Raw genomic sequence first — 288,358 nt, 5'->3', positions numbered from 1 at the left:
AACAGTCAAAAGAGATATGAGAATTGTACATCGGCAGAATTTGACTGGAAAAGTAATGTGTGCATTAGGCAAAACGCTTACAAGCATTCTGAAGGGTGATATAAATTCTAAGCTCATTATAGAGCAGGTTAACGATGCAGCAAAATTATGTGCCGAAATTTACTATCAAGATTCTTCATCAAGGAAGTTTTTTGCCCTCGCAGGAGCAGACCAAACCATCAAAGATGCTGTTCGTGACTCTAAACCAGATAAATTCCTTTTTGGAATTAATTGTGCAGAGAACATTAAGGCTGCACAAGCTATTAAAAAAACTGGATCCCAAATAAAGGCTGCCGATTCTACACCACAGCATAGTGCTACAAATACAAAACCCTCTAAACAACAGCCTACAAGCAAAAAGCAGGGAAACTGGCGGGGCCCGCCACAACAATTCCACCAGCGGGCACGTGGCGGGCATCGTCCACATCCAACACGGAAGTACCATCAACACCAGCGGGATCAAAAGAGGGGTCACCGGTCTCGTCACACCCATCGCCGTTAGACCAACAGGTATCGCCGTTAGTACATGCGGGTAGGCTGAAACATTTTTTAAATAATTGGCATGAACTCACTGAAGACCAAGTAATACTAGATTGGGTCCAGGGTTATGAAATTCCGTTTAGCCACACACCACCGCCATTCCAGTCAGCCCAACAAGTTTGGTCTAAAAAAGAAATTTTCTTAATAAATAAAGAAATAGATAAACTTAAAGGCCTGGGTGCAATTTCAGTATGTTCTTATAGTGAGGATCAATTTACATCTCCAATATTTTTAGTTCCCAAAAGTAATGGTTCATACAGATTTATTTTAAATTTAAAACACTTAAATCAATACATAACTACAGAGCATTTCAAATTAGAAGACATAAGAACAGCATGTAAATTAATGACCAAGGATTGTTACATGTCAAACTTAGATCTACGAGAGGCTTATTTTTCTGTACCTATCTCAGAAAAATTCAAGAAATATTTGAGATTTCAATTTAACGGACAATTGTACCAATTTAATGCATTGCCTTATGGTCTCTGTAGCGCCCCATATGTGTTCACCAAGTTATTGAGACCCTTAAGTACTTACCTCAGACAAAATAATGTAATATTAACCTGTTATTTAGATGACATTCTAGTTTTTGGTGAATCAGAGACAATTTGTAAAAACAATGTTTCTCTAACTTGTAAATTACTACAAGATTTAGGATTTGTGATTAACTTTGAAAAGAGCGTACTATCACCACACAAAGTGTGTAAGTACTTAGGTTTTCAATTAAATTCGTCAAATATGTCAATTGCAGTGCCTGAACAAAAGCAGTGTTCGATATTAGGAAAAATATATGACTTTCAAAAAAGAAGCCATTGCAGTATAAGAGATTTTTCTCAACTATTGGGGTCACTTAGCTCTATTGCTCCGGCTATACCGTATGGCTGGGTTTACACCAAGTTATTGGAAAGGGAAAAATATCTGGCGTTACTCAAAAACAATGAAGATTATGATGCAGTAATGGCAATTCCTAGAACTATAACCCCAGAACTCAATTGGTGGTGCAGAAATATTAATAACTGTAACTTAATTAAACAGCACATTTTTAGTCTAGAGATACATACAGACGCTTCCCTTACGGGCTGGGGTGCAGTGTGCCAAGGCAATAAAGCGTCAGGCTCCTGGTCACAATTAGAAAAAGAAAACCATATAAATTTTTTGGAGTTAAAAGCAGCGTTGTTAGGTCTTAAATGTTTTACAAAAAATAAAACCAATTGTGAAATACTGTTAAGAATTGACAATACTACAGCTGTAGCTTATATTAACAAATTTGGAGGGATTCAATTTCCACATCTTAACAGTATAACCAGAGAAATATGGCAATACTGTGAAGAGAGAAATATCTGGGTCTATACATCTTACATCAATACCAAAGATAATTTTGAAGCAGATAGAGAATCTAGAAGAATTAATATAGAATGGGAACTTTCAGATACAGCATATTCCAAAATCGTAAACAAATTAGGTAAACCAGATATTGATCTCTTCGCCTCTAGAATCAACGCTAAGTGTAAAAAGTTTATATCATGGAAATGTGACCCAGAGGCATTCGCAGTAGACGCTTTTACCCTTAATTGGAGTCAATACTTCTTCTACGCCTTTCCACCTTTTTCACTTGTATTAAAATGTGTTCATAAAATTCAGACGGATAAAGCTACTGGTATTCTTGTGTTCCCATATTGGCCATCCCAACCATGGTTCCCACTTATTACAACCCTTGTGGTTGGCAACCTCTTGATGTTTAACCCTAACCGAAATCTATTATCGTCTCCTTACAGACAAGTTCATCCTCTGCATCAACAGCTTACCCTGGCTGCAGGCTTGCTATCAGGGAAGCGTACGTGAGACGCGGTGCCCCCACGTCAGCACTCCAAATAATGTTAAACTCATTGTCAGCTAATACAATTAGACAATATGATTCACCACTAAAACTTTGGTGGTCTTACTGTACGAAATATAACCTAGACACTTATAATGCATCCATCCCATACATCCTTAAATTTTTGAGTGAATGTTTTGATACAGGAGCGTCTTATGGAACCTTAAATTCAACCAGATCGGCCTTATCCCTAATTATGGGACCCAGAATTGGAATAGATGATAGGATAAAGAGATTTATGAGAGGTGTATTTCGATCAAAACCTACTAAGCCCAAATATAATGTAACTTGGGACCCTGAAATTGTGTTAAACTATCTAACTAGTTTACCTACAGCAGATATTTCTTTAGAACAACTTACTAAAAAATTAGTGACACTTTTAGCTTTAACTACAGGACATAGGGTACAAACCTTATCATTAATCTTGTTAGATAATATAAAGTTCTCTAGTAATTCAGTCAATATTTTCATACCGGACATAATAAAAACTACTAGAAGAGGTGGCACACAACCATTGTTACAGTTAAAAGCATATGAGAATAATTTAGAAATTTGCCCTGTTAGAACTCTAAGGACTTATATTGATGTAACAAAGGCTATTAGGAATACTTACGATCAACTTATACTTACCTTTAAAAGACCGCACCATCCGGCGTCTACACAAAGCCTAAGTCGTTGGATAAAAAATACTTTACACGAAGCCGGTATTGACGTGAACATATTTACAGCGCACTCTACAAGACATGCTTCGACTTCTGCCGCCCTTAGATCAGGCATATCCGTTGATCAAATACAAAAAACTGCAGGATGGTCTGGAAGTTCAGAAACTTTCGCAAGACACTATAATAGACCAACCACGGGTTCTATAGCGTCTTTTAGTCATGCAGTTTTGAACACCGCCTCATCGTAGGCGTTCTAATTAAGTATTTTACTGTAGTATTAGAAATACTAGTGTGCCATGTTATTTACTAATAAGTTATAATAGTAAGATAATAGAAGCAGACTGATTAATAATATGAAGAAGTTAATGTTTTCTTAAGTTTAATATTGTTGTACTAATTGTACGTTAAGTAAAATAAATGTTTATGTTACTCGATTGAATACCGTTTATTCATTCACAACCCAACTTTAAACATCTACTTGTAAATCCGACTCGGACAAGGAGGGAGTATAATTACATGATCAAACGAACTTACCTTAAGTGAAGTTCGATCATGATTATACGAAGCTCCTTGTCCGAGTCGGCAGTCCCGTACCCCCCCATAAGCCTAGCGGCTTTATTCCCACATAGAAGGGTTGTTCGTGAATAGCTTTAAACTAAATGACGTACCTCAGACCTGTCAAAACGACGGTTTTTTTTTTTTTTTTACCTTTGAAATAGTGACTAAGGCGCTGTACGACAGCGTTACTAGAGTCTGTGCGGAAAGAGAAGAGTCGTGGGATTTGAGGGCGCGCCAGTGCTATTTTATGGTTTTTGCTATGCTGACAACACTGGTCACGTGATTATAGTACGACACTAAAGGTCATGATACTTGAATCCCTTTTGTTCCGGTTTTTTACCACGGCTTACTAAACGGAGCCTGATGGTGGTGTCGGCTCGTCAACTCAATCCTCTGATTTAGCGCAGGCACTAGTTTTCTTTTTAAAAAACACACTTGTTTTTATGTCTCAGATAAGTACTAAAAAGTGACTGCGATTGACAAAACTGCTAAAACTAGTTAAGAATCTGCCCAATACAACTGTAATTTTAGTACCAAACAAGATAGAGTCTCATTTATGTACTGCCTAATCTGTGCAGTCCAACAGTTATTAAAACCGGGTAGATCGGGTAGAAATTGGGCAATAGAACTGTAATTTTATCTGGGATATATTTCACCCATTGTAAACTTGACTTGTAATGTATGTGTACTTTATTAATAATAAATATGAATATGAATAAAAATAGTGCATAAGAAGGTAGGCCTTATTGGGATATGTCCGGTCCTCTCATCTCACGATATTTTACTTCGCCGAAAAGTCACTGCTAAATATGAAATATAACTTCGTAACTAACAGAACCTACAAATAAAGAAATATTTTATTAGAAAAAGTTTCATTCTTTGTAATCGAAGTCTGAATTAAAATATTCAATGTCACTTATGTTTGAGCTAGCTTCAAAACAACCAGGGACACTCATAGAACTATCTTCATCTCAACTGGATGTGCTTGAATCCGGCACGTAGATTACGAATTCTTGCATATCACCTACTTAGCGGTCTTTTATTCGAGATACCGTAGGTACTTTTACACAATCCAGAAAAAGAAATTCCATATAAATATGCATAAAATGGCAAGTATCAAGACTATTTGTCAGTTATTTTAAAGATCATGAATGACCTGCATATTTATGAAAATTAATATATTTTGAATGAATATACTTACCGATTATGTACCGGAGACAAGTCACTTAGGGGGCTTATTAAATAGGTAATTATTTAATATTAAATACAACATCAATACCCGTGAATAGCGGAAACACGTTCCGCGACTTTTTGTAAGTCGATAGTCGGCTTTTAGCCGTTTTCTTCCCGCTGAAAAAACCGAACAATGTTAAATATAATTTTTCTTGTGGTTTTATGTACGGTTTCATCGTGTTTTGAAAATATTTTATACATAAAACTTGCGGTTTTTGTTAATAAAAATATGCAATGTCAGAAGTTTGTTTACTTTTTACAAGACAGGTGTCAAAGGTTTGATTGCCATATAAAATTTAAAATGTTAGTTCCCGTTTCTGCCACGACTCTTCTCTTTCCGCACAGACCCTACTTGTAAATCCGACTCGGACAAGGAGCTTCGTATAATCATGATCGAACTTCACTTAAGGTAAGTTCGTTTGATCATGTAATAAACATTGCGAAACAGCACAGCGCACCTAATCGAATATTCGCATTAACTTTTATTGCCAAGGATTTTTTTAGAAAGAAGTAGGTACCTACATCACATCTATGTTTCAGCATCTTTTCGTAACTCATGACTAATGATCTAGCATATTTAGTGTTACTATCGTAATAGTGACATGAGACTTTGTTTTATTATACGTAGCAATATTATTAATATCATTTTACTAGATGGATGAATCTGCCCACGACTCCGTCCGCGTGGGTTTCAATATGTGCTATATTCCTCCCTGATGGTTTCTCTCCGCGAGGAACTGGAAAATTTGGTAACTAACATTAACAACAGCTGAAAAGTGAATTGATTGAAGTTACAGTTTTTTTAAGCGACCTTTACTAAGTAAATAGCATGAACTTTATGTACGTTGTTGATTTAGAGTAATTTACGATGTCAACACGTCGCCGCCATAACATGAACAATGCGTACGACGCCGACGTGCCCGCGGCTAATACGGCTATAGTATGATCGCCGCACGCGCAGCCTTTTAAACACAGTAGGTGATCGTCCTCAGATAACATCACATAATAAGCAGATAAGTATACAAACATCGAGAACTTGGGATCTTCCTATTTACTGCTCGAATACGCAAGATAGTACGAAAGACGAAACTTACATTTTCGATGTCGAGGTTCGATGTGGCGGTAGCTTATATAGAGGCTTTTATGCCCGTCATTAAGAAGGTTAAAAACTCTAAATGGTCCCAAGTGTCTATCTATCAGGAATCCAAAAAATGTCTGAATAAACGCACTTTTCGCTATTGCAACTCTGCTTGAGTCGCCATTCTGATGTCACCTTTACTCTCTTACACTCAGGAATATTCTTTGGATTTCGTCCTAAACTTTATTTCATGTCTGGTCCGCGAACAGGACAAATAACTAAATACTCACTCTCGCGGCGACCTTCAGTTTGACCCCCGAAGGTCGTCCACCAGACCCCACACTCTAAATAAGTGTCTGCTAAACAACTTTTTACTTCATTAATATGCTCGAATAATCGTGGACGCGGCAATTTGCATTTTTGCTTGTTAGTGTTTGTACAGCGCGCGGTGATAATTTTATTTAGAATGGAATTTTAACAAGAGACTGACGTTCTAGATTTATGCATGTAGTACACCTACACGAGTAGGTATCTATTTTTAAAAATTAATGTAGTTATAATTAATTCTTTCAAAAATTTATATCATGAGGAATTCATATGGATCTGACATGGATCTTCTTTTCCCCGTGCCTTTTCCCATTTTATCTGGGGTCGGCCCAAAGTAAAAAATATGGATCATCAGTTAGAAATTAATAATTTGTAGCTAAGTAGGTACATTCTTTTTTTAGGCCAACGAGAAGACGAATCGGTAAGCAATTTCCGTCGCCCATGGACACCTGCAACACCAGAGAAGTGCGTTGCCAACATTCAAGACGCGTACGCTGTTTTCTGGAAGATTTGAAGGTCGTATCGGTTTGGAAATATTTATTTAATTTTGTTTTATTACATTATTGATTATATTTTTTTATGTTATGTATTTTAAAAGTAAATTTAAAAATATAAGCAAGAAGGATCGATATTTCATACAAATTTTGATTTTCTCGCCTTTTTTTTCTGACTACGCTGAGTAGGTAGATCTACCTATTTTTCATTTTAATTTCTACCTATTTCTACCTATTTTTGCATCGTGTTCTAACACTTAGACAAAATTGTATGTGAAAACACTGCTTCGTACGTAGCCTATATACCAAGTGAATTATGGCTGACAAAAAATTGTTTGTACATTCTCACAATAACAAAACGGCTTGTGAACGATTTTCCATTGAGTAATTGCCAATTGATTATTGATGTTCATGGGAGCATACAGAATAAACAAACAATTGATTACATTTGATATTACGTACGACTCTCATCATGTCATTTATCAATATACAATTAGGTATGTCAATTAGGTACCTACACTAAAATGAAGCATTAAAAGTTTCAGAAGTTTGTACGGGTAGGCAAATAGCAATTAACAAGCTTTACGCCAATAAATCTAAAAGCAAATCTATGAATAGGTATTATTAACCCTATTAAAAGTTAGTTAGTGAATATTGAACATTCGTAGGTGATTCACTTGGATAATTTCCCTAATGCCTGGTCTGCAGTTGCAATCACGTTGACAGCCGGCCAACTGGACGACCTAGATATTCTAATGCTAGCTCGTAAACCTGCAATACCTAAGCATTATGTACTTATACTTATTTATTATAGAGCTTGCATCTTCGTAAATTATAGTGCTAAATATTGCGCAACGACCATTTGTTTATTCTTCGTTTTTTGCGCGTTAGGGGTCATCCATTAATTACGTCACACGTTTAGGGGGAGGGAGGGGGTCAAGAAAATGTGACATATTGTGACATGGGGGAGGGGGGAGACACAAACTTTGTGACGTCACTTTAACTTCATCAGTAACCGAAAATTTATTTAAATTATTTAGTTCGCTGTACATTTAAATAACAAGTTTTTAAAACGAAAATAGTTTTTAATCGTTTAATTTTCTTTCCTAAGCAGTTTTGGGTTATAAAATTACTAATATTTATATTGTCAAAAATATTTTGATAAAATATTAATAATACTTAGGTACTTACTTAATTCGATTTGGCGATTTCATAGAAAAAATGTGACGTCACACTAGGGGGGGAGGGGTTTGCCAAATGTGACCAAGTGTGACAAGGGGGGGGGGAGGGGTCAAAAAACCTAGAAATTGGTGTGACGTAATTAATGGATGACCCCTTATAAAGCCTTTTGTGTATGATGAAAAGAAACAATAGGTGTAGCTTCATCGGTACTTGACCTCACTAACTTCCGAGAGCGTTCTATAAAAAAGATATAAGTCCCGAAATACACGTTGCAGACAATTTAGTACAAAGTAATGTAATGTCCTTCCGCGAACGCTCCGTCTACGGAATGAACGTCCCTAATCCACTACGTAATATAAAGGTTCATTAAGGACAGTCCATTAAAAAGGATTGTAATGGGCAGGATTTAATAAAGCTGGAGTTGCAAGAGTTCACAGGTGGCGGGTACCTAATAGTTCATGAACTTGCCAAAAAATACCTTCCTGGTTTTTGTATTTTTTTTTAATTTTCGCTTTTTCTGAGGGTCAAATACTTTCTTAATATGGGTTAAGGTTAATGCGACTTTCCTGTGGACTTCATAAAATAAATGGACATAAGGATAAAGTAGGAATATTAGGCTTTTAGTTATAACAACACTAATATTCCTACTTTATCCTCATCTTAGGTATATTACAACCCCTACCTACTTACTTCTTAGAATTAACTTCTTAAAATACTTTAAAAAAACCAGCACTTAATAATCAAAAAACCTCTCGTCATTAGTTAAGAGCACGTCAATCGATACAGACTTTAAAAATGTAGAACTTTGAACTGCACGAAAAAGGGCGATGCATCTTTATACCACGGTCCTCTAAAACCTTTGCTCTTCTTCACGATATTGCTTAATTGCTCCAACCGTGCAGAGTCTGTCTGGTCTTGCAACATGTGCTCCACACAATGGCCACAATGAGATTGCCCCACGACACGACCGGATCGCGGATCGATCGGTATACTCATCTATAGTTAACGCTTTAACACGTTGGATATGTATGATTGTAATAATACATTGGATTGCCAAGGGATAATAAATAACGGATAGATAAACCTCGAAGTTCCATTAGTACTCGTACTTACAGACCGATGTGTAGCTGCAACTTTATTTTGCAGAATAGATATTTTTGGAAACTTTCAAGAACTAAACAACAATTTTTTTCACGGAACACTTATGGGATCACTTCGGTTTTGCAAATCAGTTAAATTAAATGCGTTTTTCTCAATTTGACGTAGATATTTATAATAAGTACGAGTACATACCTAGGTAATTCATTTTCTGATTTCCCCGTGCGTAATTTTAGAATAAAAAAAATCGATTAAGTATGCTAATTTTTAGAATTCTGAGTCTTTCTGATTCTGACTACACATATGTAATAATATAACTATTGATCGTATTTGAATGTTGATGGATTGGGTGATTTGCCAGTGCGACCTCTGTTTTCAGTATGGAATACAGACAGATTGGGCAGACAATTAAATATGACTATTGACTAGATTGAGATTGCCTTACTAGCCCCGCTACTGAATAGTGATTGATTGATAGCTAGTTCTGATTAATAAAGAATGTAATACGACACACAGACAGAAATGTTTGGGCTACAAAAGGGATTGCCACACACGACTTGACGAAACGGTAATCTACTAGATGATGGTTGGTCGCATTAAACACTTAAGTGGCGGGTGGCGTCCGTTGCTTCTGGTTAATAGAGTGCAGCGAGCAGGCAGGTATTAGGTACCTACTTTATATTGTTATTACGTAAAGATTACCAGACGATCTAAAGGCACTAATCAAAATCATGATATGCTGTTGCAAATGCGCGATTTAAATTGTTGTTGTTTTTCGAAATATTGAGACACCTTTTTGAAAAACGTTTTTAAATGTAGCCTAAAGCCAGTACAGGCACAAACAAGTCGATTAACATCTGATTAGAGCTTAATGAATGCATCAAATTCGGCTCAGCAATTTTAACGTTAGTGTCGGGGACCAATCTATTCTGGCATTTGTGATGACAAAGTGTGATAGTTATATCATCATTAAAGTCCTTATATGAAAATACATATGATGTTTATAATAGGTACCTAACACAGGGGACTCAGGGGAGTGTTATTCTAAGTTAGTGTAAAGTTAACTTATAGAAGGACTCTATAATGTCCCTCAAAGCTTTGAGCTTTGCCGTAATACCACAAGAGCGGAGAGAAACGGTTGAAGAAATCAAAAAGCTTCTCCATCCGGATATGTACAAATTAAATTGATTATGCATGCCTGTGATTAAGAGTGCATGTGGAAGCAATGAACGCACTGCTTAATAAAAGGTGGAGTGCTTAATGACCATTCATCGAACATGAATAGGCAAGGTGAATAATCGTGCTCTTGCATACATGGGCCACGGTTAGCGCCCCGCTGGTCCTTTCATTTTGTGTTGCTTTGTCTGCCACGGTGTGTTGTGTTGCATTGTCCGAGTTCTATATGATTTATAGTATTTGGAGCTCAAAATTTAATGATTCACGTTGCTGGCTGTAAAAATTCTTAATTATCTATTGAAAAAGAAGTTTATTTATAGGTATATACCTATACTTTTAATTATAATTATAATTGGCTACGCTAGATGATAGTCTACTATGCAATAAGTAGCCAAAAATTGCACTTATTTGACTCGCTAATTTAATCAAAAATGTGTGATGATTTATTAACTCTTAACTGCCATAACCTAAGGCCATAACTGACATATATCTATACATAAAACCATACAATTTGTCGGTCAACAGCGTCGACGGTACTGACACTATCAGATATATCGGGGTGGCCATGGTGCTTACAAATATCTGAACACGCCTCTATTTTCAAAAGGCACTAGGGTGCGTGTTCTGTTATTTTTGGGCACCTCGGACGCGCCGATATATCCGATGGCGACGTACATCCTTTCTAATCAGCCATTGAACAAATCGGCGCACGCGTTGCCCAACTTACTTATCTTATACAGACGTGTTGGGCAACTCTAAGATTGCACCGGATTATGTTGGAATGGGATCTTTATCAAAATCGTGTCGATCGCTGGACTTGACGGAAGTGAGGTTACATCAATAGTTAGTTACAGATCTTTAACTAAAAGAAATCTTCATCACACTTGTTTACTTTCTAGATAATAATTTTATGAACGTGGCCCATTAAAGGAAGAAAAGGATTAAAAAAATAGGTTCGTAGGTACCAATGTCCTCTAATTTCGTATGTACCATTCATTCATTTTAATTTTTATGTAACCAGTAGAGTTATCTAAGACCCAGCATAATTTAGACTTTTGTTTAACAATTTGGTACTTACTACATTTACACTCAACATCAATATGAAACAAATATATATTTCTCAGCATCTAAATTGCGATGTGTGTTGTTCTTCAAGACTATATTAAGATTGTATGGAGGCTGTAAGTCCTGTAACTCTCAAGATATACTGATATGTATGGAGCACAACGCCTCCTTCGTCGCCCACTCGGTCACTATCTGAACTGAACCCATTCATCATGCTAATAAACCGGTTCTCGTTAACATTATGTTATTAATATGCATCAGGAACAACGCTGTTACTATTGCTTGTGCGCGCGCGCTTCGGAGTATTTGAACCAGTGTAATTGTGACCGTTGTGACCTTAATATTTGCAACATCGTAGTAGTAGTCGCAGTATATCGCGTTTCTGGGAACTGATGCCCAAATTCTCTTATACTTTATGGGAACTGATGTCCAAATTCTCTTGTACAGTATATAATTTTACCAACTTAGGTACCTACCCCTGTCGCCATACTAGCTAGATAGATACATAGTTAAATACTTTTTTCTAGGCATTTAAAATTTCGGTTCCAATCACCGCGAACTTTATGGGCGGCTGGATCCGTAAGGTCTGTTAGATTTATTTAAATGATTAAAATACTTATTTCAGAGCACTGACTGGACTTGTTGTACAACAAGCACATGTGTGAAGCGGGACTTAAGGTAAAGGTGATAACGAAAAACTGTGGTCATGCTTGTTTATGTAGTTAAGCCGAGAACTCGGCAAGCATTCGAAAGGCACTGGTTATTATGCTCCGATTATGACTAACGGATCGGCAGAGAACGTAATTTGATTATAGATTACATTTGCATCTCGACTCGCGCGCAATGTTGGCAGAAGCGAATGTTACACTTATCGGAGCCATCGGAGAGAGGATCGGTGAACGGGTACTTTACGTACATTGTAGCATTGAGGACAAACCAAGCACATTCGTTGTTCTTACATTACTATAAAGATAATCTGGATAGCTGTAAAGTTCTATGTACCAATGGACTTTAGCCTATTAGTTCTGTCAGCGTGTTGTAGATAAACGCCAAAGAACATTTTATATGTAGGTAATAACTGTAATAAGTTACTAGCTGAGAGTTGCACACAAATCTTTGTTGTTGCTATTTTGCAATAATCTACGATTGAGGTCGTTTATTCGTAGTGCCAATATTGTCAAAATATTAAAAAGGTAAAACTCATCTTAAAATAGTTAGAATACTAAAAGCTATATATCTCCCTGCGGCATAGTGCTCTATACCTAGATGCTGGCAGCATTTCTTCGCTGTATCGTAATAAATACTAATTGATTAAACGAGGAAAGTGCCAGGTTCACGTTAATGTTAAAATTATTAGGTGGTCAATAAAAATCGCAATTTTTTTGGGAACTTGTGTTTGTCTGCCTGCTTACATTTACAAGTAACTGTAGCTGCCAGGCATTCCAGGCAACCGACAATTCTTGATCCACCGAACGACCCAAAATCGACTGCTATTACGCCATAATGTCCGAAGCAATTAAATAAAAGAAATTACTCATATTATCAGATTTTTATTAGCACTGCGTTGCTATCAGTTTCACAATCAATAACCCGATTTTCTGCTTGTCACAGAGGGCATTGCAACCGCATGTTGTTTATTCCAACGCCTTACTTACCTAAGTAATATAATATTTGTATAGACATGCAAACTCACTGATTTATATAATTTATGTCAACAACGTCAAGGGATAATATGTTTTATTATACGTGAACGACAGGCGTATTTTGCGTGATTTGTTGATGCTACTGCTGTATAATGTAAAGTGGGTCCCCGCTAGGCGCTCTTAGCATCGGTTACTTAGCACCAACCACTTATCACGACACGATTGCTTCTATTCGTCAAAATACCTACGTCCTACCTATTTACACCATTCTGCCAAGAGACTGCCATACCGTATTTGCCCAAATACCGTAGGTAATATAGCTAATAAATAACTCGCATCTACTCAAAGGTTAACTGGAAGATCTAGAAGAGATCCTCCAAAGGGATAAGTTCGTCTTTGTACTAAACTTAATTCCTATATTTGTATTTCACTTATTATGTGTTTATGTGTGTGTATGATGTGTTTAAGCTTCGATCAATATAGGTACTTTAGTAACGGATATGTAGGATGAAATGAGACGATGAATCGATTTCCATTGTCACCTTTGGTGTTGTTTAGGTCACGATTGAATGATTCGCACACGTTTTTTGCAATATTAAACAAAAATCAACCTTGTTCCGGTAGAGCTAGTACTAGTGTTGGTTGTCACCCGACCTGTCCACTCGTGTTGTGTTAAATTACATTAACTTTATATTTAATATATTTTGCAACACTTTTTGCTATTTTATTGCAGGTAACATCCGACTTGGGCTCAACCAATAGAAAATTGCAACGCTTTTAATAATACACTGGTTGTTTACCTGTCGTTTCTGTTTCGTTAAAAACAGAATTTATTGATACTGATAGCTATTTTCAAATCTGGAAATATTACATTCTGGAAATACTTAGGATAATATATGTCCGTCGCATCTTCACGTGATAATGCATAATATAAGTTTCGATTGACGTTTCCAATAATAGATTGTCCTAGGCTAAGCACTCCGGCAAATAGATAGACGCATAATGTCTCGTATGACTTTCAATAAGTGTATAGGTTTGTGGCGCACCTCAATGCTGGCTGCCCACAACCCGGCTGCATGTCTACGTCAATGTCATTCCGACACAACGAAATTTTCCTTGTACAGCGCGGAAGCCTAAATCTTATTATTTCCGAATCCAATTGTAAATTATTCATTGTAAATATTTTCTCATTACATGTAAATACTCATCATCTATCTCCGCGTATTATTTAACATAGAAATAGTGCTCTAGGCAAGAACACTAAATTGGTGACCCGCGACTTTCAAAATTTTCAAAATGACCGACGAATTCGAAGATTCCGTTTGCGAAAAAATAGAGCCCGAACGGTCAGGTGCTGCGGTGGATCGGTTAACCATGAGGTTACCACCATTCTGGGCGGAAGATGCGGAAGTTTGGTTCGCCCAGGTCGAGGCGCAGTTCGCCGTTTGGGGCGTGAAAGCGGATTCCACGAAATACTTCCAAGTTATCAGAGAGCTAGATCCCAAAACAGCTCGAGAAGTACGGGATATCATCACGAAGCCCCCAGAAACAGATAAATACGAAAAGTTGAAAAAACAATTGATCGACCGTCTGTCAACGTCGCAGGAAAACAAAAGACGTCAGTTGCTGCAATTTGAAGAACTTGGAGACAGGAAACCAAGTCAATTCCTTCGTCACCTTCGAGGATTAGCTGGCGATAGTGTCACTGACGATTTTCTCCGAAGTTTGTGGTCCACTCGCCTACCTACTCAAGTGCAAGCGATCATCGCGTCTCAGAAGACGGCTTCTTTAGACGACATCGCGACCCTTGCAGACCAAATCTTAGACGTGACACCTTGTTCTTCTTTTAAGCAGGTTGCAAGCATGACTTCGTTCGAAGACATGTTTAAGAAGATGGAGCAATCTATAACGGCGCGCATCCAGAGCGAAATGACTCAACAGATTGCTCAGCTAAGCACCGGTAACAGCAGCGGTCAGCGACGTCCGCGTTTTAATAGGAACAGGTCGCGCAGTCGCAGCAGATCGAAGTCTCAAGGTCGGTATCGAGCTGTCCAATCAGGTATGTGCTGGTATCATAGTCATTTTAATACCAACGCACGGAAGTGCATTCCGCCGTGCAACTTTAAAGCGGAAAACTAGTAAGACAGTCTACCGTGGCGGCTGCTGACTGTCCTCCTACTACAACCTGCCGCCTATTTATCACGGACAGAGTAACTAAAATTCAATACCTCATTGATACCGGATCTGACCTCTGCGTTCTGCCACGCCATTTTATGCCTAAATGCAAGTCGCCTGACAACTACTCGCTTACTGCCGCTAATGGTTCGCTTATACATACGTACGGCATAATCAAGCAAAAGTTAGACATAGGATTACGCAGAGATTTTATTTGGAACTTTGTCGTAGCAAATGTAAACAAACCTATACTTGGCGCTGATTTTCTTGCACATTATGGTATTATTATCGATTGCAGAAATAGAAGACTACTTATAGACAGCTTAACAACCTTGTCTACTACGGGACAACTTAAGCACTGCAACCAACCCAGCGTTAAGGCAATTTCGGGTGACAGTGAGTACCACCGCTTGCTAGCAGAGTATCCCAGCTTAACGAAACCATCTGGACTGCCGCGAGAGGTAAAGCATTCCACTGTTCACTACATCCGAACTACTCCAGGTCCTCCTACCTTCTGTAGACCACGCCGCTTAGCTCCAGATCGCCTGAAGATTGCTAAGGAGCAGTTTGAAGAGATGCTTCGCGACGGTGTAGCGCAACCATCTGATTCACCGTGGGCGTCGGCGCTACATATGGTGCCAAAGAAAGGCAATGGTTGGCGGCCGTGCGGGGATTACCGCGCGCTGAACGCACGCACTATCCCTGACAGATACCCTGTCCGCCACATAGAGGACTACGCACATCGACTAGCTGGTAGTAAAATATTTTCAAAAATAGATTTAGTTAAAGCTTACAACCAAATTCCCGTTTACAAAGATGATATCTGCAAAACTTCAATTACGACTCCATTTGGAATGTTCTTCTTCCCATTCATGCCATTTGGACTCCGAAACGCTGCCCAAACCTTTCAACGGTTCCTTGATGAGGTGCTCAGAGATCTGGACTTCGTGTACTCCTACATCGATGACGTGCTCATCTTTTCTAAAGATGCCGAGCAGCACTTGGATCATCTACGGCAAGTTTTCGATAGGTTCCATGAGTACGGTATGCTCATCAATGAATCCAAATGTTCTTTTGGCCAGAAAGAAGTCACATTCGTAGGATTTACTGTCTCTGAGGAAGGCACGCGTCCCATCGACGAGAAGGTAAAGATTATGCAGGAATTTCCTCCTCCAAAGACCGTCGGTGGCTTACGCAGGTTTCTCGGCATGCTGAACTTTTATAGAAGATTCGTTCCTCACGCTGCCGAACACCAAGCCCCTCTTCACGACATGCTAACTGGACCTAAGATGAAAAGTTCGTCTCCACTAACTTGGACAGATCAACAGTTAGAGGCATTTCAGAACTGTAAGTCTAGTCTTGCAAACTCTACATTACTGGCTCATCCCATTATGGACGCAGAACTAGCTCTAGTTACTGATGCTTCAAGCACGACCTTGGCCGGCGTTTTACAACAGTTGGTGCAAGGACAGTGGCAACCACTTGCTTTCTTCTCAAAGAAGATGACACGGCAACAGACGCAATACAGCGCGTACGATCGGGAGTTGCTCGCTATTTATGAGAGTGTCAAACATTTCCGCTACATGGTCGAAGGCAGACATTTCGTCATTTATACAGATCATAAACCTATCACCTTCGCCTTTCAGCAAAAAGACAGGAAATGTTCCCCGAGACAATTCAATTACCTTGATTTCATTTCGCAGTTCACAAGCGACATCAGACACATCTCCGGGAAAGACAACATCACCGCTGACACGCTCTCCCGTATCGAGACCATTGCCGTGCCACCAGACTTCGAAGCCATCGCGCAAGCTCAGCAGGAAGACCCAGAACTACAAGAGCTTCTTGCCAATCGATCTTCGTCACTGAAGCTTGAGAAAGTACCCGTACCAGGTACCAATGTTTATTTATATTGTGACACGTCTCAAGCAAAGCCACGTCCGTTTATCGTCAAGCAGCATCGACAAAAGATATTTAACACCATCCATGGTATGAGTCATCCAGGTACGAGATCCACAATCAAACTTGTTACTCAGAGATTCGTGTGGCCATCTGTACGCAAAGATTGCGGTACCTGGGTACGTGCATGCGAATCGTGTCAACGTGCCAAAGTGCAACGTCATACCTCCTCTCCTCTTGGAAATTTCAAATTACCAGAAGAAAGGTTTAGTCATGTTCACATTGATCTGGTCGGCCCATTGCCACCTTCATCAGGATTCCGTTACCTTTTCACAGCCATTGACAGGTACACACGGTGGCCCGAGGCAAAGCCACTGTCTGATATCACGGCTGAAACGGTAGCCCATGCATTCTACGATACTTGGATATCGCGTTTTGGTTGTCCTCAAACCGTAACTACTGACCAAGGACGTCAATTTACCTCACGTATGTTTAAGGTCTTGGCAGAGCTTTGTGGTGCACAGCTGCGTCACACGACGGCTTATCATCCCCAAGCCAATTCGATGGTGGAGCGTCTTCACCGCTCCCTGAAAGCTGCCATCATGGCCCACAACAGCACGAGGTGGACTGAGGTGTTGCCGATCGTCCTACTCGGCATAAGAAGTGCGTGGAAGGAAGACATCAAATGCTCAGCTGCAGAGATGGTGTATGGTGAGCCTTTACGCATTCCGGGTGAGTTCTTTCATTCTCATACCTCAAACACCCTGCAGCCTGATGATTTTGTCACTCAGTTGAAACGCCAGATGTCACACCTCAGACCCGTCCCCGCATCAAGGCACGGAAACAAATCAGTCTTTGTTCACAAGGACCTAAGTTCATGCAGCCATGTTTTCCTTAGACAGGATGCACTGCGTGGATCACTAGAACCGCCATACACAGGCCCATATCGCGTGCTAAATAGAACGGACAAGACCGTCACACTGGACTTACTACGAGGGCCAGTGACAGTCTCCATTGACCGCGTCAAACCAGCTTACATGCAGAGCGACACAGCTTCACCTACAGGCACAAGTGCTAAGCCTACTCAAGCTATTGTCCCGGTGAGAACCACTCGGTCTGGCCGGAAAGTAACCTTTCCTTCTCATTTACAGGCAGGACTCTGATTCTCCCAGGGGGGTCCTGTGGCGCACCTCAATGCTGGCTGCCCACAACCCGGCTGCATGTCTACATTGTCTACGTCAATGTCATTCCGACACAACGAAATTTTCCTTGTACAGCGCGGAAGCCTAAATCTTATTATTTCCGAATCCAATTGTAAATTATTCATTGTAAATATTTTCTCATTACATGTAAATACTCATCATCTATCTCCGCGTATTATTTAACATAGAAATAGTGCTCTAGGCAAGAACACTAAAGGTTCAATTGAATCGGAGCTCAAACGGAGACATGATTGGGCTATTGAGAGTATTGAGACAGCCTGACCTTGCTCCGGATTGACCGCCACTCGCGAATAGGTGCACTGGTGCACTGATAACATGACAATTATCTATATGATTAATAGTTTATTAGCCATTTGTATTAGGGTAGCTTTTTTCTGATGTATTCATACACACATTGTAAACGTCCTAGAGTGTATGATAACTGAGAGCCTGATTTCAACAAGAAACTCCGTATATTGACCCCCATGTTCTTATCTCTATGGCCAATTAGGGCCAATTATCTCTATCGACAAATAGCACCGTGCTAGCCACACAGGGGGGGGGGGGATCCTAGGGCTAGCGGCCAAGGTGCTCAAAAGTATCTGGACATACGCTTTAACGTCTTGATAATAGAGGTCTTGTTCGAAATATTTGTGAATTCTGAACCGCCATCTGATATATTGGAGCGGCCGGCTCCAATACAGGGTGTAATTTTTTACGTGATACAAAATATGTTTTTCTAACTCCATAAACAACTAGCAATTGAATGCTCCTACTCTCGTTGAAATCAGACAAATTTTTTTTTTTTTTTTTTTTCCGTGATATTTTTTGTACTTTTAAAGGATATTATGATATTAAAACAGCTTTAAAATGTAAAGTGAACTAAATTACTTTTCAAAGTAGCGTAAATCACAAGTCATTAAACATTTTTTGTGATTTATGCTACTTTGAAAAGTAATTTAGTTTACTTTACATTTTAAATATCTTATAAAGATGTTTTAATATCATAATATCCTTTAAAAGTACAAAAAATATCACGAAAAAAAAAAAAAAAAAAATTGTCTGATTTCAACGAGAGTAGGAGCATTCAATTGCTAGCTGTTTATGGAGTTAGATAAACATATTTTGTATCACGTAAAAAATTACACCCATATTGACCCCCATGTTCTTATCTCTATGGCCAATTAGGGCCAATTATCTCTATCGACAAATAGCACCGTGCTAGCCACACGGGGGGGGGGGGGATCCTAGGGCTAGCGGCCAAGGTGCTCAAAAGTATCTGGACATACGCTTTAACGTCTTGATAATAGAGGTCTTGTTCGAGATATTTGTGAATTCTGAACCGCCATCAGATATATTGGAGCAGCCGGCTCCAATATATCTGATGGCGACTGTACCGACAGTGTACAGGGTGCACCATGCAGTGCGATGGAGCGTGCCCCATCATTACGACAAGTGTGTCACTAGTTCCTGCGCACGCGCTTCGAGTGCGACTGCGCTGGGCTCGCTGGAGGCGGCACGGAGCCGCGCAAGCTGTTATTATGCTAATTATGCAACACGAGAAATGTGCCACACAGGCTTAACTAAAGGTTACATTCTTATTGCGACTGCAGCTGCAGTAAAGGGGTCATGTCATTTTATCTCCTTGATATAATTTGTGATGCAAAAAGTCCTATACTTACAAGAAAGAAGGTAAAGCTATCGTGATTGTCTTTTACTTTTGAAAAATAAGTCATGGGAAATATGCATATCATATATAATTATAAAATCCTGAGGGCCTGTCCTCCAAACTATGAGATTACTGGCTTAACGGAGTCTAAAAACGCCTGGTCCATCGCCTGCCCGGGTAAGGATTTTCCCGAAAATCTAAATTCGCAAAGGGCTTGGGACGACATACAATGCAAAATTATTTATGACTGTCTTTTAAGCCGCAGTACAGGTTCTGCACGCGCCAGACTGCTAGCAGCCGTTTCCAGGGAGTCCGGCGCCTGGCTGCACGCCTTCCCGTCGGTCCATACCGGCACTTTCCTGGAACCGCACACTCTGCGCGTTGCGGCCTGCCTGCGACTCGGCGTCCGGGTCTGTGCTCCACATAGGTGCCCCTGCGGCACTGATGTAGACACCCTCGGACACCACGGGCTCTCCTGCCAAAGGAGCGCCGGCCGCTTCTCTAGACACGCCGCGCTTAATGATATTCTCCGCCGGTCTCTTGCCAGCGTCAACGTACCAGCTCTTCTCGAGCCTCCTGGTATTGTAAGAGATGATGGTAAGAGACCGGACGGAATGTCACTAATTCCGTGGAAGATGGGACGGGTACTGGTGTGGGACGCCACCTGTGTGGACACCATAGCCCCGTCTCATCTCCACGGCACTATTGCAAAAGCCGGCGCGGCGGCAGAGGCGGCCGAAAAATTAAAAAAGAACAAATATAGGGGTCTCGGCCCCGAATACTATTTCGTACCCTTCGGTGTCGAGACCCTTGGCCCGTGGGGTCCGACCGCATCTACACTATTTAAGGATTTATCCAAAAGGATAGCAGACGCCACTGGTGATCGTAGAGCTGGCAGCTTCCTCGCACAAAGAATAAGTATTGCGATACAGCGGGGAAATGCTGCCAGCATCTACGGCACCATTCCGCAGGATAGTTTGTAATTATTTATTTTTAGATTTAGTTTTTAAGTTTTGTAGGTTAGTTATTTAATTATGTTTTAAGTATCATTTTTGTTTGTAGGTATTAAGTTTGTATACACTAATAAATTGAATTATATTATAGGTAGAGGTACATTCATATTATTTATATTATACATTGTTTTGCTTTAGTAATACCTATTTGTGAACAGAGTGCGTAGCCAACATGTCAGTCGTTTACGCTCCGGAGCGAAAAAAACGCTTAACTGTCACTGTCGCACTAAACTAAATAATATAACAGAAGAGTGATATGGTGATAGAGTTTAGAGTTTCGTTATCGTAGCGCAAACGATTGTCACCTTGGCTAGGCACACAGTGCTGGTAAAAGCCCGCAGCGCACGCGCATATCGTTGCGCACGACACAGGAAATGCACATTAGTGGTTTTCTACCGCAACTGTGTAATTTGACCAATCAGGTACGTCCAATCGTCCGTCATGAAAATGATCATTCGTATAGCACGCAAACCTAGTGCTTATGTATTATATTACAGTAACTGTGGTAAAATATTACGAAGATAACAAAGTCACTGACTAATAGCTTCTACCTTCTACTCCTTCTTTGGTATTGTTGATACCTTTATAATTTATAACATGTTATACTTTTTACACAATTTTGACAATAAAACATTATCTTATCTTATCTTATCTTATCTTACTATCACAAACACAATAGGATTACACTACACGCATTTAGGACAAAATAAATATATTTAAACGATTTTCTACTTGTTAGGAATTAAATTAATTCTTCGAAAAATTCTGATTTGATTGGCTTAATATAACATCTTTAGGTATTACGACATATGAAAGTGATAGTCAGGAGGTCATTTGTGAGTGCATAAAATCTTTCTTGACTGTTTTAACCTTCAGACTCAACGAAATTAATAGTATCTAAGTAGGTAGAGCTATTTGTAAGTGTCCGTTGAAGTGGCCAATTACACTTATCATTGGCATTAATACTACAGTAGCATATTTAGTAGCCAGTAGGCTGTATAGTACTTAAATTTGAGGTAAAACTTGCTTAGATACGTATTAAATTTAGATTCAATTTACCTACTCTTTGTGTGTTATTCTTATGTAATATCGAAGTTGGAAAAATGTAACTCATTGAGAACGATCTAAAGTCAATTTTTTTTTATTCGTACATTTAATACTATGAAATGTCATTTTAGTCTACCAAATAAAAAAATTGACTTTAGGAAGAGAACGCACTCATACAAATCTATTTTTAAAGTTGCCCCTGAGGCTCGGTGCCGAGTATGCTGGCAGTTTTCCCATGCTTATGTGTTGGGCGAAGAAGCTGCCACCTTCTTTGTCACACAGGTATTCAAATCTCAAAATATACCTACTTTAATTCGCTCGTATTCATTAGTTACTATTGTAGCTTGAGGCTGCTTGAGCTTGTAGGCTGTATGCCTTACAATTGTCGTGTTTATTACTGTTCGACACAGTTCTAACCACACATGAATAGTTCAACTCCTTACTCGCAAGTGGTAGGACCGCAGCGCATGCGGCGCGGCGTTACGACCGGCGACCGCAGACCGCAGCGGAACTGTGTCACGCCACGCATCGGCGACGCGGCGCGGTTTGACGAGCTCAACATCTATTAATCTACCATTGAGGATGACCCACAATTCTCACAAGGGGATTTCATACGGAAATCGACCTATAAAGCAGTCTTGTAAATAATTAAGTTATTATGTATACCTACAATATGTAAGTACCTAGGTATGTTATGGAAACGGGATCTAGGTACCGACATAATATATCGCTTCTTAATATAATTTTTAATACAGTTGCTCAAAAAGTGCTACTTTACGTAGCTGTTTAGCGTGCGGAAAGTTGGTTATCTCGAACTAGTGCTTTTTACTTTTCCAATTTTTTTAAATTTATACTTGTTCCAATTCACGACTACTTATTGATGAGTGTTAATATTAGTTTCCTTTAAACGTCGTAATCAGCATAAAAACCTACCGTTAATGTAAGAATACGAAAAATATTACATATTTCATATTTAATTACTTACCTCTTCATCATTATAACACGTTTATTTTTTAATATTCAATATTGAAAATTCCGTTCTTAATAAGTTGACTGAATGGAACGGAATAGCTGCCAAACGCCCATAGATATAATATACTTAAAGACGACGTCTAACCGAGCTGTCACTGGTACCACTTTTGTTTAGTGTACGATTAACAATGTTTTTCTTATTTTTTTCGCAACTGTATTAAAAAACGTCGTTCGATACACGTGCGGAAATGTCATTCTTCACTCGTCCCGAGTCTTGCCACTCGCCTGCGGCTCGTGGCAAGATATCTCGGTACTCGTGAAGTAATGACATACCTTCCGCACTAGCATCGAAATGTACTAATTTGTACGCATAGGTTTCAGGAAGAAAAAACATGAGCATACATATTGAAGCGAACCATGTAATGTTCTATCTATACCCCTAACTAACTATTTAATACCTATTTTCAACTTTCGTCAATAAACTGTTGTCCGATTCAGACTTAGCAACTTGTTACGGTTTAGATCTTATTTTGACACGGCTTGAAGATTAGTGCATGTGAAATGAAGTGAGAGTTGTGCATTAGATGTGCGGTCCCGTTGCGCCAGTCGCCAAGACAATCGTCGGTCGTCTCAAAACTAGTTCAAAACCGTAACAAGTTATTTAATCTGAATTTGTCTGGTAATCCTGAATATCCGACTCTCATATTCATACTAAGTATATTTATTCAATCCATGGTAGGTACACACCCACAGGTATTTCATAATAGTTTGTATTACATGGGCCCGTAGGGCACAGCAATTAATAATTATTCTTAAATCTAAAGATTGAGTTATGTAGTACATTAATTAACAATCCCGTTTACGAGTGCTCGTAAAACACTTAAAGTTCTCATAAATCGTGACGAATAACCAGGAAATTAACGATCGAACCGAGTAAACACGCGGTGAACAATCAATCATACCGGAATTTAATTAAAAAAACCTTTAATTGCTGTTTGCCTAATTGATATAGGTGATTAAGTTCTCATAATACTTACATGCATGGTTTAGAAAAACGATTTGCGTAATTTATTCATCGTAATGATTAGATATTTTTGACAAAAAGTTCAGGAGGACATATTCTGACGAGGTAGGTAATGTAGGTACCTATACCGATACTGGGCCCGATTCAGATTTTGTATTTTTTATTTTTAAAACGGTTTTAGTAGGGACCTACTCTAATTCAGATTTAAAACTTGTTACGGTTTTGATGTTTTTTTGATACGAACTTGACGATCGCTCACACTGTTTTTTGCATCGAAATGTAGTAAAAGTCGTACGTAAGATGCGCGCAAACCACCAAGAGAATCGTCAAGGTCGTATCAAAACCAGTTGTAAACCATAATAAATTGTTAAATTAGAATTGACCTCACTGCCATATTTTGTCTCACCTAGAGGCGGCGCGGCGCGGTCCTCTCCATAAATTGCAATGTTGTGCCCGCCCCTGTCGCAATGACATTAGAAGTAATGCACTTACATAAGTGCAGCACACAGATCATACAATAAACTAGATATTTACAATAAACTAGATGTAGTAATGCACGAACTTCGTGTGCCATTTATCCCGCTCAGTCGCTCTCCTATTCCGTGTCTGTAGGTGTAGGTATTATCAGATAATTATTGCTATAAATAATTGAAAATTAATACTTACTTACTGCCGTGGCGCAGCGACCTGAAGTGGGTCTTGGCCTCTGACACTAAGGAACGCCATGCTTCTCTGTCTAGCGCCGTTTCTGTCCAATCGACGGCACCGAGCTCGTTCAGATCTTTCACGACATCGCACCAGCGATACCTAGGACGCCCAACCGGTCGTCGACCATCCGGAAATTTAATATAATATTATTAATATAATATTTCAATATAATATTTCAATATTTCAATATTTGTGGTCATACATTTAGAGTAGGTAGAGTAATACCTAATCAGTGGAATCAGACAATCTGGTGCTTTCTAAGTAGGTACATCTAGATGGTTTATGATGGTGTGTTTTTTTTAGTGCACTTAATGCATTGTGACGTGAGGTAATGATATCGCACAACAAAGGGTAGAGCAGACCTCATAAACTAGTCTGCCTTTCTCTGATTCGCTATCGACTATATGAAGAAGGAAGTGGCGGAACTTACGAGTGCTGTAACTTATGAGATGCTGTATCGAGTGCAGCTTCAATAGTAGCGGACAGGCGGATAGCGGACTTCATTGTGGTAGAAAAGAAAAATACAGTAGTATATATGTAGTGTTAGGTTCCGGCATCGCGTCCATAGTTAATTTTAGTATTATGCTTTATCTTTATATCAAATAGTAAGTAAATGTGAACGCGCCTTATTAGTGGGAGACCTTTTTAAAAAAAAAACTTAAGCGGATGCGCGGGAAATGTGACAGATGTCTGGACTGGAAAGGCTATTAAAAAAAAACAGAAGACAATGAAGTAGACGATGCTGTGATAATTTAATGAGTTTTGTGATTAAACTTATGTTGGCATTAGCTGTAGATTAGATGGATGGATATTGTGTAAAGCGGAATTGAAAATGTAAAACCAATAAAACAAGGAAACTAAAGGAAGTATTTAATTGGAACCCGAGCTTTCCCAATAGTAGGTACTCAATTTTCAAGTAAGCTCAATCCAACCGTGAGAAGTAGAAACACAGTAGCATGATCTTCCAATGTAAATTGTCTTGTTAGTACTTTGTTGGATCGGACTAAAACAAATAGCAAAAAACGACTGTCCAACCAGCTAAAATAAAACAATACAGAAAAACAAGTAAATGTACCTAGTCAGATAGGTAGGAATTAAAAAGTCACCCAGCGAAAATGTCAGTGGTATGTTGAATGCCCAGTTCCTAGCTCTTCCTGATTGACTAGCTTTTGTAGAGCTGCGCGGAACTTGCTCACAATACGAGTAGTTGTACTCCTAGACGAAGATTTTACAAAACAACATAGAGAATAAGATAGAGATCTCAAACACAAGAATTTCAATAAAGTAACACAACTTTGCGTCATTTACAGTTTCGTTAGCAGCCTGCCATTAATGAGCTTAATTCGGCCCCGAAGGTACACGTCAAGGTTTGATTAACAGGTTGTGACAAAATGCCCTATTCACTGAGAGTCCTTCCCACTTTGTACTATTATATTGTATGCTTTAATCGTTCACGTCTTTCCTGTAGACATAGCAAAGTTAAAATAATCTAAAGCTAATTTTTGAACTGCACACGGGATATTTTTTTCAATATTTGATCCTTGAAACTGAAATAAGAAAAACGTGATGAACCTTTGATGAACCATGAACCATTGATACCTAAGTATCAATGGTAAAACCCGGGTCGTAAATTTTTGATGTTTTGTCCACAGAAGGTATCATTTTCTGTTTTCTTTAATCTGAAACCCCGGGATATGATAAACTTTTGTACCAAGTAGTTATTTCGTGCTCTAACAGCCCAAACCTCACGATTGTCGGTACTATTCATAAATTCCTGCAAAAAACGATATTAGCAAGACGCTCCGACCGCAAAAACCTCAAGACCCGGTGTTGATTAGTTCTCAAACTGTGATTAGGCTGAACCGCACGAACACCTAGCCTGTGCTAACAATATCGTTTTCTATGTCAATGGGATAAGAGCTATTTTAGATGTCGTTATAGATGGAACAGGTTGACAATCTTGACACATTTGCGGCGCGCGCGCCGCGTAACGGACTTCGATTTAATCACAGGCACGTAAAATAGTAACTAGTGACTCTGTGATCTGTAGACCTCGCGAATCTGTAGGTATTTACATCTTTATACAAGGTATAAGGATTATTAACGCTGATGCAATCTCCATTCAATTGTTATCTAAAACATGCGCTCATTTGAATTACATAAAAAACATACAGATAAGTAGATATTTATAAAACTCAGTGTTATACTTCGAGCAACACCGGCTTCCGACGCGTCGGAAGGGAGGGGCCCAAGCGATATCTCGCCGTACAAATCTTTCTGCCATTTTTCGCGGGGGGAAAGATGCACACAGTCGCATTTCTCACACACTTACGTACAAAATCCAATCTGTAATGACGACAACAAAATGACGACGACAAATACATAGAAAATGACACACGTCAAAGACAAATCTTGCAAACCTCGATCTCTTTTTATGTACGGACGAGTGATTAGTGTCACAACACGCACACTAACACATTTTCGTTGAAGTATGTCATTGTATTCTGAGAGATGAGAAGTCGGATTTGTCGCTCGACCGATCCGCAATTTGTACTGAGCGAGCAAAATCGATAAATCCAACAATTACGTGAGACTAAAATATAATAAGAGGGCTGGCTCATACCTTGCGCAACGCATTGGTATTGCCGTCCAGCGCGGCAATGCCGCCAGCCTTCTTGGCACCCTGCCCCAAGGCACTGAACTGGAGCCAGTTTTTTATTTATAGGTTATTTTTATTTATAGGTTATTTTAGTTTAGTAGTTATTTTAATTGTAGCTTTATGTAGTTTTAATTTTAGTTTATAATTGTTTTTATTTTGTTTATATTAATTAATACTAAATAAAATTTACACATTTATTTAAATGTAATTAAACGTATGATATGTAAAAAAATATTACATGTGAAATGTAACACTTTCTTTCTATAAATTTGATGTCCTCGACCTCTTTTTATAACAAAAAACCGAGCAAACAGGCATTTTTGTGCAGCAGTGTTCACGCGCGCGTCTGGACTCGGTCTAGTGAAAAATCCAAGTGCAACTAAGTAGTTTTATTACCCGCGCTAGATTATTTTGACGCGCTAATCTTGTACCTCAGCAGAGGGGAAATAGTGCGAATGCCGCCTCCCTTCCGTGTTGCTCGAAGGTGTTATATGTCCACAAAAATGTCACAAGTTGCACTGTTGTTTTTTTCACGCTGACTTTTTTATTCAAATGGTTATGAGTAAACGACTCTATTATTATAATCTACTCTGTAAGCACCCACCGCGTAATGGACATAATGCTTCCGTCATTTGAAATAAAGTATACCACTATACTTACGCGATTAGATTAGTATTGGACAGCTTGCGTGGCTAATACTGGTTATGTGGGCATTATGTGCACCGGCGCAATCACTGCTGTAATAACATATGAAATCGGTTAAGATCTAGATTAGTCGATATACTTACTGACACGTCGGTCTGTTACCTCTTCACGCTTGATCAGCTGAACCGATTTAGATTAAATTGGTATGCAGGTAGTTTGAGATTCGAGGAAGGACATAGGTAAGATATAGTTTTTATCAATCAGAAAAAAGGTAATAGCTTATATAGCCTCGTAAGTAGCCTAAGCCCAGGGGTCGGAAAACTTTTAAAAAGAGCCACCTAATCGCTGTATAAATCAACAGTTTTAGGAATCTCAAAGAGCTGCATAAATGTTGTTTTTAGTGGTCACTCCTAATGTTTTTTGGGTGGCTGACACTTTTCTTCTTCTTTGTCGATATTCTTTGAGATAGGTAGGTACACTTGTAGCGAGATGTTTTATCTACTACTACTACATATAATATTTATGAACTCGACTCTACCTATTTACATATAACCTCTAAAAGTTTTTTCAATGCATTTTATTACCAAATTCTTCGAATTAGCCGCGTAAACTATACTAAATATTAATTGAATCGTGCTTCAATGCAAATGCGTAGTGATGTATTAAACTAACTCTTTTATAATTTATTGACATTGCCATTCTACACACGTAATGACAAGTAACTAACAAAGACTTTATTACAATACAGTAAGGTCCACAATAGCTCAGTCAGTGAGAGATAAGAGCGTTTTTCCATTGTCCGATCCGATATCAAAAATCAAAAAAAAAATCAAAAATCAAAATATACTTTATTCATGTAGGCCTAGCAACAAGCTCTTATGAATCGTAATTAATCTTAATCTAATTATCAGAGCAATTTATTGATGTTAATATTATTCCATAATAAAATTGGATTATTATACATGTCAAATTTAACACTAAGAATTTCACAAAAGGATCGTCAATCATTAAAAAAAAATTGTATAAAAAAATACTAGTCTAGAATTTCTAGAATAAAATCTAAATGTCAAAAAAAGCATAAGTAACAAACAAGTAGATAGTATTACATCGGAATATCCATTTCCTCATCAATAATCAAATATACCTAATAAATAAATAATCATTTCGAATAACAATTAATCCCACGTTGTATTATCATTCATGTAGTCCTGTGTGGTATAATAAGCTTTGGAAATAAGTTTACGCTTTACATAATTCTTAAATTTATTAATAGATAATTCAGTAATATGGTTTGGAAGTTTATTATAAAATCTTACACAATTACCCATGAATGATTTTTTAATTTTATGGAGCCGAGTGAAGGGCACTGCGAACTTATGTTTATTTCTAGTATTAATATTATGGATTTCACAATTTTTCCTAAAATTTACAATATTTTTATGTACATGCAGAATATTCTCATAAATGTATTGACAGTGCACTGTCATTATCTCAATTTCCTTAAATTTATCTCTAAGTGAGTCTCTATGGTTCATTTTGTATATTGCTCGAATAGCCCTCTTCTGCAGAACAAAAATGGTATTTATCTCTGAAGCACCGCCCCACAGTAAAATACCATATGCCATAATGCTATGGAAGTAACTAAAATATACTAATCGAGCTGTTTTCACATCAGTTAACTGACGGATTTTGCTCACTGCAAAAGCTGCAGAGCTCAGTCTATTCGAAAGAGTAGCAATATGATATCGGATATAGGATCCTATATTAGCTTACGCAGTAAGTCCCTATCACAGTATTCCGCATTATCGGATCGAACATCCGATATCCAACATTGGATAACATGCATCCGATAGTGATAGTCCGACAGAGAAACACATATATATATTTTATGTAATTTACTTTAATCCGATATCCGATATCGGATCGGACAATATGACAGCGCTCTAATAGATTAAGCAACAGTAATCGATGGATTAACACCTTCGTGCGCGATCAAGGGTCATTGCGCAAGCTAATACATTGATGATGCGCGCGCGCACGCGACAATACTATATTTAGTCGAAGCAAGACATCAAACCAAATAGAAGTTTGATAATCCACTGTAAAAGAAAACAAGATTTATTTAGAGTCAGACCAAGACAAGTCTGCAACGACTTTGATAGCACACACAGATGCAAGTGTTATTTATACGTCATAATTTCATAGAAGTTTGTTTCGGAGAAATACGAGTTCAGTATCATTCAAGAATCATCCATTCTCATACAGTCACTAAAGTCACTTACATCTTCAAGAGAGCCCCTTCTGAGCCCCAACTCAAGTTGTGCACCTTATGACCCGTGACGTCATTGAACACGTCATCTCCGGCCTTTGAGAAGCGTCCTTGTCCAAGTCCCATCTTCAAGGGAGGGCTCTCTACTGCTCTTTAAACGTGACCCCTGAGACGTCATCAAACTTAGAGGAACATCCTTCCTCATTCAACAGCCCCTTCTGTGCCTCAAATCGTGACCCCTGTGACGTCATCAAACACGTCATTTGAGGAGCATCCTTACTGGTCCGGTCACGACTTCACGACTTGTGTACTTCGACGGTTTTTGTGCGGTGCGATTCTAAAAACTGTTAGCGCCATTAAAGCGAATTACTTTTTTTTAATTCTTCGCGTACATTACTTACGGCCTTACAACTAATGAGGAGCTGTTTGATGAATTCGTGGAACTTTGCAAAAAAAGTAGCAACAGTAATTTTATTTACATAAAGATGACACCGAATGTCAACAGTAATACTGTTGCAGCGTCGTTGCTGCCGCCGCCGCTGTATCTGTCAATTTCCTTGATATAATGCGTGCCGTGATTATAACGTTCATCCCATCATTCATTTTAAACAAGGAAATTACACAGGGGTTAGATTTTGCAATAACATGAAATCTTTATTACATTACGCTCTATCTTGGGATTATAAAATGCAGTCGACATTATTATGTGGGCCAAACTTAGCTTTTAAAAAGAAAACTTGACTTATTAGCATCTTTGCATCATCCCTCAAAACCGTTTACACGGCTAAGTAAACAAGTATATAATACGGCACGTATGATACGTTGCAACACGTCTTGCGCGAACGGAAACATCTCGGCATATCTCAACTCAGCACGGCATTATTCGCCGTAAACAATGCGCGCGCAACCATCGGCTCTCGAGGGGCGCCGGCGCATGACGCGGAGTCAAGGTCACTAGCCGTAGTAGCGGCTCACTAGTGACTAGACAGACCAAGATAACTCTTCACCGACTTGGCAAACGAGTGAAAATGCCACCGTAGACGTCTAATTCCTGGGAAGATATGTTGTGACACCATTTTAGGGTTCCGTACTCAAAGGGTAAAACGGGACCCTCCCAGCAAACATTTTTGGTCAATATTCCGAAAAGGGCACCTATTTTAGGTTGCACAAATGAGGGGACCAAAATGAGGCACGTCGAGTCGACATAAATGGGGAAAAAACGCACGTGCCGGCGACGTATTTATTGACGGTAAATTAGTGATTACAACCATTAGGTCAACACTAGGTCATGCTTCCGACGTCGATTCGACGTCGCCACGACGTGCCGCGTAGTTGAAATGTACTAATTTGGTAATCTTTACCACCTTTAGACGTGATGGTGACATATTTTTATCCATATAATTACTCTGCGAGGCAATATTTAGATGAGACGCGATGAAGAGAAAAAGAGACACAAACATTACGCTTATATATTCTTTTCACTCAGAAACAAAATGTCTAACAAGAAAACAACTTTAAGTTGTGCTATGATAATGGCGGCCACTAAGTCATGTAAAATAATTTAGGCCGATTACGCAGATGAAGAACGATGAAATCTAGTGCACAGAAAAATTTTTCGTGAAGTATGTTAGGTTTACATACAAAACTATCGATGGGCTTTTGAAATATTTAAGTTTTCAACATTTTATAAAATCAAAATGCATATATAGTAGTATACCCTATAATGGACGTGGAACCAGTAATGGGACAAAAAAACATAATTCCTCTAAAATAAGTATCTAAAAGTAGTTTATAAACACTGGCTGTATATTATCATAAATAAGAGTCCTAGAGCTGTTTCAGTTTGAAGTTTCATTAAATTAGGTTGTTTTTTAAGAAATTGGCGCCAATCCAAAAGTTGTCGTGTCACTGAAAAAAAATACCACTACGAATTCTTAACAACTTCGCTAAGAGAGGTGAGTTAATTTATTAAATTTTGATTAATTAATACTTGATGAAAACTAGAATGTGTTTTGTTAATTGCATTTACCATGAGATAAGGTATACAACACACTATGTTGTGACTCCACAGATGTAAAAAAAATAGTGGTATTTGGCCCAATCCCATTATAGGACCTGTAAAACTGCGTGTCTCCTATGATGGGACAATTGACAGAATGCTGCTTGCATGCCATAATTTTATGTTTAAACAATACAGAAGTAAAATGTAGTTACGAAATATGTCAATCTGGAGGTATTCTCGGACTTCGGATAAATTAATATCGTTTTTCCAAACTTTTATTTAAATTGCCCTGTTATTTAGTGTGGGTCCAATCTTGGTAGCTGAATTTGAGCCACTTTTCGATTTCCGATTCAGTTGAAATTTTGTGTAAGTACGTAATTAAGTATGCAAATAGGATGATAATGCAATATTATGATAACACTAGCTGTTGCCCGCGACTTCATCCGCGTGGAATCTTATCTTCAACATTTTACATCTTTAGTACCTATAATTTTCATATCCAAGCAATGTTGAAATTAAGTACTTTTCTTTTTTAGCAAGTTGTATGAAGTTTTATTTCAAGTGGATTTTGATGTTGGTTGCTGAAATTACTTTTCTTGTATTCTCATAATAGGTATCTATGCCCTTATACAAAGATTAAAGTTCCGCACTCACAAAATATCTGATCTCCATACAAACTTTCAACCTCTTTCTCACCACCTTGAGGGATAATTTTCAAAAATGCTTGAATTAGTTTTCATGTTTTTTATTTTAATACCTTTTTTTTGCAAAAAGTTCAAGTTCCTAGCTTAAAATTAAATTTACACCCCAAGACGAACTTTCACCCCCTTTTTAACCCCCTTAGGGGTAGAATTTCCTAAAACGTTGCAATTACTTACTTTTTTTGTAATCGGCTATTATGTCTTTCTAAGAAGTTTCAAAGCATTTGTAATGGATTCAAACTTTGAACCCCATTTTAACCCTGTTAGGGGATGAATTTTACAAATCGCTGAAATCACTTTTATTGTCTTCTAATAATATCCCCAAATACAAAGATTCAAATCCCGCGCTCGAAAAAATGTATGATATCCATACAAACTTTCAACCCCGTTTTCACCACCATAGGGGATGAATTTATTTTAATTTAATACCTTTTTACAAAGTTTCAAGTTCCTAGCTTCAAATAAAATTTGCACCTGAAGACGAACTTTCATCCCCTTTTTAACCCCCTTAGGGGTTGAAATTCCAAGAACGTTGCAATTACTTTGTTTTGTAATCGGCTATTATGCCTTCCTAAGAATTTTTAAAGCATTAGTAATGGATTAAAATTTTCAACCCCTTTTTAACCCTGTTAGGGGATGAATTTTACAAAACGCTGAAATTACTTTTCCTGTCTTCTAACAATATCTCCAAATACAAAGATTCAAGTCCCGCGCTCGAAAAAAATTTTGATATCCATACAAACTTTCAACGCCTTTCTCACCACCTTAGGGGATGAATTTTCAAGAACGCTGAAATTAGTTTTCTTGTATTTTAATAATATATTTTTTAACGAAGTTTCAAATTCCTAGCTCAAAAGAAAACTTCAACCCCATACAAATTTTCATCCCCTTTTTAACCCTGTTAGGAGATGAATTTTACAAAACGCTGAAATTACTTTTATTGTCTTCTAATAATATCCCCAAATACAAAGACTCAAGTCCCGCGCTCGAAAAAAATTTTGATATCCATACAAACTTTCAACCCCTTTTTCACCACCTTGGGGGATGAATTTTGTAAAACGCTGAAATTAGTTTTCTTGTATTTAAATTTGATACATTTTTACAAAGTTTCAAGTTCCTAGCTTAAAATAAAATTTGCACCAGAAGACTAACTTTCATCCCCTTTTTAACCGCCTTAGGGGTTGAATTCCCAAAAACGTTGCAATCACTTTTTTTGTAATCGGCTATTATGCCTTTCTAAGAAGTTTCAAAGCATTTGTAATGGATTAAAATTTTCAACCCCTTTTTAACCCTGTTAGGGGATGAATTTTACAAAACGCTGAAATTACTTATCCTGTCTTCTAATAATATCCCTAAATACAAAGATTCAAGTCCACCACTCGAAAAATTTTTTGATTTCCATACAAACTTTCAACCCCTTTTTCACCACCTTAGGGGATGAATTTTCAAAAACGCTGAAATGAGTTTTCTTGTATTTTAATAACATATCTTTTTACGAAGTTTTAAATTCCTAGCTTAAAAGAAAACTTTAACCCCATACAAACTTTCATCCCCTTTTTAACCCCCTTAGGGGTTGAATTTCTCAAAATCGCTTCTTATCTCTTGTACACTTTATAAATGCAATCTGGTGTGCAAATTTCAACTTTCTGGCTTTTGTAGTTTCGGCTCTGCGTTGATGAATCAGTCAGTCAGTCAGTCAGTCAGTCAGTCAGGACACTTGCATTTATTATGATAACATGGACCTGATCTGATGATGGAGACAGGAGGTGGCCATGGGAACTTTATCGCAATAAACCCTAACTAATTGTGTTTGGGTATATTAGAATTGTCTCGATATATACAAATACAATAATAATTGGCTGTAGAAAGAAAAATACATTCAGCGATAAAAGCTTATACCAAAAATTGATTTTTTGCCGTAACTTATTCCCCATTTCAATATTTTATACTGATAGAGCAATGTCCATTATAGGGGGCCCATTACTGGATCCACGCCCATTACCGGGGGCCCATTACTGGAGCTTTGGTGTCCATGACTGGAGAAAAAAAGCATGGTTTTAATTTGTTAAATATGTGGAAACTAATTGCAGTATCTTTGATACAACACGCCTAAAACATGAAAGACGGATAGGACTTTCATCTTTTAACACGCTAAGCGGTAGACCATTTACATGTATAAGGGAAATATCATAAATACTCCAAATTTCCTCTTAAATGTCCCATGACTGGTGCTGTTACTATATTTGCTTGTAATTGAGTGTTGTAATTGAATATTTGTGTGTGTGAGTATATTGACTCGATCAAAAATATTGTTTTATTTTGAATATTAGCACAATGAAGTACCGTGCGATGGCACCATTCAAGATATAACAACTTAAATTATGCAATTTCATATTTAGCATCTCGTTATAATGAAAGAAAATGGCGGCACAACCTTATGGTATTGATAGTACTTTACAAGTGATTTTAACTATATGGTCGCAATTTGGTATCTATGTTAAGTAACATTTACCTAAAATTAGTAGCTAAATCGACATATAATCGACGACCTAAAGGTCTCCGTATAAGAAATAATTACGTCGCAAATACACCTAAAATGTCTTATTAGTACATTTGACCTATTGGTCAGACTTTGCAGTTAATTTTACCAAATATGTCGACTTATTTTCAACCATTAAGTCCCTGACTTCATGGTCCCCGTATAAGAAATAATTACGTCGCATATACACCTAAAATACATTTGACCTATTGGTCAGAGTTCGAAGTTAATTTTACCTAATATTTCGACTGATTTTCAACCATTAAGTCCCCGACTTCATGGTCTCCGTATAAGAAATAATTACGTCGCATATACACCTAAAAGGCCTTATTAGTAAATTTGACCAATAGGTCATGGTTTAAGGTTAATTTTACCTTATTTTCAACCCCTAAGTCCCTGACTTCATGGTGTATTTATGAAGTGAAATTTACGTTTTATTGTCCCTATATTTCGACTTGGAAGTAAAAGTGTACAATACGTAAAATAATTGGTGACTTAGGACGTAATTTTTACTTAAATTGGTAAAATCTTCTTCGAGCCTAGGAAAAAATACTTAAAATGTTTGCTGGGCTATTACTAAGACTTCGCTGTCCGTCCGTCCGTCTGTCCGTCTGTCTGTCACCAGGCTGTATCTCGCGAACCGTGATAGCTAGACAGTTGAAATTTTCACAGATGATGTATTTCTGTTGCCGCTATAACAACAAGTACTAAAAACAGAATAAAATAAAGATTTAAGTGGGGCTCCCATACAGCAAACGTGATTTCTGACCAAAGTTAAGCAACGTCGGGCGTGGTAGGGATTGCAATCCGGATTATTCGAACTTCGAAAATCCGGATTATCCGCCAATTTTTCAATCCGTTTTTTAAACCCAAATCCGAATTTTCGGATTTTTTGTTAAACTATTGTACAATTGCCTTTTGCACCGTTAAAATGTTCTGATTACTGCAAATACGCATCAAGCGAGTAGAGGGGGGGTTGCCTGGCTCACTCCCTGGCCTTGGGCCTTGAACAGCCTCATGACAAGCGCGGTGTCTGTGTGACTTCACGTTAAACTGAGTGTTCGATGTTTGGCTCAGGCGTTACCGTGGCTTGGCTTTTCCGCGCGCGGCAGGCTCGTGCAACAAAAGCCGGATGCCGGATTAGTAGAAGGGCCGGCCGCATATTTTCTAACCTACTTGATACCACGATGAAATGCACAATGGTTTCCCATAAAAGTGATGCTAAGTCCGAATTCGATAGTCTGCCGCGGCGGAACTTGCCAAAAGTACGAAAAAGAAGGCTACTTCCGGTGTGAAAAAAGGGGGCTGATTTAACCCATCTGATACCGAAGTAATAGTTATGGCAGCAGTTAGAAATTTACATGTAGACGCAGAAAAGCGAAATCTGCCAGTATTTTTTTTGCCGGAAGTGCTTGGCAGACGCTCTCAAAGGTGGCCACCGGGACCCCTAATTTAACCCATCTGATACCACCATCCAGCACGCTATCACGCCAGCTGACGAAGCTGAAACGGGGAGATGGCAGCATAGCGTCGAGCAAAGCGGAGGTTTTAGGCGAGATCGAGAGGTTCTATGGACAGTTATACACTTCGATCGCAAAGCCCGTTGACAGCTTGGTAGGAGATCCAAGAGCCAAGCTGTCCCGACATTACACCGAATATATCCCGGACATCAGTCTGTACGAGATTAGGATGGCCCTGAAGCAGCTTAAGAACAACAAGGCGCCGGGCAAAGATGGAATCACTTCAGAGCTTCTGAGAGCGGGTGGAACACCGGTACTTAAAGTCCTCCAGAAGCTCTTTAATTCCGTCTTGTCCGAGGGCAAAACGCCTGAAACATGGAATAGAGGCGAGGTGGTGCTGTTTATCAAAAAAGGTGATAACAGCCTATTGAAGAACTACAGACCCATCACGCTCCTGAGCCATGTCTATAAGCTGTTCTCAAGGGTCATCACGAACCGTCTCGAACACAGACTTGATGACTTCCAGCCTCCCGAATAAGCCGGTTTCCGAAAAGGCTATAGTACCATAGACCACATCCATACGCTGCGGCAAGTTATACAGAAGACCGAAGAGTATAACTTGCCATTATGCTTAGCGTTTGTGGACTATGAGAAAGCCTTCGATTCGGTGGAAACATGGGCGGTGCTTGAGTCTCTTCAGCGATGCCATATTGACTATCGGTACTTCGAAGTGTTGAAGTATTTGTATAGTAACGCCACCATGTCGGTCCGAGTACAGGAGCAGAGCACGAAGGCGTTTCCATTGCAAAGAGGCGTAAGGCAGGGAGACGTTATCTCTCCGAAACTGTTTACTGCCGTAATGGAAGACGCCTTCAAGCTCCTGGAATGGCAAGGACTTGGCATCAACATCAACGGCGAATACATCACTCACCTTCGGTTTGCCGACGATATCGTAGTCATGGCAAAGTCGATGGAGGAACTCAGCATGATGCTCGATGACCTCAACCGAGTTTCACAACGGATGGGCTTGAAAATGAACATGGACAAGACGAAACTTATGTGAAATGCCAATGTTGTGCCCATCCCAGTCTCTTTTGGGAACTCGGTACTCGAAGTTGTTGACTCTTACATCTACCTAGGACAAGTAGTCCAATTAGGTAGGTCCACCTTCGAGAAGGAGGTCAACTCGGTTGGGCAGCGTTCGGGAAACTACGTAATGTCTTTTCGTCCGACATACCTCAGTGCCTCAAGACGAAAGTCTTTAATCAATGTGTGTTACCAGTGATGACTTACGGCTCCGAAACGTGGTCTTTCACTATCGGCCTCATCTCAAAATTCAAAGTCGCACAACGAGCTATGGAGAGGGCTATGCTCGGAGTTTCTCTGCGTGATCGAATCAGAAATGAGGATATCCGTAGGCGAACTAAAGTCACCGACATAGCCCACCGGATTAGCAAGCTGAAGTGGCAATGGACAGGCCACATTGCGCGCAGAGAAGATGGCTGATGGGGTGGAAAAGTGCTCGAGTGGAGATCACGGACTAGCAAGCGCAGCGTAGAACGTCCACCCACAAGATGGACGGACGACCTTGTTAAGGCCGCCGGAAGACGCTGGATGCGGATCGCTTCCAACCGGTACGAATGGAGGTCCAAGGGGGAGGCCTATGTTCAGCAGTGGACGTCTTATGGCTGAGATGATGATGATGATGATGATACCACCATGAAACCAATTCCAGTCGGTAGGTATGGACCCTCATGTCAGGAATATATAAGTCTGCCAAGGCTTTTCCTGCCGAAACACCTTGGCAGACGAGATTATGTGAGCATGGTCACCATCGGTTACCCTACATCAACCCATCTGATACCACTATGAAACCAAATCATCCCTAAATGGGTGACACCCGGGTGGGCCGCCCCCGCCGCCCCCACCTAGCTACACCACTGCATAAGACTATTACAGTAAGGGCCCCCCCACATCTGGCGTCTTTCGAGCGTCGGCGTCTACAATTCTATGGCCGACGTCGACGCAACTGCGCAGCGACGTCATTTTCCATAGCGCTGGACCGACGCCGACAGACGCCGACGCTCGAAAGACACCAGATGTGGGGGGGGCCTTAATAAAAAGACTATATAATTTCTTATTAGAAAGTCGTTTTTTTAAAATTTATTCCTGGTACCATGAAAACATTCCCTAAATCCGGATTTTATCCGAAGTTCGGATTTCGGGGTGAAAATTATCCGAAAATCCGGATTTTGTAAAATAGATTCGGATTTGCAATCCCTAGGGCGTGGTCAGTACTTGGATGGGTGACCGTTTTCTTTTTGCATTTTTCCGTTTTTTTTTGCTTTATGGTACGGAACCCTTCGTGCGCGAGTCCGACTCGCACTTGCCCGGTTTTTTATGATATAGGAAGCAAACGATTCGAGTTGTCAAATCGCGTGATGGTAAGCGTACCGTCGCCCATGGACACCCGCATCGCCTGAGGGGTTGCAAGTGCGTTGCCGGCAAAACCTGATAGCCACAGTTTGTCACTGTCGGGTCTACGGACTCTAACTGCTTATTGCTTCCCATGTCAAACCCGTACCTATCTTAGATCAGGAGTTTTAAATTTTTTAACCTGCTTCCCTATCTATTAGCAATTGCAGGCCCAGAACCACCAAGCAAATCGGACAACACTCGCAATACCACACTGCATATAGAATATGTTATGTTTGATTCATTCAGATAAACAGCCAGCGGAAGGATCAAACAGATTAGACATGTTTTTCCTGATTTTGTTTCGCTCGGTCATTGTTCACATGATCAACGAGATAGCGTCCGGAAAATGACCATATCGCTATGTTTAGTTTATTGAGTGGATTGTATTGTAATTATAATTATACATAATTATAATTGTGGTTGCGTGGAAGCCGTGTCGAGTCGTGTCGTGTGGCGGCCATCACCCCTGTCATCGTGCTATTCATAAATCAATTACTCCTCAATTGTTTTGTCCCTATTAATTTGATCTTTTGCTTCGTAAGTACAAAACACCATCGGGTGAGCTGCCAGAGCATTTAGCCTGAACTCGAACTCTAATTCTTAAGAGCACTCTCAAAAAAACTAAGGGAGTTTAGCGCGCGCGGCTGAAAACAGTGTATTAGTTGTGTGCAGAGGTCAGACATATATTTGTCCTGCACAAATTTTATGAATAGCTCAGTAGGCCTTGTAGCGGCGTGCGAGCATCTAAAACGCTAATAAATTGCTTACCTCACCTCCGTAACCTTACCTAAGCCGGTAATGAATTCCAAATACTTACAGTATGCTAATTGGCAGCGCTTAATTAACGATGACAATACCTATATATTACGTAAGGTGACATTTCGATGGCAACTCCCATACAACCATTTCTAGTCGCCGTTACGACGCGGTGTTGACACATCTTGTGTCGACACCGTCTGTTTCGGTCACAATTCCAGTCGCAGAGTCGTCGCCGTGTCGACACAGTTACCAGAAATGGGGAAGGGTCGACACATGACACAAAGTGACATAAAGTGTGGTCGCCGTGTGCACACATTGTTTCGGGTTTGCGACTACTTTATGCCAAAATCATTCGTTCATTCGTTCATTTTGTTCCTGTCAAATGGAAACTGTCAGATGGAAAAATGCTTAAATAAAAATAAGTGACATTAATACGCCATCTCTAAAACGGATTACAAGACGTAATTATATATTGTTTGCATTTATATTACAATAGGACTTAAATTATTATGGGGAATTAAACTGCTCGAGTGATTTGATAAACTAAGTGTAATATAATCAACGCGCCACCACATTGTTTTAGTTTAGCCGGAAATGAAATTGTTTACTTCTCAGTGCCTGTGTTCATAACTATATTATTTGATGCATTTTTAGTACTTCGATGCATATACTATACTTAAATAACAGAAATAACGCTTTACATACTATGAAACTTGTTAATTATGATGTATAAATATGGTTTAAGGCTGAGAAATATTGCAGTCACAAAGTAGTCGCAAATGTTTCGACTTTGTGTCGACTCTGTGTTGACACATGACACGCGCTGTCAAAAGTAATAACAAAGTTACTGGATTTGCAAAATGGCTCCTTGTGTTCATTCGTTTTCAGATATTCTCAAAGTGTAAGAGCCATGCCGTGGAATAAAAAAAAGTTAATCCTCATATTTTAATCGCGATTAATTTAGTCGACCTAACATAGATTGAAATTGCATTAATCTGAATATTAATCGAATAAATTATCGATTAAATCTCGATTGAAAGGGGACATTTTTGTACGTAAATGGAATAGGATTTGCATGTAAATATTTCCCACCTTTTCGGGGCGGGGACAAATGGGAACACACAATTTTTTGATGTATTCCCATTTATTCCCGCAGGGAACAGATGGAATAGGATTTGAAAGTAAATATTTCCCATTTTTCCCCCCTTATCGGGCTGGGGACAAATGGGAACACACAATTTTCGGATGTAATCCCATTTATCATTTATCCTCGCAGGGAACAGATGGAATAAGATTTGCATGTAAATATTTCCCATTTTTTCCACCTTATCGGGGTGGGGACAAATGGGAACATACAATTTTCAGATGTATTCCCATTTATCCCCGTAGGGAACAGATGGAATAGGATTTGCATGTAACTATTTCCCATTTTTTCCCACCTTATCGGGTGGGGACAAATGGGAACACACAATTTTCGGATGTAATCCCATTTATCCTCGCAGGGAACAGATGGAATAGGATTTGAATGTAAATATTTCCCATTTTTTCCATCTTATCAGGGTGGGGACAAATGGGAACACACAATTTTCGGATGTATTCCCATTTATCTCCGTAGGGAACAGATGGAATAGGATTTGCATGTAAATATTTCCCATTTTTTCCACCTTATCGGGGTGGGGACAAATGGGAACACACAATTTTCGGATGTATTCCCATTTATCTCCGTAGGGAACAGATGGAATAGGATTTGCATGTAAATATTTCCCAATTTTCCCACCTTTTCGGGGTGGGGACAAATGGGAGCACACAATTTTCAGATGTAATCCCATTTATCCCCGCAGGGAACAGATGGAATAGTATTTGCATGTAAATATTTCCCATTTTTTCCCACCTTATCGGGGTGGGGACAAATGGGAACACACAATTTTCGGATGTATTCCCATTTATCCCCGTAGGGAACAGTTGGAATAGGATTTGCATGTAAATATTTCCCAATTTTCCCACCTTTTCGGGGTGGGGACAAATGGGAACACACAATTTTCATATGTAATCCCATTTATCCCCGCAGGGAACAGATGGAATAGTATTTGCATGTAAATATTTCCCATTTTTCCCCCCCTTATCGGGGTGGGGACAAATGGGAACACACAATTTTCGGATGTAATCCCATTTATCCTCGCAGGGAACAGATGGAATAGGATTTGCATGTAAATATTTCCCATTTTTTCCATCTTATCAGGGTGGGGACAAATGGGACCACACAATTTTCTAGTTTGGCGAGTTTTTATGTTATTTGTACAATGTATTTTAGTGTATTATGAATAAATAAATTAAAATTAAATGAAATGAAATGGATGTATTCCCATTTATCTCCGTAGGGAACAGATGGAATAGTATTTGCATGTAAATATTTCCCATTTTTTCCCACCTTATCGGGGTGGGGACAAATGGGAACACACAATTTTCGGATGTATTCCCATTTATCCCCGTAGGGAACAGTTGGAATAGGATTTGCATGTAAATATTTCCCAATTTTCCCACCTTTTCGGGGTGGTGACAAATGGGAACACACAATTTTCATATGTAATCCCATTTATCCCCGCAGGGAACAGATGGAATAGTATTTGCATGTAAATATTTCCCATTTTCCCCCCCCTTATCGGGGTGGGGACAAATGGGAACACACAATTTTCGGATGTAATCCCATTTATCCTCGCAGGGAACAGATGGAATAGGATTTGCATGTAAATATTTCCCATTTTTTCCATCTTATCAGGGTGGGGACAAATGGGAGCACACAATTTTCGGATGTATTCCCATTTATCTCCGTAGGGAACAGATGGAATAGGATTTGCATGTAAATATTTCCCATTTTTTCCACCTTATCGGGGTGGGGACAAATGGGAACACACAATTTTCGGATGTATTCCCATTTATCTCCGTAGGGAACAGATGGAATAGGATTTGCATGTAAATATTTCCCATTTTTTCCCACCTTATCGGGATGGGGACAAATGGGAACACACAATTTTCAGATGTATTCCCTGGCGTGACAATGTGACGTAACGTGACAGGTGCGACATTTCGACAAGTCTCATTGTTGCTGACGTCACAGGTATCCATGGGCTACAGTTATCGCTTACCATCGGGCGGGCCGTATTCCTGTTTGTCACCATCATTGTATTATTTTTAAAAACTTTATTATATCGGCAAAAACAGGTATTTCTTTTGCGTTGTTTATGATGATAATGATGGAAATTGTCACAAGATTTCAAAGAACTTTCGGTAATTCTTGAGTTCTGTGTCGGAATTTCGTGACAATTGTCGTATTTCTTGTGACAAATGTCATTAAATTCGCAAAATAAGTACTTATTACCTGGCGATATAGTGGAGTTTTTTTTAATTAACATGTTGGTGGCAAACAACCACACCGCCCGTCTGATGGTAAGCGATTACCGTAGCCCATGGAGGCCTGTGACTTCAATTACAGTGATGTAGACAATAGGGAATATTAGGCAAAGCTCTGCGTAGGTGGCACTAGTAGTACACATACAGTAAACAAACATGCGTCACTACGTCACTCACATATCGCCTATCGTGAAACACGACAATCGAGGGTTCGGTTTCTGCCTCTCTATCTCTATCACTCTCGCATATTCGAGCGATAAAGAGGCGGATAACTAAATTTCGATTTTCGCGTTTACCGTAGGCACTTGTTAACAAACCGCCTTGATGCATCAATGTCATATTTTATTGTCTTTGAAAACTTGTCAAAAAACAGTTTAAGGCACAGTATGTATAAGTTAGTCTATGAATTTACTGAGTCGGTAGTGCTGCACTCTGGCGGCAGAACATTGCAGTAATATACCCTATTGTTGGACCTGTCACGTCCTAAAACCTATAAAACAATATTCATGACGACTTTTATGACAACATGCGTAGCCGCCATCTTGGATTATAAAATGGTCGTCATTTTCGAATTCTGCACTCCCTAAAACCTATAAATCGACATCCGTGACGACGCAAGTTATCTTTATTTTCAGATCTAACCAATTGCTACAGAATACAAAGGACAAAAAAAGAAGCAAGGAGGTAATGAAACAAGCAAAATACTGATGATTCCTCGACGCAATTGGATGATTCTTAAATTGTGTCCAGATTTTCTTGTCATAAAAGTTTTTATTTTTCACATATAACTCACACAAGCTCCGTGACATTTCGACCTTGTAATTTTTTTAATGTTTTTGTTTATATATGCGTATTTCACTAGAATAATATAATCAAGGTATGTTTATGTTTGATGGTTGAAACAGTAACTCTAAAAATTATATTTGTGTCTTATATTCCTGCCGAAGACTTTTATTTTTCCTTTTCCTTCTACACAAGTTAGGCCAAGTAATAAGAATTTAGGGCTCTCAATTTTATCTTGACTTCTACATCAGTAAAGCTACGAGGCCATGTTTATGGTATCACATTGACACCATTCCGAAGTAAAAACATAAAAAAAAAAAAAAAAGCCTTTTATTCCAACTCATTACTAACTAAAGTTTACAAACTAAGGTTACATATAACTTATTTTTAATATTTACATAATACAATTTATATCTATACTTTTTATTTGAATGAGCGGACCTCCTCGTGAGTAAAGGCCTCTCCCAGTTTGCGCCAGCTCTCTCTGTCTTGAGCCTTGGTGTGCCAGTTGCTAGAGACGTGCTTTGTTATGTCCTCTATCCATCTTGCCTGTGGTCGCCCTTGTCTGCGTTTGCCTGGTGGTCCTTTCCAGAGCGTCGTTCTCTTCGTCCACCTTGTATAAGGTAGCCTAGCTACATGTCCTGCCCATTTCCACTTCATGTTTATGCAATGTTCTAGGGCATCTACGATCTTGGTTTTTTCTCTTATTTCTGAGCTTTTTATTTTGTCTAACCGTTTTATTTTTAATATACTTCGTTCCTGTGCTCTCTGGCAGGTTCTAATTTTTTGTTTAATTAAACAAAAAAAAAAAACATATAAACTTATTAAAATACTTTCTTTTAAACTCCTCTTCACGCTTAAACTGCTGAACAGTTTTAATTTAAAGGTACACATATATTTTGAGTCCCGAGACAGGGCATAATAAGTTATGTCAAAAATCATCCTTTAAAGGTGTGAAATGTGGTGCAGGGGGGAATTCAGAATTGAATTCTTGAAGTTAATACTTACTGTTTAAGTTTAGGTTTGAAGTCATGTTTTTTATCATTTTCAAATAAATCAAAGATGTAGAATTGTAGACCATCCCAAATTTCATATAAATCGGTTCAGCGGTTATTGATTGTCCGTACAAATTTTCACGCCACTTTTCACACCTTCAAAAGATGATTTTGGTTATAACACCTATCCTATGTCCTGTTCCGGGACGCAAACTATTTCTATACCAAATTTCAAGGAAATTGGTTCAGCGGTTAAGCGTCAAGAGGAGTTTAAAAAATACCGGCCAAGTGCGAGCCGGACTCGCGTATTAAGGGTTCCGTACATTAAGTCCGCCTCGCGCTTGGCTGCACATTTCTAATAGGTTTTCCTGTCATCTTAATAATCGTGATAGGTAAAGGACTATTTTGTGTATTTTTTTCAAAATTTAAGACTTAGTAGTTTCGGAGATAAAGGGGGGGGGGGGGGCGATGGTCATTTATTGGGTATAAAATCAATTTGTTTACGTTATATGTCCGTCTTTGGGTCCCTAATTTACATATATGTAGATAGATAGATAGATAAATCATTTATTTGACAGCTGCAATGACACACAATATAATTTTAAACACATCATAACAGAAAGAAAAAACAATAATTATTACACTAACAAAGAAAATTGAGTTACAAAGAAAATAGCATAGAAATGAGTAGGTACAAAAGTAAAATTTTATAAAAGTAGGTAGGTAGTACAAACTGTGTGCGTTGCAGCAGGACAAAAGGGTCACGGCTCAGTGGTACGCTTCGCTCTTTCGAGCAAAGCACTGATTTTCTGCCGGAACCCAGGTCACAACAAATATTATATTTATGTACCAAATTTCAACTTAATTGGTCCAGTAGTTTCCGAGAAAATAGGCTGTGACAGATGGACAGACATACAGACGCACGAGTGATCCTATAAGGGCTCCATTTTTTCCTTTTGAGGTACGGAACCCTAAAAAATTGTTTTTAAATTTTGTGGAACACGGCCTAGCACCTTCACTGATGTAGAGATCAAGATAAAATTGAGAGCCCTAAATAACGTTTCAAGAGCGGATATCTCAAAAACTTTCAATATATGGAAAAAATTGACTAAATAAACTTGTAACAAATTAAATTAACTTTCATTTTCTATAAGTGGCCATGTCGCTACGATGCATAGTTTCCGAGATATAATCGAAAAACCGGAAAATGGGACCTTCAAAGCCCCCTCTCTCCCCCCCGCTCAAAGGCTACGGCCGAGGACTTTTGATATGTTCACCTCCTAACTTGTCCAAACCAAGTTAAGGAGCCAAAAATTGTGTTCCGAGCATTTCCCTCTACAACATTCGTTGCCTGACCTAGTAGCGTATTGCATTTCTTTAAAAACTTTTCTGTAAAAGGTTGACGGGTGTTGGGTGTTTATATGGTTTTGGTCGATTTTTATCATTCGCATCGCCCATGATGACTTACTAGAATTACGAGCACACGAGACACTAATAGTAGTTTGACAAACCTTGGTTTTCAAGAGGTATTTTATATTGACATTTGCTGTCACAAATTTGCTGTCAGATTTAGTCGCAAACCGCACGCAAAGTGCACACAAATGTGTCGACACCTTGTTACGGAAAAGTGTAGACACGGCGACGACACTTTGTTTCGAAACAATTCTAGACACATTGTGTGGACTCTGTTACGACACATCTGACATTTAGTTACCACTTTGATGATTCTGCGACTGGAATGGTTATATGGGCTGCAGCTGCATTACTGTTGCAGCGGTCGCTTAAAAAGGCAAAACTGTGACTTCATGACAAGTAATCGCACGCACATGGTTTTGTAGTAGTAGTAGTAAAACACTTTATTGTACAAAAATCAAAACAAAACAGGAAAAATAACATTCGTCATTAGTACAAAGGCGAACTTATCCCTGAACTTAACTCTTGTTTTGTGAATGTGACACTGTCGAATTCCTTGGTCAATCGCTTACTGTCGTTATACTGCCAAGCATTATAGTATATTTCATATAGCTTGGGTACGGATGGGTATTGAGATGACAGCTGTCACCGCACCCAAGCTATGTGAAAAATAATAATTGGTCACTTTTTTATCGAGAATATTTGATAATTGACAGTGACATCATCCGCAATGATAAGAAAACTACTCGTACCAGTCGTACCTACTATGTACTTCAGCATTTATTACGCAACGATCAGTTAGTGACTATTGTCCAAAATATGTCTCCTTAGGCTTTCATTTGCAGCCATCGGCATCTTAATAAACACTTCACTGACAGCTCAAACGCTATTTTGTTATTGACATTATTTATTGCCGAATAAGTATATGTAATATGTATAAGTATGGCTTATCCAATATCGGAATCGGTGACGTAAGAGAAAACCACTGTGTCATGTCACCCAAGCATACCGAAGTGATGATTATGAGTTCTAGCTTGAGAGTAGATTTTTGTAAAGATTGTAATATGTACCTAAATAAGAAAACGTATTATCTTCAGAATATCTTCCTTTAGCTTTGATAATTAATACACAAATGCAGACACGTTAATGAAAATTATCAACAATTCACTCAGGCCTTCAGTATATCAACAATATGCAGCAGTAAAAATGTTTTGTCATCGTATTTTTCGACCACCCTGTATGTCCTCCCCTTGATGCTCTGGCTGTCAAATGAGCTCCCTGCCGAAATTTACTCGATGTACTTTAGATGGGGTTCTTCAAAAAAGGAGTGTAAAGTACAGTCAACGGTAAAAATATGGGTGTACAAATCATTTCAAAAATATGTCCCATAACTCTTATGTCAGTGAATTAAGAACTATGGGACATATTTTTGAGTAAGTTGTCTACACCCATATTTTTACCGTTGACTGTACGGGCCGGCAACACGCTTGTTGCAGCACCATTGCAGACGTTCATAGGCTACGGTGATCGCTTACCCTCGGACCGTATACTTGTTTGCCATGGATGCGGTATAAAAAAAAATATTCGTATATACATGCTAGTATGTAAGATATATGCCTTACATGCCATAGATGCCTAAATATAAGTGATAATTAACTTTATTTGGGTATGCCGGAAGCGCTGCGTCGACGCACCGTTTGAACTCGTGAGTTGCATTTGCATTTGAGTACCTACATACAAAAAGTAGCGACAAAACCGGTCGCGTTATATGAGGGGCCATTATTTGACATCCAGCATCCGGTGTTTAGATACTCTTTATTACCTACTTGACTATTGATAAAATGGTTTGTCTGAAGACGTTATTTCATTATTTCGTAGCAGCCACGTGGCAGCGTTCGAAAGCTTCCACGAAAAGCGGATGTATACCTACTCTGTATTATGTGCCTAAGTGTTCAAGTTTTATGAATAAGAGGGCTTAGATTCCATTCCTTCACATCACATGTATCCGATATGAGGTCACTGCTTTAAGTTAAAAGTAATTTCGCATACCAACCTTCTGATGAGATCACTTAATTGCTGCCAAGAAGGAAGACACAGTTTACAATTATATGTAAACAAACAAACAGAATTTAACCTTTTTTAAATACCACGACGGTGGCAAACAAGCATACGGCCAACCTGTCACCGTAGCCTATGGACGCCCCTGCACTACAGGGGTGTTACATACGCGTTGCGCATTTTACCTATACTGCACAAAAAAATAACACTTCTCTAGGAGCCTCGTCCTAGAGCCAATGATAGATTTGTGACGTGACCGAATGAGGTTGGAGTTACGCTGTCAAATGTCTGTCAGCATGTTTCCCCTCTTTCTAGTTTTGTTCTATGGGGAATCTGCGGCCCGGGCACGGTCCGGTCTAACGTGACTACGTGAGTCATCCATAAGGGGAACATCAGTATGCGTTTCGGCAAACATCTCCGATGCACTGCACTGCACCATATAGGTAGTCCTCGTATAGGCTCGTTATTACCTCTAGTTTACCGTACCTACCCACAACCAGTAAAAAAATCCCTTATATGTATGTCTGCCTCTTCGCAAAGTAATATTTGCCTTGACAGTTTATCGCAGCGCCGGCCTCCACGGTCCGCTGGGCCCCTCCGCTTGGCTTCGTATAAGCACTCTTAGAACCGCAGCCACGCATAGCGATATCGCGCTAACTTGCCAACAGTTTGTTTACATTTTTTTGTCTTGCCATCAAATGGCCCGATTCGAACAATGGTTATATGAAGTCACAGCGGTACGAAACCGATGTTAGTATCAAAAGTGACAAATAAAAAATAAAAAAATTACACTTTTGACACTGGCAGAGATCGTTATCGTCCCGCTGTGACTTCTTATAAGCATTGTTCGAATCGAGCGAAAATCAAAAACCTCTGTGCGGTAGACATCAGGTTTTTGACTTTGACGGCATACCATCGAAATATCTTCCCAAGCACTCTAGTCTCCGAAGTTTACCAAAGAATAAATTGTGTGTTGTTTCGTTCGCATAAGTTTTTGACTTTGGCAGTTATCGCCATCACAATAGATAAATATATGCACACTTGATGCTTGTTGACTTGAGGACCGGGATAAGTGGCGTACACGAGGAGAGGCCTATGCTCAGCAGTGGGCGACTGAAGGCTAGAATGATGATGATGATGATGACACTTGATGCTCACTAGCACGTTCTCCGCGTTTCCCAAGCGCTTTTGGAATCGCAATCACGCATAGCGACAACTTGACAACAGTGTTTGTTTACATTATTTATCCTTGCGTAGAGGTTTCTGAATTGAAAGCCGAACCGAAGTGCACAGATAAATGATCGTCGTTCGTTGATGTCTTTTGTTCTATGGTTTTATTTTGTTAGTATCTGCGACGACACGTGATTAGTCATATTTGTTCACTAAAACGTTTCGTTACGAGTCATACTAGTTGATAGTCGTTAACTGTTGTTAGCTCCATTGAAAAGGGTGCGTGATTAATTCATTACAATTTTAAGTTAAAGAACATAAACTGCCTATATAAAAATTTCATAAACCTTATTTGGGAACCAGTAAACCGGCATAGCAACAGCAGAGGACAAAGGCCTTGGTCTCTAAAGCGTCAACAAGAGACCAAGACCAAGGCCTAACTGTCCGCGAAGTGCGAGGACCTCTAGTATCTAAAAACAAAAGGTATTAATCACAAAGAGACACCTAACGCTGCGTCAAGAAAGAGTGTGCACTCATGTTTGCTGTAGATTGCGCATTTCATGCGAGCCTTGCATAAGTTGAGCTAACTAAACGCGCAATCTAAAGCAAACATGAGAGGCACCTCAACAAATTTTGGTCTCAGTTCCTACTCAGGAGTGCGTTACCCGTCACGGTAGGTACGCGGAGGCAAGGATTCCCAATGCCCACCAAGCATTGAATAGTGTTCGGATACGTCAGGATCTCTGATCTATTAATGTCAGGATAGCGGGAAATGCGGGGGACTTGCCGAGTTTCAGGGTTTTTTAGATACTTCAATTAACTAGTACATTACTACAAGCTAGGTAATAGTTTAGAGTTGGGCAGAACACATCGAAGAGGTTATGTTACAGATAGGCTACAGCGTAAAGAGGCGAATTAAGGGGCTAAAAAGGCTCTCAAAAGAATTGTTTATACGACAACGGTTTCACTCACTTGAATTTTTAGTCGCTATTGGCGACATGACAGGAGGGACCCCCGACGGGCCCGAAACATGTCGCCAATAGCGACTAAAAATTCAAGTGAGTGAAACCGTTGTCGTATAAACAATTTAAAATATGTCTCACGAAAGTTTAATATCGCTCTCAAAAGATTTGGGATACGGGAATTAATGCGCGAATTTTGGAGAAATAGCCGTCCAGGGAATGTCAGGATTTTTAGGGTGATGTCCGGACTTTTGTCAGGATATTCTTTATTTCACAGTGCTTTTGGCGACTAGTACGAGTCACAACGTGCTACGCCCTGTAAGCTGTGACAATAGTAGACCGTGACGACAAAATCTCGTTACGACACAATGCCTCACCCCGCGTTTATCGCGCGTTTATCACGTCATTACCATTATAACTTCCGCCGGTTTCCCATTCTGCCAATTATCCTTCTATGTAGGTAATTTGATTACCAGATGAGTATGATCGATGATTGTCCTTGCGCAAGCGTGTGTGATTGAATGTCATAATAGTAGGTAATGAGATTCAGTCGGTTGAGTTACGTGACTCTGCATTTATGTACGATTCCGCAACTAAATCTACGCTAAAAGGTATGTATATTGAAAATTGAATAAAATTCGTTATTTAAAATACGAGTACGCTACCTACACTACCCTACGTAGATATAATTGAAATACATACAAACAATTATTATTTTTTGCGAATATTAGGTACCAAGTGTACCGGGACAAGTCAACATAACAATCGTTTATCTACAAAACGCTAAACAACATTGTACATCAGGAACCTATACATATATGCAATGCATATTATCATTTTCATACATTGTGTAAGTTCGATGGGGTTTTCTAACGGTTTTCTATAAGCAATTAATGTCACTTACCTATAGGACCGGTGGCCTAGCGGTAAGAGCGTGCGACTTTCAATCCGGAGGTCGCGGGTTCAAACCCCGGCTCGTACCAATGAGTTTTTCGGAACTTATGTACGCAATATCATTTGATATTTGCCAGTCGCTTTTTGGTGAAAGAAAACATCGTGAGGAAACCGGACTAATCCCAATAAGGCCTAGTTTCCCCTCTGGGTTGGAAGGTCAAATGGCAGTCGCTTTCGTATAAACTAGTGCCTACGTCAAATCATGGGATTAGTTGTAAAGCGGACCCCAGGCTCCCATGAGCTGTGGCAAAATGCCGGGATAACGCCAGGAAGAAGAAGAGACCTAACGGACCTCTGATCCCCTACACAGGGTACCGCGTTCAGTATGGATCAAATAGGCCAAAGATAGAGACAGCGGCATTATCCTTCTAATGCGCATTATTCTTCTTCCTCGTTCCCTCATTGCTAAGGAACGCAAACACATGTAATTTGTCTCCATTTTGTGCGGTGCAGATTGTCGCCCTTTGCCATTCATTCGGCGGAAAATTATATGTACCTACCTACCTCCACATGATGCGTTGGAAACCGAATAATATACGACGGCCGCATACGGTACCCGCATTTACAAGCAACCGATTTAACCCCATGTAAGTGTGTTGGTATGGAGATAGTTTGAGTCCCGGCGAAAAACATAGAATAGAGCGTTTTTGTTAAAGAAATCATCATTGTACGCAGACAAAGTAGCAAGCGGAAGCCAGTTTATATAAAAGCAATCAAAGATCCTCTCGGTTCAATGCGAGTCCTTGGAGTCACATAACATATGCATCGCATAGCATATATGTATCGTGTTGTCCTTTCTCTCGAAAGGCGCCTAATTGAGGAATCGTGACCAAAGCCACGCGTGCATTGCCTAGTCTAGACACGTCTGCATTCTAGACTTCAGAAATGCCTAGAGGATACAGTTAATTGACCATTTGTAAACCGTATTAAATTGTGATAAGATTTAACAGTGTATGTATATTATTTTAAACTCATAATTTATGACTATAGAGAGCTTATACCGCGAACTATCTAAATAGTGTTACCTACTGCAGTCGTTGCAACCATAATGCTGCAGTTCCCATCCGAACTGCTTTATGCCTCTCTTCTTATTTATAATAATTACCTATTACGAATAATTACCTAATACCCTTGCAATTACCGTCTCCCATGGATACCTAACAAGCTTACAAGTGCATTACCGACATTTAAGATGAGAAGCTCTTTTTTTGAAGGTTCAAAGGTCGAATATCGGCGGACAACAGTGCATTTCACAGTGCAGATCTGTGTGCGATAGGAAATTTCTGGAGAAAGCTCAGTTGAGGACTGCCAACCATCTAAGTAGTCCACTATTAATAACTCTTCGGCAAATAACCAAGATTTATTGTCGTAGGATCGTTTAATTGCGGTTATTTATGCGCCGCATGCGCAATTGTGTCAAGACAACCAACCGTCTACTGACTTTAAAAAATAGTTCTTACCCCGCTGTAATAAGGCAGATTTTTGCTTGATTTTGAGGTTTAAGCACTCGTGCGCCACCAACACTACCATACCAACCTAATGACAGTTTAGAGCTAATCGACGAAGCCTTGAGGTTTTGCGGTGGAAGTCACAGTTTATTACAGGAAATGATGAGTTGTAAAAAGTACATGTCTTGAATTATTTACAATTAACGGGTCTCAAATTACAGTTTAATTAGGTACCGTCGGCTTTTATTTTTTGCAACACAATGATTCTTATATGCTGATGTATTAAACGCGATAAAATAATATATAATTAATATAATTGTTTGATTCATTTCATTCATTCATATTAATTCGCCTTAAAAGAAAAGTGGGTGGGGAGGAAAGTGGGTGAGATATTGATATAATGGAAAACATTTTGGAGGAAAATTATGACTTTTACGTTTGTATGGAGAGGCCTTCGTGCACTGTCCTCTTAATGCAGTGTTTACCAAACTTTTTGTTGTGCATGACCTTCTTTCAAGATTAATGGAAGTGAGTTAAGTATATATATATATAGGTACTTGTATTTAATAGTTCGTGCCGTGCTTGTGGTTTTTTTTAACTTCCTGACAGCCCTTAAAGAAGCACAGGAGCCCGATTGGTTTTGACACGACCTTGGATATCGCTCACTTGCTCGGAGTAATTAACAATGGAGCCGCCATTAACAGGTGTTCCCCTCTGTCGAAAATAGGCGGCCAATGGTCAACCACATGTCAACCATATGTATGGACTGACGTTTATCTGACATGACATACCTATACTTTTGATGTGCCCCTCCCCCGCAAAAAACGGCAGAATATTTTGTACCGAAAATTTTAGACATGGCGTCTCCATTGGTTATATCCTCTAAGCTCACGTGCATTCGAAATGAATTAAAGTCGTACGTGAGTTGCGAGTGCTGCGAGCCAATCACTAAAATATCGCTAAGGTCGTATCAAAACCAGTTCAAACCATAGCAAAATGTTAAATTCGAATCGACCAGGAGGTGATGTTATGAATGTTATGATGTAACTCTGTATACACAGACGTAAGGAAAAAGTTAAACCCTTTCATAAATACTTCGCAATGGCTAATTTTGACAGTTCTTAACAGTAAATAGCTGATTTACTGTCAGCGTGCGTATCCGAGGTGTTGAGACAGAGAGGTCATAGGTCAACACTGTTAACACAAATCACATCGAAGGCCGCAAGTTTTTTGTAATTTGACAATGTCCATAAAAATATATTAAATGTTACAAAAATGTGTGATTATAATAGAAGGTATCATATGCAATCATATAGATAGAGTGTGGAGAGAGAAAGACTATTTAGGGTGTAACTGATGAAGGCTTCAATCAGAAAGGTTGACTTATCTACTTAGGTACGAGTAGAATACAGCATACATGACTTACCTAATACTCTGTCCACATGCAGGAGACGTGGAACTAATGACTAAATATTTGTGTAAGATAGAAATATATATGTCCTATTTCCATTTAATCAATGCGAAAATACGTTCGAAATGAATGATGAGTATTTATTTCTATTGAAGTTAATTAAATATGTAAGAATGTCTATTGTTTATTCTCTAAGCATGACCAGGCGTGGCTCACTCCGCGATTTCGTCGCTTTGCTACAGGTAGCTAAAACTCCATCCGTTCGACCCCAATTTTGGGGTTTATCATAAGCCGCGCGTGGCGCTGTCGCCACCTAGCGGCGATATCTGTGCTGATCGTAACAGACGCGTTTTGTTAGAGAGTGAGTCTTCTGTACCTATTAGTACTATTGTTTATTCTGTGGCATGACCAATATCATTAAATATTGGCGAAAATAGGTACCTAGTTAGGCGCGAAATATTTTGCCGAGATAACTGCATTTGTATAAGCAGCTTGTTCTGATAGGAAACTAGTAAACCTTCGCCTGACTGCGGGGTCAAGAATGCCAAGATCTCCGCGGATCCGCAATTACAAAGAATAAGTTAAACACAATAATAAGGGTTGTTTTTTAACTCTTAGCTAAATTTTGAGAGGTTGACCCTATATTGAATAATATAGGAATGTATAGGAATTAACACAATAAGAAAAATGGCTGGAAGGTAGCTTAGAAATAAAATAAGACAAGTTGAGCGCGTCTGTCGCATAAATCCTATTATTTATCGATGTATTAGCAAGTGTGTTAGTACGTCATGGCCTCATGGGTAACATCCTGCTAGCTGGTAATCATAGTAACCACGAGTAGTAAACACTCTTTCACTGCGACGACAACTTTACTGCGTCACGCAACGCAACGCCGAAGCTATGTCCATGCGATGAGTAGGTATTATAGGAACAAGTAATAGTAGATTGTTAACCAAAGTAGGATGAAAGGCAGAAAGGCACCCATTTGGACGAGATATTTTTGATGCTCCAACGGACTGAGAGCGCCGATATTTCGCGCCTGAATGGATGCCTTTTCTTTTCGCACTCTGCAATCTACTTTTCATTTCGATAGTAGTAATAGGTAGCCGCTGTAGCAGAGGACGCTGGTTCGATTCCAGCTCTGGGCACGGAAGCCCTTGGTCCCTTTTTATTCGTATACTATACTTATGACATTTATTTCGGTCAGACTTCTTAAAGGAGTCGAAGTAGTTGACCACATTGTGAAATATCTTTCTCCTGAAGAGGCTTCCTTCTAGTGATAACGATAATACATATTTTGCTTATCGCCTCATATTCATCAGAAAGTACCTATCAGATTACGCGCATTTTCTACTTGCATGTAGCTGTGAGTCAGATGACTCAGATGCTACATGTCAATAAAGTCCCACTTGAGATATGGGTGTAATTACCTACTGTAGAATAAATACGAATACGGCATACCTGCTTATACGGCATACAGCATAACTAGCATTTTTTTAAGCGTGTAGGCGTAAAGTCAGCGCTATGGAAAATGGCGTCGCTGCGCAGTCAACGTTGCGTCGAGCAACAGGCATAGAGTTGACTAGACGCCGACGCTCGGGAGACGCTAGTGTGGGTTGGCTCTAACGTGTCCCTGTAACCCTGAGTCTTGAAGATTCCCAGCTATCCCATCAAAATGGAAAATCAATCCTAGTAACATGGTAACCAACCTCACCGGGCAACGACATTTCTGTACCAACGTTCAACAAACCGTGCTATATTGTAAATATTGTAATGTAACTAGTTAGCAATCGCAAGTATTGTTAATACGCGGACAATGTTATTCAATGTATAATAGTCAAGGGTGAGTAACCCGCGCATGCGCGCGCAGTGTAGTATGTTTTGTATGTGATACGCAATTGTTACATTAGATGGCGTAACGAACATGACACTGCGGTCGGTCGGTAGTAGCAAGTAGTAGTGAGTGCTCCCGGTACTAGTTTTCTATACAAATACAGTACCAGAACCGGCAATTCCCGGTTCTCGCCATACAAACTCAGTAGGAGCATTCCCGTACGTTAATAATTCATTCATTACCTCATCAATCCCCGAACTGCGTTCCAAAACCAGCATGCAACATGGAAGCCACCAAGCTAAAGTGGGACTGGGCGGGGCACGTCTGCCGTCTGCCGATTGTGCACAACTATAATATATGCTTAAACTATAGTTCGTTTTTTTTAGCACCCATTAGAAAGAACTTGCAAGAAGGTAAGCGATCTTGACATGTCTTTTAATTGAAAAACGCTTTTTAAAATTCAAAAACTATTACTTATGAAAGCAAAAGAATATAAATGATCGTATTCGATTCATAATTGTTACATATTTGCCGTAACTTATTTTTAAAATGTGTCACCGACACTTCAAGATTGTTTACCTAATTTCTAATGCTAAAAAAACGAACTATATAGCCACAGACTGATGGATCCCACAGAGGAAGACCAAAACGGAGATGGCGGGACGATCTTGATATATTTGTAAAGAATGGCGGGAGTTGTGCATTGGATAGAACCAAATGGCGGGAAACAGAAGAAGCCTTGCCCAGCAGTGGGACACTCTTATAGGCTGATAAAAAAGTTATTAATAGTAATTATTTGTTACGCTCATGTCGTCAGCGTCAAGAAAGCGTAGCGACCTTACACCGTCACCGATAACCGTAAAATTATAATAAAGCGAGTGATTTGCCTGCGAGTGCCGAGCGCCGTGGCCGTGGGCCGTGGAACAGTATAGTATCGACGTTGACATGCCGGTATATAGTGCGTACCGTATTTATATCTTTTGTCTTTCTGGTATACCTTGTTGGACATTTCGCTGCATTTGGCACCCTCTTTTCACTCTCTCCTCTCATCTACTTGATCTACTGAAAGGTTAACTGGAAGAAATCCCTCAAAGGGGGTTCGCCTTTGTACTTCTTACTAATTGTGTTATTTTTTGAGACTATGACCCATAGGTAGGTAAACACAATTTGTAACGGTGCGTGTAACGAAGCGTTACACTATCGACCTTCATACTATTTCTGGCACCATACAAATTCTAAATTCCTTTTTGAAATTCAAATCCTATTCCAAATTCCATTCAATGATTTTTATTTTCAGTTCGATCACATACTTTGATCGATAAACATCATTTTATCTAACAGACTGTACTTCCCAAGTTTCTAAACACGACCGTTTAAGTGTGATTTTTATTAGTAAACGTAATAATTCATAAGTGCGTGCAGTTCAGTTTAGTGCTCGTTTTGTGGCCCTGCACACCTTCCAGATATATATCTACATCATCACCAAGGCACATATTGTAAGTTATTTGATTTCTAACCTTCTGAATTACGAAAGTGTTTTTATACATACCTTTCTGTTAACACGTAACCTGTATTGTTACAGGTGCCTTTTTATTTAAATATTAAATACCCCTCATCGCTCTGGATCCTGACTTTCATTCCCATCATCCCCGTGAGGCTCCTCTACCTGCCCCCTCACACTGGCGCTACCAACGTGATCGAATCCAGAACACCCCTACGACGAACCTACCCACCCACCCTACGACGCAGAGCAGCCCTTCTCTTCGTGCCTCCTCCGCTACGCTCGTGCTCCTACACCACGCCGACGCCTACTACTTTTGACGACATTTTTTTTTTTATCAATTTTATATATCTTGTAATAGTTAGCATAAGATCTTTTCAAAATTCTAAAAGGTTATAGTCGACCCAACTCAAATTTTCGCAATATCTCTCGGCCTAACATCATTTTATTTAATTTTCTATTTTACAACCAACCTTTTATCTAATCCTCAACCATTTAACCAAAATTCCCCCCTTAAATAACCAATTACATATACATCTATCATCATTCATCATCTTATACCAATTTATCTATATCTATTTTCTAATCCCTATTATGCCAGCGTCCTACGCTTTTTGTCGCGCCACGTAACAAAACTCTTAACATAGTGATTACACAAAACATCTATCACATACAATTACACAATCCAAGATTTCCACTGAAATCTCACAAATTGGTTTCAATCCTAAGTGTTTTTAAAACTCCTTGGAGTCACTGAAGTGCGAACCAATCCTGACTTACGGCAGTACTGTTGGAGATAATCCGATAGCTTATCCTTCACCCGATTAAATAAATATACACAACTAAGCCTAATATCACAATAAACTTCTCCTTTCGATTCAATAAAAAATAAAATTTAATAACTACATATTTTATTTATATTGATAACATCAATTATTCTCTTCGTAATAGGTATCCACTTTAATAAACAATGAATCCAGCACTATTAAATAAACCTGAACTCATCTATGAGCTCAAACTCAGGAACATTCAGTTCCCAGCCACCGCGCAGGCTGATGATTTAAGACAGCTCCTCACTCCAAATTTATTCGCGGACCCGTGTTCGAATCTCTCCAGCCCATATGATCTTGAACAGGATATCACCGAAATTAGCAGATGCCTCACAATAGTTTCTTCTCAGCTACAGCTTGCGACCACCAACCAAGCGAAGCACGATAGAATAGCGGTTTTCTTATTTCATTTATATAACAGAATAGAACGTCTCTCTATTACCACTGAATTATCTCCAGAAATTATTGACAACTATTCGAAAATATGCGAATTATTGTCAAAATGTCAAACAAAATTTAACATGTCACAACCGTCAACAACAACGTCAACTTACGCGTCAGCAACCTCTTTGATAGATGATTCCACAAATTTAGACCTACTTGCTCGAAAATTAACCAACCTCTCTGAAGCAAAACCAAGCGATTTTAAAAAATTCAACTATAAAGGCGATAGTTGCCCTTATGATTTTATTCGAAACATCGAAGAGTTTGCAATTGCGCGTAACATTGACGACAAACGCTTACACAAATATATATACGATTTTTTATCAGGCACTCCTTTAGATTGGTATAGGTCAAAGAAAACAACCCTTACAGATTGGAAATCATTTAAAACCCACTTCTTAAAAGATTTCGAATTGCATGACCATGACCACAACTTACTACAAAATATACATTCCCGTAGACAAAAACAACATGAACGAATAATAATGTATTTTTCAGCCATGGAAGCCCTCTTTTCCAAATTACATGAACCCCTTTCTGAAAAACAAAAAATAGATATCCTCCGTAGAAACATGAGCCCTTATTACAGTTCCAGATTAGTTCCTACAGATGTTACGTCTATAGACACATTATTCCAATCGTGCAAATGGTACGAAAGCTGTAATACTACCTCTACTTATAGCTCTAGCAACTATACCAACATTCAACAAGATTCTAACCATACCCCCCCTTCCCAACCGTACATACCACCATTCCCATTTAATAAACCGGTCCATACTGTAACAGCACCACCTTCTACGTTACGTTACTCCTGTCCGCGTTGCAGAACAAACGATCATTCTTTAGATATTTGTACAAGTAAAAATATAGTATGCTTCCGCTGTGGCAAACAAAATATCACTTTTGCAAAATGTACAGTTTGCCATAAATTTCCAAAAAACGCATAAAGGAGAAAAGTAACTTAAATAAAACTACTGCTACAGAATGGAACCAATGGTTAGATACCATTAAATTATTTATGTCATCATACAATACTACATCAGCACTTTTCACTCAAGATCCATACGATGAACGACCTTATGTCAACATCCAGACAAATAATTTAACTTTATGTGGCCTCTTAGACAGTGGCAGTGCTTTAACTATTTTCGGAAATAATTCCCATAAAATTCTCTTATCCCACAATTTTACCATAAATTACGACCATAAAGTCGTAGGCTCTGTAGCCGACGGCTACCCTATATACTCTATTGGTACAATTCAACTACCAATTTCGTACAAAAATATTGTGGCTATTATTACCGCTCATGTTATCCCTACTATAAAGCAACCCTTGATTCTAGGCACAAATTTTTGGAGAAAATTCAATATAGCTCCCCACATATTACCTGACATAACGTCATATTCTGATAAACATATAGATACCCTAGTTATTTCCACCTGCGACCAACACATCACTAATTATGACAACCTTTCTGAAACTCAACAGTTAATTTCAGATACTATTATTGAAAAATTTAAAAATATTTCAACAGAAACCAAACCCTTAGGACGAACCCACCTCATTGAACATCACATAGATACCGGTGACCATCCACCAATCAAACAGCGATGCTATAGGCTTTCTCCAGAGAAACAAAAAGCTTTATGCAAAGAAGTTGATGAAATGCTAAAGCTTAATGTTATCGAACCCTGTGAAAGCCCATGGCTAAACCCTGTCATAATAACTCCTAAAAAAGATGGAACGTGGCGTTTTTGCATCGACAGCCGTAAACTAAATTCGATTACGCGCAAAGATGCCTACAAACTCCCACTCATTTCTGACATTCTAGATAATCTAAAAAATGCTAAATATCTATCATCGATAGACATAGCAAAAGCATTTTGGGAAATACCCCTACGCCCTTCTGATAGACCTAAAACTAGTTTCCATGTACCCTCAAAAGGCATGTACATGTTTCGCGTAATGCCTTTTGGATTGACTAATGCCCCTGCTACCCAACAACGCTTTATGGATGCGTTATTCCCTTCTGAAAACCTTGATAACTCAGTATTTACCTACTTAGATGATATTATCATCATAAGTAATACTTTCGAAGAACACATCACTTTACTTAATAAAGTTTACCAAAGGCTAGTACAAGCCAACATTACTATAAACTTCCCCAAGTGTTCATTTTTCAAAAAAGAACTTAAATATCTTGGTTACATAGTTAATGAACACGGCTTTCAAACAGATCCTGACAAGGTTAAGGCAATACTTAACATCCCACCTCCCACAACTCCTCGAGAAGTTAAAAAGTTCCTAGGTACAGCAAGTTGGTATAGACGCTTTATCCCCGATTTCAGCACAAAGGTTGCACCACTAACTAAACTTACCTCCACTTCCAAAAAAGCACCACCATTTAAATGGACATCACTAGAAGACAATGCCTTCAAATCCATTAAAGAAGCTCTAGTCTCTACCCCTGTTCTTGCTTGCCCAGACTTCTCAAAACCCTTCGCAGTCCACTGTGATGCATCCAGCTTCGGCATCGGTGCCATGCTGACCCAAGAATTTGATGGCGTTGAGAAACCCATTGCTTATATGAGCAAATCCCTAACTGGTCCCCAAAGAAATTACTCAATTACAGAAAGAGAACTCTTAAGTGTCTTACTAGCCCTAGAACATTGGCGTTGCTATCTTGACAACGGCTTAAAGTTCACAATCTACACAGACCATTCCGCATTACAATGGTTTCTCCATCTAGATAATCCAACCGGACGTCTAGCCCGCTGGAGTATTCGTCTATCTACATTTAACTTCGAAATTAAACATAAACGTGGTAAAGATCATCTAATCCCTGACGCTTTATCACGCTTACCTTCAGTAGACGTTATTAACTACAATAGTTCTAATACCAATGACGACTGGTATAATAATATCTACGCTAAATGCAGTTCTAACCCCAACACCACTCCAGATTACATAATACATAATAATAAATTATACCGATACTCAAAAACCCCTTCGTTACTCCAATCTGAGTATAATTGGAAAGAAGTTATCCCACTAGAGTACAGAATACCCATTATCACAGAAAATCATTCCACCCCAACTTGCGCTCATTTCGGAACATTTAAAACATACAATAAAGTTAAATTGAAATATTTTTGGCCAGGAATGTACAAAGATATTTCAAATTTTATTGCCAAATGCGAGACTTGCTTAGCTTGCAAACACCAAACCCAACTAAAACTTGGCCTAATGGGTAAACCTAAGCAATGCTCTCGACCCTTTCAATGCATTTCAATAGATTTGATCGGCCCCTTGCCTACTACACTAAAACACAACAGATTCATCTTTGTCGTTACTTGCTGTTTTTCAAAATACTGCCTCCTCTTTGCGATTAAACGTGCTACGTCATCAGTAATCGTTCATATTCTAGAAAACCTAGTTTTCCTAGTGTACGGAATCCCACAGACCATAATTCTTGACCATGGTCCTCAATTCGTTAGTCAAGAGACAACGGATTTATTCCACTCCTATCAGATCCCAAAAATACACTATTGCGCAATTAAATGCGCCCAACCAAATCCCGTGGAGAGATATAATAAAGTTGTTACCACAGCAATATCCTCATTCATACAGGATGACCACAGGAATTGGGATATCAACCTACATAAGATACAATTTGCTATTAATACTTCCGTAAATGAAACAACAAATTATACTCCTTCTTTCCTTGTATTTGGTCGCGAATTAGTCACATGTGGATCAGCATACGATAAATCTGATCTCACAGATGATATTATATTCGCGCCCAGAGACGAATACGCTGATAATCTTGGTCTTCTCCAGCCTGTCTTCTCCGAAGTACAAGCCCGTCTTTGGAGAGCACACCAAACCAATTCTTCATCGTATAATAAACATCACCAACATTTCGAATTCAACGAAAATGACATCGTCTGGAAACGAAATTACGCAATTAGTAATTCTCCTAAACACTATTCTGCTAAACTTGCACCCAAGTTTATTAAATGTTCTATCCTAAAAAAAATATCACCCTTAGTATATGTCCTACAAGACATGTCCGGCAAAATGCTCGGACGATGGCATATTAGAGACCTTAAACCTCTCCCCAAAATTCTAAAATAAATAATATACTGTTTTTCCTTAATTAGATTCTTATTTGGCTCAAACTTAGCTACTTTTCTCCTAAGCTCCTAACTTGTAAAATATTGTATATAATGTTATACATTTATAATTATATCTCATCCCCATTATACATTTCGGACTCATTACATTTCGTACATACCTACTTAGTACGAATTTATACGTTCATTTATACTATTTAATTTATATAACGTTATATTACGTTCATATAACGTTATTCAAAGCTAACTCTACCAGAGTTAGAACAATACTTATTTATATATTTCTTCCCTTGACATAACGTTCATATTTACGTACTTAGGTACATACGTACCGTACAGTACATTTATTAATTCCATTAAGGAATTATCTTATGATATTTTGTAGTAATCCTACATTCCATACGGCATTATTTTGTTGAATAAATTTCAACAATCGTACTCTTTGTAGGTACACATTATTGTAGATATTATATTTAGATTCATTAATATTCAGCGGGTGGTTACTGATTAATAAGCCTTAATACTAATGGAGAGCGATTTAATGAGTACGTCCTCTACTTAAAGGAGTACTCTATTGAAACTTATTTTGGTTAAACAATTAACCAAAATTTTATAAGATGATGTATGAATGACCTTTGGTATGCATGTTTAAATCGCCTCTCTTGTATGATAAACATTGTATATAACATCCCCACCTTCTAAATTTATCACTCATACCCATATTCATTACATTATATTTACATTACGGAAAAATCCTTTGGCCATAAGCCCCAGGATTTTCCCTTCCAGGGCGACCCCGGTAGTGTAACGGTGCGTGTAACGAAGCGTTACACTATCGACCTTCATACTATTTCTGGCACCATACAAATTCTAAATTCCTTTTTGAAATTCAAATCCTATTCCAAATTCCATTCAATGATTTTTATTTTCAGTTCGATCACATACTTTGATCGATAAACATCATTTTATCTAACAGACTGTACTTCCCAAGTTTCTAAACACGACCGTTTAAGTGTGATTTTTATTAGTAAACGTAATAATTCATAAGTGCGTGCAGTTCAGTTTAGTGCTCGTTTTGTGGCCCTGCACACCTTCCAGATATATATCTACATCATCACCAAGGCACATATTGTAAGTTATTTGATTTCTAACCTTCTGAATTACGAAAGTGTTTTTATACATACCTTTCTGTTAACACGTAACCTGTATTGTTACAGGTGCCTTTTTATTTAAATATTAAATACCCCTCATCGCTCTGGATCCTGACTTTCATTCCCATCATCCCCGTGAGGCTCCTCTACCTGCCCCCTCACACAATTTGTCTGTTCAGATTTTCAGAATATATGGCGAATTATATGGGTAACAAAACAACTATCTACTTAATAATAATCGTATTAAGTATTTCGCCTATGACTGATTAGTGATTAGACAGTATCTGTGAAACATAGTTCACTTTCAAGGCTAGCCAGGTCATAGAGTCCTAAACGTTGCCAAGCTGGTCTACACTATAGATCTAGACACGCGGCAGCGTGTCAAGCCAAGTTCAAGCAAAGGAACTGGCTAGCCAGCGCCAAGTGTAATATTACACGAACCACTTGGTGCCACTTTTGACCCTTCTATAACTCAAAACATCTTTAACGTAAACACATAAAACTACGTGTGTTTAATTATATCCATAAGGACATCTAGAAGCCCAAATTTCATGAAGCTAGCTGAAACGGTTATAAAGATATGAAGGTCAAAAAGTCGTAAATTTTAAGACTGACTGACAGACTTATAGTACCTAAACCTAACCTACTTCCAGATGACCTAGAAGGATGAAATTTGGAATCCAGCTCAGTTATTGTGTGAAAGCGTAGGAAAAAATCTAAAAATAAAAAAAAAGTTATAAAATAGGGGGGGTCCCCATACAAAAAAAACATTTTTTATTGTGACTGACATATAAGTACCTAAATCTAACCTACTTCCAGGTGACTTAGAAGGATGAAATTTGGAATCCAGCTCGGTTATTGTGTGTAAGCGTAGGAAAAAATCTAAAAACAAAAAAAAGTTAATAAATAGGGGGGGTACTGATGCATACCCGGGAGTGCATGGAAATCGAGGCTATGGGACTATAAATAAACAGGGAGAAGAGATCTTGGAATTTGGGATGAGACATAACCTCGCCATCATTAACACCTTCTTTCAAAAGAAACCAGAACACCTAATCACGTATAAAACCTCAAGACATGGTACACAAATAGACTACATTTTAGCAGATAAGAACTTACTTCGAAACTTTAGGGATTGCAAAGTAGTACCGGGTGAAGCGCTGACTTCGCAGCACAGAATATTAGTAGCATGTCTCAAACTACCCAGGCCTATTAAGACAACCATTGATAAAACGCCAAAAATCAAGTGGGGACTGCTTTACAGCCCTAAAGGTGAGGACCTTATTGCTACTCTCAAACAGTATCTGGAGGATGACATGAACAACGAATATAACAACAACGCCGAATGTATGTGGTCAAATTTTGCACGCACTTGTAAAACCCATTCTTCCAACATCTTAGGAGTCTCAAAGGGAATACTTACTAATAACAAGGACCCAAGGTGGTGGAATGATGATGTTAAAGGAGCTATAGCTGCCAAAAGAACTCTATTCAAATTATGGCAGACCAGTCAACTAGAGGAGGACCGCATAGAGTACAAAAAGGCCAAGCAAGAAGCAAAGCGGAAGGTAGCCCAAAATAGAGCCCAATCTCAGGAATGTTTTTATAGCAGACTGGAAGATGCTAAAAATGACTCAGAAATCTTCAAAATCGCAAAGCAGCGTCATAAGTCCACACTGGATATCAAAGTCAACAAATACATCCGTGATGAAAACGGTCTGCTTCTAACAGATAATAAAGACATAAGCCAGAGATGGCGTCAATACTATGAAAGGCTCCTTAACGAAGAATTCCCAAGCCAACCACTGCCCTTAATAAAACCTACGGCGGGACCAATATTAGAAATAAGTATTTCAGAAGTTAAACTTGCTGTCTCGAAAATGAAAAACCACAGAGCTGCTGGCCCAGACGAAATACCCTCTGATATATGGAAACACACAGGACCCATAGGGCTTGAATGGCTCACCAAACTATTCAACGCGGTCCTGAACTCAAATAAGATCCCAAATCAATGGCGAGAAAGTTCTATAGTTCCCTTTTTTAAGAACAAAGGCGACGTCAGCGTCTGTGGGAATTATAGGGGTATAAAACTCACTTCTCACACCCTCAAAATATGGGAAAAGATATTACACAACCGTTTCTTAAATCACGTTGTCATCTCTGAAAACCAGTACGGTTTCACACCGTCCAAATCCACTATCGATGCTATACAAGCAGTACGAATCGTCATGGAAAAGCATCGGTCCAGCCGGGAAGACTTGCACCTCGTCTTCATAGACCTTGAGAAGGCGTTTGACCGGGTACCACGAAATCTGGTATGGCAAGCGATGAGAGCGCAAGGTATACAAGAAACATATGTTGCTTTAGTTCAGGACATGTACCATAGGTGTAGCGCAAACGTGAGAAGTCTGGCCGGAGTGAGCAAGACGTTTGAAGTAAATGTTGGCGTACATCAAGGTTCTGCGTTAAGTCCATTACTGTTCAACCTAGTAATGGACTATCTCACCAAAGATATCCAAACTCCCTTGCCATGGTGTATTTTATACGCGGACGACATCGTACTCATTGACAAAAGTGCACAACAACTGCAAGCGACCCTAGAACAATGGAGGCAGGCCCTGGAAAGAAATGGACTTCGCATCAGCAGAAGTAAAACCGAGCATTTAGAATGCAAGTTTAGTAGTGATACCACCATCTCCAACAGGATCTATATCGAAGGAGATCAACTTCCAAAGGTATCACAATTCAAATATCTCGCAACGATGCTGACGGCCGATGGTGCCATTGAATCCGACGTCACTCACAGAGTCAACGCTGGCTGGCAAAGATGGAGAGCCCTCTCTGGTGTTCTTTGCGATACACGAATGCCAATCAAAGTCAAGGGCAAAGTCTACAAGACAGCCGTGAGACCGGCAATGATGTACGGTGCTGAATGCTGGGCAATTAAAAAGGCGCATGAACAAAAATTACATGTGGCAGAAATGAAGATGCTGAGGTGGGCGGCAGGAGTAACAAGACTCGATAAAGTGAAAAATGAATACATCAGAGGTAGTTACAAAGTTGCACCCATCACAAACAAAGTAACGGAAAGCAGACTTCGCTGGTACGGCCACGTGATGAGACGCCCCGAAGACCACGTAGTTCGGCAAGCCTTGGCATTGCCGAACAGGGAAGCGAGCAGACAAGGAAGACCTAAAGCCACGTGGTGGTCTACAGTAACCCGCGACTTGGAACGAGCCCAGCTTACCCCAAAGACAACTCAGGACAGACGGTCCTGGCGCATGAGAACGAGGAGAGCCGACCCCAAATAATGGGAATAAGGCAAAGAGAAAGAAGAAGAAGAAATAGGGGGGGTCCCCATACAAATTTCTTTTTTATTGTGACTGACATATAGTACCTAAACCTAACCTACTTCCAGATGACCTAGAAGGATGAAATTTGGAATCCAGCTCGGTAATTGTGTGTAAGCGTAGGAAAAACTCTAAAAATAAAAAAGTTAAAAAATAGGGGGGGTCCCCATACAAAAAACCTGTAATACGCGCTAAACAACCGGCCAACGGTGTGTCGTTGGCGGCGCGCGGCACAGAAGTAAAAAACATGCAGCGGAAACACAAGAAAAAACATTAAATCTCAATGCCTGCCTACTACATACCTTTCTGTTAACACGTAACCTGTATTGTTACAGGTGCCTTTTTATTTAAATATTAAATACCCCTCATCGCTCTGGATCCTGACTTTCATTCCCATCATCCCCGTGAGGCTCCTCTACCTGCCCCCTCACACAATTTGTCTGTTCAGATTTTCAGAATATATGGCGAATTATATGGGTAACAAAACAACTATCTACTTAATAATAATCGTATTAAGTATTTCGCCTATGACTGATTAGTGATTAGACAGTATCTGTGAAACATAGTTCACTTTCAAGGCTAGCCAGGTCATAGAGTCCTAAACGTTGCCAAGCTGGTCTACACTATAGATCTAGACACGCGGCAGCGTGTCAAGCCAAGTTCAAGCAAAGGAACTGGCTAGCCAGCGCCAAGTGTAATATTACACGAACCACTTGGTGCCACTTTTGACCCTTCTATAACTCAAAACATCTTTAACGTAAACACATAAAACTACGTGTGTTTAATTATATCCATAAGGACATCTAGAAGCCCAAATTTCATGAAGCTAGCTGAAACGGTTATAAAGATATGAAGGTCAAAAAGTCGTAAATTTTAAGACTGACTGACAGACTTATAGTACCTAAACCTAACCTACTTCCAGATGACCTAGAAGGATGAAATTTGGAATCCAGCTCAGTTATTGTGTGAAAGCGTAGGAAAAAATCTAAAAATAAAAAAAAAGTTATAAAATAGGGGGGGTCCCCATACAAAAAAAACATTTTTTATTGTGACTGACATATAAGTACCTAAATCTAACCTACTTCCAGGTGACTTAGAAGGATGAAATTTGGAATCCAGCTCGGTTATTGTGTGTAAGCGTAGGAAAAAATCTAAAAACAAAAAAAAGTTAATAAATAGGGGGGGTACTGATGCATACCCGGGAGTGCATGGAAATCGAGGCTATGGGACTATAAATAAACAGGGAGAAGAGATCTTGGAATTTGGGATGAGACATAACCTCGCCATCATTAACACCTTCTTTCAAAAGAAACCAGAACACCTAATCACGTATAAAACCTCAAGACATGGTACACAAATAGACTACATTTTAGCAGATAAGAACTTACTTCGAAACTTTAGGGATTGCAAAGTAGTACCGGGTGAAGCGCTGACTTCGCAGCACAGAATATTAGTAGCATGTCTCAAACTACCCAGGCCTATTAAGACAACCATTGATAAAACGCCAAAAATCAAGTGGGGACTGCTTTACAGCCCTAAAGGTGAGGACCTTATTGCTACTCTCAAACAGTATCTGGAGGATGACATGAACAACGAATATAACAACAACGCCGAATGTATGTGGTCAAATTTTGCACGCACTTGTAAAACCCATTCTTCCAACATCTTAGGAGTCTCAAAGGGAATACTTACTAATAACAAGGACCCATGAATACATCAGAGGTAGTTACAAAGTTGCACCCATCACAAACAAAGTAACGGAAAGCAGACTTCGCTGGTACGGCCACGTGATGAGACGCCCCGAAGACCACGTAGTTCGGCAAGCCTTGGCATTGCCGAACAGGGAAGCGAGCAGACAAGGAAGACCTAAAGCCACGTGGTGGTCTACAGTAACCCGCGACTTGGAACGAGCCCAGCTTACCCCAAAGACAACTCAGGACAGACGGTCCTGGCGCATGAGAACGAGGAGAGCCGACCCCAAATAATGGGAATAAGGCAAAGAGAAAGAAGAAGAAGAAATAGGGGGGGTCCCCATACAAATTTCTTTTTTATTGTGACTGACATATAGTACCTAAACCTAACCTACTTCCAGATGACCTAGAAGGATGAAATTTGGAATCCAGCTCGGTAATTGTGTGTAAGCGTAGGAAAAACTCTAAAAATAAAAAAGTTAAAAAATAGGGGGGGTCCCCATACAAAAAACCTGTAATACGCGCTAAACAACCGGCCAACGGTGTGTCGTTGGCGGCGCGCGGCACAGAAGTAAAAAACATGCAGCGGAAACACAAGAAAAAACATTAAATCTCAATGCCTGCCTAGTTTTCTTTACAAAAAGTATTGATATCCCATCAAAAACATAAATGTAAAAAAGGAGAGCCAAGTTCAATACAAAACTTATGCTTGGCTGTGGGGTTCGCCGCAAAAAGAATGGAGATCTAAATGAGTGCCAAGTTCTATGCAAAATCCAAATATGTATTTATAGGAACAAAATAACATTATAAACAAGTATTAAACTCTATTTCTTTGCTTTATTGGATACCTATAACAATTGATGTTATTTTAAAAAAAATGTGAGATCTTAAAGTAGGTTAGATTTGGCTTGGCCAGTTTTTATCAGAATTACAAAATATACTTATATGTTGAATAACTTTATAAAATGACTGAAAACTGGCCAAGTCAAATCTAACCTGCTTTAAGATCTCGCATTTTTTTAAATAACAGCAATTGTTATAGGTATCCAATAAAGCAAAGAAATAGAGTTTAATGCTTGTTTATAATGTTATTTTGTTCCTATAAATACATATTTGGATTTTGCATAGAACTTGGCACTCATTTAGATCTCCATTCTTTTTGCGGCGAACCCCACAGCCAAGCATAAGTTTTGTATTGAACTTGGCTCTCCTTTTTTACATTTATGTTTTTGATGGGATAGAACTGTCACGTACTAACATACACTTTCAAGAGTCTCAAGGGTATCGGCTTCGTGGCTCAACCGATTTTGATCGACACCGCGGCACTGGCCTGACAGTATTCTATTATGTAGAAATGTGGTAGGTACTATGTATAAATGCGAATGTAACAGGGTGGGTAGCCAACATGCCAATCGTTTACTCTCCGTAGCGTAGCGAACGAAACGTCACTGTCAGGCTGTCACTGTCGCACTAATATAGAGACACAAAGCGTCACCTTGGCTAGGCAGTTAGGCACCCACAACTCTCAGGCCAATTCGAATGATCGCTCGAATACATGTATGTATTTGTACGTATACGTTACAAACAAGTGCGAGCGAAATGCACGATAACTGAATTTAGATGTTATTCTGATATTAGTTATAGTCTGTTATCTCTTCTGATAATCTCTGAACCGATTTAGATGAATGAGTACCTACCTACATAATATAGATAGGGCGACAGAAGTGTATAGGGATTTAGGGATCGCATTTAAGTGAATATAGATTTATCATAACATCATCATTGCTAATATTGAAAAACAGGCGTTAGATATAAATTTACTCGTTGGCTTGGGTTGGGTGCTCATCGGAGCGTATTTATTTTGAAGTTGTGTACTTAGGGACACGAGCGGGAAAATAATAGCACAGTCACAGTTAGTATACGTGTAAATAAATCTATTGAGCGAACATGGTACAATTTATAAAGTTAATATTTAAAAGTTACTTTTACTGACTAAAAGAAAGAACAACACAAAGGATACGTGATATTATATAAATTAGATTTCATTGGAAAATCACGTATTAGAGAAGGGGTGTATTTGACTAGAAGAAGTGACAGGAGGTGACATGACTGGCAAGTTTTGTGATAAGTAATGTGATAAATTGGCGTGCGGCGCCGAACTGTCAAATTCAGCAAGACCACAGGCAGAAAAACATACTATGGAACGACAAATCAAGTTGTAAAAGGAATACATATTACAGTTTAGCCGTGACATACTATACCCACTTGTTACATTTTTATGATAATTGATAACTATCACGTCACCTTTTTTTACTTTCTCGAGTCAAATAGGCCCCTGAGCTTTTTGTCTGAATGAGGCAATTACTTTTTTATTCGTTCTATTTGTGAATTATGTTGGCGTTAGGCTACCTTTCCACTAAGGCGGAGATTGGTGGTCTTCTCCTCTGCTGGATTACAACCAATGCTACTGGTTGATTCCCGTCTGTCTCGTCTCATTTCCACCTCAGTGGAAACGCAGCATTATACTTATTATAAATATTTTTTAGCAAAAACATCAAATCATAGTATTCTTCTGACATTTTTACTAAGGAACTTCTTATTAAATAGTAAATAAAACCTTAGGTACATTTGAATTTAACTAACCTAAATAAAAACAGAGTATCAATCACATATAAATAAGTGTGGGTATATTTTCCTATATCATTTAAATCAACGTCCAGTACATTTGTTAAGACTATCGGGGTCCGCTATTATCAAGACAATTATCGGATCATTATCAGATTACTTTATTTATTTTCTGACTCCCTTATTTATAAAACATTACGAGCCTGAGTTAGGGCAAGCACGCACCACGATTTTAATTTTTGCGACACCATTTTAGAATCGCGCTGTAATATATCGCAGAAAATTCACTGCGCGCACTGCAATGAAAAAGTCGACGATTTGTTCATTCTCAACATGGATTTCGTACCAGTCGCATGTCGTGAAACGTGTCTTCTTATATACCTACAACAAAGGTGATCTCCTTCTATTTCCATAATTAAACGGTCAACATCTAGCGTCTCATCTTGTGGTTCCATTGGAGAAGCTGGTTCCGATATGTTGACGCTTGGAGAGCCAAATGCCGACTGAGGTCCGGGATGCGATTTTAGAATCGCAGTGCGCGCAATTACTTTGCGACAATCGCGTCGCGAGCAGTCGCGGAAAAATGTGACTAACTAACTACTAACTAACTAACTATTTTGGCTCAGCGATCCAAAAAGAATCTTGGCCTCCGAAACGAGAGCGTGCCACCTGTCCCGATCCTGCGCAACTTCCTGCCAGTTACTGACGCGAAGCTGAAGCAAATCCGCCGCCACACTGTCTTCCCAGCGATACCTGGGCCGACCCACTGGACGGCTACCAGTCGGTCGTCCCAAGAACGCCTTCTTGACAGCCCGATCCTCTCCCATTCTGAGTAGGTGACCGAACCAGCGAAGTCTGTGCGCTTTCGTTTCGCCGATGATATTGGGTTCGGCCACTAACTCCTCGATTTCGGCATTTTTCCGGATCCTCCAGGTGCCGTCATCTCTCTGAATAGGTCCCAGGATCCTGCGAAAAACTTTTCTCTCTGCTACCAGGAGCTGACCTTCTTCTTTTAGTGTCAGGGACCAGGCCTCACAGCCATACATTAGGATAGGCCGTATAACGGTTTTATATATCCGTAACTTTGTATGTTTGCTGAGAAGCCTGGACACCAACACTTTGTGAAAAATGTGACAAACCACAATTTTAAAATCGCTGCGATTTTTTTGTCACATATGCGCGCACTGCCATATAAACACATACGTTACATTTCTGCGACTAAATTATCGCGCGACAAAAAGTCGTGGTGCGCGCTTGGCCTTAGTTACATTAAGTCACAATGACAGATAAAGAAAAAAACGATTTATAGTGAATTCAGGCTTTTAATGCTTTTATGAATATCTACATAAATATTTGAAGGATTAATTAAAATGTTTTTTTTTTGTAAGTTGATATAAAATCGATGATTATTTAATTCTTTCGAACCCTAACATTGCTTTTTTATATGCCTACACTTGGCATTAAATGCACGGAAGTATTGCTAAAATAGAGGATAAAAACATTTTAAAAATGTGTTAAACACAAGCATTGCAAAGTGTTATTGATTTGAGGATAGGTGTTAGGCTGCCCTTCCACTGAGGCGGAGATGAAAGAGATGTGCGGGAATCTACCAACCAATGTACAACCATATCTTCTCTGCTCCGCTGTATTATCTCCCCTTCGGTGGAAAGTCAGCCTTAGGTTTAAAAAGTCATGCTTCGAATTTGACAGCTTATCATTTCATCGTATGGCTTTATTCCTGAATAAAGACTTACAATTTTACTTACAAAAACCAAACTAACAGCTGTCGTTACTATTAACAACATTTGCTATTGATGCTTTTATTTAACACATAGATTTCCACCGATATAAATTAACAAATAAATAATGTAAAAATTGTAAAAGCGAAGCTGTAGACTTCCACCCTTAAAATAAGGGGCGGAAAGAAAGACTTAAGTTTAAAATAAATTAAAAACAGATAAATAAAAAAATAAGTTAAGTAAGAAAAATCACAAAAATGCATAAAATTCATGACCCTTTGTAGTTAGTGTATGAAACATGCGTGGTCTTGAGATCAGAGACACAGATTGCTTGTTTTTTCTTCAGCGATTATATGTACTATAAGTACAATTTAATTAAATTATGCAATAAGTATGTTAATATATCCACAAAAAGGTAGGTAACTAAAATCGAGTCAACCCATTAAATTACATCTGAATATACAAGACCTATAACCTAGGCATACACTTTACAACTAACATTTTATGCGCTATTGCGCTTAGATACTTATGGCGCTGGCCGTATAAAGTTACAATTTAATACACAACTTGTAAATAACATAATGCTAAATCTTTTCATAAATAATTAAAACTTGTCACCAGTCACACAACACACAACCACAAAAAAGGTTTTCCAGCACCCTTGAGGCTTCAGATTGTAATCCATTTTTGATCGTATTTCGGTCGGCTGAACCCATAGCAAACTGACAATTAGATTGGAGCACATTTAGATCGATAATTTTACACATGAAGCTTTGAGCTACTCTCATATCAGTAGACAAGAAATATTGCAAGGACTATTGATCTGAGTCAAGGCATATTAAAACAAAATGAAGATACATATATGTATGCAGCTTAAACGGGCTCTATTCATTTCACATGGAATCGGACACTGCTACACACCGAGAGTTCAAATACGCGTATGACGGCACAGTGATCCCTCTGCTGAGCTGAGACGCCCCATACAAGCATCTTTTGGGCGTCGGCGTCTAGTTAGCGCTATGGAAAATGGTGTCGCTGCACAGTTGCGCCAACGTTGCGTCGAGCAGCAGCCATAGGCCGACGCTCGGGGGACGCCAGTGTGTGGTCTCTCTCTGTCCCTTGTGGTTTGCCGTCTGCGTGACGAGCAGCCCGCCCCGCCCCCCGCCGCGCCGCGCCGCGCCGGCTAGCTGCCGTCGCAGTAGGCCGTCGCCCACGGCGGGTCCAGCTGCGGGTCCTGCAGCGGCCGCAGCAGCCGCGTCGACGTCCAGTGGTAAAAAATCTTAGCTCTAAAACCTTCACCGCGTCGCCGAAAGGAGTCCTCTGCGAAACGCGCCGCGGCGCATTCGACGCGGACCTTCCTCTGCGGCCCTTGCAGTCCTACAGGAGGCTCCACGACCTCTTTAGTCACGTCGGAGGCACAGTTGCAGGGCTGCGCGCGCTGAACTGGCCGTCGACGCAGACAGTACGGGCGAGTAAAATCCCGCTCCGCCGGCGGACGCTCCGATAAACACCGAATAAACTCTAGCGTTGCGTGCCTGCGTAACGCACCCACATATGCCGAACGCAGCGGCAGATCGAGATCTAAGACTTCCAACTTCGGCATAGAGGCGGCTAATTTTAAAACGCCTTCGGGCGTGATGCGGCATCGCCAGGCTTCCAACACCTTCAGATCGGGCAATCGAGCGGCTAAGGCTGGAATGTGTTCGTCGCCGAGCGCCGAACCGCTCAGCGCGAGCTCCTCGATCCCTTTTGGCAACCGCACGATTACTTCGTCAAGGTAAGTCCGTCGCACCATCACCGCGCCCGTTATGTGCAAGCGTCTCAGGCCCTGAGGCCGAGTAGCGCGTATCGCGTCTTCAGCGGACATCAACCAACAGCTATACAATTGGAGATTCACCATGTTCGCGCAGTCGCCGATGGCTTCATACATGTGTGCGCGTAAATCCGCGCATCGGAGAGTCAAATCAGTCAGGTGGTCTTTCCTGGCGCGAAGCAGAGCCAGCAACCTCGACGGCGGCGTGAACAGCGCCTCCCCAAACATGTGTAGACCTCGCAGCTGGCAGCGTTCAGCGCCGGGAAAGCGGGCAGTGTAACTATTTACAACTAGTGACTGCAGGCGGTCAGCCACGGCGGAATCCGAGACGTCCCGCGCCGCGCACGCCGTGAACACATCTAAATGCCGCAAATTAGGTAACGCATCTAACAAAGCGATTTCCTCGTTGGAGAATCGAACGCCTGAATGGCAGGAGAGCTCTCGCAGTTGTTTCATGCGCATCGTAGCTGTGAGTAGGGAAGGTATGGAGCATTGTAGACCGGAAGTGACTATTAGAGAGCGGAGGGTGTTGGGTAAGCGCGGGAGTTGTAACCTGCAGTGTATGGAAGCGGCGCGCCGTCGTACTAGCGCGGCCCAGCGGCGGTTGACCCGGGCCGCGCCGGCCACCAGCTCGCGCGCCGGCAGCCGCTCCAGGATCAGCAGCAGCACTTCATCGGGCAGCCGCTCGATGCTCATGGGACGTCGAGCCGCCGCGATCGCCGCTCGGCATTGCGGGCAATATAGACCCATGACTGTCAATTTCTAAGGGAAACAGCCTCTATTGCGGTATTTTGCAGTCTCCTGCAGATATACCCTGGACCATGACTTACATATACTTTATAAAAGCAGGCTGTTGCTTAGACATTTTAGTCTTGTGTTGAGGCCCTATGGGTAGCATCACCTCGCCATGACTAGGAAAGATGTGATGATGCCGTGGATTAGGAAAGATGTGATGGCTTGCACCTGAAACAGAACGGAATTTCTTTTGTGATTACTGTATACAAGGCATAAATAATTAAATAGTATCTATTTGATCACATCTATATGACATATATATGACGACCGGTCTGGCCTAGTTGGTAGTGACCCTGCCTGCGAAGCCGATGGTCCTGGGTTCAAATCCCAGTAAGGGCATTTATTTGTATGATGATACAGATATTTGTTCCTGTGTCATGGGTGTTTTCTTATAGTATTTAGTATTTGTATATTATAATATATATCGTTGTCTGAGTACCCACAACACAACACAAGCCTTCTTGAGCTTACTGTGGGACTTAGTCAATCTGTGTAAGAATGTCCTATAATATTTATTTATTTATTTATTTACATCTGATCAAAAACGAATATGCAAGAACTGTAGAAAAATAATGCAATTTACTGTCTGAAATAAAGGATTATTACATATTATTACATTACATATTTGATCACATAGTTTTCATTAAAATATAATAGAAATTAAATCAATTAATTGTAAAAAAAATTATAAAAACTCAGTTATATTTTTTATACCTAACTAGGGTTAAATAGGCGTTGTATTGATAATGGTTAACCAGAAACTATCAAATCCGAATTAAAACAGCCAAAAAACTAGTCAAGTGCTATTCGGACTCGCATTCCAAGGGTGCCGTACATTACCCAATTTTTAACAATGTAGTTTTTTATGTGGAATGTGACTGAAATATCTATACAAACCTGTAGGGGTCGGATCAAAAACTAAGTAATTAAGTCCGACTCATGCTTGAATGCACATTTCTAATAGGTTTTCCTGTCATCTATAGGTAAAGAACTATTTTGTATTTCTTTTTTCAAAATTCTAAACCCAGTAGTTTTGGAGATAAAGGGGGGGAATGGTCGGACAGGCAGACAGACGCAAGTGGTCTGTTCCATTATAAGGGTTAAGTTTTTACCTTTTGAGGTACGGTACCCTAAAAAGCAACAGTGTCATATTTTTGTGATAACTAGATGAGGGTCAAAATGGTGCTTTAGTTTAATCCTGCATGTCAAAACGGACTATTGTCAAAATACCTAAATCTGAAAATATTAGCTTTATTGGTTTAATTACAAAATTCTAACAAAATATTTATTTTAAGAAAAGTTAAGGACAAAATAGACTGTTTTGGGTATGAATGTGGATTTATGAAAACGATTCATATATATGTTTTACTTATTTATATACTTATGTATAACCACGCCCTTATTACATCGTTTTAAAGTCACTGCAATAATGAAAATAACATATTGTGAAATGAAAATGTTACGCGTGTAGCCCATATTAAAATTCTTAACTACACATATAGGAAAAATAATGGATTGTGTCACTATGTACACATTCGTTTTTAGTCTTTTAACCATCTCCAAATCACCAACCACCAAGGACAACAAGAAAACAGCAAGACATGCATAAGAAAAAATACATCGCATTTAAAAAGGATCCATAAACAAAAACACTGCAATAAAACCTGAAACCCAAGCACGACCTTCTTCCAGAAAGGGAATCAAAATGTTTATAACAATCACCTGTTGTTTGTTGAGGGCTCGTATTCAGCAATTCAGCAAAATCCTGATTATTTACAAAATGTACACTGCAAAATCTGCACATTGCAGGTTAGCATTCATAAGATGACGTTGACAGATGTGTCGATAAATAGGTCCAAATCGAGAAGAAATTCTCCACCTGTGTAAAAATCAACTTAAAATATAATCATGAAATTTTATACTAATGATGCCGGTTGATTTTATTTACATTGTATGTGATTATTTCCTTATGTTGATTAGTTATAAACAAAATTTCATAGTTTTTCCCTTCGTAGATTTTATGTTCAATTTGGACTACAACTGACAGCTCTATCAGCTGACTGTCATTTTTTTCTATTATCAGGTTATTTTGTGAGAGTAAATTACGCAAAATAGCGGTTTGTTTACAAACCTCGATGCGTGGCCTGACATTCAGCGTGCTTCGACGGTGCCGCACGAGCCTGTGGCATCCGGCGGCGCGCGCGCTGTGCTCGCAGCCTCAGCCTGCAGCCGGTGCCTTGCCTGGTAAGGCTCCTGAAACTACAGTCCTAAATCTCTTTCTTAGTTAATGCTCTTCTTTTTCTGTGATGGTCTCGGGGTTGCTACTGCCTACAGCTCAGAGCTTACATTTCCATACCGTTGGTTCCATACTGGTCATGAACAGTAAAAAACTTTCGCATTCCTATTAAATTTTACAGGATGTTTATCTGCCTACCTTAAGAAGTAAGTAAAAACAGCACCAATAGCCAATTCTAGGAACATGTTCAATGAATAATACAGCATTAAGGCTTTTGTCAAAAATTCCATTTGTGATACAAGCTTTTATCGCTGACTACTTTTCTTTCAACAGACAACTAATACTCATTCAGACAATTTCTTATAAACCCAAACACAATTATATTGCACTGTTGTATCACAGAGTTCCTATGGCCACATGTGTCCATCATCAGATTAGCTTGACGGGTACCATAATTCTTATTTCATTGTCACCTAACATACACATGTTACTAGATGTACCTATGTGAAGTTTCAGCTCTATCAAATAATGGGAAGTAGGCCTGGAATGATTATTTTACCAGTTGCAGACCCAAAGCTAATCGAGGTGCACTCATCATGGCCATTGGATGAGCAGCCGGAGCTCCGAGCGGTGACCATTCAGGGCATGCAGGTGTTGCCACACTTTGTCACAGTGGCGGAGGAGGGAATGTTGCTTGCCGAGCTGGAACCCATGCTCAAGCGGATCAGATATGAGTTCGACCATTGGGATAATGTGGGTTCTTTTTTATATCTCTATCTCTAGTCACTTAAAAGCCTATTAAAATGTCTCTAGGTTCATTCTAATTTGAATCTCTTTTTTTGACAAATCATAAATTCATTAGCAAAAGTAACAACTTAGGTTTGGCATTTTCTACATGATTTTTTATGAAATATATTTAATTATAGTACTAGTTCTAGGCAAATTTAGGTTTAGGATGTAGGTTGTATAATAGCATATATTATAACCGGTACCTGACTAAAAATATCTAGAAAGGTGATTTGTTTACAATTTAAGGATGATAGACTGATAGTATTATCAATGCAGAATTGATATGGTTTTACTTATCAAAACTATGTAATCAATTAGATTATACATTTTCACAAATCATAGCAGGTACAGCTTGGCAAAGAGTAGAAATTATAAAGTGGCAACACTATAGTCCCATTTTCTTATATAAATTGGTTACAAGAGGGACGACACTACGGTGTTGCCACTTTTTTTGCCAACCTGTACATTTGAGATGACATCAGCGCCTCTCGCGGATATCTTCCGAACCACCCCCGACCTCGCTAACAAGGGCGGCCTTGCCGCGAGGCCGGCTGAAGGCCAAGGCCGCTGCGAGGCCGTTTACGAGTTGCGAATGCTACGTCACGGTCATGTATATATATACCTACGTCATGTTATGACTTATGACGTCAGAGATAACTTTGTAAGGAAGTAGAGGTAAAATGTAAAGTAAACGACTGATGTAAGATTTATAAATGTCGCAAATATAGATGGTCAAGCAAATCTTGTCAGTAGAAAAAGGCGCGAAATTCAAATTTTCTATGAGACGCTATCCCTTCGCGCCTACATTTTTCAAATTTGCCGCCTTTTTCTACTGACAAGATCTGCTTGACCAAGTATATTTCGTATTTTCATATACTTACTTTTATCGGATATGTTTTACTTCTGTAGCTCTACAAACTCAACATGATGAGATTAATGAGGTAATTATATACTAACGAGGTCTTAATTTAGGCACAACATAAACTGCGTACCGAATGTGTGCTCAGAGGGCCTACCGCGAACCACTTTCGACGTGTTGCCTCTCTGTCGCACTTGTAAACTGGTACGTAATTAAGTGTTAGAGGTACTACCGCGAACACCGAAGTTCGCAAATTGCAGGTATCTTTGTCTTTTACTGCAATTAGGCGTATTTAAAGTTACATAGGACGAGTGCCCGCAATTTGCGAATTTCGGAGTTCCCGGTAGGCCCTCTGGCCTTTAGCGTTCTTGGCATCCAATGTGTTAACGACAACTTTATTGTTTCGCAGGCGATCATAGGCTTCCGCGAAACGGAACGTAGTTCATGGACCCCGACCAACGAAGCTGTCATCTCGCGAATACGCAGCGTTTTCCCGCGAACTGGGCTGGACTCGGAACTCCTACCCGCTGCTCATGTGTTGGACTTGGCCGCGGCGGGACATATCAAGCCTCATATTGACGCGGTTCGGGTGAGATACATTACATGGTTTCCCGCTTTACCATTAACGAATCTGTCATCTCACGAATACGCAGCGTTTTCCCACGAACTGGGATTGACTCAGAACTCCTACCCGCTGCCCATGTGCTGGACTTGGCCGCGGCGGGACATATCTGCAAGCCTCACATTGACGCGGTTCGGGTGAGATACATGTTTTCCCGCTTTACCGTTAACCAAGCTGTCATCTCGCGAATACGCAGCGTTTTCCCTCGAACTGGGCTGGACTCGGAACTCCTACCCGCTGCTCATGTGTTGGACTTGGCCGCGGCGGGACATATCAAGCCTCATATTGACGCGGTTCGGTTCGGGTAAGATACACGGTTTCCCCCTTTACCGATAACGAAGCTGTCATCTCGCGAATACGCAGCATTTTCCCGCGAACTGGGCTGGACTCGGAACTCCTACCCGCTGCCCATGTGCTGGACTTGGCCGCGGCGGGACATATCAAGCCTCACATTGACGCGGTTCGGGTGAGATACATGGTTTCCCGCTTTACCGTTAACGAAGCTGTCATCTCGCGAATACGCAGCGTTTTCCCGCGAACTGGGCTGGACTCGGAACTCCTACCCGCTGCCCATGTGCTGGACTTGGCCGCGGCGGGACATATCAAGCCTCACATTGACGCGGTTCGGGTGAGATACATGGTTTCCCGCTTTACCGTTAACGAAGCTGTCATCTCGCGAATACGCAGCGTTTTCCCTCGAACTGGGCTGGACTCGGAACTCCTACCCGCTGCTCATGTGTTGGACTTGGCCGCGGCGGGACATATCAAGTCTCATATTGACGCGGTTCGGCTGTTTTTTTTATTGCCTATTTTGTGTTTGTGTTCTGGGCTTTTATGACTAGCGAAAATGTGCCATGAATACAAATGGCTCTCTAGATTCTAGATATTTAAAAAAAACTATTTGCCCTAGTGACCGGACTGACTAGAAATCGTACATTAGAAATACGTTCAAACACATATTGGCATATAGGTATGTATAAAAAGTGAAGTCGTCAGAAGTCAGCTTATTGTCATGAAACTCATGAATGAACTCAAAGTTTTGTCTTACCCCGGCTACTCACGTAACGATAAATCGTTGCGATAAAACTGTGCAGTCCGACTGTGCAGATAAATCGAACCGTGTGTATGACAAATCGTTACGATAATCGACATACACACGGTTCGATTTATCTGCACAGTCGGACTGCACAGTTTTATCGCAACGATTTATCGTTACGTGAGTAGCCGGGGTTAGCGACCTCTACCCAGGGTTGCCATACGTCCTTTTTTGGTCATTCGTATTGGAGAGTTTTTAGAAACTTCAACTAACCACTGGAAGCTAGCTAAAAATGTATTCATATACATAATACGGGACACGTATTATTATAGTCTATGGCTTGGTTGATTTGTTTCATATACCTACGTAATACGGGACACGTAGGTATTCGAATCATTAAGTAGTATTCATTATTATTATTATTTACTATTTTATTATAATGTTAGTATGTTAACTTGTGTGTGTCGAATTTCGTCCGAATTTTATAATGTAAATATTATGTAAGTGTGATATGAGCGAAAGCTTGAAATAAATGTTTTTTTTTTTATTAGGTAGGTATATTCATAGGTTAACATTTATATTTTTAAACATCGAAATAAAACAAATCACTTGATGTTTAGTAAACTTTAATTAACGTTAGTAAAGTAATTAAGATTTTATTACAGCAAAAAAAAGTAGATTTAAAGAAATATTAGTGGATTAGAAAAAAATGTTTAAATATTCGATTCTTTAATTTATGTAAGAGTCTGATAAAAAAATATTAAAAAAGGACAATTATTTATTACAATCAACGTCAATCATAGCATAGCAGATGGGACTATTTATCAAAAGTATCTACTATTAGTAGGAGATCCCCCATATATGGGACCTTCACCAATTTGTCTGACGGATGAAACTATGAAAGAAAATATGTTCCTGAACATAAATAAATAGGGTTGCCTAAAGAAAAATGGTCAAGGCTATTTTTAATAAATTTTTGAAAAAAAATTTTTTCGACAAATTTCACCGATTTGTCTGACGAACGAAATAAGTTTCAATGGAAAGTATACAACTTGTACAACATAAATCAACTAGGTTGCCTATCTTTTTCTGGTCACTATTATTATGTGGTTGCCGTGTTTAAAGAGGTGATTTTACATCGATAATTGCACTCATCTGTCTGACGCTTGAATTATACATCAAAATGATGGTAATTATTGCAAATACAATGGTATAAGGTTGCCTGCGAAAATTCTGTCACAAATAAGGGTTGCCAGGCTTTTAATTAAAATAAGAAGGGAAGACTTTTAGCGATAACTCATAAACGGCTTAACTGATCAAGTTTGTTTTAATTTTATTTGATTGAGTTTTTTAAGCAATATTTTCATGATTTTTTCATATTTTTTGGACAGATGGTTCAAAAGTTAGAAGGTAAAACCTTTTTTTTCTTTCTAAACGATTATTTTCGAAATGATTCACTTTATCAAGAAATGTTGTTTAAGGTGGCCACTGACGAGCCTTCCAACAGTCCAAATAGCGTGGCTGCAATCCAAAATCGCTCCGTGAATGTCAAAAACGTACAATCTTTAAAATTAGGATGCCGTCCATTTGGATGAATCTATTGTAACTGCATCCATTTGGAAGGCTCGTCAGTGGCCTGCTTTAAAGACCCCTATTTATTTTGAAAGGACCCACTCTAATGTGCCGGTGCGGCTGCAGGCACTTCGGCAAATAAAAAACAATTGCCCTCCTGCGCCAGCCACATCACGAAGTCTTGAGAATACTTCACGGCTACTCGCAGCGCCGCCTTGTTCCGAAACTCTGCCGTATCCTGGTATCTGTTTCCTCCATTTTCAAGCTCCCTGGCACACATCGACCTCAGTGAAAAACTTTGCCTGTCAATGTCATTATTCTCAAAATACGAAGCATCCCACGGTGTGTGTCCCTCTAGCCTTTCAGCTCTGGTACTCCTCGGGACTTGTGGGTGTATAATTTCCAAGAACGCAGCCTGCGAGTCCGCACAAATTATATTTTCAAAAAAAGTTACACCACGATGACTTAATATTCTTTTTAATAACGGAAAATGGTAGAAAAAAGCGCTGAATGCGAGTAGACACATCGGCTTGTCTAAAGAATCGAGAAAATCAATAATAACGTTTTCAGCGTTTTATTCTGGCTCGAAGTCCCCGTCTCTGACACAGCCGTTATACTCCCGGTAGACGGGAGGCTCCGCGATCTTCTCTGCTCTGGTCTCTTCTTGTATATTTCGAAGATGTTGGCTCTTCACCGCTAACAAGTTCATGGAAACTATTATATGAGGCGGGCGACCTCTTCCTCCTAGGTTAATGAACACGTACGTGTCTATCGAGTCCATTGCAGTATGTCGAAGTAGTATGCAGTATGATGGCAGTATGTGATGTCTAAGTGCCAGGAAATGGGTTTAAATACTGTTTGTGCATTACGCATGTTCAACCGATATCACTGAGGTTATTTATATTATTTAATCCCATTGGTCCGTCCTAGCAGTTATCAGCTGATGGTGTCATAGACCATAGTCAAGTACGTGACTGATCTCAGGACAAGGGTGAATTACAGTGGAAACTGGATAAGTGGAACCTGGGTTAGTGGAAAACCTCTTTAAGTGAACCGAAGTTCTCGGTTCCAGTCCCTTGGCAATGAATTACCTCTATAAGTGGAATTTTGGGACCTCTATAAGCGGAATCCATTTTTTCGAAAATTTCTTATTTTTACCTCTGTAACTGGAAGCAGTCGTCTTCAAGACCTCTATGAATGGAATAGCTCGGCGTTATAAAACCGTCACAAACAAAGTACCCTGAGTTTGTTTCGTTAACATATATGGTTCCTGTTTAAACTACGTATTTTGTATGAGTACAATACTGGTTGCTCTTGTATAAATAAATATTAGGAGTGTAATTTTTTAAGAATAATATGTTTTTAAGAATAAATATATGTATTATTTTTGTTTTTGAAATTTTGAAAATTGTACACGATTATTTACACTTTTACAGTATTTTTTTTTTTTAAGTCAGGATTACATACCTATTTTTTGTTAATACATACATATCTACATACATATTTAATAAAAGATTATTTAAGTCTTGATCTTTTATTTGACCATACTATACGTGACCTCTATAAGCGACATTACTAGCATCCAGAACCTCTGTTAGCGAGAGCCTCTGTAAGTGAGAAATCGTTTTATTTAAACCTGGTTAAGTGGAAAACTGGATAAATGGAAAACCTGGATAAGCGGAACTAAACAGCCGGTCCCTTGCGATTCCACTTATCCAGTTTCCACTGTATTTGCAGAATTATTACTATTTTAATTCAATTTAGCTATTTAACTATACCTAACTACCTATTGTACATAATTATATCATTTGGACAAAGAGATTTTGAAAGAGATCGAGGGATATTGTCAAAGTGAATTAGGTATGTAGTCAGTACATTTACTGCCATCTTTCGACACAAATGACTAACACTTTTAGAGATTTTTGATCCTTATTTTTTCACTGATGTCAAATAAGATAAATGTCAAAAAGTATCGCCATCTACTTAATAGTCGAGAGTGGGCCGAAGGGCCCGAACCGCCATCGCTCGAAAAGATTGCTCTTTGATTTAGTTAGACAGGGCATCTTTACGCTTTCAACCTGTAAGTGCGTAGTTTTTGATGCCAAGAAAACCTTTTTCGGATCACTTCGGATTTCCAACCGCCTTTCGATTTTGTCACAAATTTAATGATGTCAATGGAGTCAATGGGAGGGTAACACGATGCTAAATTATGAGTTACTCGAGCGTCGTAGAGACCTATTGGATTCGTAAGATCAGATGATAGGAAGAATTTGCGCCATGGATGCTCCAAGGCAAAAGGAAGACTTATCGCAACGAAGGAACTTCCCTGTTTCAGTTCTGCGGTGGGATGATAGCGGGTCTGTGCCTCCTGTCTGACGCCGTGATGCGCCTGCAGCACGAGACCCACAAGCATCTCGGTCTGGACGCCTTGCTGCAGCGCCGGGCGCTGTATATCATGAGGTAGGCCTGTTCCAGTTCCGCGGTGGGTGGTAGCGGGTCTGTGCCTCCTGTCTGACGCCGTGATGCGCCTGCAGCACGAGACCCACAAGCATCTCGGTCTGGACGCCTTGCTGCAGCGCCGGGCGCTGTATATCATGAGGTAGACCTGTTCCAGTTCTGCGGGGGGGTGGTAGCGGGTCTGTGCCTCCTGTCTGACGCCGTGATGCGCCTGCAGCACGAGACCCACAAGCATCTCGGTCTGGACGCCTTGCTGCAGCGCCGGGCGCTGTATATCATGAGGTAGACCTGTTCCAGTTCTGCGGGGGGGTGGTAGCGGGTCTGTGCCTCCTGTCTCACGCCGTAATGCGCCTGCAGCACGAGACCCACAAGCATCTCGGTCTGGACGCCTTGCTGCAGCGCCGGGCGCTGTATATCATGTAAGTAAGTAAGTAATCATTTATTGTCAGATTATGCAATATTATGTCAGTATACAGATGTTACAATATTATTTGATTAGAGATTAGAGAGTGTGAATCAACCGGTTTACGGTATACCATGTCCTTATTCCTAAAATACATATAGTACAATTCAAATAACCTTAAGATTAAACTAAAAAAATGTCTAAGGTACAAAATACATATTTAAAAAAAACAATTCAACCCTACAATCATAATATTATAAAGCAACATTATTGTTTATTACCTACTAGCTATATTATTCATTACTATGTCAATTCAATATTATTATCTTCGAGCAACACGGAAGGGAGGCGGCATTCGCACTATTTCCCCTCTGCCGAGGTACAAGATTAGCGCGTCAATTTAATCTAGCGCGGGTAATAAAACTAGTTGCACTTGGATTTTTCACTAGACCGAGTCCAGACGCGCGCGTGAACACTGCTGCACAAAAATGCCTGTTTGCTCGGTTTGTTATAAAATTACTAAGAGGTCGGGGACATCAAATTTACAAAAGGAAATTGTTACATTTCACAATGTAATATTTTTTTTACATAGTTATCATACGTTAAATTACATTTAAATACAATAATTATTATATTTTAGTCTCAAGTAATTGTTGGATTTATCGATTTTGCTCGCTCAGTACAAATTGCGGATCGGTCGAGCGACAAATCCGACTTCTCATCTCTCAGAATACAATGACATGCTTCAATGAAAATATGTTAGTGTGCGTGTTGTGACACTACAGTTCGTTTTTTTTAGCATTAGAAAGAAGTACAAAGAAGGTAAGCGATCTTGACATGTCTTTTAATTGTAAAACGCTTTATAAAAATCAGTAACTATTACTTATGTTATGAAAGCAGAAGAATATAAATGATCGTATTAGATTCATAATTGTTACATATTTGATGTGACTTATTTTTAAAACGTGTTTTTCAATTAAAAGACACATCAAGATTGTTTACTTTTTTCTAATGCTAAAACAACGAACTATAGTCACTCGTCCGTACACAAAAAGAGATCGAGGTTTGCAAGATTTGTCTTTGACGTGTGTCATTTTCTATGTATTTGTGTCGTCATTACAGATTGGAATTTGTATGTAAGTGTGTGAGACATGCGATTGTGTGCACCTTTCCCCCCGCGAAAAATGGCAGAAAGATTTGTACGGGTTTTTATCGCTTGGGCCCCTCCCTTCCGACGTGTCGGAAGCCGGTATTGCTCGAAGATTATTGTAATTTACATTGTTATTAAGGTCAATATTCATTAAATAGGTATCATTCACATGTCAAGCGTTAGAATTGTTCTATCTTGAGAAAAAAATCATTGATATTGTAAAAACATTCAGTTAGGAGAAAGGATCTTAACTTGGAGAAAAATTTGTTGCTTGGCAACTCTGTCCATGACATAGGAAGTGCATTGTAAATACGAACAGCCATGTAGTAGCAATTTTTCTTACTCACTTCTAATTTACATTTTGGGACTACTTGGGACCACTTTGGGATTTTGGGTGCTATGAGGTAGGCCTGTTCCAGTTCTGCGGTGGGGTGATATTTCTTAAACTTTGAGACCGTTTTTTATTAAAAGCAAATAATTACCTAATTTATAGCAGCTTAGCTCATGTAACATGTTGTCTGTTTCAGTGGAGTGTCTCGCTACGAATACACGCACGCAGTCCTAGGGGGCGAGGAAAGTATCTGGCGCGGCGAGAAGTTACCGCGACGTAGGCGAGTGGCTGTCATACTGCGGAGCCAGCCCAGGCCAGACCGGAACTGACTACCCTTCATGACGTGACTGTCGACTACACCAGGGGTCCTAATCTTTTCGGTCCGCGGCCACTTCTAAATTGCGGCGGCGGCGCCCTAACTTAGGATTGCCTTACGGCCCCTCTACTGTCTGCGGCCCCCCACAGTTTGGGAACCCCTGGACTACACAGTTGGCATACTGACAGCCCTAAAGACGTGAGCCCGGCTTCGGAAACTTTGACATGATTACATGTATTACCTACTTTACGTATTAGGTATTTAAAAACATTAGTCTTTATTTTTATAATGTTGAAGATAAATTAAAAAAAAATTTGGTAGTAGACCATTTGCCAACTTTATCGCTATACTATAACACCGAATTTTATAAATGGTCAACTGATATTTGTATAAAATGCCAGTATTGTGTGATTTAGAGAAGTATGAACCATTAATTGTTTGTTTATATTTATTGATAATGTTAAATAAAACAAGCAATAAAAATAACTTGGTTTATTATTTCCATATCTTACTTTACCTTTATTAAAACTACTTATAAAATGTTTCAGCATAGATCTGACCCACGCAATAATAACCGGAACTCATTTTATATCATAACTATCATAAGAGTTAGGAGCAAATAAATCGATACATATTTTTTAATACAGTTGCTCAAAAAGTGCTACTTTACGTAGCTGTTTAGCGTGCGGAAAGTTGGTTATCTCGAACTAGTGCTTTTTACTTTTCCAATTTTTTTAAATTTATACTTGTTCCAATTCACGACTACTTATTGATGAGTGTTAATATTAGTTTCCTTTAAACGTCGTAATCAGCATAAAAACCTACCGTTAATGTAAGAATACGAAAAATATTACATATTTCATATTTAATTACTTACCTCTTCATCATTATAACACGTTTATTTTTTAATATTCAATATTGAAAATTCCGTTCTTAATAAGTTGACTGAATGGAACGGAATAGCTGCCAAACGCCCATAGATATAATATACTTAAAGACGACGTCTAACCGAGCTGTCACTGTTACCACTTTTGTTTAGTGTACGATTAACAATGTTTTTCTTATTTTTTCGCAACTGTATTAAAAAACGTCGTTCGATACACGTGCGGAAATGTCATTCTTCACTCGTCCCGAGTCTTGTAGCTGGGGTTCTAAGGTCCACCACCTTGCATTTTGGAGACAAAGCAAACCGCTTGGAACAGGTGTTCCTGGGGATGATCTGAGCCGATTAAGCCCGGTTGCCAAGAGGTTCCACCCAGCAGGTGGGCAGGGGAGGGGGGGCAAAAGTGGCTCCGGCGCGCCTCACTCTAAGCTATATATCTGCATACATCTAGCAAGTATATCAAGTTTGGTGTCTTTTTCGTGTAATTCGAGGATGAAGAATTCATTTCTGTGACTAAATTTTCACTCTTCCATACAAAAAAATCGAGAAATTAAAAATTCCAAAAAAATCTTTTTACTTTTTTTTTCGAAAATCCTCTACAAAATTAAAACTATGAGGATTTGCTCTAGAAAAAAAATACCTGTGAATAGCCCAGTTATCCTACTATATAGAATAGTAAACTTGTTAAACATTTTTTTTTCATAACTCTGATAAAAAAAATGTTTTGTGTCGCGCGGCGTACCTGCATTGTAAGAGCGGTATGCAGCGTTTAGGATTTTTAAGTATGTTTCGAAGGTTTCTGATAAGTTGTTATTCTTCTGGTTGTAAAAAAATACTTCTGGACGTGATATATATACAAATATAAATTAAACGTATAAATATAGATGTTGGGAAAACTTTCGCCAATAGAGTTATTATAAATGTGATAAAATTAACAAAGCAGATGTTTGATTAAAATGCGGGTTAAAATACGAGTAAGATATATATTGTTCGCAATTGCCGCTACATGCCCATGGGTCCGTGCATTTTAGTTTTTTCTTAACGCAGTTGCACCTCCCTGCGCATTTTGTTTTGCAGCGGCAACGAATAAGCTCTAAACAATCAGCAGCCGCCGCAGGTAGGCTTGTACATATGGGCTCCCAATAACCATTTTGTTTGGACCAGCTCCAGTCAGCAGGACATGGAAGCTGTTGCTGAGGGGCTATAATCTGTCCCCAAACATAGCCTCCTTGGTAAACTGCACGGAGAATATGTTTACGTAGGTAGCGCATCTTCCATTGGAGGCAGATTCTCTAACTGAAGATTATTTTTTGTAAAAAGTACTTTTCGGCACTCTTTTACACTTGTACTTGTACCTGATCCGAACACTGTAACACAATGCATAGTATCAAAATAATGTCTAAGGACCAATTCACATCTCGTAATTCAAATCTGTTCAGATTTAATATTGTAAGACTCTTACTTGTCATACAAGACAATAACATTTTTTTCCAAAATTGGCTGCTCAATGTTGTTTTGTTTACCGTATTTAAATCCCTCCGGAACATTACAAGGACCACTAAAACCAGGATTGTCAGATCCCTCATATTTCCCACTTTTCTGTATGCTGTATGTCTCACATGGACACTAAGGGCATCCGAAAAACAGAAAGTGAATGCACTAGAGATGTGGTGCTGGAGACGAATGCTGGGCATATCATGGACTGAGCATCAATTATTGAGGAGCTTGGCATTAAAGAGCGGTTGCTTTCTACGGGCAAAACTCGGTACTCAACTTCTTTCGACACGTGTCTCGTCGAGACGGAACCTCTACAGAACGTCTAGTTGTGCAAGAAAGAGTAGGAGGTGACAGGGCTAGGGGAAGATCTCTAATGAGATGTACTGACCAAACCAAATCAGTGTGTCGGCCACAGTAAGCGAATGCTTACGGAAAGCAGCTCTACGGGAGGAATGGCGACGTGTCGTTAAATGAGTCGCTCAAAAGTTTTCATAATGGCCACGACCACTCTATCAAGAGTGTAACGAAGAAGAAGGCCCTCCGTTACAGCAGGATATGCGCTTTAAGCTTGAAATACGCTTTTTTTCCCTTTCCACACACAAAAGAAACTGTGTTGTAACCTGAAAAGGCGTGGAAGAATGGCAAGACTACTATCCTTTCTGGTCCTGTAAAATAAATCATATATCTATGAGTTACAAATAAAATCATATATTTAAAGAAAGTTTGCAGCACGTGACCATTAGCCCAGTTGACCTGTCTCTTATTGCGGTGACATATTTATTTATTTTATTTACAATTAATGGAAGAACTACAAACGTTAGCTTAAGAAAATGCAATAACATGGCACGAGAGGAACAGGTGATTCTTTCCTGTTCCAATCCTCCATTAATTGTAAATAAAATAAATATGTCACCGCAGTATACGAGACAGCTCACCAGGGCAATTGGTCAAGTGCTGCAAACTTTCTTTAAATATATGATTTTATTTGTAACGCATAGATATATAATTTATTTTACAGGACCAGAAAGGTCAGAAGTCTTGTCATTCTTCCACACCTTTTCAGGTTGCGACACTGTTTCTTTTTTGTATGGACAGGGAAAAAAGCGTATTTCAAGCTTGGAGCGCATATCCTGCCGTAACGGAGGGGTTTAAATACGGCAAACAAGGCAATATTGAGCAGGCATTGCCAATATTGATAAAAATTGTTATTGTCTTGTATGGCAAGTAAGAGTCTTACAATAGTAAGTATGGACAGATTTGAATTACGAGGTGTGAATTGGCCCCTAGACGTTATTTTAACAAAATGCATAGTATTTTGTTACTGATTTTACGAGTACATCAGGTACAAGTACGAGTGCAAAAGAGTGCCGAAAAGTACTTTTTACAAAAAAAAAATCTTCAGTTAGAGAATCTGCATCCAATGGAAGATGCCCTACCCACGTAAACATATTTCTCCGTGCAGCTTACCAAGGAGGCTATGTTTGGGGACAGATTATAGCCCCTCAGCAACAGCTTCCATGTCCTGCTGACTGGAGCTGGTCCAAACAAAATGGTTATTGGGAGCCCATATGTACAAGCCTACCTGCGGCGGCTGCTGCTTGTTTAGAGCTTATTCGTTGCCGCTGCAAAACAAAATGGGCAGGAAGGTGCAACTGCGTTAAGAAAAAACTAAAATGCACGGACCCATGGGCATGTAGTGGCAATTGCGAACAATATATATCTTACTCGTATTTTAACCCGCATTTTAATCAAACATCTGCTTTGTTAATTTTATCACATTTCTAATAACTCTATTGGCGAAAGTTTTCCCAACATCTATATTTATACGTTTAATTTATATTTGTATATATATCACGTCCAGAAGTAATTTTCTACAACCAGAAGAATAACAACTTATCAGAAACCATCGAAACATACTTAAAAATCCTAAACGCTGCATACCGCTCTTACAATGCAGGTACGCCGCGCGACACAAAACATTTTTTTTATCAGAGTTATGAAAAAAAAATGTTTAACAAGTTTACTATTCTATATAGTAGGATAACTGGGCTATTCACAGGTATTTTTTTTCTAGAGCAAATCCTCATAGTTTTAATTTTGTAGAAGATTTTCGAAAAAAGAAGTGAAAAGATTTTTTTGGAATTTTTGATTTCTCGATTTTTTTGTATGGAAGAGTGAAAATTTAGTCACAGAAATGAATTCTTCATCCTCGAATTACACGAAAAAGACACCAAACTTGATATAGTTGCTAGATGTATGCAGATATATAGCTTAGAGTGAGGCGCGCCGGAGCCACATTTGCCCCCCCTCCCCTGCCCACCTGCTGGGTGGAACCTCTTGGCAACCGGGCTTAATCGGCTCAGATCACCCCCAGAAACACCTGTTCCAAGCGGTTTGCTTTGTCTCCAAAATGCAAGGTCCCCTTAGAAAACAGGACCTTAGAACTTCTGCTATTGCCACTCGCCTGCGGTATATCTCGGTACTCGTGAAGTAATGACATACCTTCCGCACTAGCATCGAAATGTACTATTTTCATCTCGTCCAATTTCCTCTTAATGAATGGAAGGTGATCAGTGCAGGTGGGGCAGCTGGGGCTTGCGGTCGGCGTAGAGGTCGGCGTCCTCGAGGGTCTCCACCTCCAGGTACTCCACCTCGCCCTCCAGCTCCTCCGCCTCCATCATCAGCATCTCGGTGCCGTCGTCGCCCTCCTGCCAACAATACATATAATATAAACTATCAGTCTTAATAATAACTACTAAGTTTGTAATAGTTAACTGCGTGCGTCCCATGACACAGGCAAGGGCAGCATCCGCTCGGTGTACCCCAAACATTTCATTAAAGTGTCAAAAGGGCCTCTACGTGTTGGCTTCGGCTCCGCGCACGCCTCCCAAAGGTCCGGAACACCATTGTTCCGTTAGTTTAAAATGTATAAGAAGTTGTTTATTATTTACGCCTGAAATTTTGGCGATATTTCTAGTTTTTCTACCCTCCTACCACTCTGGTGACATTTTGCTCAATTCTCCCTCCAATGACTTATCGAGTGAGCGTTGGCTGCGGCTTTCATCAGACGGGCCGTACGCAAGTTTACCACCAAAAGGAGGGAGGAAGAAGTGCTGATTTAAATTTTGACGATTCTTATACATTAATATCCGATAACGGGACTTAATTGCTTAATGTTTATCTTACAAATGAAACGGTATCGTTACCTGCGCCTGCGCCTGATCTACCTGCGCGTTGCGGTGCACGCGCGCGTGCCGCTTCATAGCCGCCACGCTCGCGAACCTGCACACAAACAATTTTAATATACAGCGGAGGCCAATAAAATACAAGATATTATAAAAGTCATACCAAACAATGAAATTATCACAATCGCAACATGTACCACGCCTCCAAAGCGGATAATGTGAAAACGCTATTAGATGAAAGTATGTATGAACACTCACGTGCGGCCGCACTCCGCGCACGACGTGGACTCGGGCTCGCGTTGCGCCTCCTCGGCGCCGCCGTGGCACTTGCGGATGTGCGACATCAGGTTACTCCTGGACATCAAACAGAACGGCTATGACAGTAGTCCTTCTTTCACTCAAATTAATAATAATACCTGGGAGACCGAGCTTAGCTCGGAAAACATATAAATACTGCGCGTTTTTCGAGATAAGACTAGATTCCCGAAATGTATATAAGTATAAATATATAACATCAATGATGATGTGACAGGCCAATGATAAATATATAAATAAATATACAAGAATTGAGAAGATCGAGAAGGTAATCTAATGATTAGATACAGTGATGGTTCATTACGAGGGGGCTTCTGCAAAATGACATAGTAAACCAAACTGTGATACTGTGTCGCCTCACCTAGTACCGAAGCGGAGTATGCACCCGTCGTGTCCGCACACGAACTGCCTGGCCTGCCGGTGGCGCAGCACGTGGGCGGACAGGTCGGCGGCGGTGTCGAGCGCGAGGAAGCAGGCGGGGCAGGCGTGCTGGCGGCCGGCGCGGCCGTGCGCGGCGCCCACGTGCGCGGCCAGCGCGGCGCGGTCCGCCAGCAGCAGCGCGCAGCACGGGCAGCGCGACGGGCACTGCTGCTCGTGCCGCCGCAGCTCCGACTGCGACTGAGGGAATACCATACAGACTCTTTATTATACACTTTAACGATAAAGCGATACAGTAGCAGAAGCACAGATTATATAATAGTTCTTACGAACAGATACTTATCTCTCAAACAAAACGCAAATACCTGCCGTTTTGATACCTACACAAAAATACAATGGAGTGACCTTCAACGCGCCGCTCCTCGCACCGTGCGCACCGGCACAACGCTAGGGTTGCGGACGCTTAGAAATGATAAATAAATACCTACTTAAACAGCGGAGTAAAATAAAAGGAACGCTAAATCTTAAATTATACCTAATACTAGATGAAAACCCGGCTTCGCTCGGTTAAAATAAATAATAGTAATAGGTAATACTCATTATGAATTAAGTAATTATTTACTTTTAGACTTCAAACCTTCATCAAGGCGGTTACAAACCTATCTCATCTCAGAAAACTTTAAATCCGTAACATTAACTCGAAAAATTTACTATTCCGATATATCTAAAAACAAATATGTAATTAAAAAAATCTCATCTGCTTTTCTGGTAGCAGTTCGGTTCTGTAAGGGTCGCAGTTCTAACCTAACCTAACCCACTTCTGGTTGCAGTTTGGTTCTATAAGGATCACAGTTCTAACCTGACCCACTTTTCTGGTCGCAGATCGGTTCTGTGAAGGCCGCATTTATAACCTAGCTCACTTTCCAATCTCAAAAGAGGGAACCCTTTTGTACCTACCCTTCATGGCACTAAAGTGAAAGTATGGAAATTATGACTACTATTTCATTCTTTAATATTAATGCCTATCCGTTAATATTAAATTCGTTAAAAAAAAACTGGATAAGTGCGAGTCGGACTCACCCATCAAGAACGGAACACTTTTAAGTATTTGTTGTTATAGCGGCAACAGAAATACATCATGTGTGAAAATTTCAACTGTCTAGCTATCACGGTTCATGAGATACAGCCTGGTGACAGACGGACAGTGGAGTAAACTGAAATAAAGGTTCCGTCACACCGGCGCGTTTTCAGAGCCGGGCCTGAGCGTTTTATATGAAAAAGCGGCGCGCCCCGCTCACGCGCCGCACGCGAAACGCGCCTGTGTGACGGAGCCTGAAATATCAAACCGGTCAAGTGCGATTTGGACTCGCGCACGAAGGGTTCCATACTTTTTAGTATTTGTTGTTATAGCGGCAACAGAAATACATCATCTGTGAAAATTTCAACTGCCTATCACGGTTCATGAGATACAGCCTGGTGACAGACAGACAGACAGACAGACGGACAATGAAGTAAAACTGAAACAAATGTCATATACCTACTAAGAAAAACCGGCCAAGTGCGAGTCGGAATCGCTAATAGGTTCCCGTTTTTAGTTACCCTTCAGGTACGGTACCCTAGTCAGGTACGGTACCCTAGTATGAGTGTAATAGATTTGTAACCGGTCAGCAATGTGAGTCCTTTGGAGAAGCAGAGGTCTAGTCTAAACTCCCACTTACCATCGGCATTAACAGCCTTATATGCTTGTTTGCCACCAATATGTCATATTAAAACATATTAATAAAAAGTTACTCGGTCAACAATGTGAGTCCCTTGGAGAAGCAGAGGTCTAGTCTAAACTCCCACTTACCATCGGCATTAACAGCCTTGTATGCTTGTTTGCCACCAACATGTCATATTAAAACATTTTAATAAAAATTTACTCGATCAGCAATGTGAGTCCCTTGGAGAAGCAGAGGTCTAGTCTAAACTCCCACTTACCATCGGCATTAACAGCCTTGTATGCTTGTTTGCCACCAACATGTCATATTAAAACATATTAATAAAAATTTACTCGGTCAGCAATGTGAGTCCCTTGGAGAAGCAGAGGTCTAGTCTAAACTCCCACTTACCATCGGCATTAACAGCCTTGTATCTTGTTTGCCACCAACATGTCATATTAAAACATATTAATAAAAATTTACTCATTTCATTGGCCCCGCTTAAATATTTCTTTAATTTGTTTTTAGTATTTGTTGTTATAGCAGCAATAGAAATACATCATTTGTGAAAATGTAAACTGTCTAGTTAATCTAGTTATCACGGTTCATGAGATCTTGAGATACAGCCTGGTGACAGACAGACGGACAGCAGCCTTATGGCCTCCAGTGCCCCAGGCTGGAATCAAAGCAGCGTCCTCTGCTATTGCAGCAGGTGCCTGTGCCATTCTGCCACCGGGCCATCCACGGCGGCATAGGTCGGATTTTTCCAAGTATACTTATGCACTACGCTTAACTATGACTCTGAAATTTTAGCAGGAATTAATGTTTTTTTTGTTGTCACCTGTCAAATTAGAATAGAATAGGATAGAATAGCCTTTATTGCCCAAAAAATTAAATTTCAGTACATATTACATTTAAATAAATTCACATTTCATTTATATCAATTAGTTTTTCAATATTTTTTCCTTAGTAACTTTATTAAATAATTTTTATGTCATTGCTTTTTAATAATTATTTCAGTCTGCTTTCTTGGCATAGTTTTTTTTTTTTTTTTTTTTTCGGTCTACCCGCACTTTAGCTGCACTTGTGTTTTTCGTTACTGGTGTTTTAAAAAAGCGTAAAATAATCGGGAATTAGTTTGTTTTAACCTAAAAGCCGTGACTTTCGTTAAATTAAATATTGAATTTCGTGTGGAAGTGTTATCTACAATAGAGATTGTGTTTTTGTGGACTTATTTGATCAGATAAAATTTTACTTCATAACCTCACAAAATCAACTCAAAAATGGCGTCTTGCATGAAGTGTACTAATCAATTACCTAAACCGGACAGTCAAAACCCAAAAATAGTATGTGGCGGGTGCGATAGGTTGATATGTGTAAAGTGTAGCGGATTGCTTGGGACGGAATTAAGGGTAATCGCTCTTCAATCACCGACATTGAAATATTTATGCCCCGACTGTGTCCTTGGAGTACGTCAACTACCGGCTTTACGGAAGCAGGTGGATCAGCTGAAACAAGAAATTGAGGTTCTGAAAAAGAACCAAGGGCAACAGATTGGCTTAGAAAATATTATTAGTGAGTTGGAGGACCGTAATAGACGTAGTGCGAACGTCATTATGTTTGGCGTTCCGGAGATATCGTCGACCGGCGACCTCCCTATTGAAGCGCGAAAAAAACATGACCATGGGCTTGTGCAAGATATTTTGGAGGAATTACCCGAAACTGAAGCGCCCCTGGCTACGGTCAGGCTGGGCAAACCTCAGTCTGGTGACAAGCTTCGTCCGCTGAAGGTGATTTTTGCGAACAGGGCCGCAGCCGTTAAGGTTCTAAAGAACAGAAACAACCTTCGAAATAAAAGTATTTCAGTGAAAAACGATTTAACCCCATATCAACGTGAGTACCTTAAGAATCTTCGCATTGAACTCGAAAACAGGATTGAGGCAGGTGAGTCTGACCTTATTATTAAATATTTGAATGGCAAACCTACCATTGTTAAAGCCCAGCAAGGTAATCAGACAGGAAAAAACTAGGCAATGGTTTTATACAGTTACCTCTTTTCTACACGAACCTGGCATCCATAATGGCTAAAAGAGACCTATTCTTATTAGAGATAGACAAATTGCAACCAGCTTTTATCATTATTACGGAAACACATTTGAAACCGTCAATCCACAGCAGTCTGATAAACATTCAAGGATATAACTTATTTCGACATGACAGGAGTACTGGCAGAGGGTGGGGAGGAGTACTGATATATGTAGCAGACAAACACAATAATATCCCGATTCTTTCAGTATTACACTCAGAATATAACAACCAGAGTAATGTTGAAGCGCTTTGGGTAAATGTTACATATGGTAGTTTTAAGTTATTACTTGCGGGTGTTTACCGCCCCACGCACTATACTTTTGAGGACAGCGATAAAACTTTATTTGAAACAATTAAAAAAGCTACGACAACTTGTAAAGGAGCGCTTCTCATAGTAGGAGACTTCAATCTACCTGACATTAGTTGGCCACTACGGAAATTTGACGGTTACAATGTTTTACATGAACAGTTCGTAGAAATCCTAGCCGATACTAATCTTCAACAGCTTGTGACGGAGCCTACGCGAAAAAGAAACAATGAAGAATCACTTTTGGATTTATTTCTTTGTAATGAGGAAGGCCTTTGCAGCAACGTAGTTCATCATCCGCCAATCGGAAAGAGTGACCATATGGTTTTGCTAACCACATTACAATTCCAGATCAACCATTTTCAGAGCATGCCAATGAAACAACAACGTAAAGACTTTTTCAAAGCTGACTTTGATAAGATAAATTCGTTACTAACAGATTCAAATTTTAATACCAGGGATTATTCTAATTGTCAATCTGCTTGGGCTCAACTCAAAAACAGAATTAACGATATCATAACAGAAGTAGTACCGTCAAAACGAAAGTGTAAATCTTATATTAATAAACCCTGGATTGGACCAGATATTATAAAATTAACTAACCAGAAAGTGATGAAATGGAAATTATACCAACTTGACAAATCTGAAGATAATTACAGGAATTACAGGAAATTAAACAATCAAATTGTGAACAAAGTGAGAAAAGCAAGGGTGGAATTTGAAAGGAATATTGTGTTAAGCAGCCCTAAGCGCTTTTACAGCTACATAAGACAAAGCCTAACATCAAAGGTTTCGGTCCCTCCGTCATTACGCGACGAGAGCGCAAACGTAATCACAAATGATAGTAAAGAAATAGCAAACATTTTCGCAAACCAGTTTAGGAAATCATTTGTTATGGAACCAGATGCTGTACCAATACCCGCAGTGAGTACTCCAAGAGTGCTGAAATCTTTAGAAGAAATTGAATTCTCTCCTGAGGTGGTGGAAAAGGTGATAAACACATTTAAAGACGAAACAGCTATGGGGCCAGACGGTATACCGGCAATATTCTTAAAGAAATGTAGTCATGCATTAGGTGAACAGCTGTCATATATAATGTCATTGTCTTTTACGTCGGGTACATTGCCTAATGATTGGAAGGAAGCCACCGTTACCCCCATATACAAAAAAGGCGATAAACTGACTGCAGCGAATTACAGACCAATAAGTCTAACCTGCATCGCCTGTAAAGTAATGGAAAAAATTATCGCTAAATATATTAGACAATTTTTATCTGAGGAACAAATCATAATTGAAGAGCAACACGGTTTTATTCCTAGACGGTCAACAGTTACTAATCTACTGACGTGTCTCGATTATTGGACTAAGAACTGGGACGAACACCTTCCAACAGATGTGGTATATTTAGATTACGAGAAAGCCTTCGACCGGGTACCTATAAAAAGGCTCATTAATAAGCTGGAGCATTACGGGATTCGTGGACGACTTCTGAACTGGATTCAAGACTTTCTAAGTGCAAGAAAAATGAAAATCAGAGTAGGGGAGGAGCTGTCTGAACCGGTTGAGGTTCTAAGTGGTGTCCCACAAGGATCAGTCCTCGGTCCAATCCTTTTTGGGATTTTTGTTACCGATCTTAAGTCCATTGTCAAATCTAAACTGTCACTTTTTGCTGATGATACGAAAATAATGGGAAACCCTCTCATATCGCATAATATCATTCAGGAAGACTTAGATCGAATTAGTGGGTGGACACAGGACTGGCTCATGTCACTTAATTCGGATAAATATACCATTCTTCATATTGGGCCCACAAATCCTCAGCTTCCATATACCATGGGTACACAGGTCCTAGAAAAAGTGAACTCGCAAAGAGACCTTGGAGTCACTGTAACAAGCAACCTAAAGTGGGATATGCACATCCTGGAAATGACAAAAAGAGCCAACTCACTAGTATACCTCATACGGAAGACCTTTAAGACAATTGATAAGGCACTGTTTCTAAAACTATATAAGACGTACATAAGGCCTCTACTTGAATATGCTTACCAAATTTGGAGTCCATACTTTCAGAAGGATATAGCTTTACTTGAAAAGGTGCAACGCAGGGCAACTAAGATGGTATATGGATTACGTAATAAGCCATATGACCAAAGGCTTGCCAATCTTGGTTTGACAACCTTGGAGCGAAGAAGACAGCGTGGTGACCTCATTGAAACATTTAAGATCATACATGATTATTACGACTTACCTGAACTAAAGGACCTGTTTGTTATGAGCAAGAATCATCGTCTAAGAGGCCACAGCTTAAAGATTATCCGAGTTCCCAGTACAAGCAATCCTAGGAAGCACTTTCTATCAAACCGCGTCGTACGCGAGTGGAATAAATTACCAGAAACAGTGATATGTGCTCCTTCAGTGAACAGTTTTAAAAACAGACTTGACAAACACTTAAAACAACTAACAAAATGAACATTAATCGTTAAAAAAAAACATGTGCAGTGATATACACGCATCAGCTCTCAGCTGCTAGTGTATTAAACAATATAATAATAGGCCTCCCCCAGCTCTCTATCCCTTGCCGTCCCTATCCAATTCGGCTCCGCATGCTTCTTTATGTCATCCGACCACCTCATTATTGGTTTCCTTCTCTCCTTTCTCCATCTCTAGGATACCATTCCGCTACCTCTCTATCCCACTTATCTTTACCTTCCCTTGCCATATGTCCAGCCCAACCTTTTGCAGTCAAAAGTGTGAACTGGTCAAAAGAACTTTTAACCGACAAAAACAGGCAAAACTGCTTTTGACTGAGCATGTTGGTCAAAAGTAGTTTTACCTGAAAATCATACCTATTTCTGGCAGCAGTTTCGTTTTTAGGGCGTAGCAAAAAAAAATAACCCTAACCTACCAAACTCTGGGAACAGTTTCATTTTTTGAGCGTAGCAAAAAAAAATAACCCTAACCTACCTATCTCTGAAAGTACATTTGACTGATAGTAACAGTCACAATTACTATTAATCAATGATTTTCAGGTAAAACTACTTTTGACCAACACGCTCAGTCAAAAGCAGTTTTGCCTGTTTTTGTCGGTTAAAAGTTCTTTTGACCAGATCACACTTTTGACTGCGACATATATACTATCTATATATCTTATTATATTTAATCTTATATTCAACTTACATTGACTCCGGAGATAACTTATTAGATTTTATTCACTTTCCAATTCACCGATACACCTCAAATTTGATTCATAGTCTAAACTAAAGCACAGTTATTAAATATGTCCACAATACACTGTAGCTTTTTCACTGTTTCGCACTGTTTACAGTCAGCTGGCACTTAAACTCAAAGTTTCTTTGAACAACGTCATTTTCATCTCGCTCACTTATTAGTTTATCACAGCTGCTTCAAGGTTGGTTGCTTTCACTTGCATTTCCAGGTGGCTAGTAGTGAATTGACATGTAAGAATATTTGGAACCATTCTGAAATATTAAAATACAACTGAGAGACCGATGTTTATACTAAACACAATACTCCCATGGAACGCTTTGAAGTTCAAATCTCGTTACGTTACGATGGCGTTTGCACTTTGCACTATGTTCGGTGACTATTTTTTATTGTTAACACACACAATACACTATTTAACAGGTTTTTATCACGTATTTTCGAATAAATTAGTAGTTCAAAACACCCCAAAGCCGAATGGTTTGACGTCTAGGCAGTGTTGCAATCGTCTTAAAAGCCGTAACAGACTATCGCACGTTCTGGCTTAAAAAAAATGTAATAATTATACCGGTATACATATCCATATGAAACGAAACTTAATGCAAATAATAACCATTATACATACCGGAGTCATCAAATAAACAGTAATATTCGTCTTGCTTTTTATTTAAATAAAAAAACGACCAACCTAACTTGTAAGCATGTTTGCAGTTTCTAAACGCAACAAACGCTGTCAAATGACAATCAACAAATTGAACATTTGCATTCTTTGTCGAAATTTTTTCACTTTTAAATGCAAAATACTCGACAATACGAATTTTGCGGATACATGTTCTCGATTCAAAAGTGATATTTTTTCAAGCTCTTTCGATTGAGCATAATTTCATTTAGGTCTACCGTTAAACCGGCTCGCGTTTATATATAAAGATTCCGATTATGCTTTAGTGTTTGCGAAATAGTCATTTTAAAAGGTCATATGTCCCTGCAGTAACCGCAGTATTTACGCCGTTTTATAAACCGCGCAATAATCCCAGCAAGAATTAGATTTAAAACTTCGTGTAATTTAAAACCAAATAGAGATTAATGTTACACAATAAAGAAAAATAATAGAAACCCCATGATTTTTTTTTTTTTTTTTAATTACAAGTAATTATAAAAAATACAGGTAATTAATTAATTATAAGTTAACCAGAGCAAAAATGAGTAGGCACTTTCCGGTGTAAAGTTAAGTAATGTCGTTAAAATAAACATTTACCAAAATAAATTATAAATTTGCTACCTATTTCAAATAGATAGATATCTAAAACTATACATTTGTCATACATAATATCAATAAACATTACATGTTTAATTAAATAAATTCAATAGTAGGTAGGTACCTACTACGTAGCTTGTAACCATCGTAAAAATTGACAGTGCGGCGCGCGGAGACGTGCGTACGTGAGCGCGTGTGGCAACCAACTGGCTTGCTTTTCTACCGTGAACGGGAGCAGATTCGTAGGTATTAATCCGAGCTCGCGCGGAAAGTTCCATAGGCCTGGCAGAAGTAGCTTTGTTTCCATAAAGCCATGATTAGGAATGAAATTTGTAAGAGTTTAATGTTTGAAGGTGATGAGGATTTAGTGTTCTCACTAAAAAAAAACTCTGACAAAATTAGTTCCAAAACTACCAAAAAGTAATTGTACCTGCAACTGTGTGTGGCAAAGATTACATTGTGCGTGCTGCGGGGCCGGGGCGTGAGTGGCCTGGTGCTCCCGGAGAGCCACCGGAGTTGTGAACTGGGCACCGCACGTCCAGCACGAGTGTAAGGCATCTGTGGGGTGCGTCGCCATGTGGGTGCGGTATTCTGACACACGCTAAAACAGATAAAACATGTAGTTAAATTTAAATAGTGTATAAATTATAACCAGCATTTTGCCTAAAAATAATAATTGATTCCACAAGCATATGGATGCACAACAAGAATTTGTAAATACCTGGAAAGATAAGGGGCACACAGAGCACTGGTACACATGGTCCCCTCGGGCATTCCTTGCACGCTCCAGTTCCTCATCATCAGCAGCGGCTGCGGCAGCAAGTGCATCCTTCTCCACCATAATAATGTCTGCAGACAATAATAAGGACACTCCAGATTGTTTAAATTGTAAAATTACTGTCAAGATGATGGAATACCAATTTAAGGCAAACTGATTTAAGTAATTGTAGCTGGTTTGAACTCTATATCAGTGGAGCTTAACTGGTGGTCCTGAAGAGGTCATATAAGCAGGAGACCCCTTGGTTGAATTCTTTAACTAATAACAGAACCAATAAGAGATAAATCTGACCTCTGGTGACATACCTTCCTCACTATATGTGCCCTGAGCAGCGCCTGCTCCACCCACAACAATGAACACATCAATGCGCTGTGTGAGCTCATGCAAGCGCCTGCGCAAGGCGCGCAACTTGTCGCCCAGCGGGGCCGCCGCCCGCGCCGACAGTGCGCAGCTGAACTCATACGACTCCGCGGCGCGGCGCGCGCAGCCGCCGCAAATACGGCCCTCGGGCAACACCTAATAGGGAAATAAAGTTAATTTGGTAAATAAACACAGTATTGTCCTAAAACTTATAAACTTTGTTGTTATATGTGAGACGCTTATGTGATTAGTATGTTTGCCCCAATTGGTCCAACCACTCTTGTCATTTTAATACAAAATTGGTACAAGAACAACTGAAATTGGAAATTGGAACAGAAATTGGAAGAAGAAGAAGGAAGGATGATTGAGTAGTAAATTGGCCAATATTAGTAAATGAGTCATAAAAACACAGCTAAAATCATCATTTCCCGCCACTAACTAGACCGAAAATGAGACCGATGGCGAGCTGGCGGCTACAATACCTTGTTGTTGTTGATCTGCAGTAGCATCGTCCGCAGCGGCGGCGCGCCGGAGAGCGGCGGAGCGGCCGCGTCGTGCTCCTCCGGCGACAGCAGCTCGCCGCCGCCGCCGCCGCACACGCAGCACGCCTCCGCTTCCGTCTCCACCTTCATCACCGTCGCCATCACACCGTGCTTGATATTTAAAAGTAATGTACACAAATACACAAACGTAAAGTGTACAAAATAAAAGGAATTCACCCTTCGTTCGGAATTTCGGAAAAGAACGACGCAAAGTGACAGAATGTGACAGTTCGAAAAAGTGACGCGACTCAAGCTTTATTTAAGAAATATGGTTTGCCGCGTTTCATATTTAAATGCTTTTTTTACGAAACGAAAAAGTATAAAAGTAGAAAAATTGATTTATTTTGTTTGGTCATTAAAAACTCTTTCCATTAAAACGAAATTATAAACAAAAGAAACAGTTTTATTTACCAGGCGTCACATTTACTGCGTTTTTATATGTGTGTCAAACAGATTTATTTTGACAACTGTCATTCGGTCAGCGTCCCCTCTGCCGCCATTATTATTGTAAATTTCTTGCAAAATTGCGGAATAAATCGCTAAAAATCCCCTCAACTTTTTGATAATCTTGTGATTTTGATAGAAAACTTGTGCTTAAAGGCTACAATATGTCTATCGGAGTGCCTATTAAAGTACTTCACGAAGCCGAAGGTCATGTAGTGACCTGCGAAACGAATACCGGTGAAGTTTACCGGGGGAAGCTAATCGAGGCCGAAGACAACATGAACTGCACGATGACGCAGGTGACGGTGACGTACCGCGACGGCCGCGTCGCTCAGCTGGAGAACGTGTACATCCGGGGCTCGAAGATCCGCTTCCTCATCCTGCCCGACATGCTGAAGAATGCGCCGATGTTTAAGCGGCAAGGGAACAAGCCGACGGCTGGCCGCGGGAAGAGCGCTATACTAAGGGCACAAGGTTGGTAGCTGCAGCAGCTATTGCATTGTTTTGATATAAACATATTGGTTGTTTGTTGTTGTTGATGCAGAGATTTTATGTCAAGATGCATTGTTGTTACTTCTCAGCTGATTACACTACTTAACTGCAAAATCGGTTTGTAAAAAGAGTGTGCTATTTATGACAAATTTAGGTACTCTGAATATAAAAATTACAATACAACCACAAATACAGTGTAGTAACTGATACAAGACATAGTTACAATTGTTAATTTCATATAATCCATATACATATTGAGTAAAAATAACTTTCAACTAAGCCTTAAGCAGATAAAACTATCCTTACTCACATCATAACATTGAATGTCCATCCATAGATTTAACATTATTTTTTATCTATTTCCAGCTGCAGGTCGAGGTAGACCGGGCGGGAGAGGCGGTGGGCACCGCGGAGGCTGGCAAGGTGGCTCCGGGCCTTCAAGACGTTAGTCTACACCCCCCAGTAGGCTAGGCTAGACTAAGTTTTACTGCAGGCTCACTGCCGCGCCTTGTATGTAAGTTACATAATACACTATTGCCAATGATTCTGCATTTTATTGGCAGTTGTATTACTGTCTGAGGATAGATTTTAGTTTATTTTGTTGTGAAGAGTATTTCACTCCACAACCTGTATCAAGTTTGATGGTCATGGAAATGTATTAAACAATGGGTCAATATTAAGTTACACACCAACCACCTGACTTTTGTGGTTGCAGACATATTTCTCATGACTTGTCTGTAGATTTTGATGCCAATTACGGATTTTTAATAAGTCTTGTACTTTTAGATGAAAAACTTCATCAAAATCTTTTATTGGAAGAATGACCTTAGTGGCCAGCCAATATTTTTGCAAACCTGCTTGTTTTTCCTAAAGTAGTTCGGGTATTGAGGTATTTAGGAAATAAAAGCATGGGTAACTTTAATCCCATTATTTTGACAGAATTAAAATCAGCTCTAGTAATCCATTATTCTTTAGTGATGTGAGAAGTTATATTTCTATCAAAATAATGGGATCTAAATGTAAAATTAAAACTTAGTGGGCGCATCTCTTGTGTATAAAATTTGTGATATGTGTGTGAAATGACACAATAAAACAAAGAAATACTATTTTACTTAGTTTCATTTATTTACACCACTTAGTATTAGTTAACATTGAGCAAAGTTTAGTCTATTTAGTCTCCAAACCTCACCATATAAATCTACGACGTATTTCCTATGTATTAAGGCTTATTTTGCTTTGAACAGTGACTTATTACTATTCACAATTTTTACCAGCTTATTGTAAATATGAAATTTAGTCTGGCAATTTGGTGTAGAAGGACCCCATGTTAGGTAAATGGTCTAGATTTCCACAAAAGTATCTATAAAATTAAAACCTCACACAAATAAAAGTCATACCTGGGGGCCTTATTTTAATATCTAGAATATATATTAAAAAAAACCAGAGCTTAAACACGTACCGTCAGCAGCCACATTTCATCTAGGTAACCAAAATTATCACAAACAGTGCTAAAACCTTTCCAGAGAGCACTTTGCTTACATTATTATTAATCCTTATTACGTTACGTAATATTGGCTCGCCCACACTCCAGGGGGTCATCCATTAATTACATCACACGTTTAGGGGGAGGGAGGGGGTCAAGAAAATGTGACATGGGGGAGGGGAGAGACACAAACTTTGTGACGTCACTTTAACTTCATCAGCAACCGAAAATTTATTTAAATTATTTTATTCGCTGTAAGTACAGTCAGCAGCAGATATACCTGAGCGGGCAAGATGTCCAAGAAAACATATACACTTCAATCGTCACAAAAATAAGGACATCTAAGTTGTCATTTTAGCGTAGGCTTTCAGTTCGTCACATATATCTTAACTTCTGAGTTTTTCTTTAACACATACACCCTTATTTAATCACAATGACAATAACGGTTAGAAATCCAGTGGTAACTAAGCACTCAAATTCAAGCTGCTGTCATTAATACCTACACGCATTGCCAATCACGTACGTCAGCAGCCAGGGTGCCACCAGTTGCCAAGCAGTTGTTATTTCAATGGTAACTAAGCATCAACATTTTATCTGTTTAACTTTTAAAAAAATACGGTAGCAACTACGAATTGACACCTCTTTCTTTAAGAAGTATTTTATCGTCAAGTGTCAAACTTAGACAATAAATAAGTACTTAGGTTCTACGAGAATGATCGGTTTTTTTATTTTAACTATCATAGGCGGCCGTTCTTCCAAACCGTAGAGCATATTATATGTTAATATATTTATTTAACCCGCTTATTATACTAAAATATACTATATAGTACTAAAATACGATGCTCCGAATCGATCAAAGAACGAAGGAGAAAATAATAGAATTGAAACTTAACACGTTCACTGTCCCAATCTGACATGTAAACCTTATGGCTTTGTAATAGAGGCTAGCCGTGGCCCCACGTGAGGAGCACGGGCAGTAAAGGTATTAAGCATATCCAACTACTTATGACTCCTCTCTTTATTTTGTTGGTTGGACTCATGATCCGGAAGAACGGTGCCTCCTCTTCTATAGATGTACCTATGCGATAAAACCATCACTGCCATGCATATACCTACGTAATATGCTGTTGACCATAGGAATGACGAATTTTGTTTTTACAACTTAGCAGAGAGGATAGAGTATACGGAGGTATACACGGTGTAACATGAGGAAACCGAATAATTTTAAGAGCGTATTCCTTATCATATTTAGATACAAAAATATCCTATAAACTTTTTTGAAATACGCCTAGTTTCAGAGATAATATTAAGTAAAAAAAACAAGTTTTTACTGTTACATAGTGTAAAATGCCTTTTTGATGGTGATGTTGCTGCTATGGGACGTAGTCTAAATATCCTTATTGATAGATGTCAAAAAGTGACAAGTAACACCTTGCAAAAAGTAGGTTTTACGAAAAAAAATGTAAAAATCAATTTTAAGTGACATGATTACCAATAACATTTATTATTTATGTACAAATATAATACATTCAGAAAATTTAAAAAACAAAACAAAAAAAAAATTTTGGCGTAATTTACCTAAACTCATATTACATTTTTTCCTTCTTTTGACCTCAGAAATGCGTGGTTAAAATTATTCGGTTTCCTCATGTTACACCGTGTATACAGTATGTATCAGAACGAAAGGCCAAGAAAGAGACCCATTAATGTTTAAGTCATACTGAGCAAATTTTACTATGGGACCAACCCCGAAACCCCGGAAAAAATGTACTCTCCCATAGAAAATTTCAACATCAGACCAGCAAAATGTGTGAAACTTCCAATTATTTTTCCGCATTTTCGGGGTTGGTCCCATAGTAAAAGTGGTTCAGTATAAACTAAACATTAATGGGTCTCTTTCTTGGCCTTTCGTTCTGATATATACTGTATATCTTTGAACTTATTGTTAGTATAACCTAGCAGTAAACATCAAATGGCATTCCGCACAGGAGTAATCTGAGGAACGCCCACTGCGGTTTCAAACCTACAACGTCCTGTTAGAAAGTCGTACATACGCTACATGTGACATATCTTCAAAAAACATATAAACGTATGCGAAATTAATAAAAAACTACAAATTAATAATAGAAATGAATCCCAAAAAAAAAAGCTGTAATCTCTAGGTGCGTCCGACTGAGATTTGTACCCGCGGTCTCTGCTTTGAAAAGCAAACGCCTTAGTAACAAGACCACAACTTGTGCCACAACGTGCCTTGACAATTGGCTCTAAATTCGGCTTCAGTTAGCTTTCGCTATGTGTCACTCATTCGTTTTGATGATTCTATTCAATAAAAGAAATAGTTTGCAGTAAGTTGACTGACAGGCCCCTGTCAATGGTTGAAGGGCAAAACGTGAGATAGATGTATGTGATGACAAGACTGTACTGCTTTCGATGATTGTCAAAACGCTTTACCTGAAATTAGCATAGCTATTATTCATTCAATATACGACCATACATGTATGCTTTAAACGTCTATTTTTCCATATTGTTCAGATATATTTGACACGTTGACCGCTTAGATACCAGTGGTTTTTTGACAGCTAAGGTATCAATGATTTGTTGTAAGTGTAGAAATTAATGAATAGCGACTGTTAAGATATTTGTGACATGTTGAGCGCTCACAAGTAAATGCTACCATGACAGTCAACAACTTTTTGACAGTTTAAACGTTTACCTCTCTTTGAGCACCTGGAGAGTATAGCGACTTCTGCTGCTGACTGTACATTTAAATAACAAGTTTTTAAAACGATAATCGTTTTTATTCGTTTAATTTTCTTTCCTTAGCAGTTTTGGGTTATAAAATTACTAATATTTATATAGTCAAAAATATTTTGATAAAATATTAATAATAGGTTCTTACTTAATTCGATTTGGCGATTTCGTAGAAAAAATGTGACGTCACACTAGGGGGGAGGGGTTTGCCAAATGTGACCAAGTGTGACAAGGAGGCGGGGAGGGGTCAAAAAACCTTTAAATTCGTGTGACGTAATTAATGGATGACCCCCAACATGTAAGTGGATCGCTGGCCGTTTTCTCAATGTAATAAAATAATATTTAATTTTAGTCAGTAAATCTGGTCAAACCACTTTTTGAGATTCACCTCATAATTTGAAACCCATAATACCACATGCGGTTCCCCAATGTAACATTACCGATTAGACTAGACAGTAAGAAATATTTACACTTTCGCCCCATCTCGTAACTCTGCGTTCAAGAATTCATCCACAGATTTTCATTTTGTGTGCATCATTGAAGCTTGTTCCTTAATTAAAATAAGTGTTCCGTAAACAAAGTTTTGTACGGAACACTAAAAAGATGTAAATCAATAGAAGACACCTAGAAGCTAGAGTCAGATCAAGTTAATAACCGACTTGGCAAGAAACAGAGTGTGCCATCAAGGCCATCATGAATGTACAATTCCTATAAAATATATGTGGCGCTAGTGGCATTGTCGCCACTAAGTCCGTGCAGAGTTATCGTAGACGGTCTGTACCCTACTTTTATAATATATAACCACGGAGTTCGGGGTCCGCATCCACGATGATATGTCGCGCCTTCTTAATTAACAGCGCTTGCAAAACGAGCATATCAAGCTCACGTTAGTAGGTATATGTCACGCCTCGCCTCTGCAACGAACCACGAAACGCACGCTCGGCGCTGATACCGACCGCCATAAACACAAAATGCGTTCGTCTTAATGGGTCAATTTTCAAATAGGCATTTTTTGGCAAGTCCATAGGACTAAATGACTGGGTATATACAGGTTGTTGGTACATCGTTTGCCAAATTAAAACGGCAGATAGCTTGAGTCATTTGCTATCTTTTATATCTGATTTTCCAAAAATAAAAAATTGCCATACAAATGTCGAAAAAACACCCTCTTCAAAAATTGACCCTAATATGCTACAATATGTCAGCATTCTTCAAAATAAAATCAGGTAACATGTACTATAACATAGTGATATGATATCTCGCTCGGCAGCAAGTGATCACAGGTTGGTCTTCTCGACGGGCTGGGGCCGGGGCTCGGGCGGCGGCGCGCGGCACAGCTGCTCCAGGGCGCGCTGCAGGCGCTGCGCCGGCAGCTCCACCAGCAGCGCCAGCGGCAGCGCTGCCAGGTACGCCGCCCCGGCTACACCGAACCACTCCACTATCTAGAAAACACATTTAAATTATGTATAGGTACCTAACTTACGAGTTTTAGAGTAGTAAATTGGAACGTTCGGTTCTGTTCTGTATTTATTATTTAATCGTATGGCGATATGGTCACATCATAGGCAAAAATAAAATTGTACATACATAGATAGTATTTTTATTTATAAGGCAACATCCATTCTGTATTAACCAGCACATAATGGAAGAGATAAAGGAAAGCGAAAGGAAAGGTATGTCGTCTGACATCCAGCCCGGCCACGCTTACCGCGAAAATAGAAAATCGTAATTTTGTTACCTCTGTCTCTCTAGTCTCACTCTATCAGTATCCGCAGCAAGGCCCTCAGGAATTGCCAAATCGTCAGATAATAAATATATTGTACGTACTATAGACAGCCGGTTGAATTCAGTGGGCGCGCGCCGCGCGGCGATGAGCGCCGTGTTGATCGGCATGTGCAGCAGCAGTGCGCCGAAACTGAGCCGCGCCGCCGGACCCCAGCCCCGCCACGCGAAGAATCGCACCCAGATCGCTGGAAACAGCAAAATAATCCTGTCATCCTGGTACATTTTTTCATTTCATTTGTTATGTATGATTAATGTCATCTGTGCCATGCTCTCTCAGTCAGCAGATCGCTAGCCGACACATATAATACTAGCTTTTGCCAGCGACTTCGTCTGCGTGGAATCAGTGACAGCGGCTAAAGTAGGTACAGCGCTTACATCGATTATCAGGCAATTCATTAGCTCTTTCAATTCTACCCCCCTTTGCACTCTCTTCAGGGATGATTCCGACATAAAACTATCCTATGCCCTTCCCCGGAACTCAACTATCTCTATACCAAATTTCACCTAAATCGGTTCAGCGGCTTAAGCGTAAAGAAGTAACAGACAGACACACTTTCGCCTTTATAATATTAATTAGTATGGATTACTTACGTTGCACCCCGTGCATGGCCCCGAGTAAGGCCAGGCCCACGAAGAGGCTGAAGACGGGGCGCTCGAGCGCGGCCAGCGCGGCGGCGGGCGCGCGCTCGGGCGCGCCGGCGCCGAGCAGCAGCGGCGACCACGCCGCCCACCACATCGCCAGCGGCGCGCCCGCGCTCGTCACCCAGCGGAACCACTGCAACATTACAATTAACTTTAGGCTGAGAGGAAAACCAAAAGAGGATCATTTTAACTGTTAAACTTCAGCGAGAGTCGAACTAATTGAAAGGTGAGGTAGGACGAGAAACATAATTATAGTTTCTTTTGCTCGAGTCGAGAGGAACAGCGGGAGAGTCTGAAATCTGACCACGAGAACTTTGGACAAACTTGGCAGTACAATATATTCCATATTAAGCTCCATACTTGATATGTACCACTTGATATGTAAACTTAGTGTGGTCAGTTTTGCTCGAGCGACTTTAGACCACAGAGGAATTTTACAATTCGATCGCACAATCATATGCAAACTCAGTCATCCTTAGAGGATACAGGACTTTATTAAGCTTAAAGACTCAGCCAGGAATTGCGCTTTGTCCACGAGGTGACTGGTACAGGACTGGTAACATACCCGATACTGCTGCGACTGCTTGTTCCGTTCCAGCATCTCATTATGGACGTACGCCAGCAGCAAGCCTGCCAGTGTGCCCGGTGCGTTGCCCAACGGACTGGTACAGGACTGGTAACATACCCGATACTGCTGCGGCTGCTTGTTCCGTTCCAGCATCTCATGGTGGACGTACGCCAGCAGCAAGCCTGCCAGTGTGCCCGGTGCGTTGCCCAGCGGAGACTGGTACAGGACCGGTAACATACCCGATACTGCTGCGGCTGCTTGTTCCGTTCCAGCATCTCGTGATGGACGTACGCCAGCAGCAAGCCTGCCAGTGTGCCCGGTGCGTTGCCCAGCGGAGGCTGGTACAGGACTGGTAACATACCCAATACTGCTGCGGCTGCTTGTTCCGTTCCAGCATCTCGTGATGGACGTACGCCAGCAGCAAGCCTGCCAGTGTGCTCGGTGCGTTGCCCAGCGGAGACTGGTACAGGACTGGTAACATACCCGATACTGCTGCGGCTGCTTGTTCCGTTCCAGCATCTCGTGATGGACGTACGCCAGCAGCAAGCCTGCCAGTGTGCCCGGTGCGTTGCCCAGCGGAGACTGGTACAGGACTGGTAACATACCCGATACTGCTGCGGCTGCTTGTTCCGTTCCAGCATCTCATGGTGGACGTACGCCAGCAGCAAGCCTGCCAGTGTGCCCGGTGCGTTGCCCAGCGGAGACTGGTACAGGACCGGTAACATACCCGATACTGCTGCGGCTGCTTGTTCCGTTCCAGCATCTCGTGATGGACGTACGCTAGCAGCAAGCCTGCCAGCGTGCCCGGTGCGTTGCCCAGCGGAGACTGGTACAGGATGTTGAAGGACAGGTCTCCGTAGTACTTCACACGGACCACTCTGAAAATGCCATTTAAGATTTTGTAGAACAGATTCGGTACGAGTATTTGTAATTTTTGTATCAAGCAGAAAAGTATGTATATGTGTTAATAGATCACGGAAGTAGATATATCGATAGATAAAAACGTGACCGAGAGAGAAAAGTCAAATTACAGAATTATAATTATCTCATTATATTACGGAATTTACGACGTAATCAAGACAGTTCTTGGGTTTGATGTGGTAATTTTCGGAACACTTGCTAGTATATAGCCTATGATCTCTTATCTTTGCTCCGAGACACGGTTCAATTTGGATTAGCAACAAATCTCTACATCCGTGAGAGACTGAATCTTCACATATTTAGATTAACAACTAATTACATATCAATGGTCTTCAATTAGGAAGAGGTGTGAATGACGAGTAAAACTGCACTTACTCCGGGTTATGCATGACGAACGTGGAGACGAGCTTCAGCCAGTAGGAGACGGCGAAGAGGCCGCCGACGGAGATGAGCAGCAGCGCCATCAGCGTCGGCAGCGCGCCGCGCCGCCAGCGCGCCAGCGCGAGCGTCAGCAGCAAGGCGACGGCGTACAGCTGCATATCTGCTGCCAGGTACCTGCGGTGTCGATACATCATCATTATGGAGTCCTCCGAAAGAAAGAAAGAGACCCTCAAGAATCGATAGATGATGGTGCGCGTGGACCATTGATGTTGAGATATAGGTAACTCCAGAAATTGAGACTGTTTTGGAAGGGTGACTGAAAGGGAAAAAGGTACTGAATCGAAAGAGGCAGATTCAGGTTTCGTTAAATGGAACAAGAGAAAGAAAAAGTGCGGACAATACTTCGAATATAAAATAAATTATTTTAAACTTCAAAATTAACTCTTGATGATGATACAATGGTACCCAATTCGGTATCGTTTTGGGTCGTCCCATTCGTTTTTCGTCAAGTTCTTAAATTAGTCCTATTCTGCTTTCGTCACTCATGCTACATTCGTCACAATCGTCAGTGGCTTTTAATGTAGAATGAGTGACGAAAGCAGAATATATAGGACTAATTTAAGAACTTGACGAAAAACGAATGGGACGACCCAAGACGATACCCCCAATTCCTGCGTTACATTGAGAGATTTGTCTGCCAGGCAGATCTGTACTGTGGTAGACATATCTCTTCCTAACCTCGTGTTTGACTCACCAGGTCTGCACTAAGCACTTGTTGTCGGCGTCCAGCACGTTGTTGAGGTAGAGCAGGTGCACCCACCACTTGGCGCGGCACACGGCGGCCTCCGCGGCCACGCGCGGCGCCCACTGTGGCCCGGCGCCCAGCCGCGCCCACCAGCTCGCCGCGAACCACACCACCATGTAGTATGACGGGCTGATTCTGTTACATTCAAAATAAACTCTTTTTGTAAACGAGCATATACACGGTGTAACATGAGGAAACCGAATAATTTTAACAGCGTATTCCTGATGATATTTAGAGACAAAAATGTCCTATAAACTTTTTTGAAACCTCACCGTGTACAATGCAAGTCTAGGAGTTACAAGACCTCAAGCTGAATCTATGGTGAAAATAAAAGTTAGACACAGCTTAAACTTCTCAACTGCGTGACGCCAAGCGTGGGCCAAGTGACGAAGATATTTTTGTCAATGTCGGGTGACAACATACCTAGGTACAGTTTGTAGGAAGTTATGGCTAGGATAGGACTATGGACCTATTGAATATGGAGTACCTCTACCCTCCATAGATATTTAGGACGTTTCGTAGATGCCTTTTATAATTTTCAGACGTGTCATTAAATATCGCTAAAACCATGCTTCAACTATAATAATTGCATTTGACAGAATCTGTTGAATTGCGAGAAAGCTAGGTAACCAGCATAACCTAAAAAAAATATTAAACTTTGTAGGTATCCTTTGTAAGAATATAATTGAACCTGATGATCCGATTGATCATGGTGGAGAAGAATGACCGCCACGGCGGCATGGACCCCTTGGAGGTCTGGAGCAGGATCTTGTGCGCCAGCAGGAAGCTGGCCATCAGGAAGAACACCTGCACCACCAGCGTCGAGTTGCCCAGCAGTATCGCGTCGCCGGACCGCCGGATCTGCAATATTATTGAACATAAGGTTTTGGCTAACATTTTAATTTGTATAGAGCCAGACCGCCAGAAAAGTCTGCAGCGATTATGATAGCCCACGCAGTGCAAGTGTCATTTTTTAAACGTCAAACTTCTATGAAATTATGACGTGCAAATAACACTTGCACTGCGTGGGCTATCAAAATCGCTGCAGACTTTTCTTGGTCTAACTCTAGAAGGTTTTATCGCTGACTGTACTTTTCTTTCCACAGGCAACTAAAATTCATCGGGACAATTCTAACAACCCCAAACTTGCCCAAGAACAATCTTAAAACCGTGTATCAGCTACATAAGCGATGGTGTTCCAACTTCCAATACCGTTCACTTTTATCATCGACGCCATAGAGAAATATAGTAAGAATAGAGTGCTCAATCCATACATCAGTTTTGCCAAAAATACTATTATTTTCGCAGTCGACATCTAGCATCGGTTGGTACTAAAACTGATCTTAGGTATGGAGTGAGCACTAGGTGTATTTTTTTCTCTATGCCGACGCCCACAACGAAAGTATGGGTAGGGTATGAATAAAGAATGATCTATCTGTACTCACCGTCTCAAAATACCGTATATCAGTAAGATAAGAGATGGTGCTCAGCCAGCACACGTGTTCAATGATGACACACATCATGCAGAACACCCGGACTCCGTCGAAGACCCGCAGGTCGCCGGCGGCGGACACGGCCGGCGGCGGCGCCCGCAGCGCGCGCCAGCAGCCCGGGAGGGACCAGCATAGCGCCCATTGGTATTCTGAAAAATACGAGGGAAATTCTTGCGGTATACGGATTATACGGACTGACAAAAATTTTGGACACTGATGAACCTTAATATTTGAACATTGAAGGAACGCATTGATTTTGTACGTCTGAGTGGATCTACTTACGCCCCTATTTTTTATCGTGCACTGCACTTTAAATACTTAGTTCGGTACAGTCAGCAGCAGAAGTTGCTATAAGCGGACGAGGTGTTCAAAATTACCTTGACACGCTCCTTTTAATAATCAGTGGCGTAGCTAAATCCTGAGCTATTTAACATATAAATTACAATTACTCTTTTTAAATATATTTTACAATTTTGATTGAATTTTGGGGTGACACCCACAATTTCCGCACCGGGTGCCACCCATGCTAGCTACGCCTCTGTTAATAATGCTTTCTTTTTGCTCTTTTATAATAATGTCGCGTAAAGATCATTTTGAACACCTGGCCGGCTTAGCAATTTCTGCTGCTGACCGTACTTTGGCAGATTTTAACATGTTGGATTACCCAATTTGGGTGTGGGTTGAATCGCCACGGTAGTCGTAGATGTGACAGATTTAGTAATAAAGGAAACATTGATGTAATCAGTGTACTATAGTGTAATTAAAACACGAGTGGTTGATAAAAGTAAAAGGTATGATGCCGTTAAGGCCTTGATCTTTTATGACAGAATCGGCCACCGGCTTGGCCAACACAAAATTTTTCACCACACGAACCCGAAGCAAATATTAAATGTAAAATATGAAACAAAATCAAACCAAATCAAATCCAAATGAATGTTATTAAATATTTATCATCCAAAATTATCATTTAAAAGTCAATTCTAATAAGCTACCAGCAAACATAAAAAAATAACTGAAAATTTGCATTTGATTACTTTGCCTCACATGATGTGGATAAAATGCAACTTTGCTATCAGTTTTTGAAGTGCAACTGCAAAGTAAGCCTTTCCGAGCTGGTGTGGTGAAAACTATTTTACTTTCTTCCCCAAAACAAGTGGATCAGCGGGTCAGTTAACTCGGTTATTTTTAGTCTAAACTACTAAACCGGTCATCGACACGTGCTGTGACAAGTCGCCGGCCACGTGAGGCGGGTCAGGGCCGCGGCGAAAGGCCCAGATCTGTTATGACATGCATTGTGTAAACAAACGGCGCTGCGTCCGCGCAGCTCAGCTCGCTCAAAGGCAAGCAAGAAATGCAACGAAAGTGTATCTGTCGGCGGCCGATGCCTAGGAATTTCACGATATGCCTGATCTTACGATCGGCCGCTGACATATTGATGGTATCGAGTAAAATATTAGTAACTATATACCTGACTCAACTACATGGTGAAACTAAAGTTAACTAAACTAACAAATTAAAACTATATGTTTTTTGGCGCCCTGTCTTTTAGCAGACCGGAATTCAGCTCTATATATGACTCTTGTATAAAATGTTGCCATCGTATAAAAATTATATTGAATAGGTAGATACTTATTTTACTCGTAGAGTCTGTGAGAAAGAGAAGAGTCGTAATATAATACATTCCGTGACTCTTCTCTTTCCGCATGGTTTACGTTTTATTATTGTTGCCACACGTCCATTGTAGGGGTACCTAATGAAGCAAATAGATGTGACTGAGTTACTTAAGGACTTCTCGAAAGTCTATAGTAATATTAGCACCAGATTGAGTAAATAAAGTATATCCGTGTGGGATAATTTCGCAAAAACCCAGGGCTGCAGTTAGATAAGGACCGGTCCTTGCGCAAACCGTGCAAACGCTAGTGATCATGTTTGCCGGTTAGCGAATCTCGCGAAGTTTCGAACCGATAGGTATGTATACAGCCTATTGCCTATGTAGGTATACATTTGTCGAAACGAAAGTAAATCAGCGAACAAATATAAAATCGTAGAGTCCGACCAAACTCCGCTTGGGATTTGCTCAGACAAAGCGAGGAAAAAATATGTCAACTGTCTACGAAAATAATAATAATGTTTATAATGACATTGATGCACCTTGTTCTGTCAACGGTGCAGATTTAGCTTAGACGTACTCTAATACAGAACAGCTGTATTAAAATCAGGATTAAAAAAATGGTATCTTCTGGTTAGGTTAGTTATTTGCTCCATATCCCTTGCCCTTAACCTTTTGGGCGCTATTACGAAATATCGCACGAAGGTGAGCTTGTAAGCTTATATGCCTATGTGTTTTCGTTTCCATATAAAGTATCAAGGTCTGAAATACGGTGCCTGCTTCAAGCTGTAGCTATTATTTATCAAATTTATAGGGTGACAGATGAACTCACCTTTATGTGCATTATCTTTGGAGAAGTTCAGCTTTAACAGACGGGAAGAAAGCTGAGGCTAGCATACTGACCTTTCTTAGTCTGTGGTGACAGTAGCAACTCCAAAGCAGTAGAGACACCAGCAAGTGCCGCCAAGGCTGCTAATACTACTGGGAAGGCTCTATCGGCAGCGTCTAGAGGCCGTGCACTCTCCTGCCCTCGTTGGCAGTAGTCCAGCTGGTACAGACGCGCTGACAGGTTGTGCGATGACATGGTGCTCGCATTCACGCACGACGCGAACCTGGAAACAAACGGTTTTCTTAATAAAACCCAAATGTAGGTGGCCAAACTTTAGAAAAATGTAAGATGTCAAAAATACCGGGCGAAGAAGTCGTACTTTTATCGAGTCAAGATAGCTATAATAGTCTTACAAGTAGCCACATCTACGCGAAACATGATCTTCGACGCTTGTTATGTGTAGTCAAAGGGAAAAATTGAGAATCGACAAGTAATTAATTAAGTAATGTTTGGAAAGGACTAAGTGAATTTTCGTTTATTTTGTTGTCCTGGCCACGCCGCACACGGCGCACACCCCTCAGACTTATGAAATAAAATATGAATGCTTATCATGATGTCTTTGAAGGTGAGACTTACCACGAGTCCATGGAAGGTTCTGGAACCTGTAGAGCCGTGTTCGAGTCGCTACATCGTCGAGACACGCATAGTCCCCGATGGAGCCGCGTGTGATTGAAGTTATCCACCCAGTTTGAGGAGTACTCCTGCAATAATTAATACAATAAAATTAGTTAAGTATGCTCTTAATTATTTATTGCATGAAGAAGCATAATTTGCCCGACAAAGTTGCTGATGTCTTATTAATCCTGGTTCTTCGGGACCAAATTGTAACATCAGAACATCACACAGTAGGGAACCTTATAGTTTCTACATAAGGCTTAAATTGCGATGATATTAGCTCGAAGAAGAGTTAAAACTATACGTTTAAAAAACATAGTTGCTAGTTTTTTTATGCCCAAGAATTGCACTTGTATGATTTACGAGATAGGGTTTGTTTTTAATTGCAATGAATCTTAGTTTCGATATGAGGTGACCAGCGCCTAATTATTAGGTTTGCGAAAGTGTTGGCTTGCGAGAGGGTTTCATAATGTAACTCGTTTCTCATTCAGTTTTACGTCAACGCGTAATACAGTTCACATTAAATATAATACACCGTACGTAAGGTACACTTACAATCGAATTAAAACTGTCATGAATCAGTTGTCATTCTAACTACTTATACCTAATTCTATTATTTTTACAGATTAAAAGATGACTCACGCTTGACCGGGCCGGGCCCGGGCCGAGGTATCCGACATGTCATTTTCTATGACAGATGATCGGTGCTCACGTGGGCGACACAAAAAAAATTGATTGGGGCTTGATGTTTATGTTTCACTTTTCCTAATTTCGTTGAAATATTATGAGAAGTATACACTTAACTTCATCATCAGCTATGACGTACCGTTTAGCCAGTTCTAAACGGTAGGTACATAGGTTACGTACTAACCTAGCTACCTACATAAAAATTAACTACCTTTCCTACCTAACATAAAACAAAGTTTATTAATGTAATTAATAGTAGTTAATAGCTAATAACATTATGCACGAGCAGGTATATATAAGGTCATTTGAAATAAAATTACGTCGCAAAATATAAACCTTTTCTAGAAATAGGTACAAGTGTGGTAATAGGAATAATATATAGCAGCACTCCCTTAAAAGTCAGTCAGGTAGTGAATGCCTTTCGCAGGTCGCCTAGCAACCTTACCCTTAAGAATGACTTACGCTAGCACGGTCCGGGTCCGGGCCGAAGCGTCCGACACTTCTTTTTATATGACGGCTGATTGCTGATCACATCACACATTTTGTACTTACCACTTGTTTTACGTAGTTGTAGAAATCCTAGTAATAAATAATGTGTAGAATTGGTGAGTGACTCCGGGCAGTATCGGGCACACCGTCCCGGTTTGATGCACATGCACATTGCAAATATCTATCGCATTACCAATGTAACATGATGGAATGCGAACTGTTTGACAGGACTTTACTTTCTTAGTAGTGGTGCATAAATACATATTATACAGACAATGATATGTAGGTATACTATATATATACTTGAGTATTGTAATGTTTTATGAGGGAACATTTCAATAATAAATAGCTGTAAGGCTGGATCCACACCGCAATTAACTTTTATATAGCATGTACAATATGGTAACATTAGGTGGCTACAGTTATACTTTCCTAACGTAGAAGTAGCACTTGTAGTTACCCAAACGTTGTTCATCCATACAGCAGTGTGTGTATTTACAAAAAATAACAACGTTGCTGTATGAATGCGCCTCAATTATTATAATTACTATGTAGATAAGTATGAAAACTGTGGCGGCATTAGGCAAAAGCACACCTGGCATGAGCACTTCTTGTACCCACGTCATGGCTACGGCATTTTTATACGACAGCTGTACCATGGAGTCCTCAAGATCCTCACCTGCATCAAGTGGAACACCCTGGACTCCCCGCCGGGCGACAGCTCGAAGCTGCAGAGGCAGTACACGCCGCGCGTCGCCAGGCAGCTCTCGTGCTGCAGGTGGAACAGTGCAGCATGAACCCCTCTACCCTCACCTGCATCAGCCGGAACACCCTGGACTCCCCGTCGGGCGCCAGCTCGAAGCTGCCGAGGCAGTACACGCCGCGCGTCGCCAGGCAGCTCTCGTGCTGCAGGTGGAACAGTGCAGCATGAACCCCTCAACCCTCACCTGCATCAGCCGGAACACCCTGGACTCTCCGTCGGGCGACAGCTCGAAGCTGCCGAGGCAGTACACGCCGCGCGTCGCCACGCAGCTCTCGTACTCGTCCAGGTGGAATAGCTGAGGCATGGAGTAGTACTCCTCAGCTGAAAGGAACAAAGAAAATCATTAGTTTTCGATCCTAGGTTGGGATCCGGATGCACAGGATGGATGGAAGACCAAAACGGAGATAGCGGGACAGATATTGAGAAAAGTGGCGAGAGAAGGTTAGTACTAAATATAGGCGGCCAAACAACTTTGTTACTAGAAAAAAGCGAAATTAAAATTTTCTATGAGACGATAACCCTTTCGCTCCTAAATTTTCTTAATTTGACGAGAATGGCTTGACAAACTATACATGTTTATCTATATATATAAATGCAAGTGTCCTGACTGACTGACTGACTGATTCATCAACGCAGAGCCGAAACTACAAAAGCCAGAAAGTTGAAATTTGCACACCAGATTGCATTTATAAAGTGTACAAGAGATAAGAAGCGATTTTGAGAAATTCAACCCCTAAGGGGGTTAAAAAGGGGATGAAAGTTTGTATGGGGTTAAAGTTTTCTTTTAAGCTAGGAATTTGAAACTTCGTAAAAAGATATATTAATAAAATACAAGAAAAGTAATTTCAGCGTTTTTGAAAATTTATCCCCTACGGTGGTGAAAAAGGGGTTGAAAGTTTGTATGGATATCAAAAAAAATTTCAAGTGGTGGACTTGAATCTTTGTATTTAGGGATATTATTAGAAGACAGGAAAAGTAATTTCAGGGTTTTGTAAAATTCATCCCCTAACAGGGTTAAAAAGGGGTTGAAAATTTTAATCCATTACAAATGCTTTGAAACTTCGTAGAAAGGCATAATAGCCGATTACAAAAAAAAGTAATTGCATCGTTTTTGGAAATTCAACCCCTAAGGGGGTTAAAAAGGGGATGAAAGTTCGTCTTCGGGTGCAAATTTTATTTTAAGTTAGGAACTTGAAACTTTCTAAAAAAGTATCAAATTTATAGACAGGAAAACTGATTTCAGCGTTTTAGAAAATTCATCCCCCAAGGTGGTGAAAAAGGGGTTGAAAGTTTGTATGGATATCAAAAAATTTTTCGAGCGCGGGACTTGAATCTTTGTATTTGGGGATATTATTAGAAGACAATAAAAGTAATTTCAGCGTTTTGTAAAATTCATCCCCTAACAGGGTTAAAAAGGGGATGAAAGTTTGTATGGGGTTAAAGTTTTCTTTTGAGCTACGAATTTGAAACTTCGTTAAAAGATATATTATTAAAATACAAGAAAACTAATTTCAGCGTTTTTGAAAATTCAATCCCTAAGGTGGTGAAAAAGGGGTTGAAAGTTTGTATGGATATCAAACATTTTTTCGAGTGTAGGACTTGAATCTTTGTATTTAGGGATATTATTAGAAGACAGGAAAAGTAATTTCAGCGTTTTGTAAAATTCATCCCCTAACAGGGTTAAAAAGGGGTTGAAAGTTTGAATCCATTACAAATGGTTTTGAAACTTCTTAGAAAGGCATAATAGCCGATTACAAAAAAAAGTAATTGCAACGTTTTTGGAAATTAAATCCCTTCATTCCCAAAAAGGGGATGAAAATTCGTCTTGGGGTGTAAATTTAATTTTAAGTTAGGAACTTTAACTTTTTGGAAAAAAAGGTAATAAATTAAAAAACATGAAAACTAATTCAAGCATTTTTGAAAATCATCCCCCAACGTGGTGAGAAAGGGGTTGAAAGTTTGTATGGAGATCAGATATTTTGTGAGTGCGGAATGCGGAACTTGAATCTTTGTATAAGGGCATAGGTTACTTACCTATTATGAGAATACAAGAAAAGTAATTTCAGCAACCAACATCAAAATCCACTTGACTTAAAACTTCATACAACTTGCTAAAAAAGAAAAGTACTTAATTTCAACATTGCTTGGATATGAAAATTATAGGTACTAAAGATGTAAAATGTTGAAGATAAGATTCCACGCGGACGAAGTCGCAGGCAACAGCTAGTATATTATAGAGCTCACTTTATGAATATTTTCCTAATGTTCAAAGGCCATAGTCGGTTTTCCATAGTACGGGTTTTTTTTGTGAGTACCTCTTATGGTGAAGGATATTTTTGCTGAGTATCAGCATCCTACTAGTGACAGTTTTTGACTTATGATTTTTTATTTTTTTTTCTTTAATGTTTGTTTATCGGGATGTATTCGAGAAACAATTGCCATCTTGGCTAGGAACGATAACAGGGTTCCTAGCCAAGATGGCAATCGTTTGCGCCGCAGCGAACGAAACGGTAATCTCTCTCTATAACTATTTCATGTTATTTCGACAGAGACATAGCGTTGCGTTCGCTAAGGATCATAAACGGTTGGAACCTGGCTGAGCACCCTGGTAGGAATTTAAAAAAATATCCGGCTTGTTTGATAGGTAACGATAATTTTTCAGGAAAAAAACGTGTGAAAGCATTCTACTTGTGATGCCACTGCAAATTGTGTTCAGTTTCATTGTTTACACTGAATTCATGAGCATGATCAAACAATAAAGCATAATTATCAATTACTACGAGAAAGAGGAATCTTTTGCAAGAAATTATTGACCGAGGATAATTAGGGATAATAGACACGTCACGTTAACTATTTACAACCCTCCTCCTCAGTCGTTCACTCTTGACAGAGTGGTCGTGGTTGTATTTACAACCAGTAAGTAACTAAAACTAGGAACATTGGACGCGTGTCACGCGTGTAAAGTTGTAATCTTGATAGATGTAGTACCTACATTGTGCAACGATAGGGGTTAACCCACTAACTAACCCCCGATATTTTGTTAACAAGGTGTATAAATAATTCTCGAAAACCGCAGGCTGAAAGTAAGCTATATCTCTCTAAGATATGACTTTTGTTCACAATTCATAACTCCCGCGGGAACAATATAGGCATTTACCCTTCAGTACACCATGAAATACTTCTTCGAGCTCATTCCTTTCTTTTTCGAGCAAGTGTGATGAAACTAATATTATTAACATAACCAGAAATGATCATCGCAAAACATTACGACCTTACGACTAGCAATCGAAAATAGAATATTTGCAGTATTTTTTTATAAATTTCTACGATTAATTACACTTAGCTAGTTTTATTATTTATGTGACACACTAACGGATCAGTGGTTTAGCCGCGAAAAAGTAACAGACAAGCAGACAGTAAAATATTTTCAAGATTTTATTGTTTTAATATTATCAAAATGGCGGAGCCATGGGGGTTCGCAAGGACTGCAGCTCACAAAGCCGCTAATTTCACTTGTAGGAAAAGTAAGAAATAGTCAAATATGTTTTTTTAGGTTTACCTTTACATATTGACAAGGAAGTATGAAAACGCATTTTATAGCGCTTGACCGCATGACCCAGACAATGTTAAGCCATAAATTAAAATAAATGCACAGTAAAATAAATCCAGTGCATAAAATTGGTAATAATAATTTTTAAGAAAAAAAAACCGACTTCTATGGGGGCCGGTGAAAGATTATTGTAGATGGTATAGGTATACTATGTAGAAAAGGAGGTAAAACCACCCACTTTTCTACTAGCATTTCGCTTCTGTAAGGGTCGTAGTTCTAGCCTAACCTAACCCACTTCTCTGATAGCAGTTCGGTTCTGTGAGGATCGCAGTTCAAACCTAACCTAACCCACTTAACGGCGCATGCGGTGCGGTGTACGGGGGTTTAAGCGGGAGGGGCTAGTAAGATTGGCATCATCATACTTATATACTTACACATTTTATGGTAGGTAATCATAGTGGTTTATTTAGTTAAGGTATCATAGTGGTTTTCCGGGTCAAGGTCCGGGTCCGAGTCCGGGTCTGAGTCCGGGTCCGAGTCCGGGTCCGAGCCCGGGTCCGAGTCCAGGTCCGGTCCGGGTCCGAACCGGATCCGGTCCGGGTCCGAACCGGATCCGGGTATGAGTCCGGTTCTGGGTCCGAGTCCGGGTCCCAGTCCAAGTCAAAATCGAAATTCGTAATCACCAAATGTGTACTATGCGTTGTTGAAGAGTTCTATTCTGGTCATCATCAGCAGTACCATTTCATCTAATGCGACAGTTTTTAATGTAAATGCTTGATTTTATGATGAAAATACAAAAAAATCTATGCGTATGCCTTTAATATTTGAGGAGTTCCCTCGATTCCTTATGGATCCCATCATCAGAACTCGAGCTTGACAAAAATGTGGCTTAAAAACTTAACTTGCTTGACAAACATAACGAAGAGGAAAAATCGCCAAACGTGAACTATGCGTCGTTGAAGAGTTCTGTTCTGATCATCATCAGCAGTTCCACTTCATCAAATGCGACAGTTTTTAATGAAAATGCTTAATTTTCTGATGTAAATACAAAAATCTCTATACGCATGCCTTTAATATTTGAGGAGTTCCCTCGATTCCTTATGGATCCCATCATCAGAACTCGAGCTTGACAAAAATGTGCATTAAAAACTTAACTTGCTTAACAAACATAACGAAGAGGAAAAATCGCGAAACGTGAACTATGCGTCGTTGAAGAGTTCTGTTCTGATCATCATCAGCAGTTCCACTTCATCAAATGCGACAGTTTTTAATGAAAATGCTTGATTTTTTGATGTAATTACAAAAATCTCTATACGCATGCCTTTAAGATTTGAGGAGTTCTCTCGATTCCTCATGGATCCCATCATCAGAACTCGAGCTTGACAAAAATGTAGCTTAAAAACTGAACTTGCTTAACAAACATAACGAAGAGGACAAATCGCCAACCGTGAACTATGCGTCGTTGAGGAGTTCCGTTCTGATCATCATCAGCAGTTCCACTTCATCAAATGTCACTTTTTTGGATGTATATGCTTGATTTGATGATAAAAACCCAAAAATCACTATATGTATGCCTTTAAGATTTGAGGAGTTCCCTCGATTCCTCATGGAACCCATCATCAGAACTGGGTTTTGACAGAAACGGGACCAATCTGTATACATATACATTCAATCAAAAAAAAAATTTTCAAAATCGGTCCAGTAATGACGGAGATATGGAGTAACAAACATAAAAAATAAAAAAAAATTAAAAAAAAAAAAAAAATACAACCGAATTGATAACCTCCTCCTTTGGGATTTGGAAGTCGGTTAAAAAGTAATGGAGTCGCCCTTGGGTAGTCCTTGTCTAGACGGACAGGGCCCTGGGTCATTCTATTTGCATTTATTCCGTAAACAATTTAATTCAGTACCTATATTTATTGAAAACGAAATTCGTACATATGTATATTACGTTGTAAATACCTAATACTAAATATCAATAGTTGTGGAAAGTTTCCAGAATGATGCAATTTTGCAGGTAATTTTGATATTAAATACTTATCCGCAAAAACTATAGTATGTCAGTATTTGGTGTCACTGTAAAGTGTAAATTGGTTTGTTTTATGGCAATCCTGAAAAGTTACGCGTTTCTAAAAACCCCAAATTATGACTACCGAAAATGCGGAAAAATTTACAATACATTATATATAACTATTAAACTTTATGAAAAACAATAGAGACCCACGTGTAATCCATATAAGCCTTCTTCTCGTAGTTTTAGCCTGAAAAATGTGCATTTTCTCTCAACTTTTAGAAACAGAAATAAAAATCTAAATGTGGCCTGGAGCTCGATCCTAAATTAACAATTTGTTATGGCTTTTAACTGGTTTTGATACGACCTTGCCGATCGTTTTGACGACTGGCGCGCACGGTGCATCTCACGCACGACTTTCACTTCATTTCGCATTAAAGATGTCAAGGTCGTATCAAAATAAGATCGAAACAGTAACAAGTCGTTAAGTCTGAATCAGGCTTCCGTCTGCATCAGCTGCGCCGGCGCCGGTGAACTTGGCATGTCATCGTTACGTCACGATCACGATTGGCTGTCGAAATATTTGTCTAACGCTGCATTATACACGCAACGCGGTCTTGAAACTCTTCACGTGGTACAAGTGTTACAACCTCGTGTTTGGTTTTGAGATTACCGGCTCGATTCGGGAAATGAATTAGAGACATGAAATATATTAGATATGAAATAGTAAAGATATGTGACGTTCCACGGAAAAAGGTACCTTATGGCGGCTGGCGCCGCGATTCGGGAAATGAATTAGAGATTCACTAGATACGAAATAGTGAAGATATGTGAGGTATGACGGCTGGTGCTTACGTCATATAGCGCCGCAATAATATTAGAGCGGCGTTAATAATAGCGTAAGCGCCAACCGCCATAGGGTACCTTTACCCGTGGGACGTCACATATCTTTACAATATCGTATCTAGTTAATCTCTAATTCACTTCCCGAATCGCGCCGTACAAGCACTTACCGCATAGGTACACAGATTACACTTAGGTACACAAACACCACATTGTGAAGTGTTTACAAAGAGTGCACTTGAGTCGCTTAGCTTCAAACTCGAGTAAATCCATCTGTCAGATTATGCGATTTTGGTATTAAGAAAAGTAAATAGGGTAGATATTAGCTGAGTGGTCGAATGGATTTACCCGAGTTTGAAGTTAAGCGACACAATTTTTTTTTACTCATACAATGCTAGGCCGCAATCAGCAGTAGGTACTAAGTTGTATTCCGTTTTCATAGATTTTGTACTTATAAACAGTAACTGAATGGAAGGACGAAAAAAATTATGTAATTTTAGGGACAATATTTCTATCAGGATAGAAAGAGCCCGTGGTGCCGTGGTAATGAGTAGGAATAATATAACAATTGGTAAATAAAAAAAGTACAGTGTACCTAACACATGTAGGTACAATAAAACGAGCCAAGTTTCCAGACTCGGTAAACTCTAGCATTTTATCCGGATTTGAACTTACAATAACCTCTAATATTGCTCAACAGCAAATACTTACACAAGGAACTCTGTAAGGAAACTGCGAGCACTAGAAAGTGCGTATCGACACTTGACCATTCGTCGTCCTTATCAACAAGGAATAAGATCTACCAATGATCATGTATATGTTGTCAAGTATTTAGCTCGCTTATGTCACCGACTGGTTCTCTTAGCTCACCTAGGCTTGGGTTTTAGGGCTTAAGTTGTGCAATTTAGGTTTATATCGTTACCCAATGGAAATAAACCCAATGGAAGTAAACTAATGTCCGCCCGCTACTTTTCCTGTGTATAGAAGTCGGTAAAAACACTAGCAAGCAGACATTGCAATAAGTGACCATCATTTATCCCTGTCTCAAAGATATACGGCGCGATTCGGATGAATTAGAGATTCACGTGAATAATAGAGTAAGCGCCAACCGCCATAAGGTACCTTTTGCCATGTCACATATCTGTACTATTTCATATCTAGTGAATCTCTAATTCATTTCCCGAATCGCGCCGACTGTCTACAACGTGCACATTTAGATTGCGTTGCCATCGGTTGTCGAACCGGTAGCCGGCAGCTTGCATAAGCGCCCCCGGTCGTCAACGGCGGGTGATTCTCAACTCAACCACTCGCTGATATTTGGCCACAGAGCACCTACCGCGAACACCGAAGTTCGCAAATTATGAGGATTACCACAAACTCTCACAAAAAAAGAAAAATTGAGGGCATCTTTCTTTGCCACACTAATTACACCATACAATAATCTTTATTGCACACCTCACATACTCGTAGTTTACAATAAATGTAGAGGTAACAACAGGCGGTCTCATCGCTTATAACTCTTATAAGCGATCTCTTCAAGACAAAATTTGGGTATCGGAGACAATAGAATTAGAATATACATTAGGTACCCTAGGGCTGGCTCATTCCTAGGCCAAAGAATAGGCATAGCTATTGAGCGTGGGAATGTAGCCAGCCTTATGGGTACCCTTCCGCAGGGGACAGATCTGGGGGACCTAAGGTAGGTGGGTAAGTTTTATTTATTTATTTTATTAGTTTTAGTTTTAATTTATTTAGGTAATAATTGTCATAATTGGAGTAAAAGAGAAAGATGCATGTCCGCAATTTGCGAATTTCGGTGTTCGCGGTAGGCCCTCACATCCGCCATACCTCGGTTTGAAAGTTGCAATTTCGTTTGACTTTTAAAGTGCGAGAACAAGTGAAGCATAATAGGCATTATAGTCGAAAAAATTATGGTATAAAAATTTAGCGCGGTTCGACTCTAAGCATTTTACAAGTCAAATTCCACCGTGTGGTGAAATGTTCATACTTTCATACGAATCGCCCGCTCGTAAGAAGTGGAGCAATGTACACTCGTATATAATTATTATTTATTAGATTAGATAATTACTCGCATCTGTGTGGTATTCGATACAGTACAGTCAGAATCAAAATGGCCGAATATTTAGTAGTCAAATTAGACTAGAGTAGGTTCTTTGGCTTGCGCTACATCTGGTTTGGTATGACCCTTTTATGGTTTTATGAGTACTTTTATGCTCTCTACTAAATAAAATAAATAAATACTGTTTACTGACAAAAATTAAAGTATTAACAAAATAATTAAACTAAACATTAAAATTAAAACTAAACTCTAACAACTATATACCAGCGAAATATACGTATGTACATATGTACACATATTTACAAATAAAAAATGGGAGCTAGCTCGGCGCCGCCGGGTGGTTGCCAGAAGGCTGGTGGCATTGCCGCGCTGAATTAATTAAATAAATTTCACATAGGTTACACACCCTAATAAACAACATAACATTACCTACGCCAAGAACATAAAACGAGACGTTGCGCTGCCGCAAAAACGATCCTTTTTTACTGGCGATGTAATTCTGTTGAATGCTCATTATAAATTCGTATCAACTGCCTAACTGTCGATGATCCCGTAACAGACAAGTGAGTCCCGGCTTTGCCAGTTGCTCCAGTAGTTACACAGGTTAACTGTAGAGGTAGGAAGCAGGCGTTATGCTACAGTTGCTTGCGATAATATAATTATAAATTAAAATTAAAAATATCTGATACATTCAATGATCGAGCGAAGCAAAGCGTCCCGTTTCCCGTTAGGCTGTTCTATAGATTATCTACAACTTCTACAAGTCCCATTTATCAACCGATTCTTTGAAAATATGTGAACTGGTTCGGTTAGCTAATCCTATATGATTTATTTTACCGATTACATTTTTTTTCTTTTTCGAAATGGCTTGTGTTTAGTGTACAGGTCACAGAGCCACAATAGTTTGTGATGCTATAGTTGCTATAAGAGCATAGGCAGTCATTTTTGACTCATTGTTATGCAAGATTTGTTTGCCTAATTGTATTTTTTTTAATTAAAGGAAAAATTCAGCGCCTGAGGCTAGAGCAAAAAAATATGAAGAGCGACATAAAAAAATACACGTATTTGCTTGGTAAAAAATTGTTAAGCCTACTACTTTATTTAATTTTGATGACAGTTGCAATGCAGACGTCAATAAACGTCATTGACATTACCTGCGCGTACGCAATCGTGTGAATGGATTGGATCGTTGTTGTTAGGGTTGCCAGACGTACTACATCATTATGTACAGTATAGTATTGTACTATATTTGGCCTTTGTGTACTTTATGAAATACGAAACACGTAAGTAAGTAAAGTCGCACCAAGAAAAGTCTGCAGCGAATTTGATAGCCTACGCAGTGCAAGTGTTTTTTATACGTCATAATTTCATAGAAGATTGACGTTTAAAATGATACTTGCACTACGTGCACTATCAAAATCGCTGCAGACTTTTCGCGGTCTGACTCTAAATAAATACCTACAATAAAGTAGGTACTTTATTTTAAACTGAAACTAAAAATAAGCAAAAAAACATGTCAGTAATAAATAAATCCTTTGGTTTTTATGTCTGTAGGTACCTACACACATAAAAACCTAAAGTACCTACCTACCTTTTTTTTGAAAATTTAAACTGCCAACTATATATTACAAAAAAAATTGCAGCCCCAGTTGTTGTTGTATATGTTGTAATATTGTAATTCATAATACGAGCGTTGCGTAGCCATTTGTGGTTAGTGAACGTACTAGACGCTGGACCCGATTAATACCTATATATGTGGCTATATATTTTACATATATACCTACATATGACCTATTGGTAGCTAAGTCACGCTATTTAGTCAAATAGGGCCCTGATATTACCCCTTTTTGAATTCCAAACGTACCTATATTACTATTACCAACTATTGCAGCTATTATAACATTAACTATGCAAAGGTAGCGTTTTCGCGTTGCGATAAGCAATTAAGCGAGCAAGCAGAGCGAAAGTATAATAATCTAATCAAAACAGTTGAATACGGCACGTTCTGCGATGCGACGCCGTGGATCACTGATAACGCGAAGACGATTAACGTTCTTAGAAATAAAGGTTTTGCTATTATCTCACGAAGGGTAGGTATACTAGGTATTACTATTTATTTGGTTTAGATTTTTATAAACATAACATTTAAAACTCTCATGTTTTGTACACATATTTCGGAATTTAAGGTAAAAATAATGAAAGTACATGTACAGGCCTGAAATAAAGAATTATTTAATTTAATTTATAGCGGTAGACCTGTTTGTGTAATTAGATTTCTTTTTTAAAATTAATTCATAATATCGTTTTTCAAGCTAAATCTCTACAAACATTTTACGCGACAGTTACTCCACTCCATATAATAGTTAACGATAATTACCTACTTTATTAATACGTTATAAGTACCTATTTATACGTAATGCGTGATGGATATTATCCGCAGGAATAAACGACATAAACGCGCGTTCTAACTAATGCATATTACCTCTTTTAGTTTTGCAAGATCTTTATTTCTGCTCTAAAATAATTTGATTTGTTAACCAATTTATAACAGCCAAAACCTTTTGTATAAATAAATTATTCATATTAATTTGAAAAAAAAACAGCCTAAATATATAGTTTATAAACATTTGTTACTACAGGAAAAAGGATGTGTTTTACTACGGTAGTACTATTAGTTATTCTGTGCTTTACAATTGTTACATAAATAGGTAGGTAAGTAATATTACTTACAATAAACTTTATTCCTTTAGAGCATCTAAATTTCAGTATCTAAATTTCAATAATCTATACAATATATATATAAATACGTATGTATTTTAATTTGGCACTTAATTGTTACATGTTGTTGTTGTATCATTTATGATTAAAATAACACTAACTAAATGCAAGTAAGTAAGCATTTCCAAACCTGACCTAAGTGACCTAGAATGAATTTGGCAATATAAACACTGGTACAGGAATGGCGATGTGCCAACTGATTATAAAATTAACCCAGAAACTTTGATTTCGTCTCAATTATTTGTAATGTCACTTGCACATGCTGCAATAAGGGACTAGTTATAAATGATGCGGTTTACGAAATAAGCTTTTTGCGGGCGAAGTACCTAGGTACCTACAAACCTGCCTGACTGAAATTTTGTTGCTAACCCACACTTCTATTGGGCCTTTACTTAATATACCTATGCCAGGCGTGTCTCACTCCGCGATTTCGTCGCTTTGCTACAGGTAGCTAAAAGTACATCCGTTCGGCCCCAATTTTGGAGTTTGCCATAAGCCGGGCGTGGCGCTGTCGCCACCTAGCGGTCATATCTGTGCTGATCGTAACAGACGCGTTTTGTTAGAGAGTGAGTCTTCTGTACTTAGTACTATTATTTATTCTGTGCCTATGCTAAAAATCCATTTTATACCACAATCGCCTTACAACATTTAGGAAAAGAGCCGATACTCTTCGAACTGGTCGATTTAAACCACTACAAAGAAACTAGCTTTCGGGTAAAAAAAACATCCTTTATATATAGAGCTACAATGCCACAGACGACAGATTCTTGGTGTCAAACATAACACCCCTCGTTTCGGGGGTTAGTAAAATTACTCAATTTAAGACATACTTCTAAAAACTGCTTAGTCGCGGTGGAATGCCACGGTCATGCATTTGTAGTGAAACCAGACACTTAAAGATGGCAACATCAATCGAGATAGCATCTTCACGTTTCCATCGATTTTGTAGTTTGGGTTTCGGTTACGCAACCGTTACTCCACCGTGACCAACTCTGAGCTGAGGTTACCGGTGACAACAGAATGACGTTATCTAATAAAAGCATAACTATATCAATCACGTCACGAGTCAATAAATCGTATTGTTTAGGCCGGTGCACACAAAATTTAAGGAAATGTGTGTTTAGAACTTATTGGATTAATGCAGGAGTTATACCTACACATTTGGGTCAAACACATTTTGAGAAAAAGGTAACTTTTGTGGACAATAGGTATATAAGTAGGTACAATAAAAGTTGTGGACTCTGGTACAAATATTCCCTTTTACTTACTTAAGTCTCAAGTACTTATACTAAAAAAATCCCGCCTATTTGAGGGGGCAGCGTAAAAATTTGCTTCAGATTTTCTTAACTTGGCGATGTGACAGGAAAGATGCGAACCCATTTTAGCATATAGGTACTATAAAATGACCCGTATGTCAGTTGCAGAAAGTTTATTAAGTTTTAGGAATTTTCTGAAAAAATTGAGGTAATTTTACTTAAGAAAATTTCGTCTTCTTGGATAGATTCATAATTTTGAAAATTCCGCTCCGTCGACACACTTGTAGATATTATAAGTAATTTCTTATTTCGGTCTCATCATGACTTCCATTTGTTTGCCTCTTTCAAATGCAAGACCTATCAAATCTACTGCTACAGTTGACCGAATGACTTTGACATTCATACCGAAAATTAGACACATGCATGTGCGTATTATACGGACGCCGTATGAGGCTACTGTATCTTATAGTGCCATTACATAAATCTACAGATCACTGTGAATAAGCCGTTACCTAAGTACTTGAGCAACTTATGACTCATTATTTGTTCTTTTTTCGAGAGTGAAGGTTACTTTTACAACTTTTAGGATAAAGCGGGTCTAAAGATAGTCACGAGTCATCGTGACTGACACTTTATAACGAATGCGAGAGTGACGAACTGACGAATGACGCAATAGAAGATAGAAGTGCAACCATCATATCCTACCTGTCTTTAGTGCCTGTAAATAGGTATGTATGGTACCTTCTGGTACCATATTTACTGACAGTAGATAAGTTCATATTGATTTTATAGCATTGTAATAACTGGGTCCCTACACTGCCTATTGCCAGTATTTTCACTAATATTTTGGCTGTCAAACCTCATTTCTCAAACTAACGTTGTATGTTAGTCTATGAACAATATTAGCACACTCATAATATTAGTCTAATAGCGTAAACATATACATTATAGGAAAAACTGCAGCGCCAGCGGGCGCAGCACTGTTCCATTTTTATCGACTATCACTATGCGCGTCCCTTTCGCACTAACATACATGTTAGAGCGTGACAGGCATGGTGACAAGGGATAAAAACGCGAGCGTGCTACGCCGCCAGGAAGAAATCACGAGTGACAAATTGATAGCTCACATAACACAACATATCTACAACACAATAGGTAAACTTAGGGAACCGTTGCAAAGTTGCTGGTAACGCCAAAACCTTCAACTAGGTAAACACACACCTACACTGTGACGTATGTAGAATTAATTTGATGATTAAGTCGATAACTAGGAAAGTGTTTATATGTTGGTGGAACGTTAGTAATCGTAGCTAATTGTTAAATAAGACTAGGACGATAGGTGTTATTTAGATTTCATGCCTGTTTATTATGCAGTAAAATTGATAAAAAAAATTGTGAACCTGAGACGAAAAAAATGCCACCAAAACTTTTATGAAAGTGAATGCGAATTTGGGGCATTTCTACAGGTACAGAGTACAGATGCGCAAGTTTACAGTTTAAAAAAAATTGGACAAGAACTAGGTAGGATATTTGAGAAGAAAATAATACGCAATTAAGGAAACACAAAAGTATGAGAAGTTTTCGAAATCTTTCTATGAGGAAATTTAGTAATTTTGGAAACACATCAGTAGGCACGTGAAAGTTTAATAAGATTTTTTGATAAAGCGTACGTGCCGTAATAAATTTACACTTAGTTCTCAAAAGTCTTGCCGCAGATGTCGAAAACTGCATCTTATCACTTGAATACGCAAGATTGACCGAGAGTTAGGTAAGGAAAATTATATTTTGAGAATGTTCACGGTAGGCCCTTACGATAAATCTCGCCCCGTACGTAGAGCTCTCCCCTAACGACAACACTCCAGATTTCAAAAGACACTATAAGTACTTACTTTAAGAAACCACCACATTTATTGCGAATGAAGGGTAGCAGAGAACTTGACTACTACCAAATACTATCAATCAAAAGACAAATTAATAGTTCTTATCATATTGCAATATCCACGGATGGTCGTTAACCGTGTCCCCAAAGGATGCGTTTACACCAACGCTCCAGCGTAGCGACACACAATTCAAACAAATACATTTACAAAACTCGGACTACTAAGATCACAGAATAAATAATAGTACTAGGTACAGAAGACTCACTCTCTAACAAAACGCGTCTGTTACGATCAGCACAGATATGGCCGCTAGGTGGCGATAGCGCCACGCGCGGCTTATGGTAAACCCTAAAATTGGGGTCGAACGGATGGACTTTTAGCCACCTGTAGAAAATCGATGAAATCGCGGAGTGAGACACGCCTGCTAAGATGGCAAATGTATGTGAGGTACAAACCCAGAATCCGGAAATCAGGCATAGAGGGCTATTTCCCCAATCTACCGCAATCTAGACCCGAGGCTTCACACTCCCTAAATATATTTGCAGATGCAGATGCAGGCAGGCTTCCTCACGACTGTTGATGCACGATTTCCTTCAAAGTCAAAGTCAAAGTCAAAAATACTTTATTCATGTAGGCCTAGTAACAAGCACTTATGAACGTTTTACATAATAATATATTATCTTAAGCTAATTATCAGAGCAATTTATTGAAGTTAATATTATTCCATAGTAATATTGGATTATTATACAGATCAAATTTAATACTAAGAATTTCACAAAAAGATCGTCACCAAAGAACAACAGGTCAAAGAACTAGCAACTCCATGCAACCATTTTTGCAACTTGCTTTGCGTCGCCAAACTGTCTGCGGTGTCATGGAATGTTTTATCTCAGTGGGTTCTTTCCAGTATATTTACCTACCTACTTACTTTTCGTTTTAAATCACGTCAGATCCCGAGTAAGTATCCATACACACACATTTTTATCATTTATCACATCTCGTTGGACATTCGACATAATTTTTAAGCTTAGCCATTCAGCGGGCAATCCAGCCAGTGTTTTGGGACTTTTGGGGACAATACCCCGGGTCATATTAGCCGATTAGTGTTTTGTCGAAAGCTAATCATGATATTCGTGTTGTTTAATAATCATTGTGTATTTATTAATTTAATGGCAAATAAAGCTGCCAATAATTTTAACATGTTGCTGGTATATTAAGTATTGCAGCGGTTTGCACGCACATGCATATTGCAATGGACGAAATGGACCCAATGCACTTTGTAAACTGATTTAAAGTTTAATGCTCTACCTATTGCTTACAATACAACAACTGTTTCGCTAATTTTAATGATTATTGTGATGGCATCACATTTCTTACAGCAATCTTACCATTAGGTACCTTTATTAATCTTACACACTATATTTATGATATAACAATACCTCATGAGTCATGAGACTGGCCAATTTCTTAATATTTGTAAACTCATATATGTAGGTATGTATATTTACAATTCTGCAAAAAAATATGTAGAGCATCTGTCTGTATAAATACCTACATAATTATGTCTTACATTACACGTAAGAGCAGCTGTTAATGTACTATGCTGATGTAAGATATGAATATGAAAGTAAATATTAATTATCTTTTAATTGTTATATGTATTTAATTTTGAAAATGTTGGTGAAATTAAACATAATATAATATGTATGGTACCAAGAATAAATAAACTAAATGTAAATTATACAGGATGGCTTTGTAAAGACTGACAGGTGAATCGATTTGAATGTATGTCCTAAGTTATTAAAAAGTACTTCCGTGAAAATATAAAAAAAACTCCGATATTTTCACTTTTACCAAATTATAAAAAAAATACAAATAATGATAAAACAAACTTTCATTTCACCACAAACTGAACACTTTTCAAATTAAAAAATTGGCCAGTGGTTAAAGCTAGCACACACCGGTGAGATCGCTGGCGCTGATCGCGGCGTCGGCGCGCGCGCACGCGAGCAGACACGCGAGCAGCGCGCACACGAGCACGGCGCGCGGCGGCATGGTGGCGACTGGCGAGGGTGGGAGCGCGACCAGCAGTGGTGGCAACAGAGTGCGACCTTGCTGAAGACACCCTGAGGTAATAAAGTTATGAAGTGATCAAGTTATGATGCAAAGCTTCAGTTTTTTTTTTGCATCATGCGTGCACTGGCGACGGTGGGAAGTAGTGAGTGCCTCGCGGAAGTTACCCTGCCGTAATAAATGTATGCCGTACTTCTTCTGCTCCCTCGCGTTGTCCCGGCATTTGCCGCGGCTCATGGGAGCCTGGGGTCCGCTTGGCAACTAATCCTAAGGATTCACGTAGGCACTGTATTGATGATGGTAATGTCATGTGGTACGTGACATTACCATCATCATCATGGTGGTTCAATTCTCTCAAATTCAGTGTTACAAGTCAAGCATTACGTGAAACTACATTGTGTTTATTTCTAATCTAGAAGACGAAGCAAAGAGGATAATATTTTTAATACTATAAAAACAGTGCTAGGATCAAAGTCTCTGGTTGCGGTTTACACGCACACAAAGTGTAGCGTTTTACACGGCGCCCGCCGCACACAATGATAAAAAACCTTTTTAGGGTTCCGTAGCCAAATAGCAAAACACGGAACCCTTATGGATTCGTCATGTCTGTCTGTCTGTCCGTCCGTATGTCAGAGCCACTTTTTTCCGAAACTATAAGAAATATACTGTAGAAACTTGGTAATAAGTAGATGTATTCTGTGAACCGCATTAAGATTTTCACACAAAAATAGAAAAAAACAATTAATTTTGGGGGATTCACATACTTAGAACTGAATCTCAAAAATTTTTTTTTCATCGAACCCATACGTGTGGGATATCTATGGATAGGTCTTCAATAATGATATTGAGGTTTCTAATATCATTTATTTCTAAACTGAATAGTTTGCGCGAGAGACACTTCCTAAGTGGTAAAATGTGTCCCCCCCTCTGTAACTTCTAAAATATGAGAATGATAAAACTAAAAAAAAATATACCGCTTTTTTCTAATATGTAAAACGATATTCCTAAAGATAAGAGGACGCTTTTACTGGAACAAGTACTCATTGTTTCTAATAATGAGCGTTAAGTCCTGAATTTCATCGAGTAATATCATCAATTTTGCATTATTTCGACTTTTCTTGTAATAGCGCTCTTAAGCTGCACTTTGTCAACATTTAAAACAACTTGAAGAATAATGTTTTTGAACTTGGCATGGATCTCCAGTTGATTTACCAGCACAACAATCACTTGCGTAAGAGCAGACAAGTTTAAAGACAGTCTGTTAATCTTCATATTAAGTAAGTCCTACAGAACCCCTAGTGTACCTAAATTTCATTCGATAGCGTGACGGACGTACCAATACGTTTGCGTTAAGGCTCATTTTGTAGGAATGGGATTTAGAACAGCGCGCCAAGCGAGAGAATCTCAAAATCCCATACACTGCGCCAACAACTGCACCTAAACCTTAACGCCCGAATGAAAACTCTCTCATGGGATTTTTATACATATAATTGTTATTTATTGAACGAAGATTAACAGTCTTAATACGTATTTGTCTCTGGTTAAAGAGAACTTGGCCTACTTTTTTACATTTAAGCTCTTTTTGGCATTGCTCATGCTCGTATTTTTCCTGTTTACTTAATGTTATATTCTAGGTACTTGAAATTATTCCATGTATGTATATCCGTCTACCGAAAACGGAAGAGTGTGTTAAGAAGATACAGCTAGTGTGTGGTGTGACATGAAAATGAAAATGAAAATGAAAAAATATTTATTCAGTTTACGAAGTACTTATACAATTGTAAGTGTTGGCGCCTCTTTTTAAGTAATAAATACCTGTGTTAAGAGGCACCGCTCTTCCTTGTTATATGACATAAGAAAGAAATTTGCGATAGGTATGACTAAGATGACACATTGGCAAAAATAGCTCCTTAATGCATTAAGGGGTATTCGGGTAATCCCGAATGTCAAAAACTGTCGGATAATTCCGAAAAGAGACTTTTATTATGCTGGAATTGTCCGACATTCGGAATTACCCGAATACACCTAACCACGAATTTAAAATTTGTCTAGGTACTTATATTGCGGTAGAGAAAACATTTTCGTTAAAGTCGTTTTCTTTGAGAAATTACTTTGTATTAAGTAGGTACCTAGATGTTACCTATGTACAGATGTCGTGCATAATTGTTTTCCATCGTATTTTCTCGGCAACGTTCGTATTTGTCATGCTACTTCAGTCAACCTCAGTACTTTTTGTACCGAGACTGACTGAAATAGCAAGACACACTCGTACGTTTCCGTGAAAATACGATGGAAAATAATTATGCACTATCTACATCTGTATTTTGTTTCACAATATGTGCAGTTCTTTCAGCATATTATACGGAGGAACTTCAGTGATGTAATCGCAAGAAGTTTTCGCAACAAAATAGCTGTGGTTAAAATAGGTACAGAGTACCCAAGCGCCTTCTAGAAGGCCGACCGGAGGGCCGCAGAGGTAAAGGCAGGCCCAAGCTCAGATGGTTGGATGGCGTATACCAGGACATCAGGATCTTGGGAGTGAAAAGTTGGAGAAGGAAGGCCACAAACAGATCGGACTGGAGAGACTTGCTTGACCAGGCTAAGGCCCACCCGCGGCTGTATTGCCTCAGATGATGATGAAAGTAGGTACATACACTATGTATAAGTAATGTTTATAAATTTACTTGATCTTGATTTACTTCCTTTTTCAACCGTAAACAAATTACCTTTCTATAACTTTTCTAACATTTCGTTTACGAATCACTGAACAAACAGTACACAACAAAGCAATAGGGTAGATCGAGGCGAACCGGATCATAGGGGGCAGGGCAGCGAATCGGATCAAGATGATTTTTTTTTACATATTGGAAATATTTCGATGATATAAGCGCACTAAATTAGCATCGTACCTGCGATCTGCGATCACCTTGCGAGTCTTGCGACGCCAGTCGTTAAAGCAATATTTAGTCTGATTCGGTTCGCCCTGTGATCTGATAAACCTCAGTCTACCCTAGATTAACGTATGATTTTTCTTTCATTATTGGCCCGTTATTGCTATACTTTAAAGCGAACTAAAACTATGTTTATTTGTTATCGTAATGTGTGTTTGTTAATAATGCTAATTTTATTTTCGTGGGCTATTAAGCTATTACTTAAGAAGTTAAGAAACCCCTACTCCCACTTGTCCCACTAGCGTATTATGCTTCGGTGTCTTGTAACCTTGTTGCCCGTGCAATGGCAGCTCGCCGAAAAATTGAAAAAATCTTATTGTACATATGTGTGTAAAATACGTCGACCAAGATTTTTTACTGTGGATATTGTTGGTAATTTTAACAAACGTTTGTGTTTGCCTATAAAAGGAGAATATTGTGAAGACCTTTGATTTCAGTTAGATAACTGTTAGATGATTGTAGTTAAGTATAGTTATAGGTATTAGGTACTTTTCTATCCCTCGCATCAGAAAGTGTCATGAAAAAGGATGTAAATGACGTAATAATCCCTTTAACGAAAACACCCTGTATTCTATTTGCACACAGCCATATGAGCCCGATTTAGATTTAAAAATGTGTTATAATTATAAAACTGGTTTTGATACGACATTGAAGATCGCTCACTCTGATCGATGCATGCGAAATGAAATGTAAAGATCGGGTTTTCTTACAAATACTACGACATACTATGGAGACGGCCGATATTATGACGGCACCGTTATCCTCTGAAGCATAAGTCATGCGTGAGATGCGCGCCAATAACCCAGACATTCGTCAAAGTCGTATTAAAACTATGTTCAAAGGAAAACAATACCAATTTGCTAACTCTATATCTGATTCGGTCTCTCCGTTAAGTTAATGTTTCTGTGAAGACGGTGCATCACAGTCACAGTATACCAACATCACAACAGTATGAACAGAGCGATCGAGTGACCTAGGTCAATAGACTCTCCGTTACGTAATCGACACAGTGCCCCGCTGCTGTCGAAACCCGCCCGGACAGAAATAACATAGAAACAAGCTAAATCTTGTAGCTTTATTGATAGCTATTTATATCTATTTATGAGCGAACGTAATATTAAATAACGTAACGTGAAATAAAAACTAAAGCCATTAATGCAATAGTGACGTTCCACAGGGAAAGGTGCCTTCTGGCGGTCGGCGCTTACGCTATTATATATAACGACGCTCAAAATGCGACGTAAGCGCCAACCGCTATAAGGAGTATCAGGTACCTTTACACGTGGATCGTCACATTAAATATATACTTTATGTCTTTCCCATCACGGAACAACGGTGTTTCGGACATTCGGGAGGCGTGCGTGGAGCCAAAGCCGACACGTAGAGACCCTTTTGATACTTTAATGAAATGTAAGGGGTACACCGAGCGGATGCTGCCCTTGCACGTGTCATGGGACGGGAATAAAATTATTGATTATCTTAGTTAATTACTTTAATTACACATATTAGAATACCTGTTCCTCTGAGATATGATCATATTGTCTAACTGAATTTATAGAGATGTATTCTTGAATTTAACGGTGTATTGTTTGATCAAGGGAGTTATTCCCTTTAATTGGTCAACACTCAACTTGTGTAGTAAATTAGACTTGATAATGATTTTATGGTAACGGCGAAAAAACTTTTTTTATGAGTTATTGTCCGTAGTCATTACAGGAGTGGTCATTTCTCCATACAAACGTACTCGACTGTTTCGTCCGTGGGTTTTGATGACAGAGCAATGATTTTTTCAACACAGATTAATATCGTCAATATCTGTGTAGGACCGTTTTCATTTTTTTGATATTTTTGTTTTTTAAGGCGCTAGAGCCCTTCAAAAATGGCCAAAATGGCCTCATTGACTATGCCGCAATGCATGAGAGGCGTAGCATTCAAACTGATATCAATTAGCCAAAAAAGCAAAACGGTCCGACACAGATAAATTCATAATCATTTAGATTTCCAAATTTGGTTACGATTGGTTAAGTTTTGGAGGAGTAAACAGTAGAGTACGAAACCTCGATTTTTGAGATTTTTACGCAGGATTTTTCGCCTTGCCCTTCGCACTAGTTTATGGATTATTAGTTTTAGGAGCCGCTTCCGTTAGCGAGACGGGTATATTTACCTAAAATATTTAAAACTCAGCTCCTGTTTCGTCTTAATTATTTAATTGATCATAATTGTGCTACTGAATTGATGTGCTGTAGGAAAGTTTTCAAAACTGGGTAATTTCCACTTGGAAAATTTTAAACAGATAGGAGGTAAACTAAAATCAGTAATGTATGTAAAATAGTTTATTCATCATTTTAATTGATATACAAAGGCAATAAAGAGCACCGGAACAATAAGCCGTGTCTAACACTTCACAATGGTGATACAAAGCGAATTAGGACTCAAATACATTGATATTTTAAAGCACATTTTTTTGGCCAGGGACTGTTTCATTTCAAACATATAGACATCAGAGATAGGTAATCAAACAGTTTTTGTCACTCTAGTACTAGCACCCAAAAGAATGAGTATAGGCTTTTTAGTTCTTATTTAATGGCAAATTAGATTTGCCTTACTTACGAAAGTTTCCAAACTTGCGAAATTTAGAATTTTGGAGGTTTCTCATATCTTAATTGAAACTTTCTATTTTCAAAATGAATACCTTTGTTTCATGAGAAATTTTCCTGAAATATCCGAGAACTTTTTTAGCTTTTCAAAAACTTATCGCATGCTGTAGTTTAGCTAGAATTCAACTGTCTAAAAACTGAATTGAAAAACCGGGCAAGTGCGAGTCGGACTCGCGCACGAAGGGTTCCGTACCATAAGGCAAAAAAAAACAAAAAAAAGGAAAAAAAACGGTCACCCTTCCAAGTACTGACCACTCCCGACGTTGCTTAACTTTGGTCAAAAATCACGTTTGTTGTATGGGAGCCCCATTTAAATCTTTATTTTATTCTGTTTTTAGTATTTGTTGTTATAGCGGCAACAGAAATACATCATCTGTGAAAATTTCAACTGTCTAGCTATCACGGTTCGTGAGATACAGCCTGGTGACAGACGGACGGACGGACGGACGGACAGCGAAGTCTTAGTAATAGGGTCCCGTTTTACCCTTTGGGTACGGAGCCCTAACAAGGAGCTAGTACCAGGGCCTCATGAGTTACGAGAAGGTGTCATTGACCGCTCGGCTGCAGCGTATGAAGGCGCCGGCTGCTCGCGTATCTTGGCTACATACCTTTTGCCTGTACGTATTTTTTATTTCCTCGCAAATATGAAGAAAAACATTGTATCATGGGCAGTAAGCGGATTACAAACTCGAATCATTAAATACGTAAAACTTAAAATTGCTAAAAAATGCTAGTGATAATGATGCTGTTTGTGAATCAACCCTGAACATAGGCAGATAAGTAGTATGTCAATTTTATTTACATACTCAAGTCCAGGTAATTAAATAACGATAATATTTGGTCCACCATCAAAATCAACCCTTACAAACTATACACAAAATGTGACGTTTCATGGAAAATGTACCTTATGGCGTCTGGCGCTTACGTCGCATAGCACCAGCGTAGCAATAGCGTAAGCGCCAACCGCCATAAGGTACATTTACCCATGGGACGTCACAAATATACTTTTACATAATAATGAGTGATTTATTTATAACATTGACAATTGCTAAACAAACACTTGAATGACTCACAACGTTATGGCTCTCAATTTAGGAACGATCATTAGTGTTTTTTCCTTGCATTTATATAAGCCGGAACAATTTAACACTAGTTGTCACTTTCCAACACTATTTAACACTTTCCAACACTAGTTGACACTTTTCTACATTAGGAATCAGTATTTCTTGACACTAGCAAACATTGTTAGAGTTAGACCAAGAAAAGTCTGCAGAGATTTTGACAGCACACGCAGTGCAGGTGTTATTTTAAACGTCAAACTGTTATGAAATTATGACGTATAACACTGGCACCGCGTGTGCTGTAAAAATCTCTGCATACTTTTCTTGGTCTAACGCTATATTGTTAACACTAATTCCACTCTAAGCTCTGGTTTCCTAGGAAAGCGGTGCCGTCATATGTATAGGGGCCGTAAGCAAAACGACGCCCGTGTTTACGGTGGCGACATGTGTAAAGTTCTACGGCCGTGTAACACAGCGTCGGCCGCCAGCGTCAAACGAAACGTTTCCAGGTGAGAAAAGGACGGCCTCGATATAGCTTTAATAATTTACTTGGCTGATGAACTATCATTCTATTTCTATTTCGTCGTCCTTGCTGCTCCAGTTGAATTTGGAACTCATTTTGCACATCGGTCCGGTCCAAAAAACCCCAATACCTATAATATAGTCATAGAAATGGCTTCACCGCTATCAAATAAAATGTTCACGAACTAACGACACCGTGAAGACGGCCGTCATGCAAATGGCGGCACCGCTTTTCGACGTTACGGTGTCAATCACCGCACTCTAGGAAACCGCGCCATTTTGTTTACATAGACAACGTTCTAGTGACGTCATTCTCCGCTCTATTACGGCCGCCATATGACGGCATCGCTTTCCTAGGAAACCACACCTTAACCAATACAATATCCTTTTCACATCACCTATTCAGAAAACGCCCTTTTCTTCCCTGCTAGGAAGGGTCAAATGACCACTTTACTGTTCTAGGAGACATTTTTTGTATACTATTTTTTTAGCTTACATGATATTATGAAACATAATAATTTCCTCATATGTGATGTGAAAAGCAGTACGTGTTACATGGTAGCAAAATTATTTCCACCTTGGGCGTTAACACTAGAATCCTTCACTACACCTAGGATTCAACGTACGCCCTCGCCGTAAAAATGTAATTTTGCTCCCTTGTGACAGAATCTATTCTAAACAGTCCTACATTTACGCCCAAATGGAATCATTTTCTATTGAGCAACTATCTATTTACAGTTAACAGTCACATGTTAGTCAACATTAAAATGGCGCGCCTAATAGTTTTCCTTTGCCCAGATCCAATAACAATTTAAATGAGAATTAATGCTTAAATTTAAAAGGTAAATAAGAGGATAGTGGACCTTAAAAAGCAAATGGCCGATATAATTTTTTTGACAATTTATTTTCGTTAGATTTGGATACAATGTGGCTGGTGTAAAGTTTCTCATTCTGGGCGGAATACGAAAATACGAAATCACAAAATGTCCCGAAAAATATCTATGTAATTCTATGTATTCCGTTGTGTTACGAAAGTAGACGCCATTAGATAGCCAAAGGTGGTCAAAAATATTATGACCACCTAAAAAATATAATGACCACATAAAAAATGAATACCATATATTCAAAAATATCTGAACGTGCACTTAACGTCTCAACAATAGAGGCTTTGTTCAGATATTTGTGAAGGTCTTGGCCGCTCAGATAAATCTGATGGCGACTGTGCCATACGTTTTCGTAACTCAGAGGAAGATTTTTTAGGACATACTGTGATATTGTATAGAATAGGGAACTATATATCCACCAAATTAGAAATCTGACGAATAAATCGACAACTAAATAAAATTCGGCCCAAATAAGAGTCGTCTACTATCCTCTTAATGACTTTAACACTATAAAATAATATCATTAGATGAATAAGCACGATATAAAATATAATAGTTTTAAATAAACAGCAATACATAATTGTTATTAATAGACTGAGTCCTAAAGTGTATATTTATTATTTAACTTTAAATAGTTAACTTTTAAATAGTTGTAAGCAACCTGGTTACTTTAATGTAACACTTGCTTAGAATCTTAAATTTCGTGTGATATAATTTATGTAGGTATGTTCCCTGGAATATTTGGCATACTTATATAATTAATAATATAAATTAAGTACACGAGAAAATTAAACACGTGAAGTGAAAATTTTACAATTATTTTAGCCTCGTGCCGCCCAATGTACAATGTACATTAGGATGTACACTTAGTTTCGATGGAATGTCAACCTTAATTACAAACGAAGTAGGTAGCATTTCATTTGTCTCGTAATATTTCCGAACAAATGAAATTCAACCTAATTGAAAGTACAACAAGATTCAAACTTCCTTGGCTATAATTTTGTATGGTGGGCGGCACGAGGTTAATTCCTGCATTTCACCATAGTGAGTGGATATGACGAAATTATAATAAGAGTTACTGTCAACGTCTTCGTAAAATGCAAGAACTATAGGTAAAAAACTTAGCTTACAGCTCTACTAGCATGTAGTTGTATACAATTTACAAAAACACATTAAATTAATTACTTTACAGTGACAAATATTTCTAATTATTCTTCACATACTTAGAGTTAAACCCTTTACCAGGCATAGTATGATTTATCGAATTTCAACTTTAGCATTCAGATTTCAGGTTCAAATTATATTGCACTTTCGGGAAATGTGACTTGTATTCAAGTGAATAACAGAATAAAACATAAAATATGCAACTAACAATATACTGTGGATCCTGGTTATCTAAATAAAGAACTTTATTATTATTATCATCAAAGTTGGATTAATTGGAATATACATATTTGGATTTTTTACGAAAACTGTATATTGGTGCGACCTGGAAAAGTTAAATAAATTACTTTAAATTGACAACTATTTCTCATTAATCTTCATAAAAAATATATTTTAAGTGGTCAGATTGATTCAAGATTGCAAATAACGAGTATGTAAACCTTACGTCATTTTATAATCTTTCCACCATTTTCCAAAAAAATACACTTTAAAGTTTTTTACCTATATTAAGTTTGATATAATATATGAATATTATGATAACGATAGTTAAACAAAATTACGCTTATAACACTAAAAACTACTAAATGTTACACAATTGATAATCACATTTTCACACTTTGAACGCTGAAATGGTTGTGCTATTTCGATCACTTTCAAAACGTTCAGTATACTTTTAAACGCCTCATATACCATTCTACTAACCGTAGAATATCTAGATCATAATCAAATCTAGGTATATCAGTTACTATCTTATCTTATAGAATAGACAAAGGAATAAAAAATTGTGCAAAACATTTTAACCGCAAATTTGACCGTTACCTCTTCGACGCCGTGTCAAATACAAAAGCTGTCACTCGGACGCCACGTCACCGAAGTGTCAAAACTGAAATTGAACTTTATGCATATGCACGTAGGTCTATGTTGCTCTCTGGTCTGTGACCGATTAATCGGTCTTTGGCGTTGAACCTGCGGTGCGGATATATCGGTCATTGGCGTCCAAAAGGTTAAAGTAGATGAGTTGTACGGACGGTACAACGCCATTTAATTCATTTATTTTGCAACCACAATATTTTACACTACTTACTTTACATGCCATAGTATTCCTTTATGTAATCACTAGATGCTTTAGGCCCAGGTGCAAAAACTTACATGAGAATATCCACCGTCTCTTTCGTTCTCGCACCGTCAATAGTGTTTCGTTTTGCTTTTTGTCCCGCTCTCAACGATGGGATAAAAAGAATAAGGAAACAGTGTGAATGAGCCTTTAACCATTGTCCTAGCTAGCCGAGTTATTGTACTGGGGTCGGCCGGCCAGCTCGAGGAGGTAGCGGTCCGGGTGTTCGATCCAGTCGGCCGCTGATAGCTTCACCTGCACAAAAAACATGTTAAGCTCTGGTTTCCTAGGATAGCGGTGCCGTCATATAGCGGCCGTAATATTACGGACGCATGAATGTTCGTTTAATCACCGCACTCTAGGAAACCGCGCCGTGCTGTATTACGGCCGCTGTGTGACGGCACCGCTATCCTAGAAAAACGGATCTTTACTGACTGTGTGCGAAGTTGGTGGGGTTACAAGCGACGCCAACACGACATGGTGGAAATATGAAGTTTTTGGCATATCTTCATACTATTTGCCAGCTGCCAACTAAGGGGCTGTTCATAAATTATGTCATCTATTTTGACCCCCCCCCCCTGCATAAAAGTGACGAGTAGTGTTCAATAGTGTAAAGTGATTATTAGTGTTCAGTGTTACCTGTCGTTGTCTCTCGGCTTCCCTGACTTGCCACTTTTTCACTTCGAGCTGGTTCTCTCTCGAGGCCTGGTCGCCGCAGCCCCACACCTGAAATTAAAAAAAAATGTTTTACTTCTCTATTTGACTGGTCATTAGAACACTTTAAAAGAAAAAAAAATACGTTTGTACAAAACAACTTAGCGGAAAACCCTCGAATATGATGAACAGAGACCAACGCGCATCAGAAGTGGCTAACAAGTGTCCAAAGTGGGGTCCCTTTGTTTGACATAATTATTGAAAGTCATAATGTAATGATTCAAAGTAAAGTCTTGAGAAATAAAGATTCTTAAACCTGAAAGTCATAATGCAAATAAATAACAGCATAAGTCATAACTTATGATTGTTGAACTTTTCAGGATTTTCGTAGGGTTATCCTATAGAGGTTAAGTTAGATTTTGTTTTATAGCAATCCTGCAAAGTTAAGCGTTTCTGTGAAAAACCAAATTATGACTAACGAAAATGGGGACAAACAATACATTATGACTTAAAATTTTATGGGAAACAATAGAGACCCATTTCCACAAGCGCAGTAAAGTAATCCACAAGCGCTTTTATTTTCTTAGGCCCACTTGCACCATTCCACTAACCCGGGGTTAACCAGTTAAACCTGGAGTTACCATGGTTACCAGTACAATTTGACACTAGGTTACCGGTTTAACTGCTTAACCCCGGGTTAGTGGCATGGTGCAAGTGAGTCTTAAGAACATAATTGTGTAGATTACTTTGTACGCCTCGTCCGCGTACTTCTCTACAATTTTCAGATTGTACTATAGACTAACCTCGATCGCTCGCAACGTGTAAGGCACGCTGTTGAAGGACATCTTGTCGAAGCCCTCTTCGATGATGAGTAAAGGCTTGCGCGGGTCGCTGCCCGCCCGCAAGCCCTTCGGGTAGCCGCGGATCGATGTGTTCAGGTAGATCATTTTAGGCGCGTGCTCCACTATTGAGAATCTGCAATATTTAGATAAAGATTATACCTACATATAAGTATATCCTCCTAAGGCCCAGCCATACGAATGAAAAACCAAAAATTTGCCACTGAACCTAAAGTGCAGACAATAGTCGATTTTTTTGCTAGTAAATTTTACGCTACAAAAGAAATGCAACTCTGTTCCAAATGAATATGGTTTAAATTTCATCGACCTGAAGAAGTTACTATAAGTAGGACTTTGGGCCTTGGGAAGGTATAAATATAGCCTTTGAGTGATTTCAGACAAATTTTAGTTAAATCTCATTAAAATAGTAAATAAAATTAACGAATGTATTTCCATAAATACATTTGAATGTCATTGAGGGGCAATATTATCCGTAACTGACTCGGGATATAAAAAGCTAGAATTAGACCAAGATAAGTTTGCAGCGAGATTCACGCAGTGCGAGTGTTATTTATAAAAGTACGTCATAATTTCACATGCACTGCGTGTGCTATCATTATCCGTTGAGTAGTAATCGTCTGAATTTGCTTCAACTATTCAAACCATTTGAGTAACAAAAGGGGTATTTATCATATTTCACGATTATTCAACTTTTTGTGCTAAAAAATCAAAGGAAAGAGGATCGTAGCAAAAGAGCGTTTTAGTTTGAATTTAGCCTTACGTCAGGCGTGGCTCACTCCGCGATTTCGTCGCTTTGCAACAGGTAGCTAAAAGTACATCCGTTCCACACCAATTTTGGTGGCTAGCCATAAGCCGCGCGTGGCGCTGTCGCCACCTAGCGGCCATATCTGTCCTGATCGTAACAGACGTGATTTGTTAGAGATTGAACCTTCTGTACCTAGTCCTATTATTTATTCTGTGCTTACGTGGGGAAGAGCTGTATGAGGGCACAGTCGGCGGTGCCCCAGTACGTGTGCGTGTCGCGCCACTCCTGCGGACACGCCAGCACCACCTTCAGGTCCTCGCCACCCGCCACCACCACCAGCGTCGGGCCCCTGCCAACACGAACGTGATTCACATTTTACGTCAATAATTCAAGAGATATTTACAGCGAGCGCTAATTTTTTATTGTAAAAGCTGGTTTAAGACGAAACAGGAGCTGTGTTTTAAATATTTTAGATAAATACCCGTCTCGTTAAACGGAAGCGGCTCCTAAAACTAGTGCGATAAGGATAAGGCGAAAAATCCTGCGTAAAAATCTCAAAAATCGAGTTTCTTGAGTACCTTTGTATGGAGAAATGACAACTCCTGTTGGCTCTTAAGTAGGTATAGTCTTTCGATTTGTAACTGGCCCCGAGCCGCTAATCCTTTGTCTATTGTTAAGTAAAACCGCACGTGCCTCTACCTGTAAAAAAAGGTCGTGTAATTCTCTACGGTTATTGAGTGCTGGCGAGTCGAATCAGTCTAAAATGTGTCATCCAGAGGCGTAACAAAGACGCGTTATCGGAGAGCGCACCTACACTGGTTTTTTGAGCGTTGGACTCACGGACGTAGAGAGTAAACGGGATAGTGTACACTGGCCAAAAAGTGTGTCCACATGAGACATCAAACCTGAGCCCTCCATCTCTTTCTAATTAGGGTGACCATAAGTCATATGTATGTGGGATATTAGCATAAGATTGAATGTATAGTTTGGCCAGGATCTTTTCTCATTCGTACATAATCAGAGAGAATCATACTGTATTTTCCCTATGCTAGTATAATTGTCCCAGAAAAGAGATGGATATAGTTTTTTTCTCTCCTGTAAAACGCTTCACAACAACCTTACTTAATTTAGTCGTTATAACAGCTTTTAGTCGTTATAAAAGCTGTTACAGATGGGATGGGCGTATTGAATCGCGATCATGGTCGATTGTGAGGAAGGTGTGGTCCGCCGTACCTACATCAAAAACACAGCTATAAGAGAGAGCGAGACAGATATCCAGGATGGGGTAAAACGTTGTACTACGTAACTAGGTAATTCGCAAATCGTGTCGATTAAAAACACTGCCTTCGGTCGTGTTTTAATTTATCACCACTCGTTACGAATTTGATTCTTACTTTCAACACTTGTATCGCAAATTACCTTATATTAATACTATACCGACTAGTTATCGATACCAGTCATTTTGTCAAGCCCTAGCGTAGCGTGGCGTAACAATTTATGTTTATACACGAAAGTCACGAAATTATCTTGAGTATTGACTAAAATAATAAAATATTAGCACACAACGAAATAAAAACTTACATTTAACTGTGTAAACCGGCATCTTACACTATTTATGCTTAACAAAATACCTATCACTATCAATATCATACTCATGGTGTGTTCATATACGTGATGACTTCCCTTTTGCATACTTAAGCTATTCTTTAAGCGTAAGCGTCATCGTAGATCTGTGGTCTGCAACAAAATTTTCAAATTTGCCGCCTTTGTATACTGACGGAAATGTGTGTCCAACCTATATAGAATCGATTACATCTATATAAATAGTTAGAATTAACGTTTCAGTAATTAAATATTATGTAAGTAAGTATAAACATGAGTCTGTAATGTCTAAGGACTTTGGATTTAATTTTTGGCAATTATATAGCTCTCATTACATGAATCGAATAATTAAACATGCCGAAATAAGTATATCTTTATTTATTTATTAGTATACTATTTAGGTAAACTTATTTTTACATTAAGTACGTAATAACAATTCTGTAAGACCGATCCAAATCGCACCGATATCATAGTCACCCTAATGAGTTTGACAGTGTTTTCTTGATTGTACACGTGTGTGTGTGTGTGTGTACACGAAAAATATGTCATCAAGTTGGGGATACCAATTAATATCCAAAGTTACTACAATTTCTACCATATTCAATTTAATGTTTTTTTTGTTATGCACATGCTTGGTTTAATCAGTTAATAATATTGACATCATAATGATTAACAAATTATTTAAAATATAACGGAACTGTAATCGGAATATAGCACTAAAATAGTATATGAAGGTAATTACTTTCAGTAGTATATTGATATAAATACTGCCACAATGGTATCTTTTTTACATTGGCAACATGTGCGAGTGAGACACGGGGCTCTGGTTTTCTATCTCATGTGGACCGTTTTCTCTAGTCTGGTACGAACAACTTTCTGGCTCGGTGATAAGGTTCAATTTAGTATGACAAAAAAAGTGACAGTTCGCTCCCGATTAATATATAACTTCCTGGTTGGACTAGCCCGCGCTCAGGTGCCAATTAGAATAATTAAGACCTTCTTTTCAGGTAAGTAATACCACGTGCGGTTTTACTTAACAATAGACAAATGATTAGCAGTTTGGGGCCTACTATGAATCGACAGACTATACTTAAAAATAAGTGTTTATACAACAAAACATGAGGGTGTAAAAAGGGGTATTTTGTAGCTTTGGTGATATACATATGTAGATGGTTAAGGAAAAAAAGTTTCATGCTTTAATCAAGAAAAAAAGGTTCTTGCACTTAACACCCTCACTATTCTATATCTAAATACCTGAGAAAGGAAAAAAATGTTTAACGAAAACCATACATAGGACATTTTGAGTGAAGCAAACTTACATGTAAACTGGGTATCGCTGGGGCGATGCGGTTGAAGCGGACTTGCGCGATCTCCATGCCGATAACTGGCGGGAGATGGCACAGGATCGAGACAATTGGCGTGTCGTGTACTCGTGTCGGAGGCCAAGACTTATTTTGGGTCGCTGCGCCATTAAAGTAAGTAAACTTACAGAGGCGGCCAATGCTAGTTATGCTAGTATTCGTACCTGTAGTTAAGCGTATGGTGTAGGAATCTATTAGCGCCCAGTCCATGTTCGTTGGAGTTGTATAACGGGGCCCAGTGGGACGGCAACGCACACACCAGTCGCGCCAGCCACGCTGTCGATGCCAGGGTACCCGCTGCAAATAACGGCCATGAAAACTTATAAATGCTTGATTATTTAAAAAATATATATACTAAACACTGACTAAACACATGACAACATAAAAGGACACAGCTAATCATAGCAAATGAAAAGAAAATAGGAGTTAATAAAATATTAGCATTACAAGTATCTATAGGTATTCTGGTTTGGTCAACCATTGTTGTCCTTATTCAGTGGCTTGATTTACAAATTCAATTTTGATTTTCTTGAGTTTTGCCGTCTTATTTAGTGACCGAAATGGTTGGCCAATTGCCAGACTATAGTATCTGTTTCCCAAAAATCTAGAAACATTCTTAAGTGAATGTAGCATAAGTAGATAAGTACACTGAATGAGCAGAGAATGACTTATGATTATGACTTCTATTTAGAAATAAAAAATAGAAAAGAAATAACAGGGGGACTAACCATGATAACAACCGTAAATTGACAAATCCAAATGAGAAATAAGAATGTAGGATTAATATTAGTTTCGTTAACAATTGTCATGTTGACTAAACCCCCAGGATTGGGAACGTTCCCATTGTGTTATGATATACAGTTGAAAATGTTATTTAAATTTGTAGGTCAAATAGTTCATGCCATTTACAAAACAAGTAGGTAAATATAATGTAAGGTATGTTTCTTCCAACTCTTCGAATGTCTGTATGAAAGCTTCCAACATTGCATTGAATTTAAACACATTACATTCAATGTAAAAATTAATCGTAATATCAAATTGAACGACATATGGCGACAAACATTTACGCTCAAAAAAAGTGGTTATGACTTTAGTATTCATCATCATTTTCATTTTTATGAGAGGTTAGTGGTTTTAGGAGTAGTAACTCGTATGGTCTAGAATGGCCTAGATCCTTTTCTCAGAAATATTTTTCATTTAAATTAGCTTTCATACAGCAACGAGTGTCTTCAAAAAATTTTCCATATTTTCAGTCGCGATTCTGATATCATGTCAAGATGCTCAATGAAAGATGAAATACAATACAGAAGTGATAATTTTCTTCAGTTGCAGTGTTCATTCAATTTGAAATGCTTTGAATGTCACATTATTATAAAATTCGTGAAACAAATGACGATTCAGTAGAGACAAGTATAAACATCCATTCTCTTGATATGAGTTCTCTAGTAGCTAGTCTAATGCTCGATCGTGACCATGCTTAATAAAATAAAACTACGAAGGGTTTGTGAGAATCTCCAATTAAAAACTATGTAATTGTGCTGGAAATATCAAATGAATCATATATTTCTGTGTCCCTAGTGAAAAAAGGTACATGTTTCGGGCAGCGCGGTTGTAAATGGGTATAAGTTCCAAGTAACACCTACGCCCTTTTACTCCTAAGCTGCGTCAGACTTGTACCCTCTTTCACTAGGGCCACAGATTAACAAATGAAAACGGTTAAACCAAGTTTTAAATTGAAGATCCATCATAAATCATAGTCCAGTGCTAGCCACGGATTCCGTATTTAGGTAGTGCTCCGAACAGCATTCTCTGTGGGTCGCTAACGGGCCCAACTTACTCTGTGGATCGCTTGTTGATGCCAAATCTGTTGAGCACAAGTATTTCACTTAATTATAAGATCTTGGTTAACGCATTCCCTGCCAGGGGGCGTGGCATAGGAACAAACTTGTATGACGTTGGACGCACATGCGCGTCGGGGGCAGTGAATGTGTTAAAAGAGAAACTCAAGTATTCAATGTATGTAAAACTTTCGTTAAAATGTAGTAAACGTAGCTTGATTTAATTTTGTAAAGCTACAGCTCTTCTGCGGTAGCCACTTATTAAAACACTTCATGCGATAAATTCAAAAGTTTCAAATTTACTACACGTTATTGTAATTTTCGATATAATTTCTAGCTCCTTGAGTTTTTCTGCACGTTGAAGCTAGGTATATATTTCGGTTCCACCGTGGTGCTCGCGCTAACACAACCATGTTTAGTTCGAGTCCTGTATCTGATCCACCCGTTGCCCGTATGTTGTTATGTAGTTAGTTACTTTACATACGGCTCTACGTTACTGACCGTGCTATGGTGACTATAATGGTGGGATTTGGTGGGCCGGTACCAGCTAAAAGTACTGGAGTAGCCAGTTCTAGTCCTGCTCTTGCTCTACATACGGCTCTACGTACTCGTACGTATACTATGTTGTGGCAGCAATGGCAGCTGTAACGGTCCCTCCTGTTAGTTTGCGACTCTACATATGACTCTACGTTACTAACCGTGATGCGGTAGTGGGGGAGGCTGTACCGGTCTACTGTAGAGTGGAGGGGCGGTACCAGCCAACAACCAAGCCCCACTAGCGGGCAGCAAGTTGCCGACGCCAGCCCTCGCCCGTTCTAGAACAGGGGTCGCCAGTTCGAGTCCCGCGCCGGCTCCGTCTGACTCCACGTGCGCGGAGATGTCGCGGTGGCGGGTGGCGAGCATGTGGACACAGTATCTGCAATAGGACGGGATGTTTATGTTGCTTTGTATTTTCAAGGATTTCATCATGCAATTTTTAACAAGTAAGGATTCAGAAAACGTTCAAGAAAATAAATCAGGCGCGTCAAAATTCTTTTCGCTTTCTTGTTTTTTGTCCCCATTTAATGTGACGGAGTGGAGCTTTTTGTATAGGGTTATTTTATTTTTAAATTTTTCATAAGTAAAACTTCATCTACAGCTAGAAAGATATGCAATAGCACTCCAGAAATAAAAAGGTGGTAGAGTGGTCAGACAAAAGACATCGAAAAGAATTTAGACCCAGGCTATAAAGTTCATTTATTATTATACTGTACAGAAAAATAATCATACTAAAAAGTGTTAGGCCTCATTGACATGGATAACTTGAAAAAGGAAGATATTATCAGCACAAAAATGAATAATATACGCACATATCACAATAGCAGGTCCATTTTACCTGTGCACAGGAAAGATGAGACGGTGGCAATGCTGCTCCAGCCAGCGCACCACAAAACCCACGGAGTGGGAGTCCTTCTTGTTGAAGCAGCCGTTCACCACCGAGTTTAGCACCTTGTTTATCTGCAAACAAACGCCTGATCATCAGCATATTATTTACCATATAGGTAAGTACCTACTACGTCTTACAATAATTCTACTTTTGAATGATCAACTATTTCTAAACAATACAGACATTAAGAGATGAGAAGGAGGATCCGTTTTTACAGTTTCAATTAAAATCATAAGTAAACATCTCATAAATCGAGATTTAGTTCTCACTTCTGCTCCAAAATTCAACTGCACAGATATGAAAAATAAATAAAGCGAAACAGTCTGACGAGAGAGAACATCGATCTGTTTTGAAGAAAAAATAATTGCGGTCGGAGGAAACAGTTGAGAACGTCTGTATTATGTATAACATTTACACCTCTGAAGAACTTGAAATAATGTAATTCATATATGTCAATAAACTATTTCAATGAAATTCATGATATACCCACCGCAAGACAGGTCTGCGGCCCATCAGGGTAGTGGTCCATGGATAGTTTGTAGCTAGTGTAGAGCAGAGCGCGCAGGGCTGCCGCTGACACTGTCCCTTCTTCTTCCTCTTCTACGGAAAACATCCTGTTCACGACATATAAATAAATATGTAATGATAATAAAAAAATAAAGCGTTATCCTCAATATAAGTTTATGTAAGTATGGACTTACATAAACTTATAACTTAGTTTATGTAAGTGTGGACTTACATAAACTTATTGGAGCCTCGCCTGCCAACAAACCGCTCTGTGGTTTGGCAGAAGAATGCATGTATTTAGTTGTACCTAAGTCCATGATAAGTCAAAGTACGGAGTCTAATAGAAAATACCAGCTTGCTTATCCTAGTTTTTTTCATGGCTTCTTAAAACTTTTAAATGCTCTGAATTATTTCTTTACTATCTACTAAAGAGTATTTTGCAACGGAGACATTTCTTGTTAAACGAAGCGAAACGAAGATATTCCAATTCATTGAGGTGAAACGGAGTCAGCGGAGTCTCTCAAAGAGGTAAACTGGACATTGAACATTTCTACTTAATTTCTCAATAAATTCGAGAAATAAGACAGTACGGCTACCACCAGTTTTGACATTGACAGATACGCTCGCGTCTACGTAAATTACTTTCTATACATCTCGCTTGCACTAATATACGAGTACGAGCGAGATGCATAGAAAGTAAGTTACTTAGACGCGAGCGTATCTGTCAATGCCAAAACTAGTGGTAGTGGTTCAGTTTTTCCGTTTTATATTATTCTAATAAGGGAGTTAATTAGACTGGAATACCTGACGTAAGTCTCTATAATGGCCGCGTCGTCCAACATGGCGAGTATCTTCTCGCACTGCACCCTGAAGACGGACGCCGGGATGTGCTGGTTCTTGCACTTGCCCACTGTGTGGATGTATGCGTACAACTGGTGGGCCAGCACGGGGTACACTGTCGTAGTATTACCTGACGTAAGTCTCTATAATGGCCGCATCGTCCAACATGGCGAGTATCTTCTCGCACTGCACCCTGAAGACGGACGCCGGGATGTGCTGGTTCTTGCACTTGCCCACTGTGTGGATGTATGTGTAGAACTGGTGGGCCAGCACGGGGTACACTGTAGTAGTATTACCTGACGTAAGTCTCTATAATGGCCGCGTCGTCCAACATGGCGAGTATCTTCTCGCACTGCACCCTGAAGACGGACGCCGGGATGTGCTGGTTCTTGCACTTGCCCACTGTATGGATGTATGTGTAGAACTGGTGGGCCAGCTCGGGGTACACTATAGTAGTATTACCTGACGTAAGTCTCTATAATGGCCGCGTCGTCCAACATGCCGAGTATCTTCTCGCACTGCACCCTGAAGACGGGACGCCGGGATGTGCTGGTTCTTGCACTTGCCCACTGTGTGGATGTACGCGGAGAACTGATGGGCCAGCTCGGGGTACACTATAGTAGTATTACCTGACGTAAGTCTCTATAATGGCCGCGTCGTCCAACATGGCGAGTATCTTCTCGCACTGCACCCTGAACACGGACGCCGGGATGTGCTGGTTCTTGCACTTGCCCACTGTGTGGATGTATGTGTAGAACTGGTGGGCCAGGTCGGAGTACACTGTAGTAGTATTACCTGACGTAAGTCTCTATAATGGCCGCGTCGTCCAACATGGCGAGTATCTTCTCGCACTGCACCCTGAAGACGGACGCCGAGATGTGCTGGTTCTTGCACTTGCCCACTTTGTGGATGTATGCGTAGAGCTGGTGGGCCAGCTCGGGGTACACTATAGAAGTATTACCTGACGTAAGTCTCTATAATGGCCGCGTCGTCCAACATGGCGAGTATCTTCTCGCACTGCACCCTGAAGACGGACGCCGGGATGTGCTGGTTCTTGCACTTGCCCACTTTGTGGATGTACGCGTAGAACTGGTGAGCTAGTTCTGGATACATGGGGAACAGATATTTCTGCAAATAACAATGTTTTTATTAGTTTTGGAAATTTTGAATGGACTGGCGTTTATAAGGTGAATTTCAAACTATTTAAATTTGAATTCCTAATGGTTAAATAGTAAGAGATCCAATAGTAAGAGATCCAATTTTAATAACTAAATAGGAATAGACCCTATGGTGACTGTGTGCTTAAATGTATTACTATCATCCACTTGGCTTGGTCTAACTGTACGCGATTACGTTCCGTGTCAGTTTTAAAAGTATGAGTTTTTGAGCTCTTTAATAAAGTTCACACTTACTTTCAAATAATAATAACAAGTAATAAGATGTTTGTCGTTTATGAATGACACTTACTGTAAACGATTTCTCTGTAACGCCGTTAACGCCATCTTCTTTTTGAGATCTTTGCGCGAGAAGCTGTGGACAAGAAAGAAATATACGTTTATCATGTTTACCAGCTTAAAGTACCTCTTAAGTACCTACGTCATATGGGGCTTTTAGTACGCGAATGTAAAATATACAGAGCATTTAGGTACATCGTACGTATATATATAAAACAAGCATTTAATGCGTTGTGGGCGTGCCTACTGCAGATATTCGTGCCATTCTTAGCGTCAAATTTTTAAAGACTCAACTTAATGTTACGCTGCCTTTTTTAACCAATCAATGACAACAATAAACCTTGATAATTTTAAGGAAGGGACCCCCAAATAGCTACAGGACAATCGTGAACATCTGACAGCCATCGCTTTCCTGGTATTGATTCAACATCAACATCAACATCAACATCAACATTTATTCAGCAAATAGGCCACAAGGGCACTTTTACACGATTGACAATATCACACTGTTAACTGGCTATTTGTAACCCTTATAGCAAAGGTAATAAGGTCCACCGTCGGTCAGTTCCGGTCAGTTAGTGTTAGTATTACATTGACCGTGGTCATGATCGAATGTGTGTTTATAGCACAAGGCTGATTCATGTCAATAAAAAATCGACTGTATAATGTCTTATATCAGGTAACTTATTATCTACACGCGGCAGCGTGTCAAACCAAGTTCAAAAGAAGAGAACTGGCGACGCGGCGGCCGTGTGTTATACACGAACCATTTCAAGCAACTTTTGACCGTATAGCTAAATATTATAATTTCGTAATATTAACGTAACTCAAAATTATGTTTGTTTTATTTATTAAGACCCTTAAAGCTAACTTTTAAATTACTTTATTAAGACCCTAAGGGATTTCGGCATGCCTGATGACGCCTCGGCAATATTACAAAGGATTCCTTGTCGTGCCGTGGCGATTGTGGGCGCCGGCAGGCGTGGATCACTCCGCGATTTCGTCGCTTTGCTACAGGTAGCTAAAAGTACATCCGTTCGGCCCCAATTTTGGGGTTTGCCTTAAGCCGCGCGTGGCGCTGTCGCCACCTAGCGGCCATATCTGTGCTGATCGTAACAGACGCGTTTTGTTAGAGAGTGAGTCTTCTGTACCTAATACAGTGAAACCTGGTTAAGTGGGACCTGGATAAGTGAAAAACCTCTATAGCTGGGACTCATGGTGCGGTCCCGACACTTTAGCACTGAATTACTCTGTTAGTGAGATAAAACGAACCTCTATAACTGAGATTAGTTATTGTGATTTTATAGTCACATTTACCTCTATAATTGAGACAGTGAGTGTATTTTACCTCTTTTACTGAGACTATATTTATAAGATTACATTTTCCTAATTGTTTTTTTAGATTTGTATACGAATTACCTCTGTATCTGAGATAACGTCAATCTATGACCTCTCTAACTTGGACTTTATTGATCTATTTCCGTATTCTTACTAACTCTTAGTCTATCCAATCCTCTAATTGAGTCTAAACTACTTCAAGTAGTTTCATTTAGTTACTTTATGTAGTTAAAACTATCGAAACGAAAGCTGAAATCTTGACAAGTAACAAGAATAAACAAATTTTCATTTAATAAATTTCTAAGACAAAATGAAGTCCGTATCAAATTTAATTGAAAAAAATGTATCCTTTGGAAAATCATTCAAAATAAATTCAACCACCTCTATAACTGAGGTATATCCTGTATTTTCACTTCTATTAATGGGACCCTCTGTAAATGAGACAGAAATTTATTTGTACCGGGCTAACTGAGAGCCAGGATAAGTGGAAAACCTCTTTAAGTGAGACAAAGCTGCGCGTCCCTTGAAGTCTCACTTATCCAGGTTTCACTGTACTATTATTTATTCTATGGCGCCGGGCACTACTTATGTAAAATTACTCATATGTAAAAAATGGGAATTGATTTCATGCTTTTTATATACAACTAGGTAAGTATATTTACCAAATTTTAGGTAAGTATGTTATCTCTGCCCAGAATCACAAGCTCTTTCGATTAAAACGTGAGAAAAAAACAAGACGTCTATTTATTGCATTGCCACAATCGTTTTCCAACTTCTTAATTCCGGTTTATTTTCTGTATGTACCTTGCAAGTAGGAGCCGCAGTTTTCCTCTTCTTGATCCTGCTCTCCTGTATACCGACGATGGAAAACTTTAAGCTATTGACTTGGAAGTGCACGCGCACTTTTTCCCAGCGATCCATCTTTCCTCAGTTTCCCCCGTACCGTAAACACGGATGACCGGTCTTAACCTTATTTGGAATACTGAAGCCAGTTGTATTATTAGGTCTGTGACAAATGAGAATATAGCCCGTCTGAAGTAGGCGGTTGCCGTAGCCAACGAACGTGTGCAGGGTTTCACATACGCGTTGCCGGTGTTTATCTTGTTGTATATCGTTGTCGGAAATTATTTTACCAAACTCGAATCACAAATAAAGTCTTCTTGAATAAAGAATATTTTGTTTAAAAGTTTTTTTTAAATAATAAAATACTTTAAAAGCCAGAATAGAAATAATAAGTATTAGTAAATAAATACAATAATGCACTGTCTCCTCAACCCAATGATCACAAACTAAACAAATCAGGCATTAATTTACTCAGATTACTGTGACAATGACATGATAACCATCTTAGTCCTGAGCTTGACAGATTATGGCGAGGCTGATGACGTGCACTAATTATGATAGGGCTCAGTTATCAGTACCAGACAACAATATTAATATTTAAAACTTACAGCAAAATAAAAACAATGGTTTATGATTTTATGGATTTTAAATTATTAATATACTTTATTTTAGTATACCTACTCTCAGATAATTAAAGCGATGATATTGTATAGTTATCATCTAGTTAGGGTCGGGGTATGCAAGAATATTTTATTGTAAAAGTTTTTTTTGTAAAAATAAAAGATATTTATTTGTGACAATCACAAAACATGTCCGAACATGTACAGACAACAACAGCAAGAAAAGAAGAAATCATTAAGTATGCATCACAAAATGAACCCAACTCAGCAATTTTATAGGTAGGCAATCACATGAGAACAGTATATTTAGGTATGACTCATGTAGATCATCCTAGTTTATGTCTCGTGTATAAGTCTTATCTCTTGCTGCTGTCAAGATATATTCTAAGATTTTTAACATTTCGTCGGGTGACAAGCAAAAGTCACTAACTAACGCCATTGAAATTATTGGACAATAAACCGTGTTACAAGTGTAATAATAGTGCATTGTTACTTTAATTTTCTGATAGTACTTAGTGACTTTTGCATGTCACCCGACGATTTTAATACAGTCATTATCAATAATATGTAGATTGTAGCTTACTCATAAATATACAGGGTGGAAAGATAAGTCGGGCCCTGGAAGGAAACTACCTCAAATCCTTAAGCTGGCTCATTTTACTTAAAAGAGACATTCCTTTATTTTTAAAAAGAAACAAAACTGCATAAACCTGAAACCTGCACACTCCTTTTTTAGAAAAACCCTATATTGCAGTCCCTAGAGAAAACTTTGGCAGGCAATTCAATCCTTGCGGAGCATTTATAGAAAAAGATCCTATAAAACCACACAGCATGCAACCATTTATCTGATTTCTTCATTCGTATTGTACCTATAGTTATAGTTATAGTTTTTTTAGCATTAGAAATTGGTAAACAATCTTGATGTGTCTTTTAATTGAAAAACACATTTTAAAAATAAGTTACGGCAAATATGTAACAATTATGAATCTAATACGATCATTTATATTCTTCTGCTTTCATAAGTACCTAATAGTTTTTGAATTTTAAAAAGCGTTTTTCAATTAAAAGACATGTCAAGATCGCTTACCTTCTTGCAAGTTCTATCTAATGCTAAAAAAACGAACTATAACTACAGGAACACACAGGTTCACTTTATTTTCTGCACGTGATTTGCTCTTGCAAACCAATATGAGCTCTGTTTCGTTTTCATCAAAGACCACATTGTTTTGGTTGTGTATAAAGTGTGTATTTATGGAAGAAATGGGAGGAGGCCTTTACCCAAACGGGATCCATACCTCACGAAAGGAGGAAAAACAACAGAAACAACAGCATAAAAACATATTTTAACAGAAACTAAAAAAGAGTTATGGAAATAAAGAGGCTATAATAATAAAGTGTTAATTGGTTCAATAGAGGTGCGAGCCGGTTGTGGAAATGTTCTACGATAAAACATTACATCATCCATTCAGAATCTAAAGTCAACAAGATATATCAAAAATTTTACTACTTTAGATTGAACAATTAATTATCATGATAATAAAACATGTAATTTTTATTAGAACTATAAACAAATAATAAAATAATACACAGTATAATAATGTATTTAATCAAGGTCTTTTCATGTTATTTTACTCTATGGAGTGTTGGCTTAGCCAATATTTGATCAACAAAATAAAAAATCCTTCTAGAACAAATCATTTAGAGCAGGTTTTCTACATACCTACCTTATGTTTAAACAACTGCTTAAATAAATTATAAATGCTGGTTGGTCATATTTATATATATCTTTTGTTATTTTAGATCGATGTCTTTTACAGCAATATGTTTTTAAAATATAATGTAAATATTTCGAAACGTTTTTGTTAATGATTATTTAGATGTTGTTATATATGTTTCATTTGTTAAGATTACACTAGCTTCAATAACATGTTTTTTTGAGTTTCTAATCTTGTTCAATTTTATTTGCAAAGAAGTATAATTTATCTTGTTTTAAGTTTCAAACATTTAGGTATACAACCTTTGCTTCAGGCAGGACACAATAAGTGTAATTATTGTAGAAATTATCATATTAAACATTTATTATCTTGATTGTTTACAAACATTCCTTGCTGCCATATTATCACCACTTTAAATTATCTATGACTATTTGATGACACATTAGACTCCATAACTTCTAACATACCACGCGAAATGTCTCAGTTAAGGATCAATAACCGTAATAAGGATGACAGACGTAAATAATTAACGGCAGACATTCCGAGGCCACTCTTTATAAGCCAAAGCAAACAAATCGCCTCCGTCACGCGGTGACAGGGCAACCATGAAACAGCCTTGACAACCATCGCTAGCACTCACTCACCTTCCCAAGCTTCTCCACGGGCACCATGGACGTCTGAGGCTTCTCTGGCTCCTGGATATCAGCTCCAGAACCTGATTTTGGCACAGATGTGACAGTCCCGCGCCGAGAACCCCCTCTCGGCGTGTTCAGTCCGCTTCCGCCCTTTTCCTGCTTCTCACCCTTCTCTTCATGGCTGTGGTGGTTTCCCATGACACTATAATAGTAAGTTACGCAAGGTAAGGCCACAGGTGGACTCGAGAGAGTCCTTATTTGCGAACTGCTTGTGCCAATGCAGGCAGTGACGTCGCGGTGACAGATACTTGATGTGACAGGTGTCAGTGGAGCGACATGGGGCGTTTTTTGAGTTTAACCGCTAACTGTGCAAAAAACGTTTTTGTGTCCTTAAAAACTGAAGACAACGTTATGTTCCATACAGGATGACTTTGATGATAGTGTCCATTTTTTTAAAGGCAATGTTAAATAAAAATGTAATTTTAAATAGTAGCAGAAATGAAACGGCAGCGTTGACATTGACAGACAAAACGGCAGGGATGCCAACTTAGTGGTTTTACCACTAAATTTAGGGGGATATAAACCAAGGGCCCAACGTTTTCTGTTCTCTTTCACGACGCAGCAACTAGTATCATTTCTCTCTCCTCGCTCTTTTAAAATGCCGTTTGTCAAAAAAGGACAACCATACTGTTGACAAGGTGGACTTCAAATCAAGTGTTGCCTTTCTTGATGCGCCCAGGCTGTGTATGTGTGCGTAAAAGCGTATATGTGTGCTCTTTTAGGGATGTGAAAAGTCGATATTAATCATGTTATATATCGATAAACGCTACACAGCGGAACGAAATAGCGATTAATTGAAGCTTCAATATCTTCGTTAAACATAAACATAATTGAAATGCTAATGGATAATGAATATATTATAATATAATAATATAATTAAATTATTGCGGAACACCTATTTTAGGAGGTATTCATGTATTTTAATTAAATATCTGAACTTTCCCTTGGTTCCCTGCTGGGGCGTGACTATAAAATTGTGATCTGATAACCACAATAAAGAATATAAGCGTTTTTGGTCATTTTAGGTATCGTTAAGACTTTGAAGTAAAATTAAAATTGCAAGAAATGTCGAAAGTTTATCGATATGACTTTATCGACATGGCTACAGCAACGTGGGCCTCATTGTTAATCGTACACTAAACAAAAGTGGCAACAGTGACAGCTCGCTGAGACTCCGTCTTTATATATTATTAAGTCTATGATATAAACCAGCTAGGGGTTTTTTTAGGGGCTAAATATTTTTAGTGGTTTTTTTAGGGTTTTTTTTTAGGGTATAAAAGTGCGGCAAATTTGAAAAAATGTAGGCGCGAAGGGATATCGTCTCATAGAAAATTTGAATTTCACGCCTTTTTCTACTGACAAGATTTTCTTGACCATCTATGTATAACGTTCATATGTATGATCATTAAAATATGTCGAACCGGTTGAAAATCATAATAATGTTCTAAATTTCGAAAATCTATAATAATTTCTTTTATTTTTTATTTAGTGGGTTTTCCAAAATAATAGTACAGTTTTAGGGGTTTTTAAATTGAGCTCAGGGGTAAAAAAACATTGGAGTTGGCAACCCTGCCAAACGGAATTTGTTTGACATTTCGACCGAGATAATAACATAACCTGAAATCAAATACAAAACAAGAAATTGAATTTGTTAATTAATTTTCTTGCTATTTTCATATTATATTAGTTTTTATACATTAATTATGCTAAAAGGGTGGTCTAAGTTTTTCCAGAAAGACATATGTTCGTGCCTTGGGAACATTTTCCTGGTTTGTGTTTGTGTGATTCTTTTGTAGGTTTTTATTACTTCTTACCAAGTAAAATTAGGGAAACTGTCTTCCAGTACTTTCTGACGAGTTACGTTTTCATTACGAAGACATAAACCAGATCACGCAATATTGTTAATGTTCATAGTAGACTGTCCTGGATAGTAAACTGTAAAACCTGTAACCATGGCGGTGTACGCTGCCCACTTGACGAGGACGCTGCAAGGAGCCCCGTCGGTGTTCCAAGTGGTGGCGCAGGAGGCGCTCGGGGCTACGGTGAAGCCCGCTTTTGGGAAACTTGTAGAGGTAGCTAAGTTCACTTTTTTTCACTTTAATAAATAAAATCCAAACAGGATTATACTTGCATTTCAGCTTATGTTTTTTTTTCTTAAAATGAAACTTTCACAATTTCAGAAAAGGTTCTATTCTAAGGCTCAATTTCATTAGTTAATACAGCCCATTTGCCCGTAGAGATAATGCATGCCATTAATATGAGTTGCATAATTTAGTCATTTCGTAATGCAGCATGCTGTATAACAGCCATTCTCAAAGTGTGTTCCGCGGAACCCTAGGGTACCGCAAAGCCTCTGTTGGGGCTCCGCGAAAATACTTGTAATAATAAGAAAAAAAAACCAGCTCTTGTATAGGTACCTATATCTGGCAGTCTAGCATGAGTTGCGTTCTCGCACGCGAGTCCATACTTGAAGTCGCGCCAGATGTATGGAGTCGCGCGCAAGAACGCAACTCATGCTAGACCGCCTGGTCGACAGTGACGAATGAAAGTATTTAATTTGGGGCTCCATCAAATATTTTGCTTGCCATAAGGGTTCCGTCACCAAAAAAGTTTGAGAACCGCTGCTGTATAACAACTGAGTTACCAACCAATAAACCTAAGCTTTAATAGACCTAAATGAGGGATCACCAACCTTTAAAAAAGGAAACCTTGCGGCACACATAATAACTTAAAATTAAAAATAAAAATTAAAAATTAATAAAGCTTGTCATAAGGTGCAAAATGTCATTTTCGTGCAGTATTTGGCAACAGTGTACCCGGACCGGCTGGGCTGGTGCGAGCGCTGGTACGATGAGCTCTTCCTGCTGTTCGAGGGCTTCCTACAATACCACTACCTCAAGCATTATGGTAAGCAAAGTGCTTTTCATTTTGTATTGCTTCACACCTAGGAACCGATTTTTGAGTTTGAACATTGCTACTTGCATTTTGTTTAGTAGCAAGTGTATCAATTGACACTAAGCCCTAACCAATGTGTAAACAGGGCCTTATAACTCTTACAGACCGTATATAATAGTCTTACCCCCTTATTAATAATCTCGCTACAATCCTCAATTAGCTAATAATCGTTTATCTTTATCTGTCATTTTGTGTTATGTATTTGTAAGAAAGGGATAAAACATAATTTAACCAAATCAGGCTCATAAAGTTTTATGAATAAGGGGGTTAGTATGTATACATACATACCTCACGCATGTATGCAACCATGTTATATCACAATTTAAAAAAAAAACGATATTTACAACAAACATCGCAGTTCAGGACAATATTTAAATTTTAGCCGCATCATTTTCTGAGAGCTTCTACGGCCTAGTGAGAGCCCCGGTATCTCCTAGTGGAGAATTCCACTCCGGGTCTCGCTTGCCCCGCAGCGCAGAACTTGGGTCTCTGGCGCTGTTAGTGCTACTGCCGTATCTGAGGGACAGGCTTGAAAGAGCCGTGACACGCTGGAGAGACGAACATGAAGATGGTATACTAGGGAAGGTATGTTTTCGTGACAAAGTCACTCATTTCAGTCTAGATGTTTCCTTCTGTTTTCTCTGTGCTATGATCTTTGTTTTCATGGTATAATCTACTCTTAGCTAATTTACTGCAGTTAAGTAAAACGACAGTTATAAATCAATAAATATCATAGTTTATAGCCATTATCATTATCAAAATCAACATATTTTCGGACAGGGTCACATAGCCACAGCGAAGCGCGCAGCCATCCACGTATACTCCACCATCCACCTAGTGACCTCGCTCGCCAAACTGATCCAACTGGCAGCGTACCTTCGTGGCGCACCTAGCCCTACTCCATCTCTGGCAGCCCTAGGGTTGACCTTGAGAGACGCTCCTCCTCAAGCACAAGATGATACGTGGGGGGATTTGGTCAGGAGTCTAGTTTCGGGACAGTTTGGGTAAGTATGTACTATCCCGGTCACTCGCCAAACTGATACAACTGGCAGCATACCTTCATGGTAATCATGGTGTATCTAGCCCTACTCCATCATTAGCAGTCCTGGTCCTACACCTGTGTCTCGAGAAGATTTAAGACCCCCTCAATTGGATGAGGGTATTTCAATATGGGACCGGTAACAAACTCCTGATTAATACGAGTATTAGTTGACTGTGGAATGAAGAGCACAGTCAGCGATAAAAGCTTGTACTAAAAATGAAATATTTGATGTATGTGTTGTACAGGAGTGCGGCAGTGTCGTTCCCCATGCTAGGCAGCCTGGCGCTCCGCTGCGTTGAGTACGGCGCCTTCGCCGTGCAGTTCCTGCGCTGGTGGGAGACCCGGGCTCCGGCCACCGACACCGCCGCCTGCCCGCAGCCCCCGCAGGTCAGACCTCACTGGCATTCCCATCGACATAGATATCCAGGGACAGCCTTCTTCACACTAGGCGAGAACTGAGACACCAGCGCGCCGCTCTCCCACCTTCATCACCGGGCACAGCATTCTCCTGTCAGCTATGCGGTCGCGGCTGCCGCTCTCGCATTGGACTTAATAGTCATTTGCGGAAGTGCCGCACTCTTAATATAGACGCTGTTTGAACCATCATCTTATTGATGTGACAGGCCAATGATGAGATATCCAGGGACTGGCTTTACGGGCAATAATAATGAGGCAAGACAGGGGCCAGTACAGCGGTGTGAAACCGCTACAACGCGATTGGTTGATGAGTTCTCATCACGCGCGCGATTGGTCGCATCTAGTTGCGTTAGACTGCACGATTGGCTGGAATTCGTGAGTAACACCACTGAACTAGTACCTACCATTTTAGTGCCCCATTAGCCCGTCCTTAGATATTATACGTCAATGGTCATTCCACACTGTCAGTAGCGGACAATAGGTTTCAGTACACTTTCAGTGGTAGAATGAGACCAATATACCTAGATTTTGACAGTGCATACGAGTTATTTTAAACGTCAAACTTATATGAAACTAGCTTTTGCCCTCGACTTCGCCTGCGTGGAATTAGTGACAGCAGCTAAAGTAGGTAAAGCGCCTGGATAATGCTAATAGCAATCATTCAATTCGCGCATTGCTTACTTCAATTATTAGGCAATTCATTAACTCTTTCAATTCCATCCCCCTTTACACTCTCTTCAGGGATGATTTCCGATATAAAAACTATCCTATGTCCTTCCCCGGGACTCAAACTATCTCTATACCAAATTTCAACTAAATCGGTTCAGCGGCTTAAGCGTGAAGAGGTAACAGACAGACATACTTTAGCCTTTATAATATTAGTATGGATTAAGTCGTATAACACTACACAGTATATGCTATCAAAATCGCTGCAGCGTTATGTTGGTCTAACTGTAAAGAATGCAATTAATGTATGTATATTACTGTTTCCAGCGGGACCCTGCCATGGAGCGGTGGAGGAACAAGTGCCCCATATGCTTGCAGCACTGGAAGACGCCCACGGCACTCCCCGTCTCCGGGTAAATATATACACGGTGTAACATGAGGAAACCGAATAATTTTAACCACGCATTTCTGAGGTCAAAAGAAGGAAAAAATGTAACATGAGCTTAGGTGAGCCGGTGAGGTCATTTTAGCTCAAAAAAAAATATTTTTGATTTGTATTTTCCATTTTTTGAAAGTATATGTACAAAACCGGGCAAGTGCGAGTCGGACTCGCGCACGAAGGGTTCCGTACCATAATGCAAAAAAAAAAACAAAAAAAAGCAAAAAAAAAACGGTCACCCATCCAAGTACTGACTACTCCCGACGTTGCTTATCTTTGGTCAAAAATCACGTTTGTTGTATGGGAGCCCCATTTAAATATTTATTATTTTCTGTTTTTAGTATTTGTTGTTATAGCGGCAACAGAAATACATCATCTGTGAAAATTTCAACTGTCTAGCTATCACGGTTCGTGAGATACAGCCTGGTGACAGACGGACGGACGGACGGACGGACAGCGAAGTCTTAGTAATAGGGTCCCGTTTTACCCTTTGGGTACGGAACCCTAATAAAAAATAAATGTTATGTAAACTTGTCACTTAAAATTGATTTTTACATTTTTTTTCGTAAAACCTACTTTTTGCAAAGTGTTACTTGTCACTGTTCGACATCTATCAATAAGGATATTTAGACTATGTCCCATAGCAGCAACATCGCCATCAAAAAGGCGTTTTGCACTATGTTACAATAAAATTGTTTTTTTTTTAAATTGGTATTAACTCTAAAACAAAAAAGTTTATAGGACATTTTTGTCTCTAAATATAATCAGGAATACGCTGTTGAAATTATTCGGTTTCGTCATGTTACACCGTGTATAATTATAACCTTTCTATTTTGTTGTTTGTTCTGTTTGTTTCTGTCGGATGCACCCGGACAGATGGGCCAAAATAGCGACCGAATGGGCACCACAGACCCGAGGCAGAGGCAGACCAAATGAGATGAAGAAATGACCTGGACTCATTCTGGCGACTGGCGGGAGCATGCACAAAGCCGTGACGAGTAGCGAAAGACAGGGAAGACCTTTGCAGTGGGACACAGACAGACAGACGGACGGAAGAGTCTTAATAATAGGGTACCGTTTAAACCCTTCGGTACGGAACCCTAAAAACGGTATCCTTTTTCGGAGTTGGTAAATTCACGTCGGTATTTCTATTCCAGATTGATATTCTGCTACAGCTGCATCTCGCGCCACCTGCGCGCGCACCGCGCCTGCCCCGCCACGCGCCTGCCCGCGCAGGAGGCCGACCTTGTCAGGATGTACATCGACTAATGTAAGGGGCACGCCCATGTAACATCTCTGATGATGCAGGCATCCATACGCTACGGTGACTGCTTAACATCGGGCGGGCAGTACGCTGGTTTGCCACTGAAGTGGTAAGCGTAAAAAAAGGTAAAAAAACAGTGGTGTGGGACTATAGAACATTAAAAATATTGATACAATCCAATGTTGTTCAGCAGACACTGTTATAAGTGATAAATAGATTCAATCAGGAGAAAAAAATATTATTTCATGTTGATTATTGACCAGTGCACAACAAGATATAATTTATGTTATAAATAATTATGTTTAAATGGTATTGATACCAAATAGTTTATAAAGACTGATTATAATATGGGCTTTATTTAGTTGGAATAAGGTTTGGAATAATATGTTAATTTATTGTAGGCAAAGGTTTATTTTTTTTAATAAAAAGACAAGATTATTATACATTGTTTTTATTAAAACGATTAACAAAACTTGGGATTGCAAAATAACCCTTGAGTATGTATACAAACTTTCAGTTCTCTATTTTTATTAGTAAATATTGTCTTTACTGTGGTCATTAACAATAAAAGCATAATCAAAATCATATTTATCAAAAAAATATCAGGTGTATTCTGGTTATTCCGAATACATACTTCAGTATGTAATAATTTTCGGAAAAAAGAATACTAAAATAATAAATTAATAATGATTAAGTAAAAAAAAATACATGAAAGATTTCTATAAAAATACAATCTAATATAAAAACCCCATAAAAATTCATTTTCATGTACTGTTACTGAGTTCGCGTATTTTTCTTCCAATATTACCTACAAATATTCAACTCCATCAGCGTGCACTCCTTGCAAATAAATATGCGCCATCTGTCTTCCGTTCCCGGCAACCAACGCTATACGGGGGGTGGCGCTCCGGTGCAGCACGGGGGTGGGAGGGGAGGGCGGCGCCTTGTGCGCGGGGGGGAGGAAGGCCACGTGGCTGCGCAGCGCCTCGCGCGAGGGGAAGCTCTGGTCGCCGTAGATGAGCCCCGGCGAGTCCAGCACCTTCCAAGGGAGGGTCGTGTCGAAGTAACCGCCTTCGCCCTGGATGAAGTGAAAAATATATAGTTCGTTTTTTTAGCATTAGAAAGAACTTGCAAGAAGGTAAGCGATACTGACATGTCTTTTAATTGAAAAACGCTTTTTAAAAATCAAAAAGTACTGCTTATGAAAGCAGAAGAATATAAATGAAAAATTAAAAGACATCAAGATTCAAACAAAAAAAAAAGAGAGAGAGAGAGAGATCAAGAAGAGAGACTTTATTTCTAATGCTAAAAAAACGAACTATAGGTAAAGTTGGCGGCTAACTTGTCAGGGCCGTGACAGACAGAACTGAGCTGAAGGACGTAAGAGGTTTGCGACTTGAGGCAACGATAAGTAGCTAGAGTTAGACCAAGAAAAGTCTGCAGCGATTTTGATAGCCCACGCCGTGCCAGTGTTATTTAAACGTCATAATTTCATAGAAGTTTGACTTTGCGTGGGCTATCAAAATTGCTGCAGACTTTTTTGCGGTCTAACTCTAAGACCACACATTCATACATCAAACACTTATTCAGCAAATATGCGACAGGGGCACTTTTAGGTACATGTAAGTTTTTTACAAGTAATAAAAATAACCAAACTTTCAAAATACAATTACAAACATATATGGAATCAATGAAATATTAGATACTTGATTAGAGATACAGTAGGTACGGGTATGATATGCCAGCTAGTAAAGCGTATAGAACGACAGAAATATCTTAATACTATAGTTCGTTTTTTTAGCATTAGAAAGAATTTGAAAGAAGGTAAGCGATCTTGACATGTTTTTTAATTGAAAAACGCTTTTTAAAAATCAATAACGATTACTTATGAAAGCAGAAGAATATAAATGATCGTATTAGATTCATAAATGTTACATATTTGCCGTAACTTATTTTTTAAATGTGTTTTTCAATTAAAAGACACATCAAGATTGTTTACCTTATTTCAAATGCTAAAAAAACGAACTATAGCTTTTGCCCGCGGCTTCGCCTGCGTGGAATTAGTGACAGCAGCTATAGTAGGTATAGCGCCTAGATAATGCTAATAGCAATCATTCGATTCGCGCATTGCTTACTTCAATTATATGCCCTTGCCTGGGACTCAAACTATCTACCAAATTTCAACTAAATCGGTTCAGCGGCTTAAGTGTGAAGAGGTAACAGACAGACACACTTTCGCCTTTATAATATTAATAAAGTATGGACAGAGAGGATATAGGGTATGGAGGCGGAATGTCAAAGTAACTTTTGTAGCTGACAGTTTAATTAGCTCTCAGTTCACTAGATGACCCTAGTAGTTCTTTTTTGTGGAGTTACGTCCTTTTGGATTTTCGTTTTGCGTTTAGAATTAAACGGAGTTATATATGTGTCTGGTATGGATTATCTATCTAACCTCAAAGGAAGAGACGGCATAGTGCTTGCCCCTCCTGGCAGTGACCACGGACACGAGCGCGCCCTCCTGGTTGACGACGGGCGCGCCCGCGAGGTACAGGTTGGCGGACTCGAAGCTCGGGGCGCAGCGCCACTGCGCGAGCTGCCCGTCGCTCGACGTCAGCAGGATGCGCTTGCTCCGGTTTATGAACACCTGCCACAAAAAATAATCATTTAAGGCGATGGGGGCCGATTTTTGAATTTCTACCACTTGATTTCGTGTATTTCGTTCAATAATATCTCCAGTACCCGGCATTTAAATTCTACTAATAGAATTGAAAACGAGTAGTCAATACCACTCGATTCCCAATTTCTATCGCTCGTATTTCAAAAATTAGCATTTTTTTTTTATTATTATGAATGGGCTTACTCATGGCCACAGACTAGCCGAGGCGTAGACGTGGCCTACGATGGAGCGAGCTCGCCCAGAAGGTGCCTGTTCACTCTTGATTTGAAGGTTGCCGGGTTATAAGAGCACGGAAATATAGACGCCGGCAAGGAATTCCATTCCTTGGCAGTGCGCATAAGGAAAGTAGAAGCAAAGCGCTTAGTGCGAATTGACGGAATATCTACCAAGTAAGGATGGAAACTGGCCGTGCGTCTAAAAGTCCGATGGTAGAATGGGGACGGTGGAATGAGCTCGTGTAGCTCTTGGGCACACTCCCCGAAGTGCAACCTGTAGAATACCGACAGGCTGGCGACTTTCCGCCGATGGGCCAAAGTCTGAAGCTTAGCCGTTAGCTTCTTGTCGCCAATCATCCTCCTGGCTCTGCGCTCCACTGAGTCCAAAGCGGCGAGTTGGTATTTAGCTGAGCCATCCCACAGGTGGCTGCAATACTCCATACACGACCGGACTTGAGCTTTGTAAAGTGTTAGAAGCTGTCCAGGTGTGAAGTATCGCTTCACCTTATTTAGGACGCCCAGCTTTCTGGCCGCAGTTTGTGCTTTAGACTCAATGAAGCTGCCGAAGCTGAGGACTGAACTCAGCTCCATGCCGAGGAGTTCCAGGCTGTCGGTAATAGGTACAGATGCACCCCGGAAAGAAGGAGTCAGGTCGAATGGACTCCGTTTTGCGGAAAATAGACACGCCTGCGTTTTGGAGGCATTGAACGTGACCAGATTGTCATCACCCCACTGGGAAACGAGACTAAGGGTCAAGTTCATTCGCTCAACCATGGCCTCTCTCTGTGAACGTATATCCTCCCTGCTGTCCCTTGCACTAGTCAAATATCTCTCAACAACCGTACTGTCATCTGCATAACCTACAATGCTGGGTTGCAGCATGTCGTTAATGTGGAGCAGGAAAAGGGTTGCGGAGAGAACAGACCCCTGAGGAACACCGGCGTCAATGGCCATGAGGTCCGAAGAGCAGCCATCAATAACTACTCTGATCGACCGTTCACTCAAGAAATCAGATAGCCAGCTACAAAAATCAGCAGGGATGCCGTAAGCAGGAAGCTTGCTAAGGAGACTTGCGTGCCAAACCCTGTCAAAGGCCTTCGAGATGTCCAGTGAAACAGCAAGCGCTTCACCGTTCCTCTCGATGGCCTCGCCGCAGCAGTGCGTGACATACGCTAAAAGATCCCCAGTAGACCGACCTCGGCGAAAGCCATATTGACGGTCACTGAGCAGATCATTTGCTTCGAGGTATGCCAGCATTTAGCTGCTTTCCACCGATTTTCGAGTGACGAAATGGAACGCTCGAGATTCAAAAACGGTCCTCAGAGGACGGATGCTGCAGTTAATCGGGAGGATTGGAAGTCTAGGGGGAAACCTTTGCCCAGCAGTGGGACACCTTATAGGCTTGTAAAAAAATGTATACTAGACATGAGCCAACCATTTTGAAATACAGATTCCAACTTGAGTGTTTGTTAGTGTCAACAACTATATTAGAACACAGGGGATTTTCGATTTCGACCGCTCGATTTCGTTCAGGATATCTGCACTACTAGACATTTAAATTTTACTAATAGAATTGAAAACGAGTGGTCAATACCACTACATCCTCAATTTCGATCACTTGTATTTCAAAAAATAAGTAGCATTTCGCTGTTTTCCACCGATTTTCGAGTGACAAAAACAAGCGATTGAAATACAAAAATCTGGCTGGGAAACTTTGTACTTTTAACAAGTAATTCGAGATTTTTCTAATGAGCCTAAACTCGCCATATTTCACGGGATGTATCAAAATATAGGGTCATACTAAACAACTCCAGAGACCCAGAGTAGGTATTTGTTTACTTTTAGATGTAGGTACAGTGAAACCTGGTTAAGTGGGACCTGGATAAGTGAGAAACCTCTATAGCTGGGACTCATGGTGCGGTCCCGACACTTTAGCACTGAATTACCTCTGTTACTGAGAAAAAACGAACCTCTATAACTGGGATTCATTATTGTGATTTTATAGTCACATTTACCTCTATAACTGAGACAGAGAGTGTATTTTACCTCTTTTACTGAGACTATATTTATAAGATTACATTTTCCTAATTGTTTTTTTGGAATTTTATAGGGAATTGACTTCTGTATCTGAGATAACGTCAATCTATGACCTCTCTAACTTGGACTTCATTGAACAATTTCCGTATTCTTACTAACTCTTAGTCAATCCACAAATTCCGCATTTGCCTAGTTGTGTCTAAACAACTTCAAGTTTGATTTAGTTAATTTATGTAAGTAGTTAAAACTATCGAAACGAAAACTGAAATTTTGATAAGTAACACGAAAAAATAAATTTTCATTTATTAAATTTCTAATACGCACTGAAGTCCATATCAAATTTAATTTAATTTTGAAATATCTATCCTTTGGAGAATCATTCAAAATTAATTCAAAGAAATATTTAAACAGACTAAAAAAATATTTAGGGACAAGGATTATTTTACCTTATTTATTTTTAAAGATACAAATTACTAAATACCCTATTAACCACCTCTATAACTGAAATATACTCTATTCTCACCTCTATTAATGGAACCCTCTGTAAATGAGACAGAAATTTATTTGTACCTGGCTAACTGGGAGCCTGGGTAGGTGGAAAACCTCTTTAAGTGAGACAAATTTGCTCGCCCCTTGAGATCTCACTTATCCAGGTTTCACTGTATATCTATATCGTTACCGTGCATACTACAGCAGTATAGTTTAGCCGAGCCCCACAAAAACCGACCTTTTCAGCAGTATTCTCGTCTAGACGCACGTAGGCTAACTCGGCTAGCGGAGCCAACACCTCGTTGGTGAACACATCGCAGTAATGGTGGGTCGTCTTCGCCAACTCCAATACCTGTACATAAACATAAGGGTGAACAGAAATATACACATAATATATCAAGCATTAATAATCTTCATTTTGTTTGTATATCGTTTAGTTTTACTACTCGCTGCTATAGGGCGCTAGTAGTACTTGTTCTTCAGTAGCGCTGTGTATTGTATAGGTAGAACGCCGCTGAAGCTGGCATACCTACTTGTGACCAGGGCACTCATACAGCAAAACCGAAATTGACGCAAAATATTTCAAGCATTTTTAGGCTACATCAATTTCATCATACGTACATGAGTTTTCTAACTTAATAATATTAAGTTGTATGGGATGTATGGTAAAACTCATTGCTAATATTATTAAGTTAAATCTTATTATAAACTTCTTATAAATAGGTTCTTGTCGTTATATGGAGTGAACACTTTATGCTTATTTATTTTTCTATGACGAGACAAAAATGGACACATAATATTTCACGCTTTATAGGATTTGTTTGGTTTTATATTAAAATTGCCACCATTTAGTTTTTCTACTCGCCACAAGAGGGCGCTAGTAGTACCTGTTCTTCAGTAGCGCAGTGTATCGGCAGAACGCCGCCGAAGCTGGCAAACTTGCGGCCAGCGCGCTCATGCAGCTCTACCGGGATCGACATGGACTCCACCAGGCCCTTGTAGGCCTCGTTCAGCACAGTGCGCTTCGCCATCTTGATCTGAATAATATAAATAAATATTGTATTACCATTCAACAATAGTCCAAAAGCTTACAAATTTCGTCCATAACAAACTCAAATATTCGTGGTGTAAGTAAATATTAATTAGTGATGTACCGACTATTGATTTGGCCGACTAGCCGACTAATCGGCGCTCGAATGGCCGGTTAGTCGGCTTGTCGACCAGATCATTAGTTTCGTATAAGTTTAGTCATTTAGTAATTTATTCAATATTGCATTGTCATGTACATAATTAAGTGTTACAAATTAAAAGGCTAGGCCTGTGCCCAGCAGTGGGACGTATACATATAGGCTGAGATGATGATGATGAGTATTGAAACTTAATTAAATTAAATAATCATTTATTTCAGGCATTTATAACCCATATAAGTATGTTAGTAAGTAATATATACATATAATAAAAATTATACATGCAAAATAACAACGCAATTTTAGTTTAGGCAGGTTTAGATCTAGAACAAAACCAAAACCGGATAAACTTCAAATTTAGCGATTTGTTTATTTAGTTTTTATTATAATTGTCAGCGTCACTGACGCAGACTACAAAAATACGATTATTTATGCCGATTAACCAAAAGATGGCGGTGTGCTATCCGCAACAAGAAGAACCACCTTGAAATGCAGTAAATTCCGAGTAACATGGTGGCTTTTTTACGATAGCAAACCGTTAGCCAGTTTGCGGACGGTACAGCGACATCTAGTGTGCAATAGCAGAAACAGTGTACTATGAAAACTAGCAGAACATGTCGGGTCACGCTTACTTTACGCCCGTAATCTGCTAAGGGGCGTCCATTAATTACGTGAGGTGATTTTGAGGATTTTTTATTTCTCCGCTTTTGTTGTCTGTACATTTACGTACATGTTTGTGATTATTACTAAGGTTTTTACTAAGTACCTTACTGGAATCAGTTATGTAACGCTGCCATACATGACCCAAAAATTTTTTATTAAGCTATGAGCTTCATCACATCTGATATTTGAGTAATTCTAAGCATTTCTAGCCTGGGGTGGGGGGGAGGGTGGGGTACAAAGACGGCCGCCACCCGTCATCTTTAAAAAATATCTATTCTGATCCTGGTGGGTACTTGGGCAAGTTTGGTATCATTTTCGTATAAACCAAAGACGTAGAATTCATTGCTGATATTTGTTTTTTTCAGTTTCATAGTAATTTTACAAGAAAAACGTAAAAAGGTGAAAAATTTGGTTGGAGATTTTTGCTACGCGGAGCCGAAACTACAAAAGATAGAAAGTTGAAATTTGCACACTAGATTACATGTATAAAGTGTACAAGAGATAAGAAGCGATTTTGGGAAATTCAACCCCTAAGGGGGTTAAAAAGGGGATGAAAGTTTGTATGGGGTTCAAGTTTTATTTTAAGCTAGGAATTTGAAACTTCGTAAAACGATATATTATAAACATACAAGAAAACTAATTTCAGCGTTTTTGAAAATTCATCTCCTAAGGTGGTGAAAAAGGGGTTGAAAGTTTGTATGGATATCAAAAAATTTTTCGAACGCGGGACTTGAATCTTTGTATTTGGGGATATTATTAAAAGACAGGAAAAGTAATTTCAGCGTTTTGTAAAATTCATTCCCTAACAGGGTTAAAAAGAGGTTGAAAGTTTGAATCCATTACAAATCCGAGTAGACACACATTTCTTATTGCCTCCCAGGCTTGAAATGCTTAGAATTACTCAAGGAACATATATGATTAAGCTCATAGCTTAATAAAAAATTTTTGGGTCAACTTTATAACTGCCTCCGCTACCTACCTCATCCATCATGCAAGCAGCCACAGCCCCTGTGACGTGACCAATCAGCTGATAGCGACTCGATATGATAGAGGTGAAATATTACCTACTGTTTATGTATCTTCTATTGTACTAACTTATTTAACATTAATAAAATGCATGGACGGTACCAAGGTATGTAGTTATGACTTAAGAGTTGAGAGTGCGTCCAAAGTTAAAACAGCCGTTTTTTTTTTCGAGTTTATGAATCGACGAATCCAGCAACATAACAATACACTCTTTTTGTTTGGGCAGTCGTGTAAAAACTAGTTGGATGTATTCAAAAGGTACTTAAATACGAAATACAGTACGTAGCGGCCCCTTTGTTTAAATATATTTCGTTAAATTTAAATAATAAAGATTATTTAGCAGTGGCGCTAGTATGCACGTTGATGGGCTCTTAAGTAATGCTACTGTATGTTTTGCAGAATGGATTCTGTATCCGGCGATGCCTAAAGAATATCGTTTGCTTATCCTTGCGACTCGTTGGAATATTTTAAACCTATATTTCATACACTTATTTATTTTAATTTCTTTGACACACACTTCCACACACTTACCTACACTTCCAAATCTTAGTACATATACTTGGTCAAGCAGATCTTGTCAGTAGAAAAGGCGGCAAATTTGAAAAATGTAGGCGCGAAGGGATAGCGTCTCATAGAAAATTTGAATTTCGCGCCTTTTTCTACTGACAAGATTTGCTTGACCACCTATACCTACTTTATCTTAATAATTATTATCTTTTTAATAGTCATTTGAGGAAGTGCCGCACTCTTATGGAAGCTGTTTAAACCATCATCTTATTGAGGTTACAGGCCAATGATGATGCTGATGATCTATTGTTTTGTGAAGTTACTTGTTTTTTTGTTAAGTGTTTTTTACGCATCTTCCCTTAATTGATGGAGAGACGTATATTTAGGTAATAAAAAGGAAGGAATAAAAAATACTACCTAAGTACTTGTATACTTGTTAATAACAAGTTGTCATTGATGTTGTAAAAGTGAAAATAGGATCGGCAACGCGCATATAACAACCCTGGAGTTGTCGACCGGTTACGATGAGTACGAAGCTGTACGCTTATTTACTACAGATGTTAAAAAACCTTGACCGATAACATACAAATATTTATGTCAACTTTTGTTGACGTAGTAACAATTTACGTACCGGTAGATAAATGATAAAGTAGGTATAGGTATAGGTATTACTGGGACGAATTATATAATTAACGCTTGCATTGTATTTTGTTTAAGCATGGCAGAATTCAAAGTCACCTTTAACTTAGGACAAAATTGGGAAATACTCTAAACGCCACTTGCAGATCCCACTAAACCGGGGTTAACCAATTAAACCGTTAACCCTGCGTCAAGTTGTACTGGTAAACATGGTAACTCCAGGTGTAACCGGTAAACCCCGGGTGACTAACCCATATAGCCCATATGGCTGGTACATATAGCCCTAAATGTAAGTACCTATCTTCCCTAGTTATAGCATTTAGAATTTCTTACATGAAACTTTTGGTGTTAATTAAAATATAAATGGTTAAAATGGTTTAATAAAGACGTTACCGTTACACGTTCGTTATGTCTAGCAATCGAGATTTTCCTTCTTTTACACAAAACTAACTTTTAGAACGTTATTAGAGTCCGCCTAAGCTAACTTTGCACTGATTTGAATGTAACAATTTAAGGTAGTCTCATTACTTATTAAAACAAGTCATATTTCTTTAGACGACTGATGACATTGCCAAACTTTGTGAAATACCATGTATCTTGGCCCGACTATAGCTGAATTTTAAATGTTAAGCACTAACCTGTATACTTTTTAGCTCAATGTCGAACAAGTTTGATAGTTTTTGTTCTGGAGATACGTGTGGCGTCGGCTGAGATTGATAAACAAGTGTTATCACTATCAGCGGCTGATAGCGGCTGACCCGATGCAGGTGAAGCCGAATTCATGAGGGCAATTACTTTTAAGTAATCTACGATAACAAGTTAGGTATATATATACAATTGAATGTTCGCCGGCCGGTCTCTTCGATATCGGATGTCGGATGGTCATTGAAGAAACACAGCTGCTAGAAAGTGCCCAAATATATGGCATCAAGATTTTTCTTTCATGGTTAACGCTATTTAAAGCGTTTTGCCAGACCCTTTACACGTGCAGCCTGTGGACAAATTATACTAAAAGAGCCCTCAATGCCCTGCGCGTCCAGTACAACAATGGGTTCAGGATGCTGTTGGGACTGCCTCGTTTTTGCAGCGCGTCCGGAATGTTCGCGGAGGCGCACACTGACAGCTTCGGTGCGATAATACGCAATAGAACTGCCTCTCTGCTCTCTGATGCGTCGCGTGCGTGACAGTTCCAACAGCCTCTTGCGCCTAGTGTTAGAGTCACCTGCTTGCGCCTTCTGGAAACACTGGGACGATGTACATATGGGCTCCAGAGGCTTAGTATATAAGTTGTTATAATTTATTAATTTTGTTATAATTTTGTATAGGTTTAAGTACTAACATAATATTAAGGGAATGTATACTAACACTATGGACATGGTCTGAATTAAATAAATTGATTGATTGATTGATTGATTGATTAAGGTTATATTTTGAACAAGAAATAAAAATAAAAAGGCGCTTTTTAAATTGTTGATTCTTTGAGGTCATAATCTGACATTCGATATCGGATGGGGCAATATGAAAACGCTCTTATGATGCCACAATTTGTCATCTCGGACGATCTGTTATTCTAGTATCCTACAACAACAGGGTGATTAGGTAGCAAATTTATTAGAACAAATAAACAGTCGTATACACACTAACTAACTACCAACTGTCGTGTGTGTGTGTGTGTGTGTGTAACTGTCGTGTCGTGTCGTGTCGTAGTAGTTAAATAACTACTGGAATATAAAAACTGGCAGTATAATAATATATAGTTTCTATCTACTGCTCGCCGTGGGTCGTTTATTTTGTTCAAGAGCATTCAACTTACTACTTTGGCTGACTCCGATCGAACTCGTGCCTGGGGTTTTCATTAGTTACCGTAAAATGGGGTGAGTTGGGTGAAATTTGACTGTCAAACCTCGATAAAATTTTATTTTTACATGTGAAAACTGAATGGTGTATATGTCGGCGGCCGATCGTAAGGCAGATCGTAATGTTCCTGTGTAATGTTTTGACGATAGTCACATTAAACCAATATATAGGTAGGATAGGTTCGTTAGGTTGCTTCAGATGCCCGAAGGGCAAATTGCCCAAAAATAGGAGGGCTCCTATTTTTGGGCAGCGTAGCGGGGCTCCGTCGACTCAGGGATCGAGTCAAAGATTTTCACGTTTCACGATATGCCTAGGAATTTTACGATATGCCTGATCTTACGATCGGCCGCCGACATATATAATAAGTGGTTCTGACGTTTGTATTTTATTTTGGGTAGTTCCATTTTATAACTTTAACGATAAAGAGGAAAACCCACCTCACCCCGTAGTGCCTCGTATTTGGGGTGAGAGGGTTTTTCATACAAAGGTGATTTTGGAAGATTGTTGGATCGATTTTTTTTTATTATGCGTATTACTATATTTACTATAGCCCCATTTTAAATTGGAATACATTATTTTTGTAGCAGTAGCCTTAAAATCTCTTCTCACCCCCCTCTCAAACCTTCTCTCCCCATTCATAACCCAACTCTCCCCGCGAAACCTACTCACCCCGTTTTACGGTATTTGTTTTACAAGGCGGCAAAGTTGTTGCTTAACCGCTCATGCTAATATTGACATCCGAGCAAGCAAAAGATTGCAAAATTAAACCACGGGCGTAGCGAGTGGTTCGAATTACGGAATCGTTGCGAGGGTTTCAAAGCACGAGGGTTAAACAAAATTTGCCCCCGTGTGAAACACAAAATTTTTCACCACACCAACCCGAAGCAAATACTAAATGTAAAATATCAAACAAAATCAAATCCAAATGAATGTAATTAAATATGTATCATCCAAAATCATCGTTTAAAAGTCAATTCTATCAGCAAACATAAGAAAACCACTCAAAATTTGCATTTGATTACTTTGCCTCACATGTGAATAAAATGCAACTTTGCTATCAGTTTTTAAAGTGCAAAGTAAGGCTGGTGTGGTGAAAACAAAATTGTGCCGGCGTTTACTATTTTTTCGAAAAACCAACAACTTATGGGTTATTTGACTTATTTTATTTCGGCTCAGAATCACGAGGACTATTGATTTAAATAAAGAAAAAAAACCGGGCAAGTGCGAGTCGGACTCGCGCACGAAGGGTTCCGTACCATAATGCAAAAAAAAACAGAAATAAAGCAAAAAAAAAACGGTCACCCATCCAAGTACTGACCCCTCCCGACGTTGCTTAACTTTGGTCAAAAATCACGTTTGTTGTATGGGAGCCCCATTTAAATCTTTATTTTATTCTGTTTTTAGTATTTGTTGTTATAGCGGCAACAGAAATACAGCATCTGTGAAAATTTCAACTGTCTAGCTATCACGGTTCGTGAGATACAGCCTGGTGACAGACGGACGGACGGACGGACGGACGGACGGACGGACGGACAGCAGAGTCTTAGTAATAGGGTCCCGTTTTACCCTTTGGGTACGGAACCCTAAAAATCACAGTCACAAAACTGGGGCCAAATGTACAACTGTCAGATTTCGCATCCACGTCAAATCAACAGTTGATTTTATTGCATACTGAGTGTTGATTCCATCAACGGTGGATAATATCATTTGGTACAGCCAAAACTCAACTCTAAACTAAGAGTGGTTCGGTTTGGTTTGCTTGTCACCCTAACTGTGGATTGTTAATGTCAAATTTTGACATTGTACGTATTCGAGAACTTATGATTTTTCCCACATCAACGGGAGATCAACACGATACGTCAAACGTCGCTTGTCGAATAGGGGTCCTGACTTTTCTTGGGACACTTATTTTTTTCCTCTTACTCTTAGTAACCGATAGTTCTCGTAATGCTGAGTAGAAATAGTTAGCCCAAAAGTTAATGGTTTTCCGAAACAAGTTTAAGTTTTATACTTTAAAGTGAAAATGCGCGCCTACGATAATTTGACCCCTAGGGTCTTCCCAAGCTATTCGTGAGAGACCTGCAGACCCTGGATGGGCCGGCAGATCTAGCAACTTACGTAGGAGCTTTGTAGAAGTTGCAGGAAAGGCGCGTGGACCGCTCACCACAAATGAAACCTCGGAGCTTCTTCTATTTCTTTTATTAAAAAGAGTCGAAGAAAGATTTTTACATTGTACGGCACAGACGAACACAATTAATTAAATTACGAAACACTAACTACATTTTAATCAGGTTATTTGGACAGAGCGATACATAGATATCTTGACGGAGGCCATGACGGGAAGGAAAGGGGAAGATGTCAAAGACCATAGACTTATATATAGGTTCTGAGCATAGACAAATAGGAGTGAGTTTAAGTAGCTAACATGTATACTTGGTCAAGCAGATCTTGTCAGTAGAAAAAGGCGGCAAATTTGAAAAATGTAGGCGCGATGGGATATCATCCTATAGAAAATTTGAATTTCGCGCATTTTTTTACTGACAAGATTTGCTTGACCAGCTATACTAATATGGATGGTTTAGGGAGATTATATATTTTAACAATTCGCAATCAGAGGAATAAAGGAGGAATAGTCAGGGGATAAAATGGTTTGACTATATTATACCCAGATTATACCTAAGTGTGTTGTGTTGAATTGCCACGAAATTATCAGCAGGCGCATTCTTTCATACCTAGTGCCATACCCTCTAACCGCCCAGAGACATATAAAAAGGTCTCCGGTTCCATTCTAATTTGTACTTTGTGTTGACAAAATAAAATTTCATTTTGCTAGAGGATACAATTGAACATTTAGGTAGGTATTTAGGTAAGTAAAATTAACAAACTTAACTTACCAACTTTTGTTCTGTCGTACCTAATAATTAACAAGTGTTTAGTTTACTTGGTATCAAAATATCAATATCACACGACAATACGTGTTCATCAAAATACCACTACACTAGTCACTATCAGTATCACTATTTCACTAGTTATATAAACTGTAAACAGTATTAAAGATTAACTACAACACGTTTTTTAACTTTAGCGAAGAACGTCTCGACCCAAATTGTCCGTAGAAATAGAATTCGAAAGTTAACGTCAAGCGTTTATATAAGGCGTTTTCGGAGAATTTTGTCTATGTCTATGGTCGTCCAAGATCCCCGGCAACGGTCCGAATCGTAGTAATGTAGTAAAAGGCTTCTACAGACGATGCAACAAATGGTATACGATTTTAGACTCGACACATGCGTGGTGTCATTCAAGGTCATAGTTCTGGTCTTCAGAACTCAAGCATTGCTGGTGAGTGCAAATTCCATTAGAGTTAGACCAAGATTAAGTCTGCAACTATTTTGATAGCACACGCAGTGCAAGTGTTATTTAATACGTCAAAATTTCATAGAAGTTTGACGTTTAGAATAACGCTTGCACTCTGCGTGTGGTATCAAAACCGTTGCAGACTTATCTTGGTCTAACTCTAACACGAATGCTTGGAAAATGCGGACATGTGTCGCTGGTATTTAATTGTTATAGGTACATAATTGCCGTGGACCAATTTAGTGGTTATTTTCTTGGAGGCCTCGTATTTTCTCTAATGTATATTTGGGGCTTTAGAAATCGGTAGTTATGCCTATAGGTAGGTATGTTCTAGTATAGGCAATACATGGAGTTAGATTAGGGAATCATTCTGGCTCTGCCTAGAAAAACCAAAAACATCAGGCACTTTAGGAAGACGACCTTACAATCGTAGTGTCAGGATTAATATAAGTGCACAAAAGAAAGAAATCATGTAGGTACAAAAGGAAAACTTAATGATGAGGCATTTTACACATACTTTAGTTGACAGTAGGTAAAAGTAAAAGTAACCCCGGTTACACACGTTAACTATAAATCGAAGCGATTAATCTGTGCAGTCCGATTTGCGCAGTTTTATCTACCGTGTGTATGACAAATCGTTGTCGATTATCGTAACGATTTGTCATACACACGGTAGATAAAACTGCGCAAATCGGACTGCACAGTTAAATCGCTATGATTTATAGTTAACGTGTGTAGCCGGCATAAGTAAGTAGCAAATCCTTTACTTAATTTTAAAGAAAACTTACCTTGCATAACGCGGGCACAGCGCAAACCAATAAATAGAAATATGATTTCAGCATCTCACTATTGTGAAGCAAAACGTTAAAATTAATGTGTTAACTACCTAAACACGTGTCTCCGATGTCAACGGGGAATTAAATACAATATTACTGCGTAGTTCATTGAGGTGTGTAGGGTTGCCAACCGTACTATATTATATATTATTGTACTATATTTTGGCTCTCTGTACTATATACTTTTGAAAAAATATATAGTACGCTAAAATACTATATTTCCGATTAAACGTATATTACACTCATGTTTAGTATTTTATCTAAAAGTACTATCATCGTCATCATCATCTCAGCCATAAGACGTCCACTGCTGAACATAGGCCTCCCCCTTGGACCTCCATTCGCACCGGTTGGAAGCGACCCGCATCCAGCGATCCAGCGTCTTCCGGCGGCCTTAACAAGGTCGTCCGTCCATCTTGTGGGTGGGAAAAGTACTATATTTTTTTGAAATGTACTATATTTTTGATGCCTTATTCTGGAAAATACTATATTCCACCAAAAAAAAGTTGGCAACCCTAGGTGTGATTGCTAATGACTTAGCTAGAGCAAGTCTCTCACAAATCACAATCACATCAGTTACATGAGAGTCGGGCAAACCATGGCGTGGTTATTAATAAAAACATGATTAATTTGCATTTCGTAGTTCGAACGTCATGAGTTTCACAAATGTTGTATAAAAAAATAGACCTTATTAGCGCCATAGAGCTTACGCCATTATTAACGATGCTCTGATATAAATACAGTAGGTATACGAGTACATGTCGGCGGCCGATCGTAAGATCAGGCAGATCGTAATAATCTGTGTAACGTTTTGACGATAGTCACATTAAATCAATATATAGGTAGGATAGGTTCGTTAGGTTGCTTCAGATGCCCGAAGGGCAAACTGCCCAGAAATAGAACTACGCGGGGCTCCGTCAACTCAGGGAACGAGTCAAAGATTTTCACCTTTCACGATATGCCTAGGAATTTCACGATATGCCTAGGAATTTCATGATATGCCCGATTTTACGATCGGCCGCCGACATATATAAGTTACTCTATGATACAATGCTGTGGCGACGTAAGCGCCATCGACAATACGGACCCTTTTCATAGATAATGCCCCATATAGATGTTACGGGATTAGATATCAACATCAGGTCATCAGCTACCCTACCCTTTTGTAGTATGAGAAGATAGAAGTAAATAGGTTCTTGATTATTGACACTTTTTAAAGAAATAAGTGTTCCGTGAACAAAGTTTTCTACAAACACACTATACTAAAAATACGTGTATAGGTACTTAATAGGTTTTCAAAGAGTGTAAACATTTAAGTATCCCATATAAACTTCCTTCATATCTATCTATTCTCTTAAAATATTCTGAAAACTGGAAAAGCAAAAATAAATATATAATTGCATGATATTCAAATATCAAGGAACAAATAAATCATAACTACAGATAAACAGATTGAATACAGATTTAATGGCCACGTGTGATCGAGATTAAGCGAGAAGAGTCGACGGAAAATTATCCTTAACACAATGAAATAAGAGCGCGGCGGTCGCCGGCGGGGACTCCCCGGGCATAGACTAAACTAGACGAGACTAAGGAAATACTTTTTTTTCTTGTTACGTTGCTATATTTCGTAATAATGGTAGAGTCTGGCTACTGAAATTTTACTCAAATGTTTGGCGGGAAATTCAAAAAATCTTGGGCTGGTCACACTTTGTATAGTAGGAAGTATAGTTTTGATACTAGACAATATTTTTGATTTTCTGAGCACAAGTAAGGTACCTAAGGAAATAAGTTTAAAAGTGGTAACAGACTATCGCACCGGACCGCGACCTTGGAGCGGTTCTAGGAATTGCTTTACTGCCGTGGGCTTCCACACTATCGCACCGGACCGTCAAAACGGTGCGATCCTAGCTTACAGACTGCCGCACACGTGCGCCAGTGTTGCCAAGTGTCCCATATTTCCGTGTTTTTCATCAAATTTTTGCAATGGAATCCTTTATCATTTTAAATTAAATCTTAAGGGCTTCAATGCGGCTTTGCTTTTTAGAGGTAGGTAGAGAGCCTAAAACAACACAATCCATAGTTTTGCATGAAAATCTTTGCAAATCAGTTTCTTTGAAGCATTGTACCTGCATATTTTTATTTCATCAACTGGCTACATTGCCGTCCAGTTGCTATGACACCACGAATGTATGTTTTCAAATAAGAATGCCTCCAGTGTTATCTAAACAAACTAAAATCGCCTTGATAGTGGCTACAATTGCCACTACCACTCAACCTATATTTAAAAAGAAAAAGAGAAAGGAATGGGCCAAATTTTACCTAAGAGACAGAAAGGCATATAGTCACGTACGGCTCATTAGAGAGCTGGATGACGAAGATTTTAAAATATATCTCCGCCTGTCACCAGATTTATTTCAGGAGCTGTTAAGTTTAGTCAAACCACATATTACAAAAAAAGATACACATTTGAGGGCAGCGGTGACAGCCGAAGAGAGGCTGTTGGCGACGTTAAAATATCTAACGTCTGGCAGAGACCTAAGAGAACTGAAATTCTGCACGAGCATATCGTCCCAACTGCTCTCAGAAATAATACCAGAGACCTGCCAAGCTATCTTTGAAGCTCTCAAAGACTATATAAAGGTGAAACAATTGTATCTTTTGTCATACCTATGTAGCTAACTTTGTGTATAACAAATGAAACAATTCATTTCCCTGGTCATCACCCAAGTAAATGGCGGTACCAGGATTTGAACCCGGTACCATCAGCTTAATATGCAGGGTCACTAACCACTAGGCTAGACAGGTCGCTATATATTTAGGTAATGTGTACATATTTTTGGCACTTAGTATCAATAGAAACAGCATGAAGTTAGTAAACCTTAGGAATACATAGATTTATTACCAAGGTTCACCAACTTCATGCTGTGTTACTTTGGAACATATTTGACATAAGGTAAACATACTGGTGCTCGATGCGGTCCCAGTACATGTCATCTTGAAACTCAAGTCATTGTCAATAGCGATGACAGCAAGGTGTCATCTATCGGGCAATAGCATGTCGAGTACTAGTATGTTTACCTTACTTTTACTTTAGAAAACCTTTTAGTATCTGGAATAAAAAAATAAAACAGCAACTTTTGTGTCAACAACAAACATGTGTAGGTACCTAATGTGAGAAATAAAACAATATGCTATTAATAATCTAATTATTATTATTTATGAATCACAGCTTTTATGGCACCTAATTAGAATGATCATACTAAATACCTAATAATAATTAACAATAAGTAATTTTATTATCAGTCACCTCTCTGTCACACCAATTTTGGCAGTATTAAAGGGAAGAAATATATGTTACTTATACTTATTTATAACAATAATATTAGTGTCAGTAAAATACAGACTCCCCATGACTCACTAAACTGGCTAACATTTGTAGGATCACTAGACCCTTTCCAAATAATAGTTACAAAATGTGAAAACTGTGCAGTCAACCAATTTGATTTCGGGGCCACTTCATAACTTGCCACATTATGAAGGGGTACCGAAATCAAATAGGTTGACTGGACTTGAAAATTAAAAGTGTAAATAGTACAGTAAGCTGCAGAGAAAAGGTAGCCTCTGCAGCTTACTGTCCCATATAGTTACCTAACATAATATATTATCTCAAGGGGCTATTTTATAAAAATCTGATCTTTAATTGTCTTTTTTTGATTCGCCTCTGAGTAGACTCTGACTACACTAACTATGCACAAACGTTGCAATAAGAATGCATACACATCCCTATAAGCTATCCATACTTGATAAGTAACTTGGAATGAAAATTTAGGATGGTCAGAATATACTCATACATTTACATATATTACATACCTATGTGTCAAGAGACAATATTTTTAGTCAGATATTTATTAAAGGCTTTGATTGAATCTCTCTCTGAATATATATTTTATAATATCTCCTTGAGATATCTCCTTATTCTAAAATCAGATACATTTTTAATTATTTATTAGTCTTTTAATTCTCCTCTGATTATTTTTCTTAACATATCTTATGAGGCTATTTTTTTAATATCACAAATTTGTTTAAGTCTTTTAACTCTCCTCTGAATATATTATTTTTTTGGAGAATAATACTCCTACGAGGTAATGATGATAGAGGCTGCGTTGATGGTTGTTGCGGCACTTGGGAAGGACAAGCTGGGACGAAGGGGGTTTGGTTAGGAGGGGATAACAGAGACGGCGAAGGCGCTGTCAAAAGTTGGGATGTAGATTCTGGTGATCGTGATGGATGTTGGGATTGCTGGGGTGATGACGGAGGAAAATATTTTTGCGATGATGAAGATGTTGTTGATGGTTGTTGCGGCACTTGGGAAGGACAGGCAGGTAGGAAGGGAGTTTGGTTAGGAGGGGATAACAGATACGGAGAAGGCACTGTGTGTGTCAAAAGCTGGGATGTAGATTCTGGTGATCGTGATGGATACTGGGATTGCTGGAGTGATGATGGAGAAAAATATTGGGGTGATGAGACAGAGACAGGAAAATATTTTTGTGATGATGAAGATGTTGTTAATGGTTGTTGCGGCACTTGGGAAGGATGGGCATGTAGGAAGGGAGTTTGGTTAGGAGGGGATAACAGAGACGGAGAAGGCACTGTGTGTGTCAAAAGCTGGGATATAGATTCTGGTGATCGTGATGGATGCTGGGATTGCTGGAGTGATGATGGAGAAAAATATTGGGGTGGTTGCTGAGGCACTTGGGATGGCCGGGCTGAGAGGAAGGGTGTTTGGTTAGTAGGGCATAACATAGACGGAGAAGGCACTGTCAAAAGCTGGGATGTAGATTCTGGTGATTGTGATAGATGCTGGGATTGCTGGGGTGATGATGGAGGAAAATATTGGGGTGAAGATGTTGTTAATGGTTGCCACGGCATATGGGGAGGACGGGCTGGGAGGAATGGGGTTTGGTTAGGAGGGAATAACAGAGCCGGAGAAGGTGCTGTCAAACGCTGGGGTATAGATTCTGGTGATGGATGCTCGGATTGCTGGGGTGATGAAGGAGGAAAATACTGCGGTGACGGTGAAGAGTGCTGGGGTGAGGGTGATGGTGTGTGGTTTTTATTTATGTATAGAGTAGTATTTATACTGAGTTCGCCTAATTTAGCATAAAACAATACCTCACTAATCAACCTCTCTGCAACACATTTTTGTATTTTTGTCAGCTCTTTCAGTTGCATAATAATAGACCTCCCAAAAGCGTCCTCTGAACTCTCGTCCGGGCTTCTTAATAGTTCTTTCGCCGAGTCTAATAAGTCCTCTTGTTTCTTAAAGATAGCACTTTGTTTTTTTTCTAATGTTTTCCTCTCTTTTTTTGTTACAGGTTCCTGAAACAGAAGAAGCTTGGCTGAAGATTGCAAAAGAATTCGAAACAAAGTGGCAGTTCCATCATTGTTTGGGAAGCATTGATGGGAAACATATTTTGATTGAAAAGCCACCAAACTCTGGTTCCTTATACTATAATTATAAAGGAACATTCAGCATAGTTTTGCTGGGCATTGTCAATGCCAATTACGAATTTCTTTATATAAATGTGGGCACGAATGGCAGTATTTCTGACGGGGGAGTATTTAAACATACATCCTTCTATAAAAAGTTGTCATCAAATCAACTGGATATACCTGCACCAGCCGTTTTGCCAGGGTCAGACATAGTTGCCCCATATTGTTTTGTTGCCGACAGTGCATTTGCTATAAACGAAAACTTATTAAAGCCTTATCCACAGAGAAATTTGACCCAAGAAAAACGAATTTTTAATTACAGGCTGTCAAGAGCCCGAAGGGTCGTTGAAAACGCATTTGGCATACTTTCAGAACGATTCAGAATTTTTAAAAAACCAATTACAATTAATGTAGAAAATGTTCCAAAAGTGGTAATGGCGACTTGTGCTTTGCACAATTATTTGAGGAAAACCTCCTCAAATTATGTAACCACAAATTGTGTTGATGGGGAAGACACAAAGAACATTTCTTTCAGACCAGGTGATTGGCGTAGAAATGATATCTCGGTTGGTATTGTCAACACAGATGGACGAACTGACAGACAACGTACTGCAGAAGGAAATGCTGTTCGGCAGAAATTTACAGAATATTTTAACAACCAAGGTCGTGTTGATTTTCAAGAGCGAATGATAAATTTAGTGCATTAATCACACTCTCAGAAAGTCTCATTTTTTGTTCTACTAAGGGTAAAATTATAATAAATGTTAGTTATTATTAATAGTTTTTAATTCATTTGATCCCATGAAAACGATTACAAACTGATTTATCCATTATTTAAAAAATCATGTTAAGCTCGCCATGCAAGCACTCTAGAAATGTTTACCTCAACATCCTTTGTTGGAAAGTTGTCAACTGGAACTGTGGTTGGAACCGTTTTTTCCTGCAGAAAATTTAAATATGGGTAGTACCAGAGATTCGGTTGGTATATTTCCGTTGAGCCAGCTCCTGTAGTCTTGCTGGACTCCACCTGAAGTTAGCAAAATTTTTGTATGTGATGATTTATTGTTTTTATTTGGTACATTATTAAATACAATTTAAAAAAAACTTGATTTATTTACCAACCTTTTTTCGCTCCCGCCGGTAACATGATCTTAAGTATTCAATTTTTTTCCTGATATCGGTGACCGTTGTATTGGGAAAGTATTTTTGGTAGCACTCTAAAAGGACTTCGAATGATTGCGAGCGAGCGTCCTTATCAAAATATTTGGCGTGGTTTAAGTCCCATAACCATGGGAAATCTTTATACAATTCCAAGATTTCAATGATGGATTGTCTTTCCGCGTCACCTATGATCTCGGGCTCCATGTTGATCACATGATATATATATATATTATATTAGAGAAATGGCAGCCTTTAGGGCCTTTGCCAGAGTCAGTGTGAATGGTGAAAGGTAGAGAATATCAACAAAATTAATTATAAACCTAGCAAGAAAAATCGCTGTACTCCCGTCATAGTAGTATTTTAACATTCCACTGAAAATGAAAGCCGAGGGTCTACCGCGAACCACTTTCGACGTGTTGTCTCCCTGTCACACTTACGTACGAATTTATAAGTGCGACAGAGAGGTTAGACGTCGAATGTAGTTCGCGGTAGCCCCGCTGTCAAACGGTGCGACGCAGCTTACACACTATGGAAATTGGTGCGGAGCGCACCAGTATTATTATTACCTGTCAGTTGGTGCGACGTGCATGCCCACCGCACCGCTATTAATAATAATTATGTGCGATGGAAGCTTACAGACTATCGATAAATGCTCCGCACCGCACCAAGGTCGCGGTCCGGTGCGATAGTCTGTTACCACTTTAATAAGCGTTTACGTGCGCTCAAGGTCAGCTCACATAATTTCTACCACTATTTAAAGTACAGTCAACGAAAAACACATATGTTTACGTTCAAATATTTAGATTTTATAGATATTTTTCAGAACGTTTAGTTTATCCGTTTCCTTATACACTTGTCCTGTTTATGAGATTCAGGCATTAATAAATTCACGTACTTAATCAAAGTAATAGGCAAATGTTAGAACTAGTACTTAAAGTATCGAAATATTTATAGAGCACCAACCTCCTAATTTGTTTACATTTGGTTAGGAGTTGTAAACATTGCAGTTTTTCATTATACAACGCTACACGTCGACTTCGCACATTGTCGTAATTATTTACGAGCTTAAATAATAGTTTGCGAACCTCACTCAGTATAGAAATTATTAAGATTATTTAAAATAAACCCCTTATAAACCGCAAAAAATTTGAATGAATGACATAATTTGACATCTGACTTTTAGTTTTTTTTTTATAATCATAGACAATTGGTGATACAACCCCGAAATATCTGTCAACAATTTTTGGCTAGCCAGACTCAAAACGCCCATAGATATAATATACTTAAAGACGACGTCTAACCGAGCTGTCACTGTTACCACTTTTGTTTAGTGTACGATTAACAATGTTTTTCTTATTTTTTCGCAACTGTATTAAAAAACGTCGTTCGATACACGTGCGGAAATGTCATTCTTCACTCGTCCCGAATATCTCGGTACTCGTGAAGTAATGACATACCTTCCGCACTAGCATCGAAATGTACTATTATTAGGTATTTTTTTCATTATATTTTTGCTTTACGCTTTTACTGACGTTAAATTGTCGAATCGAATTTACTGTGTTCATGAAATTATGAAATGAATGGTGTAAAATCTGAATAGTGACGTAACGTAAGACAGTCTTTTACGAGTAGGTATGTCCACCGATTGTGCAATAGTTTATAGACAATGGAATATATAGGTTGTATATAAAACACAAAACGCACAAAATACCTACTTAGTTTCGGTTTCTAAGAAAACGTTAAATCTAACTCTAGCCACTACATTGTCTTCAATAATTATAAAGGTTATGTCTAGGGAATTAGTGATCGTATTTCATAGCAAAGTTTTTAGGGAAAAGATATAAATTTTAATTTCAAAGGAGGTACTTAATTAATGTAATTAGAAATATTAACTGAATGGGCGATAGTAGGTATTTAATTTAACTAGAGTGCAATTTAAATGGCTTTATAACACAGTTCAAAAAATATAGGTATCACATAGGTAGAGTCTGTCTGTGTGCGGAAAGAGAAGAGTCGTGAAATGTATATGCTCTCTTTTTTTTTTCTCTTTCCGCACAAACTCTATCCAGAAAAAGTTTTATGAAAAATAAAATCTCATTTATTTCCTGAAAATTATTATGAATTATGACAATGATACTCGTCTGTCATTGATACGGCTATTTTGCATTAATTAATATATTATAAACAATTTATTAAAAAAAAAACTCTTTTGTCATGGACATAATAATTAATTCGTATATGTTTAGATTTGATCATATTAGTGTAGGTAGAGAGAACATAAATTTATATATCTATTATATAAAATTAAATACATTGCTGTATCTCTTTGAAATAAATATGTCAGCACTTTGCTCTTAGCACATACAAGAAAAGGTAAACTTAATGGCAAAATAAATAACCTATTCTCAAAATTACATCAACAAAATAATTAAAAAATAAAAATCAGTTTTCTCTTGTCACATGATTATCATCAAAACGTGGATTTCATATATTATTATGACTAAATGAATTTTTGAATATTATATGTTCATAATAATCTTTTTTCGGAACACACTCTTGTAAATAAGTAACAATAAATAAAATAAAACCCTGTCTCTTGTGTCACCTCCTGTACTCTTTATAGACAAGTATAACGGTATAACGTCTCATCATCATCATCATCATCATCATGCTCATGCATCATGATGGTGTCGTCATGCTGGTGGTACATGTGCGTGGCCTTAAGGCGGGGTCGGTAACATGGTAGAGCTCGTCACCTCCTATACTTCTTATACACAAGTATAACGTCTCTATCAGTAATCAGTAGGCAGGGCTCTAGCCCTCTCCATGCGCGCCATGCTGGTGGCACATGTGCGTGGCCTTAAGGCGGGGTAGGTAACTCGGTAGAGCTCGTCACCTCCTGTACTCCTTATACACAAGTATAACGTCTCTATCAGTAGGCGGGGCTCTAGCCCTCTCCATGCGCCCCAGGCTGGTGTCACATGTGCGTTGCCTTAAGGCGAGGTCGGTATCTGGTAGAGCTCGTCACCTCCTATACTCCTTATACACAAGTATAACGTCTCTATCAGTAGGCGGGGCTCTAGCCCTCTCCATGCGCGCCATGCTGGTGGCACATGTGCGTGGCCTTAAGGCGGGGTCGCGGTACAGCAGTTTGTTGCGACGGACGCCCACTAGTAGGACGAAGTGGCCGGTGAAAGAGCCGCCGAAACAGCGCCTGTTTACAAAATTAACAAACGTAAATATGCCACGTCGGTAGTAAACAAGTATACAGCCCGCCTGATGGTACGAGGTCACCATTTTTGCCATCGTTAAAGACCTTTAGTCTCTAGAAAAATGTCAGATAAAATACTGACTGCCAGTTAAAAAAAAATACTTAGATCGATAAGTTACTCAACGAAAGGTTTGGTAGTGAAATGGCTAAGGGACGCAGATGACGCACTATGGCATCATGTCTCACCGGAAGTCCGCCTTGAGCTTGTTGTGTTTACAGATGTCGCACGACAGCAGTCCTGCGTCGATGAGTAATAAGGCTGGGCCATGACGCAGATGACGCACTATGGCGTCCATTGGCAGGTGGCCTTCTACCAACTCTATGCCTACGGCGTTTGCGGAGTCGAAGCGTTGAGAGATGCGGAGGCGGTCCTACAAAACAGTTAATCATACTATAGACAAAACGATTTTTTTTATACCAACATTACCAACAAGTATATGGCCCGCCTCAGGGCCTGGCTTTTTATTTTTTTTGTTTTTATTATTTATTTATTACGTGGGCATTTTCGTTTAAAATGTACCATTTACCTTTTTTCGAAAATCCATCAAGTTTTGGGTTATTTCTACTCAGAATCAAGAGGACCATCGATTTTAAAACATAGTTTCACATACATTTTGTATGGACTGTTACAAAACTGACATCCGAAATTTGTATGAAAAACTGGGGACACTTTTTTTTTTGCCTCATTCAATAGTACTCGTGATTCTGAGTCTAAATAACCCAAAAGTTGATGGTTTTTCGAAAAAAAAGTAAATAGTACCATTTTTTCCGAAAACTTCTATGTATGTTTTAATCAGTAGAGTGTACCTTATCAATGATATTCCGGTAGTAATTGTGTTTCCTGTGGGCCTCATTCACCCCCATCATAGTGGTATGCATGCAGTGAGGGATCTCAAACCTTAAAATCAGAATTTCTCCGTTTTAATAATTAAAAATAAAACTGAAATATTTGGAGACCTTTGTAGTTTTAGCTAGGTTGGCTAAGTAATAGTCAAATTGTTGTAAGGGTCTTGCTAGCCAATGGAAAGTAAGCAAAATAAACACATTTCATTTTAATTTCTCCCAAGTATCCACTTACTTCTTCAACAGATAACAGAGATCAATGGTCCATGTGATTTGTCCGAAGCCCTCCTCCTTGCAGATCTGCTCAAAGTTGTCTAGCAGCTCCTGGCGCTGTGCTGGGTCCAGCAGCATTGTGACGCAGGCCACGCCACAGTCCCACGAATACCGCTGAGTGAAGTGCTCCAACTGATGCTCACCATACACTGTGTATTAGAATAATACTCACTTTAAGTCCTTGGCCCTCGACAGTGAGAATATAAAAAAAAATACAGACTAAAATCTTTAAGGTTTTAACTTAGAACCTAGAAGAGGGACATTTGTATTGGTATAAATAGAAAATTAAACTAACAACTTTAAGTTTATGATAAAAATTAACTTATTATTATATCATGTTATTACTGAATACTTAGGTCTGAATTGAATACCTAGTTGCAAAAGAAAAGTTTATAAACAAGTTTGTTTACATACCATTTTCTGCTGCAGAACCCATTTTAATCAAACTTGGTGCTAAAGTAACATCAAGGAGCTAGTAGCAATACTTGTTTATTAACTTGAAATATGTTTAGAATATGGAAAATATGCTATAAGAAGTATATTTTTATTAGTCATACATTTCGCCGAAAAGATTGATTTGACTTTTGTTTCTATGACAGCAATATTCCGATTTGCATTGGGTTAGGTTTTGCGTCCGTTTTATAGCAATCGATTACATGACAACAACCATTTTACTAATAATCTTTTCTAATGTACTAAACCAAGTTTGACCACTATGTATTATTATAATTTGTTGCCTTTATTAAAGCTTATAATGTATATGCTATTCCTTCAGTTATCATCCCGGACTATGTGTATTGCGTACAAAGAAAAGGTTTACCCTATGGGTTTACCTAATGTCAAAATTGCGTTTTGATACTACACGATATATGCGTAAAGGTGTATTCCATCTATCCAATATTGGTCCAACATCATTGCTTCTTACTCTCTCATTAAAGCAAAATGTGAGACGTAATACACATTGGACAAAGAAATTGGATAGAGGTGGAGTACCACCCTAACGCAATGCAGTATTTAAACGGACTGTCAATGTGACATTGACATTCGCTATATAACAGCTGACTCGTGCGCAGTGCATATTTTATTCGAATAGGGTTTATTTAGGAAATAATAAATAAGCTGAAACTATGGCGTTAAGAAACTCGGTTTTAAAGTTAGCTAAACTAGGACGATCAAGCAGTCACATACGACTACGATTGCTAAGTACTCAAACGTCTGAAAAAGTCAACGAAAGCGAAAAATCGAAACAGACTCATTTCGGCTTCGAAACAGTCGATGAGAAAGAGAAGTGGAAAAAAGGTTAGTGTAAGATTAAACTACTTGACTTTGTAAATCTTACTACCTACACTTTCTAAGTGTCGTAACTATAGGCACTATAGCTGTATCTTTGCGTACAATATAGTTTGATATAAAATAAAATATATTAATAACAAGCATTGCAAAATTACTTTTGCATTACTTGAAGCAACAAACCACGCAAGTAATTATCCACCATAATTAAATAACTAACCTACAAAACTTAAAAACTAAATCTAAAAATAAATAAAACTAATCTAAAAATAAATAATTACAAGCTATCCTGCGGAATGGTGCCGTAGATGCTGGCAGCATTTCCCCGCTGTATCGCAATACTTACTTTGTAAATCTTACTACCTACACTTTCTAAGTGTTGTAACTATAGGCACTATAACTGTATCTTTACTTACTTTTGAATTACATTGAAGATATAAAAGATATTCATAAACCTCCAACTAATAAAGTGAAGAAAAACTGTAGATTTGCAATATCTACATCATCTTTGTTTTTCAGTACACAATGTATTTGAGACGGTGGCAGAGAAGTATGATGTAATGAATGATGCCATGTCGCTGGGCATCCACCGCCTGTGGAAGGATATCTTCATGCAGCGGCTGGCGCCCACACACGGGACCAAGCTGCTAGATGTTGCTGGTGGGACAGGTATGAGGCAATTATTTATTTAAATTTATGCTTACTTTAATTGAAAGTACAATGGATGAGTTTTAAATGCAACCTTTGAAAAAACTATAATAAATATAAACTCCAAATAATATTTTGGAAGACAGCCAATACCATACCACAATAAAAACGCAATGAATTATGCAACTAAGATAGTCTTATTAATATTCAGAGAAAAAGAAACATTATAAAAAAACCGGGCAAGTGCGAGTCAGACTCGCGCACGAAGGGTTCCGTACCATAATGCAAAAAAAAAAACAAAAAAAGCAAAAAAAAAAACGGTCACCCATCCAAGTACTGACCACTCCCGACGTTGCTTAACTTTGGTCAAAAATCACGTTTGTTGTATGGGAGCCCCATTTAAATCTTTATTTTATTCTGTTTTTAGTATTTGTTGTTATAGCGGGAACAGAAATACATCATCTGTGAAAATTTCAACTGTCTAGCTATCACGGTTCATGAGATACAGCCTGGTGACAGACGGACGGACAGCGAAGTCTTAGTAATAGGGTCCCGTTTTACCCTTTGGGTACGGAACCCTAAAAACTCACTACTCTTTTTGTATTGGCATCTGATCAGCAATATTTACACTAAGCCTATGAAGTAATTGTCTTTATTTGATTGGCATCTTAAAACTAAGAATAACTAAAGGATATATTATACAAGATTGTTTATAATTCTTAAACAATGCAAAATAATTTTAATAGAAAATTTCAATTACCTATGTACTAAAACTGTGTTTCAGCTTCATATGTTTGTTTATTCTATTTTAGTGACTAATTACCCATGTTCTTGGATTACAGGGGACATTACATTCCGGTATATAAACTATCTGAAGAACCTGGGTCCTGCACCAGAGGGCAGACGGAGTGCCGTCACTGTCTGCGATATCAACCAAGCAATGCTCGATGTGGGCAAACTCAGGGCACAAAAGTATGAATATTATTATGACTCAAGAGCCATTTGTTAAAACTACTTTTATAGGGTTCTATACCCAAAGGGTAAAAATGGGACCCTATTACTAAGACTGCTGTCTGTCTGTCACCCGCCTACTGTATCTCATGAACCGTGATAGCTAGGCAGTTGAAATTTTCACAGATGATGTATTTCTGTTGTCCCTATAACGACAAATACTAAAAATAGAATATAATAAATATTTAAATGGAGCTCCCACACAATAAGCGTGATTTTTTTACCGTTTGTTGCTTAATAGTACGGAACCCTTCGTGCGCGAGTCTGACTCGCACTTGGCCGGCTTTTGATACAAGCTGCCACAGCAAATTCCAATGAAGTTGTGTTTTTTGGTCTCATTAATAATTCTTCCCATTACTGTTTCAGACAGGGTTACACTGCGGAGTCATGCGGAGTGGACATTGACTGGGTGTGCGGAGATGCAGAAAAGTTACCACACGCTGACGACAGCTACACCGCTTACACCATCGCCTTCGGCATCCGCAACTGCACACATATTGATAAGGTACAGTACAGAAGTACTGTCGTGTGATGTGGCGCAAAAGTTCTTCCTCCCTCCTGGCACAGAATAAAGAATAGTACTAGGTACAGAAGACTCGCTCCCTAACAAAACGCGTCTGTTACGATCAGGACAGGTATGGCTGCTAGGTGGCGACAGCGCCACGCGCGGCTTATGGCTAGCCACCAAAATTAGTGTGGAACGGATGTACTTTTTGCTACCTGTAGCAGATGTAGTGCATAATTATTTTTCACCGTATTTGTGAGGTCCGTGAGTCGCAAAGTCGCGGAGTGAGCCATGCGCGCTCCTGGGCTGATCCCAAGTGAATGGCATAAAAGCTAGGACTAAGAAGAAGTACAGTCTGTAGAGTAACAACAAAATATCCTAAATGTTGATGTACAGACCCGTTTCATCAATGAATGTCTGTGTCTAATGAAAGTTTTAAGATTTATCTGGTTTTAGACGAATTTAATAACCAAAATTGTCTCGTTCCAGGTGCTAGAAGAGGCGTATCGCGTGCTGGCGCCCGGCGGCCGCTTCATGTGTCTCGAGTTCAGCCATCTGCCCAACGAGACTTTACAGTGGTACAGATGTAGTGCATAATTGTTTTCCATCGTATTTTCTCGGAAACGTTCGTATTTGTCGTAATATGCTACTTCAGTCAACCTCAGTACTTTTTGTACCGAGATTGACTGAAGTAGCAAGGCACGTTCGTACGTTTCCGTGAAAATACGATGGAAAATAATTATGCACTACATCTGTAAGTATCGACGTACGTACTACAGTCAGCAAAACTATTAGTATAACCATGCCTTTATTCTCTGTAGATCCAGTGAGAAATTTGACTGTACAATAGGTAGTATACAGGGTGTCCCAGAATTCGACGTCAAGCCGTAAACGGATGATAGACCAAGTCATAACAGTTATCATAAAAATACAAAAAAAAACCAACTCATGTTTTTTAAAAATTATGGTCACTTTAAAAATTCACTAAAAAATCCACACCCTTCACCCACACCGGTCATTTTTATTCAGCACTAATAATTGACCAACTATTATTTCAGGGCGTATGATCAATACTCGTTCCAAGTGATCCCAGTGCTGGGGCAGCTGATTGCGGGCCAGTGGAAGCCCTACCAGTATCTAGTCGAGAGCATCCGCCAGTTCCCTAATCAGGTCAGCCCTCTTTTAACACTACGACCTAAGGCAGAGCGCTTTCACATTGTCCGATCTTATATCGGATGACCTTTAGGTACAGTCAGGCGTGGCTCACTCCACGATTTCGTCGCTTTGCAACAGGTAGCAAAAAGTAAATCCGTTCCACACCAATATTGGTGGCTAGCCATAATCCGCGCGTGGCGCTGTCGCCACCTAGCGGCCATACCTGTCCTGATCGCAACAGACACGTTTTGTTAGAGAGTGAGTCTTCAGTACCTAGTCTATTATTTATTCTGTGGTACAGTAAACAATAATGAATAAAAAAAAAGCATTGTAGATATGGAAGAGTTATGTTATTACTAAAACATTGTTTGTTTCTCGTATATGTGATTTATAATCTTAGAGAAATACATATATATGAACTGAACTGAAGAGCAGTGCCTCTTTATTATTTTGTAAAATAACTTACAGGCAGACCATCCATCGTAAGATTTGTAAGCGCTAGGTTTTACAAAATAAAATAATTTTTATTATGATAATATCGATCGTTAGTCGTATTTTCGTTTTTAGGCTCAGTTAGGGTCCTATCACACAGACGATTTGCAAGCGCGCCACGTATTTTCAAAGAATCCCAGTATCTTTCTACGCAGCGGAATCGTTGCGCGCTTTTCAACTCGCTCGCAAATAGCCATTGTGATAGGGCCCTTAGTTACCTCATGAATCTATATTTAATTATTTATCATTTCAGGATAAGTTCAAGTCCATGATCGAAGATGCAGGCTTCAGGCAGGTCACCTACGAGAACCTCACCTTCGGCGTCACCGCTATACATTCGGGATTCAAGATCTAACAAGGGAACTTATTTGACCCTTGAACGGCATGAAAGAAGATCAAGATACGGTTTAATTTGAGACACCCAAACCACTTCCTTACATGACCATACTGTCTATATCTAGTCTATTGTATTGATATAGGTAATATTCAAATTATTTATTATTTCATCAGGACCTTAGGTGTAAGTGTAAATAAGTGCATTTTTGATATGTCCATATATCATGGACATTATGAAGCTGCGGCGGTAGATATTTAGAACGGAAGAGGACTGACGTTTCCGTTGTATGGTATTCACGTTACAATTTTTGTCAATAAAGTAAGCTACCTACCTACTTTTATTTTCATATTGGTTCTCTTCTCTTCCCTCCTGTTTTATCTATCTTATTCTAGATACTTTGGAGTTACAAACAATGAAGGCAGGTCTGACTAAACCAAAATTGTATGCAAGTGTAGGTAGAAGTGGAGTTATAGTTTTGGGAAGTAGCAATTAAAATCATTATAGGTCATTATCTCGCTATCACCATTTGAATTGCTGCCTAGTTTAATGTTACTATAAGTATTTCCTGTACCTTACCTTTTGGACGCCAATGACTGATATATCCGCACCGTAGGTCCAACGCCAAAGACCTATTAATCCGTCGCAGACAATAGAGCAACACAGACCTACGTGCATTATACATAAAGTTAAATTATTACAGTTCGACACTTCGGTGACGTGGCGTCCGAGTGATAGTTTTTGTCACTTTTTGTGTTTGACACGGCGTCGAAAAGGTAATAAGGTTTGTTACAAATAAAACAACCAATTTTTAAAAGGAATTTATTGAGTCCATCAAACTGTGTCGGCATGGAATGCAGAACCTAAATTACAAGTACATATACATTTGTGATATTACAGGCCTCGCCTAGCGCTCGGCCGTCTAACATACCTCCCGCTTGCTCAGAGTAAAGACCAGTCACACACTCGGCGTAGCATGCTAGTTAGCTACTAGGGCGGGAAGCGATCGCTCCGGAGCCTATAGGGCTAGCAAGAGTGCGCCGCGGCAGTATCGCGAAAGAGATACACTACCCGTCCATTATTAAAAGACTAGGTGACTTAAACGGTACTCTGAAGTGATGTCACGCTTGACTCGCTTGAGTAGACACTAGACACCATATTGAAGTATGGAAAACGAATTGCTACTATGATTGAGGGTAAAATATTGTGTAGTTGCAATGCAATTTATTTTTCAATAAAATGTAAGGAATCGAATGGTAACATTTTTTTCACTTTAGAAATATAAGAATTAAACCAAAAACTTGAAACTTTGAGGTTTTGTTAAAATTTTTTTTCGTGTCCAATTTATTGTGATTGCTAATTTTCAATTTATTTAACTAATTGTTATAAAAATCATGTGTCATCATCCCAATGAATACAGCCAGAAAAAAGTCTGGTAGTATATCTCGCGCGCAAGTTGTCGCGGTGCACTTGTGCTAAGCCTACGGGTGTAGAAACATTGAAAAGCAAGTGTTAGAGAATCGCGAAGGGCGAGGGTAAACGATACAAGGATGGTACACGGGATTTTAAAATATTCATAGTTATAGTCAGGTCTATCAGATGTCAAACAAAAAAATAATGTTCTGCTAATAGGCCATACCTACAAGAATTTACTTATTCTAACCCTATAAAACTCGCCTATTTAAATTTGAGTGTAGATGGGTGACTTGTGTGTTACTTTCTACCACACCAAAATTTTATTAGCAATATACCACTAACCTATTGACTCAAAAGCTCGACTCATATTTGGAGAAGAGAATTATTGAGATAATTTATATATGAAAAATACTGATACGTCTGATATGCAAATTCTAATCTTTTTTGTAACGGATAAGTTTCAAGATTCTACGATGTCTCGTTGAAACCGAATCTTATTGAACTACATTTTCATAGACATATATTTAACTCGAATAACGATTGTGCTACGAATATTCTCGTCAATTAGTCCCGACACGGTCATAATAGCCGAGTTGTCGCCCAAGAGGCGCCAAGGAAATGATTCTTGGCCGCGGCTCAAAAAGGCCAAGGCACTGACTTTGTATCATGACCTCAGATCGATTTAGTATTAACACTTTATAATCGATTGAGCCTAATAAAAATAACAATGACTATAACAGCTCATGCCAGAGGAATCTGCAATATAACATTGTATCAGGGCACTGACCCAGTTATAAGGGCCAATGTTTGCCTCGAACCTCAATCGAGTTGAGAATTGGGTCATTGAGCGATTGACATCAAAAGGTGATGTTCCATAATGTGTTAGTTATGCTTCAATAATTGCGAGCTATCCTTTTGACTATGTTAATTATCATGTTCAACTACTATAACTAGTAGGTTAGGTTAGGTAGGTTAAATATTTAAGAAATTGTTTCTTAGCCGCACCACACGCGTATTCTGTGACCATTGACCATAGAAATATTTCCATAAAAAGGTGTCATAGACAATGTGACCATAAAAATTCAGGTTCTGAATTTAGGATAAAGTCAGCTCGTGTGGTGCGCCAATATGTGGATAAAAATGACAAAAATGTAGTAGTCGTTTAAAATCCCATAATAACATCCGTGTAGTCGCCGCGAGTGGGTGCTCGCGCCGGCGCCGCTCCAAAACAAATATCACCATTAGTACCAATTCAAACAATTTACAGTACAATCACTGTTTGGAATGCGTCTCAATTATCCCTAATACATCTAAAGCCGCAATAAGTTACTTAAGTATATAGCAAATCCATCTTTTTTATTTTGATTTAATCAGAATCCTTAAAAAGCGAAAAATGAACATTCCGCCCACCAAAATTAAACCATAATCTTAAGTTCCTTATTTCAACTTATCGCGACTAATACTCAAGTGTCAAAATAGCTTTCAATGAGTAAAAGTAAATACAAATAGATCAGCTAAATGACACTGACTATACACATAATTTAAGTCAATATATTTTGGAGTGACGCCGGCAAGGAAAACTAAAACTTATTAAATATCCTTAATTCATTGGTACACATAATTTTACTTAAAAACATCAAATATGAAATGACTGTTTTAACATACGTTAAAAAATTCATAAGCATTGAACTCAAATTAGTTTTTTATGATTATTTATAATGACAATAGTAATTATTAATTCATGAATGTAATATTTGAAGGATTATCATGTTTAGTAGTGAAGGCAGACTCGCAGAGTTGTGTATTACAAGCTTTGCTGGTCTTGCCTTATAATCAAAATTACATAATGGAGGTTGCTGCCGAGTTGCAAAAACGTTCATTAATTCTAATGGCTCAAATAGCTTGAATTCATGTTTTCGTGAATCCAAGTGTGTAGGAGCCATTAGAGGTAAGCCACGCCGATGCAACATTGGGCCCCTCGCCCGCGCGGTCCGCGTGCACTCAACAGAAAGAATTATTTGCAAAAATTTCAAAATCATACCCAAAGATCCGTGATCCTGGTCCGGTCCAATCCGATCCGATCCGGTGCACGATCCGAAAGTTTTTAAGCAAGTCCAAGATCCAAAAATCCTTTGCAACGATCCAAAAATCCCGAGATCCGATCCTTCGGTACGATCCAAAAAATCCTAGATCCGATCCTTCGGTACGATCCAAAAAATCCAAAGATCCGATCCTTCGGTACGATCCAAAAATCCAAAGATCCGCGCAGAGTGCATCCTATCCGCGATCCTACGCCCTCATCCAGCAAGCAACTCCGAGCCAATCCAATCCACAGTGGATGAAACAAAAGAAAACGCTTTTAGTCATACAAATCGTCATATCGCGCGAGATACCTCCTGACTACAATATATTATATCAACAATTTCATTTTTAAAATTAGCTTTGTGTTCTATTCTAAAATACCACCAATCTTTAGAAAAAACGGACAATATTTGAAATGCTTTTTTTGTCGGTCATTCCTCAAATCTGATACACAGTTTACCAAATAAGTCTTGGTCAAACAGTCTACATGTAAAATGTTTGTCCGTGTGTCAGGAGGCAAGTCGCTATACATTAAGGTAAACTTATGCTAGTCGCCGCGCCGCGCCGCCGCCGCCACCGCCGCTGTCGACACACATCAACAAGGGTCAGGCACCTGTTCCGTACAAAACACCACTATGATAAAATTACAACTTTTTCAAGTCCTAATGTTATCGGCTCGGTTGTTTTATAGGCAACAGGTCCCAGCTTCTATTCACACAGATATGGTTATATAAAAGCAGTCAAAAACACAATTTTTCTTGGTAAAATGGTATAACATGAGATTTTTTATTGAGTGTTTGATGGTCAGATGACAAGCAAAGCTCACTAATTACCACCACAAGATCATAGCCATTGCGAACCATTTTTGCTTGTCACCAGACGGTTTATTGTATCATATCACACTTATGCATCTACATTACTCAAGAAGAGATAACACTTTGTTATAAGAATAAAGAATTGTAGCTAAATAGGGGTTTTACTACATGATATGAGCATGAGCTAAAATTTCTACATTAGGTACGGTATTAAAATGGATTTTGAACTACAGCACTAAGTTATTGGATATTTTGTTAAAAGTGCAGAACAGAAAAGGAAATAATACAAGTGATAATAAATAAGTAATTAACTGGTATGTACAAGAAATGCTATAATTAGTTTTGTCCTATTAGAAACATGTCAAATAGGGATATGTGATGCTGATGTGACTGATGTGAAGCAAACTAATGGAAAGGGTAACTACATGAAATGTTTGTTTTTAATTGTGTTGTCAGTGATAATTTTATACTTAATATTTTGTGTTATTGAAATTTTGAGGTCTCTGTATACTTAGCTGTTTTTGTGTCCTCGATCTCGCAAAACAGTGTAGTGCTTATTGAAAGTGTTAACATTTAACATACATCGGTCAAACTGTGTTTGCAATTCCGGACATTAAAATTATAGACTGAGCGTTTCAAACCGTTGAACCAATTCATCATTATCATTAGTCAGGTCTAGACGGAACGAGTCGCCTCGCGCGGACATCGCCGCGCGAAGCGGCTCGGTCTGTGGAGCTACGTCTCGGCCTTATCGCGAGGCACGTCTCGATCGATAGAGGCGCTTCGGACAGAAATTTCCTCGCGAGGCGGTTCATTCTACGAAGACTCGCCTATTTTAGCATAAAATTGGGACGTAAGCATGCCCGGTAAAGAAAATATTAAATAGTACTGTCATTTTAGTATGTAGGATTTAAATGTAGGACCGACCTGGTGGTGGGGGGTGTTCAGTAGTCGCGGTCGCGCTCCCTGGGCGCCGGGGAGCGGTCTCGGGAGGCGCGGGGCGGCGGGGAGCGGCTGCGCGAGCGCGAGTAGGAGCGCCGCACCGGCGAGTACGTGGGCGAGCCGCGCCGCCGCGGCGAGTACGACCGGGACCTAGGGAATCACATGCTGCCTTCAAACCTCACTTGGCACATAAATGAAAAGAATATACATACGTTACCACTTCAAAGTCAAAAATGACTACACTATACATAATTACATACATACAAATACCTTAGAATGGGGATAGTCGCGGATGGTCTAGAACGCAAAATTAACATTTTACCACTAGTCATTTTGCGTTTTAAGACGAATAACCCTTAGAATGTATCTATACGAGATTTAGCGACATACCTGTCGCGATCACCACTGTAACGGTCGGCGCCCCCACCGCCGTAGTCTTCCTTCACTCGAATATATGAAACCTCGCCCTAAAACAATAACATTATTTTTTATATTTATTGAAACAACAACACCAATATACAGCTCTGCTTGGTGTAAAGCGGGGCTCCCCAAACCCCGGCCCGCAGACCAAATCCGGCCCGCGAAGCGTTCCAATCCGGTCCAACGATCGCGTTCCAATTCGGCCCGTGGGAGCCAGACTCCAGATGTTCAGCCCTAACAGCAGCAACCAGATACTAGACATGTGTAAGTAATGCTCGTAATATCACAAATGAGATATCTCTCGAACACGTAATATGCCATTACGTATCTCTCCGCGAAATCAACCAGTACTTCAAACATCACGCATCACGCGAGCCGCACCGAGCGCGCGAGCGCCAACGACCGGCCGAAGCGCGCGAAATGGATTCAATTCCAAATACATTGACTCGCCGATATGAACGGTCAGTTCAAGTCTACGCACGGAGCGCGTAATGTGTAATGTCACTTGTGATAGTGTCATGTTTGTTCGCCATGCCATGATGCTTTGTTATCTCGCTCGCACTCGCACTCAGTGCTCGCTCGCTCTCGCTCTGCGATGCTTTCGGCTATCTTCGGAACCATTCGGATAGGTCCGCTCGGCCGATAGCCGCGGTTTAAGTTGTCACTCACTAATATTTTTACGAATATGATTTTCTGCAATAGATTTAAAACTCTAATGCGTCCGCGTAGAGCTTAAAATGTTTTCTTATAATACAAGAAGGACGCGGTCAAATGGAGTAATTTATTTGCGATTTTGAATTTGACGAAAAGAAAACCGTTTATTATTATTGTTGTGAAATGTTTGATAGTTTGCTTGACTTTCGCGGTTCGCGGCAAACTAAGTACGAGTTAATACTTGTTTATCCTTTAATTTAATTGTGAATTAGTGCATATCGAGACTGACTGTAGAAATTCGAGTTGTTTATAAAGACTGATTGAACTAAATTGCAAATACGAGTACAGTTAAATTAAATTGTGAAAAGTGTAAATAATAGTTTCGTTATGGCAATATTCTGATAATGTATTAATGCTGGTGAGTAATCGCTTTTTTACGGACTATTGGTGACTTTAACTTGATTGACCTATTTAAAAATAATTTGGCCAAGTCCGAGATAGCTCGAGGCATTTAGTGTTCCGTACGGCTACCATCAGCTTGGAATTGACATAAACGATATCGTGAACGTAATTTACTTCCTATAGGTATATCTCTTTCGCACTAATATGTCAGTACGAGCAAGATGCATAGAAAGTAAATTACGTTCACGCCCACGGTAGCGTTTATGTCAATGCCAAACTGATGGTAGCCGTACCGCTCGCATCGTTACATTTTACAGGGGTTGTTTGTCTGTTTTTAGGATACCGTATTCAACTACACACACAGAACAATAGTACAAAGTGTCTAAGTGCGAAGGCCGAAGGCCGAGCTTTAGCAAAATGTCATCGCTTTAGCTCAGAGCATTAGAGCAATAGTACAAGTGTCTAAATATGAAGGCCAAAGGCCGACCTCCGCGTAGCCCGAAGGCCCGAAGCGTCCAGGATATCAGTGCTTTAACACAGAACAATAGTACAAGTGTCTAAATGCGAAAGCCGAAGGCCGAGCTCCGCGTAGGGCCGAAGGCCCGAAGCGTCCAGGATGTTAGTACTTAAACACAGAACAATAGTATAAGTATCTAAATGCGAAGGCCGAAGGCCGAGCTCCGCGTAGGGCCGAAGGCCCGAAGCGTCCAGGCTGTCAGTTCTGTGTTTAACCACTGACATCTTGCAGGCTTCGGGCCTTCGGCCCTACGCGGAGCTCGGCCTCCGGCCTTCGCATTTAGACACTTGTATTAATTACCTGTGTTTAGAACTGACCTCCTGGATGCTTCGGGCTTTCGGCCCAATGCGACTTCAGCCTTTGGATCTTGCGACTTAGACACTTGTACTTAAAAATACTTGGAATAGTTACGGGAGGCGCGCGTCTGTCGGACGCTTCGGATCTTCGAATCGCTCCTTCGGCCTTTGAATTTAGTTAGATTCTTGTACTATTGCTTTGTGTTTGATTACCGAAGTCGAGCATCTCGCGAATGCTTGATGTATTATAATAATTTAGAGTAAGGCCAAGCGCGCACCACGATTTTTTGTCCTGCGATAATTTTGTCGCAGAAATGCAACGTATGTGTTTATATGTTAGTACGCGCATATGCGACAAAAAAATCGCAGCGATTTTAAAATTGTGATTTGTCACATTTTTCCGCGATTGTAGCAAAGTGATTGCAGCATGCGGAGTTGTATGGCCCCGCGCGCACTATGATAATAAAATCGCACCCCGGCCGGACCTCAGTCGGCATTTCGCTCTCCAAACTCCAACATCTCGGCACCTGCTTCTCCAATGGAGTCTCAAAATGAGACGCTAGATGTTGACCATTTAATTATGGAAATAGACGGGGATCACCTTTGTGTTATAAATGCTCAAAGTCATACAGCAATGGCATATTAAAGACACGTTTCATGACAAGCGACTGGTACGAAATCCATGTTGAGAATGAACAAATCGTCGACTTTTTCAATCGCAGTGCGCGCAGTGAATTTTCTGCGATATATTACAGCGCGATTCTAAAATCGTGTCGCAAAAATTAAAATCGTGTGCGCGCTTGGCCTATAATACCTTAAATGTATACTCCTTCAATTTGAATTTAGAACTCATTACCTTAAATGTATACTCCTTCAATTTGAATTTAGAACTCATTATTTTTTTATGCCATATATATAGACTTTAATATTATTTAGAACTGCTAAAAAACAAGATCGGCTTACTTTAAATATTTCGTCAATTTTACCTTTGTTTCTAAAAACTGTGATATTTAACTGTCATATACTATTAATGTCTTCCAAAATTATTTTCTCGTAACAGGACTGAGGGGCTACCGCGAAAACCGAAATTCGCAATTTGCGGGGATCTTTCTCTTTTACTCCAATGAAGGCGTAATTAGAGTGACAGAGAAAAATGCTCGCAATTTGCGAACTTCTATTTTCGCGGTTATAGCCCTGAATCTTGTTGCTCACCGATCCGTTCAAAAATATACATAAGTAAACTTGGTCAAGCAGATCTTGTCAGTAGAAAAAGGCGGCAAATTTGAAAAATGTAGGCGCGAAGGGATATCGTCTCATAGAAAATTTGAATATCGCGCCTTTTTTTACTGACACGATTTGCTTGACCAGCTTTACTGAATATAATTAATAGATATTATAATTATACAATTAATACAGAAATGTAATGGTACTTAATGAAAAGGAATATTGTGTATATTGTTTCGACGAATTAGATACTCTCAATAAAATCTATACATGAGGCCAAAGCTCAAGCTGTTCATAAATATTAAATGACTTTATTATCTCTATACGCCTTACTAACTCTATGTGTCCTATTGTGGAAAAAAAAACACAACGACAGTCAAGAACGGAATTCTTAATTTGAATTTTTCAGATATTTGAGATGCCTAGTCCATTGGTTGGAAAGCCCGTTCGAAATTGAAACTTATTTGCAATATAATAAGGTCGTATTTTGTAGATCTCTCTCATACTTATAGTAGGCTATTGAGATAAAATTAAATATCCCACAAAAATAAGCAAGCAGAATTAAACTTTGTGTCAAAGACATAAGTCATAAATTTCAATGCCAAAGTTTTAACTAAGGACGTTTCTCGCCTAATATGAATGACCAGTGTAAGCATCAGTTAGCTAGCCCTAAGCAACCAAAGGTCAAGCTGCAGTTGAAAAACTAATAAAGATAAAGTTAAGCTGATAATTTTCCCGCCGTCTCCATGCTTCTTTAAGTTGGGTATTGACTGGTCAGCTGCCTGTTAGCTATAGTTTTCGCGAAAATCGCCAGGACAGAGGTGAAAATTTTTGTATGAAAACTTGCAACTTTAAATGCATTTTTTGACGAAACTATTGCAGTCTAAAATGAAGTCAAAATCAGTCCATCGACTCAATTTTTTGCAAGCTTTCTAATGGTACCCCACACGATTCTTACAAATGAAAAAAGTTTCAGCCTACCCTTCTCAACCCCCTAAATTTCCCCCTTTAATAAGAAATAAGCAGTTTTGACTTATTTACAATATGAGTGGTGGTAATTGCTATAACTGTTCCAAATTTTAGGTATCTATGTCAAACGGTCTCTGAGAAAAACGTATTTAACTGATTTGCAAGACCGAAGTGATCCCATAAGTGTTCCGTAAACAAAGTTTTGTACGGAACACTAAAAATGGTTACAAACGAACTACTTTACGGAGAGAACCAAAGCGAGCAAAATGTACGCATTGTTATAGAATACTCGCCATATCGGGAACCTCCATAGGCAATTATCTACCTCCGAAACTTACATACATATTACATAATTACATTATTTTATAATTTATAAGAACTAACAAAAAATCTTTCACATAAAGGTGACAAAACGCAACGCGTAATAAATAGATCGATCGCCGATACGGATACGAGACGCCCTAGAATCACTAGTGCTGTGATTAGTGTAGAGTGCTGTATGCGCTGTAAGAGATAGCTGTAATGTGGCCATCTCGCGCGCGCCCGTGCGCTGTTTCACGGTCGGGTCATGTTTCGAGTGATGAGTGATGTGATATCTCAGTGTACCATTACGTGTTCGAAAAAGTGATGTGATATAGCATCACTTTTCGAAGCACTGTTTCGCGCATGTCTACCAGATACACCCTCGGCGTCGACGATGGCCCGCGCGAAAATTCTAAGGCGCAATATAGCCCTCACATAGAAAAGTTTGGAGACCCCTGGTGTAAAGTAAATTAATCAAGTACTAACGATCACTCTTCATTGACCATTCATTATAAAATATATTTTATTAACTTTTTTTATTATTTGTTGAATTGAATTAACAATGAAACTCACCTCATGGCTCCTAAACCTGGAATCGTCCAGCTTCTTGACGGCATACTTCATGTCCTCGTGGCGCAGGAACTCCACCACGCCGGTGCCATCCTTGAACGTGTCCGCGAAGCACACGTCGCCGGCCTCGCGCATGTGGTCTTTCAGATCCTAACACAAAAGTATAGCTTTAATAGACGAAGTCAACAATTTTGATATAATTGAGTTTGTGAGTGGTACAGTGGTACTTGTTATAGCAAATTCAGTTTAAGAAAGCATAATTTTGGTTGTTACTTCTATTGTTAAGGGTAACTAAAATTTCTACTCATCGACTATAATTCTTGAATTAAGATTTCTTATACCAAATTTCTATTCGGTATTTTTAATGTATGGGCTCCCAACTCAACTATAATATTCATATTGATACAGTTTAGTCAACTATAATGAAATTGACCAATCACATCATAGCTCGCCGCGATCAAGAAGATGAAACAAAACCATAGCTCAAATTATTTATTTTAGGTTGTATAGTGAAAACAATTGGTTCATAAGTCAGAAACGCGCATGTGACACCTTTAATATAGCAACATCCATAGACTACGAAAACCACTTTAATTAGCACTGCCAAAGTTTAGTGACGGCATTAATATGGTAACTCGTGGTATCCAATCCATCATCCCATCGTCAGACTGCTGTCCTTCCTGTAATGTAATGGCTGAGTGTATAAGTCATAGATCAGATCTTGGAAATAGATTATTTCATGAAACAATTGGTTGACCAGGGCTGTATAATGAAGTGGTCAATTCTAAAATGATTAAATTCTATGATTCGGCCTCGACACCCAGCGGAAAGCGCCCCGTTACAGCTCTTTGACAGAAGAGGCGGTATCTCGGTAATGAGTGAGTTTATATTGTTCGGTTACCTGCCAGGAGCCGGAGGGCGGCAGGCCGGTGACGAGCACGCGGTACTCGGAGCGGCGCGCGGGCGGGCCGCGGCCGGCGCCGCGCGGGAAGCGCTCGGCGCGCAGCCGGTACCCGTGTAGTCGTAGCTCACCTGCCAGGAGCCGGAGGGCGGCAGGCCGGTGACGAGCACGCGGTACTCGGAGCGGCGCGCGGGCGGGCCGCGGCCGGCGCCGCGCGGGAAGCGCTCGGCGCGCAGCCGGTACCCGTGTAGTCGTAGCTCACCTGCCAGGAGCCGGAGGGCGGCAGGCCGGTGACGAGCACGCGGTACTCGGAGCGGCGCGCGGGCGGGCCGCGGCCGGCGCCGCGCGGGAAGCGCTCGGCGCGCAGCCGGTACCCGTGTAGTCGTAGCTCACCTGCCAGGAGCCGGAGGGCGGCAGGCCGGTGACGAGCACGCGGTACTCGGAGCGGCGCGCGGGCGGGCCGCGGCCGGCGCCGCGCGGGAAGCGCTCGGCGCGCAGCCGGTACCCGTGTAGTCGTAGCTCACCTGCCAGGAGCCGGAGGGCGGCAGGCCGGTGACGAGCACGCGGTACTCGGAGCGGCGCGCGGGCGGGCCGCGGCCGGCGCCGCGCGGGAAGCGCTCGGCGCGCAGCCGGTACCCGTGTAGTCGTAGCTCACCTGCCAGGAGCCGGAGGGCGGCAGGCCGGTGACGAGCACGCGGTACTCGGAGCGGCGCGCGGGCGGGCCGCGGCCGGCGCCGCGCGGGAAGCGCTCGGCGCGCAGCCGGTACCCGTGTAGTCGTAGCTCACCTGCCAGGAGCCGGAGGGCGGCAGGCCGGTGACGAGCACGCGGTACTCGGAGCGGCGCGCGGGCGGGCCGCGGCCGGCGCCGCGCGGGAAGCGCTCGGCGCGCAGCCGGTACCCGTGTAGTCGTAGCTCACCTGCCAGGAGCCGGAGGGCGGCAGGCCGGTGACGAGCACGCGGTACTCGGAGCGGCGCGCGGGCGGGCCGCGGCCGGCGCCGCGCGGGAAGCGCTCGGCGCGCAGCCGGTACCCGTGTAGTCGTAGCTCACCTGCCAGGAGCCGGAGGGCGGCAGGCCGGTGACGAGCACGCGGTACTCGGAGCGGCGCGCGGGCGGGCCGCGGCCGGCGCCGCGCGGGAAGCGCTCGGCGCGCAGCCGGTACCCGTGTAGTCGTAGCTCACCTGCCAGGAGCCGGAGGGCGGCAGGCCGGTGACGAGCACGCGGTACTCGGAGCGGCGCGCGGGCGGGCCGCGGCCGGCGCCGCGCGGGAAGCGCTCGGCGCGCAGCCGGTACCCGTGTAGTCGTAGCTCACCTGCCAGGAGCCGGAGGGCGGCAGGCCGGTGACGAGCACGCGGTACTCGGAGCGGCGCGCGGGCGGGCCGCGGCCGGCGCCGCGCGGGAAGCGCTCGGCGCGCAGCCGGTACCCGTGTAGTCGTAGCTCACCTGCCAGGAGCCGGAGGGCGGCAGGCCGGTGACGAGCACGCGGTACTCGGAGCGGCGCGCGGGCGGGCCGCGGCCGGCGCCGCGCGGGAAGCGCTCGGCGCGCAGCCGGTACCCGTGTAGTCGTAGCTCACCTGCCAGGAGCCGGAGGGCGGCAGGCCGGTGACGAGCACGCGGTACTCGGAGCGGCGCGCGGGCGGGCCGCGGCCGGCGCCGCGCGGGAAGCGCTCGGCGCGCAGCCGGTACCCGTGTAGTCGTAGCTCACCTGCCAGGAGCCGGAGGGCGGCAGGCCGGTGACGAGCACGCGGTACTCGGAGCGGCGCGCGGGCGGGCCGCGGCCGGCGCCGCGCGGGAAGCGCTCGGCGCGCAGCCGGTACCCGTGTAGTCGTAGCTCACCTGCCAGGAGCCGGAGGGCGGCAGGCCGGTGACGAGCACGCGGTACTCGGAGCGGCGCGCGGGCGGGCCGCGGCCGGCGCCGCGCGGGAAGCGCTCGGCGCGCAGCCGGTACCCGTGTAGTCGTAGCTCACCTGCCAGGAGCCGGAGGGCGGCAGGCCGGTGACGAGCACGCGGTACTCGGAGCGGCGCGCGGGCGGGCCGCGGCCGGCGCCGCGCGGGAAGCGCTCGGCGCGCAGCCGGTACCCGTGTAGTCGTAGCTCACCTGCCAGGAGCCGGAGGGCGGCAGGCCGGTGACGAGCACGCGGTACTCGGAGCGGCGCGCGGGCGGGCCGCGGCCGGCGCCGCGCGGGAAGCGCTCGGCGCGCAGCCGGTACCCGTGTAGTCGTAGCTCACCTGCCAGGAGCCGGAGGGCGGCAGGCCGGTGACGAGCACGCGGTACTCGGAGCGGCGCGCGGGCGGGCCGCGGCCGGCGCCGCGCGGGAAGCGCTCGGCGCGCAGCCGGTACCCGTGTAGTCGTAGCTCACCTGCCAGGAGCCGGAGGGCGGCAGGCCGGTGACGAGCACGCGGTACTCGGAGCGGCGCGCGGGCGGGCCGCGGCCGGCGCCGCGCGGGAAGCGCTCGGCGCGCAGCCGGTACCCGTGTAGTCGTAGCTCACCTGCCAGGAGCCGGAGGGCGGCAGGCCGGTGACGAGCACGCGGTACTCGGAGCGGCGCGCGGGCGGGCCGCGGCCGGCGCCGCGCGGGAAGCGCTCGGCGCCGGCGCCCCGGGGCCCGCGGCCGCCGCCGCCGCCGCGCGGGAACTCCACGCGCAGCCGGTAGCCGTCGTAGTCGTACCCGTCGCGCGCGCGCACCGCGTCCTCCGCGTCCCTGCCACGTGTGCACATTCACTTTAACCGATTCGTTGCGTGTTCCATTTTCGACAACTTTTGGCTGTGGCGGCGAACTATTATTTCATGACACGACAGGCGTGCCTCACGCCATAGAATATGATGGCACGCCGTGTCATACGCCACACGTTAAAAACATTGATGATACGCCTGTCGTGCCATCCGAACCGAATCGGTTAGGGCTGATTTAGACAGCGCGCGAACTCGCATGCGATTTTAGTTACATTACGGACTGTTGGTTACGTTACGTCCAATTCAACCGATCGATCAAAAACCGAAATGTAATGAAACTCGCATGCGAGTTCACTCGCCGTCTAAATCAGCCCTAAATGTTGGCATGGCAAGCATTTGTAGGACCCTCCCTGGAAAGTGCGATAAATGCTATAATACAGATGAATTGATCGACTATTTCTTTATTTATCAGCTCAACAATAATTTTACTATAATTAACAAATAGCTAGTAGTTGATTGGATGCTAAAACAAATGTTATAATAACTGCGTTCTACTAAAATGTCCAAACTCATCATAATATTTTTCAAACTGGACATCTACCAGTGTACCCTACACTGATAAATGTTAATTTGATACAATTTGGCATTTTTAGGTTCTTAATTGTATGGAGATGATACCTTTCAGTGTACCCTTCAGTTATAAAAATACTATATATATAATAAATAAATAAAATAAAATAGCCTTTTATTTCTTGCAATTATGACATTTTAGAATAGTTTTTAAAGTTAATATTTAGCAAGAACCCCGTCTTCGCAGGTGAAGGCCTCCTCCAGAGTTTTCCACTCTGGAAAACAAAAATACTATAATAAATGGATATAGGCCTAGGCCCTAAACCAAAAATGGATGTTTAGAGAATTTATTCAACAAGCATACCTACATCATAGCATTCATAGCAACAAGTGATTAATACATATATACCTGCATAGGAACCAGACTGACAGACTAATTAAGTTTTTTAATTAACATCAGTCTTACGTCTAGGGTTCCTAACAACACAAATCTATTCATATACAAAGGAACAACAAAAGTATAATAAAAAAACGTGAAAAGTAAATATGTGTTTAAATAGTATACATTATCTTTACATATTTTCCTTATACAAAACATACAATTCCATGTGACACAAATTACAAATAACAGAGTCGTTATCAGCAAAATGTTATCAACAGCCGCAAATGTACTGATATAACTAATTACATTTACGCAAACATTGTTAACAACACCAAACCTAATAAGTTCAGTATTATTTGCTTAACAATAATAAGTTATGAAACACTGTTAATGCCAAGTGGTTAAGTATTTATGCTTTTATAATGTTTTACCATTTTATTACCACATTTATTTATTTATTCGTATGGCATTTACAGAGTCGCTAATTATCAATTACAATTTACGAATAAATAAATTACCACATGAATAAAAAGCTTATCATTATTCCAATATTATTCTACACAAAGAGAGAGTATATACAATTTGATGAGTTTTTTGCCAGCAAATAAGGTTGATATCTAATTGAATCTTTATGACACTCTATTGATCAGCATCAGTAAAAAAAAATTGTAAGTAATAGAAATACCTACAGGCGAGTTCATAAATATGTATAGATTTTTTCACCTTAATCCATTGCAATAAGGTGTAAAAATGTATACCTATTTATGAACTCCACTTTACAGTAAAGTTATTAGCAATGCCTGTTGGTCCAAAACCCGACTGAATCATTTGCAACCATTAAATTAGCATTTCAATTAGGTGGCGATGTGTAAACTACCATTACGAGGCCCCGAAACTTGGTGAAACGATAATAAAATGATAAGTACACTGATTTAATTTAATACGGATAATGATAGTAATTTGTTTATCCTTGGAGCTGGCGTTATTACAGTAGTGACGTATGAATAAATCATCCATAAATTCCGTAATACCTATAGTAATAAACTTAATACCTATGTACGACAATAGGTATGCTATGCTTGATACCTACATAATTATGGCTGTCAAGTTGCGGTCTTTAAATATGTGGGACACAAACAATTTCACCAACTGACACGAGCTAAATATAGCAGGACTTACCTCGGATCTTCGAATTCCACGAATGCGAATGGAGGACCTTTTCTGTTTTTCAAATCAACGAATGTAACTTTGCCGAATTTGTAAAAGAGATCTTGAATGTCCTTTGTCCTTATGTCCGGGGGTAGGTTTCCGACGTATATTCTGCACTCATTTCTATTGCCGCCGCTTCCACCGGACATGATTATGACTTTTTAAATAAGATTTCTGCACTAAATAACGAATTAATTTATATAAACTTTCCGGCGTAATGCTATTGCGGCTTGATCGGCAAATTTGACAAATCAAGATGGCGTCAATGAGTTATTTCCTCCAGAGGAAAGGGAAATGTTTGTTTTCATCCTAATGTCTATGGTTCAAAAGAGGTTTGATCAGAAATAACTGAATCCAATTTAATAAATTTATAACATTGTTTATTCTTATTTAACTTATTTTGACGAAAAGACTAATAAAAATGCTTAGTTGACTTATTTTATAATATCGCATATGTTTATACACTTCTTTACTATAAAACTCAAGTACTAGCCGGTAACAAAGTTGAAAACCGTGAGAAAAGAACGCAACCATTTTTCATTTTTCGAATTGTCTTTGAATTTAGAACGCCCTCTGCCGCATACCACACGAGATCTTTGCTGAAAGAAGCCTGTGAAAGAATCCTCTAGAGAGTAGGCATAGAATCTCCGGTACCAAAATCTTTGCGTGATATTTCAATCGTTTTTCCGAAGCAAATGTAAGTAATTTATTATTTTTATCATTCATTTAGCTTAACAATGGATTAGTGATTCGTTAATTGTGAGATTTACGTGTAGTTTGCCGTATTCACAAAATGGTGCATGAAAGTCTGAATGCGGATGAACATGTTTTCACCTTCATTCGCAAAAAAGGTGCAATAAAGTAGCTTTATTGATTTAATTGTGATGTTTCCATAGAAATTTCTTCCTACGTCGCAGTTTTTCATTATCTTTTTCGTATAATGCCGAGTAACATGTTAACGAATTAGCTTAGCGGTGGCAATTTTCGCGTTTTCTTATTGATGACGGGTCTTACTGCTAGTGCTTCCGTTCGAATTAGCACAAGAAAACCACCTAAGACCGAGTCAGAGACCCAGTACAGGTAATTTGATTAGAAGCGAAAGCGAAGGCTCGCAAATATGTGTCGTATTTGGAAGTTATTCGGCGCGCGTACTTGACATATTTCGTAAAAGGCGCGCTGGATCCAGAGTCCCGGGTTTCGCGCCTGACCTTTAGTTAAAAGTTATTTATAGCTGTTATTGAACATAAACAGTCCTGTACTCGTGTGGAAAATGTATTGATTGAATGTTAGAAGGGTAGGCGATAACCTTTGCTCCAGGTCTATTGACAATGTCCATCCCAGTGTTGGGCAAAAAGTAATTGAATTACTAATTAACAATTGCAATTACAAAATGTAATTCCAACAAATAATTTCCATTACATGTGGAAAGTAATTAAAATTTTAATTACTAATTACAATTGCAAAATGTAATTAGTAATTAAATTATTAATTACATTTTGTAATTAAAATTTGTAATTTAATTACTTTTTTGAATTACAATTACTTTTATAGAATGCAAGTTTTTGATCATCTTTATTTCCAAAATCAGATGAACATTTTGAATGGTTTTAAATTTGACTAAGCAACATTGTCAATGTTAACTTTGGTTGGACTGTAGCAAAGGGAGGGCTGGGACTTAGAATTTTTTTCTGATTAAGTGGTGTCATTAATAATTAAGATACTATTTTTAAATGATTGTAATGTGTAGATCACGTCAAAATAAGCATCTTTTACTGAAAAAACTTTTCTCTAAAATAAAAAATGGCTGAGTTAGACGCCTCCAAAGATTGATGTTTTTAAAGGGAGCTGGGACTTAGAAAATTTTCATCGCGAGTGGTGTCATTATGACATATATTTTAAATGATTGTAACGTATAGAACACGTTAAAATAGGCTACTTTTACTTGAAAAACTTTTTTCTAATATTGAAAATAGCGGACTGTAACAAAGGGGGGCCGTTTCTGGGACTTGGATTTTTTTTTGAGAAAATGAAAAAAACAGGGGTTTTAAAACAGTTCTTAATAAAGTTTTAGAAAAAAGTTTTTCAAGTAAAAGTAGCTTATTTTGACGTGTTCTATAAGTTACAATCATTTAAAATATATGTCATAATGACACCACTCGCGATGAAAATTTTCTAAGTCCCAGCTCCCTTTAAAAACATCAATCTTTGGAGGCGTCTAACTCAGCTCATTTTTTATTTTAGAGAAAAGTTTTTTCAGTAAAAGATGCTTATTTTGACGTGATCTACACATTACAATCATTTAAAAATAGTGTCATAATGACACCACTTTGTCAAAAAAAATTCTAAGTCCCAGCCGCCCTTTGCTACAGTCCAACCCGAAAGGCACCTTAGGTTGGCGCTTACGTCATTATTAGCGGCGCCCCAATACTAATGCGGTGCTACGCGACGTAAGCGCCGACCGCCATATTCAACGTGGTTTGTCACATAGTACCATGTAAAGGTATGATTCCAGGGACAAAAAATATGTTATAACGTTATCCAGCGTATAATGATATTCATAAAAGTTTTTCTTTATAATTACTCCAAGTAAATTTGTTCATATTTGCATATTATTAAAAAGGTAAATGAAAAGTAATTGAGTAATTTAATTACTAATTAATGTAATTACAATTGCAAATTACACAGAAAATTTAATTACATGTAATTAAATTTTATGTAATTCAATTACATTGTGATTCAATTACATGTAATTCAATTAGTAATTAAATTACACGAGTAATTAATTACGCCCAACACTGGTCCATCCACGCGTTTGAAATAGATAATCCTATTTATTTCTCTCCTATGTTCCAGTGATATCGTAATGGCGCGTTTACACTAGGCAATTTGGCTAACGATTTCACCAGCGATCATAGTTGTATGTGAATGAGTCAATCCATCAAACTCACGTCAATTTATTGGATTGCCAGTATTGACACACGCCAATAACGTCTTGGAACTCGCCAAGTGGCCTCGTGTAAATGTACCGTAACTAAAGGGCAAGGTCATGAATGAGCACTTACCTGGGCTGCACACCTGATTTTCTCAGAACATCCTCAGAGCGCGCGCGATACAGACATCAGCCGCTGCTTGCCTGATTAATTAAAAAAAAAAACTAATTTTCATCCCGGATTACCAGTGCAAGACTTAGTGTAGTGTGACAAGTGAGATTTAAAGTTTTGAAACTTTCCAGACATACAACTGACAAGATGTGCGACCGCAAGGCGGTGATCAAGAATGCTGACATGAGCGAGGAGATGCAGCAGGATGCTGTGGACTGTGCGACGCAAGCGCTTGAAAAATTCAACATTGAAAAGGTACCTATATTTCAATTAGAGATGCAACGGATAGTTGTTTGGCCGGATACCGGATACCGGATATCCGGCCTGGACACTGGCCGAATATCCGGTATCCGGCCGCCGGATATTCGGCCGGCGGAACTATACCTACATTTCGGTTTTTCAGGTGCGCATTCTGCAGGTTTGACCTGTTTCCTAGTAAACGTTCGCGCGGACTCGTTTCTAGGTTCGAAATGAGTGCGCGTGCAAGTCAGTGGAATGATTAAATTGTTTTAAAATAATAAACAAGTACGATTATGACCGTGTCTGTTTCTTAAATCCAATTTGTTTACTCCGAATCATGCAATGTTACTATCCGGTATCCGGCCGGATAGAAGGTCACTATCCAGTATCCGGCCGGATAGTAAAATAGTGGCCGGATAGGCCGGATACCGGATAGGTGCATCTCTGATTTCAATTGTTCCCACAGATAACAAGTTTCCTTATTTGTGGTTAGTGGTTGGAGGTTCTCATGTGAAAATTAATGAATAAATGATTCTGATTATTTGGTAATTATCATGATTAACCCTAGTGGTTGAAATTGTAAAAATTATTTTGATTAATTTTTTTCAGAACAATTTCCAAGCATAAAAGTTTGTCCATACTGTAGTTAACATTTGTGGACCAACACTATGCTACATAGTAACATTAGGTAATGGTGTTGCTCTTCAAAAACAACTGCGGTGTGGATGCATCTCAATAAATAAGTTCATTTTGATTGAAACTGACTACTGCTATAAATTAATCTGTATTGAGAGCCAATGAGATACCTATTCGGCTTAAAAAAGTTTTCTTTACTTAGTTCACTTAATAAAGTTTTTTTTTTAATTTCAGGATATTGCTGCATTCATCAAGAAGGAATTCGACAAGAAATACAACCCGACGTGGCACTGCATCGTGGGGCGCAACTTCGGCTCGTACGTGACGCACGAAACCCGCCACTTCATTTACTTCTACCTCGGCCAGGTCGCCATTCTCCTGTTCAAGAGTGGTTAAACCCCCTCTGCACACTTCGCTCTAAATTTTTTGTTGTTAGGATGCAGTATTACCGGGCCGTCGTGCCTCGCCTCGGGGTCCACTGGGACAGCGGGGGTCGCTTACATTCCTACCATCGGGTGCATGTCATTAGTTAGCGAGGCGAAGCGCGCAGGCCTGAGTGTATGTGTGAGAGCTTGTATGGGCCGCCGGTCGGGCTCCATCACCCCGCGAGGCACTGTGTAAATGTACTGTGTTTAGCTTAACTTAAGAATCAATATTGACTTGTGGTAAACATTCACTTCTAGTGTATATTTATATTAAAGAAATTTTAGTTAATTATTCCTAGACTTTAGTGTGAAAGTCATATGTTAGTACCTAACTAAATCTATTGTTTACTTTCTTTGTTGATACATTCACTGGAGATATTTTCACTACTTCTATTATTAAACTTTCTTACAAACCACATAGAATGTTTTATTTTGAGCAAAAACACTTAGGGCATTCTTAACACGTTCACTGTCCCAATCGAATTATTGTGTGCTACTCTGCAGCGGCGCCACCATAACGAATACCAATGAATTATACGGTGAAATGATGTACCTAAAAGGTACATCATGTACATATAATGTTTATGGCTGTACCTGTGATAGGAAACGAAATAATCGGCATTGAAAGTGGCGCCGCTGGGGAGCATACTCCCCAGCGGCGCCACACAGTACTCATAGTTAGAAATGATATTAGCTATTTTTTTCTTATGTAAATTGATGTACTAATGCTGTTTATTACGTACCTACTGAAAAAAAGAATCATTTTGCATTGATTAGTGATTTTATTCACATTTTAATTCCGCATTCCGCCTAATCGGTATGAGTTGTAAGAGAGGCGCGCGGGTGAGCGAGATAGAGATAGAAATTCTTCCTGCGGGACCGCGCTCCCGCGGCCCACTCCTGTTTTCAACAATAAATATTTTTGTTTTTGCTTTCGTTATGTTTCTGTGTCTGTACTTCTGTATCAAAAGTAAAATTAGATACACATATTAAGTATGTTGTATTTTCTATGTTTAAAATTATACACCGTGTTTTTATTGAATTCCGTTAACTTCAGGGTATGGTTAAGTACGTTTAAGAGAACTAAATGGCATAGTTAATTAAATATTTTTTTTTTGTTTTTTTTTTTAGATTTTTTTTTAAGTTTAATCAGTAATTAAATGTAGCATATAGCGTTGTTATAACACGGGCATTACATTTAACTCAACCAAACAATTGAAATCTGTGACATATCAATGTCATGTCGAACATCGGTCGACCGAGATTGTACTTATAGCTGGTTTGTTAGTGCACACCGTTGTATGGGGACCTTGCACTTTGTGACTATGCGCTGAAACTTGGCACAGTTGATCGTTAGCTGGTCTTGAGCAGATACAGACCGGGAGACCTCAAGAGCCACGTCTCATTTAGTGGGGGGGGGGGGGAGGGGGTAAGTTCGATGCCGCCGCGCTTCACTTGGAGCAACATTTCTCTAAAACTGTACCTATTAGGGCATGTGATATATCATTTTCGGATAAATATGAGGAATCTATTTTTGGAACCAAAACAATGCACTATACTAACAAAAAAAAAACAAAGTAGAAAAGACAAAAAACGTATCTTTGATTTTTTCATAATTAGCAATTTTTTTTAAAGTGTAGTAGGAATCTGAAAACAAAAAATATAATTATAAAGCTACACTTATTACGTTTAAGAAAATAGTTTATTACACAAAACTGTTGTTAAAGCCTGGCAAGTTCCTTTTTGCCCTTGGCCACGTTGCGGATTTTCAATGGAACTAATTTATTTCAATGGCAATGATTTCTTTTGACAACAGACGTTGGAAGTCATTGAATGTCACCGACACTGAGCATATAATCACTACGTTTTAAGAGTCGGCACTTTCGAACAAGCCTTAAACCGAATTATGAACGTACATTGTGCCAACACACCAAATACATGTCAATATTGCCAACACAAAAAAAAACAACACTAGGGCTTGCCACTACTGGCGTACCTGCTCTTTATCGATATCGATAAATGTGCGATACAGTCGCCATCAGATATATCGGAGCGGCCGAGGTGCTCAAAAATATCTGAACACGCACCTAGCGCCATGACAATAGAGGCGTGTTCAGATATTTGTGAGCACTTTGGCCGCTTCGATATATCTGATGGCGACTGTACATGCTGCTGTACTGTACTATAGTAACAGTAAATTTTGAGTATCACTAGGATTAATAAAATAAAAGCAAAATATAAAAATAATTTTATTTAACATATTAAAGATATGATACAGATAGTTTATTATTACAATACGCTTATGTTATGAACGTAAAGTTTGTATGGGGTTAAAGTTTTCTTTTGAGCTACGAATTTGAAACTTCGTTAAAAGATATATTATTTAAATACAAGAAAACTAATTTCAGCGTTTTTGAAAATTCAACCTCTAAAGTGATGAAAAAGGGGTTGAAAGTTTGTATGGATATCAAACATTTTTTCGAGTGTTGGACTTGAATCTTTGTATTTAGGGATATTATTAGAAGACAGGAAAAGTAATTTCAGCGTTTTGTAAAATTCATCCCCTAACAGGGTTAAAAAGGGGTTGAAAGTTTGAATCCATTACAAATGGTTTTGAAACTTCTTAGAAAGGCATAATAGCCGTATGCAAAAAAAAGTGATTGCAACGTTTTTGGAATTTCAACCCCTAAGGGGGTTAAAAAGGGGATGGAAGTTTGTCTGCGGGTGCAAATTTTATTTTAAGCAAGGAACTTGAAACTTTGTAAAAACGTTTTAAATTAAAATACAAGAAAACTCATTTCAGCATTTATGAAAATTCATCCCCTAAGGTGGTGAAAAAGGGGTTGAAAGTTTGTATGGAGATCAGATATTTTGTGAGTGCGGAATGCGGAACTTGAATCTTTGTATAAGGGCATAGGTACCTATTATAAGAATACAAGAAAAGTAATTTCAGCAACCAACATCAAAATCCACTTGACTTAAAACTTCATACAACTTGCTAAAAAATGTCAACATTGCTTGGATATGAAAATTATAGGTACTAAAGATGTAAAATGTTGAAGATAAGATTCCACGCGGACGAAGTCGCGGTGTTGCCCGCGACTTCGTCCGCGTGGAATTGATATTGCATACTCGTAATTACATATATTATTTTGCAGCGCTTCTTAGTTGAGCTATCTTTGCAGCGTTCGCAGAAATTTCTTCTGTTTTAATAATATCCGAATTTAATATTTGGCACTGTCTTCTAATTAAGATTTTGGTCACAAACCAAAATAATTGTTTTTTCATGAAATCCTCATGTTCCTTACATGTCCACCAGGTTATGTTAATGTTTGCCGCAAAAAGTGTGCAAAACATTTGCCCGACATTTTCTTCATATAATAAATGACTATTTTTTTCAAAATAGTTTTTCGCTTCCTCAATTGTACGACACAGCTGGATAGATGGGTACGTTAATGATTTCTTTTCTTGCCACCACTCCCGCAAGCTTATAAATTTATACATTGGGTGATCTGTAACATCTTCCAGTTTCAGCAAATTAGAACACATTTGACAGCCTACGTTCTTCAACAGTCTATAAGCTATGTAACCGCTTAAATATACAATAGGTTGATTTTCTATGTCTGTTAAATCTGTCTGTCTCAATTGTCCAAATCGACGGATGTTTTTGAGAGTGATGATAACAAACACTGTGTTCGCTGCAACTTTTTTACAAGTTTTTTTTTTCGTGGAGTCATTTCTATGTTGCTGTAGCCATATTTTGGCGGTGTTCCTCGTATACAATCTGTGGTTTTATTCGTTTTTACCCTTGAAGTCGAAGCATCATCTAAAACAAAATGATTTGTTAATAATAATTATGATTAGTAACAAATTGTTCATCACTACATAGTATAAAACAAAGTCGCTTCCCGCTGCTTGTCTGTATGTATGCTTAGATCTCTAAAATTACGTAAGCCCCCATTCGCACGGGAGCTTTTTCAACACGCGTTAAAAAGCGGCCAAGTGCGAGTCGGACTCACCCATGAAGGGTTCCGTAGCAGCAAGTAACATAATAAAATTGCGGTTTACGATTTATGACGTATTAAAAAAAATACTTACCAGACCTGTCTCTGCGTGCCCATTGGCGTGAACAGCCGCAGCAACCTCGCGTTAGTCGCACACGCGACGACGTCGCTGCCCGCCGTGACGCACAGGATCTCCTCGGTATCGGGCATGGAAACGCTCCACTCCTTGCTGCTGCCGACCAGCGATATGCATACTAGTTTGCTGTAAGATATAGATATTTTTTTAATAGATTAGCTATTGCGTAGTCTATCTATAATAATCACCATTAAAATCTTGTGCATGTCTTATTCAACATAGGAGTTGGCATTACACACAATTCCGATGTTCCGGAAAGGTCATACATAATAAAGGATTTGATTGTATAATCATCTTTTTGAAAGTTGCAAGCCTAACTCTGGTACCACCTTTTTTTTAATACCAGCACTTGTAGTCTGTATCTTTAAAAAGTAAACAAACAATTTTTACATTTTCGGGTAGTTATAAGATTTATTGGTTAACCAACCAAATGCAAAACCGCCTAGATATGTCACCAAACGACCTGACTTTAACCTACGTTATTTGATCGTGTAATGTTTTCATCCAACCTCAACTGGCTTACTTAAGAAGCCATTTGAGGGTAGATTTTGTTTCATCATCATCATCATCATCATCATCTCAGCCATAAGACGTCCACTGCTGAACATAGGCCTCCCCCTTGGACCTCCATTCGTACCGGTTGGAAGCGACCCGCATCCAGCGTCTTTCGGCGGCCTCTTGATCGCGGCAAGCTGTGATTGGTCAGTTTCATTATAGTTGACTAAACAGAATCGATATGAATATTATAGTTGAGTTGGGAGCCCATACATTAAAAATACCCAATTGAAGTTTGGTATAAGAAATCTTAATTCAAGAATTATAGTCGACGAGTAGAAAAAAAAGTTTTTATTGCACCATTAAAACATTATTTGCATAAATCTGATTTGTCACAATTAGTTATAGAAATACCCATTTGCAAGGAAAATTCACCCTCATCTTCGCAAATCATTCATAATTATTAACCTTGAGATGAATGCATAGTGTTTCCCATTTTATGTATTCTTAAGGAAAATAACAACTAATTCAACTTAGGTATGCATTATATAATTTTTATAGACGTTTTTTTAACGTTATTAAAATGATATACATGGTGGCTAAAATATAACTGCATTCCCGTTGCCAGGGAGGTTTGGTATTATACTGAACAACTTTTACTATGGGGACAACACCGAAATGGCGAAAAAGAAAAGGGTGTTTCATACATTTTGGCTGGTCCATTTTCTATGGAAGGATAAGTAATTTTTTCACCATTAACCTAGTGTCAAATTGTACTGGTAAATAACCATGGTAACTCCAGGTTTAACCGGTTAACCCCGGGTTGGCGGAATGATACAAATGGGCCTAACTAACCTAGACGTTTCACAGGCCAACACCAGCACGCTCGCAGACAGGCTGGCCATGGTGTGATTCAGGTAGTTGTTGAGATTGATCCCGTGGTGGAGGTTGGTGTCGTGGAACTCTACGTCGATGGTCGACTCGCCGTTCTCCTGCGTGTGGCATCGGACTATGCCGATGTCGTTCCAGCACATGTATCTGGAATGGTAAAAACCATATGCAGTTAACAACATAATTTTAAGCTTTATAATAAATTAAAGGTTTTTTGAAGTACAATGAGCTGCGAATTTGCGTGGAGAAATTATGAATGAATTCATTCATAGTCGCCATGCACTTTTGCGGCTGATGGTACAAGGTGGTGAGTAACTTTGTGAACGCGAATCTAATTTGTATGTGCCGTGCCGCGACACGGGTCTTGACTCGTCTTCGTCTCTCACTGTCCCCAACCCTAGCGTTTCATTCTTGAGCTTCTCTAGCGATATCGCGTTGTCATCGTCGTCACTGTTATAGTTTTCGATCAAATTGTCCAAGTCATTACCTGAAATAAGAAATCATTAGTATTAAATAAAACGTGAAGCCATCAGGTTGGCTGTTAATAAGGACAATTTTGTAACTGGGTCCACTTCTTTATTCCCTGATAGTTTTGCTCAATTTGGTGATTTATAATTATATACATTCGGCGACAGACAGAAAGAGATGGCGGCAAATTGTCAAAGGGAAGCTGTTCCCTAGAAGTGGCCACGACCCTCGGTGATGAGGAAACCGATGCAAGGAGGCGGAAGGAGGAGTTTATAATTATAAACCTACCATCATCAGCTCTCTCCACCATTTCAACATCGTCAGGCGCATCAGCATCAGCCTTGCTGTCCTTGCCATAGCAATTCATCAGTGCACCCAGCTGCCCGGACACATCGCAATACGCCAACACACCATTTCCTGAAAGATAAATAGTTTAGATACATACCAGTGGCGGCGCGTCCATAAAAGCCGATTCCCATCGGCTTGCCTGTTTTTGGACGTTTGAGCAGAGTTGTAAAGGAATATGTAAGCCAAATTAGCCCCGGCTTGCCTATGAATATGTTTGACGCGCCGCCACTGATACATACAATACAGGATACATAGAGACTTATTGGTCTACGAAAAAAAACGGACCTACTTCAAATTCGACTGCTGAGTTAGATGGCGCTCCGGCTCAATACATTATGGGGTACAATAAAACAGATGATGATGATGAACGTACTAATTGTACGCATTAACCCCCTTATCCATAAACGCTTACTAAAGTTGACAAGCTGATAATAGTTTGTCCCTTTCCATCATACTAATATACGTCAGAAAGGGACAAACGATTATTATCGGCTTGTGAACTTTAGTAAACGTTTATGAATAAGGGGGTAAGTCGTGGACAGACGCAAATGTATATGCAGCATAACTGTTAATTAGCTCACCACCCTTACAAATATGTATGGAATGTATGTCTACTAAAAGCATAGTAAATATAAGTTTTATATACCTTTAGTAGTAGTAGTAGTAAAACACTTTATTGTACAAAAAACAAAACAAAACAGGAAAAATAACATTCGTCATTAGTACAAAGGCGAACTTATCCCTTTAAGGGATCTCTTCCAGTAAACCTTTGAGCAATTGAGGGAGAATTGGAGACGGTAGACATCCGTACTGTACCAACAGCGTAAATAAAAGAACAAGAAAAGAAAATTATAATGATAATAAAAACGAAAAGTTTCTTAGTTAATTATAATATTACCTTTAGGGTTCCATGCTATCGCTGTAACATTATGTGATGTGGGATGCTCGATGATGCCCGTGCAAGTACCGGACTGTACTTCCCACACCGCTATCTGCCCGGCTATGGTGCTTGCCGCCAAATATTGACCACATGGTGAAAAGCGACATTGGGATATTGCACATTTTATCTGAAATATACAATTGCAATACTAACTAACAAATCTAACAATCGCAACTTCAAATCGTAGAAAAAATCTGGCTTAAGTAGCAGGGGCGGCGCGTGAAACATATCCGTAGGCAAGCCGGGGCTAATAAAATTTGGCTTACATATTTCTTTTACAGCTCGAACGTCCAAAAACAGGCAAGCCGATGGGAATCGGCTTTAATGGACGCGCCGCCACTGTTAAGTAGGCTCCTTTATAATCCAATATATTATTGGAAAGAGTGAACAATTATGTATTCCAGTATAATTTGTGCACAAAGTCCATTGAATTGTATGGAGGTCCCACCTGGCCCTATGCCTCTTCCTCAGGTAGAAAACCATCAGACTTTGTTCAATATTTACCAATTACAATAACAATTTATTGCAAAATGAAAGACTGCATTAACCTCTAAGATCCACCATATAAAGTTTTCAATTATTTAATTTGAACCTTATTTGATAAGTAAATTAGAACGAATTTCGTTTGTCTTAAAAAACAATGAAACAAAAGAAATGCTACTTTATTTGGTTCATGGAAGGTTCAAATTAGGTTGCACGAATATGTGCATTGTAATGTACATTAGTCTCATGTTAGTGAAATAATACTAACTGAGCTGTGTGTGAATGTCATCCTTTGTCCCCAAGTCTCATACTCCAATAAGGTCACTTCCCTGTTGTTGGGGTAAGCCAGGTACCTGCCCTCAGATGGCTCAAAATCCATGCGACCTGCAATATTTTGTGTGATATTAACTTCTTACTGAGGCTAAATAATGGACCTTCAATAGTTTACATCAGGGATGTTGCGGATATTCGCATCCACATCCGCATCCGCGGAACATTCGCATTATTTTCAACATCCGCATTATGCGGATGTTGACCAAGTTGGTAACTAACAGGAACTTGTTAGTGGCGGCGGCGGCGGCGTAGGTGCTAGGTAATTTCGTCATTATATATAACGAAATCGTCTAGATCCCGAAAAGTCGGCCAAGTTACTGTTTATTAAAAAAACGCACCTATATTCTTGCTCAAATACTAAATGTTTGGTTTTTTTTTAATAAAGAATGCTAAAAATATAATATTTGACGTTTTTTAAGTACCAAATCTTGACATCCGCATCCGCAGATGTGAGGCTTTAAATATCCGCGGATGTCAATAAATCTGCATCCGCAACATCCCTGGTTTACATATAAAGATCTTTACAATTCAATTCAATATCTTTAATGTCAAAATATACAATACAAAATAAAATTAAAAATACATAACTGACACAAAATAATATAATTGGTAAGAGTATGACGAGTAAAGTGGAGTAAAGCTTGACATAATGTACAGGCTTCTAATATCTGTCTGATTTTATTTACTGAATTAGATGCATAAAAATGAGAAGCAGAAGTAAAATACAACTACTTACAAATACTTACATACAACTTTAGCAGAATAAAATGTATTAATTTTAGGAACACAAGCTATTTCTTTGACCATTTTCTGTGTGTCAATGTCCCATATCCTCAACATGCCGTCCCCACAAGATGTGGACGAATATTTCATTTGTGGACACAGTGCTATACTGAGGACTGGGCCTTTGTGTTCAGACATCATAAATAAAGGAGCACCTCCTTCTGGACTACATATTTTTGCTTCCATGTTTTCTGATGTACAGCCCAAAGCCTAAAAAAAGCAAAATATAGAATCAGCAGTTCCATAGACTTAAATGCTTGGTAAATAATCACAGGAAATTTGTAGTGCAACTCACCTCAATTTTAGTGCTTGTCATAATTTGTGTTACCGATGCAGTAAATCTAGTGACAATACCGTCCTTGTCGAAAGCCGGGAATGTGTAAGCTTGTACAGCATGATTATCAGTAGCCACATACAGCCTCTTGTCTTTAAAACACACCGCTGTCGCGCTCTCTCCAACGCAATGGGAGTTACGATCGTCGTCTTTTATGTCAACCCATATTCGAACATCTCCGTCATTGCCGCAAGTAATTATATGCCTGAAGAGTAAATATATTTGTTTATAATCCAAATACTTATAGTATTAAAACATAAGCAATAGAAATAAAAACTCACTGTCCGTCTTCAGTGTAGCAAACATCCGTATAACCCTCTGCATGAGCATATCTTAGGGGTCTACTATCTATTTTCATTTTTATCTAAATTAATCGCATGTGATTTAATCCGTAATTATTAAACTATTTTAACTTGCACAAAATACATGAACAACCTCAAAACAAATCGACTTAATTTGACTTTGACGCTTCATTTGGCGGGAACAAACTTCCATCATTTCAATCTGTTCGAGTAACTGATAAAATCGTTACAATCATTTCGAAGTAAATATACCAAATCTTCGTTGCCGGTCAACTTTACCCATAATCGACATCTGAAATAAAGGGATTATCGACAAGTTGTTCGCACACTATTCGTGTCCTTAGGTTACCTAGTTTTTTACAAGAAGAACCTATTCACAGAATGTTTTCGTTTTAATCAAGGATTGTAAACGATAAAAACTGCTCCAAACTAATTAAATTAGTATCTGGTAACGACTCAAAATGAAAATATCGCATAAAACATCAGTTTATCGACCTGTTGGGGTCAAGCGGAAATCTCGCCAAAAATATATCAGACGTTAATCTTCTTACACGCCTGACCCCACAAACTTCACATTTTCGCAAAGATTTGCCCCCCATTTAAGCAAAAGAGAAAATAATTTTGTCTTTTACCAAAAATAATCACTTAATATTACCGCTGTCACGAAAATTTAAAATGACGGTTGACGTTTTACCGATCATACCAACCTAAAGAAAAGTAAGTATAATACGACTAAGTTGAAAGCAAGTATGGTATGTGCTACCAAAATGCAACAACAGTCATTTTAATTCGATAAGATTATTTCTATGCCTCAATGTTGGTAACAAGTACGTTCATAGTTTATCATAGTATGGGGTGTCGATGGGCTGGTCACCGATGTAAACATATCGAAAATAATTGTATATATTTCAGGATAATAATCGATTTTGAAATCAAAATGCCCAAAAAAATTCACCCCGATGCAAAAATAATAATTTTAAACACATTTAAATACTTGCGGCAGAAAAAGGACGAAGGATTCAACAGCATTCCATTAAACAATGTTTTGAAATTAGTTGCTGACATGACGGGTACTGATATTCATAGTGCGGTTGTAATGAACTGGTTAGTTTATTGGTACTAAATATGTATATTAATTATTAAATTATTATTTTTTTCTCATTCAAGGCGTCTGTAGTACTACAATCAAAAATATGCACAAAAAGAATGAGACTTTGCCGCCATTGCCACCGATACCAAAAAAAAGAATACAAATAGACGACTTCGACAAATGTGCCATTAGGCACAAAATTCATGAATTCTATGCTGTGCGAAAGCAAGTACCAACTCTCAAAACTCTGCTTACCGAATTAAAAAAAGATATAGGTTTTACCGGTAGTAGGGAGTATTTGCGATTGCTATTGCACAGTATGGGGTTCAAATATAAAAAGTGCAGAAACCAACGGTCCATATCTTCGAGCAACACGGAAGGGAGGCGGCATTCGCACTATTTCCCCTCTGCCGAGGTACAAGATTAGCGCGTCAATATAATCTAGCGCGGGTAATAAAACTAGTTGCACTTGGATTTTTCACTAGACCGAGTCCAGACGCGCGCGTGAACACTGCTGCACAAAAATGCCTGTTTGCTCGGTTTTTTGTTATAAAAAGAGGTCGGGGACATCAAATTTACAAAAAGAAAGTGTTACATTTCACATGTAATATTTTTTTAACATATCATACGTTTAATTACATTTAAATACAATTATTATATTTTAGTCTCAAGTAATTGTTGGATTTATCGATTTTGCTCGCTCAGTACAAATTGCGGATCGGTCGAGCGACAAATCCGACTTCTCATCTCTCAGAATACAATGACATACTTCAACGAAAATGTGTTAGTGTGCGTGTTGTGACACTAGTCACTCGTCCGTACACAAAAAGAGATCGAGGTTTGCAAGATTTGTCTTTGACGTGTGTCATTTTCTATGTATTTGTGTCGTCATTACAGAGGGCCTACCGCAAACCACGTTCGACGTGTTGCCTCCCTGTCACGCTTACGTATGAATTTACAAGTGCCATAGAGAGGCAACACGTCGAACGTGGTTCGCGGTGGGGCCTTTGATTGGATTTTGTATGTAAGTGTGTGAGAAGTGCAACTGTGTGCACCTTCCCCCCGCGAAAAATGGCAGAATGATTTGTACGGTGAGATATCGCTTGGGCCCCTCCCTTCCGACGTGTCGGAAGCCGGTGTTGCTCGAAGGTCCATATTGAAGGAGCGTTCGGATATTGTAGTTTGGCGGGAAAGTTATTTAGACGAAATAAAAGAAGCGAGGGACAAAAATATGCCTCTTGTTTATTTAGATGAGACTTACATCCATACTTCTCTTAACCATGCAAAATGTTGGCAGAGTGAAAATGAACCCGGTGTGTCGAAATCCGTTTCAACCGGCAAACGATATATTATCGTTCATGCTGGTGGACCATCGGGATTTGTTCCTAATGCACTCTTAATATATAATGATAAAGAAAAAAAAGCCGATTATCATGACTCCATGAACAGAAACAATTTTAAGAAATGGGTTTTGCAGAAATTAATTCCCAATCTCAGTGAACCCACGTGTGTTATAATGGATAATGCCCGGTACCATTCTTTCCAAATTAACAAAGCTCCAACATCAAACGATAGAAAACACATCATTGCTGAGTGGCTGCGTTTAAATAACATCTCATTTCCACAAAACGCATCTAAAGATAAATTGGTCACAATTTTGAGACGTCATAAACCGGAACCAGTATACGAAATAGATACGATTCTCTCAAATCATGGTCACAAAGTGATAAGGTTACCGCCCTATCACTGTGATTTAAATCCTATTGAGATGATTTGGGGCATCGTGAAGGCAAAAGTGGCAACTAAAAATGTTTCCATCACAAATGATGCCTTCCTAAAGCTCGTTGAAGATAGTTTTCAGGTATTTACATTTACAAATGTTTAGAATTTTATTGAATAGTTAAAAATATAACTAACTTAACACTTTGTTATTATTTAGGAAGTCCCTATAGAAAATTGGAGAAAATGCTGCGACCACGTAAAAAAAATAGAAGACGGATATAGTACAAAAGGTCCTATAATCGAATCACAGACAGAAAGATTTATAATCGAGGTTGGTGGTCCCGAAAGTGACTCATCAACTGATGAATCAAATGAAGATTCATCGGAGCCAGAATCTGATAAATATATGGATGTCGAATATTTAGAATCAGATTTTGACGGATAGGTTAGTTCATATTTAATTATCAATTAAACATGCTCTTTCGATTACCTGAAAACATAGTTTCACAATCTACAATTACATAGGTATTTGTATATCTCACTCGCTCTTGCACGATGCCAATACACACTGTCCCGACTATTCGTGACGTAGACGTAGTATTGCTATATGTAAGCTGTTTGTAGCGACACTATATCAGGGTCAAAAAGGAACTTGCCAGGCTTTACATGAGAGATAAAAAATAATATTAAGCGTGGTCAGAGTGATCTCAATACAACATATTATTAATGTGGGAAAGTTACTTATAATTTGTTCTACAATCGTTTATTTTTTAGTTTTTCGTAAATAACTCGTAAATGGTAGCCCACAGCAAAAAAATATATTTTACGTAAATAATCTGTTTCAGATTTCTTATAAAATAAGTGCTACTTTCTTTCGCTAAGATCAATATTAAAAAAATATATATATTGAAGGGAGAAAACAAATACTAAGGTCCCCTTTGGGGTCATCCATTAAAATTACGTCACACCAATTTCTAGGTTTTTTGACCCCTCCCCCCCCTTGTCACATTTGGTCACATTTGGCAAATCCCTCCGCCCCTAGTGTGACGTCACATTTTTTCTACGAAATCGCCAAATCGAATTAAGTAAGTACCTAAGTAATCTAAGTATTATTAATATTTTATCAAAATATTTTTGACGATATAAATATTAGTAATTTTATAACCCAAAACTGCTTAGGAAAGAAAATTAAACGATTAAAAACTATTTTCGTTTTAAAAACTTGTTATTTAAATGTACAGCGAACTAAATAATTTAAATAAATTTTCGGTTACTGATGAAGTTAAAGTGACGTCACAAAGTTTGTGTCTCCCCCCCTCCCCCATGTCACAATATGTCACATTTTCTTGACCCCCTCCCTCCCCCTAAACGTGTGACGTAATTAATGGATGACCCCTTTTTAGTCATTCGTAAATAACTCTTAAAGGATGGCCAATAGCTTTTTCGCTAGGACAAATATTTAAAAAGGGGACCTTAGAATTTATTTTCTCACTTTAATATCGTTTTTAATATTGATCTTAGCGAAAAAGTTTTAAAGACCTTTTTTGTAGGAACTTTTATGCTAATTATTCATGTAGGTAGGTTGTGTAGCTCTATAACTATATTTTTTGTTTCCAGATTCCTACTACACTTTAAAAAATAATTGGTAAATTAGCGGAGGCAGTTATAAAGTTGATCCAAAAAATTTTTATTAAGCTATGAGCTTAATCATATATGTTCCTTGAGTAATTCTAAGCATTTCAAGCCTGGGAGGCAATAAGAAATGTGTGTCTACTCGGATTTGTAATGGATTCAAACTTTCAACCTCTTTTTAACCCTGTTAGGGGATGAATTTTACAAAACGCTGAAATTACTTTTCCTGTCTTTTAATAATATCCCCAAATACAAAGATTCAAGTCCCGCGTTCGAAAAATTTTTTCATATCCATACAAACTTTCAACCCCTTTTTCACCACCTTAGGGGATGAATTTTCAAAAACGCTGAAATTAGTTTTCTTGTATGTTTATAATATATCGTTTTACGAAGTTTCAAATTCCTAGCTTAAAATAAAACTTGAACCCCAAACAAACTTTCATCCCCTTTTTAACCCCCTTAGGGGTTGAATTTCCCAAAATCGCTTCTTATCTCTTGTACACTTTATAAATGTAATCTAGTGTGCAAATTTCAACTTTCTATCTTTTGTAGTTTCGGCTCCGCGTAGCAAAAATCTCCAACCAAATTTTTCACCTTTTTACGTTTTTCTTGTAAAATTACTATGAAACTGAAAAAAACAAATATCAGCAATGAATTCTACGTCTTTGGTTTATACGAAAATGATACCAAACTTGCCCAAGTACCCACCAGGATCAGAATAGATATTTTTTAAAGATGACGGGTGGCGGCCGTCTTTGTACCCCACCCTCCCCCCCACCCCAGGCTAGAAATGCTTAGAATTACTCAAATATCAGATGTGATGAAGCTCATAGCTTAATAAAAAATTTTTGGGTCATGTATGGCAGCGTTACATAACTGATTCCAGTAAATATGAATAAATCAAAGATACGTTTTTTTGTCTTTTCTACTTTGTTTTGTTTTGTTAGTATGTGCATTGTTTTGGTTCCAAAAAGAGATTCCTCATCCTTAATTTATCGTACAGGTACATAGGTACAGTTTTAGAGAAATGTTGCTCCAAGTGAAGCGCGGCGGCGTCGAACTTCCCCCCTCCCCCCCATTAAATGAGACGTGGCTCTTGAGGTCTCCCGGTCTGTATCTGCTCAAGACCAGCTAACGATCAACTGTGCCAAGTTTCAGCGCATAGTCACAAAGTGCAAGGTCCCCATACAACGGTGTGCACTAACAAACCAGCTATAAGTACAATCTCGGTCGACCGATGTTCGGCATGACATTGATATGTCACAGATTTCAATTGTTTGGTTGAGTTAAATGTAATGCCCGTGTTATAAAAAAATCTTAAAAAAACAAAAAAAAAATATTATATAACTATGCCATTTAGTTCTCTTAAACGTACTTAACCATACCCCGAAGTTAATGGAATTCAATAAAAACACGGTATATAATTTTTAAAATAGAAAATACAACATACTTAATGTGTATATCTAATTTTACTTTTGATACAGAAGTACAGACACAGAAACATAACGAAAGCAAAAACAAAAATATTTATTGTTGAAAACAGGAGTGGGCCGCGGGAGCGCGGTCCCGCAGGAAGAATTTCTATCTCTATCTCGCTCACCCGCGCGCCTCTCTTACAACTCATACCGATTAGGCGGAATGCGGAATTAAAATGTGAATAAAATCACTAATCAATGCAAAATGATTCTTTTTTTCAGTAGGTACGTAATAAACAGCATTAGTACATCAATTTACATAAGAAAAAAATAGCTAATATCATTTCTAACTATGAGTACTGTGTGGCGCCGCTGGGGAGTATGCTCCCCAGCGGCGCCACTTTCAATGCCGATTATTTCGTTTCCTATCACAGGTACAGCCATAAACATTATATGTACATGATGTACCTTTTAGGTACATCATTTCACCATATAATTCATTGGTATTCGTTATGGTGGCGCCGCTGCAGAGTAGCACACGAATTATTAACTTTACGGTACGGACAGTGAACGTGTTAAGCCAAAACTAGGAATGGGCGTCTAGAATTGAAATTGGGTTAGGGCATGGCTAAAACCTAGTGCTAATATCCTGGAACTGATTCCTAGGGTCCCTTTTTTCATAAATTCCATTCTAATTACTAAGGCCCGGTACTGACGGACTGTAACTTGTTTGGGAACTGCACGCCGACGTTGCAGTTGGCGTGCAGTTTCAAAACAGATTGCAGTCCGTCTGTATCGGCCCTAAACCGTTTGATTTGGTGATATACCAAGAAAAGTCTGCAGCGATTTCGATAGCCCACGTAGGGCTACCAAAATCGAGTGTTATTTATACGTCATAATTTCAAAGAAGTTTGACGTTTAAAATGACGCACTGCTGCAGAATTTTCTTGGTCTAACGCTTAGTGGTCGTAAATTTTCGGACTTGTGGTTATGGGCATGCCATCATGACACTACTATGTAGGCGTTATAGTATTTTTCAACCACTACGGATACGGTGACATCTCGATACAATTTTGGGAGATTTGGTATTGTAAGCCACCGTACGCTTCGTGTTTTAAAAATACTATACGTGCATTTTTTGTGCAACAATGTGCGTACGTATGTAACTACGTAAATCTGATGAACTGCAAAATGCACACTTCAAGTCAAGCAAACAAGCAGAATCGAGTATATAGGTAAATCCGCATTTGCAGCAAAATTACAAAATCAGATCAGCAGGCAAACCCTTGTAAACATGCATTTTATCATTTTTTAACCGACTTTCAAGCAGGAGGTAAGGTAAACGTACTAGTGCTCGACATGCTAAATGCCCAATAGATGACACCTTGTTGTTACCTCTATTGACAATGACTAAGTTTCGAGATGATGATGTACTGGGACCGCGTCGAGCACCAGTACGTTTACCTTATTATATTCTAAAGTGCTACACTACCATTATTATATTATTATATACCAATTACAAAAGGTATTATTTAGAGTCAGACCAAACTAAGTTGGCAGCGATATTGATAAGACAGTCTGTGAGACACACCGAAGTTAACGGAATTAAAAAGAAACACCGTGGGTAAGAAATAGTAGTTATAGAAAAATAGGACAACTACCTAAATGCATAATCAAATTAATCAATTATCATCCAACCATGCTGATAAAATAAGCCACAGTCTCCCACATACAAGTACCACTTTAATTTTCCGTGCGGATAGTTATCAAACTAACACTCCGCCATACTAATTCCTAGACAACATAGATTGTAGCGCCATCGTTAGCTGCATAAATAACTTTGCATAACATCTGCGGTTACAAACTTATTTTTGTATGTGGGCAAATTAGGTACTAATATTGAGATATACAAAGTTATACAGTAATCATAGGTACTAGCGCCACGCTGAGCTGCATGTGTAATTTAAGTAATTTTGCATTTGCACTTGCTACTTTGTGGCCATTTTGCTAGTGTATGGTGTGCACACGGTTGTTCCAGTGGTATAAAATGGTGGTCTCTATACAATCGGTACCATTTGGCCGTGGAATACACGGCTGAAAACAGATTCTATAAACGGCACGTATTTTCTTCGTTTTAATTATTTTACCGATCAAAACAAGGGTGAGTTTTTTGAACTTGTTGTTTAACTTAACGTTTAAACCTTTTTTGTGAGTTTACAGATATTACATGAGGCAATTTATGGAGATATCCCTCTAGAAAGCACCTAATATTTTTTTGTCGTTTCTAACTTGAGGTAAGGTTTGCATACTAAAACAATAATTTGTTGCTACGAATACATGTTATTAATTTAGTTTGTTTAAATATTAGTTGAAATACTAACACAGTTGTTTAAACTTGATTTAAATCTATGAGTTTTTCTGTTTTAGTTTCAAAGGTTCCGCTACTCACCGCTAGATGTCGCTAGTCGGCACAAAAACTTTCGCCTCTTATTAATTTTGTTTTTCTTGGTTCAGCACCATGAGCGGCAACAAGCAGGACCTGCTGCTGTTCTTCGACCGGCCCACGGAGCCCTGCTTTATGCAGAAGGGCGATGACAATGCTGTCTTCCAACTCCCAGACAACTTCTACGTGAGTACCTACCCAAATTTTAAGAATCTTACGATCACTCCGCGAAGAATAAGGCTCTCATTTTAAAACTTTAAGCTAAAATAACAATATGAACTCGCTAATTTTTAGAATGGAATTTAGCAAAGTAACGCCTGATTTAATTAATAATTTTTTTATTCGGAGTGCTTCAATAACATGGCAATACAATGCTTGGTCATTGGAGTCGTTAATAGATAGATAATTTCATTATTCATATTTCATATTAGGTACCCACAACAAACATGCCATTGACAAACTAAAAAAAACAAAATAGCAAAAGTACAAAATAAAAGCAAGCAAACAACAAAATCACTACAATGGTACCTTACTTACATGAAATTGTACAACGCTTTCTTTTCAAGCCGGAGAAATATAAGAGCGCATCAACTCAGCTAGAGAGCAAGTTCGGCACGGGCTCAGGGCGTTCCATCCCCGTCCGCAACATCGCGCTCCCGGACCTAACGCTGCCCATGCAGCTGCCATACAACGACCAGTTCTCGCTGTTCGTGCCCGCGCACCGCCAGCTCGCGGGGAAACTCATCGACATCTTCATGAGTAAGTCCCGTCTACTGTCGCTGCATGCAGCTGCAACAACGAGCAGTTCTCGCTGTTCGTGCCCGCGCACCGCCAGCTCGCAGGGAAACTCATCGACATCTTCATGAGTAAGTCCCGTCTACTGACGCTGCATGCAGCTGCAACAACAAGTAGTTCTCACTGTTCGTGCCCGCGCACCGCCAGCTCGCGGGGAAACTCACCGACATCTTCATGAGTAAGTCCCGTCTACTGACGCTGCATGCAGCTGCCACAACGAGCAGTTCTCGCTGTTCGTGCTCGCGCATCGCCAGCTCACCTTTCAAGGGTTTTAAGACTTTTGAGGGTTACATTTACCTTTTTCCAGGACACTCTGTGATCTCTATCACTCAGCAAAAAATAAATTTAACTTTACGCCTTTAGTAAAGGTCCTTGCATCTCTGAAGTACAGTCACCTTAGTAGTAGTATGTTACTATTTGAAGGCCGCAAAAATATGTGGCACGCTAATAAGATAGTGCAGATATTGTTCCGGCCTTTGTTGTGTTACGTATTATTACAGTAGGTGACTGTACCATGCTGGAGCTTCTATAATTTAATATCGGTCTCTCCTCAGACATGCGTGATGTCTCCGACTTGCAGTCGGTGTGCTCGTACTGCCAGCTGCGCATCAACCCGTACATGTTCAACTACTGTCTCTCCGTCGCCATACTGCACAGGTAAATACATTCAGAAACTATTACTTATGTACCAACCATTAGTTTAAAATTTGACGTAGTTGTGTTTTATTCCAGGCCTGACACCAAGGGTCTGAACATCCCGACGTTTGCGGAGACGTTCCCCGACAAGTTCGTGGACCCCAAGGTGTTCCGTAAGGCGCGAGAGACCACCACCGTCGTGCCTGACGGCTCCAGGGTACGTAACGCTGCAGATTGGGAACCTATAAAGTCCGCTTATGAGCCAGACCTGTGGCCAGATTCGTGCCTATTTATTCCACACGATGGAATTCTAAATTAGTTTTCAAACAGGAATATCGGGTTCTTTTTAAACGGTAGTCCTACCATTGGTTAGTCCATCATCTCTCCTAGTTCCCCTGGGCCAGATGGCACGCGAAAACGCATGCCATCTGGCCCAGGCAAACGCATTTCCCCAACGTTAAAAATGAAATAAAGGTATATGAGGTGCTAATGAGTTACCTAATTAATAAACGAATTGTAGATGACATCATCGTCGCTTAAGCATCATAGTTATTTATTAATATAGGTAAATAGTATAAGTAAGTAAATTTAGTAATATAGGTACATAAAAGTATATTATTTATGATACCTACCTACGTAAAATCTCTGTCTATATTACGCTCCCATAAACCAGGCAAGATTAAACATCGAGTCAATGCAATGTTATCAAGATTTTAACAAGCTTTTAACTTATCTGTAAGAGCACAGAATAAGTAATAGTATTATGTAAGAGTCTCATTATTTATGGGGACAGATGTAAATAAATAAATAAATAAATAAATAAATAAGAGCGATAACTTTGACTAATATTTGTACAAATCTCCACAGATGCCAGTAGTTATCCCACAAAACTACACGGCCGCTGATGCGGAGCCGGAGCAGCGCGTGGCGTACTTCCGCGAGGACATCGGCATCAACCTCCACCACTGGCACTGGCACCTCGTCTACCCCTTCGAGGCCGCTGACAGAAACATCGTCAATAAGGATAGACGAGGAGAGCTGTTCTATTACATGCACCAGCAGATCATCGCTAGGTATGTCCATTCTCTGGCGTAACTTCCTGGTTGCTCCCTGTTTGCTGGTTGGGTTCTGCCTGGCGAAGTTACTTCCGGTACTTCTGCGTCAACTTGCACCACTGGCACTGGCACCTCGTCTACCCCTTCGAGGCCGCTGACAGAAACATCGTCAACACGGACAGGAGAGGCGAATTATTCTATTATGTCTTGCATAATTTGGTATCTGACCCTTGACATCATCTTCCTTCTGGTCTTACTTCTTGAGACTGCTGAGAGCAGCTCCAGATCATCAGCAAATTGGCGAGAAACATACGTTTGCAAATATTCTAAAGCTTTAAAACTAGCGGATGTTTCGAACCCAGCCCTGCCCACTGGAGATATATGACGTAGGTACAACTCCAGTTTAAAAAATACCTACTGTAAGTACTTATGTCCTATTTTGCAAACCATTCGACTTCAAAATGTGTCCCTGTCTACAGTGTCTATCATAATTCCTACCTAATATCCTATCATAATTAATACCTTTTTTCTAGATACAACTTTGAGCGTCTCTGCAACAACCTTCAAAGAGTGCAGCGCTACAAGGATTTCCGGGCTCCCATCGAAGAAGGATACTTCCCTAAACTAGACTCGCAGGTCGCCTCCCGCGCCTGGCCTCCCAGGTAACCAACCAAGAAATTCGTATTCCCAAATATATTTCCACAGATTTACCGACAGTTGCTAACAATCTCACAAAATATAGAAGTAATGTCTCATTCGTATTCACTTGATATCATTCTAGTTTATAGGATTATTTTTAAGGTAAACCCTCCCTAGCCTTTCAGTCAATGGAAAAACTATTTTCTGCGAATTTAAAGATTTACAGAAGGATGTTTCGATTAAAGTCCCAAAGTTATCTTTTGGTTAGTCTCTAGGTACATCCTTGAAAGCGAAATAAACACAATAATGCATTTCTTTTGTAAGATAAACAGGTCGTGTATGTTGGTGCTGTTGCCCCACATAACTATACCGTATCGGAGCCAGGAGTGAGCAAAAGCATAGTAGGTACATAAGGCGGTTTTTACATCTGTATGTTTCTTTACTTCTCCTAGAGCGTATATAAATGAAGAGAGTTTTGATATGATTTTTTGGATATGGAGTTTCCAGTTTACGTTTGTATCTATTTCAATGCCTAGTAAGTCAGAGGAATTTACGCAATCTATGGTTTGATTATTGTGTTTATAATTTATGGATAAGCTACTTTTCTGATGCGGTTTAAACTGCATGATTTTTGTTTTTTCTATGTTTAATTCAAGGTTATGGAGATTTAGCCAATCAACTACTTTAGTGAGGGTGGCGTTTAAAAGAGAATTTAGGTTATTTTCATGTGTAGAGTATGGAAAAACTATGGAGATATCGTCTGCAAATAGGATGCTAGTTTGGTCAAGTATTTTAGGGAGATCGTTGATATATATTAGGAATAGGAATTTATTCAAATCAATGTCTTTAGGTGTTAATTAAGATTGTGTATAGGTTTTCCGGAAGCACCATCAAAGACCTAGACCGGCCGGTGGACCAGATTCGCGCAGACGTGTCCCAGTTGGAAACCTGGCGCGACCGCTTCATCCAGGCGATCGAGGAGGGCGCTATTGATCTGGTCAGTGTTAACTCTTTAATGACTATAAGACAATTTTTTTATACGACGTCGGTAATAAACAAGCACACGGCCCGATGATGGTAAGCGGTCACTGTAGCCTATGGACACTTGCAACTCTAGAGGTGTTACATGCGCGTTGCCGACCCTAACACCTGGCACCCTCGTTGAGCTCTGGCAACCTTACTCACCGGCAGGAACACAACACTATGAGTAAGGTCTAGTGTTATTTGGCTACGATTTTCTGTAAGGTGGAGGTACTTCCCCAGTTGGGCACAAAGCGAGATGACATTCTCAGTGCACAGAACTCTTTTTTTTGGACGTAGTTTAAGGACATATCCGGGTCCAACGTACTGTATTCGTGATTTGAATGTTTTCGTCTTTCAGCCAAGCGGTCGCAAGCTGCCCTTAGACGAACAGACCGGTATAGACATCCTAGGAAACCTGATGGAAGCGTCAGCTCTGAGCCGCAACGCCGCCAAGTACGGAGACCTGCATAACATGGGACACGTGTTTATTTCTTATGCTCACGACCCTGACCACAGACATCTCGTAAGTACCTATTTCTTATTTCCAGAAAAGCTAATCCCACAGGTCAGCTTCGTTTGACTTCCTGCATAACATGGGACACGTGTTTATTTCTTATGCTCACGACCCTGACCACAGACATCTCGTAAGTACCTATTTCTTATTTCCAGAAAAACTAACCCTACAGGTCAGCTTCGTTTGACTTCAAATATAAATTATTTATATAATATTGCGATGTTTTTACTACCAATATCCTAAATTGAGTTCAAAATTTTGAGCCACCTATCTTCGAAGATACATCCTATCCGTAGTTAACTAAGCATTTAAGTACTCCATTTATTTGCCAGATAAAACTTCAATTTAATTATTGTTATGGCTGGCAGACCGGGACCTTGCAGAGAAGCTGCTCAACAGTGCCGATAACAGGCTGAAAAGGATAACTATTACGTAGAAAAGGAGTGATGATGGTTCACTTTACAGGAACAATTCGGTGTGATGGGAGACTCAGCGACAGCCATGCGTGACCCGATCTTCTACCGCTGGCATTCCTACGTCGATGACATCTTCAACCTGCATAAGGCTAAGCTCACGCCCTACAGCAAGCAGCAGGTAAAGGACCTATCATCATGTAACTATCATTACCATCGTTGTCATCACTAGTAGGATCTGTGACGACAATATCTTCAACATACAGTATATTATGGTTATAATCATTAGGTTCATCGATTGATTACCTAATATATCGTAACGCCCCCAATACAATGCCACTTTCCGTAACTTGCACATGACTGTGTACTCCCAATACTGGTAGTTACGGCACTCAGAATAAGTACTTTTCACAATCTCACTTTGCTGATCTTGACCCCTTTCACAACTACATTATAACTGCGGAAGTAGTAAACTGTAATTAGGAGGTTCTCGGAGCGGTTTGACCAAGACATGAATTTTGATTACGAGAAAACGGGAGCCTAATTATCTTCTTTCAGCTGGACTTCCCCTCAGTCCGCGTTTCCTCCATCAGCGTCGAAGGTCGCGCGGGAGCCAACACCTTCGCCACCCAATGGGAGCAGAGCACTGTGGAACTGTCCCGAGGCCTGGACTTCCAGCCAAGAGGCAGCATGCCAGCACGCTTCACGCATCTGCAGCATGAGGACTTTGTCTACAGGTTAGTACAGAAGGCTGTTAGCCGCTGAAAGCTCACGAAAGTCGCTCTTACTTAACCAGTAACAATTTAAATATAATAAGAACGGGTCACTCACGTATTTGAAGTAGAAAAACGCTCGACATGTTTCACTTCGTACCGAGGAGGGTCATGAGGAGCTTGCTTTTTTGATATATTTAATATGTCTGTGTCTCACGGAAGTTTTGTCAGTAAAAATTTGATTGCCATGATCAAATCGGTCAGGGCAGGAGATGATTACGACGAGTATAAAATATGTCCATACATACAGCAGCGGGTTGGTCGTGTAGCCTTTTGGAGCATGTCCGATGGTTCTAATCAGTTTAACCAAAATATTAGAAATTCTTGAAATTCTAGCTATAGCATAATTTTGTTTCATCCTCAGCATCGAAGTGAACAACACCAGCGGCCAGTCACTGATGGGAACTGTCCGCATCTTCCTCGCCCCCGTCCAGGACGAGAGCGGACAACCGCTTCCCTTCGAGGACCAGAGGCGCGGAATGGTGGAACTTGACAAATTCTCCGTTGGCTGTAAGTCTTCACCTTAGCTTTAGTTCAACGCAAGTTGTTTTAAAAATAAGTCGTCCAAGGTCCAAGGAAAGAAAAAAGAAAGAAAGAAAGAAGAAGAAAGGGATATATGGGACGCTTAGGGCGAAGACCGATCGGATGTCCCAGATATTGCTCGGGCGATGAGGTTGAAGCGTACCTACTTGCGCGATCCGATAACTGGCGGCAGATTACGCTGGATAAAGACAACTGGCGTTTACTCGTGTCGGAGGCCCAGACTCATTTTGGGTCGCTGCGCCATTAAGTAGTAGTAGTAGTAGTAAGGTGTAAGAAAACCATTTCAAAGTAAGATTTCAAAAGAATAAGCGTCACTTGCACTATCCCACTAACCCGGGTTTAACCAGTTAAACTGTTAACCAAAGGTCAAATTGTACTGGTAACCATGCTAACTCCAGGTTTAACCGGTTAAATCCGGGTTAAGTTAGGTTAGGTTACCATCCCATGGTGCAGGTGGCCCTAAGGGTAAATCTGGATACTAAAACGTTTGCATATTCTAGTGCGCCCCGGCAACAACACCATCAAGCACAACAGCAAGGACTCTTCGGTCACCATCCCCTACGAGCGCACCTTCCGTAGCCAGGTAACAACCATATTAAGATACTTTTGTCCTGTCGAAAGCCTTCGATTACGTAGATTATGACACACTCATTTTTAGGGTTCCGTACCCAAAGGGTAAAACGGGACCCTATTACTAAGACTTCGCTGTCCGTCCGTCCGTCCGTCTGTCTGTCACCAGGTTGTATCTCACGAACCGTGTTAGCTAGACAGTTGAAATTTTCACAGATGATGTAATTCTGTTGCCGCTATAACAACAAATACTAAAAACAGAATAAAATAAAGATTTAAGTGGGGCTCCCATACAGCAAACGTGATTTTTGACCAAAGTTAAGCAACGTCGGGCGTGGTCAGTACTTGGATGGGTGGCCGTTTTCTTTTTGCATTTTTTCCGTTTTTTTTTTGCTTTATGGTACGGAACCCTTCGTGCGCGAGTCCGACTCGCACTTGCCCGGTTTTTAAACTAGGAGTACCTCAGGGTTCTATCTTAGGTTCATTTCTGTTAAGTAATGTTTAGATTAAGACGTTGTTTAGTTGACACTTAACATTTTATTATTAAAGGAATTTGACGTTTATGATAGCACTCTGTTGTTTGCCAAATTGGTGCGGAGTTTGTTTAGACTCTTAACTAGCTCTATTTGTTAATGACATGATTAACTTACTTGCTTGTTAGTATTAACTAGATATTGTAGAGTACGTCTACATTAGCTCTGTATCGATTTGCTCTGTAGCGACAAAGTACGATAGCGCCACTATAAACATCATATTTATACGAAGAAAAAGAAGAGGAGAAACCTCTAATCTCTTTCACTACAAAATCTAAGCAGAATTAACTTGGTCCGAACTTAGCCATTTAATATTGTAGCTCTACTATCTTTCGATGACATAATAATGTGCTTCTTGCCGAATAATGTTTAGCGGAGTAAGTAATCGCATAAGCAACATACAATCGAAATGAGAATATCCTCCTTCTGTTTTACGAAGCCAGTTAGATTAGAACACATGTTTAATTTTGAATCCAGGAGGCGCGCCCCGGCCAGCCGGGCTCCGACCAGGCGGCCGAGTTCGACTTCTGCGGCTGCGGCTGGCCGCACCACATGCTGCTGCCAAAGGGCACCGCCCAGGGGTACCCCTGCGTGCTGTTTGTCACGGTCACCAACTGGAACGAGGATCGGGTAAGGAGAAATTATGTTTAATGAATCCATCCGTGGGGATATAAATCCAACACGCAGGCCCCTTGGAGAGCTCCTCCTGAGTCCCTGAGGCCCTTATGAAGGATTTAATCCAAATCAAATTTTGAATTAAAATGGAATACAAGGAGGTTCCAAATTCGAAACTGCAATAATGACAAAGGGGACTCAGGAGGTTAATGTCATGTAGAACGCCTGCTGGAACCTGTTCACAGGTGCAACAATTAGAGACCCATGAACCGGTCGCAGCAGGCATTGGCAGTATATTGTAGGAAAAGTGAAATTAACATTATTATTGTTTTAGGTTGAACAAGACCTAGTAGGCTCCTGTAACGATGCAGCCTCGTACTGCGGTATCCGCGACCGCAAGTACCCGGACAAGCGCGCCATGGGGTTCCCCTTCGACCGCCCCAACCCCGCGCGTTCCCTCTCCGATTTTCTGCAGCCCAACATGGCTGTGCGAGAGTGCAGGATCAAGTTCACTGATGCCACAAGGGTCAGAGGGAAGCGGTAGATCTTAGTTTACAGAAACTGCCCTAACCATATCAATATTATCCAATACAACATCGCTACCATCAACGGCCACCATCAAATGGCTTCGAAAACATAAAAGAAATGGAAATAATAACTAGAACCGCGTTTTTAGAGAAAGAGACCGCCTTTACTTTCACTGAATATTGTCGCCAAAACTAGGGTTAGGTTAGGGTATAGAATGAAAGAAGGCACCTTGGTTTATCGTAATCGACCTTGCTTTACGAATATTGGACACCGATAAATGTAGAATCATTTTAAGTAAATTAGTTTTTAATGGTAACATTATCTTCGGGTTCGTTGCTTATTAATAGCAAACATGCTTTTATTTAGTTGTAAGTTACGTTATATTTAATGTTTGTGACATCATTTTTATTGTTTGACTTGTTTTACATAGCACATTAAGTGAACTTATAAGTACAAATACTATTTGCTGTGATTAGATCGTTACTTATTGTAGGTAAGGTTTAGCTGGTCTACAATACAACTTTTTTATATACCTAGGAAATTAAATCAAAGATAAGTTAACGATTAGATAAGTTATATTTAGTTACTTTTTCTTATTTGCATGTTAGTTAAATTAGTTTTAGCAAACGGGTTTTATGATAACTATTGCATATGTACATACTGTATATAGTTACAACGACAAGACTGAGTAAATCTAGCCTCTTAACAAATACTATTGTTTTCTTACCCATCTAAACATCCCTATTATTTATTAATTAAGTAATTTTATTTTATTTTTAGCATTTTATATTCTTACTTTAGTCGATGTTTTATACGTTGTCACCAGATTTATTTAATACGAAAAAAAAACAAAAAAACACTCAAACTATTCAATTTATTGGCGCAAACTGAACATTGTTCACATTGTATCCATCACCTTGCACCACCTTATACACTGGCAAGTTATTAGCCACCCGATATCCCGACTGTGGCAGTTGTGGATTTATCAAATATATGCTACTCGGTACATTCATGTTATTAGGTACGGTCAATGCGGCGTATAGCTGACCGTTGAGCATGTAAGTATTTGAAACTGTTATTGGAACTATATTTGTATCCTGTGGTAAATTCCCATTATAATTTGCATTGGTATTTTGTGGAATATATTGCAAATTGTCACCAACATTTGTAGGATTCATTATATTCCCTTGATCATTATTAAAACTATATTGTTGTTGTGGGATAGTACTTTGCAGATTGGGGTTTGTTTGTATCGGTTGATAAGTTTGGACATTATTGACAGGAACAATCATATAGCTACTAGTATCTCCAAATCTACTCGATAAGTCTGGCTTGGTTTCATTAGATTGTATTGTATCATTTTTCATTGTTATATTATTGTTTGCAGTTACATTTTCTTGAAGAACATTCGCTTCTGAAACATCAGTTTCTTTAGGATCTTGATTTGGTCTTGGGCTTGTTTGAATATTATCTTTATCGTTCTTAGTTTTGTATGTATCTTCCTCTGTTGGGATTGGATTAGTAAAAACTTCTTTTGCTTCAACAGCAGGCACTACTTTCGGCAACAAAGGGGTGTCAGTAGTAATCCTAACAACTTCATTACGTTTCTTGTTATCCATTGCACTTAGGGTTTCACTGACAATCTTATTCACATCAGGATAAAGTCTCGTATCATCATCACTTGGAAAAAAGATTGCATCTGAATCTTGAGTCTTTACACCTGTAACAACACGATTAGCATCACTTGTCTTCATCTTTTCAAGCACTTGGTGTTCTGCATCAGCGTCTGAGTTTACTTCTTGAGTTTTCTTCTGTACGATGCTGAATTTCCCTCGCAATTTACAGTCTGTGAGAATTACTGCGCACGCGATGATCAGAATTATCTGCAAATAGAAAAGTAAATTCTTTGTATTTATTGGTAATATGAAAAATAGTTACACTCATTTTAATTTAATTTAGTACTGTGACATGTTAACTGTACCGCATTATTTGAAATAAATGAAATGGTGAAAATAATCTAAGTACCACGAGAGTGTTTCTAAATTGTTTTTTCGTTTATTTAAAACACGCTCGGTTTGTCAAGATATGCTAGTAACTTTTAGATATTATTGTTTTACAATCAATTAAGCACTACATTAGGCACTAAATAAGTTTTCTGTGTTTCGTTAAATGTATATCTTTAATGACTTTAACAGATTTAACAAATAACTCGTATTAACACTCTAATATATATATCCGCTTACGCGCGTATTCTGCTTTAAGTTAATGCAATAAAGCTTCAATTACCTTGTCTCAGAATTCGTTTAGAAAATATAAAATTAAAACATACCTGCGTAGGAGCAGCCATGGCGCGAGTGACAGCAGAAATGATGAATCTGTCATTATGATGTCGTTACTTTATTAATCTATTAAAATATCAATTAACTTGGAAAACCCGCTGGCGGTTGTGAGAGGTTGACAGCTAATTTGGTAATAGTTTTACATAAAACTAAATTCTAAGAAGATGGCAAATTAATATACCACGTTCTTAAGATGACCATATGTGACGTTCCACGGAAAAAGGTACCTTATGGCGGCTGGCGCTTACGTCGCATAGATCCGTAACAATATTGGAGTGGCGTTAATAATAGCGTAAGCGCCAACCGCCATAAGGTACGTTTACCCGTGGGACGTCACATATTTCTATTGATTTCTAAATGTTTTTTTTTCTCTTTGATGATATATGGATAAATATATTTATTTGCATTAAGTGTGGTAAACATTTATGGTCATCTTTACATAATCATGAGATGAAAAATTGAAAACTTATAGGTAGAGTCAGACCAAGAATAGTCTGCAGCAGAATTGATATCCCACGCAATGAAAGTATTATAAACGTCAAACTTCTATGAAAATATTACGTATAAATGACACTTGCACTGCGTGGGCTATCAAATCCGCTGCAGACTTTTTTTGGGCCGACCTAGTTTGTCGGTTGAAACCATTTTTTGGCTAAGTGGGTTCACTTTGTTCGAGTGAAGTTAATATCGAGGTTAAAATACTGAATAATAGTCGGAACTGCGCTTTACTGAGCGTTAATTATTGCACTGGCTTCATCGATAACCGGTCATTACCTAATGATAAACGTTTCTAACGCAGGCGACCGCGAACATGATACCATACTACAATCATATTTATTAATATAGGTACAATAATAGAATGGGTTATAGAATTTAACCGAAGAGAAACGAGAAATAAAGAAAAACGCAGAATCCAAAACGCAACTGTAAAATAGGAATTGTTACACACTTTGGGAACAAATAAATTATATTCTTTTTCTTTCTTTCTTTCAACTACGTTGTAAATGATTGTATTGAGTTTTTAAGGTAGTCACACTATCTACTATGTATGTACCTAGTACCTACATATGTACCTATATGTAAATTATAAACCGAAATAGATGTCATATACTTACCTACTACAGAAAAATTAGCGAAGTCCTCCAGTCTCCAATCCGGCCTCTGCCACTACGAGTACCACACGTTGGTGGCAAACAAGCATATGACCCGAGGAGTTACATGCGCGTTGCCAACCCTTAACCCTTTATAAGGCCCGTTGACAGGGACGTGCTATCGCAGAATTTGTTGCAGCTATCAGAAGCCTACATTTCAAAAATCTATTTTAAAAGCAAGTTGAATATTCAATTAATGCAAACGATTTTGAGCCCTATTATTAAAACAGTATGGTTGAATTTCTGATTGAGCGTATGTGGTCGATATATCGCCTCTGCCTTATAAAGGGTTAATACATCTACTGCTCACTGGCAACGTTATATACTCAACAAACATCTCATATGACATCTACATACCTATTTCAGTTTAAGGACCATATATATGGTACAAAAACATGCCAAAAAACAATAAATAAAAACAACTAAAAATTACAATTAAACTAAATACAAACGATAACGCTTCAGTCTGACAGTTAAGCATAACGCAGCCAGCATATTGGGGAGTTTGCCTTGCCTTTGCCGCAGGGGCCTTTTTTATTAGATTTAGTTTTATTTTATTTTAGAATAGTTTGTATTTAGTTTAATTGTAATTTTTTTAAATAAAACTTCAACTTATACTTCAAATAGTCATTTCTTATTTAATAAAAAATCATCATGATCTATATAAAAAAATACAGTTTAAGATCTAATAGTTCAAAAATGCTAAAAGGCAAAAGGGTGTTAATTATTGGTAAAGAGTGGAAAGCAAAAAAAAAATACATTCAATAACACAAATAATGTAAGAAATCTCTAATATTAAGTATAGGTCGTGGAAAGTAACTTTTACAATGAGACCATATTTTAGCCCGTAATCAGATGCTTTAAAACTTGAATATAATAGCAATATTTATAGGTAAGTCTACCACATTCATAATTAGATATAATAGCATATTATATCCTTATAAAAGATCCTTATGAAAATGTGACAACCTATTTGTTACATTAAGAAAAAATAAATAAACAAGAAATAGAAATAATGAACTTGAAAAATAATTTATTGGTTGAAGATTTGAAAGAGAATTATAAAATAAAGTGTAGTGACAACAATGTAAAACCAGGTAAATAAAATAGGATATTAGCTGGATATTAGTAAGAAGAATGTTCAAAGAACTATGAAATTTATTGAATAGTGATTAAAGGCCTGTGCACACCGACTGCATGTGCGTGACGTGCACGTGCGCGTGCGGCGTTGTAGTATACAAATCCTTATGAGAGACGGCACACCGCTTGCGTGACGTGTGCGTGTGCAGCTCCAACATTTTAGCGCACGCACACGCGCACGTCACGCACACGCAATCCGGTGTGGCTCGGCCTTAAGCATCAAAGCTGCTCGTTATTATAGTTAATGAAATTACGCTTTGACGCTATGCACCTCTTTGTCGGGATACCTCCTGAGTATCTTCAAGATGTCATAAGTCAAGGGCATTCTGAAGCCGTACGCAAATGCGGTTCTCTTGTCGAAGCCGATGCCCTGTCGCCCGATGTCGTAAGGGACTGGTTGCTCGATCAGTCCACCGTAGCCAACGTAGTCGGGGTTGCTGTAGCCGTAGCTGTAGCGGTCGTAGTCGGGCTGCTCGTAGCCGATGGGCTCGTAGTTGATGTAACCTTCGGGGCCGGGTTGAGACGGCGCAGCGAAGGCTGCTGCGAGGAAGATCTGGAGAATTGATGGAAAGTGACGCACGCGTATTCGGGAAACGAGATAATCACAAGATCTAGAAACGATATAGAGATCAACTAGATTTACATTAGATATCGACTAGATGTGACTTGGATATCTAAGTCATAACTTGTCGAAATCGTTCAAGAGGGCCTCCAGAATCGCGGAAACGTCAAATTTGACATATCTATCTTACAAATATCTTTAAATTATCCATATCGTCCCTTGTTGAGGTCTACAGTTGCCTCCAGAAACTCGCGAACTAAATTGACACGAGTTTGACAAATAAAATGATACCAGCCGGCGCAGCACGGTTCCATTTTTATCGACTATCACTATGCGCGTCCCTTTCGCACTTACATACTTGTTAGAACGTGACAGGCATGGTGACAAGGGATAAAAACGCGACCGTGCTACGCCGCCAGGAATAGCAAAGAAAAAATAGTCAGGGGTATATGTCGATAAAATGATATCGATAAGAAAGATATTGCACTTACTACCCATGTCATAATTATAAAGGGGTCACAACCGATTTAGATTTGTATGAATCTGACGAGAAAAGTGGTTGATTCGATTGTATAAGATTGTGACGTTACCGATCAAATCAGGAGGTGCGGATGCGAAACTGACAAATTTCAATGTTAGTATGCAGGTTTGGGCCTGGGGGCAAGTTGTTTATTTCAAGAGTTCGCGGTTGTCGCCATAAATCTAAAATAAGTGATTTAATTTTATGCAATGTGGCTGGTAGATGAGATTGATCGATAATTAAAGTTAGACCAAGAAAGGTCTGCAGCGATTTTGATAGTCCACGCAGTGCAACTGTTATTTAACGTCATACTCATAGAAGTTTGACGTTTAAAATAATACTTGCACTGCGTGGGCTATCAAAATTGCTGCAGACTTTTCTTGGTCTAACTGTATTTAAATTCTGACCTAATTGACAACTTGAATGTCCAGTTTAGGGCCTGGTCTTCTTTACAATCGAAGCAATAGGGATCACCGAGACGATTTAATTTTTACGTCCACACCACACAAATTAAATTGGAAATCTTATCTTATCTTACTTCCCCGTCTGGGTCAGCCTTTTTTTTGTATTTTGAGCCAAAATTACTGTTTCTATGTTGTGACCTACAACTTGTTACTCTAGCTGTAAGTTTTCCTAACAAATAAAATAAAATAAATGTAATAAAATATTTATTTAATTGCCTACAATATGTTTATCCAATATCCTTGTATCTATTACTATAAAATTGCACACTTCTCGAAATACCAAGTAAAATTTGTAAAATAACTTAAATTACTTAAAGATACATTTTAAGTGACCGCACAACAGTAGCGCCGCTAGCGGTGAATTTTCGCGATATTCTATTATTCAAACTTTTTTGAAAATATCGATATGAACAGCACTGGCCAAACTGTGGTATCATTTGTGCACATTGACCTGTCAATTTAGTTCGCGAGTTTCTGGAGGCAACCTTAGTAGAGATCTAATACATTTTCAGAATCGAGCCGACGACCGGGTCTAAAACGGAGCTCACTGATTCAGGAATGAATTCAGTTTTGCTTTAATTTGGCCATGATGGACGCGTTCTTCTTATGCGAAATATTGGTTGCCAAATGATATTCGGCAAAATAGTTTTCGGCAATGATTTAGAGAACAATAAAATTATAGCATAAAGAACAATATTACTTGTAACAAATATCAGTTTTCCTAACTACAACTTACAAGCGAGATAATCTTAAAGAACTTACGAGAAGTAATTTCATGATGATAGAAGATCTTTCCACTCTGTTCTCAACTAAAATACTGCGCAATTCGGCACTAAATGCAAAAAAATAAACCCACTGAAATATTACAGTAATTTACTCCAATTGGCATATTATAACAGAACCTTGACAATTAATGTGTAATTATGATACCTTTGACGATTAGGGTTTCGTACCCAATGAGAGATAATCAGCACCCTATTATTAAGATCATGCTATACGTTATTTTTGTCAGCCAGCGGACGCTAGGTAGCTAGGTAGCGGTAGATAGTAACTTATTGTATTGTTTTTTTTTGTACCTCTACAACGGTTAAAAACAATCCTCAAAGTAGGTAATAAGTATATCTAATGTAATGATATAATAAGAAAATACTGCATGGATAACATCTTATAAAAAAGTGGTCAAGCGTGAGGCGAACTTAAAGAATAAAATTAAAACACTTAAAAATCTGTTATGGTTTGGAAATCCTTCAGGCATAGCCAGACTCACACTTGGCTGGTTTTCGAATACTTTGTAAGAAATAATAGGTAAGTTAAGTATAGCTTGAAATTTTAAATATTACGATCCCATCCGGCAGAACGCACGCAGTTTTACAGTATCCATTTAACTGAAGCGGAATAAATCGATGAAAAAATATGGATTGATTTTGATAAAAAACGTATTTTATATGTCAAGAACGACGAGGTACTTGTACTGCGTTCTTCAAATCTAATGAGATATAGTTGACCAACTCGTAAAATCCGTCTAAGCTTACTTAGCATGGACTTGAACATAACAAAGTGTGGGAGTGTCATTTTAAACGTGAAAGTCGGACCACGCTAAGTATTCATGCCAATTGCTACGTCTATGGAGATAATAGGGATATGTATGCATTCTTACTGTTAAGTTTGTGCAAAGTAATATATTTATTTTGATTCTGGTAATTTATTCAATAGCAAAACTTATACAAACTATTATTAAAATTAAGTATAAACTAAATAAATTAAAACAAAAACTAATAAAATAAATAAATAAAACTTACCCACCTACCTTAGGTCCCCCAGATCTGTCCCCTGCGGAAGGGTACCCATAAGGCTGGCTACATTCCCACGCTGAATAGCTATGCCTATTCTTTGGCCTAGGAATGAGCAAAGTTATCGTGGTCAGAATCTATTTTCATAGAAATTTTACATAAATAGCCACGCTTCGTCATCACAAATTCTATGCACAGTTAGTTTGGTCCGATTCTAGATTATAAACCCTGATTAACTTGATGGCAACTAACTGAACTACTACAGATGTAGTGCATAATTATTTTCTGTTGTTTTTGCACGGAAACGCACGAACGTGTCTTGCTATTTCAGTCGCGGTACAAAAAGTACTGAGGTTGAATGTTTAAAAACATACATCATTATTTTGCTCATTTGGGAATGTTCTTGTGATTGTATGATCTGTATGTATATTTTACGATCTTTCTAAAGCATTTGATTGCGGATCATGAAATGATCTTTTTGAAATTAGAACGGGTCCATGTACCTACTATGATCTAACTGCTCATCTTAAATCTATTCAGTAAAACACAAAAATATTTTGTGTGAATTCTACAACTCATCAGTCTAGCGGAACTATAGTGAGATTTTGGAATGCCGCAGGGTTGTATATTGGGCCCACTCTTGTGCTATAATAAATACTTGCTTCGAATCTTTGTATACTGTATTTCAAAATAAATCGGAAAATTAAGTGTGGAACTAATTTACCACTAATTGATGATTTTAACTGGTTAACTATATAATATTACGTAACCTTCTGCTACTTAATTCCAATCTTGTGTTAAAAAAATATCAAATACAAAATAAAACCTTCATAGATTTAATTTACAATAATATATTTTATTATTAAGAGATGATAAACAAGTAAAGTACCTATAATAATATTTATTCCCTGATTACATTTGAATTGTAGCCGAGCTGCTGCCCCAACTATAATATGTTACTGCACGTTGTGCCTCTACGAGTTCTGCTCCTGCGAGTTTTGCCCCTGCGGGTTTTGGCTCTGCCTGTTCTGCCCCTGAGAGTTTTGCCCTTGTGGGTTCTGCCCCAGCTGGTTTTGTATCTGCATCATCTGCTGCATGCTCTGCAACAGCTGCAGGTTGTGAAGGTTCCGCTGCATAGTCTCTAACTGTAATTAATTAAAATAAATCATTAGTAATTAGCATTTTATTTACTTTGCTCTTGATAACTTGGCCGTAACAACTATTTTAAATATAATGTATCCCTGACTTTAACTTCTATGCCTCGTTCCAAAGAAAAACTTGCATTTTTAGAAAAAAAAATTATGTTATCAAATGCATATGTTGGTCACGAGGGCTTAAACGTGAAGTTATAGGACACTAGAAAGTTAGTCTGCGCAAGCTTAAGGATCTTCCTCGAAGGTCGTCTCCTCCCTGTGAGGGGCAGAAGACAGTTATCACTGCAGTCATCATCATCCGTCATGCTCAACAGCAAAACTGAGATGAACTTGTTGATTTTCTGGTTTACGAGAGCCTGGGTTTTGATTGGGTTATATAATTAGGTTGGAGATGGTGTGTGCTTACCGTTCCTCTCGACAATCCTCGCGGACCTGCCAACTGCCTCATCATTTGGGCGAGTTGAATAGTTCTTCTCGAAGGTCGTCGTCTCCTCCCATTGATTGATAGCAACGAGTCATCAAAGTAGTCATCATCATCATTCATCATACTCCAGATTAGAGCTGGGAGGAACCGCTTGTTGATCGTGTGGCCTTTGACAGCTTGGGTTTGGACTGGGGTTTTGGGGTTGGGAATGGTAAATGCGTTGGTTGACGCGATGAGTAGGACTAACTGAAAAGGGTTAGGTAAATTTTAAAAATACTTAATGGAAAGGAAGTTTGCGTCAATAGTATTTTTAGTAAGGAAGGTATAATTCATAAGATTGTATTGCTGGATTGTTTATTGTACATATATTGCGGTAATGTAACACCATAATGCACATTTTTCAGGCCGACGAATAGAAACATATTTCTATTAAAAATGCTAAGCCGCAATAACTGAATATAGAGGTACATATTTTATGATTAATAACACATTATTATGAAGAATTTCGTTAATACAAAAAATAAACGATTGACTTGTATGTCACGCTTAATTTTACTATGTTTTGTTAAGACTGCATCGAGCAAAATCAGCGAAAAAGGCAGTCACCGTTTAGTCGCTAGCGTTCACATCTCTTGATAAAAAAAATTATAATAAATGTCATTATTATCCCAAAGAGTGTGTTTACAACGAATCACCCTTGAAAATCTGAAATATTTTACAATATAATAAATACACTTATGCAAAGTTGTACCTAAAACGAGATGAACGAGTGTCAGCGTTTAGTAAAATTTGTATAAAAAAATCGATGCTCATGCTATAAAATCGAGTGATTTCGAAAGCCAGATAACTGGACTACAACGAATCAGGCTTTTCCTATTTTTCCTCTTAAAGGCTACAGAGAAATTCAATCGTAAACGTAAACTTTCGTAAAATTTCCATATATCCGCCATATCTGTCAAATTCTCCTTTCAATCAGATGCCCGCTGGGCTTGGTTCAAAGCGGACGCGTACCAGGATCTCCCAGTTTGACAGTTTGAAATTCATATCCGTATACGAATGATGATACCAGTGAAAAACTGTGTTCAAAATAAATAGGGTAAATAAATAACGTCACACGGAGATCTAGAGTCATTAAAATTTCGACATCTTTTTATTCACAAGTCATAATACTTAAAAAATATAACAAATTATTTAATAAAATATATGAATACAACCAAATCAGTGTAATTAGCTTCTTCCTAATTCACTTAAAATGAAAAAAGTTTGAAGATTTGTTATTTCTTATTGGAATAAATTTTCATTGTGCTGGTATTCATGTTACGTCATTTTAAAAACATATATGACATAATGTCAATATACTAGATAAACAATTTATCAACAAAATTCTTCACATTTTAGCCTAAGCAATATAAATTATTAAAATTTTATTTATTGAAGACGGAGCAATGTTGTTCACATAATTTCAGCAATAAAATTCTTAGTTTCAACTAGTTCTGTTGGTATCGAAAGTGCGTTACCCAATGAGTAAAATTACATTAATAACTTTTTTTAAATAAAAACAGAAATATCCCAGACATTAACTCTACTCTAAGACATTCACTCACAAACCCTCCCATACATTTAGTACGACGACTCACCCTTCAAAGAACGTTGGTGTCGTAAGAGATAAAACTGCTTGAGATTCATTATTTGCGATGATAAACACAGATTGATTGATTTGATTTTATTACAGTCAGGGGTGAGTCGTCGTACTAAATGTATGGGAGGGTTTGACGTTAATGTTTGGGATATTTCTGCTTTTATTTAAAAAAGTTATTAGGAATCATCCATTAATTACGTCACATTAATTTCTAGGTTTTTTGACCCCTCCCCCCCTCCTTGTCACACTTGGTCACATTTTGCAACTCCCTCCCCACCTAGTGTGACGTCACATTTTAGGTAATTTTGTTTTCAACGAAATGGGCAGTACTAACTCGGCATTATTTAAAAAAAAAATATTTTTGGTAAAATAAATATATATAATTTTATAACACAAAACCAATTAGAAACGAAAATTACCTACATACTTCCAAAACCTCATTATTTAAATGTACTGCGAATAAAAAAATATAAATTAATTTTCGGTTACTGATGAATAGTGATGAAGTTAAAGTGACGTCACAGTGTTCGTGACTCCCCCTCCCCATGTCACAACATGTCACATTTTCTTGACCCCCTCCCCCCCAAAACGTGTGACGTAATTAATGGATGACCCCTTAATGTAATTTTACTCATTGGGTAACGCACTTTCGATAACAATTTGAAGTTTTCTGATATCTGTTATATTTACGAAATTATAGCCTGGCTACACTTAACGATTACGCCCTGTATAAGTTACTTCGGGACGCGTCATGGTCATGGCCCAGAACCCATACTATCCGGGACACAGTTCTTTAATATTATGTGGGGCTAAAAAGGCCCTCTGTCAGTGCAGGTGACAAGGCCCGGTCCCGGGCCTTATTGAACGTATGAGATGGAATAGTAAATTTAAATATTTTAATATAGGTAATTATAATTATGAGTTTTTTGATTTCCCGATGAGTTTTAAGTAAGCATCACTTACTGACTTATAAAAGTATAAGCGTAGTACCTGCATTCTATTAGATGTTTTTAAAGCCTTATTATCAATAGAGCTTTAAAAATTAAGTTATAAGTAAAATATAATAAGCGTGTTTAGTTGTAAAAAATATGTTACAAGACCTATATATAACTAATGAAGGGATAATTTTAGATATAAGTAGTTCACTTCGAGTAGGTAAAATAGACGATTTCTTATATATTTAATAATAAAACTCCTAGTTTTAATTTGGTCTATGTCTACAAACCGCATACCTACCATCGCACACCACCACACTGTTAACTGACAGTTCGTAAACCTTATTACAAAAGGCATAAGGTCTACCGATGGACAGTTAAGAGCGTCGCCGTTTGTACCTATATTAATACAAAAGTCAACAACGAAAATAAATAATTACCTAATACGTCACATACCTATGACATGACATGAACAAACAAGGAAAGCTATATATAAAAAGTGTTTTTTCTCTGTCTTCTCACAAAGGAAAGTTTGACAGTTTTAATTCCTCAAAGGAGGTCAGTAGTTAACACTAAACTCGAAACAGCACCTTTAAAAAAACATTAGGGGTCACTGACCTGTCCCAGTAAATTGAGGAAGTGTGCGTGAGCTGCGTTTGTGCGTGAAATGGGGTAATTTGACAGAATCTGAAAATTTACCCTCCTCTACGCCCTCTTAAGTAGGTACCTACTTAATTTTTCTAATACAAATATTCACTTTACTAGCTTCAAGATGTTCATTTGACCATCTATAGAGCATTAAAAACTTTTGTATTTTGAAAACATATTAGCACATTTAAACAGAGACAAGAAAATATTTAAATTCACGATTGACCCGGTTCAAATATTTTAATATGTGTATGATATTAAGTTTAAAACCACTAAAATAACTTACCACAATTAAAGAGTTCATTGTAGATCGGTTCAGGAGTCGAGGCACGAACGGACGAGCGCATAATGGCTTAATTTGTTCATGTTCTAATAATATTTCAACATAAGTATTATATTTTGCAGTTTATTGCTAAAGAGCTTCAGTAAACATAATATATTATATCCAGAACTCCTTGTTATTCATGCTAATGAGTATACATATAGAGGAAGTAATGTTACAGTTGATGTATTTAACGGATTTACAATAATATTATTATCTACTTAACAATTCGCTATTTAATGTAAAAAAAATGTTGATAGTGAAAAGATAGTTTTAATAATTTATCGCACACTAAATAAAACCACCTAGTGTTGATTTGTAATATTTTATTATTGAAAAGAAATAAATAAATACATTATAAAAACATTAAGTAAAGGTAATCAAAAACGGCAAGTGTATGTGATATTTTTGAAGCAGAAATAAATAATAACACTAATATAATGTTCAAGAGTAGGTACTAAATAGTACTATAGAGTAACTAAAGAGTGAAAAAAGTGCCGAGCAAAACAAAATGTGCTTAAATAGATACCTACCTAAACAATAAACAACAAAACTTAACCTTTAATAAAACCTTACCAAGTATCAGTCAGAAGTCGGAATTAAAAAATAAATACGCATTGAACAGGTCGATTTCTTCGTAAGTTAAATAAAAATAATAACTACAAGTTTTGCCCCTACGAGTTCTGCCCCTGCGTGTTTTGCCCCTGCTGGTTCTGCCCCAGCTGGTTCTGTAGCTGCATCATCTGCTGCATGTTCTGCAACAGCTGCAGATTCTGGAGGTTATTCTGCATATTCTGCATCTGAAATGAATAAAAATTAATTATTAATAATTGAAAATTTGGAAATTTCAATAGCTGGGAAAATATTCGAAACTTTCCCCAAAGAACATAAGAAATCGAGACCTTTTTATATGGAAAGGCTCATAGGAACTACCTACAAATACTACAGTAATGTTAAAAAATCGCGCAATTCAGGAGTACAATTTTGATCAACCCCAGTGGTTCCACTATATTAAATTACACTTTTTGATTGGTGGACAAAAATTTATAAGAACTTGGCTGGATCAGCAACGCAGACTTCTTCACCTACTAAAAAATTATGTAATCCGCAGGCTTTTTCAATCTTAACCACTAAATTATAGACTAGTCTAAGGTGCCACCTAGGACCGTAGTCGTAGATACAAACGTCCCCACGGCACTGGCACCCGACGACGTCGCCTCGTTGAACTGTCGTGTCGCAACCACGTCGCAACTCCTATGTCTTAGTCGCCGACTCAATTTCCACATTTACTCATTGGCCTCCGCACTCCAAGATCCTGCAGTTTCCACAGCAACTGGTATATAATAAATATATATCATCAGCATACCGACTTTTGACGACTGGCCTAGTTGGTAGTGACCCTGCCTGTGAAGCCGAATGGTCCTGGGTTCGAATCCCAGTAAGGGCATTTATTTGTGTGATGACACAGATATTTGTTCCTGAGTCATGGTTGTTTTCTATGTATTTAAGTATTTATATATTATATATATCGTTGTCTGAGTACCTACCCAAAACACAAGCCTTCTTGAGCTTACTATGGGACTTAGTCAATCTGTGTAAAAATGTCCTATAATATTTATTTATTTATTTATTTATACCTGTGCTCTCGTCAATCCTCGCGGACCAGCCAACTGCCTCATCATCTGCGCAAGCTGCAGATGTCTCCGCGAAGGTCGTCTCCTCCCAATGATGGACGGGAGGTCGTCATCGAAGTAGTCATCATCGTCCATCATGCTCATCAGCAAGGCGGAGATGAACCGCTTGCTGATCTTGTGGTCTTCGAGAGCTTGAGCTTGGACTGGGGTTTTGGGGTTGGGGATGGTGAACGCGTGGATTGACGCGATGAGGAAGACTAACTGAAAAGTTTAGGCAAGTTTAAAATTTGTTCAATGTTCAAGGTAGGGGCAAAATTAGCAGTTAAGGGCAACAACTCGACCAACGATGTTCTCCGGAACTTTTAGATTTCTACGACACTTGAAATAGTGTTACACAATTAAAAGTCTGCAGCGATTTTGATAGCCCACGCAGTGCTACTGTTATTTATTCGTCATAATTTCATAGACGTTTGAAATAACGCTTGCCCTGCGTGAGCTATCAAAATCGCTGCAGACTTTTCTCGGTATGACTCTAGACGCCAGTGACTGACGTAAATGGGAATGGAATGGGGACGAACACTGAGTAATAACACCTTAAAACGGGAATTTTCTAAGTGGAAACTTGCATGAGAATTTTCTCATGAAAATTTCCAGAAAGTTTTGGATTTTTTAAATGTTCTGCAACTTATACATTGCTACTTTTAAGATATTTAACTCATAATAACTAACAACTTACTAATATCAAGGATTTCATTGTAAATTTGTGAGGAGGCGCAGCACGGACGGACAGACGCACAATGGTCTAATTTGTGTTTAATCAACATTTCAACACATATTTTGAAGTGTATTGGTAAAGAGCTTCCGCATACATACATAATTATATCCGCCACTCCTTGTAATTCGTACTAATGGTAATATAGCAATGTTTGTCTGTATATCTTCAGTGAAACCTCTGAAGTTGGTATTAAACAAGTCAATACCTACGCCACCTACGGAATAGTTTATTAATGGACAGCAAACAGGGTATAGGTATAATTTGAAAACCTTGATAAACTTTTGTTACAATTAATCGAGTATTTCAGGGGGCCTAGCCAAGGTGATAAGAAGATGATGATAATGATTGTTGATTACTTATTTTTCGACCTATTCTAAAAATCTGATATATATCGGGTGCAGCCACGGGCAACCACTAGTTACGTAAGCAATCGATAATGTGTAGCAGCCAAGCGTAGATTCACGCATCCTTTTACACGTATGCTGATTTAACCTTGGAATTACTAGTAAATACACTCGAGAGTAATGAAAATGGGTTATTTTAATGAAAATTTATCCTCTTTTATGATAAGGATCCTGACCGAATTATCATCATCATTTTGCATTTTTTTCGAGAACGACTTTTTCTGATCTGTTCACAACCTTTAGTTTATGTAAATCCGCGATTTTTGCATACTATTATAACAAAATATATATTGAAAGGCTAAATATATAAAAAACCGGGCAAGTGCGAGTCGGACTCGCGCACGAAGGGTTCCGTACCTCAATGCAAAAAAAAAACAAAAAAAAGAAAAAAAAACGGTCACCCATCCAAGTACTGACCACTCCCGACGTTGCTTAACTTTGGTCAAAAATCACGTTTGTTGTATGGGAGCCCCATTTAAATCTTTATTTTATTCTGTTTTTAGTATTTGTTGTTATAGCGGCAACAGAAATACATCATCTGTGAAAATTTCAACTGTCTAGCTATCACGGTTCGTGAGATACAGCCTGGTGACAGACGGACGGACGGACGGACAGCGAAGTCTTAGTAATAGGGTCCCGTTTTACCCTTTGGGTACGGAACCCTAAAAAGCAGCCGATATAATTACAAGGAGACTTGTCTTAAAGGTTGTTTGATACCATCTCGTCTTTACAATGTAAATTATTACTAGCTTGTAACTAATTTGTTGTTCTGTTTACGTCTGTTCTAAACATCGAGGGTACTAGCCAAGATGATAATCGTACATCAACAAACGCGGACGGAAACCTGTTTTAAATAAAACGACCCATTTTAATTGCTCTTGATACTAGTCCTTATACGGGATGAAATCGTACATGTAAATTTACAAGTTTGTTTTTAGGGTTCCGTACCCAAAGGGTAAAACGGGACCATATTACTAAGACTTCGCTGTCCGTCCGTCCGTCCGTCCGTCCGTCCGTCCGTCCGTCTGTCATCAGGCTGTATCTCACGAACCATGATAGCTAGACAGTTGAAATTTTCACAGATGATGTATTTCTGTTGTCGCTATAACAACAAATACTAAAAACAGAATAAAATAAAGATTTAAATGGGGCTCCCATACAACAAACGTGATTTTTGACCAAAGTTAAGCAACGTCGGGAGTGGTCAGTACTTGGATGGGTGACCGTTTTTTTTTTTTGCTTTTTTTAGATTTTTTTTTTGCTTTTTGGTACGGAACACTTCGTGCGCGAGTCCGACTAGCACTTGCCCGGTTTTTATTTACCTTTTCAATGTATGTAACTGTGCAGGAACATACGTTAATTCATCAAAACAACATGATTACTAATATTACGTTTCTGATTATTGCCATCTTTAATGGAAATGAGGTGAGTCAGCTGTAATGTAAAACCACAGAATAAATAATACTATTAATAGTACTTACCGTACAGAAAGGACACTTCCTACATAACCGAAGTTTGACAGCTATTCAGGGACGAATCATGCTATATATCCCTTTCCAACGTATGGCACTATCCATTTCGGCTATTTACGGTTATCAAAATTCAAGTCATTATTTTATAAAAAAATACACATAAGAATAAGTAGGTAGGTATTTAGGCAGGTACAAAAAAAAAATACAGATATTTTGTAAGAGGCTAGATTTACTCAGAATTGTTGTTGTAACTAATATATACACTATATACAGTATGTACTTATTTAATAGCTATAATTAAACCCGTTTGCTAAAACTAACTTAACTAATTCCTACGCTAGTTAGAAAAGTTTTTATTGACTTGAGTAAAAAGTACTTTTACATAGGTGGTTCCCTAATCACTTTTCTGTTAGGTCCTAGTTTTTTTAGTTACTTACTCTAAATCTTTAGAATGAGGACGATTGCATCGTACATTGACAATGTTCATATATGTAATTACTTAATTGGATTATTTATGAGAGTTTCTGGAAAATAAAATAATCGGTAAGTATATTTTCAAACACCAACTGCATCCTTCTGTTACTAGATTTTCTCAAAACAAATTCAGTGTTACCTTTGTTTATTTACCAGAGTTCAAACATTTTTAAACAAGTCAACAAAAATAAACCATTATCAAAAAATATAAAATAGAATTCTAAAAATTATTTTAAGTAATCGGTGTCCAATGTTCATAAAGCAAAGTCGATTTTGATGCAGAAGTTGCAGAACCAAGGTAATTCTATAGCTGCAGAAACCCTGTGAGGGGTAGGGGACAGTAAGATCTACCTTTGACTAAGCCATAACCTAGTGGGCCTAGTGGCATTCAGTTGGACTGTGGACAGTAATGGCAATTCGGTGTGCAATGTTCGTACAGCATCTTGGTGGTATTAGTGATCTATTCTTATACGTTGTAAAGAAGGATATTGGGGGTAAAGGCGGTCTAAAAACCTTAGTTTCTGGTATACCTGGTAGGCGGTCTTAGAAGTAAGGTTAAAGTCAATGTGGTGAAGACCGTCTATCAAGTAAAATCGTCTACAAGCTCTTTCGTCGCTTCTAATTTTTGCGCTTGTTGTACACATGTACTCCACTTACAGAAGGTGAGTAGAGCAGCAAGAGCGAAGCTCTTCCTTTCTGTCTGTGTGAGAGCGTAGTACGTATACAAATATGAAAGTTCTTGTCATATAACGGTTTGCCAAAACAGAAATCATTGTTATACTTGGGTTTTCATCACATTGACCTTATCTTACATTTCTTCTAACAGAGACTTCTCTCTTAAGATCTAATTCTGAGCCCTAATCCTTGTGGCATCCGTGAACTTGATTCTGCACTGCTGCACGGCCATGTTGGGCTGCAGGAAGTCGGAGAGTGAGCTGGCGGGGTTGGGCCGGTCGAAGGGGAATCCCATGGCGCGCTTATCCGGGTACTTGCGGTCGCGGATGCCGCAGTAGGATGCTGCGTCGTTGCAGGAGCCTACTAGGTCTTGCTCCACCTGCGAAGAAAGGAAGAAGGGTCCTGTAAATCGTTTATTGCCCCACATGATGTTAAATGCAGTTTGATTGTACATTGCCTTTAATACCATTGCATTTTATGATAATCTAGGCAGTGGACCAGATATGTACCTAGTTCGATATACCTACAACGAATCAAATACGTAACGAAGGGAATACAACAAATCGGACCAAATGGTATGAGTAGTGTAATTTCACAAATGAGGGTGAAGAGAAAATTAAGAATCTTTACACCGAGGACAACAAAAGAGTGTACATTAATTTTATCTTGCTTTTCCACTGTAGACAACTACGTCTAGATAAGTATAAAAATCTTACATTAATCAAATAATGTGCCCCGTAAGGTCAAATTCCGAGTATATCCACTCGGAATTTGACGTGATCGACGCGACGGTCAGGGCAATCATCCCGCTGCTTACTGCATCATTGTTTAAGGAAGATAGAATAGAAAGAGCACAGAGCTCAAAACTCTTACCCGGTCCTCGTTCCAGTTGGTGACCTGCACGAACAGCACGCAGGGGTACCCCTGGGTGGTGCCCTTGGGCAGCAGCATGTGGTCCGGCCAGCCGCAGCCGCAGAAGTCGAACTCGGCCGCTTCAGCGGAGCCCGGCTCGCCGCTGCGAGAGTCCTGCAGTTATAAAGTAGATTGGTTTACCCCAAATAACACAGTATGACGAGCTGTCTTAATATTAGTCCATGGTACTTCCATTATTATTAGGGAGGTATTTGTGTCTTTTGAGACCCTTGATTTTATAAAGTATTTTGTGAATGTGGATAATGAATTATTCCTAATTGCGATTTAATTTAAAGAACCCTGAATGTCTGAGACGGCAGTGAATTTTAGAAATTTTTGTATACTGGTATTTATGTCAAGCATCCAGAACAACGCGAGAGGTATCACTTTTATTTTTCTTAAGCAGGCCACTGACGAGCCATCCAAATACATGCCGTTACAATGGATTCATCCAAATGGACGGCATCCTAATATTAAACATTGTACGTTTTTGACATTCACGGACCGATTTAGGATTGCAGCCACGCTATTTGGACTGTTGGAAGGCTCGCCAGTGGCTACCTTTACATCGTAGGTTTCAATCACCAGACAGGGGTCGTATTTACCCTAGGGCCATCCGGGCCATGGCCCGGGGCCCCAACACCCCGGGGGTTGGCGGCATATGCTGCACCGGGCGGATTGCATTTTGTTTTTCTTCCTTGACTTCTGGGGCGGCGAAAAGTATTGGCCCGGGGCGCCAAATTTCAAAATACGCCCCTGAGGCACATCGTATCATACCTGGCTACGGAAGGTGCGCTCGTAGGGGATAGTGACCGAGGAGTCCTTGCTGTTGCGTTTGATCATGTTACTGCCAGGGCTCACTGTCACATTAAATATTACACATATAGGTAAGTAATACCTAGAGTTATAGACCGACCGCTTAAATGAGTCCTCGCCTGCGCGGCTCGGGGGCGACGGGGTATGACGACTAAAGGCCACTTGCACCTTTCACTAACCCAGGGTTAACAGGTTAAACCTGGAGTTACCATGGTTACCAGTACAATTTGATATTGGGATAACCGGTTTTACCGGTTAACCCTGGGTTAGTGCAAATGGTGCAAGTGAGCCTAAGGGGACTGAAGGTGCGGGCGGCGTACGCCTGCTTTAGTCGTCATAACCCGTCGCCCCCGTACCGCGCAGGCGAGGACTCATTTAAGCGGTCGGTATATAGACCAAGAAAAGTCTGCAGCGATATTGATAACCCACGCAGTGTAAGTGTTATTTTAAACGTCAATCTTCTTTGAAATCGTGACGTATAAATAACACTTGCACTGCGTGGGCTATCAAAATCGCTGCAGATTTTTCTTGGTCCAACTCTTATATCGCAAGGGTAAACTTATGGAACTTCGTAGTTACTATTTATGTACATACAGCAGGGAATTTGTTATCTATAAATCAATATTGACATAATTTTATGAACATGATAGACTGCTTAAAACAAAGTAAACGCAAACTTAGAAGTTTTTAACACAAGATCACAGCTACCAGCAGATGAAAACTGAACGTGAACTTACATGGCGTAGAGAACTTGTCGAGCTCTATCATCATGCGCCTCTGGTCCTCAAACGGCAGCGGTTGGCCGCTCTCGTCTCCCGCCGGAGCCATGAAAATGCGGACGGTGCCCATCATGGACTGCCCGCTGGTGTTGTTCACCTCGATGCTGCAGAATAGAAATTATATTTACTTTTCATGCCTACTCAATCTGATGCGGATAATATTATGAATTATTTGCAGAGCTAACAACTTCTCAGTAGGTAAGGACATTTTCCTGCTGTTTTCAGGGTCGCCTGATTCCACTGTAATATGGACTTGTTACGGTATACTAGCTTGTAGACAAAGCTCTTAGATTCCAGATGAACCGTGCTGGAATGCTGCTGATAGAAACTGGATCATGTAGAGTTCCGGGCTTCTGGGGTTTTGCTTCTACATATTGTCGTGTTATGTACTAACTTATACATGAAGTCCTCATGCTGCAGATGGGTGAAGCGAGCTGGCATGCTGCCTCTTGGCTGGAAGTCCAGTCCTCGGGACAGTTCCACGGTGCTCTGCTCCCATTGGGTGGCGAAGGTGTTGGCTCCGGCGCGGCCTTGAACGCTGATGGAGGAGACGCGGATGGATGGGAAGTCTAGCTATTGGAGGCAAATAATGATGAGGATTATAGTACATTTAAATCTTTTTAACGTTCGACCCAACACTTTTTGCGGATTTTACTGTGGAAGCGAACATATTTTATCATCTGCTTCGCAAAAATAGGTACTTATGCTGGAAGATTAAATATTTCAGATCCGTAGAATTAGAGTCAAGTTAAACGTGATTCATATAAGTTACCTGTTGAGGGGTATACGCTGGTAACTTGGACTTATGCAGATTAAAGACATCGTCAACATAGGCGTGCCAGCGGTAGAAAACGGGGTCTCGCATGGCCGTTGACGAGTCTCCCATCACGCCAAATTGTTCCTGAAAATTGATTAAAATTATAACTTTTCCTAATTATCATCTCCAGCCTAATGTAACCCCATGGTGAGTATACGGAATACGGACTCTTTTTGATTACGTCCAGTGACGCAGAATTTTACGAATATCGTCAATCCATCGAATTTAAAGAAGGGTTCTAGGAGAATAAAATACTTAAGTCCTCTAAAATTTTGCAATACTTACAAGATGCCTATGGTCAGGATCGTGAGCGTACGAGATAACGACATGTCCCATGTTATGGAAGTCTCCGTACTTGGCAGGGTTGAGGCTGATAGAAGTCGCTTCCATCAGGTTACCCAGGATGTCGATGCCGGTCGTCTCGTCTAGAGGGAGCTTGCGGCCGCTTGGCTGTAAAAAATAAATTACGAGTTTTCTAATGATGGGATTGGATATTTCGGATATTTCTAAATTAAAACAATTCCTTAAAAACTTGGGTGAGGGAATCATCATACATATGGTAGACGAAGTGTATCTGACATACAAGTTCTATTATAGGCACCTTGTACGATGTAGGTTAATCACTTGACTAATTGATTTAGAGGTATAAGAGAGAGGCTGGTGGCCTTTCGGTACGCAAGGCTCCTATAAGCCGTAGGTACCAACAAGTTTCTTGGACCAAAGAACCAAAACCCTTTGTGTGCCTTTTATAACAAACAAATTCAATTGAAAGCTGACTTCGTGCTTTTATAGGCCATATTATTTGGAAGAAAGAAAATACATTTATTCAAGGCGCTTAAAGTATGTAATCGGAAAAAAGCTACGAGGAGGAGGATTCAGAAGTGTTAACCGGTCATTTAGATGTTTGTCAACTACCTACGTACTACTAGTAGAAATCCTGTTCTTTATCAATGGCTCCTTGACCATTTCCTCGATGGCTTGGACGAAGCTGTTCTGCTAGGTCTCCATTGGGGATATCTCCAGATGGCACTGATCCACTGGATGGTCCAGGTCTTATCATGTTACAAACCAGGTCTATAGCGCCCTCCTCGATAGCCTGAACTATACGGTCACGCCAGGCTTCCAGTGTGGTCACGTCCAGACGGATCTGATCCACCGGGCAGTCCAGGTCTTATCAAGCTACATACCAGGTCTATAGCGCCCTCCTCGATGGCCTGAACTATACGGTCGCGCCAAGCTTCCAGTGTGGTTATGTCCACACGGATCTGATCCACCGGACGGTCCAGGTCTTGAACGACGCTGTTCGCAAATCTGGAATCAATAATAAAACTTGACAGTGTCTCCATATTGCATTAAATTAATAGTTTAAGTACCAATAATAAAGAATAATAATAAAATTGTTTAAAGCAAACAAAACGCTTGTTTATTGTGTTTGTATCCGGCCTCGGGCATGCTTCGGTTCTTGGTCGCTTTTTTACCATGCATCTTGGTCGCTCTTTACGGAATTTCAGTGTATAATTCTTTGAGCCGTTCATAGCCAAGTCGTTTTGAGCCTGTGGTTGGTTACAATGTCATATGTCTGGTTACATGATGTGGTTGGTTACCTGGGTGGCCAGGCGCGGGACGCAACCTGCGAGTCCAGTTTGGGGAAATATCCTTCCACGATAGGGGCGCGGAAGTCATTGTAACGCGTCACCCTTGGCAAGTTGTTGCAGAGACGTTCTATATTGTATCTGAAGAAGAAACAATTTATAGAGAATTTGTGATGTTTGTTTTTTTCAATTTAACACATTAGATTTTGCATAGCACTACATAATTCAGACCTAAACTTCACTTTCCAGTGGACTGTTATTCCTACAAAAACAAGTAGATATATACCCACCATACATTTTCTCAATGTCTCTAAGGTTTACTTTTACAAGCCCCTGAGAATGTTGAAATATCTTATAAGAGATTTTCTTCGGGAAACACAAAGTTACACTATGGATGCCAAAAAGAGAGACATACCTAGCGACGATCTGCTGATGCATGTAGTACAGCAGCTCCCCTCGTCTGTCCTTGTCGACGATGCTTCTGTCAGCAGCCTCGAAGGGGTAGACGAGGTGCCAGTGCCAGTGGTGGAGGTTGATGCCGATGTCCTCGCGGAAGTACGCCACGCGCTGCTCCGGCTCCGCATTGGCGGCCGTGTAGTTCTGTGGAATAATTACTGGCATCTGTGGAGGAAAGGATAAATAATTAGAAAGAGGCTATCTCACGCTCGAGAGGAGGCCTGTGCCCAGCAGTGGGACGTATATAGGCTGAGATGATGACTGCCTCTGATGCAGTTGATGTACTGTTCGATGTTGTTAGTGTCTTAGGGCCACTTGTACCATTCACTAACGCGAGGTTAACCGGTTAAACCTGGAGTTACCATGGTTACCCGTACAATTTGACACTGGGTTAACGGTTTAACCGCTTAACTCCGGGTTAGTGGGATGGTGCAAGTGGGCCTTAAAAGCTTAATTGACGTACCCTGGAGCCCTCAGGCACGACGGTGGTGGTCTCTCGCGCCTTACGGAACACCTTGGGGTCCACGAACTTGTCGGGGAACGTCTCCGCAAACGTGGGGATGTCCAGACCCTTGGTGTCAGGCCTGGAATGTAACAAATAATTTCCAACCATACAATTTCCAAACACCTGAATAAGTAGTTACTTGTGTTATTAGAAACCTTGCTAATTTGAAATTGTTTAGCGTGCACAAGATTTAAAAAAAAGTAGGTATGTGGATTTTTAGGAGTAGGTAGAAGTGATTCCAAATTACACGATAGCAGATCCTTCATCACAATCTTTTTACGCAAGGAAGCGTATTTAGACTGTAATGTGAAGTGTCCACGCCGAGTCCGATTTAGGTCTCAGTGTGGAAAATCATGCGACGCAAGTGGTCACTATGTCAATATACCTGTGCAGTATGGCGACGGAGAGACAGTAGTTGAACATGTACGGGTTGATGCGCAGCTGGCAGTACGCGCACACCGATTGCAAGTCTGCCACGTCGCGCATGTCTGTGAAAATATACTCATTTTTTAAACAAGTCATCTAATAAGTTGGCGGGTGTTTTGTCTAATATTTACCGACAGCCAGAACTGCTCGTTGTGGCAGCTGCATGCAGCGTCAGTAGACGGGGCTTACTCATGAAGATGTCGATGAGTTTCCCCGCGAGCTGGCGGTGCGCGGGTACGAACAGCGAGAACTGCTCGTTGTGGCATCTGCATGCAGCGTCAGTAGACGGGACTTACTCATGAAGATGTCGATGAGTTTCCCCGCGAGCTGGCGGTGCGCGGGCACGAACAGCGAGAACTGGTCGTTGTATGGCAGCTGCATGGGCAGCGTCAGGTCCGGGAGCGCGATGTTGCGGACGGGGATGGAGCGCCTGGAGTCCGTACCGAACTTGCTCTCCAGCTGAGCTGAAGCGCTCTTGTATTTGTCCGGCTAGAAAAAAAATGCAAGGATTTGCGACTTACTGATTAAAAACTATCTTACTTACAAAGCCCAAGGTCCAAAGGTTTTATTTATTTTTATTTGAATAAATTAGGGTGTCCATCCAAATACGGTACGTTAAATAAAAATAAAATAGTCAGTGCATCCTGATTTAAGATCTTTTCATAATAGCGTTGAATATCATCTGACAAGGTTGACAAATTTTTTTTACGTGCTTTTTGTAGCTGCCTCTCCTCAACCCACCAAAAGAGCGGCAGCTAACATCCACTTAGGTTCATTACAAATGATTCTTAACAGTCTTAACTAGGTACTTTACGAGTTATCGCCCGGGATGCGACGACCGGCGAAATTTGCGCCTGGCCCGCGGTCTATTATCTGTGGCTTCTTATCAAGTAGGACGTATTGTCATACTAAACAAGCCAACCATAATTAAAAAGCGATCACAATAAACACCTTTTTTGAAATTAGTAATTTAGGAAAATTTAGGTACTAATTTAAGTCTAATAGTTTGGTTTTACAACCTCAGGCGGTTAACCGCTACTTTAAAATTTAGAGTAGTTTTTTTTTATATTATCTGGAATTGCCCGTGACACGTCATACCTACTAGGTACAGAATAGATAAAGTTAGCAGAGTAAATAAATGGTAAAGTTACTCACGTAGTAGTGTTCAGGCAGTTGGAAGACAGCATTGTCGTCGCCCTTCTGCATGAAGCAGGGCTCCGTGGGCCGGTCGAAGAACAGCAGCAGGTCCTGCTTGTTGCCGCTCATGGTGCTACTGAATAGAATAATAATTGGTCAAAACCATCAAAACTGATTGAGGAGTCTGCAAGTCGTTGCAGACTAGCGACATCTAGTGGCGAGTAGCAGAACTTTTGTAAAGAAAATTCACTAATAAATATAGATTTAACTTCCTTCCAATACAAAAAAATGTATGCCAAAATTATATTTAATTAATGCCACTCGCGGCGTACCTACTTAAACAAACCGAGAACAATAAATATTACAAGTTGATTACAAGAGTCAAAGCTGCTTGAGTGACGTCTAGCGATATCTAGTGGTGGATAGCGGTACTTTTTATAGCTCTGATGAAAAAACTATATTTCAGATTTAAATGGGCCCTAGGAGAGACCAAGAGAGACTAAATAAAATGGTTTACAATGAAATAACCGAGTCAGAGCAATGTAAAATTAAATTTTAGAATCAGAATGTAAAAATCAATAACTCCTAATATAAAATTTATGTAAGTATTGGAAAATAATAATGTTATGAATCGATATAAAAATATCTTTCGACCAGCAGTAAATGAAAACCAAAATTTATGACTTAAGAGCTCATCAACGTGCACACTAGCGCCACGGCTAAAGAATCGCGATTATTTCAATTTAACGAAAGATATTGATAAAAGGGGGCCGCTACGTACTGTATTGTGTATTTAAGTACCTTTTGAATACATCAAACTAGTTTTTATGTCGCTGGATTCGTCAATCTATGCGTCCAAAGTTAAAACGGCCGTTTTAGTTTTGAGTTCCTAGATCGATGAAACCAGCAACATAAAAACTAATTTGATGTATTCAAAAGATACTTAAATACACAATACAGTACGCAGCGGCCCCCTTCTTTCAATATCATTCTTTAAATTTAAATAATCACGATTATTTAGCCGTGGCGCTAGTGTAGGTACACATTGATGGGCTCTTAACGGGTTAAAAGCTGCCAACTACACTGCCCTGCTTATTGTATTTGCAGTACTTGCATGAAAATCATCGTTTAAATAAAAAACTTATTCAAAGAGAACAAGATAAACAATTGCATGACATTTCAACTGCGATTACTGCATATGTAACACTGTAACAGTTGAAAAAACTAAATCAGAAACATGTCAAATTATTGTTAATTAATAAATAAACATTAAATTAGAAACACTCACCCTTATTTTTACCGGCAATAAAATTAAAATAAAGTGAAAATATAACGGAACCTGTTTTCGGCCGTGTGACACGGCCAAATGGTATCGTTTCAGCAAAGTATCACATTTTTATACCGCTCAATAACCGTGTGCATCGGCTATGTGCATTATAACTTTTGCAAAGTAACACGTGCAAATACAAACTTATAAATGCTGTCAAATAAAGCGCCACTGTCTAAATTCATTCATATTCATTATTAAAATTAGTAGGTCGCGATCTTAGTTAAATATTTGCCCGCCCGTAAAATAATTTGGTAACCGCAAACAAAATATACAAAGTTATTAATGCAGCCGATTATGGCGTAATGTCTATCTGGTTTGTAAATTTAGTATGAGTTAATTTGTTTGATAATTGTTGAACCGCAAAATATACATGGTTCCCGAAATGTGGGAATCTGTGGTTATTTTATCAAGTTTGGGTGCAATAATAATAATATTTGTAGTGTCCGACCGAAACATGTTTTTTTGCCGAAACCGAAACCGAAACCGAATGTTCGGCTTTGGCTCTAGTTTCGGCCGAAACCGAAACCGAAACCGAAACTTTTGTAGACTTCTTAGAATCGTTGAAAAATGTCATAAAACCGCTTTTACACACATATTATGGGGCTGTCAACACCCAATGTCCTTGAAATTTATGTTACTTAAGCAGTTTTTTAAGGAAATTACTAGAGTTAGACCAAGATAATTCTGCAACGATTTTGATAACACACGCAATGCAAGTGTTATTTTAAACGTCAAAACTTCTATGAAATATGACGTATAAATAACATTTGCACTAGTTGCACTGCGTACCTATGCTATCAAAATCATTGCAGAATTTTCTTGGTGTAACATGTAGATACAGGGTCAACCAAAAACGCGAGCGCAGCGAGCGCGAAATTTTTTGTTAATAATATCGCAAGGCCGGGTACCGATCTTCACCTGGGCCTAAAAGTCCGAAGTGCCCCAGTGAGGCGAACTTTCATGCGAAGTCAAAGCCGTGCTTCAGGCTTCAATAAGTAGTTGAGCACAGACTCCAACCAATGTCCATTGTATTAAAAAGCGAGACCGCAGGCTGAGCATGGCGCAGCGAGGCCAAAGGCTAAGCTGAAGTAGAGGACATGTGGAGCACAAACCAATGGTAAATTGAGGTAAAAAGTGAGGCTAAGGTTGAGCATTCGTATGAAAAACTGTACTGGGGGTACTTTTAAGGGTTTTTTCTTCGTTTTAATCAATAGTCAGCTGTCTGACCTCGCAAAATATTAACTATTGAGAAAATCAACTTTGCAGCACTAGTTGAGCGTAACCTTTAGCCTCGCTTAAAATTTGTCATTAGAGGTAGATAGGAAAATGACTGAATAAGTGATTGAATAAGAGCGAAAAATACATCGTTCGACTCGGGCCGAGCGGATACTCGGCCAACGGCTACATGCGACAGTGCTATCTCATTCACTCCGATACAATTAGACAGTGTGCGCGTTATAGGTATTGACAGCCTCTTAAGACTGAGTCGACCGTCCAGTGGCGCCCTCACTAGTGGAATTGTGTTTTATAATAAACCAATTAAATTATGTACCTATACCACCTATACATGAATCAGTATATGTACCTAGATATTAATATTGTTGTCCTACTTATTCCCCAACTTTTGGTCTTTGTCCGAAGTACCATTTCGTAAGTTTCGGCCCGGCCGAAAGGTTCGGCCGTATTTTGGCCGAAACCGAAACTACGGCCGAAACATGATTTTTTGGCCGAAACTGGCCGAAACCGAAACCGAAACCGAACCTTCGGTCGGACACTAAATATTTGTTATGATAGCATTTTTTGATATGAACTTTTGTTGTTTACCAAAAATTTTTTTTTTTGAACTATACCTACGAGTATTATTTTCATATTTACCAGTCCCTTTTTATTTTTCTTTCCGTTAAAAGGGTCAAAAATGTTTTTAATATGGTTTAAAAATGTCTTTCTTGTGGACATCATATGTAAATTAATAAAAAAGTGAACTGAAATATTGAATAAATTAATTTTAACTTTTTTTTTACTCAATGGTTGACTGGTAGAGAATACCTCTTGGCATTAAGTCCGACCTTTTGTAAACTTTTCTTTATTCGTGCAATAAAGTATAAATACCTACTTAAATTAATAAATTTTCTTACATTGCCCTCAAAGGTACATAACTTCCATAAAAATAAAAGGTTTAAATAGGTAATAATAATAATAGGTTTGAATTGAACATTCAATTCAAACCTTTTATTTATTATTTATTTTAAATATACCTGGAAACGACATCCGCTTTTCGGAACGTAAGTACCATTTGATCCAAATTGTACAATATTTATACCCAGAAAAGGCACCCATTTTTCGGACCGTTTTTGACCCTAAAATTGTAGGTATCCGAAAAGGGCAGGCAGAGCCATTAAATACAATATATTTTTAACGCGTTCTCTTCAAAATCTTCCTATGTAAGTTAAGGTATTTAAATATTAGACTAAATTTATTATTTCTAAGAGTGGACTGAAAAATTCAACAAAATGAAAGCTTACAAAGAAATTCATGCAAACGATTCGTCAGCAAATAAAGCGTAATTCTACCAAATTAAATACTAAACGCTACACTTCACTCCATTTGCTTCAGCACACTTCACCTGAATGTACGAAAAACCGCAAGTCATCAGCCAAGGTGAATTTAGACTTATTCGGTGGTGTTAAAGTTTAATATTGAATGAGTGTAACTTTAAACGAGAAGTGAAAATTACTTTTTTCATAAAGTGCTCTAGGGAAATCAGCTTGGTATCCGCTGCCATTTGGAATGCTACGCATTGCGCTTTTGAGACGCTGAGTATGTTTATATAAAGGTAAACATTCTAGTACTGGTCAGCTGGACATGGTAATGCTCAATAATGAAGACATCATACCATATGACTTAAGTTTAAAGATGACATGTACTGGGATGGGATAGTGATAAGCAATCGGATATCTGACTTAAATATTCGCTCTGTATGACCATAGAGAAAAAAATACAATATTCTTGCTATATTTTTCAATGGCATGACTATGTTGCCGCCCTAGTGGGCGTGGGAATATAGCAAATTTGACTGTTGGCAGTTGCCAAATCTATCGAAGGGAAGAGAAGTAGAGGAAGAGCGCCTACCCGGTGGATAGACACAGTAAAGGCATATGCAGGACCCAAGGCCCAGACCTGCCTGCAAATGGCGCAGGATAGGGGTGCCTGGAAGAAAGTGGTATTAAGCGTTGGTAATCACGACCCTCAGCAATGAGGATACGACTGGAAAGAAGAAGTTGCCAAATAGTATGACAATGTTGTCCCACAAAAGTACATATTTTCACTATGCCGTGCGTTGGCGTAGCTTGTATTTTCCCAATCAGCAAGTTTAGCGACTCGCCAACAACTTCGCACATTAGTCAATACAACTCAAGGGTCTACAATTTGTGCTAGCAGCAATGAGCTGGGATGAGAAAGATTGCAATATTTTAGGCTAATATTCATTAATCTAGCGCGCTATTGATCATGCAGCTCGTAGTAAGAGTTTCAGCGTTTTAGTGCCTACAAAACGAGCTGCAAAATGACACAGTGCGTATATTCCTAGGCAGTAAATAATTCATGCTTAGGGACTGTTTCAAGCTGGGTGCTGTCGCAGCTAATGATGGAGGAATACTCTGGCAGTAATGCGATATATCTGACATTTACCTAGCTATATTTGGATAGAGTGTTCTGCTTATAGATTTTTACTGAAATAGAAAATATATGGGCTGGCAACATAATGTAACTGAAAGTAAGACAGCAAAATAAATACTTTTGCATCAATTAATAGGTCTAGAAACTATATGGATTAGCTGTGTTAGATATCTAATCCATATAGTTTCTAGATAAGGGCAGTAAGAAGCGAGCGATTTTATCACACAGTGCGTAGTAAATACACACTCTTGCAGTAAATAATTCATGGGCAGGGTCTCACGGTTCAGGCTGTAGCCGTCGCTACTAATGATGTCTCGCTTTAATATAATGATCAATGAATCATTGATCATCATCATCATCATCATTTCAGCCTATATACGTCCCACTGCTGAGCACAGGCCTCCTCTCGACATGCGCGAGAGGGCTTGGGCTATAGTCACCACGCTAGCCCAATGCGGATTGGGGACTTCACATACACCTATGAATTTCTTCGCAGATGTATGCAGGTTTCTTCACAATGTTTTCCTTCACCGAAAAGCTAGTGGTAAATATCAAACGATATTTCGTACATAAGTTCCGAAAAACTCATTGGTACGAGCCAGGATTTGAACCCGTGACCTCCGGATTGAAAGTCAGACGTCATATCCACTCGGCCACCACTGCTTCCTTCAATCATCACTCCTTCAGGCAATCATTGATCGCATCTTACTTACACACGGTGGCTAAAAAATAACTGCATTCCCGTTGCCAGGGAGGCTTTGGAATTATACTGACCAACTTTTACTATCGGACCAACCCTGAAAATGCGAAAAAAATTTACCCTCCCATAGAAAATGGACCAGCCAAAATGTAACAGCCAAATTTTTGTTTCTCGATTTAGTAATAGTTGCTCTGTAAAATCCAAAAACCTTCCTAGCAACGGGAATGCAGTTATTTTTTAGCCTCCCTGTACATAGTGTTTATGATAATGGTAACGTTCCATTTCTAACCGCAGCTGCACTACCGGTACTGAACGCGTCGCTGTCATTTGTCAATTTCCATAGTAAAATGTACAGTAATGCAGCTGTCGTTGGAAATGGACTGTCACCTTAAGTAAAACAAGGCCCCCGGCCGCGTCTGCCTGTTTGCGATTAACTCCAAAACAACTGAAGGGATTTTCATGCGGTTTTCACCTATGAATAAAGTTTTTCATCAGGAAGGTTGTGTGTATAGTTTGTTAAAGTTTACGCGTGCGAAACCGGGGTGGATTACTAGTAATAAAATGTGTATGACCCAATATTCAGTCAATTACCTGCCGGCTCGGCTTGCAGCACTTCCGGTCGAGAGGACTCCTGAAATCAAGCCTGAAGGCATATTACACGGTAGATACGGGAGCTTGCACAGAGACAAAATTAATTCATTAATACCTAAGGGGGTTTTCAGAAAAAAATAGTACAATGTAACTTTAGTCGAATAATCATCAACTTTTGGGTTATTTAAACTCAGAATCACGAGTACTATTGAATGAGACAAAGAAAAAATGTGACCCCGGTTTTTCATATACGTTTTGGTTGTCAGTTTTTTGACGTTCCATACAAAATGTGTGAAAATGCGTCACAAGACTGTATTTTTTTTTGGGGACCCATTTTTATCTTTTTAAATTAATAGTCCTCGTGATTCTAAGTAGAAATAACCGAAAAGTTAATGGACTTTCAAAAAAAAAGAAACGCTAAATGCAAAAAATTATGAGCATTTTCACTTAAAAGTTATATGCTTAAGTGAAAACGCCCATAATTTTTTGCGATATAAGTACAAAATTTAGCATTGATACTTTCATTAAACTGAATTAACAAACAATATCTATTTAATTTTAGAAAATGCTAACAAAATTTCACGATAATCGAGAAGAACATCCTTTTCGTGCAAGCTGAAATGGAGACCTACGCTAACTCTCGGTCAGTTAACATAAGTTTCTTTAAAAACGACCTGATGACGATATCTACATCATCAACCATCACATACTCAAATAGGTACATTCCGAAACACATAAACATTTTGCAAGTATTGGCATCTTGGCAAGGCACCCTAGGTTGAGGTCATATTCAAGATAGGTATCTTTATTGCGGTAACCATCACTTAGGCATCCAGTACTTCCGGATTGTGCACGACACCCCACAACATGTTAACTTGTTATTATATTTAGACGACTGGTCTGGCCTAGTGGGTTGTGACCCTGCCTATGAAGCCGATGGTCCCGGGTTCGAATCCTGGTAAGGGCATTTATTTGTATGGTGATACATATATTTATTCCTGAGTTATGGTTGTTTTCTACGTGTTAAAGTATTTATATATTACATATTATCGTTGCAACCACAACACAAGCTTTCTTGAGCTTACCGTGGGGCTTAGTCAATTTGTGTAAAAATGTCTTATAATATTTATTTATTTATTATTTATTTACTCGTGGTGGGTAGATACACTCCCGTATCTATATTTTGTTTCCATCTACTGTCACCTCCCAGCCCAGTATTATGTCAGGGGTCGTAAATTCATTACTATCGTACACGTGTATAGTACACGGACGTTTATTGGTGTCCGTACCCTAGTGATTTCCGTATGTCTCCTCCTAAACTAACATTGACATGACACAGTGTGGAGGTTAGGTACATTATCCTCTAGCCGCCCAGATACCTATAAAAAGGTCTCCTGTTCCATTCTAATTTGAACTTTGTGTTGACAAAATAAAATTTTATTTTGCTTGGCAAGGTTTGACATATGGACGGCTAGAGGTTATTGGTATAAACGTCATCTGGGGGCTGGGGGCACGGTAGGCCCGCCAAGACGAGCCAAGCGAAGCGCAAGGGCACTGAACTGTACGGTTACCATCAGTTTGTCACTGACATAAACGCCGTCGACAACGCAATTTACTTTCTATACATCTCGCTCGCACTCGCATATTAGTGCAAACGGGATGTATAGAAAGTAAATTACGTTCTCGACGGCGTTTATGTCAGTGACAAACTGATGGTAACCGTACTGACCTGTGGGGCAGGCGTGTCTCACTCCGCGATTTCGTGGCTTTGCTACAGATAGCTAAAAGTACATCCGTTCGGCCCCAATTTTGGGGTTTGCCATAAGCCGCGCGTGGCGCTGTCGCCACTTTCTCGGGGGAGCCTCACCCCTAGAGAACGCGTCCCAGGTGGCGGATAGGGAAACGCTCGGCAGATATGCAGGGTAGGGGTGAAATAAAATAGCCCCCGCGGACCAAACAGGCCGGAGATGGAACCTCCGTTATCAAACCCCACGTACAGGCTTCTTTGGCATATCCGGAGTAGAGGCTGTAAGTGTGCTGCGTACCTAGGTTGGGGTACTCAGTAGGGAAGGCGGCGGAAGAACCTTTGGGTCAACGGCGGCATCCGAACCCTCCAGGAGGGCTACAACCTTGGCGTCAGGTGGTAACCGGTCGTAAAACTATAAACCAAAACAATTTCTCCTAATTATGAAAGTCGGAAAAAGGAATACACGTGTAAATGTTAGGGCGTCCCCCTTAAGCGACGTGAAGATTGCGAATGTGAAGAATATTAGGGCGTCCCCCTTAAGCGACGGCAAGTGCCTAAAAGCATCAGACAACAACAATTGTTCGCAAACTACACGGAGACTTAGAATAGCGACTTGGAATTTGGGATCCCTTACAGGCCGCAGTCAAGAACTCGCGGAAACGCTGAAACGTCGGAACATCAACATATGTTGTGTGCAGGAAACACGCTGGAAGGGCTCTCAATCCAGAAACCTGGGCATGGGTTATCAGCTGATCTACCACGGAGTAAACAACCGACAAAACGGAGTCGGCATAGTGCTTGACCATAATCTCAGCAAAAGGATAGTTAACATCGAAAGAAAAAATGACCGACTTATATCCATCAAGTTGGCAATGGACAACCAGCCCATAGTAAACATCATCTGCGCGTATGCACCCCAGGTCGGTTGTAGAGAGCAAGAAAAGGATTTGTTCTGGGACGAATTGGATGAGATTTCTCTTAACATTGCAACGGAAGAAACAAAATTTGTCATTGGAGACCTAAATGGACATGTAGGAAAATCATCTACCATGTATAAAGCTGTTCATGGAGGCTTTGGATATGGTAACCCGAACAAAGAAGGGGAACATATTTTGGAATTCGCCGCAAGACACAATATGACTGTCGTTAATACCATTTTCCAAAAGAAACAGGAACACTTAATTACATACCAGAGTGGAGGGAAGAAAACTCAGATTGATTACATTTTGGTCGACACTAGATCGAAAAAATATTTTAGAGACTGTAAAGTGATCCCGGGTGAAGCATTAACATCACAGCATAGAATCCTGGTTGGGGTTTATGATTTGCCTAAGCCTTTGAAGCATGTATTTGATAGAACTGCTAGAATCAAATGGAAGGAACTCGCCAGTTCAAAGGGTGATATTCTCTTAGAGAATCTGCGCGCGCATATCACAGAAGACATGACTAACACGTACCACAGTGCCGAACCAATGTGGTCAAATTTCGAAGCATACTGTCAAAAGGAGGCAAACGTTACACTTGGTGTAGCTAAAGGAGGAGTAAGCACTGGGAAAGACCCTACTTGGTGGAACGATGAAGTTAAGGCTAATGTGCGGAACAAGAAAAACCTGTTTAAAGCATGGCAAAGGTCGGGTCTGGACGAAGACCGGGAAAAGTACAAAGCAGCAAAGCTGGCAACAAAGAGAGCGGTTGCACAGGCGAGAGCTTTTACACGGGAGGCATTTTACAGCCACATTGAAACGGCAAAAACAGACACAGATATTTTTAAAACTGCGAAGTCCAAAAACAGAGATAAACAAGATATAAAAACAAATAAATTTATTAAAGCTAAAAACCATAATTTGTTAACCACTGATAAAGAAATAACGCACAGATGGTTTGAATACTATAAGGAACTTATGAACGAGGAATTCCCCAGTGAAAAGTTAAATCTTATGAAACCAACTGAAGGACCCATAAAAGAGATTGGTATCGACGAAGTTAAGGCTGCAGTTGCAAGGATGAAAAACAACAAAGCCATCGGCCCAGATCAAGTTCCAGCCGATATTTGGAAACGCCTCGGAGCAGTAGGCATAGTTTGGCTTACCAGACTTTTCAACCTGATACTTGCTACCAACAAAATACCAGACTCATGGCGCCTTAGTCACCTCGTCCCTTTTTTCAAAAACAAAGGCGACATTACGGAATGCAGTAACTACAGAGGTATAAAACTGACGTCGCATACCTTGAAAATATGGGAACGTATTCTGAACCATCGTATCCAATCAAGCGTTACTCTGTCCCCAAATCAATTCGGGTTTACACCCTCAAAATCCACAACTGATTGTATCCAGACGCTGAGAATCATGACCGACAAATATCGCCTGAACAAAGAAGACTTACATCTTATCTTCATTGACCTGGAGAAAGCCTTCGACAGAGTACCACGAAGACTCGTGTGGCAAGCTCTAAGAGCTCAACACCTGCCAGAAGAATACGTAAGGCTTATTCAGGATATGTATGATCGTGCATGCACCAGAGTTAAAAGCCCCGCAGGTCTAAGTGAGGCATTTGAAGTGAGCGTCGGAGTTCATCAGGGATCGGCCCTTAGTCCTCTTTTATTTAACCTTGTCATGGATCTGATTACCAAAGATATCCAAGCCCCTCTCCCCTGGAATCTCCTCTATGCGGATGATATCCTCCTAATATCTAATACATCAAGGGAGGCAGAAGCTACATTACACCTCTGGGTCGATACTTTGGAGAAAGCAGGGCTTAAAGTCAGCAGATCAAAAACTGAACACCTCGAATGCCGGTTTAGCAAAAACAGTCAGTCTACCACTGTTCGCTACCCTGACCAAAATCCGGTACCCAAAGTATCCCAATTCAAGTATCTAGGCTCGGTTGTATCTGAGAGTGGCAAAATCGAGGCGGACGTGGCCCATAGAGTAAGTGTCGGCTGGCAGAAGTGGCGTTGCCTAACAGGAGTACTCTGCGACCCCCGAATGCCAATCCGCACAAAAGGAAAGGTATACAAAACTGCTGTTAGACCGGCATTGTTGTATGGAGCCGAATGCTGGCCAGTGCAGAAGACAGATGTACAAAAGCTTCACACGACAGAAATGAAGATGCTTCGATGGTCGGGAGGGGTTACTAGGCTTGATAAGGTCAGAAATGAACACATACGTGGAACCTTCAAGGTAATCCCTATCCCCGAAAAGCTAAACGAATGTCGTCTGCGGTGGTACGGACACGTCATGCGCAGAGATGACGAGTATGTGGTGAAGAGAGCGCTA

At 39.4% G+C, this 288,358-nt stretch overlaps 21 protein-coding genes and 1 long non-coding RNA gene across 29 annotated transcripts in view; 9 read left to right on the top strand and 13 right to left on the bottom strand.

Moving 5' to 3' along the window:
- LOC134674838 (uncharacterized) overlaps window positions 1-2,476 on the top strand; it is a 3,875-nt gene extending 1,399 nt beyond the window's left edge. The window contains exons 2-3 of the mRNA XM_063532991.1: window positions 1-509; window positions 2,355-2,476. The exon at window positions 1-509 is cut by the window's left edge and continues 277 nt beyond it. Of these exons, the coding sequence (XP_063389061.1) occupies window positions 1-509; window positions 2,355-2,476 (631 nt within the window). The remainder of the gene's footprint in view (window positions 510-2,354) is intronic.
- Window positions 2,477-75,250: 72,774 nt separating this feature from the next.
- LOC134674690 (uncharacterized) lies at window positions 75,251-78,647 on the bottom strand. The gene is made up of 2 exons (XM_063532812.1): window positions 78,427-78,647; window positions 75,251-76,872 (listed from the first exon to the last, which is right to left on the bottom strand). The coding sequence occupies exon 2, from the start codon at window positions 76,657-76,659 to the stop codon at window positions 75,280-75,282; it is 1,380 nt and encodes a 459-aa protein (XP_063388882.1). The 5' UTR covers window positions 76,660-76,872; window positions 78,427-78,647; the 3' UTR covers window positions 75,251-75,279.
- Window positions 78,648-78,788: 141 nt separating this feature from the next.
- On the top strand, window positions 78,789-86,297 carry LOC134674695 (alpha-ketoglutarate-dependent dioxygenase alkB homolog 7, mitochondrial). The gene is made up of 4 exons (XM_063532819.1): window positions 78,789-78,948; window positions 79,503-79,693; window positions 80,998-81,177; window positions 86,154-86,297. The coding sequence occupies exons 1-4, from the start codon at window positions 78,840-78,842 to the stop codon at window positions 86,280-86,282; spliced, it is 609 nt and encodes a 202-aa protein (XP_063388889.1). The 5' UTR covers window positions 78,789-78,839; the 3' UTR covers window positions 86,283-86,297.
- Window positions 86,298-93,314: 7,017 nt separating this feature from the next.
- LOC134674317 (zinc finger and BTB domain-containing protein 17-like) lies at window positions 93,315-105,170 on the bottom strand. Of its 2 annotated transcripts, none has more exons than XM_063532342.1 (8): window positions 104,926-105,170; window positions 104,389-104,599; window positions 104,027-104,154; window positions 103,736-103,906; window positions 94,717-94,973; window positions 94,299-94,394; window positions 94,062-94,137; window positions 93,315-93,563 (listed from the first exon to the last, which is right to left on the bottom strand). In XM_063532342.1, exons 1-8 carry the CDS (start codon window positions 105,085-105,087, stop codon window positions 93,426-93,428), a joined length of 1,239 nt encoding a protein of 412 aa, XP_063388412.1. In that variant the 5' UTR covers window positions 105,088-105,170; the 3' UTR covers window positions 93,315-93,425. The 2 variants fall into 2 exon arrangements, with proteins under 2 accessions (XP_063388412.1, XP_063388413.1); XM_063532343.1 differs by having other exon boundaries at window positions 93,315-93,560.
- A 278-nt stretch (window positions 105,171-105,448) lies between these two features.
- Window positions 105,449-107,027, top strand: LOC134674773 (small nuclear ribonucleoprotein Sm D3). The gene is made up of 2 exons (XM_063532905.1): window positions 105,449-105,903; window positions 106,288-107,027. The coding sequence occupies exons 1-2, from the start codon at window positions 105,594-105,596 to the stop codon at window positions 106,368-106,370; spliced, it is 393 nt and encodes a 130-aa protein (XP_063388975.1). The 5' UTR covers window positions 105,449-105,593; the 3' UTR covers window positions 106,371-107,027.
- LOC134674775 (nose resistant to fluoxetine protein 6-like) lies at window positions 107,023-138,300 on the bottom strand. The gene is made up of 14 exons (XM_063532906.1): window positions 138,162-138,300; window positions 121,987-122,123; window positions 119,825-119,949; window positions 119,263-119,471; window positions 116,703-116,899; window positions 115,949-116,118; window positions 115,207-115,392; window positions 114,447-114,626; window positions 113,878-114,028; window positions 112,532-112,715; window positions 111,983-112,125; window positions 111,338-111,597; window positions 110,445-111,136; window positions 107,023-107,506 (listed from the first exon to the last, which is right to left on the bottom strand). The coding sequence occupies exons 1-12, from the start codon at window positions 138,253-138,255 to the stop codon at window positions 111,433-111,435; spliced, it is 1,941 nt and encodes a 646-aa protein (XP_063388976.1). The 5' UTR covers window positions 138,256-138,300; the 3' UTR covers window positions 107,023-107,506; window positions 110,445-111,136; window positions 111,338-111,432.
- A 5,242-nt stretch (window positions 138,301-143,542) lies between these two features.
- On the bottom strand, window positions 143,543-165,394 carry LOC134674702 (uncharacterized). Its single transcript, XM_063532827.1, has 11 exons — window positions 165,074-165,394; window positions 159,927-159,989; window positions 159,421-159,587; window positions 157,603-157,726; window positions 157,062-157,183; window positions 156,385-156,602; window positions 154,013-154,145; window positions 151,106-151,234; window positions 150,084-150,255; window positions 149,266-149,352; window positions 143,543-148,881 (listed from the first exon to the last, which is right to left on the bottom strand). Exons 1-11 carry the CDS (start codon window positions 165,260-165,262, stop codon window positions 148,789-148,791), a joined length of 1,497 nt encoding a protein of 498 aa, XP_063388897.1. The 5' UTR covers window positions 165,263-165,394; the 3' UTR covers window positions 143,543-148,788.
- A 1,313-nt stretch (window positions 165,395-166,707) lies between these two features.
- On the top strand, window positions 166,708-171,912 carry LOC134674437 (peroxisome assembly protein 12). Its single transcript, XM_063532508.1, has 7 exons — window positions 166,708-167,196; window positions 167,923-168,031; window positions 168,462-168,664; window positions 168,860-169,083; window positions 169,367-169,508; window positions 170,532-170,617; window positions 171,801-171,912. The coding sequence occupies exons 1-7, from the start codon at window positions 167,077-167,079 to the stop codon at window positions 171,910-171,912; spliced, it is 996 nt and encodes a 331-aa protein (XP_063388578.1). The 5' UTR covers window positions 166,708-167,076.
- Window positions 171,913-172,696: 784 nt separating this feature from the next.
- Window positions 172,697-187,415, bottom strand: LOC134674938 (poxin-like). The gene is made up of 5 exons (XM_063533096.1): window positions 187,347-187,415; window positions 178,213-178,362; window positions 177,564-177,677; window positions 174,360-174,551; window positions 172,697-172,985 (listed from the first exon to the last, which is right to left on the bottom strand). The coding sequence occupies exons 1-5, from the start codon at window positions 187,398-187,400 to the stop codon at window positions 172,716-172,718; spliced, it is 780 nt and encodes a 259-aa protein (XP_063389166.1). The 5' UTR covers window positions 187,401-187,415; the 3' UTR covers window positions 172,697-172,715.
- A 1,800-nt stretch (window positions 187,416-189,215) lies between these two features.
- LOC134674612 (uncharacterized) lies at window positions 189,216-193,809 on the top strand. The gene is made up of 2 exons (XM_063532729.1): window positions 189,216-190,037; window positions 192,773-193,809. The coding sequence occupies exons 1-2, from the start codon at window positions 189,423-189,425 to the stop codon at window positions 193,595-193,597; spliced, it is 1,440 nt and encodes a 479-aa protein (XP_063388799.1). The 5' UTR covers window positions 189,216-189,422; the 3' UTR covers window positions 193,598-193,809.
- LOC134674611 (uncharacterized) lies at window positions 190,590-194,736 on the bottom strand. The gene is made up of 3 exons (XM_063532728.1): window positions 194,013-194,736; window positions 193,774-193,917; window positions 190,590-192,776 (listed from the first exon to the last, which is right to left on the bottom strand). The coding sequence occupies exons 1-3, from the start codon at window positions 194,253-194,255 to the stop codon at window positions 191,454-191,456; spliced, it is 1,710 nt and encodes a 569-aa protein (XP_063388798.1). The 5' UTR covers window positions 194,256-194,736; the 3' UTR covers window positions 190,590-191,453.
- A 1,449-nt stretch (window positions 194,737-196,185) lies between these two features.
- Window positions 196,186-199,231, bottom strand: LOC134674694 (protein GUCD1). 3 transcript variants are annotated; one of them, XR_010099656.1, is made up of 6 exons: window positions 198,853-199,230; window positions 198,401-198,587; window positions 198,130-198,220; window positions 197,509-197,693; window positions 196,948-197,265; window positions 196,186-196,656 (listed from the first exon to the last, which is right to left on the bottom strand). XR_010099656.1 is itself a non-coding variant. In XM_063532818.1 (6 exons), exons 1-6 carry the CDS (start codon window positions 198,872-198,874, stop codon window positions 196,653-196,655), a joined length of 675 nt encoding a protein of 224 aa, XP_063388888.1. In that variant the 5' UTR covers window positions 198,875-199,231; the 3' UTR covers window positions 196,186-196,652. The 3 variants fall into 3 exon arrangements, 2 of the variants coding, with proteins under 2 accessions (XP_063388888.1, XP_063388887.1); XM_063532818.1 differs by having other exon boundaries at window positions 197,080-197,265; window positions 198,853-199,231; XM_063532817.1 differs by lacking the exon at window positions 196,186-196,656 and having other exon boundaries at window positions 196,681-197,265.
- Window positions 199,232-199,491: 260 nt separating this feature from the next.
- LOC134674692 (2-methoxy-6-polyprenyl-1,4-benzoquinol methylase, mitochondrial) lies at window positions 199,492-204,210 on the top strand. Its single transcript, XM_063532815.1, has 7 exons — window positions 199,492-199,737; window positions 200,248-200,397; window positions 201,219-201,348; window positions 201,754-201,892; window positions 202,382-202,470; window positions 202,951-203,062; window positions 203,793-204,210. The coding sequence occupies exons 1-7, from the start codon at window positions 199,566-199,568 to the stop codon at window positions 203,892-203,894; spliced, it is 894 nt and encodes a 297-aa protein (XP_063388885.1). The 5' UTR covers window positions 199,492-199,565; the 3' UTR covers window positions 203,895-204,210.
- Window positions 204,211-204,683: 473 nt separating this feature from the next.
- On the bottom strand, window positions 204,684-220,502 carry LOC134674705 (serine/arginine-rich splicing factor 1B). The gene is made up of 6 exons (XM_063532830.1): window positions 220,188-220,502; window positions 217,874-218,084; window positions 214,487-214,633; window positions 209,519-209,595; window positions 209,114-209,278; window positions 204,684-207,953 (listed from the first exon to the last, which is right to left on the bottom strand). The coding sequence occupies exons 1-5, from the start codon at window positions 220,364-220,366 to the stop codon at window positions 209,131-209,133; spliced, it is 762 nt and encodes a 253-aa protein (XP_063388900.1). The 5' UTR covers window positions 220,367-220,502; the 3' UTR covers window positions 204,684-207,953; window positions 209,114-209,130.
- A 252-nt stretch (window positions 220,503-220,754) lies between these two features.
- Window positions 220,755-225,035, top strand: LOC134674699 (dynein light chain 2, cytoplasmic). 2 transcript variants are annotated; one of them, XM_063532823.1, is made up of 3 exons: window positions 220,755-220,914; window positions 223,450-223,573; window positions 224,429-225,035. In XM_063532823.1, exons 2-3 carry the CDS (start codon window positions 223,466-223,468, stop codon window positions 224,588-224,590), a joined length of 270 nt encoding a protein of 89 aa, XP_063388893.1. In that variant the 5' UTR covers window positions 220,755-220,914; window positions 223,450-223,465; the 3' UTR covers window positions 224,591-225,035. The 2 variants fall into 2 exon arrangements, with proteins under 2 accessions (XP_063388893.1, XP_063388892.1); XM_063532822.1 differs by lacking the exon at window positions 220,755-220,914 and adding an exon at window positions 221,167-221,297.
- A 1,817-nt stretch (window positions 225,036-226,852) lies between these two features.
- On the bottom strand, window positions 226,853-228,977 carry LOC134674306 (uncharacterized). The gene is made up of 2 exons (XR_010099593.1): window positions 228,718-228,977; window positions 226,853-228,445 (listed from the first exon to the last, which is right to left on the bottom strand). It is a non-coding gene; the product is annotated as an uncharacterized LOC134674306 (long non-coding RNA).
- Window positions 228,978-229,691: 714 nt separating this feature from the next.
- LOC134674911 (WD repeat and HMG-box DNA-binding protein 1-like) lies at window positions 229,692-234,356 on the bottom strand. The gene is made up of 9 exons (XM_063533067.1): window positions 234,116-234,356; window positions 233,796-234,039; window positions 233,464-233,710; window positions 232,653-232,768; window positions 231,860-232,028; window positions 230,902-231,030; window positions 230,497-230,632; window positions 230,110-230,292; window positions 229,692-229,695 (listed from the first exon to the last, which is right to left on the bottom strand). The coding sequence occupies exons 1-9, from the start codon at window positions 234,190-234,192 to the stop codon at window positions 229,692-229,694; spliced, it is 1,305 nt and encodes a 434-aa protein (XP_063389137.1). The 5' UTR covers window positions 234,193-234,356.
- A 657-nt stretch (window positions 234,357-235,013) lies between these two features.
- On the top strand, window positions 235,014-237,608 carry LOC134674691 (uncharacterized). Its single transcript, XM_063532814.1, has 2 exons — window positions 235,014-235,580; window positions 236,376-237,608. The coding sequence occupies exons 1-2, from the start codon at window positions 235,330-235,332 to the stop codon at window positions 237,109-237,111; spliced, it is 987 nt and encodes a 328-aa protein (XP_063388884.1). The 5' UTR covers window positions 235,014-235,329; the 3' UTR covers window positions 237,112-237,608.
- A 4,888-nt stretch (window positions 237,609-242,496) lies between these two features.
- Window positions 242,497-251,780, top strand: LOC134674664 (phenoloxidase subunit 1-like). Of its 3 annotated transcripts, XM_063532786.1 has the most exons (14): window positions 242,497-242,624; window positions 243,005-243,197; window positions 243,788-243,890; window positions 243,966-244,086; window positions 244,737-244,942; window positions 245,458-245,586; window positions 246,437-246,560; window positions 246,945-247,109; window positions 247,566-247,694; window positions 248,072-248,250; window positions 248,651-248,796; window positions 249,330-249,412; window positions 250,410-250,562; window positions 250,882-251,780. In XM_063532786.1, the coding sequence occupies exons 1-14, from the start codon at window positions 242,514-242,516 to the stop codon at window positions 251,089-251,091; spliced, it is 2,052 nt and encodes a 683-aa protein (XP_063388856.1). In that variant the 5' UTR covers window positions 242,497-242,513; the 3' UTR covers window positions 251,092-251,780. The 3 variants fall into 3 exon arrangements, with proteins under 3 accessions (XP_063388856.1, XP_063388857.1, XP_063388858.1); XM_063532787.1 differs by lacking the exons at window positions 242,497-242,624; window positions 243,005-243,197 and adding an exon at window positions 243,239-243,304; XM_063532788.1 differs by lacking the exons at window positions 242,497-242,624; window positions 243,005-243,197 and adding an exon at window positions 243,340-243,411.
- Window positions 251,781-260,015: 8,235 nt separating this feature from the next.
- LOC134674910 (uncharacterized) lies at window positions 260,016-264,145 on the bottom strand. The gene is made up of 3 exons (XM_063533066.1): window positions 264,128-264,145; window positions 260,602-260,865; window positions 260,016-260,186 (listed from the first exon to the last, which is right to left on the bottom strand). Exons 1-3 carry the CDS (start codon window positions 264,143-264,145, stop codon window positions 260,016-260,018), a joined length of 453 nt encoding a protein of 150 aa, XP_063389136.1.
- Window positions 264,146-264,686: 541 nt separating this feature from the next.
- Window positions 264,687-266,696, bottom strand: LOC134674735 (uncharacterized). Its single transcript, XM_063532861.1, has 3 exons — window positions 266,534-266,696; window positions 265,801-266,058; window positions 264,687-264,963 (listed from the first exon to the last, which is right to left on the bottom strand). The coding sequence occupies exons 1-3, from the start codon at window positions 266,549-266,551 to the stop codon at window positions 264,838-264,840; spliced, it is 402 nt and encodes a 133-aa protein (XP_063388931.1). The 5' UTR covers window positions 266,552-266,696; the 3' UTR covers window positions 264,687-264,837.
- A 2,996-nt stretch (window positions 266,697-269,692) lies between these two features.
- LOC134674759 (phenoloxidase subunit 1-like) lies at window positions 269,693-278,393 on the bottom strand. 2 transcript variants are annotated; one of them, XM_063532891.1, is made up of 15 exons: window positions 278,326-278,393; window positions 277,056-277,173; window positions 276,197-276,389; window positions 275,860-275,962; window positions 275,433-275,553; window positions 274,929-275,134; window positions 274,526-274,654; window positions 274,109-274,232; window positions 273,207-273,371; window positions 272,877-273,005; window positions 272,499-272,677; window positions 272,063-272,208; window positions 271,287-271,369; window positions 270,471-270,623; window positions 269,693-269,976 (listed from the first exon to the last, which is right to left on the bottom strand). In XM_063532891.1, the coding sequence occupies exons 2-15, from the start codon at window positions 277,164-277,166 to the stop codon at window positions 269,767-269,769; spliced, it is 2,052 nt and encodes a 683-aa protein (XP_063388961.1). In that variant the 5' UTR covers window positions 277,167-277,173; window positions 278,326-278,393; the 3' UTR covers window positions 269,693-269,766. The 2 variants fall into 2 exon arrangements, with proteins under 2 accessions (XP_063388961.1, XP_063388960.1); XM_063532890.1 differs by having other exon boundaries at window positions 269,694-269,976; window positions 277,056-277,170.
- Between the last annotated feature and the right edge of the window lie 9,965 nt (window positions 278,394-288,358).

The sequence above is a fragment of the Cydia fagiglandana genome, chromosome 20, assembly GCF_963556715.1.
Source record: "Cydia fagiglandana chromosome 20, ilCydFagi1.1, whole genome shotgun sequence".
Taxonomy (NCBI): domain Eukaryota; kingdom Metazoa; phylum Arthropoda; class Insecta; order Lepidoptera; family Tortricidae; genus Cydia; species Cydia fagiglandana.
Note: the sequence above shows the minus strand (reverse complement) of the source record. Positions and strands in the feature narration are given on the sequence as shown.

Bases quoted from the DNA above. Each gene is read 5' to 3' on its own strand.
- LOC134674911 (XM_063533067.1), bottom strand. From the start codon at position 234,192: ATGAAAATAGATAGTAGACCCCTAAGATATGCTCATGCAGAGGGTTAT. The intron at 232,769-233,463 runs GTAAGTATTTGT...AAAATATTGCAG, and splicing joins TTATTCTGCTAAAGTTGTAT to GTCGCATGGATTTTGAGCCA. The intron at 231,031-231,859 runs GTAATATTATAA...TTTATCTTTCAG, and splicing joins GATAGCATGGAACCCTAAAG to GAAATGGTGTGTTGGCGTAT.
- LOC134674611 (XM_063532728.1), bottom strand. From the start codon at position 194,255: ATGGAGCCCGAGATCATAGGTGACGCGGAAAGACAATCCATCATTGAA. The intron at 193,918-194,012 runs GTTGGTAAATAA...TGCTAACTTCAG, and splicing joins ACCGGCGGGAGCGAAAAAAG to GTGGAGTCCAGCAAGACTAC. The intron at 192,777-193,773 runs GTAAACATTTCT...CTTCTGTTTCAG, and splicing joins TTCCAACAAAGGATGTTGAG to GAACCTGTAACAAAAAAAGA.
- LOC134674938 (XM_063533096.1), bottom strand. From the start codon at position 187,400: ATGCTGAAATCATATTTCTATTTATTGGTTTGCGCTGTGCCCGCGTTA. The intron at 174,552-177,563 runs GTCGGTTTTTGT...TTTTTGTGGCAG, and splicing joins ACGAGAATACTGCTGAAAAG to GTGTTCATAAACCGGAGCAA. The intron at 172,986-174,359 runs GTTAGATAGATA...CACTTCATCCAG, and splicing joins ATGCCGTCTCTTCCTTTGAG to GGCGAAGGCGGTTACTTCGA.
- LOC134674437 (XM_063532508.1), top strand. From the start codon at position 167,077: ATGGCGGTGTACGCTGCCCACTTGACGAGGACGCTGCAAGGAGCCCCG. The intron at 168,032-168,461 runs GTAAGCAAAGTG...TTTAAATTTTAG, and splicing joins CCACTACCTCAAGCATTATG to CCGCATCATTTTCTGAGAGC. The intron at 170,618-171,800 runs GTAAATATATAC...TTTCTATTCCAG, and splicing joins ACGGCACTCCCCGTCTCCGG to ATTGATATTCTGCTACAGCT.
- LOC134674692 (XM_063532815.1), top strand. From the start codon at position 199,566: ATGGCGTTAAGAAACTCGGTTTTAAAGTTAGCTAAACTAGGACGATCA. The intron at 200,398-201,218 runs GTATGAGGCAAT...CTTGGATTACAG, and splicing joins AGATGTTGCTGGTGGGACAG to GGGACATTACATTCCGGTAT. The intron at 201,349-201,753 runs GTATGAATATTA...TTACTGTTTCAG, and splicing joins GGCAAACTCAGGGCACAAAA to ACAGGGTTACACTGCGGAGT.
- LOC134674759 (XM_063532891.1), bottom strand. From the start codon at position 277,166: ATGAGCGGCAACAAGCAGGACCTGCTGCTGTTCTTCGACCGGCCCACG. The intron at 276,390-277,055 runs GTGAGTAACTTT...TTTTTTTTCTAG, and splicing joins AACTGCCTGAACACTACTAC to CCGGACAAATACAAGAGCGC. The intron at 274,655-274,928 runs GTATGTCTCTCT...TTTCTTCTTCAG, and splicing joins CATCAGCAGATCGTCGCTAG to ATACAATATAGAACGTCTCT.
- LOC134674691 (XM_063532814.1), top strand. From the start codon at position 235,330: ATGCACAAAAAGAATGAGACTTTGCCGCCATTGCCACCGATACCAAAA. The intron at 235,581-236,375 runs GTCCATATCTTC...TGTTGCTCGAAG, and splicing joins AAAAAGTGCAGAAACCAACG to GTCCATATTGAAGGAGCGTT.
- LOC134674612 (XM_063532729.1), top strand. From the start codon at position 189,423: ATGCGGCTTTGCTTTTTAGAGGTAGGTAGAGAGCCTAAAACAACACAA. The intron at 190,038-192,772 runs GTGAAACAATTG...TTTTTGTTACAG, and splicing joins CTCTCAAAGACTATATAAAG to GTTCCTGAAACAGAAGAAGC.
- LOC134674317 (XM_063532342.1), bottom strand. From the start codon at position 105,087: ATGGCGACGGTGATGAAGGTGGAGACGGAAGCGGAGGCGTGCTGCGTG. The intron at 94,138-94,298 runs GTGAGTGTTCAT...GTTTGTGTGCAG, and splicing joins TGCGCGGAGTGCGGCCGCAC to GTTCGCGAGCGTGGCGGCTA. The intron at 93,564-94,061 runs GTAACGATACCG...TATTGTTGGCAG, and splicing joins TAGATCAGGCGCAGGCGCAG to GAGGGCGACGACGGCACCGA.
- LOC134674664 (XM_063532786.1), top strand. From the start codon at position 242,514: ATGAGCGGCAACAAGCAGGACCTGCTGCTGTTCTTCGACCGGCCCACG. The intron at 243,891-243,965 runs GTAAATACATTC...GTTTTATTCCAG, and splicing joins TCCGTCGCCATACTGCACAG to GCCTGACACCAAGGGTCTGA. The intron at 247,110-247,565 runs GTAAGTACCTAT...TTCACTTTACAG, and splicing joins ACCCTGACCACAGACATCTC to GAACAATTCGGTGTGATGGG.
- LOC134674699 (XM_063532822.1), top strand. From the start codon at position 221,218: ATGACGGGTCTTACTGCTAGTGCTTCCGTTCGAATTAGCACAAGAAAA. The intron at 221,298-223,449 runs GTAATTTGATTA...GAAACTTTCCAG, and splicing joins GAGTCAGAGACCCAGTACAG to ACATACAACTGACAAGATGT. The intron at 223,574-224,428 runs GTACCTATATTT...TTTTAATTTCAG, and splicing joins AAAAATTCAACATTGAAAAG to GATATTGCTGCATTCATCAA.
- LOC134674735 (XM_063532861.1), bottom strand. The intron at 264,964-265,800 runs GTATAAATAAAT...TATTCATTTCAG, and splicing joins GAGGATTGACGAGAGCACAG to ATGCAGAATATGCAGAATAA.
- LOC134674702 (XM_063532827.1), bottom strand. From the start codon at position 165,262: ATGGGAAACCACCACAGCCATGAAGAGAAGGGTGAGAAGCAGGAAAAG. The intron at 157,184-157,602 runs GTGGGTATATCA...GTTTGTTTGCAG, and splicing joins GGCCGCAGACCTGTCTTGCG to ATAAACAAGGTGCTAAACTC. The intron at 154,146-156,384 runs GTTAGTAACGTA...CGTTATTTGCAG, and splicing joins TCCCCCACTACCGCATCACG to CGGGTACCCTGGCATCGACA.
- LOC134674773 (XM_063532905.1), top strand. From the start codon at position 105,594: ATGTCTATCGGAGTGCCTATTAAAGTACTTCACGAAGCCGAAGGTCAT. The intron at 105,904-106,287 runs GTTGGTAGCTGC...ATCTATTTCCAG, and splicing joins CGCTATACTAAGGGCACAAG to CTGCAGGTCGAGGTAGACCG.
- LOC134674694 (XM_063532818.1), bottom strand. From the start codon at position 198,874: ATGGGTTCTGCAGCAGAAAATG. The intron at 197,694-198,129 runs GTACACTCTACT...ACTGTTTTGTAG, and splicing joins ACCGGAATATCATTGATAAG to GACCGCCTCCGCATCTCTCA. The intron at 197,266-197,508 runs GTGAGACATGAT...TTTTGTAAACAG, and splicing joins AAGCTCAAGGCGGACTTCCG to GCGCTGTTTCGGCGGCTCTT.
- LOC134674775 (XM_063532906.1), bottom strand. From the start codon at position 138,255: ATGCCGCCGCGCGCCGTGCTCGTGTGCGCGCTGCTCGCGTGTCTGCTC. The intron at 122,124-138,161 runs GTGTGTGCTAGC...TGTTCCTTTCAG, and splicing joins CAGCGCCAGCGATCTCACCG to CTGAGGAGTACTACTCCATG. The intron at 111,598-111,982 runs GTACGTACAATA...TGTGTTTTCTAG, and splicing joins AATTCAACCGGCTGTCTATA to ATAGTGGAGTGGTTCGGTGT.
- LOC134674705 (XM_063532830.1), bottom strand. From the start codon at position 220,366: ATGTCCGGTGGAAGCGGCGGCAATAGAAATGAGTGCAGAATATACGTC. The intron at 218,085-220,187 runs GTAAGTCCTGCT...CACACGTGGCAG, and splicing joins GTGGAATTCGAAGATCCGAG to GGACGCGGAGGACGCGGTGC. The intron at 209,279-209,518 runs GTATGTCGCTAA...GTGATTCCCTAG, and splicing joins TACAGTGGTGATCGCGACAG to GTCCCGGTCGTACTCGCCGC.
- LOC134674695 (XM_063532819.1), top strand. From the start codon at position 78,840: ATGCGTGGCCTGACATTCAGCGTGCTTCGACGGTGCCGCACGAGCCTG. The intron at 78,949-79,502 runs GTAAGGCTCCTG...TTATTTTACCAG, and splicing joins TGCAGCCGGTGCCTTGCCTG to TTGCAGACCCAAAGCTAATC. The intron at 79,694-80,997 runs GTGGGTTCTTTT...ATTGTTTCGCAG, and splicing joins AGTTCGACCATTGGGATAAT to GCGATCATAGGCTTCCGCGA.
- LOC134674910 (XM_063533066.1), bottom strand. The intron at 260,187-260,601 runs GTAAGCACACAC...AATTAATTACAG, and splicing joins GAGGATTGTCGAGAGGAACG to TTAGAGACTATGCAGCGGAA.
- LOC134674690 (XM_063532812.1), bottom strand. From the start codon at position 76,659: ATGGGTCTATATTGCCCGCAATGCCGAGCGGCGATCGCGGCGGCTCGA.